This window comes from Boleophthalmus pectinirostris, unplaced genomic scaffold, assembly GCF_026225935.1.
Source record: "Boleophthalmus pectinirostris isolate CB_2022bp ecotype Guang Dong unplaced genomic scaffold, ASM2622593v1 HiC_scaffold_22, whole genome shotgun sequence".
Classification (NCBI taxonomy): Eukaryota; Metazoa; Chordata; class Actinopteri; order Gobiiformes; family Gobiidae; genus Boleophthalmus; species Boleophthalmus pectinirostris.
The window spans coordinates 32,249,246-32,509,517 of record NW_026571190.1 but is presented as its reverse complement, the minus strand read 5'-3'; the positions used below and the strand labels follow the sequence as shown (position 1 = coordinate 32,509,517).

Sequence of the window (260,272 nt, the reverse complement as noted above, 5' to 3'; positions counted from 1 at the left end):
GTCTCCAACATTCTGGCTCACTAGGAAATGAGGTCCTATGTCCAAAATTCCGCACTGTCCCTTTTCCTCCACTAGTCCTCATTACGACAATAAAACTGGTCAAATCAAATAAAAGCAAGAATACCAATACATAATAAAAAGACTGTAAAAAGTAAATAATTAAATAAAAGACAAAGAAGACCACACAACTCACGCGGTGTTAAAAGCCACAGAAAAAAAAGCGGGCCTTAAGGCGAGACTTAAAACTCTCCACTGTGGGAGCAGAAAGGGCCATGTTCCTCCTGGTTTTAAGTCTCGGAGCTGGCCCTTGGACCTCGGAGGACGTGCACTGGAGTAAATTTGGATGAGATCCGAGACCTCTCATATGACATCGCGGTATCACCTGCTTGTCTCCGTGGACATAGAAAATATTGATGCTTTACTGTGGAACATTCTAACCAAAACAATAATATATCAGTAACATTACCACGCTGTCTGTTGTTGTCATATTTGTCAGAAACACTTGTAAAGCTGATTAAGGCAACTTTCCTTTCCACACTACCCACATACGTTTGTTTACTGTCCAAACAGAAATATAGAAAGAGCCTTGGAGAGAGAAAAAAAAAAAAACGTGGACCGATTTAAAATAGGGCTGCTGTGCTTGACCTCTACTTGAGTGAAGTACTTGCCTTAGACATTGTTGTGTTCTTGGATCTCTCATCTCTCATGCATCTTTCCAGGAACTCATAAACATCTTTGCTATTTCTGAATCGTCTCCACTCGCTGCAGGTTAAGTGGTATGTGCAAAACCTACATCATTTTTGCAATCTTGTCCATTAAAAGTGTATGCTTGTAAAAAAATTGTATGGTTGACAGTAGCCGAGTTGGTAGAGTCTACTTTTCAAATCCCATTCTCGACATAAACATCACTGGTAGATTCATTGACCCAGAAGTTGGCAGCATGATTTCAGCTCCCATAGATGAATGTTGTCGTGTCGTTGTGTCCTTAAGCAAGACACGTGGCCCATCTCACACGTGAAATGAAGGAGCTCATTAGTCACCTATAATTTGCAAACAAAATCAAATTTCTCTCAACTCAGATTAAAAGAGTCTAGTGCTTTGCTCGTTGATTCTGAAGAAATTTACCATGTTCAGTCCTCTGTGATACATGCCACGTTTACATGAAAGCTTTAATTCTGAATAAAAATGATTAAATTCTGAATAAAAATGAATTTGGTAACCCTTTAGATTAGGAACCACATATTAATAGTTAGTTAATAGAAAAATGCATAATAAGTGCTTGAAGTACTTTCAATGCATTTTTGTCTAAGGTCATGTTTTTGGAATACTAACCCAGTAACTATTTTCTTCCCATTACAGTAGTGGAGATTACAATAGATCTTTTTGTGCATACACTGAAATCTTAACAAGCATTAATAAACTAATAAACCAATTACCACTTTGTAAGCAATTAATATGTGGTCCCTAAACTAAAGTGTTACCATTAATTCCATTCTAAAAAAGACCATGTAAACACCTAATTCCTAATGAAAATGATTGTTTGGAATTAAAGTTAAACGCATGCTCGTTGGGTCGCCCATCTGACGTGATCTGGACGATCCAGCTTCACCAGTCGTCGCTTCAGACTTTCATTCACGTCTCTTTGGATTTGCGAGCAGGATGTGGGAGTGGGCTGAGGTAGAGCAGCCGCCGACTCCAATTGTCTTCTTGCTCCCTTCTCCGACACTCTTCCCTTCTCCTCCTCAGCCGACAGACGTAAAGCGTGATGAGAAAATTCTCCAGCTGCTGCTTCATTATCATCGGAAAAAAAGTTTGGATCACGTTTGTGTCCGTGGCGTAACGACAAACCGAGATGACGAAAAAGCCGGTAGCAGCTGAAGTGTGTGTTTTCTTCTGGTCGACGTAAATACGTTCGTGTCCGTGTCCAATCAGAACCTTTCCTGATCCCCAGACGTTGAGCGGAAATAAATAAAGTCGATTTAACGTGTTTTCCATGTAAACCTCAATTCGGAATTATTATTGTCATGTAAACTCAAAGCAGAATATTTTAATTGTGAACTATTTAATTCAGAATAATTAATTCGAAAGTAAAAACCATCGTGTAAACATGGCCATTGTTTTCAGACGTTTGTTTTGATATAGACAGACCAGGTGTTTTCTGATTGGCTAATCTACCTGTCAATCACGCCCATCTTCGTAAAGTATTAAAGAAGCCTATATTCTGGTCTGGATCCCAAGTTTTTATTGTTATCTGATCTATAATTACAACAACAATCCCACAGTTTTAGCTGTTGTAGTTGTCCGCGTTACCATGCCAACCTCTTTCACACACTTCCACGTTCATTTCCTGCAGTTACGCCTATCATCTTCTTACCTAAACACTTTCAAAATATTTCTATCCATATGACAAATTCCCCTTCTCTTCCAACGGGGCGGCAATTAGACTTTAATTACAGCGTGTCAGTGCACATCAGCAGATCACACGGCTCCGTCTCTGCTCCTCACCCCCCGGACATCATTGGAGGTGAGTCACTTTCGGCCAATCACAGAACAGCTCAAATCATCTTTCATTTGGACCTCCTCTGGTCTGATTTGCACCTTTGATAACCGCTCTCCTTTCTCAGCCCTAATTGCACACTCTTTTCATCATAATTCCGCGTTTGTTTCCTGTCATTTTTCTTAGAGGAGACTTAAAGCTATAATTTTAACATCAAGGAAGTGGTTAGGAATGATTTAAGTGGGTTTTGGGATTTGACAGAGTAAAAAAAAAAATTCTAAAAAATAAAATAAAATAAAATAAAAAAATCTGAAAAAAAAATTATAATAAAAAAAAATCCACAAAATAATAAAATTATTTAAAAAAAAGAATAAATAACAATAAAATAATAAAATAAGGTAAATTAAAAAATAGACTTTGACCGAAATATACAAAAAATACAATATGGGCAGGATAGTACAACACTGCAAATCTATCTGTTCAAGTAATCAAATAAAGGTGCACTATGTAACTTTTCTTGTGCAAGTCCAGCATGTGGTTGTGTCCATGGAGATATACTGGGGCGATTGCGTTCGCTGGAATATACCACATTATGGCTTTAATGGTGCACCATGTTACTTTTCTGGTGTAGGGTTCCACTATCATGTCCAAGAAAATGATTTGTTTTGTCTGAAATGTTCCACAGTATCTCATTAAATGATCTCATATTTATTCAGTTACTATGAAAAAAACAAAACAAACAAAATATCTAGCTAAATTAAAATGACTTAAATTAAGAACATTTTACTTTATTTGAGTAGATTCAGCTTGACAAGTAAAATTATCTGACAATTGAGTGTGTTTTTCTTAATTCAAGCAACATTTGTTTCTTATTTTAAGTACAAAAAGTTGTTGTTTTTCTAATTTTAAGTGTAGCAAGATGTGTTTTCATATTTTAAATAGAAAAAGGCTTGTTCCACTGACAGATAATTTTACCTGTCAAATGAAATTTACTCAAATCATGATAAAACTTTCTTAACTCAATTCATCTTAACTTGACTAGATTTTGTTTTTTGGAGTGTACAGGTGTGTGTATTACTTAAAACTTTCAAAAAATAAAACAATAAAAATAAAAAATGCATTCTTACTGTAAGCGGGGGGTCACCTCTCCACAGATCTGACCCAAGTTATCCCCATGGAGATTAATAAGAATAATAAAGAAGAGACAAGCAGGTAATTGACTCTACCAGAAAAGTTACACAATGCACCTTTAAACTTGCTTATTATTTCATTATAGACATTTTTACAATAAATCAATACCTTGAAAAATCTACTGTATGCAGGCCCACCTTTCCACACACTTTCGGATCTGTAAACTGCCTTGGTGCTTGTTTCCATGGAGATAGTTGAGTTTAATATCTTGCCAGTAAATCACCTCCACCCGGAAAATTACACATTGCACCTTTAAGAGTTGTATGTTGTTGTTTTTTTTTTCAAGGCATTTCTGGTGGAGGATGTTCCACAGTACTGCATAAACTTGTCAATCTTTCATTAATTTAATTTCAAGTGTTTATTGCCAAAAGAAATAGCCGACTCGGTTTGGTGTAGTCATCTGATTGTCGCCATGGAGATCGCTAGGATTCTGTAATGTTGTGGAACATAGAAACGGCAACGCGTCGGAGCAGGAGGGCGTGGTCTGGAGGTACAAAACACAATGGGAAGCATAACGTTTTCTCACTTTTAACGTACTGTATCTCTGGTGGATTTTCTGTTTTAGTTTTTTTTTGTAAAGGTCCCATATGATCAGAAATTTACTCGTTTAGCCTTGTTATCTCATCAGATCAGACCTGGAGTTGTGTTTTGTTTCATTCATACATGTTTGAGCAATGCTTTTTATTAGTTTGTTTACATCTCCAGAGCTCAAAATGCTCTGTTCCACCTTGTGATGTCATGTAGTGGCAGTTTTTAAGTTAACAACTACATTTTACCTTTTATCCAGAAGAGATTGCCAATTCCAGGGCTGAAATTATCCAAATGATTCCAGTGAAGCTGTGTGGAGTTTAAAAACACAGTGGAGCAGTTCCTGTATTGCAACATGACATCACAAAGTGGAGCAGGGTACGTCCACACAACAATGCTCCTGGATTTTTTTTTATTTTATTTTTTTGCGGCTTAAAAAAATCTGCGTCCACATGTATCGGATCAATAAATATTCACATCCAGACGACAACGGAGCACTGAGTGAAAACGATGTAATACATATGCCACACCAGTATGTGGCGCTGTTAACAATGGTAATAATATTTAATAATGCAGATCTGATCACAGTTTTTTTTTTTAACTATAAGGTAATTTAGTCTATTTTAAATGTTTCCCACAAATATAGCTGTTTTGTTTTGCAAAAGTTAAACATAAGTTTTCATTTTTAGCCGTAAGATTTGGATGAGAATTATTAGAATAACTTGGTCTTAAAATCCAACAGTTTAATTACTCGTGTGTAATCTTTGTTATTGATCCGTGTGCGGCTCCGTAGGCTACATCTGTCACATTTCGACAACGGTCTTGCAGTCCGCGGAGGCCATTTCGAGGGCTGAGGCCTTTGCTGCACCGGAGGACCCTGGTGATGACGGGGTCACGACGTCATTGTTTTCCAAAAGCTGCGGTTTGCTTGTCCATGCGACAACAAAATGCCGCCGTTCTCAGATTTCTTCACTCTGGAACCCGTTCTCAAAAAATACAGTTTTCACCCACCCAAAATGCCAGCTCTGTGTGGACGAAAGCCCAAAACGAATACAACCTTCACTGTTTTGACCAAAAAACGTTGTTGTGTGTACAGGCCCTGAGAGTGTTTGAGAGAAGAGCTCAGCTTAAATCTGCAGGGTTTGTGTGTTAAACATGTGTGACTGAAACAAAACACAACTCCAGATTAGTTTTTGATGAGGAGACAACATTAGAACAGATCTGAAAATAGCCTAATATGGGCCCTTTAAGGACAGCTAATTCTAAATAAATAATGTTCATCGCTTCCATTACCACAGAAAAGTAAACAAATGATTCTTTTGATGTTAGAATACTCATGCCGCAGTAGTATACAGCACATGGCTAACTTTAGCTTTCTTGAAAAGTCATACAAATTTGTGCAGTTGGAGTTGTTTTTATATCTGTACAATTTCCTATTGCACTATCTCCATGTGTTTTCCTGCCCTTTAAGTTGACCTTTTACATATAACTAGGTTTTTTAGATTTTCTGATCTGTTTTATAAAATTGTTTCCTCATCTCAAACATACCTAGAGTTGTGTTTAGGACGGCCTGCATATTGAGGATGTGTTCTTTTCTCATGTCCTCACTAGGGGTGTAACGATATCCAAGTCTTACGATAAGATATCGTCACGGTATGAACCTCACGGTAAGATATTTATTGCGATATTGTGGGGAAAGCTCACAATATGGTGGGGAGGCTCACGATTAAAGATGTAACAATATCCAAATCTCTCGGTACAATATTTTCACAATATACATCTCACGGTACGATATTTATTGCGATATTTTGTGGAGGCAAGCAAAACTGTTAATATCCGACTTTTTCTTCTTAAAATGCCTTGACACGACTTAATCCAAAGAACTAAGACTTAAAAGTGTTAGAACTGTTATTTCTTCTTGTAGTCTACATTGAAATGGAGCAAAGGATCATGGTCTATGTAGTTTCCTCTGTCTTTTTTAGCAATTGCTACACCATAACTCTTAATTTAATCAAACTTTAACTTTAATTCGATATATTGTGATGGTCCACGATATTATTGTGAGAACTTTGACGATACAATATCACAATATTTCGGTTCTTGTTACATCCATAGTCTTCACACAAGTGCTCCACCGTGTTTTTAAACTCCACACACCTTCACTAGAATCATTTGGATAATTTCAGACCTGGAATTGCCAATCTCTACTGAGCTAAAGATAAAAAGTCTACCGCTTCATGACATCACCAGGTGGATCAGAGCATTTTGAGCGTTGGAAATGTAGACAGACTAATAATAATATGGAGGTAACAACATTCTAACATAACTTAACGCTCACAAGAGTTAATTTTGCCTAATATAGGACCTTTAAAAGTATTAAAATGGAAAAGATGACACAATGTATATTTATATTTAAGTCTGATGCACAGCCCGGCCCATGTATTCACAGAAAAACATGCAGTGAGATAATGAGGCTAATCTTGTTTGAAGTATTATGCAGTACAATTGGAAATAGCGCAGATAAAAGATGAGACAATAATAGATCTGAGGGGGACCTTGGGTGAATGTTGTTCTTACACAAATCATTTTGTTTGACACAGTTCTTGTTGTTTTAAGAGCATTCAAGACGACAGTTTTAAATACGCACTTTCTGCTGGACATATTTCAGATCTGTGTTTTTGTTGCAGTATCAAAGGGTCATACGAAACAAAAACCCGCAAATGCAAGCTGAGAATTTTGATGAAAACGTAAAATGAAACATGCAAATTAAACGAAATTGTTGCGAGTTTTTATGTTCCTTTTAATCTGAAGCTCCTTTACACCAGGACAAATCTGGACTAAATCTAAAACAATATACTTATGATAAAAGGATTACCAGGATGCAGTGAGTTTTACATGCATTATTAGAAACACAATCTCAAATATAAAGCAGGAAATATTCACATTTAATCATTATTTTATGTCATGTTTGTTTTCGATTTTTTATTACCAGGTTTTGTATTCACCCTGTGTGTCTGTGTGTGTGTCCACCTGCGATAATTCCACCATTTATGGACCGATTGTCACCAAATTTGGTACGTGGATCAAGCCCCTGTGCTCGATGCCGCAAAAAAAAAAAGTTTGGTGAGGATCCGAGGTCATTTGAGGTCACACGGGTCAATTGAAAGGTCACGCCATGATAAAGGAACGGCAGTTTTGGCAATTTCTGAACCATCTGTGGGCTAAAATATTCACTCAATCATGACACAAGTTGACGCACACATAACCGGGCTACACTGGATGTTACAGGTTGAAGGTCACTTGAAGGTCAAGGTAACCAAGGTTAAATATGTGTTTTTGGTCATAACTCCACGAAGGATCGAGATAGAGCAGGGGTGGGCAAACTTTTTGACTCATGGGCCACAAAGGATTCTAAAATTTTACAGAAGAGCCGGACCAGGAGCAGATGGATGGAGTTTTTTTTGGTAATCCACCTCATAAGAGAGAAAAAAAAATCACATGTTATTAAAATATCCCACAATTGAAAATCATTACAAAGCATTACAACAAAATATCTGTCTTTCAAGTCCCACGGTATTTGCTATTTATTGAAATGACTTTTAAAACACTGACAGTTATTATTATTATTATTCAAGTTCGGAGGGATTAAAAAGATTAAAGGGCCGCATATGGCTCCCGGGCCTTAGTTTGCCCACCCCTGATCTAGAGCAACGGGAGTCGTCTCAAAATCTCAGAAAAAATATTATCTATTTATAATTCTATGCATTTGTGTAGTAAAATATTAATCGTTTCGAGATACTCACTAATTATAACAGTTCCTTTCTCTTTCAGTGTAGCCGTTAAAATTCTGGAACAAAAATAATTTCCATTTCTTCTTTTTCTGGTGATACACAACACACTGATCTACATATACGCAACTCATGAAACATTAAAATTTTTGTTTCACGCTAGTAAACACAGACATTCTCGTGTGTGACCAATATCACACAAATGTTCTGTACAGATACACACATTACACTGTGGATATAACGATCATGTAATATGGGCTGGGCTCCTCATAAGCTGCTTCTGTGGTGATTGAAATGTTTTGTTTGTTTTTTTTACTCATTATGAAAACAATTATTTAAGTTTCCATCTTTTCGTGTGAATACAATAAGCCAAAAGGTAAACAACGTTAAAGCAACTGGAAAAATATGACAGGAAATAAAATGTTTGGTCAGGAAGAAAATGAAAACGCTGAAACCATGGACACCGTGCCGTTATTATAACTGGCATTAAACTAACACTAGCAGTCAAAAGATTTCACACACCCTCTTACTCACTGTTTTTTTTATCTTTATTTTAACCAGTTTCTACATTTTATACACAAACAGAAGACATCAAATATACAAAGCAAGATATATTGAATTATGCAGTAAAGAATAATCATCTACTAGATATTTTCTACAAAGCAAAGGGTGGCTACTTTGAGGATCTGAAGATTAAATATAAAAGAATATTTTGTATTTTCTTTACTACATAATTCCATATATCTTAAGTCTTATATTTGATCTTGAAATGTAGAAAGTAGTATTTTTTTCATTTTCTTTATGTATTTATTTGTATTGCCATCTCGTTTTCGATGGGATCCTCATGAATACAACAACAAAAGACAGATACAGTAGGAGAGACAGTAGGATGCATAAATTCAAAAAAGCATCAAAACAACAAAATCAACACAACCACAAACACACACTCACTCACTCACACTTGACTGACATATAATAAAACAAGTTTGAGGAAGAAGAAAAAAAAAAAGTTCAAAGATAATCACAACAAGATGAACAACAAAAATTCAACAAAATGATCAAAAACAATTACATGGGTTCTGTAACTATTGAACCAAAGTATTTTTAAATGAAGGGACTGAAGTTAATGCACGAATCGATGAAGGAAGACTGTTGCAATCAGAAGGAGCTTTATATTTAAATTAGTGTTATCCTTTGTTTTTTAACTCTTGGGACAACAAAAAAGATCTGATCAGCATGACGTAAACTGTAAGAGGATCTGAATGGAATTAAATACTGTTTGAAGTTAAAGATAAATAATAACCAGTGAAGTTGACGTCGGGAGGACAGATAAAGAAATACATACATCAAGAATCTAGGACTTCCGGTCATTGCCCAATGCATACTGGGAAGGGATTTTCTGAAAAAGTGAGCATCAAACCGCCATGTTTGTTTTCCCAGTGAGATGCGTCTATTGTCAAAGCCGATCTTTTCTAGTCTTTTGAACCATATCACTTTTCTGGTTCTGATATTGTCATATTTTAGTTTCGGGATTCGGACATCGTAATTGTGTGGTTGTTGGATGTCCTAACAGCGGAAAACGGCTCGAGAAATTTGTTTGTGAACTCCATAAATGCAAAAGGGAATCAGATCTGTGTGACTGCAAACCTCTGTTTCAACTGTATCCCTTCCCAACGAAATTGAAAAGCAGGAAAAGGTGACGGCGATGGGCAGGATTGATACACAGGAAGGACGAAAAAGGAAACCTTCGACTGCCTAAATCATCCTGAGTTTGCAGCAAACATTTTGTATGTGGAGCGTCATCAAAGAGGGATCCCGTTTGTTGAGCGAGAGGTGCAGAAGACAAACAGGCCGAGCTCGCACTTTCTTGTTCTTGTGGTTTTACAGCAACATCACGTCTTGGTCACTTTGCAGTGGAAGGTGTTTCTTGGTGAACAACTGGTGCCTTTCGCTTTGGCGTTGAATTTTTAAATTCGTAACCAAGGTTGAGCGAGGGATCGGGATTCTGCTTTGTTGGCGCTCCACATACAAAATGTCCGTTGCAAACTCGGGATGATTTAGGTGGTCAAAGATTTTCGTCCTTCCTGTGTATCAATCCTGCCCATCGCCTTCACCTTTCACTATTTTTTCAATTCCGTTGGAAAGGGAAACAGTTCGAACGGAGGTTTGCAGTCACACAGATCTGATTCCCTTTTGCATTTATGGAGTTCACAAACAAATTTCTCGAGCTGTTTTCCGGCGTTAGGACATCCAACAATCACACAATTACGATGTCCGAATCCCAAAACTAAAATATGACGATATCAGAACTAGAAACAAAAGCGATATGGTTCAAAAGACTTGAAAAGATCGGTTTTGTCAATAGACGCACCCCACTGGGAAAACAAACATGGTGGTTTGATGCTCACTTTTTCGGAAAATCCTTCCCAAGTCCGAGATTCTTGATGCATCTATAAAGAAATGAGAGTCTGTGTCCAAACTTTTGACTAGTACCAAATCTGAACTCCACTGCATTTGTTAAAAAGCTAATTTGTAATCACACTACCACATTTAAAAACCAGTGTGGAATCCATCTCCAGCGCTAATAAATTATGCCGTGTGTATTGATATATTCCTTCCTTATATAACATGCAGTAGGCAGTATCTAAAACTGTGAGACAACTGAATCCAGGTCACCGCGCAGCAGGAGAGCTCCCTTTTCATGTGAGATACGGAGGGGTCACTCTTATGAACTCATTAGGAGGAAAATGCTAATGTACCCGTGCTCCTTCCCTCCCCACTCCAACTTTCCTGATTCCCTTAACAAGCCGGGCTGCTGTACGGAGGAAGAGCCAGTACCCATAATGCATTTTGACGTTGTGGGGGGAAATAGCGGTAGGTGCTTCTAATGGCGGCTTCATTAAAACGGCGGTCTCTTGTTGCCGTGTCATCAAGACTCAAAAAACGCGAATCATTACATATCAGAGAAATAGCTGTGAGCGCCTGACAGCTCGTTTTTGTACATTGTTTTAAGTTTGGAAAACTGAAAACCTGAATAATCCATGTATCGTTCGTTCATTTGTTTTTCAATATAAAACCAAAAATAAGAACACGAAAAAATGATAGTTTTCTTCATTATTTGTCTCCAAAACCAAAATAAAAAAACAGATAACGATTAGTTTTTTCAGTTTTTCGATTTTGTGTTTAAATGAATAATGGAAAAAATGGATAAAGGCCATTTCCCATTTACGTGACTTAAACTGAGATCCCGAACTGAATCAGGATTGAACCAGGATTGAACCAGGACTAAATCAGGCACGGGACCAGACAGTAACCAGACCGGGGATGAGACCAGGACTTAGACCAGGACCAGACCAGGACTGAGGCCGTGATTGAGACCGGGACTGAGACGACCCGACCGGGACCAGACTGGGACGAGACCGAGACCGGGACCGGAAGCAAGACTGAGACCAGACTGGGACCAGACCGGGAATGAGACCTGGACCAGACTGGGACTGAGACCGGGACTGAGGCCAGGACTGAGACCAGGATTGAGACTGGGACCAGACCGGGACTGAGACTGGGACCAGACCAGGACTGAGGCCAGGACCAGACCTGGGACTCAGAAAAGGATTGAGACCGGGACTGAGACCAGACCAGGACCAGACCGGGACTGAGACCAGGACTGAGACTGGGACCAGACCAGGACTGAAAACGGTGAAGTCCTGATTTAGTCCAGTATCACAGTTTAAGTTTCCATTATTCATTTAAACAGAAAATCTAAAACTGAAAAAAACGAATCGTTATCTGTTTTTTCAGTTTGGTTTTGGAGACAAATAATGAAGAAAATAGTAGTTTTTTCGTTTTCTTATTTTTGGTTTTATATTGAAAAACAAATGAATAAATGATACACGGATTTAAAAAGTAGTTGTAACACCAAACGCTATAAAACAATGACAAAATTCCAAGAAAGAAAAGCAGCGTATGAACAGCAAGTTTGCATTTACAATTCACTTACGACTTACTGTGAATATAAGAGACAAAATATCAATTAAAACAAACTTTTATGCATAATTCATTCATTCCAGAGCTCTATATCTTTCAAAATGCTTTCAATGTTTTTTTCTCTCTTAAATCGTCTCAGATTGTTCCATATACTAACCCCTCGAACAGAAATACAATCACTTTATTCTTAATCTGTGTATCATTCGTTCATTCGTTTTTCAATATAAAACCAAAAATTAAAAAAAAAAAAATTAAAAAAACAACTGTTTACTTCATTATTTGACTCCAAAACCAAAATTAAAAAATGCGTAATGATTTGTTTTTTCAGTTTTCGATTTTGTGTTTAAATGAATAATGTATTTCCTGTTTCCGTGACTTTAACTGTGTTGCCAGACTTTTGTGCCGCATACGAACTGAACCAGGACTGAACCAGAACTAAAACAGGTCCGGGACCAGACCGAAACCAGACCAGGACTGAGACCAGGACTTAGACCGGGTCCAGACCATAACCAGACCGTGATTGAAACCAGGACTGAGACCGGGACCGAGACCAGGACCAGTCTAGGACTGAGATGAGACCAGGACTGAGACTGGGACCAGACCAGGACTGAAAACGGTTTAGTCCTGGTTTAGACACGTTTTAGTCCTGTGTTAGTTCTGGTTCAGCAAAAGTCTGGATTTTTCTTAGTTCTTATCTTCATTTTTTAAAGATGCAATTTTTTTTTGTTTATAGTCGTACAAACTAATAATAATGTTAACAAAGGCACAAAAGTTCATAGTTTATGACTGTACAAAATAAACCACAATGAGAATAAAAAAATAAGGATTTCTGTGCTTTCATTTATGATCATACAGACTAATAATAATGATAAAGAAGGTGTGAAATTTATCGTTTATGATCGTATATCAAAATAAAAGGTAATGTTAAAGACAATTTTAAACAAAAGCATGGATGCCAGCAATAAACGACAGTCCTATATTATGCAAAATTTACTCCTGTGAGCTTTAAGACATGTTAGAATATTGTTACCTCCTCAAAAACATATTTGGACTTGTGTTTTATTCCATTCACACATATTTTGGTTGTGTATTCTTATATATAATCCAATCAGAGTACTGTATTCTGAATCCTTAGGATACTTTCAGGCAGGGTTGCTTTTAAATTATAGCGCAAAAAAACACAACATATAGGATTAAAAACAGCTTAATGTTTATTTCATTTATTTATCACTGACCAGAGATGGAAAAATCACACGTGCACTCACCTCAAGGGCTGTGTTTTTTATTTTTCTCACAGAGGGCCTGTTTACACGAGAACGCTTATGGGGAAAAATGAGTATTTTATCGGAAGTGCCTTTTGTTTAGATGGTTGTGGCTTAAAAACGCAAAAATCTGAAACCACCCTCCAGAGTGGAAAAGTTTAATATGCTCCAATCCGTGTATCATTCCTTCATTTGTTTTTCAATATAAAACCAAAAATAAGAAAACGAAAAAACAACTATTTTCTTCATTATTTGTCTCCAAAACCAAAATGAAAAAAAAAAAAAAAGGATAATGATTTGTTTTTTCAGTTTTCGATTTTGTGTTTAAATGAATGATAAAAAAACAGATAAGGACCGTTTCCCGTTTCCGTGACTTCTGCGCCGCATATGGACAGAACCATGACTAAACCTGGACTTAAGAGAAGTACCAGATCAGGACCAGTCCGTGACTGGACTGCGACCGGGACTGAGACCAGACTGGAACTGAAAACGGTTTAGTCCTGGTCTGGTCCTGGTTTAGTCCTATTTTAGTCCTGGTCTAGTCCTGGTTCAGTCCGGCATCACAGTTTAAGTCACGTAAACTGGAAACGGCCGTTATCCGTTTTTTCCATTATTCATTTAAACACAAAATCGAAAACTAAAAAAAAAAAAAAAAAAATCCCAATTTTTTTCATTTTGGTTTTGGAGACAAATAATGAAGAAAATTGTTGTTTTTTCGTTTTCTTATTTTTGGTTTAATATTGAAAAACAAATGAACGAATGACACACGGATTCCCTTTGCCGCAGTGTTTCCGTCTACACTGCCCAAGACGCAAAACTCTGGTCAGATCTGCTCACGTCACGTATGCGTTTACGTCACGTCCATCACCACCTAGTGTCACCACCGAGCCGCCTGGCATGCAAACCCAATCGAATTCCACACACTTTTGCGTCACCGTATGCACGCAGATTTCCTCCTGAAAATGCTCGTCTAAACGCGGAATAAAAAGTGAAGACGCTGCGCCACTTTTGCGTCTTCTGTTCAGACAGTCATCATATAAACATAGCCTGATTCTGTGCAGTTTGAAGCTTAAATTGTGTGATCAAGTGCCTTCGATTTTAGAAAAGTGACAATATTCTAAATACCACCAAACGAAAAAGTAACTGCACTGGAATAAAGTTACTCAAAATTAGTATTCAGACATTCTTGGTATTCAGTTCCTTCCCAGCGCTGAGTATGTGTGTGGGAATCCATGTTTTCAAAGTGGATTTAACGTGTGAAAACAGGGTAAATCAAAAGAGCACAAAAGTATGCAGTGGAGAGAGAAGAGAGTAATGTATGTGTCTTTTTCCAGATTTGTGTTTGCGTCGTCCTCAGTGAAAGTGAAATTAGGCGATTTAGTTTTCTGTATTTTTTTCCCCCATCAATTAAATTAAAAATGGAATGTAAATATATGTATTCCATTCACTCTAAAACATTTGATTGTATGTGACTTGGACTTAGACAAACTGTCCATAAGGGAAATTATTTGGACGCAATAAAGCTCACAGATGACAATAATATAATAACAAAGAGCATTCAAAATAAGTAGGAAAAGTAGCAAGAGCCTGGTGTCAAATAAGGCATAATTTATTTGACAGCATGTGTGAAATGTGAAATGTATGTTTCTTTAATGAAATAAGCAGGGCAGAGATGTGCAAAGATCCAAGTGCAAAGCAGAGCACTAAACAGTAGCACGAGGCCTGTGATTAATTTAAACCATTTTCACAGCTTGAATCTCATCAGCTCGTTCTGAGGCCTGGAGGCCCATCTCCTTTTAGCACCTTAATAGGCCTGTGTACACCAGAAATCCCTTTATTTCCCCATCCCCTCATTTTCTTTTTTAAACCATATCCAAGGTGAATGCTGAAAAGGCACCAAAAGAAATATTTGAAGAAAGGACTGTTGTTCCTGTTGGCGTGGTTCTGGGCTTTTGTAGGCAGGTAGCTCGTGTTAAACTGTGCCAAAGCAAAAATGGCGGATAATTAAATTAAATAAGTAGGCTTCTGTAATGAAGTAGAACCAAGTTTTAAATTGCAGGAGAACAGCCAGTTTTCACCTTTGTACACGTTTCTTGTGTTTTGGCTGGAAACAAGAACGCTAATGTTAAAGGCTTTAAAGCAGTGTTTGGTTGTTGGGGTGTGCCTGTGTGAAATCTTTCTAATTAACTCTGGTCTTGTGCGCGCTGTGTCGTATTTGCGCGCGTGTGCGAGGCGCGCGGGCACGTGAGTGTGTAGCGTGTGTGTCTTTCCGCTCTCCTCTGGAATGCAGCCAGTCTCTGTTGAATCCACACTCCGCTTCCAAACCCCAAAGCCTTTGATCTTTTTTTCGGCGTCTCCTTACCCGGAAGAGAACCCCTTCTCCCTCTCTCTCAGCTGGGATGAACGCACACGTGGAAATGTTGGCCCGGCTCCACGCTCGGACCAAATTTAGTCATACAAAGGCTCGGGAGCGCGGGGGAGCGCAGGGGGGGGAGCAGGGGGGCTGCAGAGGGGGAGACCGGGGGAGGGCGGGGGGAGATGAAAGAGTCCGCCGCCACAAGATCAAAGGCAGCCGCGGCTCCGCCCCGCTAACCCCACCTCCGCGCTTTATAAAGATCTGCCTCTCCATCCCAACTTTGATTCTCACGCAATCTCTCCCTGCTCACACTCAGGCGAAAAAACACGGCCACTTTTTTCCACATTACTCTTGTTTTCTTCTCATTGCTCAGACTCGTTCTGTAGCGTCGGTGGGTCATTTCAGCTTATTGAACGAAGCCGATCTAAACTACAAACCACTCCAGCCTCAGAGACTTGAAGTGTGTGAATTACGCACGCTCTTCATCTACAGACACAGACACACACGCTACGGGCCTTTAGCTATTTGTTATCACATGCTATTTTATAACATTACATCATCGGTATACGGGTGAGGGTTGGTGTTAGGCGATTTGAACGGGCAGAAAGCCGTGGAAAATCACAAGCATAAGCCAGTAGGCCCTATTTGTTACTCGACATGGCATCAAAGTCCTAACAGGCACACCCCTATGATGTATAAAGGCTTATATAAACATATTGTTCCGTTATGAATATTGTTTCATAAAATACAGCCACATTTGAGCTCTTTTTACAGTCGCCAGCCCTGGGAGCTCTCAAGCGTTTGCCAAGATGTGCGTAAATGTTCCTTCTCGTTAGCCCTGAAACATCACTCTCCTCTGTTCTTGCTTCTTCTGTATTATTTTATTTAGACTGTTATATTGTTTTAACCCGGCTCATTCTTGGCTCTGTCTGGCCATTTGTTGTGAGCCGAGCCGAGCGGGTCTCTGTGGAGGAGTGTCAATCAAAGCGGCGGCGCCTTTCATCTCTCCTTCCTCCCAGTGACTGAGGCGGAGGAGGCGGAGGGCTACATTATACCAACACACACTCCACACACGGCTTACTTTACGCCGGGGAAGCGGTGTGGGAGCAGTGGGAAGTCGCTCCACGCCGTCGCTGTATTTTTGATTGTTTTACGACTTCTGCTTTTATCCCTCATTGGTCAGCCGTCCGTGTTTGTGGATGTATTTTTTAGCATGAAAGACGCGTTACTTGCGGTCCCGTTTTTAACTTGAAAAACTGTTCGCCTAGTTGTAGCGTGCATCCTTCAGCCTGGTCGTGTTTTGTTTTTGCCCGTTCCCTAACCGCTTGGACCACCGACGGACTATTTACTATCTTTATTTTTAATTTGCACTTTGGGCACTGAGACTTTTTCCTGGAACTTATCGGCTCTGATCTAAACTCGTGTTCTGCGTCCGACACTGAGGCGTACTGTTTGACTTTACATCTGTCTGGAGGCGTGCGTCGTAGCGGATCCGGGAAGAAGGCACGCTCCTGTTGCTTCGGTAAAGCGCGCGCACCGGTCCGGTCCAGAGCCAGCGTGATCCCGGTGACTCACCGCGCAGACTTGGCCCACGCAGGGGTGCCCTTCCCACTCGCGTCGGGGGGATTTTGCTGGAACTTCTGTGCCGTCTTCAGTTTTTGTCAGGGCGCAGCGTTGACTAAATCGGACTGAAAATGCCACAGTTATCAGGCGGTGGAGGAGGAGACCCGGAGCTGTGCGCCACGGACGAGATGATCCCGTTCAAAGATGAAGGGGACCCGCATAAGGAGCAGATCTTCGCCGAGCTCAGTCACTCGGAGGAGGAAGGGGACCTGGCAGACATCAAATCCTCCCTGGTCAACGAGTCAGAGAGCAGCCCCAACAGTAACGACGTGAGTAATGTTGTGTTCACTGGCCATGGGAACTGATGCTGGCTGTCAACAGTGCAACTCAGCAACTAAGTTTTGTAAAACACGCTGCTGTCCTTAAAGCATCACAGCCCATGTCCACATTTTTTATTCAACTTAATTAGAAAGCATCTTATTTTTTATTTTTATTTTATTTTTTTAAGAAGTGTCCTTGTAGTGCGTGAAATCTGTCAGTCATCTGTTAAAAAAATAACCCCAAAACGCAACATATTTTTATATATATCGCAGGCTACACCATGGTTTCTCAAATCTAAAAGATGCTGTAAAATGCACGGCCCTAAAAGCTCCATCAGGCCTATTTATTTGACGAGCCAGAATGTTATTACTGAATAGAAGTTGCGTAAAGGCCTGCCCATATTGTCAACACGCGCTCTGCCTCCAAAGGATGCTCTTATGGGCGTTCATCTGTCGCTGCCTGCCTTCGTGTTTTATACCCCCCTTTGTGTGGATTAACATTTGTACGTGATAGTTCAAAAGATATGCAAAAAAACAACAACAATAACCCCCAAAACGAGGCCTTTTGAGCTGCTTACGTGCATAGAAAAAGTGCAGTCTTCGAGGGCAAATCTGAGGTTATAGAAAATGTATTTGACAACTGCAGCCTTTATAATAATCCAACATATCAATAACAGCACTGGACTCAAATTTTACTACGTTAGGCTTATATATTTTCTTTTATTTAGCTTTATTTAATCTTCATGAATCAAAATGAGGGATTAAAAAACAAAAAAACACCTTTATTATTTGTCAGATTAAAGGATCCGATTTGGGGAAAGCGATTGTGAAATTCAGCTGTTATTCTGTTCATTGTTTTGACAACCATAACATTGGAGAATTGTGATTTCACGAAAACAACAATTCAGTCAGTGACCACATCATAATAATTTTCTGCATGAATTTCATCAGCTGTGTGTTGTTAGCGTCCATAAGCAGGTGTAGGCCTAAACCAGCCAAGACAAACTGTCCTCTTTTTACCTGTTTACCACCTCCTGGAGCTTCCAATTCCACATCTCGACGCGTTTTTCTCATTAGCGTAGTGTTAATAAAATACTGTGCACTTTCCGATTTGGACTCTACATGTTTTTGCCATCAAATGTCCTGGAGACGCGCGGGACAGAGGCTGAATGTTAATTAGGATTCCAGTGAAGTTCCCTCTCTCAGCTTGAAGCCGTCCTGAGGGATGTGGGAATAAGGAGGCCCTTCTCCTAATTTAGATTTGTAAAAAAAAAATGTTTATAGGGAAGAGAAGTTACTGATTATTTTCGTGTCATTTCCAGCACGCATTTAAAATCCTATTCCAGCTGTTCTTTTACATTTAGATGAAGGAATAAATTGAAAGGCTGGACAAGTTAATATGAAAGCTACATCTAGGGAAGTTAAAATGACTTAAATTAAGAACATTTTACTTTTTTTTTGAGTAGATTAATCTCGCAAAGAGTTGTTGTTTTCATATCTTAAGTGTAACAAGATGTATTTTCATATTTTAAGTGCAAAAAGTCTCTTTCCACTGGCAGATAATTTTACTCGTGAAGTGAAATTTACTCAAATCATGACAAAACTTTCTCAATTCGAGTCAGCTTAACTTGGCTAGATTTCTATTTTTGCAGTGAGATGGAGGCATAAATAGAAAGGCAAAAATGATACTGGACCTACTATATTGAAAAGAAGTTAATATAAAAGCTCCTTAAGAACATGAGGCTTAATTAAGTGGTTCTTTTGACGCTTGTTCCATCATCAGCCTTCTATACCATCGCTGTGTTTACGTCCTGTGTGGAAGAAATGCTGGAAGAAGTTCTCAGTTTTGTCGCTTTAAGATGCACTAAGCGACTTTTCTGGTGGACGGTCCGCTACCTGCTCTTCTCCAGACGTTATTGCGTTGTCTAGAATGTTCCACAGTACACATTAAACCTATTTATCACAGGTTACAGCAGTACGCCGCATTACAGTTCAGATCTGTGGAGAGTCGTCCCCATTCACAGATGGAATTATTGTATTTTTGAGCGATAGAAACACTCGTAATTAATAAATATTAGATGGAAATGTTTAAAGTCATACCATGGAACATTCCAGAGAGAGCAATAACATCTCCATGGAGACAAGCAGGTAGCAGACCCTCCACCAGAAAAGTTACGCAGTGCATCTTTAAGTACATGTACAGATACAGAGGTAGAAAGTTATTCAGGTAAAAGTAAAAATATCACATGAAAAAAATTTAAAAAGTAAAAGTATTTAAGTATCCGATTAAAAATGTACTTTAAGAGTAAAAACTGAAAGTATTTAATGTATTTCAAATGTTATTGATTTGTTAAAATATAGTTATACTGATTAAACGATACAGATTTTGGAATATGAATCAATTTCTTATTTTTCTGATTTATTTTTGTTTGCTCAAAGCCAAAACTTGAGTAAAATAACCCTTAAGATCATCTGAAAAGTGATTTTATGTTTCAGTCTTGTTCTAAAATGTAGTGAAGTAGAAAGTACAGATACCTGCTCTCAAATATAGCGAAGTAAAAGTAAAGTTAAGCAAAGTATAGATACCTAAAAATTCTACTTGTACTTTGTTACTTTCCATCACTGTTGGGGACATGGGCACAGAGTCTGGTCCTGCAGAGTCTCTGACCATCTGACCGTGTAAATGTACGTCTGAAGTCCCTCCTAATTGATTCACCGTAATTTAATTTGACTTGTCTTTCTTTTGCAGGCAGCTAGACAGTCCCAAATACCACAAGATTCATATCATGAAAAACACAGAGACCATCCGGACGATGGTAAGTGACACAGCCCTGGGGGAAAGAGCCTGTTAAATCACAATGTTTTATGGGACAGGCCACATGCAATAAAAAGAACCGCTTAAACCTTTATTTCCATGTAGTTAGAAAAGCAGTTTTTTCCCCCCCCACACACACAGAAGTCATCACTCACACATGTGTACTTACTCTTATCAGCACGAGGTTTGACCCAGGTCTAGTCAGGACATGCCAGGCTGGATGGAGAAATAAAACGATTAAAAGTAGAGCATTTAATCGTTTTTGAATCAGTTATATGCTTGAGTCTTTTTAATAGAAGCAACTCTGTGATAGTAAAAGCATGTGGGGCAGAATATAGACTTTGAAGGAAGAAATTTGATTAGTCTGTGAGTTAAATTGCACTGAAATTAACATTAAAAGCCCCATCTATTTAGCTTTAGTTTATTAGTTTATTTATGAAGGATAATGTACATAAAAAACATTGATTTTCACAAAGAGGTAGATGTAAATGCCAGGTTAATTTCCACTTTCAGTCAGTTTCTGGACAGGCTGATGTTATAAATGAACAAACACACATTTGTTTTTAATTAGACAATGTAAAACTAAATGGGAAACTGAGAAAAAAAAAAAAAAAAAGATAACATTTTTGGTCATTTCGTACAGCCCTGACATAACAAATTAACCATAAAACCAACAAAACTGACCAACTCGCTTTCTTGTAGCTTGTGTTTCTTATCAACTCATTACCCGAGCGTGTTTATCTCTTCTTTCGTTTCTTTTTCTTTTTTTCGCCCCACGTCTGTCACATGTCGCTCGGGGCCTTTTACCCTCTTGCCCCATTGTAGTGTGACCCCACTGCTTCAGGTCATCATTAGTCCTTAAAGCCGGAGCGTGTCTCCTCTTTGTTCCCCTTTCACTCCTCTGTACAGCCCCCCTCAAACCAAACACAGCCTTGCCTTTATAACCTGATCCCATACATCGCGCAAACACCCCCCCCTCCTCCTCCTTCTCCTCCTAGTTCTTCTTTTCTTTTTTGCTTCAGGACACAGCGCAGCCCAAGTGAGTGGCCTCTTGTGTCAAAAAAAAAAAAAAAAAAAAAGGGCCCCCTCTTAGGTCAAAGGCGTATAGGGAGCAGTTGGGGCGTCTCCTGTTTTGACACAGTCTGTATGTTGGGCTAATTGGCGCTAATTGGCACAGAGGGGCAGCCATTGTTCCTGCGTATAATGGTATAATACAGACATCCTCTCCAAGTCCGCAGAAGAAAGGGCACAAACAAAAGGGCAGGGGCCAGTCGGGGCACGGGTCAAACTGATCGTCAGCGATATCATGACAGAAAAAAGAAAAAAAACAGGCGTCATACATTCTTAGCTGTTTCATTGTGATGATGCTTGTTAATGTTTTTACACTTATGCTTAGACAAATGAAAGTTAAATTATGGTCCATCTTAGTGCGTTTTTGATCTTTTTTTTCTGTGCAGATTCAATTCAAAACGTCTGCTTCTTCTCCGCAGCAAAACATCAAGATCTGTACGGTAAAAGCCACCCATACCCAGGTTACCCAGGTTACATCATGATGAGCAACATGGGCAATGACTACATGAACAACGGCTCCCTCTCTCCGCCCATGCCCAGAACGGTCAGTGCCAGCTGATTTTTTCGGAAGAGTGAAAGTTTGAACGTTATTTAAATATGTATGGGAGGAGATTAATGTTTTGTTTGAAGGGATGGGACAAGATCTCGTGGCGTAAGATCAAAATCGAGAAGAAATCGCCACAAAATCGTGCACATGAGAGAAAAATTATCTATTAAGATTTGTTTCTCATGTGTTTATGTTTACATTGGACAAAAACAGGTTAAGTGTTGATGAGTTACATCTCTTATATAGTGCTAGAATGGCAGCAAAATATTAAATAAAATGAATAAAGCATTCTGAGGACAAAATTTGAAACAAAACGTACAGGAATTATGTAAAATCTCATCTTGTTTTGCCATTCTAGTACTGCTTTTTGAAACTATAAGAGACATAACTCACCAACACTTAACCTCTTTTTGTCCAATCTAAACATAAACAGATGGAAAACAAATCGCACAAGATCATTTTTCTCTCGTGTGCTTGATCCTGTGGCCATTTTGTCTCACGAGATCTTGCAACACGAGATCTTGGTCCCATTTCTATTTATTTAAATAAATAAAAAAACAAATCTATTGGAAAGGCCAAATATTTGAGCAACAACAAACAAACTTGCTGGCCTGATTCAGATCCACATGGAGTAAAACGTTGAAAGGTAAATGAGGAAATGCTTTAAGAAGGTCATTTATTTCTTTTGAACCAGTCAGTGGTTCTCATGTAAGGGGTCATATCGGGGTTTGGTTGAACGTGAAATTGATTTAAACCTAATTCATTTTGTCACATTATGAAAATTTAAGACTTAATTTCATTTACTGCGGTACAAAGGAAAAGACTTGTTATTCTGATGTTAATACAGTGATAACAGAAACATGCACTTTCTAGAATTTAAGATCATTTTCTGCACAAATTGTAAGTTTCTTTAATGATCTTATACTTGTTCTGATATAGAAGTAGTTTTAATATTGATTATTATGTGGATATCTATAAGAACAGATGCAGTCATGAGAGGAAACTGATTCTGTCTTAATTATAATCTCTAATTCAGTTTAATGCACTCTTTGATTCTGAATTTGTGTCAGTATAATTACCATTTACAGTATATAAATATGATATGGAGTGAAAAAATAAATACACATACATAAACTCCTCATACTACGCACTCTAATTTGGCTAAACATGTATCCTCCTTATGAAATATGTGTCATTTTGTGGTTTTGAACTTCACCCTCATGTGTCAGCTCCGTTGACGATTGCCCTCTTCACGACCCATGCGGGTTTCCAAGGCAACCAGGCACATTCCTCCATCCCGCTGTTAAAATCAGAAGTGACTCGTGGCTTCACAATAAGGCCTGTGCGATAACAACATCTGAAGTACTACAAAAAGTAAATAAAATCTAGTATTAGTAAAGTTAAAATCTCCTCAGTTAAGAAAGTTTGATCTTGATTTGAGTAAATTTCAACTGGTAAGTATAATGATCTAGACTTTATGTACTTGAAGTAAGAAAAGACATCTTGTACATAAGATAAAATAGGAAAAATAATACATCTTTGCAGTTAAAGAAGAAGAAACAATACCTTATGTTGCTTTTGGTAGATCATTTTGCTTGTCAAGTTGAAGCTGCTCAAATCAAGTAAGAATGTGCTAAAGATATATTTTTTGGCAGTGTGCTGAAGTAAATATGGAAGATAAATTATAATATTGCAGCTAATTTATGCCTCTGACACACCCAAGAGCAAATTTAAACCACAAAAACTATTCTCAATCTACAATTTTGTTAAAAAAGCATGAGCTGCAATAAATAAACAGCAGAATGAAGCTCTTTAGTACTCATAGAAGTTATTAATTCAGCCTTTTATGGCATAAATCTTAATTTATAGCCAAAAAATAGCCAAAAATGCAAAGAAAATGTACAAACGATAAATACTGACTCCAAATAATATCGTTCCAGCTTTCATACATTGAATGATAAGTCTATATTGTGATTATTGTGACAGCTATGACTCACAAGCTCATGTTTGTAACAATATTGTGCTTTTAGAATCGTTTTATGGTTAATCCTTCTCAATTTTATTGTTTAACATCTATATTTACTTCAGAAGTGTAGTATATTTAAGAATGTGTTATCGTGACAGGCCTATTTATGAGTAAAATTTGATCTGTAATGATCCCAGCGTGACGAAGTATGAGGCCTTGTCCGGTCCGTCTGATATTGTCCCTTCAGAATCGTTTTACGGATAATTCTTCTTTACGGTTAGGTTTCAGTATTATCTTTTATCATCTATATTTACTTCGGCAACGTAGCGCTCTTCAAAATGTGTTATCGTGACAGGCCTAAGTATGACTAAAGTTTGATCTGCAATTACCCCAGCGTGACGAAGTATGAGGCCTTGTCCCACTCAGATATTGTCCCTTTAACCGTATTAATTTCAGACCAGCTGCTTGTCTCTCTCTTTCTCTCTTGGCGGCTTCCTGTGTCTGTGCCGTTTGCAAATTTCTCCTCTCTGAGCGGACACAAAACGCGAGGGAGCACCAACAGCTGTCCTTAATAATCCAGTTTTGTCCTTGCATGCGCCTCTGTGGCACACGACCAGCCTGTTTGGTATAGGCCTGTCATGATAATTACCGCATTGATCTATTGTTCGATAGACGAAAGGGGCGCAATAGTTATCGTGTGTGCGTTTTCTTTGCGTTCTGGAAATGTTTTGTTATTGTAGTAACATAAGATTTGACTTGTAGAGAGCTGGATATTAACAAGTAACATTTTTGACTGATTATACATACTAAATACCATCGTTTCAGTCAAAGATGCATTGATTTTTTGTTGTTTTTTGTTTCGATACTATGCCTTGAAGTATCTCCCAATACCCGATATTAACCGATACCAGCGTAGAGACCGCAATCGCCATTTATTACCTTAAAACAAAATTTTACGTAAGACCAAACTGAGCCAAATGTGTTATGTAACTGTTATTTATCTCTCAAGTAACTACAGAGCGGCTTTGTATAAATAAAAGTTCAAATGTTATGAGACTTTCTAGGCCAACTATGACCAGTAAATAGTCTCGTTACATCAGTTTATACGTCAAATATCGACTGAAACGATATCCGATCCAGTACATTTTTCAGTCTCAGCGCCGATATCTGATACTAGTATTGAAGCAGTGCATCCCTAGTTTCATTTCTGGCATTTATTTATTGCAGGTGATGTTATTTTTCAGTATTACAGGTTTATAAAAGAGTTTAAGGTTACTGGTATAGAATAGTTTCAAAAAAATTAAAAAATAAAAACTCCCCCACGGTTGTATTTTTTCCTGGGGTTTCATCAGGGCAAACTTGAGAGCCGGGACGTTATTATAAGAATTGGCTTTGCGAGGCAGATGTGATTGTCGGGGGCAGATGCCACATGCTGAGTGTAAAGGCTCTTCATTCACACGCAACTCTATCACGAAATGATGTTAAAATTGCACAGCTTCCCCTCTCCTGCCAAAGTTGTAAAGGGCAAAAAAGAGTAAGTGACATTGTGTAGCCGAGTTTGATTGAGATTTCCTCATGATTCACCGTCACATTCACAAATAGTTATGAAATGTGGTCGGGGTTGGTTTCCAAATGTTCCTTTATGGCTCATTTTCTTGTCAATTAGATCAATTACTGTATTGTCTGCAGTTGCCAAGTCATTGAGGTGTTTACGGAGCACAGCTGAATCCACGAGAGGATATGACCCCTTTTCATTTGAATTAGAAGTGAGAGGTGGGCAGTGATAATGACGTACTTTTATTTGTTTAGCCCCATAAAGAGACACTTCAGTATTTCTATGACCCAGTTGAAGTTGTAGTGTATTCAGGTGTTCTTTTTTAAGAGCGGTGAGAGCTACAGGGTTGGTTTTACTTTTTTCTGTTTTGATTGTTGGAGCCAATACAGAGTTTGCATATTCTTTATAGTGACTTTTATTCCTTATGGAGGTGTATCAGCAGTATAGACGCACCGATACGATATTGGTATCAAGTATTGGCGCTGATATTGAACTGTTTCATGGATTGGATGTTTGCATTAAAGAAAAGTTCAGCTGATATCCCATTTTGGTCTATAAATTGGTGTAATAACATGATTTACTCACCAATGTTGACCCAAAATGTCTTGAATTTTTACAAAACTGTCGATACAAAACACATTTGGATAATCTTTTACCATACGCTGTTTGTGTTTAAAGGAAATAAACCATATTTTCAGTTTTTGCCCTAGTATCGGTTAATATCGAGTATTGATAGATACTTAAAGCTAAAGCATCGACATCGATATCGGAACAGAAAAAGCTGGATCAGTGCATCCTTAATCAGAAGATTTTAGTGATATTGGTTAGGCTTTGGACCAATCAGTTAAAGATAATTAATAACTAATTTCCTGAATGAGTTTGGATCTGTTTGAAAGGATAAACTCACATCATAATACTAAAGAAAACACTGCTAATTTTTGTTCAAAATTAAATGAGATTTTCTTCACTGTCGTTGCCAATTTGGGATAGGCCCTTTCCTTTAAGTGTAACCTTTATGTTATTTATATTTTTTGTTCAATTTGTGTTTAACTAGGTCATAATAATTACTTAATTGTCTTATCGTTCGTATTGTGGGTTTCAGATGACTTCATGACACTATACAGATTGGGGCAGCTAAAATAAATATGGTTAAAATGCTGAGTTCTTTTGTAAAATAGTGAGATCCAGGCTCTAGTCACTAATAGAAATGATCAGATTCAACATTTGTGAGTTTACCTTTTGGATATTTCATTGCCAAGTACAATGGAATCAATAGGGAATAGGGAAAACTGCCTCTATTTTCTGCAATATTCCTGAGATTTTTTCTTATTTTGTCGTAATACGTGCAGAAAAATAACAAAAAAAGTTCCCACTAGTGTGAAAAACGAACCGAAATTATTGTTCCATCTGTCATTTACTGAACATTAAATCGATATGGTAATTATCGTGACAGGCCTTGTCTTGACGATCCAATAAAAATGCCCGTGTTTAAGGAAAGTATCACAGTTCTTAGGGTTTTTTCTCACTGATGTCAGCTCTCCCTCCGCTGCTCCCGGCCACCGCAGCACACACAGTATCTGCAGGCCTGTGATCGGTTTTCACTCAGATCAAAGGCGCATTCTCTCTTTCATTCTCTTCCATCTCCAGCCCACCACACCGACCAGAGCTGCCCCCCCCCCCCCCTGCCCCACTGCCTCCGCCCCCCTGCCCCCGCCGCTCTGCCCCCGCCCCCGCCTACCCCCTCAGTCCCTGTAGTTTAGATTGATTTCCACTGACCATGACATTCCTGCACATGCCGTCCAGTCATGACGGGGCTGCTGGGAGTGGATGATTGTCAGCACATTTTGGGGCAGGAGGGGGTCTTGTTGTGCGCGTTTGGAAGGAACTGAATACATGTACAGGAAATACTTATATACTTCAATTCTGAATACTAATTTTGAGTGTCTGTGTTCTTGTACAGTTGCTTTTTCAGTTGATGGTGGTCAGAATTAGGGCTGGGTATCATTAAGAAGTTGCCGATACGATACATACCTCGATACAGTGAGCTTAAGATTCGATACGATATATTTCGATACGATTCAATAAAAAATAATGGCTTAGTGATACTAGAAGTGGTAAGTGATACTAAAAGTCTCCACAGTGCAACCTAAATGTCGTTAAAGACAATACATTTAACATTTTTGTGAACTTTTGGGATTGCATTTACACTTCTTGTGCAAAGTTCAGATGAAAAGCAAACATTTTAATCATCGAAACAGCGAAAATGTCATGTCATGTGTCGCAAAAATGAGCTTCCTTCCACTAAACAAACAACAAAACTGTAGCGCTGTCATGAAATAATTTTGTAAAATATACTGAAAAGTACTCTTGGTGATATATCGATACAGCAGCCCATGATATTGATACTGTATCATCACATTAAACGATACAGTATATCGATATCAGCATACAGTTACACATGAAAAGAAACACATGGCAGTACTTTATGTCATTTTGGCTTTGTACTGCGTGTAATTATTTGGACACTGTAGCTCACACATATATTATACAATTTTATTATTACAATATAATAACAAAGAGAAAAATATATAAATGCTAATAATACATTCTACATAAGTTGCAAAGATAGTACAGGACTGGTGTCAAATAGGGGAAAAAAAAAGATTAAGAGATTAAGATGAAATAATGATTGATAGAACATTGGGTTTTCTGTTACATAAGGGCGAGTTGTTGTACAGTTGTAGGGAGTATTATCTGTTACATAAGGGCGAGTTGTTGTACAGTTGTAGGGAGTATTATCTGTTACATAAGGGGGAGTTGTTGTACAGTTGTAGGGAGTATTATCTGTTACATAAGGTCGAGTTGTTAATACAGTTGTAGGGAGTATTATCTGTTACATAAGGTCGAGTTGTTAATACAGTTGTAGGGAGTATTATCTGTTACATAAGAGCGAGTTGTTGTACAGTTGTAGGGAGTATTATCTGTTACATAACAGTGAGTTGTTGTACAGTTGTAGGGAGTATTATCTGTTACGTAAGGGTGAGTTGTTGTACAGTTGTAGGGAGTATTATCTGTTACATAAGGGTGAGTTGTTGTACAGTTGTAGGGAGTATTATCTGTTACGTAAGGGTGAGTTGTTGTACAGTTGTAGGGAGTATTATCTGTTACGTAAGGGTGAGTTGTTGTACAGTTGTAGGGAGTATTATCTGTTACATAAGGGGGAGTTGTTGTACAGTTGTAGGGAGTATTATCTGTTACGTAAGGGTGAGTTGTTGTACAGTTGTAGGGAGTATTATCTGTTACATAACAGTGAGTTGTTGTACAGTTGTAGGGAGTATTATCTGTTACATAAGGGTGAGTTGTTGTACAGTTGTAGGGAGTATTATCTGTTACATAAGGGTGAGTTGTTGTACAGTTGTAGGGAGTATTATCTGTTACATAAGGGTGAGTTGTTGTACAGTTGTAGGGAGTATTATCTGTTACATAAGGGTGAGTTGTTGTACAGTTGTAGGGAGTATTATCTGTTACATAAGGGTGAGTTGTTGTACAGTTGTAGGGAGTATTATCTGTTACATAAGGACAAGTTGTTGTACAGTTGTAGGGAGTATTATAGTATGAATGTAGTCCTGTATTTCTCACTGTTTCAGCGGCTGTTGGAGAATGAGCTCCTCTGTACCGAAAATACTTATTCTGAATATTAATTTTGAGTAACTGTATTATGGTACAGTTACTTTTTCATTGACAGTGTTCAGAAAGGAATACATGGCGGTACTTTATCATGTAATTTTGGCTTTGTACTGCAAGTTTTTAATGAAATTAGTGAAACTGCATGCTTTATTTCCTGCTCTGTAATTCTATGTAGTGTATATATGTATACTTTTTAACTAAAATATAATGCGACTTGTTGTATTCAGTATCCTGTAACTATATACACTTTCAATATATTCTCCCCGTCACTGTTGTGCTGATGGTTTACCACGAAGAGTAGAGGTTTTGGGGTGACATTATAGTGTTCAGTCGCAGTTACCAAACCCTAATACAGTTCTGAAATGTGTGTAACCACTTCAAAGCGTGCAATGGTTATGAATACACTGATGTTTATGTAAATGTATAGATGGGGGGGGGGTTTGTAGCTAAGACCACCTCGTTATTATGATCTTTAAAGGGAATATATAACACAGAGCTCCTACACACTGTATAATGAGAGTAACTTTAGAAACATGATTTCTGCTGTGATGTTTGGGAGGTGGTGGACGCAGTTGCATTATAGCAGCTTAAATACACATTGTTTTGGTTTTAATATGGCCAATTGCTGTGTTTTTATCACACACGGATTCATACTGGACTTTTATTTTTGGTTTACACGTCTTTAACCCGGTTACAGACCACGAATAAGTTCATTATTTTGGATTTTGTTAGGATTTCAAACATGATGGCGTTCATTTTCTACGCATTCTTATATCTACTGACATTCAATCCTGCATTCTTATCACAAAACTACAATATTTACACTGTCACTAATGATTGTGAACATACTACAATCTTAAACAGCACTGAAAATGATCATTTGAAGGAACTTATTTGTCTAAAAGTAGCTGTAGAGGCTAAATAAAGCGTTGTAGACTGGGAATAGCTTTGGATCCTCGTGTCACTGCGTGCGTTTGTTGTGACAGTTTATTTAATTTTCAGCAAGTGTCACTGCTCATTGTCTGATACGCGAACAAAGATAAGTTAGACGTGTTTGAACTATTTTTGAATCACTGGTCTTTTAGCCTCCAGTCTGGATTTAGAAATGACAGGTTCTAAATAAAGGACTCTGATGATGGAAGCACATTTAGAAATGACCTGAAACTCTCATCCTTAAAGGTGCACTGTGCAACTTTACGCACGTGGATACAGTTTTTGACAGTGTGATGCAAAATTAACTATCTGTTTCCATGGAGACAAGCAGCAAGCAAATTTACAGGTCAGATTTGTGGAGAAGTGCGCTCGCTTACAGTCAAACATATTTTTCAAGGTATTGTTGTGTTGTAAAAAAAACACCTATAATTAAATAATAAGCAAATTTAATGCCATATTGCGGTACATTCCAATGCAAGCAATCTCCCTAGCATATTTTTATGGACACTTACCAGAAACGTTGCACAATACACCTTTAAATATGCATTCATCTTTAGTTTTACATAAAAATTGCACTGAAATGAGCTGAACGAGGACTACACTGTAAAGACTAAAATGCAGTGAAGGTAAATTTACTTGAATTAAGAAAGTTTTATCATGATTTGAGTAAATTTCACATCACAAGTAAAAGTATCTACAAATGGGACGAGACTTTTTGTACTTAAAATATGAAATTTCATCATTTAAGATAAGAAAAACAACAACTCTTTGCACTCTCTTAAAATAAGAAACAAAATCAAATGTTGCTTGAATTGATCCATTTCGTGGATCATTTTACTTGTCAAGTCGAATCTACTCAAAACAAGTAAAATATTCTTAATTTAAGTCATTTTAACTCACCTAGATAAAGCTTTTTGCGGTGTAACAATGCAATTTCTAATAAAGAAAACACACAGTAGCGGCGTTTATATCTACAGTTTCGTCTCCCTTCGTTTTTGCCTCGCACTATTTCTCCCTTCGGACCCTGAATTGCAGATCCTGTTGGCAAAAAAAGCAGGGCGGTGTGGTGGGGGTTGCGGCGCTGCTTTTCCTTTGAAGTAGTGGGGACGTGACGGATCTGCTAGCCAGTGTCTCCCAGCGTGGAATCACTAACCCAGGCTTACCTAACGGGATTTGGTCGGTTGGCTCTGGGGTCCCTCGGTGCCATGTGTGTCCCGAGCTCATGCCCTCAGCGTTACCGTGGAGATCCCTGTTAAAGAGAATACTACGTTTTACCGGAAGACCTCGTTTTTTTCCACATGTAACGTTCTGTATCTGAGCTTATGGCAGCTCGTGCAGGTTTTGAAGTGTCACATACGGGACAGACGTGCTGCGTGAAGCGAGCCTCAGATGAGTGTAGCTTTTTGCCTGTAAGCAGCTAAACTCCACATGATCACCGCTTGCTAGTAATAGTCTTAAGATTACACCATGCCTATGTATCGAGGCACCCCGGCTCATACTTCTGCGCTTTATGTTATCCATAGCTGCACTTCGTTGACAAGGACATTAAAGGTAAATCGTGTAACTTTTCTCGTGGAGGGTCTACCTTATATTTAATCAATTACACGTGGTTTTGTAGCTCAAAAATCTGGAATTCTGACTGCGAGCGGGGTTGCCTCTTCACTACGTTTGTAACAATAACCAAAATATCGTGATATCGTATCAAAGTTCTCACAATAATATCGTGGAGCATCACAATATATCGAATTACAAGACTCTTTGATTAAATTAAGAGTTACGGTGCAGCAACAGCTACAAAAAAGACAGATGGAACTACATAGACCATGATGCTTTGCTCCATTTCAGCGTAGACTACATACTAGTTCTTTGGATTAAGTCTTGTCAAGGCATTTTAAGAGGAAAAAGTCGCATATTGTCAGTTTTGTTTGCCTCCACAAAATACTGCAATAAATATCGTACCATGACATGTATATCATGAAAATATCGTATCAAGAGATTTGGATACTGTTACATCCCTAATAGTAGTAGTAGTAGTAGTAGTAGTAGTTTATTTTCTTCGGTCAGTTAACATAATCATACATCATATAGCAATGATTTAACAAAAAATAAATAAATAAATAATGCAGTTAATGCATATCAATATGTTTATTCTATAGACCGAAGGGGTTTAGGCTGAAGTTTAACACTTGTTTTGCCAAACCCTATTAACATATAGAACAGGATACAAGACTGCAGAACTATTTACAGAAAACAACACAAAACTGCTCTTTTATGAGAGCAGGAAAGGAAATGTCCCTAATTCTTTTAGTATACACATACACAATACTACAAAACACAATCCAATATACGTCAATGTTCATACACACGTCGTGAGCCTCCCCACCATATCTTGAGCTTTCCCACAATATCGCAATAAATATCGTCACGTGGGGTTCATACAGTGACGATATTGTATCACGAGACTTGGATATCGTTACACCTCTACTCTCCACAAATCTCGCCTGTAACTTGGTTTGGTTTTGATCTCCATGAAGATCGAAAGGTTTAATACGATACAGACAAGGCAATAACGTTTCCATGGAGAAAAGCATTTGACAGATCCCCCACCAGAAAAGATACACAATTCACCTTTAAATATATAGTTGGTTGTAATGTTGAAAATGAGTTACCATAGCGATAACGCCTTCAATTTCACGTTTAAAAAGGCGACCCTTTTGAAGTTGCACTGTGTAAGTTCTCTGCTCTCTCTCCTTTCCTGTAAAGTTCCACAATATGGCACAAACATTTCCATCTTTTATTTGTTCAATTAAACGTGGAGTCATCTGCTTGTCTTCATGGAGCTTTACGGCGTACTGTGTCACATTTCTGACAAAACAGTAACATCTCTATGGACCAAAGAAGGTTTCAAACGCTTTTAAGTGTGCCCATAATAATGCTACTATTGATAGTGCGAATAGCCAACTACAAAACCCCACATGTTGTTAATTTTCTTTGGACATTTAGCATAGTCGTATATCATGTTATAATTATTTATGAACAACACATAACCATTAAATTATTCTACAGACCGAAGGGGTTTAGGCTGAAGTGTAACTCATATTTTGTCCAACCTCAGAAAATGACAGTGTGTTCAAATAATTTTATGGACCTTATCTATCATATTGAGTCACAGTGTTGTCTATGTCATCTGTTACGCAGCTTCTTAAACCCTTGTGATACGGTTGTGCGCCTGAAGGCCAGGAGCGGGGACCTCCCACAGAAGAAGTCCTCTTTGTAGCACCGCTGGACCCCGGTGCTTTTATAAATGTAACTGTTAACGCCAAGGCCCTTGTCGTGCGCTGTGACGCTGTGATGTTGGTTGACACATTTACTCCATATGCACACCAGTAATGACGCCATGTGGTTGTAATCACCTTATCGCGGCGTTTCATCTCGCTCAATGGGGCTGTGCAGTGTGTGAGCCTGGACCAGACCACGAGAAATGAGCTGTTGTGTAAGAAGAGTGAGAACAGAGCACTAGGTTGGACTTTTAAAGGCCAAGGACTTATTTTTATCAAGCAATCATTCAAAAATTAGCCACATCAACTCTGGTTATGTGTATCTTGTGGCTTCAAATCCTGTGGTGGAAATGAAAAAAATCAATACAATGCTGCACATTCATAGTCTTTGATTAATTCAAAATATTAACTTAATGGTTTTATATTGCTGTTGTTTGGCTGTTGGCTTTGTTTGATAATACTGCATGAAGTCTGGGTCATTATTAGTCTGTCTACAACTTCATAACTTTGTGATATCATGAAGCAGTAGTTTTCAAGCTACTTTTTACCTTTTAGTTAAGTAGAAATGGTAAATTCCAGGAGTGAAATCATCCAAATGATTCTAGTGAAGGTGTACAAAGTTTAAAAACACAGTGGAGCACTTCCTGTATTACTACATGACATCACAAGGTGGAACAGAGTGTTTTTTGCGTGAGAGAAGAACCTAAATTTGCAGGCTTTTTGTTAAACATGTGAATGAAACAAAACACAACTCCAGTTATGTTTTTGATGAGGAAACAGTATTATAACATAGATCAGAACCGTGTAGTGGTCGCTGAAAGAGGATGTCACTCTTTGCCACGTGCCATACCATTCACTTGCACTCAGCTTATCCAATCTAGCTGCACAGCCTGGAGCCCGTTCAGGCCTCAGTGGTCACAGATCTGACCCAACCACAGCACCTGCTCAGGGGGTGTCACTCTTCACCCACTGCCTGCTGCTGATCTCTGGGACTCCACGCAAGGCCTCACCAAGGTTGCCCCTTAAGCCCAGAAGAGTTTTACTGGTGGGGCTGGGAAATTCCCTCTCGGAGCTGGTTTCAAAGTTTGCTGTTGTGGACTGTCTTAGGAATGTGAGTTAAAGTTATGGTGATCTGTTACGTCCGGTTTGAAAAGGGTTGATTGTAGGATGCAGTTGCTTCGGGTGATGTTAAATACAGTATCTTAACTCACATATACTTGCCTGTCTGACTTAAAAGTGTACAGTTTTTACATCTGGCCTTAGTACCCTTATGTCCATAAACAGAGTTGTAAAATGAGTTAAATTGAATAACTTTATTGAGTTGTTTCTAACAGCTTGTCAGTGTGTACAGAGGAGAGCTGTGTTCGTCCTGTAAATGGCCGTGTGGGGAACAACAGGACCACAGGAGTGAAACATGGGTGCAAATCCTGCCGGCTGTGTCCAGACTTGAGAGGAGCTCAAACAGCTCTCACTTTGTCCTGCTAAGGAACTGAGCTATGATCAATAGCCGCTCTGTTGTGTGAAGTTGGTCAGTCCGCACCGCGTACTCTCCCTCCCTCCTTCTCTTTGCTGTTTCATATTTTCAGAAGCTCATTATTTCTTTCTGCTCTGGGTGTGAGCGCTAAAGAGGCTCACATGCAATGTGTATCTGACAGTGCTGAAATATTAATGGTCCCCAGTGTAGGAGGTTGATCTAGGCCTGCATAGTTACAGTACAAAGGGTGCCTTCTCGCCACTAGGCTTTATTAGCCAAGCTGTTAAATGAATAGATGGATATAGTCAGCGGTCTTCTGTGTTTTTGCTCTGAACATCAAACCACTGTGTTTTCCGTCTAGCCATTTCTAACAAGGCTATCCAACACACACACACACGCGGACCCACACACCCCGACACACACACACACACGGACCCACACACCCCGACACACACACACACACACGGACACACACACACACACACGCACACGCACATGCACATGCACACAAGCACATGGACATAAGCAGTGCACTGTTGAGTTTCTGTGGGAGGACAAAGAGGAGGGCTTTGCTATCAGTTCATTTTGTGTGGTCTCGGTCATAAAAAACACACTGTTCTTTGACTGTGAAAAAGCCTGTCTTTAATTTTTGGGAAGCCCATAAAAGTTTGTCGCCCCTTTCATATCGGCGGTGGAATTGAAAACAAATGCTACATTCTCCCCTCCTCTCCTTTGAACTGCCCAATTATGGAGTTGTGAAAATAAAACTCGGGTCTGTAGAGCTCGTTGCCTCCTTCTTTCTCTCCTTCCTTCTCACTCTTTCTTCCTCTTTCACTTTCTTTTCCTCCTCCTCCTCCCTTGTTTTTGAAGAAACCAAGGGGGATCACTGATGTCAAAGTCAAAACCAAGAGCATTAAGAAAACTGGCGAAATGCAATACAGCTGCAATCCGACATGACGCTAGAAAATAGGGCTGAGGAGCAGAAAGCCTCTCTCCCGTATTCCCAGGGCGCGCAACTGCTCCCGGCCTTGGCTTTGATCTCTTCAAAGCCTCCTGCCTCCTACTAGATGGAGAGTCTTGGCTGCTGCTCGTGAGGCTGGTGAGGCAGGAGGGAGGAGGAGATGTTTGGGGTGGGGGGGTACGACGTCTTTCCCTTTCCTGGGCTGAAATCAATCACAGAGCCGAGACAATTATGTGTAATTCAAGCCCGTTCAGATTAGGAACTGTTGTTACCTGAGCGACTGGAGCGCTGTAATCTGTGAGACACACAAACCCGGCCGGACCAACAGAGGGACGGACCAGGGCACTTGAGGAAAGGAGGCTTAGAGGCAGAGGAAGAGGTGCTGAAAAGCAGGCTGCCATGCTGCTGTCCAACAGAGCAGAAAATCAGAGTACAATGGAGTGATTACACTTGCAGATGTAGCCATATTCATGACAAACTGGACAGAGAGAACAGAGGGAGAGGGCTGCTGGTTGCATTGGAGCATGCTAGTTAGCGTGCTAACCAGTCGGCTGTGTGCTGTGTTTCCTCTGTGTGGTTTTAGCCCCCCCAGCAGCTGCTCTGTCCCCCTTTGCTGTATCTCTATCCCTCATGCCCTCAGCGCACGCTTGGCCATGGCCTGCCCCAGGCCCCAATTTACTATGGCTGGTGAAAAACTCACTGGCCCAAAGTCAGATGGGAAAAACAGCAGTGGTGAATGCAGTTCTTCTGCTGCTGCTGCCACAGTCGAAGTGTGTAATGGTCTGTTAGGGTTTACATACACCTGCTGTAGCTTTCTTACACTGCTCCAAACTAAAAGGAGCACATTCCGTCTTCATGTGCTTAGAACATTGATTAGATTTTGTTTTATTTCATGTCATTGGATTTGCCCATTTCCTCTCCTTGTTTGTAGTGTGGGAATTTTGTGACATTACAGGGTCAGGTAGAGGCCAAAGACGGAAAAGCACAATCACATTACAGGGACAGTTAATTGGAAATGTATGATTATCTAGAGTTTGAGACGGTGTACAGGCATCTGAGTGAAGGAACAGAGCTTTGTTTTTTTTATCTTTATGCAGTCACTGGATGCGGGGTGATGAAACCCGCATAGAGATCTAGCAAGAATGTTTGTTGATCTGATGAGCTCGCCTTGTGTGCTGTGTTTCTTTTGATCATCGTACCACTCACTTAGCGCTACAAGCCTATTATTTTCTTTGTGACATGCACATATTAAACAAATGACATTTATGGCACTGTTTAAATAAAGAGGTAGCTGATAGTTTTATTTTAACAAGCAGGCGGACAGGAAGTAGATGGTTCTAAAATATAAAGGTCAGGCAGAATAGATTATGTGGCATCAATGGAGCCACCGTGCTGCACAGTGGGAGAACTTAAATCCACTCACAACCATAACCCTGAGCTCAGAGGCCAGGTGACGCTTTTCATGTCCACCAATGGAGACACATCACAGAGACGTCCTCCACTTTGAGCTGCCCGTCATCAAACAATCCCACAATGCATCAAAACATCAAATCAATGCGCCCCCACTATACCCCTATCTTTTGAGAGATGAAAGATGCCCAAGTGTCGGCGCACACCACTCAGAGCCCACACCTCCAGTGCACGTTTTACATTCACGTGACGTCGTCCATATCAAAGCTGATGGACTCTGAAGAAGCTGTTTGACAGTCATGACCTCTGCTGTGCTCTTGGTTACATCCACAAGGTTACGGTGTTTGTGTTTGAGATTTATTTTCAGATTCAATAAATTTGTTAAATATTCATGTGTAGTGCACCACAGCCGAGGGTTTGGTAACAGTAAATCATGCTGTAGTTTTTTTCATGGCCGATACAGATTGTTTAGACTCCAGAGGAACCAGTGTAGTTGCATTTTTGCAGTAGTTTCTTTAAGTCTAAGTGTTCAAATAAAGCTTTATGCATATATTTTTCATGCATATTTAGGCAGCTGGTTGGGCCAAACAAAATCGGTCAACAGCTGATCCGCTAAAAGGGGGAAATATCGACCCTCTATCTCTGATTTGTTGAAGGTCTTTACCCACTCTTCACCTCTGTTTTATGCTTAGATCTGTTCTGGTAACAGTAAATGATGCTGTAGTTTTTTTCATGGCCAGTGCAGATTGTTTAGACTCCAGAGGAAACAGTGTAGTTGCATTTATTCTGTACTTTGTTTAGTCTTAAGTGTTCAAATAAAGCTTTATGCATATATTTTTCATGCATATTTAGGCTAGCCTGATTCATTCTCTTCGCAGAAACCGTCTCTCATCGCAGTGTTAGAATTCGTTCGTTCGACAGTAAGCGGATACTTTTTTTTCATTTAACCAATCGCTGCTCTTTGGTTGTGACGTATGTAACACTAACGGGGCAAACTGGTATATTAAGCTTTTCCCAAATAATGTCTTTCCCCTTAAAAAAATTCACCAAACATTCTCTTTATTCCGGCTTTAAATCCTCGATCTCGGGAATCGTTCACAACACTGAATATATGGCTCTTCGCTGATTGACTGGTGCCCGAACTCGCACTTCCGGGGATTTTGTGAACCGACTAGTGTATTCTGATTCCTGAGAAATGAAATTGAGTGGAGGCACTAAGTGGCACCAGCCTGTCTATATTCAAGCAGCTGGTTGGGCCAAAAAAAAAATCGGCCAACAGGCTTGTGCCAAAATTGTCATTCTTGGATCTAAAAAGTCACAGAAATTCCCTCAGCCTTTTCGAAAGCTAAATTTGTACAGTGTTTGCTACAGTAGTTGGCCGACCAAGAGCTTAATCAAATTTAAGGAATGATTACAAGTTATATAGATAAATAACAAGATGAATTGGATTACACTCAGACTAATGAAAAGGTGGCTTTGAATCCACTCGAGTTCCAGTTAGATTACTCCCATAGCAGTTCATTCTATTGGTTTATCATTTCGCTTAGTGGCCTCAGGTGCACAAGTGGACCCTATAATGTCGCTGGAGCCATATGCCCACAGCTTAAGCCTTCCCTTTTGTGGTTTAAGAAATTCTCTATTACCATTTCTTTGGAGGTATCAAGGGATCAGCAGACGTCGCCCATAGTCTTGTCGTACATGGTCATTGTTTTGTTTGTATTAAGGTTAACAAAAGCTAATTGGTGGGGCGGAGTTTTCACAAGACCATTCCAGATCCTTGGAGTGGTTCCTCAAGTGGGCTCTGCTCCTGCGAGGACTGAGGAAAGCTGTGTGTTCGAAGGGGATCAGATTTGAATAGCTTTGTTCACCTCATTCAGATCTTAGTGGGGGCGTGTATGGGGACAGAGAGAAAACCTAAAACGTGGTCTGCGATTAATGACTAATTCCGGGCTGAATGGCAGTTGTTGGTCGTCTATACCAGTTAATCCTTTAAAACGAGGAATCGCCAGCAAACACTGAAGGGCAGCTATTGTTGCTCAGTCCATATTGTAAATGAGACTCCAGGTTTGCCATAGATTTTAAAGCTTCGTTGTAATTAAACCAAATGTCCTGACTGAAATATGAGTTGTCATCTAAAGCTGGACGATATGATAAAACACACATACACACAGTTTTTTCCTTGTATTAAAAAGAAATGACTTTCAATATCATTTCCTTCAACACAAACAATGCAGAATTTTAATCATGCCGTCTGATACCACAAAATAGTAAAATGTCTCCCTCCAAAATCTGAATTCGGCTCCAATGTACATACTTTCATAGGCTAAATAGAGGATTGACTGTAGACCTCTTGATTTAACGGACCCAAGCAAATGATTGACTATGAAATGACTAGCGGTGTAACGGTGCATGCATTCGTACCGAACCGTTTCAGTATGGGGTTTCTGGTTCGGTGCAGCGTTGTGCATTAGTGAGTTTGCGCAATTTGTGTGTGTTTACATTCTGCCACTACATGTGCAGCGACACAGAAGGCTCAGCTCTTTAATATTTACGAGGGAACTTGTCCGTGATTGGGGTGGCAGTGTTTCCCGCAGCGCTTTATAGTTAGGGCGGCCACTTTGACAACTATTGCCCCCCACCCTCACTATATCTTTGCAAAACTACGGTCATTGTGCCACGGTCCTCACTTTCACCTTTCGCCGGCACAGAATTTCTCCCCATACGCACAACCTCTGTCCCTAGAATATGAAGACTGAGCAAAACTTCATGCTGGTGCTATTACTGCTGCACTTTATGTTTTGAACAGCACTTTATGTTTTGAACAGTTTTGTTTACTGTTTACAAGGAATTCATTTTTTATAATATTTCATACATTTGTTGCTTATTTGAGAACATTTTATTTAACTTATTAGTATTACCAAGCAGCACTTTGCATTCATTTTAATTTCCCGTTTGTATAATGTTAAAACAAATAGTTGGTTTAATAAAAACACAAATAACCAACAAGCAAATAGTTTTGAATTTTGTTTCCATACTGTATGAAAATGAACCGAACTGTGACCTCAAAACCGAAGTACGTACCGAACTGTGATTTTTGTGTACTCTTACACCCCTAGAAATGACCGAATCTCGATTAAAATTTGGTCAATTACAGTCTGTGTTTCATTTGAATTCAGGGTCAGAAGTTCAAACTTAAAGGACTTAAAGGGCAGTCGAAAAAAGGTCTTCTCTCTAATGTGATGTAGTGTTATAGAAGGTCTATTGTTTGGCAATAACTGAAGAAACTGTATACATTGACAAAATTAACATTCATAATTTAACGAACTTCTAGTCATGAATGATTTAACCGTCGATATTTTCATTCTTTCTGTGGTTGCGTTGGGCGGGTGTGCATGCGTCTGATACAGGAGGAAAAGTAGGTCAATACTCTCGGCTCTGGCAGCACAGCACATCTCATTCAAATCACCTCCCCTTCCTCATCCCTCATGCGCGCGCCTTTGAAAACCTTCCCCACGCAAACACAACACCAGTCTGACTTCCGTCGTCGTCTAGATTTCGCTGGCTAGCTCGCTAAAATGCTAAAAACAAACCTCGGCGAACGCGCAACGCTGGCCAGGTCTTAGCGAGGGTAGTGCTGTCTTGAGCTGCCATCTCCACAGGTAGAGACACACAAAGACCCCCACTAGACTCTATTTTCCCCTTCAGCGCTGAGCTCCCAAATCCAAACTGACAGCCATTCATGCCCAGAATACCTGGCTGAAAGCTGAGGGGGAACACTATCTAGGTGTAGCAGGCAAATCCGCTCTTGTTCAACGAATTTCAGCCTTCTCCACGAGGCAACTCCTCAGCAGTTTTCTCCGCTCGGTACCTGCCTTTTCTCTCCGATTCCACCATTGTGAGGAGGTTAGGTTTTAGCACCGTAGCAGGACAAAGTTAGCTTGTGCTGCAGTTTTATTTGTATGTAGAATAAAAATAAAACTGGATATGTTGGTGTTTGTGGAGGTGATGATGCTACTTCAAAAAAACGCAGCCTATAGATAAAAAATATCTATTAAAATATGAATAAATATTAGCGTCATCTTCTTATGTGGGATTGAATAAATTTGCTAATTGCATCCACTCAAATTCCGATTCTGATTCTGATTATGTAATTGCCTTTTTGTGCTGCAGTTTTATTTGTATGCAGTGTGACCAGATGTCCCTATTTACTCAGGACAGTCCCAGATTTAAGCCTTGTGTCCCCTGTCCCAGCAGATTTATCCAAAACCAGTGATTTGTCCCAGTTTTATGCAAGAAATGTCCTAGATGTCTCTATTTTTGACAAATTTGATGCCTGCCAACAGTAAACATTGCCATTTCTTTAGGTAAAATACAGAAAAGCTGCATAAAAATGACCAAAACATAAAGAAAATGTGACTATACAGACTCTGGTCACCCTATTTGTACGTAGAATAAAACTGGATATTTTGGTGTTTGTGGAGGTGATGATGGTACTTCAAAAAATATTCTAGATAAATAGTAGCCTTATGGTGCCCAGAATTTCAAAATCAAAAACTGGGACACAAACCAGTGATTTGTCCAAGTTTTATGCAAGAAATGTCCTAGATGTCTCTATTTTTGACAAATTTGATGCCTGCCAACAGTAAACATTGCCATTTCTTTAGGTAAAATACAGAAAAGCTGCATAAAAATGACCAAAACATAAAGAAAATGTGACTATACAGACTCTGGTCACCCCATTTGTACGTAGAATAAAACTGGATATTTTGGTGTTTGTGGAGGTGATGATGGTACTTCAAAAAAAATATTCTAGATAAATAGTAGCGTTAGGGTGTCCAGAATTTCAAAATCAAAAACTGGGACACAAACCAGTGATTTGTCCCAGTTTTATACAAGAAATCTCCCAGATGTCCCTATTTTTGGCCAATCTGATCCCTGCCAACAGTAAAAAAAAAGGCATACGTTGTCGTTTCTTTAGGTAAAATACAGAAAAGCTGCTTAAAAATGACCAAAACATAAAGAAAATGTGACTATACAGACAACATTAGTGCAGAGCGCAGAACAATTTTATTATTACCAGCCACCACAAACCAGAGATGTCCCAGTTTTTTATTTTGAAAATCTAGTCACCCTATTTGTACGTAGAATAAAACTGGACATTTTGGTGTTTGTGGAGGTGATGATGGTACTTCAAATACTGCAGCCTACAGTAAAAAAAATTCTATTAAAATATGGATAAATATTAGCATTAGGGTGCCCAAAATTTCGAAATCAAAAACTGGGACACTTTCGCTTTAATAAAATTGTGAAATGAGAATTAACATGAGCCAGTACAGTCACATTTTCTTTGTGTTTTGGTCATTTTTAAGCAGCTTTTCTATATTTTACTTAAACAAATCTCAAAGTATGCCTCTCTTTACTGTTGTCAGGGATCAGATTGGTCCAAAATAGGGACATTTCATTGTATAAAACTGGGACAAATCTGTAGTTTTGGATAAATCTGCTGGGACAGGGGACTCTTGGCTCAAAACTGGAACTGTCCCGGGTAAATAGAGATGTCTGGTCACCTTAAGTAGCGTACACTTTCTCATGTGGGATGGCTCTACGAAATTTATATGAATAAATTTGCTCATTACATCCACTCAAATTGCGATTTCGATTCCGATTCTGATTCTGTACCTGCCTTTTCTCTCTGATTCAACCCTATTGTGAAGCCGATTTGAAGTTAGCTCGTGCTGCAGTTTTATTTGTGTATATATATTTTTTCTTTTCCCGGGTTATTCTTGCACGCAGATGTTGGCATGGGTGGGTTGCTTGGCACGGATACAGCCAGCAGCCACTAAGCAGGGCATGCTGGCTGCTAATGATAAATGATCCAGTGTTGATGCAGCAACACGCTGGGTGGCTAAAATACTGCTGAAAAGAGGTATTGATAGAGGATAGAGGACAAGAAGATCAGGTTTTTAATGTTTACAAAATGAAATTAATCATAATAAAATTTCGGAGGACTGACTTGACAGAATTGACCTGTATAATTTCAGCAGGGTGAAGAAGTGGAGCGGAGAAGGTCAAAAGCTGCTGTTAAAAAATTAATAAATGATAGCTTAGACTTTCTTATGTGGGATTGATCTACCAACTTCACATATCTGGACCTTTATAATCCTTTACTTCGTCAGTCTGGTGTTACATAATAGTCTGACTGCATAATAATCGAGTAAAATTCTGTCCGTTTTATGTCTGTTCCTGAGAAAGGCCAAACTCATTAACACTGTGTTTTCATGGGGGCATAAAAAGAACAAACTGCTCCCTGTCGCACAAAGTTGTCTGTAAACTTTTGGAGTCAGCAATTAAATGTAAACTAAGGCTGCATAATTTAGTATAAATATCTAGTTGTGATTTTTCTGAAAACTTTAGCGATTTATGTGTAACACTAAAACAAGAATCACATTTCAGAACACGCTTGTACAGATCTAAACTACAGGATTAGAAGTTTTGAAGCAAATTAAGATATTTTGTTTGTGGAGGTGATTGTTACTTAAAAAATTGCTGATTAAGTCATAGAGCTGCTCCATTATGGAAAAAATTATGATTATTTTGGTGAATAGTGAAATTACGATTATTCAAACGATTATTTTTTTAGCTGCATGATACATTTATTCCACATTTCTCTCAAAAAAACAACAAAAAAACCACTTTGTTATCTATAATTTACACAAAACGTTCAAATTGAAGATAAATATAGGCTACAAATATTAACCTTAGAGCAGTTTTGCAAAGTATAAAACATAAAATCAATAAAATATACTTTGAACATGAAATAAGGCTTAGAAAAAACATAAATGTTTCCAAAATAAGCTATTCTACAATCTCTATATTATAAAAAATGAAATAAATATACTTATTTATTTAAAAAAATATCTCTTAATAAACTTTGTTACGCTTAATCGTTTCAACTCGATTATATGGGTTTGGAGATCGTTTGACACACAAATCGAAATCGTGATCAAAATTAAATTAATTGCAGAGCCTTACTGTAAGAGATTTACTAATTGCATCCAGTTAAATTGTGATTTCGATTCGATTAATTGTGCAACCTAAATTTAAACCACACCCTGTACCTCCTAAGCATTCGTAATTCGTCTGCCACAGTGAAAGTGACGACGGAGTTCACAGCGGGCTCACTGCGGGGGTGTGAAAGCCTGGTGGGCCTGTGTGAGTGTGTGTGTGAGTGTGTGTGTGTGTGTCTGTGTGTGTGTGTATGCGCTCGTAGGCCTGCTGACAGTGGCACTTGAGTAGAATGTTTGCCCTTTCCTCGGCCCTTTGATGTGACCAGGTCCTGCTGTGATAATGAGCCCCATGCCCCGCCACAAGGTGAACATCCTGCCTGCCGACCGCCCAGGGCCCTGCCAGACCCTCCGCCCTGCCCTCCTCCCTCCTGCCCCCTGCTGCCCCTCCCCTCCTCCCCTCCTCCCCCTCCCCTCCCAGCACACCTCCAATACACATGCCTCTGTCTGCGGACTCCTCGGGCCACTGTCACACCAGCTATTACATTCACACGAGAGTTTAAGGACAGCCTCCTGCTCTGAGGTTTGATAACACGCAGAACTGAAATGACCCTGTCGCATATTGATTTATTGTTCAATGTATGATAGATGGAACTGTATTTTAGGAAATGTTTAGTTGAATCAATCACTTCTAAGTCTCATTATGCAAACTAAGTACTAAAGTGTTTCATTCTGCTATTTCTTTATTTGCAAGTCATGTTTTTTTAAACCAGATTGAACGTTTAGAATCTTTTTTTTAGGATAAATCTGCTTTAGGGTTAATGTGTCAGTGGCATACATTTGTTTCAGTATTATTGTTTATGATCTATATTTCTTATTCGTCTTTAATCGACTGCAGTGATCAGTCAAACGGTTGTCTTGGCATTGGAAAAATCTAAACAATATGTCTGTCATCTGAGTTGAGATCACATGAGTTCACACAGTTCTATTTGTCTGTAAAAAGTGTGATTAAACTCACATTACACTTCCAGATCTCAAACGTATTCACTCCAAGCTGTCTCGCTATTTAGAATCTCAACCAAATAATTTGTTGACTAAATAAAATATGTGATCGACTAAGATAAAAAATGTGAATGTGAGAAACAGAGCATAGATCATATTGCGTTTCAGTTATATTGCCCTGCATTAATAACACTGAAACAATCAAAATGAAGAAATGAGAACTTAAAAGTGAATGAAGTCTTTTCTGTGGGGCACATTTCACACACATTATCTTCTTCATGTTCAGAATGACACTGACAGAGTTAGCGTGATGGAGGTGCTCGGAGCACACTCTCTTCATGCCAACAGAAGGATGATTCCTAATCCACCTTGTTGTTGTGCCGAGGATTCTGGGAAAGAAGGCACCTGGCTGTTCGTATTTCTTTTGTAGCAGAGCACCTTCAGTCAGTGATTTCTTGATCCATTCTGTGTCGTTTGGACGATTTTGTAACATGTCATGCTTCTCAATATGTGTCACTAAACCATTTATTCTCCTGATGACTTTAAGTAAATGGTATTTAAGGCGTCTGCCTGGATCTACTTAAAAAATAATTCTAATAAAAAACATCATTAATTTTCTCTTTATCTGCCCTGCACAGTAGCACTGCTACCTCTAAACTTGTGGACTGGAGTCCAGCGCAGCGTTCCTGATTGAATTAAAGAGAGATTCTTCTTCACAGATGTACATGTCTCTCCAGGGCAGGCTTTCCTGTTATTCATAGCCTTCTTCACTGGTGTCCCTGTGGTTGGCTCCGCTTGTTCGTCTCATTACCCCAGGCGCGTGGCGCTGCTTCGCTCGCTGCCGGCTCAGCTTTCTTCTCCATTAATTGGGTTTCGTTACATTAAGCCCCCTGGCCAAGGGGCCATTCTGCCAATAACACATTCCATTTTTAGCCTGCCACTCCGAGCTGGCGGGGTGCAGCCCTTTCTGCAAATGCTAATTGGTTATTTATTTAAGCTTCCTCAGGTTGTCCTCTGGTTTTGGTGCAGATGGAGGGGGAGCATTGCCTGTTTTTACATAAAGCTCTGACAGACACAATGGTGTGTGTTTGCTCATGTTGTTGGGAAAAAGCTGCACTCAAACACACCTGAGAGGGAACACCTAGTCTGAGCAGAACTGTGCATGGGCCACACCTTTAATGGTTAAAGTCCAGCCCTGTGTTTGTTTCGTAGACACACAAATCATGTGAACATGCTTCATGGGTGATTAAAATGAAAAATTTGAGTTGAGTTTTATTATTTAGTGTAGAGTCCCTGTGAACCTCCACTGTCCAAACTGTAATCCTCATACAGTGCAGAAGGTCAGGTTTTGGGGGAGCGAGGTGAGACAGGCTCCTGAGAGAAAAGATTAAGCAGCATGGGAATCCAGAGGCACTTGAGCGCGTGTCTCCTGCCCAGCTGTTTGCACCTTACATGGTTTATGTGCTGGATTGTAGCTGCAGGCACACACAGTCCTCATTGCATATAAATTACACAAGTGGGAAGTGATTATTATAAAATTCCCGCTTTCCTCTTTTTTCCGTTTCCACTTGGCAGAAGTGGTATAATTGAGTGGAGTACAAAAGGCGTGCTGTGAAGGGGGGAGGATACTAAACCCAATATGGAAGCATATATAAAATGCTCTGTATGATGACTGTAGAGCGTTGGTAGAAAGTGTCTAATACAAACTCTGAGACAGGGGACATGTTGTAAAAACGTTGTGAGAAAAATATTGTGTCTCATAATTTTCTTTCTTCCATCTCCATTGCTGACACTGTGCCAAGTTACGATGTTCAAACACACTCAGCGTCTCCTCCATGAAGGGCTCCCTGCCAGCTGCAGTTCCACACAATGAATTTCTCTTAAAACCACATCTGAGAGGTTCTTTAAAAGCCCTGGCCAAGCCTGGATATAAAACTCCGAATGGAACGTTTTCATTTCAATCCGCACTGCCTCTCCCTTCTCGTCCTCCCACAATATGAATAGGAATATTCTAAGCCTATTATTTCTCCTGTACAATAAGAAGGGAACTCCAATATGGCCGCCTGGTGACTCTGTGGCTACGGTGGAGGGCAGATTGACAGGGTTAAATATGCCCTCATTGTTGTCAGTTCAGTGTTCTGGTGCCCGTCAGGAAATAGTAGCACAGTGTCAGACTTTGAGCACAGGAACTGTCCCTGTGCTGTGAAGTGGCCATGTTTACAAGTCTCCTCCTTTAAAGAACAGCAACGTGTAACAATGGATGCCTCGAGCTGAATCTGGAAACGGGAATTGAAAATGTTGGTGCTTTTTTAGCTTATATCACATGGGATGGAAAAATATGTTTGTATGTTTGAAGCATTTTGCAAGGTACATGTACAAATTTAGGGCAGTTGCGGGTTATACGACAACGCGAGAAAAATGAAAATGACGACTCTTGTACAGTGATTTTACTAAAGATGGGACAAAATCTCGCAAGCCTCTCGAGTTTTTTTTTTCCTCATATTTTTACATTTACAAACAGTTAACTTTGCTGAGTAACTTCTTTTGAGAAGCTCTGATACCAAAAAGAACTATTAAATTAAATAAATCATCTTTATGGAACAGATAACCTTATATCCTATATCATCTTTGCACTGTTTTCCTTAGGACCTATTACTTATTTTCTATTTTATTTTGACTTTTACATATACATTTACAGAATTATGCCTTATTTGACACCAGTCTCTTGCCATTTTTTATTGCTACTTATTTAGAATTTATTATTACCATTTATATTTTTAGTCTTTGTTATTTTTTTGTGATGTATGAGCCACTTTGTCCAAGTTATTTCCCTTGTGCATCAGTAAAGTTTGTCTAAGTCGAAGCCAAAATTGCGAACTGAACGGCCCAGTTTATGTATTAAAAAGTCTCGCTTTTCGTGGACTGAATCTCATAATAAACTTGTCTCGTCCCAGCTCTCGTTTTTTTTACAGTACAATATTCAAATCACCACATTGCAGAAACCTGGAGTAAAACGATTCTGCTGCAGGCTACAGTCTTATTCCCACCAGATCACTAATGCGAGTGAGAGGCGTAGAATAATGTAGGCTAGAATCGTATCATTTAGCTCCTGGTCTGGGCATGTCTCGAGGCCCAGTTTACTCCTCCGAGGGGCTGGGGGGGGGACCATTAAACCTGCGGGATTGAGGTGTGACACTCCCACTCGGATTATCTTGTCACCTCTGGCTCCCGTGACCTGGGCCAAAAGACTCTGCTCACCTGGTGTTAAAAGTCAAGAATGCTTCAAGCTGGAATTGTTATTTATGTGTGACCGTAAACAAAATGGGTCACTGAATAGAAGTATGCGCATATGACTGGACTGTGGAAGGGGCTCTGTTTGAGAAGAAGCCTGAGGGGCGATTTTGTGTCTGAATGTAGGTCACGATAAACGCTGTTTCAACTTATTGTTCAGTACGTGACAGGAATTTGCGGAATATACTTTTAGGTACTACAATGAGATTTAAACTGTCGAAGGCTGAAGTGCATTGTGTAACGTTTCTAATGGAGCGTCCACCACCTCCTTGTCCCCATGGAGATGTTATTGCTTTGTCTGGAATGTTTCACAGTGTGGCATTAATTCTTTCTATCATCATGAAGGCCAAAGTAGACCAAGTTAAAGCTCACATCTGTGGAGAGGCGACCCCGCTCAGGTGGTGTCCACATTACAACGTTTTTTGGTCAAAACGGTGAAGTTTTTATTCGTTTTGGCCTTTTGTCCGCACAAAGCTGGCGTTTCGGGTGGGCGAAAACGATATTTTTTTGAAAACTGGTTCCAGAGTGGAGAAATCTGAGAACACCGGCGTTGTGTTGTCATGTGGAGAAGCAAAACCGTTGCTTTTGGAAACATGATGACGTCCCGACCCCGTCATCGCCACGTGACCAGAAGGACTTTATTTATCTAACTTTACCTTACTTTATTTATCTTTGTAGTATTGTGTGTCCAGTGGCTCCGTTGTCATGTGGCCGTGAATATTTATTGATCCGACACGTGTGTGGATGCAAATTTTTTCCAACCCCCCCCCCAAAAAAAATTGTGGACTGAGCCACAGAGTCAGAACTCCTGTTTTTTGAGGTATTTTTAAGCTATAAAACCACCTGTAATTGAATAAACGTAAGGTAAATTAGTCTTATGCCATACTGTGGAACATTCCAAGCAGAGCAATGACGTATCCATAGAAACAAGACGGTGATGGACCAGCCAACCAAAAAGTTACACAACGCACCTTTTAAGTGTCGTTATTTCTTTATTGCAGTTAATATTTGTTGACAATTTTGTACATTTGAGTACTTTTTTGTGGATAATTCTGCTTTATGGTTTGATTTCAGTATTTTCGTTTATCATCTATGGTATATTTATTTCAGCAATATATTGTGTTCTTTCCCACACTCATAAAAGATTTGTTTTTTTTGTTGTTGTTGTTTTATTTTTTTCTGCCTTCTTGTATCCTAGTCTAGATGTTAATAGGGTTAGGCAAAAAAAAAGTGTTAAAACTTCAGCCTAAACCCCCACAGTCTGTAAAATTAATGACTATATTAATTGACTGAAGAAGAAATAAACTAACTACAGAATGTGTTGAAGAGAGAGGGGCCTGGTTGAACGATGCTTCGTGTTGTTGGAAATCGTTGGGCGCTCTCGTGGTAAACAACATCGGCGCAAGTGTTCTGAGTTTGGCTTTTCCCAGAAGGTGTGGGGTAGGTCCGGGGCGAGTGGTGCCAGTCCGTGAGAGGTTCAAGGAAACTGGGACATTCCAGTCTCCGTGTTTTCAACAGGAGGGACAAAACACGACTTAACACTCAGGCTAACCCCAGCACCCGCCATTATGTTATAAGCACTTACAGATTTAAAGGTGCACTGTGTAACTTTTTGGTTGACAGTCCATCAACTACTTGTTTCTATGGAGATGTCATTGCTCTGGAATGTCCCACGGTATGACATTAAACAGCTCTACCTTACATGTATTTAATTACAGGTGGTTTTATTGCTCTTAAACACCTAAAAAAACATGTATTCTGGCTGTGAGTGGGGTCGCCTCTCCACAGATCTGACCTGTAACTAGATAAAAAAGGTTTAATACCGTACTGTGAAACATTCCAGACAGAGCAATAACATCTCCACGAAGAAAAGCAGGTGGCAGATCCTAGAAAATTCACAGAATGCACCTTAAAGGAATAACTTTTTCACTTTTTAATGATTTGTGTATTCTGTATTTTTTGGTTTTTCATCAGAGAATTTGTTTTGTGATTGTGACAGGCCTTTTGTGAGACATGTGCCATTGAGCTTTGCAGGTGAGGAGAGGTTCAGTGTAGAGACGAGACTGCAAAAAACATCTCTGCACGTTGTAAATAGTAGATTTCAGCATGTCTAAGCGAAACCACACGTGTGAAGTATGTATGTGAGGATTAACCGGTGTACAGTCACTGCTTTGAGTCCGTTTGGGATTTTATGGGAGCAGGTCTGAGTCAGTTTTTTGTGTATTTATTTATGTATTTAGTTTTATTATTTCAAAATGCAACAATACAAAATAATTGATACGTGAGGAAAAGAAAATACGAATAATACACAACATCAAAATACAGTTAGTCCTTTTAGTTGTTGCATTTGAGGCTCGAGTTTGTTAGAAACTCGTAAGTGTAAGAGAAAAAAAATGCAGTAGATTGTGGGAATAAATGTAATTGTTTAGCTGTATCTTTAGTTTAAGGAGCTTTTTGTTGGAGATGTTTTAAAGAAAATGTGTGTAAGTGTCTGTTTGGGTCTGAGTCGTCGTGTTGAGGGTGAAGAGTTGTGCATTAAGAAGTGCTGCAGACTTCTGTCTCAGTATAAGTCCAGAGCCACCCCTCCTCCTCCTCCTCTTCCTCCTCTTCCACCCCTCCTCCTCCTCTTCTACCCCTCCTCCTCCTCCTCCATCCCTCATCTCTCCTTCCCCCGACTCTTGCTCTGTAATGAACTCCCCTTATTCACCAGCTAATGACTGCCTTTGATCTCACGCTTTAGACCTCTGCTCCGCTCCGCTCTGCTCTGCTCTGCCCGCCAGTCTCTCTCTCTCCTTCTCTCTTTCCCTCCCTCTCTTGCTCTCTTTCTTTCTCTCTCCCTCTTTCTTTCTTTCTTTTCTTTTTTCTTTCTCTCTCTCTCTGTTTCTCCCTCTCTTTGTCTGTCTGTTTCTCACTCTGCCTTTCTTTCTTTCTCTTTCTTTTTTCTTTCGCTCTCTCTCTCTGTTTCTCCCTCTCTTTGTCTCTGTCTCTCTCTCTCCTCTGTTTCTCTCTCTCTCCCTATCTCTCCTCTGCCTCCTTTCCTTCTTTCTTTCTCTCTCTTTGTCTCTCTCTCCCCTAGCTCCCCTCTCCCTCCCGCTCTCCCTCTTTCTCTCTCTCTTTCTTTTTTCTTTCTCTCTCTCTTTTTCTCCCTCACTTTGTCTCTGTTTTCTCTCTCCCTATCTCCCCTGTCCCTCCCTTCCTCCCTCTTTCTGTCTTTCTTTCTTTCTCTTTCTCCCTCTCTCTCTCCCTCTTTCTCTCTCTCTTTCTCTTTTTCTCCCTCTTTGTCTCTCTCTCCTTCTCTCCCTTCCTCTTTCTTTCTTTCTTTCTTTCTATTTTTCTCCCTTTCGTTGTTTCTCTCTCCTTCTCTCTTTCTTTTTCTTATTCTCTCTTTTTGTCTCTCTCTCCCTATCTCCTCTATTCCTCCCTCTCTCCCTTTTGTCTTTCTTTATTTCTTTCTCTCTCTCTCTCTCTCTCCTGTTGCTGTGTGCGAGTGTATTTCATGTATTTTTTTTTTTCATCTCTTTTTGTTTTTTTGAACGACAGATTTCCATTTACGTTGATCCAAAATAATCAAACTTCTCAGGCTTTAAAAACATAAAATTCACCTGTTCATTGTTTTAAACTTCGACTTTATTGATCCACAAGGGAAATGATTTGGACACAGTCGCTCACACATCACAACATAATATAACAACAAAGAGTAAAAATAAAATATAAATGTCAATAATAAATCCAAAATAAGTAGCGCAAATGGCAAGAGACGGGTGTTTTATCTTATGACCGTACGAGGGTAAATCTTTACACAACCAAGACTTTCACATGAGACCACCCGTACAGTGGCACCTGTCCCCACCACATGTGACAGGGCACCGAGCCACGCTGCACAAAGACCAGAGGAGCTGAAACTCGCCCCGTCACGACAATCACTGCAACAACTCAACGTTCAGTAAATGAAAGTTGGAACAATTTATTTTTGGGGCTCAATATTTATCATTTGCAGATTTTCTTTGCAGTTTTTTGAGTTTATGAAAAGATATAAGATGTTTTTGTCCACCGATCCGAGTTTAAATCCCGTCAACGTCATTACTTGAGCAAATCGAGTCAAATCCACTGACCCGCAGATGAATGCTGTTGTTGTGTCCTCGGGCAAGACACTTAACCCAACTCGCCTCGGTGTTTGTGTACACCGACGTGTGAATGTGTGGGTGGTTCCTTGACGTAAAGCGCTTCGATTGTCTTAAACGTGGAAAAAGCGTTGTATAAAATTGTAACTATTTAACATTTAAGCCGTAAAAGATACTGTAAGATAATATGCCTTTATTCGTCCCACTGTGGGGAAATTCCAGTGTTGCAACGCACAATTCAAGAACAGCAGGAAAATGGTAACATGCAATCAAACAAGATAATAGATAATGGCTTAAAAATGATTTAAAAATAGACTTAAAAATAGACTCTAATGTAACACGCTGTTTCGGTGGAGCAAAAATATAAAATACCAAAAGAAACTAAAAGGTTGAATTAATACCTTCTACAACTCGTTACAGATGCAAACTAAGAGCTAAAGTCTTTCGTTCTGCTCTTTATTTATTGCAGCCTATGATATTTTAACAATATTGTAGCTTTAGAATAGATTTTGTGGTTCAAATCTGCTTTTTGGCCATTGTGTCAGTGGCGTAAATTAGACTTATTATACTTAAACAAACTTGATAGATCCACAAGGGAAATTATTTGGACACAGTAGCTCACGTATCACAATATAATATAATAACAAAAAGCAAAAATAGCAAGAGACTAGTGTCAAATAAAACATAATTATATAAAGGCACATGTACAGGTGAATATAAATAAAGTAATCAAAATATAAAGTAATACTTCAGGAGCTACTGTGTCCAGCTGCCACTCTCTCAGGTGCTCAGAAAGTCATAATTTTTTAACAATATTGTAGATTTAGAATAGTTTTTGTGGCTTTTTTAAACTCGGCTCTTGGGTTTTTGAGGCAGTGGTATAAATTCAGTATCATCTTTTATCGTCTGTATTTACTTCGGCCATATATCGAACTTCAAAATTAGCTGATCTCATACTAAATGTCAATGTTTTTTTGTTTTTTTTTCTCTCCACAGTCCAACAAAGTCCCAGTGGTGCAGCCGTCCCATGCAGTCCACCCCCTCACACCTCTGATCACTTACAGCGATGAGCACTTCGCACCAGGGCCCCATTCTGGACACCATCAAGACAACAACAAAGGTACAAACAAATGTATAAACAAATAAAATAAACAAAGGAGATTTATGGTCACAGAATTTGAAAAGTTGAAAGTGAAAAATCTGTGTATCGTTCGTTCATTCGTTTTTCAATATAAAAACCAAAAATAAGAAAATGATAAAACAACTGTTCTTCATTATTTGTCTCCAAAACCAAAATAAAAAAAAAGGATAAAGGTTCATTTTTTCAGTTTTCGATTTTGTGTTTAAATGAAGAATGGAAAAAACAGTAAACGACTGTTTGCGTCTACGTGACTTAAACTGTGATACTGGACTGAACCAGGACTGAACCAGGTTTGAGTGACCAGACCGGAACCAGACAAGGATGGAGACCAGGACTGAGACCGGGACCAGGACCAGGAGTGAGACCAGGACTGATACCGGGAACAGGACCAGAACTAAGACCGGGACTGGGACCTGGAACAGACCAGGACTGAGACCAGGACTGAGGCCGGGACCAGACCAGGACCAGACCGTGATTGAGACCGGGACTGAGACCATGACCAGACCAGGACTGAAAACGGTTTAGTCCTGGTTTAGTCCAGTATCACAGTTTAAGTCACGTAAACGGAAATCGGCCGTTATCTGTTTTTTCCCTTATTCGTTTAAACACAAAATCGAAAACTGAAAATACCAAACGTTATCCATTTTTTTCCTTTTTTGTTTTGCAGACAAATAATGAAGAAAACTGTTGCTTTTTCATTTTCTTATTTTTGGTTTTATATTGAAAAAGGAATCAACGAATGATACACAGATTCTGAAAACTTGCAGAATCACATTTTTTTTCCTCTATTTTTAATTCTTCCTACAGTTTTGTCAAATGATTATGACCATTATCAGCCATTTTAAATCAGAATTAAATTGTCAATATTACACTATTTTCTGATCTACTTTATAATATTGTGTCTTCACTTCATCAAAAACAGACCTGGAGTTGTGTTTTGTTTCATTCACACATGTTTAACACACAAACCCTGCAGATTTAGGTTCTTTTTAGTTCTTCTCTCAAACAAAACCGCTCTGTTCCACCTTGTGATGTCATGTGGTGATACAAGAAGGTCTCCACTGTGTTTTTAAACTCCTTCACTAGAATCATTTGGATGATTTCAACCATGGAATTGCCCATCTTTACAAAACAAAAACAAAAGGTTGCTGTAAAGATTTAAACAGAGTAATAATAAAGCGTTACTCAAACGTGTGTGAATGAAACAAAACACAACTCCAGGTTTGTTTTTGGTGAGTTAACAGCGTTATAACATGACTAAAAGCTCACAACAGTAAATTTTCCATAATATAGGACCTTTAACTCCATAGTCCAATTCCTGTTTAAGTATTATCTTGATCGTACAGTTAGCCGGGCATAGGCTCCATCGCTTTTTGCCGCACTGTTACTTTCAAAAACAAGAGTGTGTTTCTGTGTCTCCCTCGATCTCTCTCTGCTCTGCGCCTGAACTCATTTGAAGCCACCTTTGGGACGCTGCGTTTAGCTGAAATGCCCTCTTCTTCTTCTCTGTGCATTCATCTCTAACAGCATCCAGCCCTGCTCCAGTGATGGGAAGAATACTTTGAAAATGTTTTTAGTTGCAGAATACTGAATAGCCGCATTAAAATGTATTTTGTAACATATTCTGATACATGGTCCGATCAGAGTACTGTGTTCTGAATACTTTTAGGCAGAATTACATTTAAATTATTGTGTAAAAATGTAAAATAGTATTAAAGCAGCTCAGCATTTGTTTATCACTGATCAGAGAAGGAAAAATCACACTTGCAAGAGAGGTGTTTTACATTTTTCTCGCTAATTCTGTGCAGTTTGAAGCCTAAATTATGTGATCAAGTATTTGTTTAATTTTAGAAAAGTAATAATATTCTGAATACCACCAAATTAAAAAGTAACTGTACCAGAATACACACTGCAAAAACTAAAATCTAGCCAAGTTAAGATGACTTGAAATAAGAACATTTTATCATGATTTGAGCAAATTTGATGTTTCAATAGAACAAGACTTTTTGTGCTTAAAGTTGCACTTTGTAACTTTTTATTTGGGGGTCGATCACCTGCTTATTTTGACGGATATGTTATTTCTCTGCCTAGAATGTTCCACAGTATGACTTTAAACAGCTCTACTTTACACTTATTCAATTACAGATGTTTTTACTGCTCAAAAATACCTCGAAAAACAGGCTGAGGAGGAGGAGTTCTGACTGTGAGCGTGGTCCCCTCTCCACAGATCTGACCTGTAACTTGGCTTATTTGGTCTTCATGAAGGTCTAAAGCCACACTGTGAAACATTCCAGAGAAAGCAATAACATCTCCATGGAGAAAAGCATTTGACGGAGCCTCCACGAGAAAAAAATATGACAATACATCGTGCTACACTTAAAGTAAAATGCTCTTAATTTAAGTCGTTTTAATTTAAGTAGATGTTGTTTTTGCAGCGCAGTTACTCTAAATTAGCATTCAGAACACGTATATTCTCGGTCCATGTATTCAGTTACTTCTCCTCGCTGCCTTGCCCTGACAGCCGCAGCGAGAGGCTTGAGGATGGGCTTCACAGCTGGAGATCTTTCTGCAACTAGCGCTGAACAGACCTGGGCCCTTTGTGCTCCTTTGTGCTTCCGTCCTGCGTCTTCCTCTCCTCTTTCTTCTCCAAAGTCAAAAAAAAAAAAAAAGAAGACGCATCTGAAGGTTCGCAGAGGCACGCTGAAGATGATGAAGACGAGGCTGGAGCAGATATAAATAACGTTGGGGAACAGAGCGTCAGAGCACATGGCCCGTCAGATGAAGGGAGCGGTGCATGTGAAGAAACTGCTCCATATATGTCAAGGAAAATCAAACGTAAAAGAGATTTCAAGACGGTTGTTTCTCCAGTGAAAGCCTTGTGCAGCACGGCTTAAACCTAAATTGTGGACTTGTTTGTCGTGTAGTACAAATGACAAGGTATAGCCCACTAATTAGTACTTTACATTGACACAGGTTATTTGTTAGTCTTTAATCATGGCGTTATTGAAAGGGGGACAGTGAGGACAAGGAGTTTTGGCTTTAAATCATGTTATAATGTTGTTTTCTATTGTAACAAAAACACATCTCGGCTTGACTCAACCGAATAGTTGTAATTAGCTTCTTTGAGTGTCCAAAAACCACTATATAAGCCTATTATTATTATTATTTTTACTAGAGACAGATGATATATAGCTTGGCCGATATAGCGTGATGATATTTTGACTTTTTAACGTATTGGTGCTTAATCTCCAACACAGGTCGATTTTTTTGTTTTGGTCGATCTGCAGTCTAAAAAATATGCACACAGTTTTATATTAACACTTTAATACGAAGAGATAACTGCACAAAATGTGACTACACAGCTCTTTTAAAGGTTTGTGGTTAAACAAAAGGGGCTTGGTGGAGTTTGTAGTAAATTTAAATTACAAAATTTGGGGGAAAATAATCAAAATCGACCCAAAATATCAGCAGAAATTTTGACAAAGCAGCATCGGCATGAAAAAAAACAAAACAAAACATCTCTATCTCGATCTCTATTTTTTACACTATCAGCTTCATACAAACTACTTTTCAATGCGCTTGCAGATGCAGTCATAGCGCCCTCCGCTGGACTTAAGATTAGCGTTGGGTTTAAACAAACACAGCTCTTTGAGGCTTTGAGGTGATATCAGATGATTTCGAGTTATACTGTAGGAATTATCAGCGTAAATATATCCAATTTTTAGTTTGTAATGGTACAATAATGCAAAATCGACTGAATGTTTTCTGACCATGGAGCGCCCCTAGTGGTGTTTTTGTCTCACTACATCAGAGCTATGCACCGGCGGCCCAGTGAAATCCATGTCCAAACGATCCGGTAGCAGAATTAAGTGTAAATGATTTCCCCAGGCATGTTCCTATGTGTACAGCCGAGCAGAGTTAAGCTGAAGATGCTTAAAACCAAATCTCACTTATTCCTTTTCTTGCTCTCCCTCTCTTTCTCCCTCCCCTCTCTCTCTCTCCATCCCCCTCTTTCTCTCTCCTGCTCTCTCGCTCTCTGGTATCGACCAATGGCGGCTCTCCCTCTCTTAGCGGGCTCAGACTTTGATCTTCTCGCTAATTATGAAAAATAATCATGGATTTTCTCATTAGGAGCTCTAATATGCACAGGGCCGCAACACACCGCAGAAGGTCAGGCAGGGGGTCCTTGCATATTTTACACAATGAACTTTATATTGTATTTTTTAATTTGCGGTGAAGTGCAGTGATTTGTTTGTAGTTTTTGTTTTATTCTCGAGTTGTAAAGGGCCTACATTACACAAAATTGATTCTTGTGAGCTTTAAGCCGTGCTAAAACATGTCACTTCCCCATAAACCTACCTGAACTTTTGTTTTGTTTCATTCACACATGTTTGAGCAACTCTTTATTATTAGTCTGCCTACATCTCCAAAGCTCAACATGCTCTGCTCCACCTTTTGATGCCATGTAATGTTAGTTTTTAAGTTAACAGCGACCTTTACCTTTAGTTCAGTAAGTAAGTAAGTGCATTTTTTTCATTTATATAGCGCTTTTCGCAGACATATGTCACAAAGACGCAATAGAGATCAGCAATTCCAGGGCTGAAATGATCCATATGATTTTAGTCGAGGTGTATGGCATTTAAAAAGAAGAAAAAAGGAAGTTAAACATGTGTGAATGAAACAAAACATAACTCCGGGTGTGTATATGATGAGGAAACATTATAACATAGATCAGAAAATGGCGTAATATGGAGCCTTTAAATGCAGAGTGTTTGAGAGTAGATGTTTTATGCCAACGGGAACATGCAAATTGAGGGAGTGCATAATTGGGCACCTCAGGGTTTTGAGTGACACGGTTAACACGCTGGTCCTCTCCTCACCCTTCACCGTCTCACCCTTCGCCCCCTTCCCTCGTGCCCCCAGGAGGGCCCTAAAGAGTGCGCTGGTGGATTAGTGGGCAGGGGGTAGCGCGCTACGCTGTGAATCCTACGTTGCAACACTGGCTTTTGAGATATAAGCCCCCTGCACGGCCTGGCTCTCAGAGGAGGGAGGCCCTTTAGACCAGAGCCCGGAGAGAAGAGAGGCAGAGGAGCGATACAGAGGCTGGCTCCAACAGGGATTAGACCATGGGGCTAATCTGGAGGCATTTGCCCTGTTTGCTTTGTGCATGTGATTGAGAGCGCACGCTAAAAGATAGTCCCAAATCCGGTGTATTTGTGGATATCGGTAAACCTTACATCATTATAGAACTGCTTATTGAATAAAAATGACAAAAGAAGACAAGATATTTTGGAACCTGTCCCACATCTGAGGTATTTTAATACTGATGGCCTGACCTTCAAACCCAAAAGATGGAGCTTAGTGTCAAGCATCTATCGACACTTCCAAGTCCAAGTCAATCCCTGGTCTAGAGGGACAGTCTCTGTCACAAAGAAACAGCCTCCAAAGGAACTTAAAAGTGTGAGAAGTATCTGCTGTGGCAGAAAGATGAAGAACCTATTTTAGTGGAGGTCAAAGGTCAAAGCAGTATCACATGATGTGTTGATGTTGATGTGATGAGTTTATACTGTACAGTGAATTAGGCAGAAGGCAACTCTGTAGCTCTGTGTGGAACTGCTGCCTTCTGTTCAAAAGAAAGTAGAAAAGTAGAAAAGTTTATCTTGACTCAAGATCCAAGATACAACTTGAATCCACTTGACTGACTTTAAATGCTCTGTATAAATCGATACAGTCTGTAAATGGTGCTGTATACAGAACATTAAACTAAAACAACAGGCCCATTGATGTCTGTGATCACAGCATGTAGCTGTTTTCAAAGTGTTCATCTGTGATTAGATTTGAACTTTTATGCTTTTAACCAGTTCTTTTGCGTCATTATTTTATATAATAATATATAATACACATTAAAGAGAATTTTATCCGTCCAATCAGTCTCTCTGATGAATGTTTTATGTCTCTTTAATGTTATGTTTCATGCTTCCCTTTTGAGCAGCTCTATAACCATGTTGTTGTGTGTTGGCAGGAATGCCCAGGCATCACCCAGGACCAGACATGCCAAACTTCTACTCCCTGTCTCCTGGAGGAGTGGGTCAGATCACACCTCCTCTGGGCTGGTGAGTTCCACACTGCCCCCTGCTGGTGTGAGTGTAGAGGGGCCCACACAGCCTCTGTGTGCCCAGCACATGTCAAACACATCACAGCATACGTGCCCCTGCATAAGCATCTGGTGCTTAACCCCATCAAAGCTCTCTGGAAGCACTTCTCCGTTCAACCGCTCTGTGTGTGTAGAGATGTTTTACTGTAGCCTCTTTCTGTTGGACCTGTTCCCGAAGTCAAATGTTGTCTTTTGTGTCTCCTCGCAACATGGCGGCTCCTCTCCCCTTCCTTTCTACTTTTCCAGCTCTTTTCTGTGATGTTTTTAACACAGAACTGTAGGCATACACTGCGCTCGATCACCTGCTGTCATATATGTAAACCACATATAATCTTCATCACAATATTTAGTCTTTGTAGAGTAGATTTTTCATCAGTTGGGTTCATATGAAACACTCATCCAAGAAAGTTAGAGAATAGCACCAGCCAGTGTATGGAAACCCAAAGCCACAGTCTGATGAGGTGCCTATTTAAACAAACATAATAAGTGGAGCAGAATGGAGAGCAGAGCCACTGATGGACTGATGACAGGAAAGTAGTAAAGACTTAAAGGGTATATAATGACATTTCAATTTCCACTATATTTTCTATCAGTTCCTTATAGAGAATTACAAACAGAGCCACCATAACCCCTCCATTGATCAGAGCCTGGCATAATGAGCTGAAGTGTAAAAAAAACAGCGGAAGGCTTCACATCTGTATAAACACACTTCATTTGGGCTTTTAAAGTGTTTTAGGATGTCATTTTGATGTGGTCTTGTTTCCGACAACGTTTTTACAGGAAAGACGCTGATCAAATGGGATTCAGACGACACAGCTGGATACCATAGTAACCTTATTTTTATACACAAGATTTTTTTTTTTTTTTACTGGTTTTAAACATGGTACAATTTCCATATTAACTTATCTACATCTTCAATTCGAGTGGATGTAGATTGTGTCTCTGTAGGTACAAGTATAGGCAATTTTGACAAACATCTTGCCATATTTTCATCTTTTTGTAGCAGAAATAAGATAATATTTGTGCAATTGATCAAAAATGTGCAAAAACTGAAAAAAAGTAGCGTGTTTTGGTTAAATTGTTTGAATCATGTGAATGAACAGTAAAATTAAACACTGAAATGTAGAAATATCACCGTATATTCTAGTCAGAAAATGAAATAAAAATTGACAATGACTTAAAAAGTTAAGCAAGTCCTGGTTTAGTTTTTGATTATAACATTTCAGTTCTTATTTATAATTACTTTTTACAGCTTTTACAACTCTTTTTATTTTGATTTTGGACAATATACGCCCAATATAACTTGTAATTTCTGCTCATTTCTCAAGCCAAAGTGCTGATAACTGATTTCTTGGTATCTAATCAAAGCTTGTGTCGTCTCCTGTTGTTTCCAGGTTTTCTCACCACATGGTCCCCGGCCCCCCTGGTCCTCAGGCGACAGGGATCCCCCACCCGGCCATCGTCAACCCACAGATTAAACACGAGCCGCCCCACGAAACAGACCTCATGCACATGTAAGTCCAGCCTCTTCACAGCTGTATCCCAGGGTTTGTTGTTGTGGTTGTTTTTAGTTTAATGACCTGTAGGGATGTAACAATAATCGAAATACTGTGATATTGTATTGTCAAAAGTCACAATAATATTGTGGACTGTCACAATATATCGAATTACAAGTTCCTTTGCTTAAATGCATGGTTTTATAGTAGTAACAGCTAATAAACATAGGGAACTACATATCCCATGATTCATTTCAGAGCAAACAACATGAAGAGATATGTTTTTTACTTGAATTCTTGGGATTATGATGGAAATAATTCACACCAAAATCTTTTCAAGGTATTTTAAAAGCAAAAAAGTCTTCAAAATATCGCAATAAATATCGTACTGTGAGATCTGGATATCGTTACATCCCTAGTGACCAGTCATATACCGTTTTGACAAGAGGTAATGGGATTCCCAGACCAGAATCCAGAAGGGACTAGAACCTGACCGTAGAGCGTGGAAAAAGTCTAAACTTGAGATGACCCAACCACAGCTGTCTTTGTAAAGTTTTGTCAGATCTGCTCAGATAAGTAAAATAAGAAATTTAACTTGACATAACATTCCATTTTTTTATGTGACAGCTACAGTTTTTACAAGTGTATGTGACAAGTTTGTGTTTGTGTGTGTGTGTGTGTGTGTGTGTGACATTTGTGTAGTTTCATACACAAAAAAAGAAGATATAGAGCAGGGGTGTCAAACTCAAAACCACAGAGGGCTAAAATTAAAAACTGGGACTAAGTCATGGGCCAAACTAAATATTTATTGAAAAATTTCACCAGCATCTGCATGTTTTCTCTTCTTTCGAGATATGCAATGTTAAATCTTTTCTTATTATAATAAATGTTTAATAATAACAGTTTTGCTTAAAAATTGAATCCAGAACAAGCATAATATACAACAACAACAACACAATTTTAAATAAATAATGTCTCTATAGCCTATCTGTAGCTTTTGAACTCTTTTTAAATGTTTTTTTTTTTTTTTTTTTACACATCAGCAACCAGTTAAAATACACCAACTTATTTGCAAAGCCTTCTGGGATTCGTAGTATTTGATATGGGCCGTATGATGGGCCAAATATTATTTTATCGCGGACCAAATTTGGCTCCCGTGCCTGAGTTTGACATGTCTGATACAGAGAATATAAATGGCGAAGGAAAACAAAAAAAGTGCAGTGCTGTTATTTGACCACTAGTTGGTCACGGTCGTACAGACTCTGTAGCTCTGTTGGAGGCCTGTTCTCAGCTCTTTGATTCAGGAGATAAGCAGCAAGAGCCCACATTGCACTGATAAGGGCCCTGCCTCATTTGGCCTCCGGGAGCACTGCACACTTACCCAGCACCAGATCGACGCTGTAGATTAGCCAAGGATGAGCAAATATCTTCAAGTACGTGTACGGAGAAACCCAAAGTGGCTATCTCTGATTTCAATTCATGTCCCGTCCACACATCAACACTGTTCCTATTACACAAGTTATTAGAAAGTAGGTTAGAAGTGCGATGGCGTAGCTCAGAGGAATCAGTTGTGTAGAATTTGATGATGTTATAATTTTAGATGGAGAGCAGAGACCTACATAACTTCAGTGGATATTTACAGTTTTTTTTAAAGAAATCACCAAAACTATGATTGACAAATGTTGTTTAAAGGAGCATTGTGCAAGTTTTCTGGTGCAGCGTTCGTCAAATGCTTTTTTCCATGGAGATGTTGTTGCTTTATCTGGAATGTTTCACAGTTTAGCATTAAGCTTTTCTTTTTTCATGGAGACCAAACCATACCAAGTTTCTGGCGTTAAAGGTGCATTGTGTCAAGGATGTGCAATGAATCGAATTTTGATCTCGATTTTGATTTCGTGTGTCGATTTCCAAACTCATATAATCGAGTTGAAACCGTTTAAAGCTTAACAAAGTTTATTTTGGGATATTTTTTATATAAGTAAGTATATTATTTAATTTTTTTAAACACAGAGCGGGGGTCTCCAACCTTTTACCCCCAGTGAGCTACTTCTAAAAACCCTAAGTGGCAGAGAGCTACTCCTTTTAGATGTTGCACGAAATTGGGCTGATATAACTTCCTTTAGATGGGGTGTATTTGGATGTCTATAAACATAAACCATAAATCACTCTATCTGTGCACAATATTAGACATTTACTAAATTATTCAGTGTAATATGTTTAACTCCTACAGTTTTTAGGGAGCGTCTTGGAATGGGGTGGCGAGTTGGAGACCCCTGATTTAGAGATTGTAAAACAGCTGAATATATATAACTTATTTTGGATACATTTATGTTTTTCTATGCCTTATTTCATGTTCGAAGTATATTTTATTTATTTTATGTTTGATACATCACAAAACTGCTCAAAGGCACATCTTTATTAGTCTGTATTTATTTAAAAATTGAAAGTTTTGCATAAATTATCAATAACAAAGTGTTTTTTTGAGAGAGAGAAATGCTGAATTAATGCATCGTGTAGCTAAAAAATAATCGTTTGAATAATCATGATTTCAATATTGACCAAAATAATCGTGATAATGATTTTTTCCATAATCGAGCAGCTCTACATTGTGTAACTTTTCTGGTTGTCTCTATGGAGATGTCATTGCTCTGCCTGGAATGTTCCACAGTATGACATTGAACAGGTTTACCTCACATTTATTCAATTACAGGTGGTTTTACTTGCCTCTCCACAGATCTAACCTGTAACTTGCATGCAGATAGAAAGGTTTAATACAATACTGTGAAACTTTCCAGACAAAGAAACCACATCTCCATGGAGAGAAGGATTTGAGAGACCCTCCACCAGAAAAGTTACACAATGCACCTTTAAACAACACATTCCAGCCTGACCAACAGTGATTCTAGAAAATACTGCAGAGGTGAAGGTTTGGTTGCCATTACTGGTGAAGTAATCTCTCCACATGACTGAACAACTGCACATGATTAAAGAGTTGGGACCTGAGCCCATATCGTGGCAATCCCTCTCACGCTGCCGCACGATTGGCCAACAGCTACCAGACCCCCGTGTGTGTGTGTGTCGCCATCACGACTCCGCAGTTTTTCCCCTCGCTCTTTTGCCCATTTTCTCATTCGTTTCATCCTCTGAGGTCTGAGGGCCAGCTCCAACTTGTCATCCCAAAAACGAAACTCGAAAAAGATCTGGCCTTTTCTGTGGTCGGCCCCAAACTTTTGGAACGCTTCCCCCCCCCCCCTCACACTAAGCCTGTCCCCTTCCACTGATGCTTTTAAAGGTGCACTGTGTAATGTTTCAGTTGGGGGGTTGGTCACCTTCTTGTTTCTATTGATATGTCAGTCCTCTGCTTGGAATGTTTCATAGTATGACATTAAACAGCTCTACTTTACATTTATTAAATTATAGGTGGCTTTATGGCTCAAAAGTACCAAGAAAAACAAGCATTCTGACTGTGAGCAGGGCTGCCTCACCACAGATCTGACCTGTAACTTAGGCTATGTTCAGACTGCAACCTGAAGTGACCCAAATCTGATTTTTTTCACCCCTATGTGACCTGTATCTGATCTTTTAATGACAGTCTGAACGACATAGATCTGATTTTTAAAAATGTGACCCAGGCCACTTGGATATGTGCTCCTAAAACCGATACATATCTGATCTTTTGACACGTGACTTCAGTCTGAACGGCCAGGTCGCATTCATCCCACCTACAACATCAGGCTCTGAGTCTAGTCCGTGGAGGGAAAGCGAGGCTAGCGAGTTTATTAATATTTGGGGGGTTCCGCTGTATTCAGGCCAAATTGGAGGGGTCTTATCGGAACCAGGTGGTTTTTTGAAGTGACTGTCATCGAGCGCGGCTACAGGCGGTCCTGGCTCTAATGTCCATGAAAAATAAAAAGCCTGTGAGCCAAATACAAGGAGGCTAAAGAGTCAAACAAACAAAGCGGCCGTGGAAGTGTAACCTGTCCATTTTACGAAGAACTGGACCGTATTTTGGGAGACAAGCCCAGAGTTTAGGCGACTTCCGTAAACACTGAGCACGCTCGCTGCATGTGACGTCGTTGTGTCCTCCAATGCTCATGCGGGACACTTTTGGGGCATTTAAAGTTCGTGCTAGAGATCACATACAAGTCACATTCAATTGGAAATGTGAACGACCTCTCAAAAAAAATCCAACTTGAGCATTAAGTCCTGCAGTCTGAATGTAGCCTTAGTCTACTTTGGTCTCTAATGATGGAAAGGTTTAATGCCATACTGTGAAACATTCCAGACATAGTAATAACATCTCCATGGAGAAAAGCAGATGACCCTCCACCTGAAAAGTTACACAATGCACCTTGGTCCTCTGCCATAGAAAAATAGAAAATCAAATTGATAAAAGATGGCAAATTTTAATATTTTGTAAGTGTTTTTATTGACTTGCTTATTTATTTTTTATGCTTGATTTTATTTGATGTGTTAATTTGTATTGTGTCTACTCTGTGCAGCACTTTGGAGATTTTGTGTTACTAAAATGTGCAAATAAAGTTGGATTGGATTGTGTTAAAACTCATCTGGCTCTGCTCTGTCTTTTCATGTGCAGGAAATCTCAGCATGACCAGAGAAAGGAGCAGGAGCCCAAAAGACCGCACATCAAGAAGCCTCTAAACGCCTTCATGCTCTACATGAAAGAAATGCGCGCCAACGTGGTGGCTGAATGCACGCTAAAAGAAAGCGCCGCCATCAATCAGATCTTAGGACGAAGGGTAGGTCACGGCATCAAAACAGGCATCAGAAATCAAAACACAACACACACACACACACACTTTGGGATAGGCCACCTTTCCGAGTCCAATTAGATAAGAAAGTACACAGGATCACTCTCCTTATTAACATACTCCCTTCTCTGAACAACTTGTGATTATGAGCTTACTGATGACTCCAGCCAATTAGTTCTCATGCAGTAACACAGATACAGACTGCATAGCTAACTGACACTTAATCAAATTGGCTTTAATAAAACATGCCTGGATAATGGCACGGTTGGAAATGACAAAATTTGTTCCTTTTGAGGATTGGGGAAAGAGTGGAACCACAGAGCCATGTTTAAAAGCCCTAACGAACCGAGCAGGCGGTTTGAGGCAGCCAGCCACAGCAAAGCGTAGTTTGTGGCCTGCATAGAGTAATTGCTCGCTGACATAGTTTGAATAAAAGGAACGGCTAAATTGGAACCAGTGTTTTGATATGAAATCAAAGTTTTTCCTCGCTCCCTCTCTCTTTCTCTCCCTTTCTTGTACTTGCTAATCTCTTCATCATGTTTCCCCCCCATCTTTGTTTCGCTTTCATCCTGCTCCCCACGTTTTTTTTGTTTTTTTTCTTTTTACTGAAAGCTAGGAAGTTAGATCTTTTCCCATCTTAAAGGGCCCATATTACGCTATTTTTTAATCTAAGTTGTAATGTTTTCTCATCACAAATGTATCTGGAGTTGTTGTTTTTTTTCATTCACACATGTTTAACAAACAAATCCTGCATATTTCCAATGAGTTCTTCTCTCAAACAAACAAAAAAAAACAACTCTGTTCCACTTTGTGATCATGTGGCAATACAGGAAGTGCTCCACTGTGTTTTTAAACTCCATACGAGGGATGTAATAATAACCAAAATATCGTGATATCGTATCGTCAAAGTTCTCACAATAATATCGTGGACCATCACAATATATCGAACTACAAGTCTCTTTGCTTAAATTAAGAGTTATGGTGCAGCAATAGCTAAAAAAAATATAAAGGGAACTACATAGACCATGATCCTTTGTTCCATTTCAGTGAAAACTACATGAAGAAATAACAGTTCTAAGCACTTTTAAGTTTTAGTTCTTTGGATTAAGTCTTGTCAAATATATTATTGGATATTGTTACATTCCTAATCGTGAGCCTCTCCACCATAGCATGAGTTTTCACAAGATATTGCAATAAATATCGTACTAAATATCATACCGTGAGGTTGATATCGTGACAATATCGTATCATGAGACTTGGATATCGATACATCCCTACTCCACACACCTTTACTAGAATCATTTGGATATTTTCAACCCTGGAATTGCCAATCTTCCTAAACTAATTGTAAAATGCAGGTGTTAACTTAAACTACCACGTCATGACCAGAGTTGGGTATCATTAAGATGTTGCCGATACGATACATACCTCAATACAATGCACTTTCGATTCGATACGATATATTTCAAATCGATTCGGTACTGTTCAATAAAAAATAAAGGCTAAATCAAGTCTATGATACTAAAAATCTTTGTTAAACCACTTCTTGTGCAAAAATTCATTTGAAACACCAACATTTTAATCATCAAAACAGTGAAAATGTCAAGTTAAACAACAAAACTGTAGCTCTGTAACAAAATAATTGAGTAAAATTTACCAAAAAATACTCCTGGTGATATATCGATACAGCAGCCCACGATATCAATACTGTATCAATACATTAAACAATACGATATATTGATATTTTAATATTTTGATATTTTTGCACTCCCCTAATCATGAAGGTTGAACAGAGCATTTTGAGCTTCGGAAATGACAGATTAATAACAAAAATTTACTCAAACATGTGTGAATGAAACAGAACACAACTCCCAAGTATGTTTTTGAGGAAGTAAAACATATAACACGGCTTAAAGCTCACAAAGAGTCAAAATTCGCGCAATATATGCCCTTTAAACAAAACACAAACAGCAGCACACTTCTCTAATTAAACTATACATGACTGCAATTGACCTTATGCCATTTCTCCCTCCATATACTGACACAGTGGCATGCTTTATCTCGGGAAGAGCAAGCTAAATATTATGAGTTAGCCCGCAAGGAACGGCAGCTCCACATGCAACTGTACCCAGGCTGGTCCGCACGAGACAACTATGTAAGTACCAAAAGAACAGACTGAGGAGGTGCCGGCGTGTGTGTGACGCGTGTGTATGCCCGTCCTGAATGTGTGAATGTCTGTTTTATATTCCTGAAAATAATGGTACACTGTGTCCACCTGAGCTACATGCTAATAAGACCCATTTTAGACACTCTGTTTTTGGACTAATGTGTAATTCATAACACTGGCTATTATTCCCAGTAAAATGGATTGTAGTGTTATGGACATTATTATTGGCAGTGAGCGAAAATTGCCCGGTAATGCTATGCTCGTCTTTGATGTTCCATATCGGTAGATGCATGAGTAGCGGTGGCCACCTCTACTCTCCCAGCTGCCCGTTCTGTTTGTAAATGCGGGAGTTTTAGCTGGATTTAAAGGTGCACTGTGGAGCTTTTCTGGCGGAGGGCGCGCCACCTGTTTGTCTTCAGGGAGATGTTAATGTTTTGGTATGACTTTAAACACGTACATCTCGCGCTTATTCATTACGGGTGATTCTGTTGCTCAAAAATACAATCATTCCTTTTGTAAATAGGGACGGTTCTCCACAGATCTGAATCGTAATGTAGCGTACTGCTGTAAACTGCTTGTGCACTGCAAAAAACTAAAATCTAGCCAAGTTAAGATCGCTTAAATTGACAAAGTTTGACCATGATTTGAGTAAATTTCACTTGACAAGTAAAATTATCTGACTTTTTGTACTTAAAATATGAAAATACATCTTGTTGCACTTAAGATAAGAAAAGCAACTACTTTTTACACTAAAAATAAGACAAAATAACAAAATCTAATGTTGCTTGAATTAAGAAAAACACACTTATTCCACTGGTAGATAATTTTATTTGTCAAGTTGAATCGACTCAAATAAAATAAAATGATCTTAATTTAAGTCATTTTAACTTACCTAGATATTGATTTTTGCAGTGTGATAGATGGTTTAATCTGTACTGTGGAACATTCTAGACAAAGCAATCACATTTCCATGGAGACAAGCAGATGGAGGGCCTTTCACTAGAAATTTTACGCAGTGTACCTTTTCTGCTGTGGGTCCATCACCTGCTTGTCTCCATGGAGATGTGTCTAGAATGTTCCACAGTACAGCCATAAGCTTATGAATCTCCATGGAGACGTGCAAGCCAGATTACAGGTTAGGTTTGTGGAGAGGCGATCCCACTCACAGGAAGAGTGGAAGTTTCCAAAGACATTTTTAAGCAATAAATAACACCTGTAGTTGAATAAATGTAAGACAGATTAGATTAAAGCCATACTGTGGACAATTTAAACCAAAGCATTAACATCTCCATGGAGACAAACAGGTTGAGGACCCCCTCCTGAAAGGTTACACAGTGCAGCTTTCAGATGAACTGTTGTATGTTATGTTATAAACCTGTGCTGAGTAGGCCTGTCACGATAAATACTATATTGACTTATCATTCAGTGTATGAAAACAGTATTTTTTGGGGGTCGATAATCATTATGTTTATATTTTCTTTGCACTACTGGAAAAAAAACAAAAAAAACAATTTCTAGCTACATTAAAATGACTTAAATTAAGAACATTTTACTTTATTTGAGTCGATTCAACTTGACAAGTAAAATTATCTACCAATGGGACAAGTTTATTTTAAAATCATGCCTATTGGAAACAACAGCAATAACAGGACTTTATCATTCCCAGTGTATAATTACTTAATTCTACTAAGTTGTACCTCATCTATGTTTTTGAGTTACGCTCAATTATACCCACAATAGTTCCCTTTAATTTAAAAAAAAAAAAGAAAAGTTAAAATTACTCAAAAAGAAGAACATGTTACATCAACTTGACATAATTAAGTTAGTAGGACTTTTTCTAAAACTTTGAGTATACACAACTTAATCTATTTAATTACTTTGAACGTTCAGGTTTACAGTGTTTTCTTAGTTCAAGCTAAATCAGATATTATTTCTGATTTAAGTGTGGCAAGATGTATTTTCATATTTTAAGTACAAAAATTCTTGTTCCACTGGCAGATCATTTTACTTGTCAAATGAAATTTACTTAAATCATGATAAAACTTTTTAAATTCAAGTCATCTTAACTTGGTTAGATTTTGGTGTTTTGCAGTGCAGTACTGGGAAATTCTGGGTTATTTTTTAGCCATTATGATAAGATTTAAGCCATAAAAGGTTAAATTAATAACTTCTATGACTGATTACAGGTGGAAATGAACTAGTATAGTGTTTCATTCTGTTATTTATTTATTACAGCGCATGTTTAAAGAACAATAATGTAGATTTAGAATACTTTTTGTGATTTAAATTTGCTCTTGAGTTATTGTGTGTTTCAATTGTATCGTTTATCATCTGTATTTATTTCAATAACATATAGTACTGTAATATTTATCGTTATGGTGACAGGCCTAGCGTTGAGAATGTGTTGTGTATGTTGAGAGAGAGAGCACCCGCCTGTGTTAAAAGTGTGGCTCCAGCACTCACATTCACTCCACCACCAAGTGCTTTGTGGTGTTTATCTGCTCCCCTCGGACACTGGCAGCACCCTCCTCCTTTCGCCTCCTCCACTCCGGCCCGGGCGCGTCGCTAAGGGAGACCGCTACAGGGATGTGCTGTTTTTAAAGGTGCATTGTGTAACTTTTCTGGTGGAGAGTATGTCAAATGCTTTTCTTCTTGGAAATGTTATTGCTTTGTCTGGAATGTTTTACAGTCACAGTATGGTATTAAACCTTTTTACCTTCATGGACATCAAAATAAGCCAAGTTATAAGTCAGATCTGTGGAGAGGCGACCCCGCTCACAGTCAGAATGCCTTTTTTATAGGTGTTTTTGAGCTTTAAAGCCACTTGTAATTGAATAAATGTAACATAGAGCTGTTTAATGTCATACTGTGGGTTATTTCAGGCTGAGCAATGACATATCCATAGAAACAAGCAGGTGACGGACCCAACCAGTAAAGTTACACAGTGCAGCTTTAAGTCACTGTACACTGTCACAGCCTCTGACAGTCCGCCCAGCTTCCTCACATTTCAGCTTTGCACTACGCACACATCTGATGAGGAAGAAGCCGCTCTTGGCACTCGTAAAGATAAAGGCAAACGGTAACATGTAGTAAACAGAGCCACAGACCCCGCCCACAAACCCGTGTGACTACAGCGGTGCACGATGCCTGGAAACACTAGAATAGCTCCTTGGCACAGAGAGCACAGCGTTTATAGTGGTGCCTCTCTCCTCCTTTCTCTCTCCCACTCCAGTCGCTCCTCTTGCTGTCTACCGCGGCAGTAGAACGCAGATTAGCTCATGAATAAGTGGATTAACAGACTTTGCAGCAGGAACCCAAAGTGCTGCTCATATTTGACTAGAACGACTCTACGCTGCTATCTATACCTATAGTCTCCCCCCGGGGGGTTTAGCATAAGCTATAAATCCTTACCCACTCCCACCACCACTGGAGAGGAGTGGGGCTCTTCACTGCCATTGAGCCAGGCTAGACTAATTACAGTGAACATTTTTAATTACACTCAATGTTAATGTTTGTCATTAAGGGGACTTCAAAGGTGGTAGTGGTGGTGAGGAAATCTGACACACCGGTTACAACAGCGGAGCCATTTCAGTGTATGACGCTCTCTCCAAAAACAGAGAGGCAGAGAAATACCCCAGCACCATTATACCACTTATGTAAGAGCAGTCCCAGGCCTGGTCCTCAGCGGGGCATTTTGGGCTGGAGTGCGGAGTGCCCGGAGGTTGCTGGTTAGATGCCCAGCAGGGGATGAGTGAACATGGCAGCCAGCAGCTGGTTATCTGAGTGGTCTAGTGAGCGTGAGTGCTGGAGCCACACTTTATGCGTTCCTTTTTATATTTCTAGGGGAAGAAGAAGAAGCGGAAGAGGGAGAAGATGCAGGAAACAGCCACGGGTAAGCACCATCTTCACAGTCCTTTTCCAGTCTGTGATGCTAAAACTAACACTGTCATCCACATTACTAACCTACAGTAATCTCATGCACTTTTTAAAATCTCTTTCCTTTTCTCCTCTAACATCCCCTCTCCACATATTACACCTACTTTGGGATTAGTCTGTCCATTCTATAGACTAGACTACTTACTGATTCTGGGCTTTCTCTACTCGTTCGTTTGCTTGCCTCTCTGTAGTATGTCTTTCTGCTGACCTTGTTTATCTGTGCTTTTTGAGCCAACTCTCAGCACTGCAACTGTAATCCATGAACAAAAAAAAGCAAAAAAAAAAAGCTAGTAACCATACGTACTTAACTTGCCGACCAGATCTATTTAAGTATTTTAAAAAAGATGCAATTTTCTGCAGGTACAGGCCAGAGAATGAAAACGGCGTACATCTGAGAATATGGTAAGACAAAACTCTACCCCCTTCCTGTCTGGTCTGGTTCAGTTTCTGTCAAGTCTGTTAAAAGTGCTAAAGACTGCCTTAAGAGTTTGTACCCACAGACTAATCCTAAAGAGGTCCACCCCAACCTCACCATAGTCATTGTGTCAGTGGTGTTAAGGCCTGAAGAGGGATTGAGTCTGTTCAATGACCTCTGCACAATGGGCCTGGATTTGTGGCGTGAGTGTGTGTGTGTGCAGATGTGCGTGTGGTTTACGTGCGTGTTCGTGTGAGCGTGTGTGTGTGTCAAATCGCTCCTCTCAGAACTCGCTTAGTGCCGGTGGATGAAGGATCAGATGGTGTGTCAGCAATTTGCGGCTTCTTTCCCTATTTTCACGTGTTACAAATTCGCCCAAACAAAGGGGGTTCTGAGAAAACTGCTCTATAAATCGGACAGCTCTTCTTGTCAGGTTTGTAAACGTGGACTAAATAATACATCTGAAAGCGTTTTTTAAAGACTTGTGCGTAGGCTGAGACGTCTGCCTGCTCCATATGGACCACATGTGTCTGTCTGTGCATTTTGAGGAGCAGAGCACAAACTAGCAGCTTGTTCGGTGCAGAAGGAAGGCTAATGAGATGCTATAGCGTAATAAGATTTCATGCTTTCTGCGGGTTTGGGTTGTCTATAATGCCCTCATAACAAAGGCACTGGCGGTTGTTATTTATGACATGTGAGAGACATATATGATCCCAGTGACATGTCAGGGCCTCGCTGAACCGTCAGCTTCTCTGTTTTTTTGTCCATAGAGGGATTAGCGCTTCTTGCTGTGTGGCAGAGGCAGCTCCATTTTCTATATTTCAATCCTTCTTCACTTACATCTCCCATCTCAGCCCTCCTCGCGCTCCCCTGTGAGAGAGCTAGCATCCTGTTATTCCGCTCCCTTTCGACACCAGAAACTCGGGCAGATGTGACAAATCTGTTCTTATGTTGAAATCGCCCAAAGCAGACAAAGGTTTTCCACTTGATCGATTCCTGACCCATTGGCTCTCCCTGAACCCAAAATTGCCCCGCTTTGGCTTTTCCTTTCGCCCAGTTTTTGTGGCCGCTGTGGGTTTTCAAAGCGTGGAAAGATCGGCGCTAAAAAGCACTTTATCTCTGATCCAATAATTAGCAGCTCCTAGCCGCAGCGGGATGGACACCCTTGCTGATTCTCAGTGACAGCCTTAAACTAATATGCATAATACCGAGGATACTGCCACAACTCCCCAAGCCCTCAATTTATGCAGATCCCAAGAGCTGGATTGAGGTTAGCTCGGTGTAGACGCCAAAAAACATCTCTAAATGAACTCGTTTGTCTATTTCTTTTCATGTGCACTGGCCTCTCCCCCATCTGTCGCTCCCATGTTTGTGAAACCTGAGAGACAATTCACTAATGCCTTCATTAACACAGAGAAAATGTGTTCTGCGTCTATTTCCAATTGTTAAAAAAAGAAAAGAAAATCAACTCAAGACAACTTTTTGGTACCAGAATTGATTGGTTTCTGGATTGCTTTGGAGTCGCCGCTATTGTTATTTTTCACTGTGGATTTTTTGTGATCTGAGTGTACAGAGTGTCAGTCGTACGAGATGCAGACTTCGCTCAAACAAATGTTCCCACAAGTGTAAGGAAAAAGTCCCCATGTTAAAAAAAAAGTATTGTTCCATCTGTCATGTACTGAGCGATAAGCAGTGATGCACCAATGTGGCTTTTTCAGTTTTGACACCGATTTCGATACTATAGCTTTAATTATCTACCCATACCCGATATTTACTGATACCAGAGACTGAAAATAGTGTTCCTTTTCTTTTAAACACAAATAAAATAAGACAGAACTGATCCAAATGTGTTATGTAGCTGTTTTGATCTCTCAAGTAACTACAGAGCAGCTTTATATAGAAATTCTGACATTATGAGACTTTCTGGGACAACTACAAGCTGTAAATAGTGTTATTACTTCAATATATATGTCCAGTTAGGTTTGGCTGTTTTTTTTAAAATCTTTAGATAAACTTGTTTTACAGATTTGAGAGTGTCGGTCCCACGTTTCACATTTCATTAATTGCCACTCTACACAAAAGTCACACATTAAAAAACACAATTATAATAAAGTGTAACAGTGCTCCAGCGCAGAATGGTTTTGGTCCACAAATAATTAATTCATTAATTACACTTGGCTAAAAAAATTACAATAAATACTAAATATATAAAAACAGGACTTTGCAAGACAGAGTATGTGATTAAAATATAATAATAAAATTGATAAATAAATAGATTACAGCTTCATTTGCGCTATAAGAGCTGGAACAAAGCTCTTCCAGGGATATTGGAAGCAGATATTCGATCGAGCAAATTTTCTGTATTGGTGTTGATATTTGGTGCCAACATCAGATCAGTGCGTCCCTAGTTAAAAGTCAATATAGTAATTATCATGACAGACCTAACCAGCTGTGATTTGTTCAAAAAGACCGAAGCGGAACAGTACTTTATGACTCCATGTTGGTTTTCTCCCTCGTCTTAAACATGTCAAACCCTGGGCCTGCCACACAGCCGCCTCTCACCACAGCGGAGCCGAAGCCATTACTCTAACACACTGAAATTAGGGTCCCTGTGTCTCGCCCTCATCACTTCACTCCTCTCCCCTTTAAGTTCAATCTCTCCTAACACTCCTCTTTTTGTAGTTGTACAGTCCCATTTCACTCTCCAGCCCCTCACTTCCTCTCGCTGTGAGTCTTTTGTCTGACTAAGCACACTGATTCACTGCCTTTGAGATGGTTATCTGGCCGAGACACACACACATGCCCCCTAGGCCTTCTCCCAGTGCACATTTCTCTCACAGAGGGAGACGCGCCGCTCAACAAAGGTGGCTTTTTAATCCAGTTCACGAAGAGCTGAGAGTTGCAAATAGTGGCAAAATGTCATAAAAGTTGCTGGTTGTGAGTCACCTCTCATGAAAGAGCCTTTGTCGGCATGCAAAGTAGATCTTTACGAGCCACTTAAAGCAACAGCTTTTATATTGAATCATGCACTGCAAAAACTAAAATCTAGCCAAGTTGAGATCACTTGAATTAAGAAAATTGTATCATGACTTGACAAGTCACACTTGACAAGTAAAATGATCTTAGCCAGGCTGGCTTTCATTTCTCTCCAGGGACTAGGTCAGGAATCAAAATACACTAGACGGTTTGCAAGAACCCCGGAAGTTGTTGACCACGCACCGGCCAATCAGAGAAGAGCTGTGAAGCCATGACGTCAAACTCAAGCGTCTGTCTGGGTCCCTTTTGTGATACAGCACAACAGTAAACAAAGTGGTCGAGATGGATGTAGACGAAGCCATACTTTCTGTGTTGGCAACGATTCCCAAGCTCGAGGATTTAAAGCCGGAACAAAGATGCATTACACACATCACGGCCAAATAGCAGTGATTGATTAAATAAAAAAGTACCCGCCTACCATCAAGCGAACGAATCCTAATGCTGTGAGGTTAGACGGTTTCCACGAAGTGAAACCAGCTGATGAATCAGGCTAAAATTATCTGCCAATGGAACAAGACTTTTTGTACTTAAACTATGAAAATATATCTCACTGCAAGATAAGAAAAACAACAACTCTTTGCAATCAAAATAAGAAACAAAATCTAATGTTGCTTGAAACAAAGGTGCATTGTGTAACCTTGAATCTTTCACAGTATGGTATTAAACCTTTCTATTTTCACAGAGACCAAACTAGACCAAGTTACAGGTCAGATCTGTGGAGAGGCGACACCGCTCACAGTCAGCATGCAGGTTTTTATATATTTTGGAGCTATAAAACCACCTGTAATTGAATAAATGTAAAGTAGAGCTGTTTAATGCCATACTGTGGACAGAGCAATGACATATCCATAAAAACAAGCATGTGATGGGCCCCTAACCAAAAAAACACATGGTACACCTTTAATTTAAGTCATTTTAACTTGCCTGGATATTATTTTTTGTAGTGTGGCTTGTATCGCTGGCCCCAAAAAACCCGTATTAAAGTCTTGTAAGTGCGTATCCAGACACATGAAAGGGAGCCTTGTTGGAGCACTGGTGGTTGCGCGCTCTGCTGTGTCTGTGGCCCGGTTCTGTTCTCTCTGATGTGTGCACCCGTCAGCTGTCAGAAGACTTTGATGAGCGAGGACGGAGGAGAGGAGAGGAGAGGAGAGGGGGGAGAGGAGACGAAGGAGGGGAGACAGAACGGGAGGACCACAAAGAGGCCAGGACCGAAAACTTTGCGTCCAGAGATTTGCGTCTTGAACCGATCTCAGTCGCACGTTCCCCCGTTTCTGAATCTTTATTTGTCGCCTCTCATCTCGGGTTTCAGACACACTCCAGACAGTTGCTTCTTGTTTCACGCACATGCACGCACACATGCACACAAACGCACTGCTCGCAATTAGCCGGGATTCAACTGCTCTCTTTTCTCGAGCTGTTTCAATTTGGTTGTGAAAGCCTGAAGGCCAGTGCAGCACAGCCCAGTGACTCCACACCCTTCTTATTAGTGACCTGGGATAATTGGGGGAAAAGAATCCTCATTGCAAAAGCTGGTTGTAGCTCGAAGGAGATGAGAGGATGTTTTTAGAACTGTAAAAAAAAGAGGGTGGGGGAGATTTTTGGGCATAAATCAGGGAGACACCCGGTTAGTGTTTCTGTGGCAAGGAAATAGGAAATGGTCACCTCCGCAAAACTAGTATTTATGTGATTCTACAAAGGCTGCTCTGTGAAGAGAAATTACTATGTGGTTTTTATTTGGAGGGAAGTTTGAAATGTTCATCTTTACTTCAAACAAACTTTTCTCTTAGATTAACTTTTTGTAATCGGCGTCCTATGTCTGCCCTTTGTTTTCGACCTGATTTCTTCCATTTAAATCTGCTACTTATCTATTTATTTTATTTGGGTAACTCAGCTTTTTTTCATCTTTTCTATTACTTACAAATCATAGCCAGTCATACACTGGAAAAAAAATATCTTGGTAAGTTAAAATGACTGAGATTAAGAATATTTTACTTTATTTGAGTAGCTTCAACTTGAAGTAAAGTGTTTTTCGTAATTTAACACATTCACAACATTCGATTTTGTTTCTTATTTTAAGTGCAAAGACTTGTTGTTTTTCTTATCTTAAGTGTAGCAAGATGTGTTTTGATACTTTAAGCACTAAAAGTCTTGTTCCACTGGCAGATAATGTTATTTGTCAAGTGAAATTTACTCAAATCATGATGAAACTTTCTTAATTCAAGTCATCTTAACTTGACTAGATTTTGTTTTTTGCAGTGTATCAACAGAGATGATACCAAAAACGAGTAATGCGTACCGATCTCATCAAAAAAGTGATAGCTAGATTGACATTTCTTATGATAATCAGAAAAAAAGCTGTCCTATATTACACAAAATTGACTCTTGTGAGCTTTAAGTCATGTTATAATGTTGTTACTAGGGCTGGGTATCATTAAGAAGTTGCCGATACGATATATGCCTCGATATAGTGCACTTTCTATTCGATATGATATATTTCAAATAAATTCGATATGGTTCAATAACAAATAAAGGCTAAATCATGGCTGTGATACTAAAAGTCTTTGTTAAACCACTTCTTGTGCAAGGTCCATATGAAACACAAACATTTTACTCATCGAAACAGTGAAAATGTCTAATGTGTCGAGTTTCCTTCGTCTAAACAAGCTTCAAAACTGTAGCTCTGTAACAAAATAATTGAGTAAAATATACCAAAAAATACTCTTGGTGATATATCGATACAGCAGCCCACGATATCGATACTGTATCATCACATTACGCGACACGATATATCGATATTTCAATATTTTTGCACACTCCTAGTTGTTACCTCCTCAAAAACAGACCTGAAGTTGTGTTTTGTTTCATTCACACTTGTTTGAGTCACACTTTATTATTATTCTGTCTTGATCTCCAGACCTCAGAATGCACTGTTCCACCTTATGATGTCATGAAGTGGTAGTTTTCATGTTAACAGCTACTTTTTACCTTTGGTTCAGTAAAGATTGGCAATTCCTGGGCTCAAATTATCCAAACACTTACATACTGGCCAATTGATTAAATTGTGCTTAATTAAAGTCTTTGGGCTTTTATGTCAGTGAAGTTTGCGTTGCCTCTGTTAACTGCTTTGGTAAGTCAATAGACAGACGTTTTAAATCGCTCCCCAAAGTACAACAAACTGAGCAACAAACATTTTTAGCCCTGATTACAGTTTAATGACCATTGCTCTAGACATCTGCTCTTTGTACATTAGGCAGCCCGAGCCGAGTTGTATGTTGTAATTCTATATCACGGATCATAATATTTGGTGCAGGTACTTCATATTTCAGCGCACGTTGACAGATACAGGATGATCTTTTAGCGTTTATGAGAAAGATAAGGGGATAAACTGGGGGTTTAGTCTCACAAAGTAGTAATAACACTCCTATTGTTTAGACTGGGCCCTGGATTTGTTTTGATTGAGTCACGGGCCCATTGTGTTGTGGTTTGTCCAGCTGCAGTAACAGTATGAGGGTCCAATCTCCACACATTTTTGTGATGTCTTCTTCACTTCCTCTCTTTCTTCGCTCCCCTCGGCCCACCTCCCCCCTCTCCTGTATCGGAAGGGGGGCTGGAGCGAGCGGTGTTATGAATCGCTTTCCATGTTTGATTCTTATCTGTGAATGTGAGACCCCCAGGTAGAATCGGGGCAGGAAGGGGACACTGGGGTTTTCCGGGATGCATGTATTTGTACTTTACTCAAGTCCAGACCCAGACCATTGTTAAAAAGCACTGTGAGACTTTTGTTGGGGGAGTCTATCATCTGCTTGTTTCTATGGAGATGTCATTGCTCTGCCTCAAATGTTTGACAATATGAGAAAAATGCCTTACATTTATTCAATTGAAGGTGCTTTTACTGCTTAAAGTAACAGCCATTCTGATTACTGGTGTGCAAAAATACCAAAATATCAATATATCGTATTGTTTAATGTGATGATACAGTATTAATATCATGGGCTGCTGTATCGATATATCGCCAAGAGTATTTTTTGGTATATTTTACTCAATTATTTTGTTACAGAGCTACAGTTTTGTTGCTTGCTCAGAGAAAGGAAGCTTGTTTATTTAATAAATTTGACATTTACACTGTTTTGATGATTAAAACGGGCGTGTTTCATATTCACTTTGCACAAGAAGTGGTTTAACAAACACCTTTATTATCACAGACGTGATTTAGCCTTTATTTTTTATTGAATCGTATCGAATCAACCGTATCAATAACTTCTTAATGATACCCCTAATTCTGACTCTGAGCGGGGTAGCCTCTTCACAGATCCGACCTGTAACTTGGACTAGTTTGGTCTCTGTGAAGATAGAAAGGTTTAATGTCACACTGTGAAACATTCCAGACAAAGCAAGTAACATATCTATGGAGAAAAGCATTTGACAGACCAGAAAAGTTGCGCCTTTAACAAATGACAACGTTTTGATGAGTGGCTCTTTGTCAAGTCATGGTTCTCTCTGTGTGCCACTCCGAGATAAACCTTTTGTCCGCAGATTAGTTGCCCAGTCCAAAAGTGAGCCACATCAGATGTCCACACAAAACAATAACAACACAATATACACTGTACATTATGTAACATAAGGCATTACCCAAGTCCATCGATCATATGTCATCATCGGGCAAGTAAATTACACCAGAAACACTAAAGAAGTGTTTAATTTCGTATTCCAGATTCAAGGCCACTATTTTATGACACCAAATTCCACCCATGTCCATGATTTTCTTGTACACGAGCGCCACCAAAGTCTTTGAACTTGGAAGAGTGGGAGCAGTCATTGTGCGGGGCCTTTGAATACACCGCCCTCCCCCCCTCACAGCCCCAGACGAAGGGAGGGAGGGGGGCACGGGGCCAGACTTCAGCTGCCCGGGCCCCCAGCGATGCCGCCTTAGATGTGGGCACAGTCTCCCCCCGCCGACCCCCTTCTTCACCCCCCCCCCCCGGCCTCACACAGTCATGCCTGAGGTTTGAGGTTTTAAGAAGCCCCCCTCCCCTTTCCTTTTGTGACCACAAGCGGGCCCCACCCATCCCCTCTGCTCACCAGCTCACACACACGGGGTTTATATGCAAAATGGGAATGCTCAGTTGCTGCCTTGAGTTTAGATCTGGAAGTTTCAGATAAAATGTAGGCGTAGTTTCATTATAATTTATTTCAAACGCACGCAAAATGTCTGGATAATACAAAAAACATGAACACACCAGATGGTAATGTTAAAAAAGTGCTCATATTACGCTATTTTCTTATCAGTTTTATAACGTTTCCTCGTCACAAACATACTTGGAGTTGTGTTTTGCTTCATTCCCACATGTTTAACACAAACCCTGCATATTTTGGAGATGTAAACAGACCAATAATAAAGGATTACTCAAACACGTGCGAATGAAACAAACAAACTCCAGGTATGTTTCTGATGAGGTAACGAGATTCCAACGTGACTAAAAGCTCACAAGAGTCAATTTTGCGTAATATGGGACCCTTAAACATTTCAAGGCTGCTCTTTCTTTCATGTTTAAAGTCTCGGAGCGAGAGTTAAACGCTGACTCGGCGCATGTTTCAAAGCTCTGCCCTCTCCTCAGGTGCTCTTTCACTGCTGTGCACATTTCATTCCCCCCTTGTGTCTTTAAGAGCTCCACTGCTTCGCTTTTTATTGAGAATGAGGCAGCGTTTGAAGAAGGTGTCACCCAAAAGCGGCTATATGATCAAACCAAGGTCACTTTCAAGGCTTGCCACTCGCTTCTCCGCTGAATAATACGAATGCGTCGATATTTCCGGGCTGTTAAATAAAGTGGGCAGTGTAGCGGTGTTGGCAGTGAACAGTTTATTGTTGGATTGAGTTTCACATAAAAGTGGTCTGGGAGGCTTTACTAGAGAACAGTTCAGACTTTTAAGTACAACTTCAATTTCCAACTCGGAGGGCTGGAAATTACATCGATTTGGATGTAATGTTTTCAGTAGAAGGTTGTAGGTGAATTAGTTGAGTTTTTATGTGGCGCTTTATGCCAAAAATTGACTCTTGTGAGCTTTAAGTCGTGTTATAATGTTGTTACCTCATCGAAAACGTAGCTGGAGTTGTGTTTTGTTTCATTCACACTTTTGAGTAATCTTGGTTTATTAGTCTGTCTACATCTCCAAAGCTTAAAAAGTACTGTTCCACCTTGTGATGTCATGAAGCAATGGGGAAGGCAAGGAAAGTTTATTTGTAGGGATGTAACAATAACTGAAATATCGTGATACCGTATCGTCAAAAGTTCTCACAGTAATATCGTGGACCATCACAATATATCAAATTACAAGGCTCTTTGCTTAAATTACGAGTTATGTTGCAGCCATAGCTAAAAAAAGACAGAGGGAACTACATAGACCATGATCCTTTGCTCCATTTCAGTGCAGACTACAGGAAGAAATAACAGTCTTAAGCACTTTTAAGTCTTATCATATTTTCCGCACTATAGGGCGCTCTGGATTATAAGACGCACTGTCATTAAATGGTCTATTTTCGAACTTTTTTCACAAATAAACCGCACCAGACTTTAAACAAAACACAACAGTTCGATGGGTCAGTGGGACTTTGTTTGGCGCGTTCACGGTGACTCTGGACTTTGTTCAGTTGTGGCGTGTAGGGAGGGTGCTGTCTGGGACCGCTGGATTGTCGGCGTGTTCGCAGTGACTCAGTTGTTCAGTTGTGTCTAGAAGTGGCACATTGCACTCGCTTTTTTGGTTCGTTCCTCTGTTCCGTTCCTCGTCGGCGTGGAGTGATGAGTGTGTCTGTGTGTGTGTGTTTCACCGCGGTCGCTGTCTGCTCCGTGCATGTTTGCGTGCGCTGCAGGTGGTGCAGCTTTGTAGTTTACTGAAGTCGTGCTGGGACACCAAAGAGGATTTGAGTACACGGCGCTCTGGATTGCAGGGCACGCAGTCCTTTTTTGATGGGGTTGGAGGCTTAAGAGTGCGCCCTATAGTCCAGAAAATACGGTAGTTCTTTGGATTAAGTCTTATCAAGGAATTTTAAGAGGATAAAGTAGCACATTAAATTTAGTTTGCCTCCACAAAATATCGCAATAAATATCCGTACCGTGAGGTTCATACCGTGACAATATCGTATCGTGAGACTTGGATATCGTTACACTCCTATTTATTTTTATAGCACAATTTGTATGTAAAGTAATTCAAAGTGCTTTACAGAATAAGAAATATGTTAAAATCACAATGAAAACAAATCACAACATAAATAATCATCATAAAATTTAAAAAGGAGAGACATTAAATTAGAGAGAAGAGTGCAGAATGAAAAATGAAAACTGTTTTGAGCCTGGATTTAAGCGTCAAAGTAGAGTCTGTCTCACATCTTCTGGAAGACTGTTCCAGGTTTTAGCTGCGTGAATCTGAAACGCTGACTCCCCAGTAGTTCTCACGTTAACAGCTCCTTTTACCTTTAGTTCAGTAGAAATTGGCAATTCCAGTTCTGAAATCATCCAAATGATTCTAGTGAAGGTGCATGGAGTTTGAAAACACAGTGGAGTGCTTCTTGTATGAGCACATCCAGGTATTTTTGTGATGAGGAAACAACATGATAACATAAATCAGATAACAGTGTAATATAGAACCTTTTAAGTGTTGAAATTTGTATGATTTTTTACATTACGAGATGGTTTACAATGCATAAGAAACTCAAAAAGTGCAGTTACTTTGTACAGAAGACTTAACCTTCAAACTCTACATAGCCTTGACACTTTTTATTTATTTTAATCCTTTAATTCCCCTCTAAATGTTGCAGTATTTTGTGGTACATTTTTAGACATTTACTCATATTGATGGTAGCAAATGTTAAAAGGCGAACGGGGAGGCCGGCTGTACACTCGTAGGAGTTTAAAAGCGAGCCGGATCCTGTTTGATTTGGCCTTGGAGGTGAAAGTTGCAATTGAGCCTGTGCTGTGCCAGTTATCATAACCGCCCATACTTCAAACACAAGACGGCGAGCTGGTCCCACTCCCTCTCCCTCCCACTTTCTTGTGCAATAGGAATGGACTTCGGGAGGGCAGAGGAGGTACGGCTTGGTAGCGCTCGGAACAGAGGTGCATTTCATTTCCTGTAAAAAAAAAAAAAAAATGAAAAAATAAGTTCAGACTGGCATTCCTGAGCAGCACCGGGGGGAGGAGGGGTCACCGTGATCCTGAATCCTGGCGTTTGTGTCGATCGGAGCTTGTGAAGAGCTGGTCCGGTGCCCCTGCCACTAACCGCCGGCACACGGGGTCCAGGCATGCCCGAAAAACAGAGTCGCCAACCCCCCCCCCCCCGCCTTTCCCCTTCCCCTCAGGCCTCTCTCCTCCCCGGGGCAGGAAGGCCGGGGCTTTTCATGTCTGCCGAGGAGGGAAGGAAAAAAAACTGCTCCCCAGGAAACAGGGTGCAGCGGTGGGCGCACAGGCAGCTTTGAGCTCCGGGATGAAAGAGGACGGGCGGTGGAGGTGAATGAGAAAGTCAGGGGCGCACTCTCTCGCTCTCTCTATACTCCTCTCTCTCTCTCTCTCTCTCTTGCTATCTTTCTCTCCCTCCATTCCTCTCTCTCTTGCTTTCTCGCTATTTCTCTCTTTTTTCTCACTCTCCCCTCTGCTTTGATCCTTCTCTCTCATTTTGTCTCATGCTTTTTCTTTCTCTCTCTCTCTCCCCCTCTATGTGTCCCTCTCTTCCTCTCTCTCCTTTCATTTCTCTCGCTTCCTCTCTCTCTTTTTTTCTTGCGGTCTCTCTCTTCCTCACACACTCTCTTTCTCCTTCTCTCACTTTCCCCTCGGCCTTGATGCTCCTCTCCCTGTCTCTCATTTTGTCCCCTGCATTCTTTTTCTCTCTGCTCCTCTCTCCCACCCTCCCACTTTCTCTCCCTCCATTTCTCTCGCTCTCTCTCTTCCTCTCACACTCTCTCTTTCTCCTGCTTTCACTCTCCCCTCTGCCTCGATCCTTCTCTCCCATTTGGTCTCCTGCTTTTTCTTTCTTTCTCAATCTCTCTGTGTGTTCTTCCCCTCCCTCTCCCACTCTCTTTCTATCCCTGTTTCTCTATCTATCCTTCTCACTGCTTCTCTCTTTCTCCCTCTCTCCCCCTTACTCTCTCATCTCTCTCTCTCTCCATCACTGCACCACTCCCACTTTCTCTCTCTCCATTTCTCCCTTCCTCTTACACTCTCCCCTTCTCTCACTCTCCCCTCTGCCTTGATCCTTCTCTCCCTGTCTTTCCCTTTTTGTCTCTTGCTTTTTCTTTCTCTCTCCCGCTCTCTCTGTGTCCCTTTATCTCTCTCTCTCTGCCTGTCCTTCTCGCTGCTTCTCTTTCTCCCTCTCTCACCCTTCATCTTTCCCTCCTCATCTCTTTACCCCTTCCTCTTTCTCTCTCTCTCTTTCTGTGTCCCTACCCCTCTACCTCCCTCCCTCTCTCTGCTCCTCTCTATCTCTCCCTCCATTTCTCACCATCAAATTTTTCTCTCTACCTCTCTCTTGCATTCTCGTTCCCTCTCTTTTCCTTTCACACTATCTTTCTCCTTCTCTCACTCCCCCCCTCTGCTTTGATCCTTCTCTCCCTTTTTGTCTCCTGCTTTCTCTTTCTCTCTCCCTCTCCCCCTCTCTGTGTCCATTTCTTCCTCTTTTTGCTCCTCTTTCTCTCGCTGTCTGCCCTGCCACTTTCTCTCCCTCTGTTTCTCTCTCTTACTTTCATGCGGTCTCTCTCTTCCTCTCACACTCTCTCTTTCTCCTGCTTTCACTCTCCCCTCTGCCTTGATCCTTCTCTCCCTGTCTTTCCCATTTTGTCTTCTACTTTCTCTTTCTCTCTCCCTCTCTCTTTGTGTCCCTTTCTTCCCCTCCCTCTCCCACTCTCTCTCTATCCCTCTCTCTGTCTCTCCTTCCCACTGCTTCTCTCTTTCTCCCTCTCTCCCCCTTACTCTCTCATCTCTCCCTCTCGATCTCTCTGCCCCTCCTCCTCCTTCTCTCTCTGTCTCTATCCCTCCTTCTCTCTCTGCTCCTCTCTCTCTCCCTCTCTCCAACTTTTTCACCATCCATTTTTCTCTCTCCCTCCTCTTTTTTTTTTCCTTCTTGCTCTCTCTTCTCCTTCTCTCACTCTCCCGTCTGCTTTGATCCTTCTCTCCCTGTCTTTCCCATTTTGTCTCTGCTTTTTCTTTCTCTCCCTCTCTCTATCTTGGTGTCCCTTTCTTCTCCTCCCTCTCCCGCTCTCTCTCTCTCTCAATCCCTCTCTCTCTTCTTGTCTCCTTCTCACTGCTTCTCTCTTTCTCCCTCTCTCCCGCTTACTCTCTCATCTCTCCCTCTCGATCTCTCTGCCTCTCTCCAACTTTTTCACCATCAATTTTTCTCTCTCTTTCTTGCTCTCTCTCTCTTCCTCTCTCTTCTCCTTCTCTCACTCTCCCGTCTGCTTTGATCCTTCTCTCTCTGTCTTTCCCATTTTGTCTCTGCTTTTTCTTTCTCTCTCCCTCTCCCCCTCTCTGTTGTGTCCCTTTCTTCCCCTCCCTCCCCCACTCTCTCTCTATCCCTCTCTCTGTGTCTCTCCTTCTCACTGTCTTTCTTTCTCCCTCTCTTGCTGTCTGTGTTCCTCTCTCCCCCTCACTCTCTCATGTCTCCCTCTCGATCTCTCTGTCCCTCCTCCTCCTCATTCTCTCTGTCTCTTTCTCTATCCCTCTCTCTTTCTCTCTGCGTTCAGGCCGTAGTCGGGGTCACCGCCGCCTCGCTCTCGCTCCTTTCATCCACATGTGTTAAAGCGGTCTGTGCCATGTGTCTCTGAGCCTTCGGAGCAGCAGCTGACTCCTCTCTGCTACGAAAACACACTCCTGGCCCCCGTCACAAGGGAGAAGCCAAACCGTACGGCTCCTTTTTCCTTTTCTCGTCTTCGCAAAACAGTTTTCATTCGCGGGAGACATCGCCGCACCTCTGTCTCTGCCGCTCCACTTTGATCACACATTCTATTTGATGCAGCCTGGGACTAAAATAACTCTCCTTGGCTTGTCAATAATGCCAGTTAACTGTTATGTTAGCTGCAGCCCTGATCACGAGAGAGAGGAGAAGACTTTTTACAACTTGACAAACAATTTCCCAGTCGGGGAAAAGAGACGCTTTTATGAGTTTTATAAAGGGAAGGGAGCTGTCACTAGGCACCTACAGATCCATGAAATCTTATTCTGGGAGACACTTTGGAATAAAAACAGACACAAATAAATGGCTCCAACTTGAGTCTCAGTTTCAGTTTTAGCCATACTGTATATTATTTACTTACAGTCAGAAGTTTGGACACACCTTCTTTTTCAGTGAAGGTTTTTACCACATTTTATACACATACAGAATACCTCAGATATATGGAAGTATGTGTAAACATTTTATATATTTCTGCTTTTTTTCAAATCCTCAAAGTAGCCGCATTTTACTTTTGCTTTTGTTGACCGCGCTGAAAACCCTTGACCTTCTCTCAATGAGTTTCTTGATGAAGTCTCCTGAATGTTGTGTGCAAAAATATCAAAATATCGATATATCGTATTGTTTAATGTGATGATACAGTATCAATGTATCGAGAGTATTTTTTGGTATATTTTACTAAATTATTTCGTTACAGAGCTACAGTTTTGTTGCTTGTTTATAGGAAGGAAACTCGTTTATGCGTCACTTTTGATATTTTCACTGTTCTGATGAGTAAAATGTTTGTGTTTCATATGAACTTTGCACAAGAAGTGGTTTAACAAAGACTTGTAACATCACAGCCATGATTTAACCTTTTTTTAATTGAACCACATCAAATCGATTTGAAATATATCATGTCGAACTGAAAGTGCACTGTATCGAGAAGCATATCATGGCCTATGTATCGTATCGGCAGCTTCTTAATGATATCCAGCCTTACTCCTGAAATGGTTTTCGGTTCACAGCTGCGCCATGTAAGACTCAACAAATTCCAAAAGTGTTGGGGTTCAAAGCAAAGCAAGTTTTTGGTTATTTTTTTGAGTTTATCTTTTCATTTCTACCTTCCATATGTGTCCATTCATAACAGAAGAGGAACCAAGTCTTTGTTTTGCAAGTCTTAAGTAAGTCTGTCCTCAAGTCCGAGTCAAGTCCCAAGTCAAAGACAGGCAAGTCCAAGTCAAATCTCGAGTCACTGGCCCATGAGTCCAGGTCAAGTCCAAGTCATCTTCTTTGAGTTTCAAGTCTTTAAACCAAAGTACCAAATATAGCTTATACTTTTGCAATTTATATGAATTTAAACTAAATTGTACTTTAAAAAAATCATAGTATATTTATATATGAGTATTTATAGAGTATATAAGAGTCCTAGAAATGTAAATTTTTTGGTTTTTAAATGTTTTGACAAGATCTTAGTGTGAATCATTACGGTCAGAATAGAAAGAATTCAGATTTAAAAGTGTTTCTCAAGTCTTTTCAAGTCACAGGCCTCAACTCTGAGTCAAGTCCCAAGTCACTGACCTTCAAGTCCAAGTTGAATCCCAAGTCTTAGTCCATTTTATCAAGTCTAGTCTCAAGTCCTAAAAATAGTGACTCAAGTCTGACTCGAGTCCAAGTCACGACTTGCAACTCCCCACCTCTGATTCATCGTGTTGAGAATCTACAGTTCAAATATTCATAAATACAAAGAAGAAAAAGTGAAAGTTATTAAATCCTCAGTACTTTTTATTTGATTTAATGCCAAGAACAGTTGAACACACTGATACTTGATGCTTTTTTCTCCAGAGAATCACAAACTAATCACCTTTTCTTCATTGGCCAAAGCGTACTGATTCAAACTCCATAAATCTTCGAGTCTCTTACAAAGCGCGTCGTAATCCTTTCACCTTCACACCTCAATGCAAACAAGTCCAAACCCTTGTCCGGCTATTTAACATTACCCCATGAACTTTAGCGGGTCACTGTTGTGTTTTTTGTCTGGTTTTGTTTTCCCGTCTCCCACCTGCCGCGCCAGTTTAAATGCCGAACAGAATACGCGGCGTTGAAAGAGTGAAACCGGGAGCGTGTGAGTCAGATGAGGCCACGGAGGAGAGCCAGCGAGCCCTGCTGGGTCACGCCAACCCCCGCGACGGACGAGATCAAAGGCAGGACCCGCCCACATCCTGCCCGCGACCTCTGACCTTTCCGTACCGCTCAACACCGCCGCTAAGCCCTCCTCTTTCAATCATCCCGAACGCCGAACAAAAAAAATACTAATGACTGATTGTGCTGAAGTGAGATAGCGGCTGATAATAATCCACGCCCTTACCCATGGTGCTTTGTGTCACCCCTGAGTCATGTTTTACGTGTAGGAATTTGTGTGATAACATGTAAGAAGCAAACAGTCTGAAAGCAAACATACAAGAAAGGTTTTTAACTCAATAGGACGGAGTAACAACAGCTCTGTGCGGCTGACAAAGAAGATTCAGTTACGGGTATAAATGATTTGTCCAGAACTTTCACAAAAGAACTTGGCATTTAGAAAATCGCACGCCTATTTTGCATTTTAGGGACAGTAAATGCCACGTTTTGTTTCTTGTTAACAGATAAAACACACACAGGGTGGCACACGCGTTTTGATTTTCTTGCTTTTTACAGATATTACATTGGCAAACAAAAAAAAATCATCAAACATTTCTGTCAAAAGATTTGGACAAAAGTGAAGAGTGCGTGAAGATATTTCATTGCGCACTCAAGCAGCTTCTTCAGTTTGTTTTTTTCACGGATTCTACCTGGACGACGATTACACAGACATATATTGGCTTAAATTTGTTTCGTGAAGACTGATCTTAACTTTAACCATAGCTACTACTTGCCTAACCTTAATCTAAACCATATTTGGACTTAAAATCACGTTGATGATCTAATAATAAGGCTTATACGTCATGGGAACTTGTTTTGGAGCCTGTAAGTGAGGCTGGTCTCCAAGAACTGACTCTACAGATTCTCGTCCCCCCCACAATGTGATTAATTGCAGCCCCCACACAAAGATGGTGACACCATGTAAAACTGTAAACAGATGCTGCTAATAAACCCTCAGTTTGTAGTCACAAGCTTAATTTTTGTTTTTGGAGTTTCCCGTTCGTTGTTATCACAGCTCATTTACCATCGTGCTCTTTATTCGCAAGTACAATGACTTTTAATTGTAAAAAGTATTTGCATTTAAAAGTGGCAATTGTATGAAAGGTCTTAAAGCATCTTTAAAGAGCCACTAGACACCAAAATCACTTTTTTTCCTACTGATTAGCTTTGTAAATTGGTCTAAAATAGAAATGTATACCTACCCCATGAGTTATTTTGGTATTTTAGAGCATATTGGTTGAAAATCTTTTGAGTCAAAAGTCATGTCTGTACCAGCCTCTTTAGGATCAGATACAGTCAGTACATTTGTCTCTTTGGGTTGGACTAACAGCCGCCAATGAGTCAGACACAGAGTTATTACATGACGAGCACAGTCACTGGCGTCTACGAGCGGTACGTGAGAAGCTCCCTTCAGTCCCGCCCCCACCTGGCACCGCTGGGCAACGCGATGCCCCGCGTGTCTGGAGGAAAAAAGGGAAACGCCGTGATCCAAGCACAAATGTCCGCTCTGTTTCTAAGTCCGGATCGCATCAGTCCGCACCGTATTGGATTGTTGTGGTTGTCAGTCGGCTGTCAATCACCACTCCAGAGTCCTCCCCACACCAGATTTTTCAGATTTTGCTTAGGGGCGGAGTAAAGCTCTGAGAGGATGTTTAAGGACTCTTTAAACCAGGGGTGTCCAAACTTTTTTCATCAAGGGCCACGTATCTAAACACAGACGAAGCAGAGGGCCGATCGAGGGCCGTAGACTGATGACAATACAGTGAAAAATTAAAATATGTGCAGGTTTAACACATTAGAATGATCCATCAGTCTTTATTCATGCTAAGATCCTTAAAATCCACACTCGAAACAGTAAAATATTCGCTTTATCAATGTAGATTAAAAAAAAAACTTGCAGCAAAAAGTTCATTTTTAATTGATGCGAGATAATTTGGGCCAATTCATCTGGAAAAAATTGTTTGAGGGCCTCATTTAGTTTGGACATGCCTGCTTTAAACCATGTTACAATGTAGTTACCTCATCAAAAATATATCAGAAGTGACACAGTGGAGCACTTCCTGTATTACCACAACATGACGTCACACGGTTGAACAAAGTGTTTTCAGTTTGAGAGAAAAACCCAGTCTAAATTTGCAGGATTTGTGCGTTAAACATTTGTGAATAAAACAAAACACAGCTAAAGGTATGCAGCTGATTTGTCACCGGTTATGAAAGTGGTTGCAAATCTATCATTTTAAAACAAAATAATGTAAACCTATATTAACATACTAGTATTTAAAGTGCCTAATGTTTGTTTTTTATGTGTTTGTTTCACAGGAGGAAAGAGAAACAACTTCTCCACATGCAAAGCGAAGGCAGCAGCTCCGGGCCCTCTGCTAGAGATGGAGGCCTGCTAGATTCCATGAAGACCTGAACAGTCCAACCTGAACCTCCACTTCTCAGAGGACCCTGCCCCCTCCCACTTGCCCCCTCCCTTCCCTTCCCGCCACCTGTCCCCTCCCACCTCCTCCCCCGTCTCCTCGAACCCCTTGAACTTTGCCCCCCCCCCCGCTTCAAACCGCCACATGCTGACCACCACCGCTGAGAACGCCTCACCGTCTCACTGTACTCCCAGAGACACTGAACTCAAATAAGACAATCATGATTACTCACTCACTAAACAGTAAAACTTCATCTCTCTCAAATCAGCTTTACTGCAATCCAAGGCACTGCACTGAAATCCAGCTGCCACTTTTGATGTGCGCACCAAGCCCCGCCCCCTCTCACTCCTGTTTCTAAGTTATTGTAAGTTATTTGTCGCCTGGTTTGCTTTGTATAGTCCATTATAGTCCAACATTCGCTCCCTTGAAGTCACCTTCCCTCTTCTCACTGGATTTTTGAGACCATTCTGGGATTTATGCCCAAACTGACCAAACACCTCTTTTTAGACTGCACTAAGGAAGATGGAGGGATCTCATCTTGTCCAAGAAACGTCCTGAAAGCGCCATTTTTGTTCATGACCAGTCGGTGCAAAAAGGATTTTAATTTGCTCTTTTATTTTGAATGCTTTTTTGTACCTTGAATTCTCGTTTCAGTTTCTTGGTGTACATTTTAGTGATATTTTTAATATTGTTTTTTATATATATTGTGGTATATATGAAAATAAGCTTTGGACACAGGAAAGCCATTTTTTCTTGTTGAAGCATCTTGCAGAAAATTGAAAGGCTTTTTTGATAACTATTTGTAACAAATAGTGACCTCGAGTCTTGCTCAGATGTAAAATAATGCTCAGTATGTGTACTTTTTAAAACTGTCAGGACATGTCACTTTTCTTGGTATTTTTGCAGGCAACATTAGGACAAAGGCGAGAGTGATTGCTCAGAGGCCTATATTTTATTGTTGGAAATCATGACAAATGAAACAGATATATATATTTACCCCAGCACTTGGCAGTCTTTTTTCTTTTCTTTTATTGCAATGGACCTTTTGTCTTTTTCTCTGGTAGCTAATAGTGTGGTCTTTTGCCATGTTGTTTATTCCATTCAAGCATCTCTGTAACATTTTGATTTAATGTTCTATTTTACTATTACTTGACCAATTCCTTTTTAATTGTCATCTTTTTGGGTCACTGTCATCTTGGTATAGCATTCGCGTCCCAAATGGTCATATTTGAACTGTTTCAACATGTTTTTGTTGTTTTTTAAAGAAAATAAAAAATGCACACTTGGCTCATTTGTCCGGTTGGGTGTTCGAGGCGCTTGTAGAGTAATGTAGTAACTGAAATATTCATGTGCAGGTGGTTATTTTTGAATGAAAACAAATGGTGTGATTTAGGGCACAGCTTTCAACACACAGCCATAAAAAAACCTCTCAAGAGTTCCAGAAATTCTCAGGTCTACAATACAGAATATGTGTTATTACAGAAATGGTCACTCTAAAGTTTGCGGGGAGATTTAAAAGAACATCCTGTCTCTTCTTGAAGCTGTACATTTTTATAAAGCTTTAGTTTCAGATTATTTTTGAAGTAGACGCTTTTAATAAGACAGCCAACATCAAAGACTTCTATTTATAGACAGTCTGCATCTACTTATCCACGATTCAACATTTATAGTGAGTCAGCGCCCCCCTGTGTCTTCTTTGGGAAATAACACTTATTATTTTATGAATTGTACATGTATTTCTTCTTTTAGCAATAGGACAAAGTACTAGATTGGTGTAACACAAATTGGTGTAAGGCTCATATTATGCAAAATTGACTCTTGTGAGCTTTAAGCCAAGTTACAACGCTGTTCTCTCATCAAAAACAGACTGGGAGTTGTCTTTTCACTGGAAAAAAAAACAATATCTAGATAAGTTAAAATGACTTAAATTAAGAACATTTTGCTTTATTTGAGTAGATTCAGCTTAACAAGAAAAAAATATCTACCGATGGAATAAGTGTGTTTTTCTTAATTCAAGCAACATTAGATTTTGTTTGTTATTTTAAGTGTTTTAAGTTGTTGTTTTTCTTATTTTAAGTGCAGCAAGATGTATTTTCATATTTTAACTACAAAAACTCTTATTCCGCTGGCAGATTTTACCTGTCAATTGAAATTTGCTCAAATCATGATAAAAGTTTTTAAATTCAAGTCGTCTTAACTTGGCTAGATTTTGTTTTTTGCAGTGTTGTTACATTCACACAGCTGAAAATGAGTCTGTCTACATCTACAAAGCTCAAAACGCTCTATTCCTCCCCGTGAATGTCTTGAAGCAGTAGTTTTCAAGTTAACAGCTCCCTTTTTACCTTTTGTTCAGTAGAGATGGTCAATTCCAGGGCTGAAATCATCTAAATGATTCTAATGAAGGTGCATGAAGGTGAGTTTAAAAACACAGTGAAGCTCCTCCATTGTTACCATCTTAAGGTGAACAGAGTGTTTTCTGTTTGAGAGCAGAAATATGCAAGGTGTGTGTTAAATGTGTGCATGAAAGAAAGGAATTCCAGAAGTTTTGATGAGGAAACAACATTATAACATCAGAAATCAGCATAATATGGGCCCTATAATCCTGACTATAACTAAATATAGTAAATGTAGTGTAATACATAAGATATTGAACCACTGATGCTCAAAGACAATACTTTTCCATTAAGTGTCATTAAAGATGCACTATGCAACTTTTTGGTTGGTTGTTTCTATGGTTATGTCATTGCTTTGCCTGGAATGTTCCACAGTATGACATTAAACAGATCTACTTTACATTTATTCAATTACAGGTGGTTTTATAGCTCAAAAATATCTAGAAAAACAGGTATTCTGACTGTGAGCAGGCTTGCCTCTTCACAAACCTGGCCTGTAACTTGATCTGGGTTGGTCTCCATGATGTTAGAAAGGTTTAATACCATACTGTGGAACATTCCAGACAAAGTAATAACATCTATACGAAAAAAAAAACAAACAAAAAAAACACTTGATGGACCCACAACCAGGAAAGTTACACAATGCACTTTGAATTTGTGATGGTGTAAACTGTATTAAATGAATGAATGATTAAAAATGCAGTTGAGTGGGTAAATAACAAACCCAGGACACCAATCTTTGAAAAATTATGTTATTATTATTGTTATCATACATACAATATTCATGATTCAGACAACTGCAAGACGTTTTCAACATTGAAGAAGGCACATGGTTCGTCCTGCCATAGACTTTAGTGTCCTACTACAGCTTTTTGTCAAGTGATTAAATCATGAGAACAGTGGTGTCATTTCATTTTCCCAGTTACATGTAAATTACTTGTACTTGTAAAATCCTTCTCCGGTCTTTTTGCCATATTTCCCATCAGCGACCAGTTTGTCGAGCAGCTCGCTCGGTGCAAATAGTGGGTTTCCGGGGTCCATAGCGCTCCAGCCTAAACAGAAACAAAACACACACAATATGAAGTTACGTTTAGCAGTGTTTATTTATTACATTTATTAAATACTATAAACTTTCATGAATGTTACCGTCCATGATGAACTTTGCAGTGTCCAGTCCAACGTAGTCCAGAAGCTCAAACGGTCCCATCGGATAACCAGCACCGAGTTTCATGGCGATGTCAATGTCCTCTTTGGATCCATGGCCTGGGAATAACAACCAACAGGTAAAAATGCAGAATTTGTAAGTAGTAGTAAGTATATGCAGTTTATATATTTAAAAGGGGCCCACATATGTTATTATGCAAAACCGGCTTTTACCGTATTTTCCGCACTATTAGGCGCTCTGGATTATAAGACGCACTGTCAATAAATGGTCTATTTTCGAAATAAACCACACCGGACTTTAAACGAAACGCAACATTTAGATGGGTCAGTCGGACTTTGTTTGGCACGTTCACGGTGTCTCTGGGCTTTGTTCAGTTGTGGCGTGTAGGGAGGGTGCTGTCTGGGACCGCTGGATTGTCGGCGTGTTCGCAGTGACTCAGTTGTTCAGTTGTGGCAAGAAGCGGCACATTGCACTCGGTTTTTCGGTTCGTTCCTCCGTTCTGTTCCTCGTCGGCGTGGAGTAATGAGTGTGGCTGCAGGTGTTTATCGCTGCACGATCGCTGTCTGCTCCGTGTGTGTTTGCGTGTGGTGCGGTTTGGTAGTTTACTAAAGTCGTGCTGGGACACCTGAGTGGATTCGTGTATAGGGCGCTTTTTTTAATGGGGTTAGAGGCTTAAGAGTGCGCCTAATAGCCCGGAACATACGGTAGTCACGTTTGAATGTTGTTATCTTACCAAGACTAAAGCCTAAAATCAGGGTATCCCCAGGTTTGACTACCCCAGATTTAAGACTTTTTTAAGACCTTTTTAAGACCACTTAAATGAAAATTAAGACCAACATCACACCCATTATGTCGGCGAAAAACTCCAGATTGAATTCGAATAATGACCATTGTGTACTGCTTAAAATAACAAAAAATACTTTTATTATAAATCTCATTCAGAACTCATTTATAGTCGTATGAATCGCTTTTAAAATGGCCAAAAAATAATTTATAACATTCTAACAAGACAAACTAAGTATTGCTTGTGCATATTCCAAATTAGACATTCATCGTTAAATTAAGGGTTTTTTAAGTTATTTGTCGTTGTCTGTTTAACACTGCACTACAGCCCGGTTGAGAAAACAAAAAAATAGGCTAATGAAATTTAAGACCTTTCTGAAAAAAATGCGACTTGGACAACATAATGTAAGACTTTTTAAGGCCTTAATTTAGGAACATGAACTTTATGACCTTTTTAAGACTTTTAAAGACCCTGCAGCTACCCTGAAAATATACAGTTTTTTTTTCTAAAACTTTAAACACTCCATGTTGTGATGTCTTGTGGTAATACAGGAAGTGCTCCACTCCATATAACTTCCCTTAAATCATTAGGATCATTTCAGCCTTGGAATTGTCAATCTCTCCCGAATTAAAAGGTACAAAAGTATCTATTAACTTGAAAACTACAGCTTCATGACATCACAAGTTGGAACAGAACATTTAGAGTTTTTTAGATGTTGACAGATTAATAATAATAATAATGGAATAATCAAACATGTGAATGAAACAAAACAACTCCAGGTATGTTTTTGAGGAGGCAACAACATTCTAACATGGCTAAAAGTCAATTTTGTGTAATATAGGACTTAAAACATAATTAATGTCACTGTAGAATTCATTTCAGTGATTCTTAGTAGTCAGATTATGAGAAAGAAAGTGCATAGATAACTGATATAATGATTCTGGTGTACTATAAATATAAATCATACCTCTTTCATGCAGCCGAATGGCCTCCATCATGTAAGGAACTAGAAGACGGTTCACGATGAAGCCAGGTGTGTCCTAAAGTAATGTTCAAAGCGTAGAATATTTCTCAGTAAAAAGTAAAAATCCAATAAAGTACAATTTCACAATTCTTACTTTGCAAGACACTGGTGTTTTCCCCAGAGCTTTGCTGAAGTTCAAGAGAGAATCAAATGTCTCCTGACTTGTTGAAGATGTTCCAATAACCTGTAAAATATGTATTAATAAAATGTGTCTAATGTGTTTTATTTTCATATGGAAGTTTTTTATTCTGCCAATTCTACCTCCACAAGTTTCATCATCGGAACTGGATTGAAAAAGTGAAGACCCCCAAACCGGATCGAGTCTGGCTGTCGAGCTGGCGATGTCCGTGATGGGCAGGGAGGAGGTGTTACTGGCAAAGAGCGTGTGTCTGCGGTGGAAAGGGAAGCCGTAAAGAAGATTAAGTGAAAACTGTAAAACTTTTGTGAACTGAAAACATGTGAGGACTTACGCAGGTGCGACCTTATCAAGAGCACTGAAGAGATCCTGTTTGATTTTCAGATTTTCCACGATGGCTTCCAAAACCAGATCTGTGCTCTGGACTGCGGCTTTTGCGTCCGACGAGGTGGTCTATATTTTTCAAGACTTTTTGGATAAACTCTTCACCCGCCTACAACAAAATGCATTAATACATCAAACATTTATGAAACGTTAAATGTAGAACTATATTATTAACATGTACACGACTTGTTCATTTGACATGACTGACCTCTGGCTTGTCTGCATACTTCTTTTTCACCACTCTTTTAAGGCTCCCTTCAATTCCTTTGACAGACTTCTTGAGGATGTCTTCAGATGTGTCCACCAGCGTCACCGTGTGGCCAGTGGATGCAGCTACCTGTACAATACGTTCATTTTTAGTCTATTGTTTATTTTTTAGTAGATCTATATATATTTTTTTTTTGCAAATGTAAGATAGCTTTATTGAAAACGGGTCTTCCTTTCATTAGTGGTTTTCTCGATGTGTTTTACTTTAGTTACAGAGGCGTGTGCAGAAAGTGGAACCACATGAAGCTCGTGTTTATGTCGGACTCATTTGGAAGAGCTCCACTAACTTAAACCCGTTTAGAAAAATGTGCAAATAATCTTTAAAAAAATATATTTAACGAGAAGATTACAATTAAGCATCCTTTTAAAAACAACACACGGGCCACAATGCAATTATTACCAAATGCTACGCCTGTTTTTGTTATTGACAGCGAGCTCCTGCAACACACGGATCTACAAAAACACACGGATCTACAAAGACACACGGATCTACTGCAACACACGGATCTAGTCTATGCTGCAGACATAGACCTGACGCATGTTAAACTCCCCTTGTTTTTTCTCACCTGTGCAATCCCTGCGCCCATCTGCCCTCCTCCGATGATCGTTACGTGTTTTATCACCACATTTCTGACGCACGACGTGGAAAAACCTCTGCAAAACTGAGTGACGAACGCCATGGTGCATGAACCGAGCAGAGCACTGACAGTCCTCAAACACGGAGTCCTCAGACCGCAGGACTGTGGGACCAGAGGACACGAGAGGCGGTGACACTGATCACGTGACCGCGCGACCTTTCACACACATTTGAAACTTTGTACCACGTTTAAAGTATAATATTCTATCACCATGTTTTTTTTTTTCATCCTGTGGTAATAAATAACACAATAACACAACATCTGATACAAGATATAACAAATGTATTTGAAAAGACAGACTTATTTAAAATGCTGAAATCATTATTAGAGCATTAATCATAGACATAGTGCTATTAATACAATCAGTTAAGCTCAGGGGTCTCCAAACTTTTTCTCTGGTGAGCTACTTTTTATAAAACGTAAATGCCAAAGAGCTACTCATTTTAGTCGTCGCAAGAAACTGAGTAGTGAAGAAAAGTAGAAGAGCCATGGCAAGCTTCTGACGAGGTGCCTATAAAACATAAACCATTGTCCATTTATTACTGCACAAGTTAGGAATCAAAATGACACATTTACAATGGTAATTAATCAGATTTTAGTAATTAAGTGCAATACATATCCAGTGTTGGGGAGTAACAGATTACATGTACCGGAGTTACGTAATCAGAGTACTAATTATGAGTAACTGTATTCAGTTACAGTTACTGTTTCAGTGAGTGGTAATTGGATTACAGTTACTTTGTTGAAATAAATGGATTACGTGGCGGTATTTTCCTGTTTTCACATTTTGGGCTAAATCCCTCTTTTTTTTTTTTTTTTTCAGTAATTCCACTCATTGCTGGACAATAAACCAGGGCTAAACCAGGACTAAACCAGGTCTAAACCACGACTAAAATAGGACTAAACTAGGACTAAAATAGGACTAATCCAGGACTAAAACCAGGACTAAAACAAGGACTAAAACAGGATTTAACAGGATTTAACAGGACTAAACCATGCTGTGCGGACCGTGTCTCCTCCTCCTCTTCTATCAGTAATATTTTTAATTTGGTTAAGTAAAGGCTGGGCTTTTTATTGTCTTTTAGCAGACAAAATTTCTTATGTTACGATATCCTAGTCTTTGCTTCTCTACAGCAAATCAAGTAATCCACAGCATTCAGATTATGTTACTCACTTTAGGTAATTTAATGGATTCAGTTACAAACTACATTTTAGGGTATGTAATCTGTAATCTGTAGGGGAATACTTTTTAAAAGTCACCTTCCCAACACTGCATATATCCCTTGGCGGGCTACTTGGAAGAGGATGGAGAGTTACTGGTGGCTCCCGAGTTATAGGTTGAAGACCCCTGGTTTAGATCATCAAGTCGTGGAAAGGGCAATGGGTTGGGTGACCAGATTTTCAAAATTAAAAACTGCGACACATCTGGGTTGGGGGGTTGGTAATAATAAAATTGTGACAAGTTTGAGTAATTAAGAAGACTAGGTCCATTTTATACTCACTTGTGAATATACATAAATATTATAACATGAGACTTCTGTTAATGCATCTGACTGCATTTTTTCTGGCAACTTTCAAGCACAGTTTTCTGTATTTTCACTGTTGGTGGGTATAAAATATAAAATAAATTTCTTGTGTAAAACTGGAACAAATCACTGGTTTTGAAGTAATCTGCTGGGACAGGGGACACAAAACTGGGGCTATCCTGGTTAAAAATAGACGTCTGGTCACCCTAGCAATGCGATTCCTCAAATTCAGGTTAAAGTGCCATAGTTTAAGCCACATTCGAGGCTTACAGCAATAGTATTTGTTTATATTACAAATTAATTTCCTTTGTTTCATTATTGTCAGTAGAGTTAAAATGCATAGTCCATATGCAATGATATGTGAAGGCTACAGTCTGATATGTTCCTATTGTGCGTACTGTGTCTTTCCTGAAGACAATATGAAAAACTAGGACCATCTCATAGACTGTATATATAAATGAACATAGCGAAACTGCTCTATCGACTCTTAACTTTACATTAAAAAACTGTAACTCCTCTCTGTAAGTGCTGCTGTCAGGCTCCTCATTTTGATATTAAAATGTTAATGTTTTAACTCACTCTGCATGATCTGATTGTTTTTATTGCACTGTTTTGTCCGTAAATAAATTCCTATTTCTAATCGTAAACTCGGCTCCAAATTTGCTCTTATAAGTGCTGCATCTTGAGCTTCATTTGATTGGATCTGAACGCGTGACACCATAATCTCTTAGTCCACTTGTTTATACAGACTATGGACCATCCTGAAGTAGTATGTTGTGTAATCTCAGCCCCTCTGAGGTTATCTGGAGCTCCTGGGGCTCACACACACAGTGAAAGGCGAGGGGGCCCAGGTCAGTCCGAAGCGCCCCTGCAGAGGAGAAGCAGACTGTCCCTCTGGTAACCTGAACGTGAAAGCCTGGAGTAAACTGGTGACCATCAAGAACAGCTCCATCTTGGCCAGCTGTTCGCCCATGCACACCCTGCGACCTAAAAGGAGTCAAAATACTGTCAAAATATCATCGACAAATCCGTTTTACATTTCAAAATTTGGCATACCAGTCCCGAAAGGCATGAAGTACTCTTTCCTGAGCAGATTTCCTTCTTGGTCGAGGAAGCGCGTAGGTTTAAATTCATCAGGCTCGTCCCAAACCGTCGGGTCCCTGTGCACAGACCACAGATTGGGTATAATAACTGTGCCCTTGGGGATCGTGTAGCCACAAAACTCTGAAAATAAACAGACCAAAGACTATTACAGCAGGTCCTAAACACACATAACAATAAAATTACTTAGAATTGAAAAATGTACCTGTATCTATCGAGGTCATGTGGGGAATAGCCAGAGGAACTGCCACCGTGAGCCTCTGCACCTCCATGATGGTGGCTTCAGTGAAAGGAAGGCTGCCTTTATCGGTCATGGATGGAGCCCGGTGTTGGCCGATCACTGCGTCAATCTCTTCCTGCACTTTGTCTGGAAACAGTTTAAAAGGCCCATGTTACTCTACTTTCTGATAGAAGTAAGAAACATTCAGATCTTATTGTCGTCAGCTTGCCCAGCAGTAGGGAGAGGTAATTTTGGTGATATCAGTATTGGTCCAATGAGGTTCATTTGGTTTTCCGATAATTATATGTTTTTGGGTTTGGCTTTTTTCAGACCAAGAGTTTATAAATCAGCTGACCGGACACGTCACAGCAACATCACATGATCACTCTGAGGAAGACCAATAGTGAGCAGTCAAAACTGTCAGGTATGAAAACAAACTCTTGGTCTGAAAAAAAGAACCCAAAAACAGATATCAGTATTGGTACGATATTGAACATTTTGCTGATATTTTTTTACAGACTTTTTTTTAAGCTTCCCCAATCTTTATATGCCAATGGGTCATTCCCAGTTTGTTATCAGTGCACTAGACTCAACGTTTTACCATATACTTTAGCCAGTTTGGTAATGTAAACAAAAAGTCAAACTAAAACCTTTTAAAAGAAAAACTGAAATACCCACATGATGCTCTTGTGGTAAAATAGCTGCCACCAGTGTTGTTCTGTCCTGAGTTATGCTAGAAAAATTTACACAATCATTCATCAACCACAAATTTTAAATTGCAAATAAATACATTCATGTTATTATTTTACCAAAAGTAAATTTTGTGGACTTAATATGGATTTTAAAATCTCATTCACTAGCTAGGACCACACCAACGACGACATAGTGCGAAGAAGTTTATTGATAATGTACGGAGCGGGGCAGAGATGGCTGGGTTGAGACTCTAGGTGGGGGCTCCGTCTTAATTTTCAATTGGCCCAGCCGGAACGGGACCCCCCGCTTGTAGGCGTCTTATGACTGAAAAATGAACAAAATAGGGAATTGGAGGGTGGGGTCGAGTTAGCAGAGACCAAACTGGGTTGATGGGAAAGGCTGCTACATATAGGCTTCTGTGAAATTAGAGGCGTGGTTGAGGTGAGTTGTGGTTCGTTGGTGAGAGGAGAGGGCGGCTGAGGCGTGGTCCTGCTCCTGAATCTCAGTTAATCATATTAACTACATATATTATTATCAGTAAATACTGGTTAATCGACTAAGGAGCAAGACAAATATATCAGATATTGGAATCACAAATACATAAATAAATATTCGGACAATCCCTACTTGACCTAGTGGTTAACTTATTCCTCTGCTTCAAAAAGCAAGCTGCTTCATATTTCCAATGTACTCAAACTGTGTTTCCCACAGACTTTGTTAAAATGATGGTGGCATAAATCATTTTTATTTGAATAGTGTAAATAGATTATAAATGTCTCTTACTGCATTAAAAAGCAGCTCAAGACACTGCTTTTTAGACAAGCTTTTAGTTGACTGTGTCTGTAATTCTGCCATTCTTGTATATGTTGTTCATTGCACTGTAAAGCGCTTTTAGATCTGTAAAAGGTTTTTTAATTTATTTAAATTTTAAGCAGTGGTTTTTGACCAGTAAAGTCTCTTTTATAAGTTTTTCATTTGAAATCCACAGATGTTTTTTTCCATATCCAATACTAATTGTTTAGAATCCAGAGCAGCCAATAGCCAGTAAGCTCTGCTGATATTTGTGAGCCGATATGTACGGCTGATTAACTTCCTAAAATTATGCAATTCAAATTCACCACAAACTCACCAACATCCCTTTTTTTTTTTTTTATCACAAACTCATACGTGAACTTGTGTCACATTTAGTGCAGTATGTTCTCTTATTAAAGTGTTTAAATAAGGCTGTGTGTTTGATTTAGGGAGCAGGTTGACCTAAACTAAATATTGGTTTCTGCTGGAATCCAAATATCGGCCGGATATTTGAGCTAGCCAATATATCGGTCTATCTCTGTTTTTGAAAGTACAGTGAACAACTAAGTCTAATTGAATATTCAGTGTCAATATATAGTTTATTTTATACTTTGGAGACTATTTTAGACTATGTGGGGCCACTATAGTCTCTTGTATTAATGGGAAACACAGCTCACAGATGTCATAAACAATGTCACTTCTTTTTCCTGTCAGTAGCCCTAAGAAAAATCCATCTTCTGGTCTTACCTTGGATGTCAGGGTATAAAACCATGTAGAGCAGAATCCACAGGGCTGAATTAGTGGTGGTGTCAGTGCCAGCAATGAAAAGATCCCCTATTATATAAAAGAGGTAATCCTCCGTGAAGCTGCTGTCTTCTTCTCCGGCTGCCTGCTGGGCCAACATCTCCAGAAGGTACATGTCAATAAGATCGCGTGGGTTAAGTGGATCCAGAGATTCCCTGTGCTTTTTAATAATCCTCTTCAGAAACGCCGTGATGTCTCTCTCCACCTGCCGTAACTCCCGGAAGACGCCGAACGGTAAATAATACAGAAATGGAAAGACGTTGATGAGCACGGCGGGGCTGTTGACGCAGATCTCCAGCCCACGCGCCATCAGGTTGAGTAAAGTGCGAAATTCCTGGTCGTCGTGGTGAAAGCGTTGACCTAAAGCCATGGAGCAGATCACGTTAGATACAGCGTTCGTTATGAGAGGGGCCAGGTCGAATCCGGAAGGTCCACGGTCTTTATGGAGGTGAAGCAGCTGGGTCTTGACGGTCTCCAGGCCTTGTAAGATGCAGGGTTCTAGACTTAACTTCCCAAGGCCAAAGTTCCTCAGGGTGGTGTGGCAAAACCTGCGCTGTTTTCTCCACACGGGTCCATAAGGGGCAAAGACGATTCCTGTGAAGAAAGAAAGAGATGTTATGGTTTAGATTAGTCTGTAAACCTGTGGCTACATGGACTGAATCAGGACTGAATCAGGTCTAAACCAGAACTGAACCAGCTCTAGACCAGGAGACAACCGGGGGTGAACTAGGTCTAAACCAGGACTAAACCAGGAAGAACCAAGGACTAAACCAGCTCTAGACCAGGACAGAAGCGGGACTGAACCAGCTCTAAACCAGGCCTGAACCAGGACTAAACCATGAATAAACCAGGACTGGACCAGGACTAAACCTGGACTAAACAAGGTCTAAATCAGGATTGAACCAGGACTAAACCAGGACTACACCAAGGCTGGACCAGGACTAAACAGCACTAAACTAGGACAAAACCATGACTAGACCAGAACTGACCCAGGACTGAACCAGGATTGAACCAGGACTAAACCAGGTCTAAACCAGGACTAAACCAGGACTGAACCAGGATTGAACCAGGACTAAACCAGGTCTAAACCAGGACTAAACCAGGACTAAACCAGGATTAAACCAGGAATAATCCAAAACTAAATCAGGACTAAACCATGACTAGACCAGATCTGAACCAGAACTGAACCAGGACAAAACCAGGTCTAAACCAGTACTAAACCAGGACTGAACCAGGAATAACCATGAACTAAACCAGGGCTAACTAGGACTAAATCAGAACTAAACCAATAGTAAACCAGGACTGAACCAGGACTAAACCAGGTCCAAACCAGGCCAGAACCAGGACTGAACCAGGACAAAACAGGACTGACCCAGGACTCAAAGATAGTCTTATACAACAAGTATTAAAGACAAACATGTTTTGTTTGCAGGTCAACTACCTCCGTACCTCATTTGGCTCCAACCTTTTTGCAGTTTTAGGTCTTTGTGTGACGTGTGAGCTACTGTGTCCAAATATTTTCCCTTGTGGATCAATAAAGTTTATCTAACCCTAAGAACTGCTGAATATTCTAGACAAAGTGATTACATACAGTATCTCTAAAGGAAAACAAGTGGCAGACCCTGGCCCCACCATAAAAGTTACTCAGTGGGGCCCTTTTAACAAGTAGGTCAAGGCTATACTTTGTCTGTGCTGTAAATCACACACAAACAGCTCATGTGACCCAGTACCTTACATATATACAGTATGGTATATGCCACAGAATAAAAGCAAATAAGTAATTTTATCAGGTTCAGTCACTCTTATTTAATTTCCAGTTAAGATTAAATAGATTATATTAGACTAAATTTACTCTTGTGAGCCTTTTATCCATGTTATAATGTTATTACCTAATCATAAACATACCTAGAGTTGCGTTTTGTTTCATTCACACATGTTTGAGTATTATTAATTATTACTCTATTAGTCCGTCTACATCTCCAAATCTGTTAAACTACTCTGTTCCACCTTGTGATGTCATGAAGTAGTAGTTTTCAAGTTCAAGTTCTTTAGAGTTGATATTCTAATTTTCGAGGGGCTGAAATTATCCAAATGATTCTAGTGAAGGTGCATGGAGTTTAAATACACAGTGGAGCACTTCCTGTACAGTATTTACATAAGACATCACAAGAACTGAGCCTAAATTTGCAGGGTTTGTGTGTTAATTTAAGATGTGGGAATGAAAAATGACATAAACTCCAGGTATGTTGGCATGTTTGTGACGAGGAAACAACATTGTAACATAGAAAACGAAGTAAAAATGACTCTTTAAGGTACATGTTGAAAGTGCACGCTCATAAAAACAGACTTACCTTTGCGTTTGGTCATAATAGTGATGGATGGAATGTCCGGTCGGTCCGAGAACACTTCAGGGTGATTGGAGAGCGCATCTTTGACCACTTTGTACCCGTTCAGCACCACCATGAGCGTCGTACCCGCAAATATACTGTACACGTCGCCGTACACTTTTGACATCTCTGTAAAATAAACCATCGCGTTCCTGCTGCGGTGTTTCTCCACGGGCTGCTGCTCCAGAAGCCTCCGAATACAAGGAGGAATCAAGAAGAAGCCGAAGTTACCCACGACAGGCCACGGTTTGGGACCTGGAGGGATATTTGCGAGGAGTTTTTGACGCTTGCGATACGTGGTAAGCAAATAGTACACTACTGTAAAGGCAAGTACAGTTGCGATGTTGACATGGGACAGCGCGTGGTCCAGGAATGTACGCGGATCCATCGTGCGCATTACCGCCCCGCGCCGTGCCGTGCCGTGCGCTAAAATGCAGATCTACCCCATCCTACACGCAATAAAAGTAATCTCAAAGCAAAACTAAAACCTTTGACATGTTAAAAGAAGAAGTGAAGTGCCCATGCTCTTCCTGTGTTGATGTAAAACAGATGGCACCAGCGATATCCCGTTACTGCTTCGGATTGGCGGACGCGTTTGTGGTTCTCGGGGATTGGCGCATTACAGTGTGACGACGAAATGTTGTTGTGTAATTTTTTTTTTTTTTTTCGTGAATGTGATGTTTTTGGGTTTTTTTGTTTTGTTTTTTGTTTTGTTTTTGTTTTTTGTTTTTACAATATACAGTAATATAACACAAAAAAGAAGAAAGAAGAAGTGAATATGCCAGTTATTAAATAGCTTATCGTGCTTCTGTGAGTCACAATATTTAGACACGATTTTTATTTATTATTAATTTTTTTACAGTACTTTTCCCTCTGCAGTTTACTATGGTTTGGGAAAACTTTATTGATCCACAAGGGATTTTTTTTTTTTTTTTTTTTTTTTTGGACACAGTAGCTCACACATCACCATATAATATAATAACAAAGAGGAAAACATATAAATGGTAATAATAAATTCAAAATAAGTAGCACAAATAGCAAAAGACAGGTGTCAAATGAGACATAATTATGTAAAAAGTACAAAGTAAATAAAAGTAATAAAATATAAAATCTCAGCTTTATACAAGAGGTCATAGAAAGACAGGCTGTGTTGTTGTACGGTTGTAGGGAGCATTATCTGTTGCATAAGGGTGAGTTGTTGTACAGTTGTAGGGAGTATTATAGTATGAATGTAGTCCTGTATCTCTCACTGTTTGAGTGGGGCTGTAGGAGCCTGTTGGAGGATAAGCTCGTCTGTCCCTCTGTAGTCTGGTGCAGTGGGTGAATTGCTGTACAGTTGTAGGGAGTATTATCTGTCCCTCTATAGTCTGGTGCAGTGGGTGAGCAGGAGTGTCCGTGATGGAGAGCAGTTTGTCCAGTTTGTTTAAGACATAAAATAATTATCATTCATTTCAATTCATCATTTTAACCACTAAAAATAAAAAAGAAAATAAAAAGTTGTAGGAGAGAACAACTTTTGAGTGTTTTTTCCTTCTAAATACAGGTATTATGCTTACTGTAATTTTTGATGACTTTTTTTTTTTTTTTTATGTTTTATTGAGAAACTAAACATATATTTGGGTCCCTTTCATACATGCTATGGGTAGATCTCATTTCCATACACATTGTAAACCTACCAGTATAAACAAAAGGCTCTATCAGTGAGATAAATCTATAAATAAGGAAGTTAAAGTGCTATGTGTAGTTTTACCCAACAGTCGCCATAGCAACTCTAAATAAAGGGTTTTATTATCAGCATTCTGAAGTCTCAATCATTCACTCAGACTGAGCTGTATCACTGATTTTTAGGTTTTAGGTGGTTATGTAGAAAAGAGAAGTCATTATGATTTCATTTTATATATATTTGATCACAAGTTTGATTTTATTTTATACAGAACAAGACTGACTCATAAAAATGGTCTGATTTCCTGTTCCAAAGCCTGAAGCAAGCCACATGCAAACAGCTACCTCCTATTAATACTGTTACTTGTTAACCTAACCCTAACTACATCCAAAACAACTTCATACATTCCTATATCCATGCTGCTATTTCAGCACTCTGCACTTTACATATTGCACCTTCATTATTTACCAAAAATAGCTTCCTCATTTCTTTTCTTGGTGGAAATGTATATGTCCCTTGTCTGTCTGCCTGAATATTTTGTTTATTTTATTTATTATCGATGTTTGTGTGCATTTGATGTTCTCTGTGTGGTATATGTGTGTGTATTGTAGTTCTTAATTTGCACATTCGGAGTTTGAGGAAACACAATTTCGATCCCCCTGTGTAATGTCTTTTACATGGTGTGACTGACGATGAAGTTCACTTTGACTTTGACTTAGTGACAGAAAATTGGCTGTAGATCTCTCCATTAAAAAGACCCAAGATAATCACTGACCATTAGAAACAACTCAGTCTCGATCTTGATTAAAATTTGATTAATTGCACAGCCTAAACTCGAAGCATTCACTCTTTAGAATACGAAGAGAAGATTCCTATATTGAAAGTGCAGGTTTTCACATTTTTATAACTATTACTTTGTTTGTGGGTGTGGTGGATACCTCTGCCACGACTCCATAGTGTTAGTATTATTTAATTTCATTTATTTTAAGTTAATTACATTACACATACTTTAATTTCTTTTAGACTTACATTCTAATTTGAGTGCACACATTTTAATTAATATAAGTCTGATTTACTTACGCTTGTTGACCGAGCACTATTTAGTTAGTTTTTTAAAGTTAGGTGTTTAGTTTGCTTTAAGGTTACTTTATTATCACTTATTATTTTCTGTATTATAATTATTTGCAGTTTTGTTACTTTGATTAAGTTAGTAGTTTAGTTAATTATTTAGTGTAATTCCTCCCTCTAGTGTTTAGTTTTAGTTGGTCCTCAAGTATTTAAACACCACTGTTCTTTTGTCTGGTTGGGTTAGTTTTGGTCAGTTCAGTTAGATTTTTTTGGTAATAATTTGCCTAATTTGAGCCTTTGTTTCTTTTTTGACTTTATTCAATTTAAACTTATTTTTATACCTTTCTGTTTGGTCCACTACAGTGAGGGAAAAAAGTAATAAAAATAAATAAATAGTACACCAATGGGAGCATCAATGAATCTGCCAGTGGAGAGGAATTCTTCTCTGTTGTTTAGGGCGACCACCTCAAAAAGTCTTTAAAAGTGGGACAGGTCATGGGACTTGGGGCTTTGAACTGAAGAAACCTTTGTCCAGTTGACAGATTAGAATATTTCTTTTGCTATTGATCGTATCTGGACGACTTACACAGATATGTAAGTCTATACTGTCTTTTGATCGTGTATAGTCAGTATACATAGGATACAATAACTGGGACTAATGGAGCCTACTTTTCACACATTTGGAAAAAAAAAAAAAACTTACAACGTCATTCATCGTTTTATTTAATGGAAATACTTTAAATATAAAACAAGCATTTGGATAAATAACATGATTGCTCTGTAAAACAAAGTCAGCACTGTGAATAAACAACAAAACTGTAAAACTCGTGATGTATGCGAATGCACATCTGAATGACTAAAGCTGTAAGACACTTCAATGAATAATACAAAATTGACAAAAAATAAACAATAAAAATAGAAGACTGAATAAAAAAATTTAAAAAAACAAAAGATGATTGGCTTTTGGTAACTACCATGCTGACAACACACTAAGGCACCTTGTGACATAAATACATTACCTTGAGGCAACCCCACTCAGTCCCTCCGATACGAGAAGTCTAACAGTTTTAGTGGAATCTTCCTAAAATACAGCAGTTTATCAGGCGCTACAAATATTTCATCAAAAAAAAAAAAAAGAAGAAAAAAAACCCAAAACTCATATGCTCTGTGGTAACAACGGTGATTGTTAGAACACTTTTTGGAACATCTCTATCATATACATTATACAAATGGTACAATGCTGATGTGCTGATTCTCCGAAGGGGCCGTGGAGTTGTGCTCACTCTTCTCGGATGCTCTGTACCATAGAATACTTCTTGCAGGGGCTCTTAAGGCAGGCGGGGGGCCAGGTGATGGGCCAGCTGTACGAACACGGCACAGCTGTCTGGACATTTCTCTCCATGAAGTTGAAAATCGGGTTCCACCAGGTGTTTTGGAGGTAGTTGTTTGGGAAGCATTTCAAAGTCTAAGAAAAAAAATACATGACATTTTAGTAAAGATATCCTAACATGTTTACAGGATTAAATGTATGCATACACTTATACACCCCACATGACTTCAGTAATAGTTGGGTTGATATTCAGACATCACATTTACATTTTATCAGTTCATTGTGTAATGCTTCCATGTGGCCAGCAGATGCCACCATTTCTTATTTTGAAACTTCACACAAACCCCATGCAGCTTTGATTCCAAAAAGTTTAAGAGCCCAAATTTCTAGAATTGACCTGTATCTTTCCAAAATCAAAATTAAGCACCCTGCAAATCCTACTTGACCTTAGTGAATACTGTGTGACCTCAGTTTGAAATATATTCCTGAAATACATTACACAAATTCTATTCAATGTGCAAAATATGTATTTTGAGTAACTTTTGAGAACTCTTTTGCTTGGTGGTGAGCAGAGGACAGTTACATTCCCAAATACAGGAGTATGACAGTATTTGATCATGAAATTTAGGTTCTGTAAATGAAAAAAAAATGTATTGTGTCATTTTTTTCTTCTCTAATCTGTGATAAATAAAGCATAACTAACACTACAGTATAATGTAGGTCAATGTGATAGGACAGTATGCCAATGGTATGCTGGACCATATAACATTACATTACAAAATACATTATAAAGGAACTGTATTTAAGATTTAAATTCCATAAACAAGACCTAACTGTATCCCCATGTTCAGATCAAAAAGGCCTATAGCTTTGACTTTAAACAGTCTTAATGCTGATTTATTATTAATTATAAAAACACTGGATGTAATGGCCAAGTTGTTTATGTTAAAATGTGGTGTTTTGGTTCAGAAAGAAAAATGAGTCTCTCATTTGGGTTGCCTTTTCACTGCTGAAATCCAGTTGGTTTAAACTTAACAACAGAACTCTCTTTGATCTGGATCCTCACTACATAAAGCCCAGCACCTGCAGCCAGTCATGAGTCAGTGCTAGTGCAGCCTTTGCAGCTCAGGGAGGAAATTCTGGAGGTTCAGGCTTTCACATGAGCATAGTCTTCATACTGAAAAAAAACTTTAATGCGTCCACTATCTGCCGGTTTAGGCACTGGCAACTAATACCATTTTAAAACTGTGAGAAGCTACATACAGTTCCTTCAATGCAGATATTTCAGTATTCTGTAACTAAATACATTTTCAAAGTATTCTTCCCACACAGATCATATTCCTTTAGTGTGGACTCATACCTGTAAGCTGGTCATGGTGTGGTACCACCAGAAGAGTCGTGAGGTGATGAAGTAGGCCACCACCACGTCCACGCTGTAGTGCTCGTGAGCCACCAGGATACAGACCACGCCCACCGCACTGAGCAGCCAGCACATCACGTGGTACCACCAGAACGACCGCGGAGAGTCTGGACAAAGAGTTTACACAGGTCAACTTCCCTCAACTTTGAAGGTAGGGCTGGACAATTTGGGAAATTATCCAATTGCGATTTTTCTGACAAGCACTGCAAATTGAGATTGGATTTGTGATTTATGTTTTGATGATAGGATTCTGTTCAAAGTTCACATTCTAGCTGCGTACAGAACATGGACTGTATATATAAATGGACATTGCTCCATTGACTTTGACTCCAGTTCACTTTATACTGAGAAAATGTCACCCCTCTCTCTATAACTGCTCATTTTGGTCTTAAAATGTTCATATTAACCCGCTCTACATAATCCTGGTGTTTTTATTTTGCCATTCTATTTCATTTCACTGGAGCTGAATGCTGTGGACCACATTCTCTTAGCCCACTTCTTTATACAGTCCATGGTCCAGAAGAATTTATACAAGAATCACATTTTAGAACATGTTTGTTGATTAAAGCTACTGGGTTAGCAGTTTTAGGCAATTTGTTATGGAGAAAATGATTGTACTTAAAATTTCAACATTGCTATTTTGATAATATTGCATCCCTACTTTGAGGTCTGAAAATAGACTAAATATCGGGTACATACACTCTTTGATGAATAGGTAAGTGAGAGTTAGCATCACGGTGTGGCCACTGTACAGGAAGTCTCCACACATGAGATGGGAGCCTGTTATGGACAATCCTCCTCCAGAAATGAGGCGCATGATTCGCAGGAGCTTGGCATGGGAGTCTCCGTGCAACTGAGAGAGCAAAGAGGGATACACAGGAAGTTAGAGAGTTACAGTACATGTTCTGTGGAGTAAACAATGAAATAGTAGATTTTTTAAGAAAGATTTAATTGAAAAATGTCTAATATCTAATGTCAATTTCTAAGCATGATATACATCTATCAGAGAGAGAGAGAGATCATTCTGGATTAGTCAAATTTTGCATGCTTTTCTTTTTTTTTTTTACAATGTATGAATGTGCACTGTGTTCCTCCCCCTGCGTCCTGATTGGCTAAGAGACTGTAGACCATTGTCAATCAATCTCCTCCGTGCCGTGTCTCTTGTACAGTACAGAATGTGTTCAGCTTGACAAATTTAAATAAATCTTCGGTCGCTAGCCGTGAGACTCTGAAGAAGTTTTCTCCCCGACAAAACCCACAATGTCGACGAAACGTTCTGCACTGACAAAAGCTCCTGAGGTCACACCCAAAAGTCAGAGGAAGATGCAAACCATCGCACAAAAGTTGGACTTCTAGACACGCTGAAGGAAGGTAGAAGTTACGCGACTGTAGCAGAGTCTTGCACCGGGTCGGGTACAAGCAAATAGTTACTGAAACCGGCGGGTTTTCATGGAATTTTAAGGGTGGGTTTGCGGGTGGGTAAACCTCTGCACTGGCAAAAGTGAAAAAATGCATAGCACGCTCAGATGGCCGATGTCCAAAAGCTTATTTATTTACAAAATAACGTTTCAGCAAAAAAGCCTTCATCAGATATCTTTCTTGCTTTGGACCACAGCACACTCAGACCTCTGCACTGGAACACCGGTCCTTTCTCGAGCGGTCATCCCCGAGCCCGTCCCAACAGTGAGTCCTGGTTCAGTTCTGATTTAGTCCTCCTCTTCATCCTGGAATCAGTCCTAGATTAGTCCTGGGTTAGTCCTGATTTAGTCTTGGTTCAGTCCGTGGAGTATATAATCTCGGGTTAATGGGAGGGTACCGGGGGTGCGGTCCTGTACTGCGTGGGTGCGGCTCTCCAAAATTGGACCTGTACAAAACTCTGCGCTGTAGGGCTCCATTACGGAATAAATAAATCTTCTGTTTGTTACATAAAGAAGGAAGAAAATAACAAAAGGACGACAGCAGTTGTAAGTTTTAAGAAGGATGCAAAAAGGGTTAACTATCCTTTCTGAGAAAAGTGTATAAAGTTTGTGGTGAGGGGTTTTACAGCCTTAAAACAGATATAATAATTGTAAAATATAAAGTTGGCTATTTCCCCTATCGCAGGTTATTTTTAGAAAGTAGCTACAGTGATAAATGAGGGACCACTGTATTATCTGAATATTGTTACTGAGGCGATGCAAAACTGTTCCAAAAATATCCGAACCACTTCCATTTAGCTTCGTATGTTTCACAGACGAGAACAGAGGAGACATGTTGTGCTCTTGCTCGTATCCTGTGGCCATACTGTGTCATGTTGTTTCATTGTCTTGTTTTTTGATCCGTGCTGGTGTGATGGTGTAAAATGGCTCCCGAGGCACAAACACAGACCAGCTGAGCCCCACTGTGAGCCCCACTCTGAGCCCCACTCTGAGTCCCACCCTGAGCCCCACTCTGAGGACACAGAGCTCACCTTCGGAGCACAGGTCATGTGGACGCCCGGCACTGGCAGAGTGGTGATGTACATGGTGACACAGCGGTACAAATACAGGGTGCCCATCAGGAAGAAGAAGCGCCGGAGAGCGATGGACCTGCAAATGGAAATAGATGAGGAACAACCAAACCACATTATTGATTTTATATAATATGATTGTCTGATGTTTTATAATGTAATAAACGTCATTAGTACAACTACAAACCTGCAGTATATTTGTCAAGTGTTTCTACCCAAACAGACAGAGGCACATTGGTGATATGATTGATCAAACTAAAGATCATATCACATCCATCCCTTTATCTCCCACCACTTTCAAATGCACAGACAAATCTGAAGAACAATGTATAGTGATATTTTATGAGCCTGCAAGCCTTTATACCGAAATAATCTTGATTTCTTTGCAAAAAAAATGTAAATGTAACTGTTTGTAAATCATAAATAATAAATAAGTGGGGTCTAAAACCAAAACTGGGACAGGTTATCACTCTATGTTTACCCCCTTGGGTCTGCTGTTGAAGGCTACACAAACATACTGATTACAACATGACATATTAAGGATTAAATGTGATTTGTTTCTGAATAATTAATCTTAACTAATCTTCCCATTTTCACTCTATAAAAATGTAAGGATATTTTATGCTAAGGATGTAACAATAACCAAAATATCGTGATATTGTATCGTCAAAAGTCTCACAATAATATTGAGCGCTGTTACAATATATTGAATTTTAAGTTCCTTTGTTTTATAGTAGCGACATCTAAAAAACAAAGTTAACTACATAGACCAGGGGTGTCAAACTCAAATTCACAGAGGGCCAAAATTAAAAACCAAGCCATCTGCATGTTTTCTCTTCTTTCGAGATATGTAATGTTAAACTGTTTCTTATTAAAATAAATTTTTAATGATAGTTTTGCTTAAACACTGAATCCAGAACAAGTGTAATATAAAATAATAACAAGATTTTTAATAAATAATGTCTCTATAGTCTGTCTGTAGCCAGCGAGCAGCTCTAATACTTATTTGATATGATCTCGCGGGCTCAAATATAAATATATTACAGGCCAAATTTCGCCCCTGGGCCTGAGTTTGACATGTCTGACATAGACCATGAGTCATTTCAGTGCAGACAACATAAAGAAATATGTTTTTTACTTCAAATTATGACAAAGTAATAATTCACACCTCAAGTCTTGTCAAGGTATTTTAAATGTAAAAAGTATCTTGTCTACAATTATATTAACCACTTCAAAATATTGCAATAAATATAGTACCATGAGATTTGGATATCGTTACTTCCCCAACAACTGATTATTTTATTGTGAGCCATAATTAATTAGACCTTTTGTCATTTAGCAGTGTAGGTGAAGTCCCTGGAAAACAGTGTAATGAGAGTTCAATCTGAAACCTTGGAGATCTGTATAAACTTGTTAATTTGGACACAGAACATCTGATCATTATCTGATTTCTGGAGATTATTGGTCATTTTTGATAAACATCTTTGTGAAGGAATTGGACGGTTATTTCTCAATGGAGGATCTTTCACATTAATGTATCATACAAATATATATTTACGATAGTTTGATAAAGTTATCAGAGGAATCATTATTAATTCTGTCATTAAATCATTATTGAACTGTCATGTAGGTTGCAAATCCGTGTATCATTCGTTCATTTGTTTTTCAAAATAAAACCAAAAATAAGAAAATGAAAAAACAACTATTTTCTTCATTATTTGTCTCAAAAACAAAAATGAAAAAACAGGTAACGATTCGTTTTTTCATTCTTCGATTTTGTGTTTAAATGAAGAATGGAAAAAGCGGATACTGGACTGAACCAGGACTAAACCAGGTCTAAACCAGGACTGAGACCGGGACCAGACCAGGACTAGGACTGAGACCAGGACTGAGACCGGGACCAGACCAGGACTAGGACTGAGACCAGGACTGAGACCAGGACTGAGATCGGGACCAAACTGGGAACAGACCAGAACTAAGACCAAGACTGAGACGGCGACTTCGACCAGGACCAAACCAGGACCAGACCGGGACCAGACCAGGACTGAGACCAGAAATGAGACCAGGACTGAGACCAGAACCAGACCGGAACTGAGACCAGAACTAAGACCAGGACTGAGACGGGGACTGACACCGGTACCAGACTGGGACCAGACCGAGACTGAGACCAGAAATTAGACCAGAAATGAGAACAGGACTGAGACCAGTTTAGTCCTGGTTTAGTCTTGTTTAGTTCTGGTTCAGTCCTGGTTTAGTCCTGGTTTAGTCCTGGTTTAGTCCGGCATCTCAGTTTTCCATTATTCATTTAAAAACAAAATCGAAAACTGAAAAAACAAATCATTATCTGGTTTTTCATTTTGGTTTTAGAGACAAATAATGAAAAAAATTGTTGTTTTTTCATTTTCTTATTTTTGGTTTTATACTGAAACACGAATGAACGAATGATACACGGACTGTTGCAGGTTTTGATAAAAATGAACGCAAAAAATGTCAAACTACTGCAAATAAAAGAGAAAATGCATAAGGTTGACAGAGATATTGTAGCCTTCTGTGCTGCAAATGCAAGTTATTCCAAAATCAATTGATAAACTGTACACATGTCTGTAATAAACTTTTTGATAGTTCACGTGAAATGGCAGAGAGGGTTGAGTGTGATCATTGTGCATTTTTAATCAGCTATTAACCGGCTCATAAAACCTGCCGATAAAACCTTTGTAATTACTTTTCATTTCACGGCAAACAATGGATCCTTGCCTGTATCTGAAGAAGAAAAGCTGTATGATCCAAATGGCCAGCAGCACCATGCCGTTAATCTCGGTGACAGTGAACGCCCAGTTGACCCGGTCGATGTAATCAAAGAACTTATCCGGAAGAGGAGGGCTGCTTTCTTTGGGCGGGACTCTCTCGTGCACAACGGTGATGACGACGGTGGTGAGGACCAGGTTGAATCCGGCGTAAAAGAAAGCGAGAAATGTCTTCCACCACTCCATGGGCAGACGGTTGACTTTGGTATCAGGCACTGGGATCTTTACATAGTCATTGTGCCGTCCCAAGCCCTTCCGAAATCCCCTCTTTGGATCGTCCGCACCAGGATTGTGGACGGGACAGGTTTTCCCGCCGGCTACGGTTGCGGGTTCCATTCCCGGTTTGAGATTGTCGGGGGCAGTGGCTCTCGTGTTCCCATGTCCCTGTGTGGCCATTGCTGCGTGCGCTGTGCATCCACGGAGACGGGACTTGGGCGTGAAATTTGGTCACTGTGAAAAGAAAAATATATGAGACAACAGCAGAAAAGTTAGTGAGTGAGTCAGTGAGCTGAAGATGTGTTACTTTTTGGTGTTTATGTAAACGAAACGGTAGATTAAACTCGCGAATTACAACTTGAATTTGTCTTTATAAAAATACATGGTTTCCTATGACTTTTTTGCGTAAATAATCAGCTGTAGTCTTGTGAGTACAGTTTGACTCAGATAGAGGTGGGACCAAGTTGTTGTTTTGCGAGTCTTTAAGTAAGTCTCAAGTCTTTGGCCTCAAGTCCGAGTCAAGTCCCAAGTCAAATACAGGCAAGTCCAAGTCGAGTCTTCGAGTCACTGGCCCATAAGTCCAAGACATCTGCTTTGAGCTTCAAATCATTTCAAGTCTTTAAACCAAAGCACCAATTATAGCTTAGATTTTTCACAATTTAAGATGAGATAAGATAAGATAATCCTTTATTGGCTCCCATGGGAGAAATTTGTCTTGCGACAGGGGGTAACATGCTTTATCAAAAAACAGGACAACACAACACAAAGCACCACATAAACAAACACCATAGAACAAAAATAAATATGAGACCAAGTATGACCACGAGTGATGCACCAACAGGACCTTTAAATTATTCTTTTTAATTATTTATATGAATTTTAAACTAATTTGCACTTAAAAAGTCATGGTATATTTACATGAGTATTTCATAAGAGAAATACAAAATTCCGTTTTAAATGTCTTGACAAAATCTTTGTGTGAATCATTATAGTCAGAATAGAAACAATTAAGATTTAAAGGAGAAGTGGAAGGGACATGTTCCGGTTTGTTCCTGTAAAATTCAGTACTGCATGTATCAACTGTAAAATGAAAAGTATTTTCTAAAAATATATTATTTTTAAGAGAAGCATCGAGTCTTCTCAAGTCACAGACCTCAAGTCTGAGTCAAGTTCCAAGTCATTAAGCTTCAAGTCCAAGTCGAGTCCCAAGTCTTAGTCTATTTTATTAAGTCAAGTCTCAAGTCCTAAAGATCAAGACTCAGGTCTGACTCGAGTCCAAGTCACGACTTCCTGATAGATATAAGTAATAGTTTTGTGAGCTTCTGCCACGCCCCCTTTTTACTCGACTATCAAGAATTAAAATTACAGAATATTAACTATTCCTAGTCTACTTTTGGAATAAATTGACTAGAACCATTTTCATAGCACACAATTAAGTAAGTTAGTAAGTAAATAAGTACCGTATTTTCCGAGCTGTTAGGCGCTCTGGATTATAAGACGCACTAAATGGTCATTAAATGGTCTATTTTCGAACTTTTTTCACAAATAAACTGCACTGGACTTTAAACGAAACAGTTAGATGGGTCAGTCAGACTTAGTTTGGCGCGTTCACGGTGTGGTGACTCTGGGCTTTGTTCAGTTGTGGCGTGTAGGGAGGGTGCTGTCTGGGACCGCTGGATTGTCGGCGTGTTCGCAGTGACTCAGTTGTTCAGTTGTGTCTAGAAGTGGCACATTGCACTCACTTTTTCGGTTCATTCCTCCGTTTCATTCCTCGTCAGCCTGGAGTGATGAGTGTGTCTGTGGGTGTTTTTTGCTGCGCGGTTGCTGTCTGCTCCGTGTGTGTTTGCGTGCGCTGCGGGTGGTGCGGCTTTATAGTTTACTGAAGTCATGATGGGACACCTGAGTGGATTCGTGTATAGGATGCTGTGGCTTGCGAGGCGTGCGGTCGTTTCTTGATAGGTTTAGAGGCTTAAGAGCGCATCTAATAGCCCGGAAAATACGGTAAGTGCATTATTACTTTTTGGTTGTGGATGGAAAATAGTTAAAATTTTTGTCCTCAAAGTTTATAAGATAGCAACTGTTAAAGAGCGGACATTATGCAAAATCAGTTTTTGGTGGTTTCTACCATGTTAGAATGTTGCTCCTTCATTAAAAACATACCTGATGAGGTTTTAGATGTCACCCATGCATGTTAGAGTATTTTAGCGATCTTTCCTGCTCCCTATTCAACCTCTACAAGCTGAAAGATTCTGTGCAACGCTCCGCCCACAAGCCGTCACTCACGCTCCCACACGACAATTCTCCATAAATATGCAAAAACATGATGCAAAACTGTACACAACAACTTGACAAATCTGGTGTGATGTGCAGTAGTTTCATTAGCGGGACGCATGCTGATTGTGTTGTGATAGCGCTCTGAAGGGGGAGTGACTAAAAATGGGGAGAGTCAGAGCCATCAAAAACTAAATGCTTTTACATTGTTTTCAGCAAATATAGCACTTTCAAAACAATAAAAGGTAACAGGGTGATCTAAATATTTTATGTGTTAGTAATTAGTACCCCATAAGAGTAATATAACCCCTTTAAAGGTGTATTGTGTAACTTTTCTGGTGGAGAATCCGTCACCTGCTTGTTTCAGATGTCATAGCTCTGCCTGAAATGTTCCACAGTATGATATTAAACAGCTTATATTTATTTAATTACAGGTGGTTTTATAGCTCAAAATACATAAACAGTAGAGATGTAACAATATCAGAATCCCTCAATGCGATATTTTCACAATATTCATCTCACGGTACGATATTTATTGAGATATTTTGTGGAGGCTTACAAAACTGTGAATATTTTTCTGTTGGTACTGTGATAATATGAAGAATTAAGATTTAAAAGTGCTTAATAAGAGTTGTTTCTTCATGTAGTCTGCACTGACAACAGCAAAGGATCATGGTCTATGTAGTTCCCTCTGTTTTTCGACTACTGGTGCATCATGGTAGTCAGGCTGGCGCCACCTAGTGCCTCCGTTCAATTTAATTTCTCTACAGCAACTAGGTCAGAAATCGGAATACAGTAGACGGTTCGCAAAAACCCCGGAAGTGCGAGTTTGGGCACCAGCCAATCAGCGAAGAGCCATATATTCAGTGTTGTCAACGATTCCCGAGATCGAGGATTTAAAGCCGTAATAAAGAGAATGTTTGGTGAATTTCATCAAGGGGAAAGACGTTATTGCCCTTCTTCCTACGGGATTTGGGAAAAGCTTAATATATCACTTAGTCCCGTTAGTGGTGCATTACTATGTCACAACCAAATCGCAGCCATTGGTTAAATGATAAAAAGTACCCGCCTACTGTCGAGCGAATGAATTCTAACGCTGCGAGGTCAGACAGTTTCTACAAAGTGAAATCAGCTGACAAGGCAACCCAAAAAAAATCTCTTTTGACCCACCTGAGGGTCACGATCCAGTCTTTGGGAAACAATAATCTGTGACACCCACGGATCATTATGTTATCTTCTGGACATTTTAAATCACAATATTGAGCTTAAACAATTTAATAAAAGAGCCTACAGTCGAGTGAACGAATTCTAACACTGAGAGGTTAGACGGTTTCTATGAAGTGAAACTGGCTGATGAATGAGACTAGCATCATGTCAAGGCAAGACAAAGTAATTCAAAGTGCTTTAAAGAATGAGAAAGACATTAAAATCACAAAGAAGGACATACAATCACTATAATTAATAATTTAAGCGAAGAAACCTGTAATTCGATATATTGTGATGGCCCACAATATTACCGTGAGACTTTTGACAATACGATTTCACGATATTTCAGTCATCGTTACATCCTTAATAAACAGGCCTTCTGACTGTGAGCGGGGTCGCCTCTCCACAGATCTGACCATGAAGATAGAAAGGTTAAACACCATACTGAGAAACATTCCAGATGAAGCAATAACATATTCATGGAGAAAAAAAACATTTTAGAGAACAGAACCTCTACCAGAAAAGTTACACAATGCACCTTTAAACGGTCAAGTGTGAAAACTAAATGCGAACATTCAATTTTAAACCTGTGAAACATTATGCTTTATATTCATTCAGTGCAGAAAACATTTTGTTCGTACAGTCCCTTTACAGTACAGCCGGTCAGCAAGTTCTACACTGTTCTACTAATTTGTACTTTATAGCTGGAATGACCATTTAACAGCATGCATTAGTCTTGTCAGGCTTTTTCCATTCCCCGAGTACAAAACGATTCACAGTCTCCCAGTAAGTGTCATTGCAGTGAGTTCTTTACATTACTGACATCAAATGAACAAAAAGCAAAGGGAAGCATGTTGGATCTTTTTCAGTTAATGACTCTAAAGAGAATTACAGCCCTTTTTTTCTGCCATAAGTCTGAAAAGCTTCTTGTACCTAAAAGCGTTCCAGCGTTAATGGATGTGCGTATTTTCCAGTCAGCCCTGAAGGTACCACAATAAATGTCTTCTGGGATACATAGAGAATGGCATGTTTACTTTGGGACTAACCTGGAGCGTCGAATAGTGGGCTGGAAATAGAGTGATGATGCAGAAAGGATCAGTTGCATCTAAATCAATGTTGGGAAAATATTATTGAGCACGGGAGAAAAGCTTATTACATAATTTAATCACCGCCATCCAGAGCAGAATCGGTCTGTTTTGGAGTTAATGGATCAGCAACAGGCAACAACGCGTGAGGACTTCAGATGCGTTCAAAGCTGTTCCAGTTGCAGATAATGTAACTTGAAGATGTATTACGTAACTTTCCCGGTGGAGGGTCCTTCACCTGCTTGTCTTTTGCCAATAATGTTCCACAGCAAAGCATTAGAGCAAAGCTATTACGCAAAATCGACTTTTCAGAGCTTTTAACCAGGTTATAGTTGTTTCCACTCACCATTTACAAAGCCAAAGTTGTACTGGGAGTGATTTGTGCATGTTGGAGCTTTAATTGCAGATTTTTTGTTCTAATGATGTTTACGGCAACGTCAGCTCCTATTCGCGGGTGTCATCGATCTTGTTTCTTTTATTAAATTGTTTTAGCTCAATATTGTGATTTAAAATGTCCAGATGATAACATAATGATCCATGGGTGTCTTAGATCATTGTTTCCCAAAGACTGGATCGTGACCCTCAGGTGAGTCACAAGAGGTTTTTTTGGGTTGCCTTGTCACAATCTAGCCAGATTCATCAGCTGGTTTCACTTCGTAGAAACCGTCTGACCTCGCAGTGTTAGAATTCGTTCACTCGACAGTAGGCGGGTACTTTTTATCATTCAACCAATCACTGCTATTTGGTTGTGACGTATGTAATGCGCCGCTAACGGGGAATGAAATTCACCAAACATTCTCTTTATTCCGGCTTTAAATCCTCGATCTCGGGAATCGTTGACAACATTGAATGTATGGCTCTTTGCTGATTGTCTGGTGCCCAAACTCACACTTCCGAGGTTTTTGTGAACCGTCTAGTGTATTCTAATTCCTGACCTAGTCGCTGTAGAAAAATGAAATTGAGCCTGGCTAGTCACATTCTGCACGTATGTCTGCAATATACAGGGCAACATTTAATATCCAAATAAGCGACTTATGGACACCTTTAATTGCTGGTTCAATTACTGTTTTTCACTGTGAATTGTTCAGAGAGACACAATCTCTCAGTCAACAATAAAATATCATCATTAATGGCCAATAATGGTAAAATCCACCTTTATTTTCTGATTTACGAATAATGTCTCTTGACTTTAGGTGCGAAGGTTTGTGACTTTTAAACGATGGGTCTCCAGAAAAAAATGTTTGGGAAACACTGTCATAGATTATAACTATGTAGCAGACACAAGCACAACAGGTCTTCTTTAATTATTTCCTTTGAAACAAGCAGACCAAGTTACTAGTTATCTGTGACAAGGTCTCCCTACTGACAGTAAGAATGCATGTTTTCAAGGTATTTTTGAGCAATAAACACACTTGTATTGAATAAATGAAACATTGTTAAGTTTAATGCTATACTGTGGTAGTCAGGCTGGCGCCACCTAGTGCTTCCACTCAATTTCATTTCTCTCCAGCAACTACATCAGGAATCTAATACAATAGACTGTTCGCAAAAACCTCAGAAGTGCAAGCTCGGGCACCAGCCAATCAGCGAAGAGCCATATATTCAGTGTTGTCAACGATTCCCAGGATAGAGGATTTAAAGCCGGAACAAAGAGAATGTTTGGTGAATTTCATCAAGGGGAAAGACGTTATTGTCCTTCTTCCTACGAGATTTGGGAAAAGGTTAATATACCAGTTAGCCCTGTTGGCAGCGCATTACATAAGTCCTGACCAAATAGCAGGGATTGGTTAAATGATAAAAAGTACCTGCCTACCGTTGAGCAAACAAAATCTAAGGCTGTGAGGTCAGACGGTTTGTACGAATCAGGCTAATACTGTGGAACAATTCAGACCAATGAGCAGGTGGCCCTATACCTTATCTAGGTAAAAATGTTGTTTCCTCTTCAAAAACATACCCAGAGAGTTTTGATTTGTGTAATTCACACACATTTAACACAAACCCTGCATATTTAGACTGAGTTCTTCTCTAAAACAGAAAACACTCAGAATGCTCTGTTCCACCTTGTGATGCCATGTGGTAATACAAGAAGTCCTCCAAAGTGTATTTAAACTCCACACACCTTCACCAGAGTCATTTGGATGATGTCAACAAGAGGTAAAAGGAGCTGTTCACTTGAAAACGACTGCTTCATGACATTGCAAGGTGGAACAGAGCATTTTGAGCTTTGGAGATGTAAACAGACTAGAGCCCGACCGATATATCGGCTGGCCGATATTATCGGCCAATATGGGCACCTGGAGACATATCGGCTATCGGCCGATATGCTTGTTATATCTCGTTATAAAGCTTAGACTCTCTTATGTTCATTTAATCCAATTTACAGACAGATAAATGTCCTAATATGTGGCTCCACATCAGTATTTATCTGCGGTGTAATTTGTCTGTGTCTGTGTCCGTACTGTCCCTGAACACACCACCAGAGTGACGTCACTTCACTCACGTGTGTTTGTTTACACCCGCAGTGGTGCGCAACACTGAGATTATATTCTTTTTCGGACAATCGGTTTGAGTCTGGATTAAAAGGACATTTATTAGTGCAGACTTGTGATGTGAGGAGGAGCCTGTGTGAGCGGTGAGTGTTGGAAATACATCGACTTTGAAGCTAGTTTAGGTTTTGTTAGCGATTAGCTGCTGTAGCTCCCACACATAAACAGGCTGTTTTCTATTGGCCTATTGTAAAGTGACTATATTGGTCGTATATTTGTTACTGGACCAGTATTGATATGTAAATGAGCTGTGAATAGACGTGTGAATGATCCACATTTATGCATATAATTAATTACCGCGGCGCCACGTTTTTACGGCTAAAGGCTAATAGCGATAGTTTACTAGCTAGGAGTTATGGGTCGGTCGCGATCGAAGCGGCTCTTCGTGCCGACTCTTTGAAGCAAACAACGGGAGCATGTTTCTTATTGGGAGCCGTGTTTTCTCTTTTTCTCACTTTTTCTCTTCATGCCGCATGTAGACCCATAGTTTGACAGCAGCAGCGGCTGAAAACGAAACTTTCAGAAATCTGCGTGTGCATAGGATAAAAAGAAGTGCATATTTGGCTGCAGTTCAGCATAAAATGAATAAACCAGGACTAAACTTGGGCTTGAGTGAAGGAGAGAGATAGAAACCGAGTCCCGACACTCAGTCCTGGTTCAGCTCTGGTTTAGTCCTGCTTGCAACAAAACAATCTCAAGAGTCGCTTGGGAGACGAAAGAGCCAGCTGCTTTAGTGAGCCGAGCCAAAAGAGCTTTCTCCAAAAAAAAAAACAAAAAAAAAAAAACTGGAATACCCATCACTAGCAGTGACAGTAACAGTAGCTAGAATGTGATGCAAAAATGCCATTAGGCCAATCTACTGTCTGTAAATATGATGTAAAGAGTCAAAATAACAATAAATGTTGCCTAAATAAACCTAATTTAGAATCTACTAGAGCCAAACCTAAGTTTTTTAATCAATTCAAGATTTACAGTGAATTTTTACATCACTAAATATATTGGCGATTATATCGGCTATCGGCAGCTCCAACTTCCATTATATCGGTTTCATATCGGTCACAACAAAATCCATATCGGTCGGGCTCTAAAATAGATTAATAAAAATTTACTCAAACATGTGTGAATGAAACAAAACACAGGAGTAAACGACATTCTAACGTGACTTAAAGCACACAAGAATCCATTATGTTTAGTTTAAGATCCTTTAAGATGCAGTGGTAAACTTCATATTCGATTTATTTTACTAATGTGTACAACAGCGGTGCTAAAATCCCTTCGCCCCAGGTGCCCTCTCCAATCAGAGTAATTGTGACAAAATAGCAGGAAATAAAATCTAATACATAATGCGTTTATAGACACTAAATGATAAATGAGCACAGAGGGTCAGAGGAGCTCATTGTCCAACATGCTCCAACCGCTCCACTCAAACAGTGAGAGATAAAGGAGTACATTCATACTATAATGCTCTCTACAACTGTACAACAACTCACGCTTATGTAACAGATAATACTCCCTACAACTGTACAACAACTCACCATTATGTAACAGATAATACTCCCTACAACTGTACAACAACTCACCATTATGTAACAGATAATACTTACAACTGTATCACATTATGTAAAGATAATACTCCCTACAACTGTACAACAACTCACCATTATGTAACAGATAATACTCCCTACAACTGTACAACAACTCACCATTATGTAACAGATAATACTCCCTACAACTGTACAACAACTCACCATTATGTAACAGATAATACTCCCTACAACTGTACAACAACTCACGCTTATGTAACAGATAATACTCCCTACAACTGTACAACAACTCACTATTATGTAACAGATAACCCCATATCCTGTCAATCATTACTTCATCTAATAAGCAATGTTTTTTTTCCTTACAACCTCTTGTATATAACCCAGATATACAAACTTTTGTATTACTATATTTCTATATTTAATTTTTTACTTGTACATATACATTTATATAATTTATTATGCCACATTTGACACGAGAAGTGTGCAAAAATATTGAAACATCAATATATTGTATTGTTTAATGTGATGATACATTATCAATATCATGGGCTGCTGTATCCATGTATCACCAACAGTATTTTTTGGTATATTTTACTATATTTTACACGATTTAGCCATTATTTTTATTTTTATTTTATCGAATCGATTTGAAATATATCATATTGAATCGCATCCAATCATAAGCTCACTGTATCGAGATATGTATCGTATCGTGGCTTATGTATCGAGGTATGTGTATCGTATCGGCAACTTCTTAATGATACCCAGCCTTACTTGACAACATTCTCATTATTTGCTATTATTTAGAATTTATTAAGGATTTAACAATAGCTGAAATAAAGTGATATTGTATTGTATTGTTCTCACATTAATATCATGGACCATCAAAATATATCGAATTACAAGTCTCTTTGCTGAAATTAAGAGTTATGGTGAAACAACAGCTAAAAAAGACAGAGGGAACTACATAGACCATGATCCTTTGCTCCCTTTCAGTGTAGACTACATGAAGAAATAATTTTTCTCAGCACTTTTAAGTCTTAATTCTTTGGATTAAGTCTTGTGAAGGCATACTAAGAGGAAAAAGTAGCATATTAAAAGTTTTGTTAGCCTCCGCAAAATATTGCAATAAATATCGTGCACCGTGAGGTTCATACCGTGATGATATCTTATCATGAGACTTGGATATCGTTATACCCCTAGAATTTCTTATTACCATTTATACTGTTGCTCTTTGTTATTATAATATATTGTGATGTGTGAGCTTCTGTGTCCAAATAATTAAATAAGTGTAAGTTTATATATTTTTATTACTATATTTCTAGTTTATTTTTACCTATACACACACATTTATATAATTAGGCCTTATTTGACACGAGTCTCTTTTGCTAAATATTTTGATTTTATTAAAGCGTTGCTCTTTGTTATTATATTATATTGTAATGTGTGAGCTACTGTGTTCAAATAATTCCCCTTGTGGATCAATAAAGTTTGTCTGAGTCTAAAGTGGTATAGAAAAGTCTGTCATAGCATTTTCCTGTGAGAGAGTGCCCTGCATTAGTCTCCCCTGTGTACACTGCATGTTTTTTCCCACTCGCCACAGCACTGCTCCCTGGGAAAAGGGTGGTGATGGAAAATGGGCAGAAAAGCCGGAGTCTGCTCGGTCACAGGATATAATGAAGAACTTGGCCAGCCCCACTCCCTGTGCTATTTCAGGAGGAGCCACCCAGATGTGAAGGCCTGTGTTTTACTCCAGGGGCACAAAGCGTTGAGTCCAATTTGAGCCCTTCATAATAACACGCTGCTATAAAACATCCACTCATTTTGCAGAACACATCATATGGAGCTGTCTTCATCAAACGGGAGACAAAAATAAGTCACATGGTCCAGCCCTGTAAAGACGGATGCCAAACTAAGCCAGTCCCACTGTGTCAACAACATGAAAGATAACAAAAGTGTTAGCAGAACAGCAAATACAATTTTGAGTTTTCAATTTTTGTTTTTATTCTAATCCTTTCAGTAAAGAGTTCATAGTTACATAATAGGACAAACTAGAGATGTAACAATATCCAAATCCCTTAATATGATAGTTTCACGATATGCATGTCACGGTACGATATTTATTGCAATATTTTGTGGAGTCTATGCTATTTTTTTCCTTTAAAAATCCCTTGACAGTAGGGATATAATGATATCCAAGTCTCACGATATGATATTGTCACGATATGAACCTTACAGTACGATATTTATTGCGATATCGTAGGAAAGCTCACGATATAGTGGAGAGGCTCACGATTAGGGATGTAACAATATCCAGTCATACAACAAAAACAATAATAATAGCCTTCACAATACATAATAGGACAAACTAGAGATGTAACAATATCCAAATCCCTTAATATGATATTTTCACGATATACATCTCACGGTACAATATTTATTGCGATACATGAATTCTGTGGAGTCTAACAAAACTGTGAACATGCTACTTTTTCCTCTTAAAATGCTTTGACAAGACTTAATCCAAAGAACTAAGACTTAAAAGTGTTAGAACGGTTATTTCTTCATGTAGTCTGCACTGAAATGCAGCAAAGGATCATGGTGTATGTAGTTCCCTCTGTCTTTTTATAGCTACTGTTGCACCATAACTCTTAATTTAAGCAAAGAGACTTGTAATTCAATATATTGTGATGTCCACGATATTATTGTGAGAACTCTGACGATACTATATCACAATATTTCGGTTATTGTTACATCCCTAACACAAACTAATACTATTAATATAATTGTCGTGATATCAAATTTTAGTAGTGAAAAGACAACATGATTCAACGATTATTCATGATTATTGACTCATAAATATAGACTGTATATATAAATGGATATAACTAACGCACTAGCCGCAGTATTTCAAACAGGAGGTTCGTACTGTGGGCAGCTTCTGCTGACCCTGGCTCCTATTGACTTACACTGAAATATTATGGTCTGTCTCTCTGTAACTGCTGCTGTAAGTGTCACCGTTTTGGTCTTAAAATGTTTGTATTAACCCGCTCTACATGATTTTTATTTCACTATTTTCTCTGTTTTAAAAAACCCTATTCCTAATATGAAACCTGGCTCCAAATTTGCTCCTATAACCACTAGCATCATGACCTTCATTTGACTGGAGCTAAACACCATGGGTGACGTCACACTCCCTTAGTCCACTTCTTTTTATAGCCTATGCTCATAACACATCAAAAGTGAAACCTTCTTTCATCTTAATACAAAAGTAAAGTTATTGTTATGTAAACAGCCACATAAAAAGAACAATAAATTTTTGTGGATATTGAATTGAAAATACTTAATTTTGCTTCAAAAATTGTCACAATTAAAAAATATAAATAATTCAAATCATTAAATCATGAAAATCATTAAAGTTGCTGACAGTTTAAAAATGTTACAGATATTAATTATCCTAATTTTAATGTTATAAATAAGTTCCATATTTAAACCACTTTTTTTATAATTTAACTTTGTCGTCAGTGAAAACAACAATACTATATATATAGCAGACATCATCATAGCTAAGTGGCTTTTTTCTGCACAATTCTGTTGAGATAATGGCCATTAGAGCTGGGTATCATTAAGAAGTTGCCGATACGATACACACTTCAATACATAGGCCACGATATGATACATATCTCAATACAGTGCACTTTTGGCTCGATACGATATATTTCAAATCGATTCAATACAATTCAATAATAAATTAAGGCTAAATCATGTGATACTGTGATATTAAAAGTGTTTGTTAAACCACTTCTTGTGCAAAGTTCATATGAAACAGACACATTTTAATCATCAAAATGAAAGTGATCAAAGTGAAAGTGAAAGTGAAAGTGAAGTGAAACTGTCTAATGTTTCGCATAAACGAGTTTCCTTCCTCCAAACAAACAACAAAACTGTACCAATGTAAAAAAAAATATTTAGTACAATATACCAAAAAATACTCTTGGCTATATATCGATACAGCAGCCCATGATATCGATAATGTATCGTCACATTAAACAATACGATATATCGATATTTTGATATTTTTGCACACCCCTAATGGGCCATTATTAAAATGATTCATAAAATGTGCCACGGAGGGGCTGTGCCAGACAATTTTGGTTGGAGGAGCTATGGGGAGGCTAAGTTCATCAATGGGGGTGCTACTAACATTAATATTAATTTAGAGTCTCCATCTCCTACCATGTTTGCTTTGCTTTGTAGTGATTTATAAAACCTAATATGGAATTATTGTTTTATTGTCTCATTTTAAACTCTGTAGTTGCCATTTGAGCATTTTTAGTCGAGATTAAACGGGGCAAAATGGGCAATAAAATCTTTGGGGGAGCTATGGGGAGCACTGGCCATTCTAGGTGGTGTAGTACTAAACAATATTATTATCGTTTCAACCCTACTCACGAACACTAAAATGTCTCCAGCTGCTGCACTGTTTTACACTGGACCGAGAAACTTCACCTCACTAAGGTAAAGTGTCCCTTGGAGATATGAAAGTCAGTGGTTTTCTGCTTTGGAGGCCCTGACCACATTCAGGGTGGATAATAGTAGCTTCACTCCTGCTGTATATAACCAGGCATTCATTTGTACTGTGTGTGAAGGTTTTGGGGTGTAGTAGTCCCATGTGCAGCTAAACACCATGTTCAATATTAGACTACAGGGTGGGGCAACAGGTCACGGCTAACCCTGTCATTACGCTGTTCCAGTTCTGTTTCAGTCCTGTCTATAGTCGTGGCCCCTTTTTCATTTAGTCCATAGTCCACCACAACTGGTTCACAAAGTCTCCTTAAAGATACACTGTGTAACTTTTCTGGTGGAGGGTTCATCGAACGCTTTCCTCCATGGAGATGCTGTTACTTTGTCTGGAATAAACCTTTCTATCTTCATCGAGACCAAACCAAGCCAAGTTACAGGTCAGATCTGTGGAGAGGCGACCCCCGCTCACAGTCAGAATGCAAGTTTTTCTAGGTATTTTTGAGCTATAATGTCACGTAGAGCTGTTTAATGTCACACTGTGGAAAATTACAGGCAGAGCAATGACGTATCCATAGAAACAAGCACGTGACGGACCCCCAACCAAAAAGTTACGTAGTGAACCTTTAAATAAATCAGCAAGTGCGATAAATTACTGAAGTAAATACAGACGATAAACGATAATATTGAAACCAAACCATAAAGCAGAATAAATCCCCCCAAAACGATCTAAAATTTCTATAAAGATTCTAAAAATATTAACTGTAATAAAGAAATGACAGAATGCAACACTTAAGTCATTAGTTTGTGTCTATAATGAGTCATAGAAGTTCATGATTCATACCTTGGCATCTTAAATCTCATTACAGTACCTAAAAGTAACCTAAAATGTCCCACTAATACGAAGGAAAAGTACCAATGATGAATACTGGCCCCCAAAAAGTATTGTGTTTGTATTGTATATAATATTATCGTGACAGATCACATTCTCTTGGGTTGTTTACTAGAGATGATAAAGAGAGAGAGGTAAAATTAGGCTATTACAGATTTTTTGAGATGTAGTAAGATCATGGATCTGTAAGCAGTGCTGGGAAGAATACTTTGAAAATGTATTTAGTCACACAATCCTGAATACCTGTATTAAAATGTATTTTGTAGCGTATTCTGATACATGGACCAATCAGAGCACTGTGTTCTGAATACTTAGAACACTTTTACACAGAATTACATTTAAATTATAGTGTAAAGGCAAAACATAGGATTAAAAACAGCTTTATATTTGCTTTGCCATTTGAGCTGCTTTTCCTATCGCTGAAAGGAAAAGGAAAAAACACACATGCACAGGCTACAAGAGCAATATTTTCTATTTTTTCACACTGATTATGCGCAGTTTGGAGTCTAAAAGGTGTGATCAAGTACTGTCATGTATTCCTTTAATTTTAGAAAAGTAACAATATTCTGAATACCATTAAACTGTACCAAAATACTGTTTACATGAGTATTCTTGGTCATAAGTAGTATATGTCTTTTTGGATTTCATGTTTATTTGTTGTTTACAATCACAATCTCAACCCGCCTTCATCTAGCACTGTGACATCATCTCATTGTAGAATCTATAACAACCAATAAGCCCAATTTAGTTTGTTTATGATTGTTGTCCAGCTATTTTTCTTTACATCACAGTCTCTTTACAACTAAACATAACCAGAATGTGATAAAATATCGATTCTATTGCCAGTACACACTTGTAGCACACAAATTAAGAAAGACTAGCACTACCTGTATCCCAATTTCCACTGTGTCATTGTAGTAACTTTTCACACAGAGCCATGAAACGACCATGGAGGTGGCTTAGAATAAAATGGCTGAAAAGTTAGCTTAGTTGCATAAACACATCCCAGCTGCCTTCAATTTTAAGCTTTTGGATCCGTCCTTCATGCAACATCCAACATTACGCAGATATATGTGCGTAAAAATCACAGACCGCTACGTCAGGTTTGGCAGCGCTCGTGTGGCACGTGTTGCGTCGTGCCATCGTCCTACCTGCGCCCCCGGGCCTCCAGTCGCTGTTCCCCCGGTGCCCGCGCTGTTGCCTGGCCGCTCGCCGCTCACGTCGGACGGATCTGCATCATCACAGCACGGCGGCGCTCGATTTAGAGACGGGCGGTGCTCCTCCTCCCCCGAAAAACCACATCATCGCCACATATCCTCGCATCCTCCTCCCCGCAGCAGCAGCAGCATCCCGTTAGGTCTGGCATCCTCTTTAATTCACACAGCAACAGCCCTTTAATCAGAACAGAGCATCGCCCTCTAGATGGTAAAGATGTAACTACAAACTTGCCCAAGATTTTAATGAGGTTGCGTAAAATGGGGCTATTTAAAGGTATTCCAGATGCGTTGTGTGGCAAAAGTAGCCAATATTTTTTAAACATTTGGACGATGGATGGAAAAGAGCTAAACTAATCACTGACATAATGTTTAGATATAATTTTATATTTAATACAGATGGGGGCAGCTTAAAGTAAGAAGCAATATGGCAAGTTGTAGCGTATTTGTGACTTTACATGTTGATTTAATCAGAATTTATAATGGTGCTATAATAGGGAAAAACTGGCTCCTGCCCCCACATAATTACATTCTAGTGTCTGCACCACACGCCACAGTGAGTTTCAGATAACATCACAGCATTCTGCAATTATATTTAATAAACATGGGGAGTAGACAAATTAGTATTGTTCAAACGCAGATTTTTGTTGTGCTAGTCATGAAACTAATCACTTATAGAAACGATCAAGTTTAATTTTTGTGAATTTACCTTTTGGATATTTCATGGCAAAGTACAAAATAATCAATAAGGACATCTGTCTCGTGCCCCCGTATGACTTTCCAGAACCATGGAAACCAGAGTACGTCGCAGCGTGAAATCAAACCTACCGTGACATTTATATTAAAATAAATACGTATAAAATATAAATAAAGAACTACTCGGGAATCGTTTTAGCACTAACTTAAATAAAAATAAAAAATAATTTAATTGAATAAATGTCTAGACCGGAAATACGTCAGCGTCTGGGCGTGACGTGGCGCTTGAGTCTATGGGAAGCACTTCCTGGTTGACCGAGTGCCCAGCAGCAGCGCAGCGGCTCCATTCACAGGACACACCTGTGCCTAAAGCCCACATACCCTTTTAGTTTTGTAAATACACACCACGGAAAGCTCGTGTTTGCACAATATTAGCGCATTATAAGGTGCACCGCGGCCTGCTGATCGACATGGAGACGTATGGCAACTCGCACAAAAAGCAGAAACTAAGCAACGTCGACAGTGAGTGGGTGAGTGCATTTGCAAATCTGTGCTTTGCTTTTGGCTGATTCCTTTTACTTGTGTGACCGAGCTGAAATGCTGTCTGCAAGAATGACATGATATTATACGATCCAAGACTTGAAACTTAGCTCGTTAATCTTCTTCGTCCATTGAAAGGCCGTAGCGTCTTCACTGTGCAAATCTGCGAACCCCTGATGTTTGTTTAATCAAAGCATCCATGTGGAAACTGGTCGAAGATTCCTGTCTGAAAAGTACAGCTGCATAAATACTGATACTGTCATCTTAACATCTTATATATGTGCATTATTGTCACGTATCAAATATTTGTGCTTTGTGCATTTTATTCAACTTGTTTCGGCAGTATGGTGCAACATTAAAGGGCCCATATCACGGTATTCTGTGTTTTATGTTATAATGGTTTGTGTTTTCTCATCACAAACATACCTGGAGTTGTGTTTGGTTTCGTTCACATGTTTAACACACAGATCACAGATTTCTTCACACAGAGTTCTTCTCTCAAACAAGAACAGTTTAAGACTCTATAAATCTTTACTAGAAAAATTTGGATGAGTTCAGATCTGGAATTGCACATTTCTACTAAATAAAACATAAAAGGTACTTGAAAACGCTTGATGACATCACATTGTGGAACAGAGTATTTTGAGCTTTGGAGATGTAGACAGACTAATAATAACTAAGTAAGTCTTTATTTATATAGCTCTTTTCACAGACATATGTCACAAAGACACTTGACAGAGCATTATAGATTTGTTATTCTTTCTCTCCACACCTGGTGATGGTAAACTACTATTGTAGCTACAGCTGCCCTGGGGCAGACTGACAGAAGCGCAGCTGCCATGCCAATCGGCGCCATTGGTCCCTCTGACCACCACCATCACTCATGCACACACACCACTTTGATACTAGGCAATGTGGGTGAAGTGTCTTGCCTAAAGACACAACAATAGTTTTTTTTTGTAATGCTCCACTGTGGCACCTGATTTTCCCACTGGTCTCCCATCCAAGCACTGACCAGGCCCGGCCTTTTTTAGTTTCTGAGATCTGACGGGATCAGGCTTTGACAAGCCGGTTACTCAAACATGTGATGTGAAACAAAACACAACTCCAGGTCCGTTTTTGGTGACATAACAACATTCTAACATGGCTTAAAGCTTGAGTCAATGCTGTATGATATAGGGCCTTTAAACAAAGATTAATAATAGTAATATAATATGTGATAAAATAAAAACAATTAGGGAATGCCTTAAACACGAGGTAAATAAAATAATATAATGTATGTGTATGTAATGGGCAAAACAACAGTGCAAAGTAGATAAAAAATTATGGTTCAAGTAAATTGTTTAAAGTGACAGGTGTTATAATGTTTTCTTTAACAGTCCTAGATGTCAATCATGATCTGTTGTTTACAGGGGACCCAAAGAGCAACAAACGTCACCTACCAAGCCCACCATGTGAGCAGAAATAAGCGTGGACAGGTAGTGGGCACTCGAGGGGGCTTCAGAGGATGCACAGTGTGGCTCACAGGTAGGCTTTGGCTATGGCTATGGCTAAGGCTGTGTCCCAAAGTCTATGTGCTTTGCCTAAGAAGTACCTTCCAGAGTCACTTCCACTTCCACTCTAAGCCAAGTGTATGTCCTTTTTTGGGGTAAAGGACACATTTATCAATTCTAAAGAGTGCAGGATCAAAAGAGGTAACACAAAAAGGTCAAGGATATACTTCAAAAAGGTATTTTTTAATATATTTTTTACTGCTCACCACTGTGACGTTTCATCTGACATGAACTGTAACATGCACACAGATGCTGTATGTTGGGTTTGAAATGACATCAGAGGCCAATGATATTTAATACAGATGGCTGGCATTTAGAATTCATATTTTAAAATTTCAGATTACTGTAATTGTAATTGTAATACAGTGAGTTAGTAATGGAAATGATCAGCTTCAACGTTTGTGAATTTGCCTTTCTGATATTTCATGGCAAAGTTCAATGTCTCTCGCCTCCAAAGGATTGGACAGTCCCTAACATTTATAACAGTTTAACACAAAGGATTCGTTTTCTCGGATACATCTTAATTTGATATATACCCCCAGATATATAAGGAAGTACAGTATACACTACACTTGATACACTACAAATATATTTACAACAGAACATAGAGGGCAGTTCTGTAGCTCTGCAAATTATTAACCAACAGCATAAACACTGAAGTTAATTAAGCCAACACTGAAATTGATTGTTTCCATTTCAGTTTTGATAATGTCAGTGTTCAGTGCCTCACCAAAACGTCACAATGGTTAGCAGTAAGGCTGGACAATATGGCCAAAAAAAACCCCAACTTTTTTTTTTTTTGCAAACACTGGATGATAACAATTTTAATGGAAGCAGGGACTGCTTGTCTTTAAACGGCAGAATCCTTCAGTTACATTTATCTAATTGTAATTGCACAATAACTTGTTTTGCAAGGTAAATCAGGTTTGAACTTGTTTCATCATAATCCTCATTTTAATCATTCGATGAACTGCCCACCCCAGTTATCAGCAGTAGCATTTTTGAAGCATACTAGCTGTGTTCTTGATATTTAAATTTGCATTATATAACTTTTCTGGTGAAGGGTTTGTCAAATATCTTTCTTCATGGAGATGTTATCACTTTGTCTGGAACGTTTCAGTGTGGCTTTAAACATTTCTATCTTCATGGGGACCAAACCAGACCAAGTTACAGGTCAAATCTGTGGAGAGGCGACCCCACTCACAGTCAGAATGCCCATGTTTAATGTCATATTCTGGAACATTCTAAGCAGAGCAATGACATATATCGATTGAAACAAGAAGGTGATGGACCCCCAACTGAAAAGTTACACAGGACACCTTTAAGTGTCCTTCCCGTCCTTTGATATTTAAGTGTTAAAGAAGTGTTGAAGAAGAAGGGTATTTGAGTTTGTGATCTTCCTCATTCTCCTTTTGTAGATTAATTAATCAAATATATACTATCTCTCCAAAAATGCATTATTTGAATATGATATGCAACAAATAAACCTCATGTGGGTGTATATCAGCGCCCTCCTTTCAGCTTGTAACCATTGATGTCCACTCCTGTGCCAGGTCTGTCTGGAGCAGGGAAGACCACCGTCAGCATGGCGCTAGAGGAGTACCTGGTGTGCCATGGGATTCCCTGCTACACTCTGGACGGGGACAACATCCGTCAGGGCCTTAATAAAAACCTCGGCTTCAGCCCAGAGGACCGTGAAGAGAACATCAGACGCATTGCTGAGGTGGCTCGTCTTTTTGCTGACGCGGGCCTGGTCTGCATCACCAGTTTTATCTCCCCGTACAGCAGGGTCAGTAAAGCACAAGGGTATTTGAGCCACTGCACTTGAGTTGTTCTTTACTTTATTACGATGTCTCCCGTTGCTGCCTTTCAGGATCGTCTCAACGCTAGAAAGATTCATGAAGCTACAGGACTGCCATTCTATGAAGTGTTCATAGATGCTCCTTTAGATGTGTGTGAACAGAGAGATGTAAAAGGACTTTATAAAAGAGCCAGAGCAGGGGAGATAAGAGGTAAGGATGCAACTGTTAAGATGATGTTACCTCATCAAAAGCATACCTGTAGTTCATGTTTTGTTTCATTCACACATGTTTGAATAATCCCGGATTCCCATAGAACTCAAAATGCTCTGTTCCACATTGTGATGTCATCAAGTGGTAGTTTTCAAGTTAACAGTGTCCTTTTACTTTTTTGTTCAGTTGAGATTGGCAATTCCAGGGTAGTAGAGCATTTCCTCTATTATCACATGACATAACAAGGTGGAACAGAGTGAAAAAAAAAACCCCAACCCCAGGTATATTTTTGATGAGAAACAACATTGTAACAGAGATTAGAAAATGGCGTAAAATGGGCCCTCTAAACAGCCACAATGCAATTACCGGATTACAATAGTTCAGATACAAGTGCCTGTAACATAGTGCATTGCAAGGCACTGTCAGCATTCAATTAAACTGAAAATAACTCTTTATTGGTACTAACAGATACCGTAATAATGCTTATTCTATTGGTGTTTGCTGTTATTACTTTGTAAATGTCTTTTATATTGATTTTGTGTCTTGTGCCTTAATGCTCCGTAGGCTTCACTGGAATTGACTCTGAGTATGAGAAGCCAGAGGCTCCTGAGCTGGTGCTAAAAACAGACTCGTGCAGCGTGAACGAGTGCATTCAACAGCTGGTCGACCTGCTTCAGGAGAGGGTGAGAAAGACGTCTGAGAAACTACTGTGGAGATTTTTATGTGTATAGCCTTCACAAAATGACACGACAAAGGATAGAATTTCCCTTTGTTTTATGGTTATGTACCACTAGAGGGCGTAATTGTATCAGATTTGTTGCCATTCTGCACTATCATTTCTTTTACCACACTGCCAACAGCTAATACTATTTTTTTCCATAATCTGTGTCATATTTACACTGTAATTATAGACGTTCATCAATATGCACTGTCCATATCAAATAAATTAATAAAATAATTTGCATTTATGATTGTTTTTAATGTTCATGTTTGTTTTTTTTTCCAGGACATTGTGCCGATTGACGCTTTCCATGAAGTGAAGGAGTTGTATGTGCATGAGAACAAACTGGATCTGGCTAAAGCAGATGCAGAGACTCTCCCCGCGGTGCAGATTGGAAAGGTGTGTCCATCATATTTGTAACTGTTTTAAATCCTTTAACTGAACCTTCATGCTCCCCTCTGTTTGTGCCTCAGGTCGACATGCAGTGGGTCCAGGTCCTGGCTGAAGGCTGGGCCACTCCTCTCAATGGGTTTATGCGAGAAAGAGAATACCTACAGTGTCTTCACTTCGACTGTCTGTTGGATGGTAAGATGATTTATAATACGCTGTTTTTATTACATGGAAATATTAAGCACATTTTTACTAAGTTGATTAATTAAATGGCCCATATTGGACTATTTTCTCTGTTATAATGTTGTTTCCTGATCACAAACATACCTGGAGCTGTGTTTTGTTTCATTCACACATATTTAACACACAAACCCTGCTTATTTATTCTTCTCTCATACAAAAACTACTCTGTTCCACCTTGTGATGTCACCTGGTAAGTGAGGAAGTGCTCCACTGTGAATTTAAACTCCAAACACTTTCACTAGAATCATTTGGATAACTTCCGATCTCTACTGAACAACAGACAAAAAGTAGCTGTTAACTTGGAGAGTACCACTACCTGACATCACAAGGTGGAACAGAGCATTTTGAGTATGGGAGATATAAACTGACTAATAAGGCTTACTCAAAAGTGTGTGAATGAAACAAAACTCAACTCCAGGTATGTTTTTGGTGAGATAACACATAACCAAAATGGATAAAAGCTCACAAAAGTCACAAAAATAGGACCTTTAACTAATAATGGACTATTTGCAATTGCAGATTAACACAAATTGTAGTGGTCATTTAAGTTTGTCTGAAAACACAAAATGGATTTAAACAAGACATTTTCAGGAGCCTATGATCAGTATGAGTGTTCACGGTCCTGTTTAGGTGTTAAATTTTCAGCAAAAAATGTGAGCGTGACAAACTGAAAAACTGTTAAAATTAGTATCAGACTTGTTTAACAGCACAAATCATCTCGCCTGTAGTTCCAGCTAAATCAGCTCTTTCTGGTCAGATTAAATTAAAGATTAGATTAAAGTCTAATTTGAGTAACATCTTCAGACTGAGCAGTGCCTCCAGATAGCATCACACCCCCAGGGAACGTTGATGACATCAGCTGTAAAATATCAATACTCATAAAGCTCCTCCCTGGGATTTAATATTGGACTGTGTTATCATTAAACAGCTGCTTGCCCCAGGGTTAGGCTGTAAAACTAGTTGGGAATTTTACAAATCAAACATTTGGCATCAATAAACACAAATCTCTTTTTAGGGTTTGGGTCGCACACGCGGACTTTGGTTATGTGTCACTGTTTATCTAATACATCTGGAGGCGCTGCACTGCTGCAATGGCCTTGAGACGGTGTTGGAGTGTAGACTGCACAATATATCACTAAGACTTTTGGAGTTTTTGCTATAGATTTTTGTAGGGATGCAACACTTATTCAACTATACTAAAAAAAATATATAGTTCAGTGTTTCCCTTTTGATTCAGACTATGGTGGCATTGTAGACCTGTCTCATTAGAAAAACTGAAATGTTAAGACATGTTTTGTATAATTTCTAACCTTTTTGTAATTATTTTATTGACTGTTTTGTTCGAGTATTGCTGGTTCAATTGAATGTTGAAAAGAAAAAGAAATGGGCTACATTTAATGTCCAAATAGGTGACTTATGGATCCTTTTATTGCTGCTTCAATTACTGTTTTCCAGTGTTTAAAACTTGAGTAATACTAATTGTTCAAAGACACACGATCACTCAGTCAACATAAAATATCCTCATTAATGTTCAACAGTGGTCAAATCCACCTTTATTTTATGATTTATGAAGAATGTCTATTGACTTGGGTCACGAAGGTTTGTGACTTTTAAAATATGAGTCCCCAGAAAAAAAACAACAGTTTGGGAAACACTTGCATAGATTATATGGATATAATAACACTTTCTCCTCCTTGTAATTGACTTGTCTTAACCTGCTCTACATGATCCTGGCATTTTTAATTTCGCCATTTTGTCCTTTAATAAATTCCTGTTCCTAATATGGACCTGGCTCCAAATTGAAGCTCATAATTAGCCTTGTGAGCTTCATTTGACTCACACTCCCCTAGTCCCACTTTATACAGTCTATTCTATTCTTACATTTTAGGTGGGGTCATAAACCTGTCTGTGCCTGTGGTGCTGCCAGTGTCCAGCGCAGATAAGGAGCGACTGGATGGAGTGACCGCCATGGCGCTGGTTTACGAGGGCAGACGTGTGGCCATCCTCCGCAACCCCGAGTTCTACGAGCACCGCAAAGAAGAGCGCTGCGCCCGCCAATGGGGCACCACCTGCAAGGACCACCCCTACATCAAGGTGAGCCCCGAGGGAGAACGGTTTAGTCACACAAACAGAAAACCTTAGCCAAGAAAAATCTAAAACACAGTATATTTAAGATTTTGCTAAATATTTTACACTTTATTTCTCAATTTTTTATTTTTTAGGTTTAAAATTATGACATAACACTTGGGAATTCTATAATTATTACCTGACGACCATTTGGACACTAGGTTAAATCTCCCCCAATGCACATAGACATTATAATTTGACAAATACAACGATAAGAAAACTTTTATTGACAACCGATATTATCCCACCAGATAATAAAAATTTTAAAATCATCAAGACCTGTCATACGCACTGTTTTGAGGGATTATGTCGACAGTGATGTTCAGGCAGAAACGTGCTAAAACGTGCCCGTAAGTGTATTTGATAGGGTTGAAGTATTACATAAAACATGATGGGACCACAAAAGAAATTAAATATCACATTACTCTACTGAGAAAGATTACATGGCAAGTTTGTTGTATTTTCAATTTTAAAAACTTCTAATTTTGCAGCATTGTTTAACTTTTATTTTCACTATAGAGCAGGGGTCTCCAACCTGTAGCTCGGGAGCTACCAGTAACTCTCCAACCATTTACAGGTAGCTCGCCAAGGGATTTCTGAATTATATGTATTGTAGTAAATAACTCAAATTTAATTCATTACCACTGTAAATGTGTTATTTTGAAGTTTGTGCACAAATACCGTATTTTCCGGGCTATTAGACGCGCTCTTAAGCCTCTAACCCCATCAAAGAACGACCGCGCGCCCTGCAATCCAGAGCGCCCCATACACGAATCCACTCGGGTGTCCCATCATGACTTCAGTAAACTACAAAGCCGCACCACCCGCAGCGCACGCAAACACACACGGAGCAGACAGCGACTGCGCAGCAAAAAACACCCACAGCTACACTCATCACTCCACGCGGACAAGGAACGGAACGAAGGAACGAACCAAAAAAGCGAGTCCAATGAGCCTTTCTGAGCCAGAACTGAACAACTGAGTCACTGTGAACATGCCAACAATCCAGCGGCCCCAGACAGCACCCTCCCTACACGCCACAACTGAACAAAGCCCAGAGTCACCGTGAACATGACAAACAAAGTCCCACTGACCCATCCAACTGTTGTGTTTCGTTTAAAGTCCAGTGCGGTTTATTTGTGAAAAAAGTTAGAAAATAGACCATTTAATGACAGTGCGTCTTATAATCCCGAGCGCCTAATGGCCCGTAAAATACGGTAAATGGATAATAGCTTAATGTTTTCTAGGCATCTAACTATACAACATCTAAGGCTTGCCCTCTTATAATGACTTCTATTTCTTGAAACTGCTAAAATGAGTAGCTCTCTGGCATTTTCATTTTCTAAAGGTAGCTCACCGGACCCAAAAAGTTGAATATCCCTGCTATAGAGCATATACTCCATATTCAAATTTTACATATCTACAAAAAGTACAAGTAAGTTGCGGTATTATATATTTTTTTATATATATTTCTCCCACCTCTAACTCATAAGACACTGAAATGTTGGACATTGGGTCATCCTAATGTGGTAAATGGCTCAGTGGTTGGAGCGTGTGCCCACTAACCTCAAGGTCAGCGGTTGAATGATCGGTGGTATTTAGGAGGGGCTGGTGGGGCAGATTGGCCGATTGTCTGACAGTAATTAGAATATAGAATGAAAGAATAATGACTCCTTCAATTACACTTGGTTTTACTGAAAAAATACCTAGAAAAACAGGCATTATGACTGTGAGCAGGGTTGCCTCTCCACAGATCAGAGCTGTAACTCGGTCTGGTTTGGTCTCCTTGAAGATAGAAAGGTTTAATACTGTGTGAAACATTCCAGACAAAGCAAGTAACATCTACAAAGAGAAAAGTATTTCACAAACCCTGCACCAGGAAAGTTACACAATACACCTTTTAAAGTTGTTTTAAGCATTATTATTATTTAACTGTACCGTCTAGACTCTATATGTTTATGCACTGTACAAGGCTGTAGTGATTTTGTGTGAAAGTGTGAGGAACATTGAGCATCTGCCTCTCCGGATGTCGTACTGACAGAACACAGAGCCGAGCTGTCTCCTCTCACAGCTGTGGAGGTCAGAGTTGGTGCAGAAGCAGATCTCTCTCCAAACACCTGATCTTTAAAGTTCATTCACATCTTGCAGTTCGTGGAGTCCCTCATTCGGCTGCTGCCACGTGTTGTGGTCGTTGTTTTAAAGGTGCATTGTGTTATTTTTCTGGTGGAGAGTACGCTGACTTTTTTTTTTTCTCTATAGGGAGATGTTATTGCTCTGCCTGGAACGTTCCACAGTATGACATTAAACAGATCTACTTTACATTGCTTTAGGTTGTTTTACAGCTCAAAAATACCTAGGAAAACAGGCATTCTGACTGTGAGCGGGGTCGCCTCTCCACAGATCTGACCTGCAACTTGGTCTGGTTTGGTCTCCATGAAGAAAGATAGAAAGGTTTAATATCATAATTGACAAAGCAATAACATCTCCATGGACCCTCCACCAGAAAAGTTACATAATGCACCTTTAAGATTAAGCCTTTGTTGTTAGAGGTGATTTTATTGCTCAGAAATATCTTTAAGAACATGCATTCTTGTGTGAGCAGGCCCGCCTCTCCACTGACCTGATCTGTACCTTGACCTCCTTGTCTGCACAGTGAAATTCTCCACACACTACAGGAGGATTTGCCTGATTGTGGCTGCGTTTTCCTTCTCCTTGAGTTCAGGGAGGCATGACCCAACTCTGAGCTGCTCTGTCAGATCATAACCACCAACCACATCAGCAACTTAATGGTAAAAGCCAATAAAATGGAGCATCAGAGGCAGACGGAGTGACGTACACAGAGAGATGCAAGATACAAACTCAGGAAATAGAAACTTTATTACTCACCTCTCGTAAACTTGTAAATATAAACTGCAGCATCTCATCCACATTATCCATGGAATTTGTCCTCCGCAAATGACATCCAGTCCACAAAACAGCACTATTAATCCAGTTTGAGGTTTTCTTTAAAAGTAAAAAGGCAAGATGGTTCCTCACGTGTGTCTGTGTACATCCACATAGTGCACAGATCGAGGTGAACCTGCAGATTAGTGACAGTGACTCTCCTTCCTGTGGACTTTATCTCTAATCTTTTATGCATTTAAAATCATTTATCTGAAGTATTGCACCACATTTCATAAGTAATAATAACACAGTTTGACCAAAATCACAGCATCTAAACTGCTACGTTCAGACTGCAGGGCTTAACGCTCAATTCCGATTTTTTTGTGAAATCCGATGTTTTTGCGAGGTCGTTCACATTTCCAATTAAATGCGACTTGTATGTGACTCCAGTGTGAACGTTAAACGGCCCGAAAGTGTCCCGCATGCGCACTGGAGGACACGACGACGTCAACCGCAGCGAGCGTGCTCTGTGTTTACGGAAGTTGTACAAACATGGACACGAGCATTGAGCACCTGGAGATTTTAAAGTTCCTCTCGTACCGGAGCCAGAACATGAACAACTTACTTGTTTTAAGGAGGAGATTGAGAAGGAGAAGGACGAGGTTTTTGGCTGTGGCGTATTGTGAGGCAGTGGCAGCGACGTCTGTTGAAAGGAATGTGTGGATGGTGGAGTGGTGAGTGGCGATGTGCTTCTCTTCAGTGACACAGAGTTCATTAACAATTTTCACCTACTTCAGCGCAGAATAGTGATGTTTGTGGCTTGTTGATAACGTGTAGGTTGGATGAATGCGCTTTGGCCGTTCAGACTAAAGTCGCATGTCAAAAGATCGGATATGTATCGGTTTCAGGACCACATATTCAAGTGGCCTGGGTCGCATTTGAAAAAATCGGATCTGTGTCATTCAGACTGTCATTAAAAGATCAGATACAGGTCGCATAGGGGCCAAAAAATCGGATTTGGGTCACTTCAGGCTGCAGTCTGAATGCAGTATCCTGATCTTTTGAACATGTAAGAGTCTCAAAGTTAGTGGTTTTACAGTAAACAGGAAACAGCGGACACAAGGTGCGTTCGAAACTTTAGTCAGTTTTACGCAGCCATATCCCGCAGCAGTCTTTGCGTCGATTTAAAATCTCGTAAGATATTCCTTGTGTCTGAGGTATGCGCTTTTTGTTGCGTGTTTAAAAATCTTTTAAGACCGAAAAGTCCTGTAGTGTGTGGCGGCCTTTGCTGTGAAAATTCCAGGCTGAACAGTTAAGTACATCTACATGGAGAATAGCATGTGGCGCACTTTTCTCAAGAAAAGTTACGTAGTGCACCTTTTAAAGTTACGTTTCTTATAGCATTGACCATTCTACACAGACCATAGTATCAGGGGTTATATGCAAAGTCTATGGGGGGTGCTCATCTTGTCTGATTTGAGTTAAAACATCTGAACTCTCTGTGAAATTCTCCATGCATCAACAAGTTTCAAGCTTTTGCCTTCAAAAGCAAAGGCGTCCAACTAGAGGCATTTGGCGAGATTTTGATGCTGTGGTCTGAACGCAGCATAATTCTTTCTCACATATACCACAAATTATTTCCATCTGTCTGCTATTTACTGATGTTGGTGGTAGGTACGTAGTATTGTGTATTATTATTTGTAATAAGATAATGTGCCACAATGATCCCTGTACCACACACAAACACAAACACGCACACCAACACACACATGGCTCCATTAAACCTGCCATCTGTCTGTAAGAGGAAGACTGAGGTGGCTGCCGATGCGAATACGTCAAATCGGTTTTGTACTGTGATCTTCAGGAATCACACAGAAGTTTAAAGGTCCTATATTATGCAAAATTGAACCTTGTTAACTTTATAATCCAACTTTATCTGTATAGCACGTTTTATAAAGTTTCGAAAGTGCTTCACACAGCAGTATAAAACATTTGACTCTAAAAAGTCAGCGGGATTATATTCCAAACAAAAGGAACTAATAGAATCAGTAGATAAAAGAAGAAGAAGAATAAAATCAGTGAACAAAAATAATAAAATCAATAAATAAAGGCAGTACTAAAACAATAAAACAATAAATAAATGAAAGATAAAATAAATAAAAGACACAAAGGATCACACAACTCAAGCTGCATTAAAAGCCAGAGAATAAAAGTGGGTTTTAAGACGTGTTGGAATCTTATATCCTCCTCAAAAAATGTTTGAGTAATCCTTTATTATTAGTCTGTCTACATCTCCAAAGCTCAAAATGCTCTGTTCCATATTATGATGTCCTGAAGCAGTTAACAGCTTTAGTTTAGTAGACTTTGGCAATTACAGAGCGGAAATGATCCAGATGATTCTAGTGAAGGTGTATGGGCTTTAAAACACAGTGGATTACCTCAAGACATCACAAGTTTTCTGTTTGAGAGAAGAACTCAACCTAAATATGTAAGGTTTGAGTGTGAATGAAACACAACAGAGCTCCAGTTATGTTTCTGATATATGTGGAGTTCATAAAACAGGGTGATACGGCCTCTTAAACCAGCCTCTGACATTTGTCTGCGAGAGGAAGACGGAGGTGACTGCTGATGTGTAATAGGTCGAATCTGTTTTGTATTGTGAACTTTATGAATCACACAGAAGAAGGCTTAGCGGAGACAGGTGAATCACTAAACACTGTTAATCAGATGGGAGAGAAGTGTGAAAATAAGTTCTGAATAAAACTAGGAAACGGCAGATGCTAGAAGCTGTGATTGATTTGACATCAGACTTGCTGGAGCATTGATTTATTTTATTTGGGCTCCCACATATTTATACAGTTGCACAGCTTTTTAATTCAATTCCACTACCCAAAATTGACTTTTCAGAGTTTTTGACCATGTTGTAGTTGTTTCCCCTTCTCATTTACCCTCTCGAAGTTGTATTTGGAGTCATTCGTGCATGTTTAAGGAACCTTGAATCGCTTATTTTCAAGACGCTGTATTTCCCCCATTTTCACCTGCACAATCGCACGTCCACTGCCCTGAGCTCACTTCATTCTCCAATTTTATTTTTTTAATCAATGATACGTAGAGGTGTGCAAAAATATTGAAAAATCGATATGTCGTATAGTTTAATGTGATGATACAGTATCGATATTGTGGGCTGCTGTATTGACATATCGCCAAGAGTAATTTTAGGTATATTTTACTAAATTATTTTGTGTAAGAGCCACAATTCTATAGCCAGGTTGGCGCCACCTGGTGCCTTCGCGCAATTTCATTTCTCTCCAGAGACTAGGTCAGGAATCAAAATACAATAGACGGTTCGCAAAAACCCCGGAAGTGCAAGTTCGTGCACCAGCCAATCAGCGAAGAGCCATATATTCAGTGTTGTCAACGATTCCTGAGACCAAGGATTTAAAGCCAGAATTGGTGAATTTCATCAAGGGGAAAGACGTTATTGCTCTTCTTCCTACGGGATTTGGAAAAAGCTTAATATACCAGTTAGCCCCGATAGCGTTACCTACGTCACAACCAAATAGCAGCGATTGGTTAAATGAAAAAAAGTACCTGCCTACAGTCGAGCGAACGAATTCTAACACTGCGAGGTCAGACAGTTTGTACGAAGTGAAATGAAGTAAAACCGGCTGATGAATCAGGCTAACAATTGTACTGAGAATTTCACTGTTTTAATGAGTAAAATTGCCGTTTTTCATATTAACTTTGCACAAACTCAGTGGACTTGGTAGACTTTTAGTATCACAGCCATGATTTAGCCTTTTTTCACTGAACTGTTGAATCTATTTAAAATATATCGTATCGAATTGTATTGAATCGAAAGTACATTGTATCAAAAAATATATTGTATTGAGGCCTATGTATCGAGGTATGTATCATATCGGCAACTAATGATGCGTGTAGGATTCTGCAGTGCTGTGAAGTCATTTCAGTGCGAATGAATAAAAACTCTGCTACTCTGTTGTGTGATCTGCAGCTATCCAGCAGAGGGGCCGTCAGCTACACTGCTCTTTGTTGCGACGATGTTTCCATTGTACACTGCTGTTTTCTAACGCGGAAATCATCACTGTTGTTTCTTTTATTAAGTCAATTCAGATTAATATTGCGATTTAAAGGAGCACTATGTTAACTTTATGACATTAAACAACTCTACCTTACATTTATTAGATTACAGGTGGTTTTATAGCTCAAAAATACCTAAAAACAGGTGCTCTGACTTGTAACTTGGTCAGGTTTGGTCTCCATGATGATATGAATGGTTAATGCCATACTGTGAATGATCCACAGGGTTAATAGATTATCACTATATAGTAGACACAAGCACTATAGGTCTCCTTTTAAATGCAGATCAATCCATAATATAAGTCATCTTAGCATTTATCTATTTGAACCTGTCACAGCTGATTTGTGTGCTCAGCTTGGTGTGATTAAAGCGTCACTCGGTACGAAGCATGCGTTTGTGTATTTAAGAGTGTGTTTAAACGCCCTTTTGAGCCAGTCTGTCACCACTCTCAGGGAGACAGTGCTTCTGACTTTGCCCCATTCATAAAAAACACCTTAAATGTAGTAAACAGACCTTTTCCTGTTTACTCTTCTGTCCGATCGGGAGCCCCTCAGTACGAGACCTCAGTAGTGTCTAGAATGGCTGTTTATTTGCTCAAGTTTCTTTACGGTGGATAACTCGATGCACATGCACGTTTTCTTTCACTTATGTCATAAAATCAAGGCAGTTGTGGGCCTGTTGATGATTACTATACCACCTCATTGTTCAGTCTGTGTTAGATGGAACAATTTTTTGGACATTTTTGGAGTCAGTATTTATCATGAGTATGTTTTCTTACTTTTCTGGTGGAGGGTCCATCAGCTGCTTTTCTCCACAGAGATGTTATTGTGTTGTCTGGAATGTTTCGCAGTATGGCATTAAACCTTTTTATCTTCATTGAGACCAAACCAGACTAAGTTACAGGTCAGTTCAGGCAACTTCGCTCAAATGTCAGAATGTTTTTCTAGGTATTTATGAGCTATAAAACCATCTGTAATTGAATAAATGTAAGACAGAGCTGATTAATGTCATACTGTGGAACATTCCAGGCAGAGCAATGACATATTCTTACATAGTGCACCTTTAAAAAAAAGTATATATAAATATTTTCTGGGGGGTGGGGGGCACTAGCTTGATTCATCAGCCAGTTTTACTTCGTTTCACTTCATACAAACTGTCTGACCTCACAGCCTTAGATTTTGTTTGCTCGACAGTAGACGGGTAGTTTTTTTCATTTAACCAATAGCTGCTATTTGGTCGTGACGTATTTAATGTGCCACTAACAGGGCTAACTGGTATATTAAGCTTTCCCAAATCCCATAGGAAGAAGGGCAATAATGTCTTTCCCCTTGATGAAATTCACCAAACATTCTCTTTGTTCCGGCTTTAAATCCTCAATCTCAGGAATCGTTGACAACACTGAATATATCACACTTCGCTGATTGGCTGATGCCCGAACTTTTACTTCCGGGGTTTTTGAGAACAGTCTAGTGTATTCCGATTCCTGACCTAGTCACTGGAGAGAAATGAAATTGAGCGGAAGCACTAGGTGGCGCCAGTCTGACTACCACAGTATAGCATTAAACTTAACAATGTTGCATTTATTCAATTACAAGTGTGTTTATTGCTCAAAAATACCTTGAAAACATGCTTTCTTACTGTCAGTAGGGAAACCTTGTCACAGATAACTAGTAAATCCTCAATCTCAGGAATCGTTGACAACACTGAATACATGGCTCTTTGCTGATTGGCTGGTGCCCGAACTTGCACTTCCGGGGTTTTTGCGAACCGTCTCTTGTATTTTGATTCCTGACCTAGTCACTGGGGAGAAATGAAATTGAGCAGAGGTACGAGGTGGCACCAACCGGGCTAGGGGGGCACAGCTTTAAAGTGAAAACCATTTCAGGAGAGCAAAAGCTAATTTGAATATAAAATATAAAAAGTATTTTGTTGAGTTATTTAAAGGTGCAATGTGTAACTTTTTGGGAAGGAGTCTGTCACCTGCTTGTTTCTCTGAATATGAATATTTAATTGCTCTGCTTGAAATGTTCCACAGTATGACATTAACCACCTCTACTTTTATTCAATTACAGGTGGTTTTATAGCTCAAAAATACTTATAAAAACTGCCATTCTGACTGTGATCGGGGTTGCCTCTCCACAGATCTGACCTGTAACTTGGTTTGGGTTGGTTTCCATGATGATATAAAAATTTTATACCACACTGTGAAACATTCCAGATGAAGTAATAATATCTCATGAAGAAAAGCATTTGATGGGCCCTCTACTAGTTACTCAGTGCACCTTTAACTCTTTTTTTGCTTCTTAATTCCACATATTTGAAGTCTTCTGTATGTGTTTAAAAAGTAGAAAGTGATGAACATAAAGGAAAAAATAAGCAGGTGTGTCCAAACTTTTGACTAGTAGTGTAGATCACTTCAAAATCTGTTATCGTGACAGACCTGTTCAGATGCACGTATTCATAGATGCCTGTGCAGAGCCTGGTGTCTGTCTGTCTGTCTGGACTTGTCTCTGGCCTTGTGCAGACCTCGTGCTCTAATTGGGCTGTGGAAAAAAAAAATTGCAACATTCTAAAAATTCTTTGATTTCCCCAGACAGGTGGTTATTAATCAGTTCACAGCACAGCACAGAACTTCCTGCTGATTGATTATTTTCCATATCGAATTCCAAGAAGAGTAATTTTCCTTATTAAAGAAATGTGTGTAGTTACTTAATGCTTTTTCTGTTTTTAGACTTACAGAGACTTATTTATATTATTTGGTTCTTTTTTTTTCAGACCAGAAGTTTGTTTTCATACCTGACAGCTTCGACTGCTCACTAGCGGTCAAGTGGTCACGTGATGTTGCTGTGACGTTTCCGGTCAGCTGATTAAATATAAACCGGGACAAGGGGGATTTTTTACTCTCACACACCTGGGATACTGTCCTGAGGAAGTCGGACTGCAGATGGCGCTGTCGTTCTGCCTCCACCGGTAAGAAGACGGCGCCAAAACCTGTACAAATCAGCTGAGCGGAAACGTCACAGCAACATCACGTGACCCCTCTGAGGAAGACCGCGAGTGTCAGTCGAAACTGTCAGGTATGAAAACAAACTCAAGGACTGAAAAAAGAAACTAATATATTATAATAAATTATCAGAAGACCAAATAAACCTCCTTGTACTATAGAGACTTATTTAGTTTTCTGTTGTTATTGTGTTATCATTTCTTTTAAAGGTTCTATATTGCACAAAATTTTCACTTGTGACCCTTAAAGACATGTTATAATGCTGTTAGCACCTCAAAAACATACTCTGAGTTGTGTTTTGTTTCATTCTCACGTTTGAGTAATGCTTTATTATTAGTCTGTCTACATCTCCAAAGCTCAAAATGCTCTGTTCCACCTTGTGATGTCACGAAACAGTAGTTTTCAAGTTAACAGCTCCTTTTACCTTTTGTTCAGTAGAGTTTGGCAGTTCTAGGGCTGACATTGTTCAAATGATTTTAGCGAATTTGTATGTGTGAGTTTAAAAACAGATTGAGCACTTCTTGTATTACCACATGACATGACAAGGTGGAACAGACTGTTTCCTATTTGGGAGAAGATCTCAGCCTAAATATGCAGGGTTTGTCTGTTAAAATTATGAATAAATCTTCAGGTATTTTTGTGATGAGGAAACGACATAACATTGCTCAGAAAATGGCGTAATACGGGAACTTTGACATTTTTTATTTGACCAAAAACATTGACAACAACGCACTTTGCAGCCCTGAATTGCAGATGTTTTTTCCTTGGCAATATAAAAGCTTTTTAGATAAAAAAAAATAAAAAATCAGATATTGCATTGATTTTTATTTCGCATTTGCTTTGAAACATAATACTTTAAAGGGCTTCTGTCCAATTTCTCTTTTATTTTACTTAAATAACTTCTTCAACCATATCCCCATGTCTTAATTCTCTTTAAACACATTGTCCTAGTAGAGAATTGTCACTTTGCATCTCTGTTAAACGGCCCAGGCCATTGTATTCCGTAACTCTAGCAGACACCAGAACACCTGCCAAAAAATGGTCTGTGAAATAGAACAGAATTTTAACTGGGTTTGGAGCTGTCTGTTGTCTTTGTTAGAGCAGATTTTCCGCTGAAGACCTTTATCTTTGTGACCACAAGCTCATCCACAGGCTTTAGTTGAACCCACATTTGCAGAGATGAGTAAACTGTTAAAAGCATATACTTCACTGCTTTTTGGGAGGGAATTTTCAGTTTATAAGTACATACATAGTTTTTATTTTTAACTCAACTTACCACAACTTTCTGTATTTTTGTTCTTTTCTTACCACAATCTGCCTCTTAACCGATGTACAGAAATTAAGGATGTGCCTTATTTAGCAAAAGTATTGACAATGCCATACTGAATGACGAAATAATATTGCAACGAACTGCAGTAACATCAAGATTTTCCAAGTTTTTCAAGCTATGTTTTATCTTTAGTTCAGTAGAGATGGGAAATTTCATGTCTTAAATTAGTGTTTTCTATTTGAGAGAAGAGCTCAAGTAGAAAACCCAAGAAGTTAAACATGTGTGAGTGAAACAAAACACAACTCCATGTGTGTTTATAATGAGGAAACATTTAACATTTAACAGCTCAGAAAATAATGCAATAATGGCACATTAAATTAAAGCGTTTAGTTTTATTAGAACTGAAATTAAATAAAAAAAAATCACATTATCACAGTTGTGAACAGCCATATCGGTGAATTTTCCAATAATGTGCATCTGGACGATCTGCTGAGGTCCATGACGGTCTGAGTCCAACTCTCCTGAGGCTTGAAGATGATGTTACTGTGGTCTTGACTGTGATACCTGTGATGGCTCTTTCAGATGGTGATGGAGAGTGGAGACTGGCTGGTGGGCGGAGATCTGCAGGTTCTGGACAGAATCCGCTGGAATGATGGACTGGATCAGTACAGACTGACACCCAACGAACTCAAACACAAGTTTAAAGAGATGAACGCAGGTATGGGACAAAATGGAGGGCTCTTTGGTAATGTCGGATTGTCACACGAGGCAAAATGGATTTGTACTGGAGTGTGTGGACGTAATGGAAGAGTGAGACTCTGTAGTTTGAATGTAAATGGATTCACACAGGGACAGGGAGCTGCTGGTTTCCATATGAAAAAAGGTTCAGTTCATCAGAGAAGGATATAAGATATCAGACACTCACTTTGTCAGAAAACACCCAGAAGTAGTCAGTTTTATATTTGGATTTAGGATACGATACACAATAAGAGAAAAAGATGCTATATTCAGTAACTGTTCTGTAATAACAATATAGCTGCCATATTTGAATATACGTTTTGGCTCAATATGTTAAGTTAAAACAAAAAATCCACATGCCTCCATTTATTAGTCAAACTAGGTCAAACCTTAAAACTAGTCTGTCTTTTTGAACATTTTACTTTCCAAAAACAGTACTTTTGTCAAATGGAAAACATTGTGTTGTTGCAATAAATTTATTTTTTGGGATACTGATATTACGAAATAATCATATTTACTAACCTGCTCGGGTTTTGCAGAAAGGAACAAGCTCTGACTAAATCTGGTCTGAAGCATCTCTGCTTTCATCAGAGTAATGTGTTTACACATGGTCCTTGTTAAACAAACTATTAAACTGAACTTCTAACAGCCGTGACTTGAGCGAGTTCTATTCAACACCATGACTAAAGAGAGAGAGACAGAAGAGAGAACATGTTCACTACTCTGAAAATGTGATGGCTCCATAAGCAACATTCCTGCTTTGGGGCTTTTGCTACTCCAGGGCCCAGGTTTCTGTCTGTGCAGCTTTAATAACTTTGTGTAGATTTATTTTCTTCAGTTTAAATATTAGATGGGGACCACTCACTAAAATGTTAAAAATAGCTTTAAAGGGAAGGATGCATGGAGCCAGGATGTAGCACAAGTGCTAATTTTCACCTGTAGTTCACGGGCAGACGGATGTTACTGGACTGGATCTGGCAGCTCTCACAAATGCCCCTTCTCACCCTCCACACGGACTATTTGATACAAAACCTCTCACCACAAGAACAGTTTCTTCCCCGCTGCCATTGAATTCATGAACTCTCTGTTTCACCTGTCACTTTATAACACCTGTCACTTTATTAATCCTGTCACCTATAACACCAGTTGCTGACACTTTAAACAGCTGTACTTGACCTCCTTGCACTACGTTGCATCATAGCAAGTTCCTCAAGCAAGTTCCTGGTTTATGAATTTTGCCCACTGACAATGGCAATAAACTGATTCTTTTTAGTTATTTTTTTTAGTGATTTTGATGATTTTACCCACTCATTTCTCTCTCTGCACAGATGCTGTATTTGCCTTCCAGCTGCGTAACCCGGTCCACAACGGCCATGCCCTCCTGATGCAGGACACCCACAAGCGTCTGATCGAGCGCGGTTACAGGCGACCGGTGCTGCTGCTCCACCCTCTGGGCGGCTGGACCAAAGACGACGATGTGCCCCTGCCCTGGCGCATGAAGCAGCATGCGGCCGTGCTGGACGAGGGGGTGCTTAATCCTGAGACCACGATCGTCGCCATCTTCCCCTCGCCCATGATGTACGCCGGACCAACTGAGGTACATTTACATGAATAAGTGTTGTGCAGCTGGGCACAAAGCCTGCAGTCTGACTATTTACCATATTCCAGAAGTTGCCATGGGCGCCACCGTCATTCGGGTTGTATTATTTTGTGTGGGGCTGCCGATCTTGATAGCAAATAAGTTCCATACGGACTACAAAGCCAGTTTAAAACCTCCCAGTGAATCGGTGCAGTGTTGACTTGTTGGTGCACATAAACACTGAACATTTTACACAGATACTTTCTATACCTTCTTTCTTATTGTAGCAGTGAAACTTTTCTCAAATTCTCACTTGAAATGAATGAGAATCCTCTTAACTAGAAGTGTCACCACAAAGATAACATTTGGTACCAGCATTATTCCATGAATCTAAACTAATTATATTAAAGCCCAAATGGTAACTGTACATGACCAAACAACAGGTTTAGTAGAGTTAAAGACCCTTAATTACCGCTTGCGGGTGTATCTGGCTTGACAGATGCAAGCTGTTAGTGGTGACCTGGTGTCTTTCAGTGTTCTGTGGCAGTTTGGTTTGGCGCAGTTTTCCCGTTTTAGCGTTTAAATTACTTAATCTGTGTTAATTTGTGGATGATAAATCATTTGTTTTGATTAAATGGTCAACATTGACAGCCCTAAAATGTAACGTCTTGAAACTAATTATTTCACATTGATTTCAGTATAGTATTTCATTTAACAGATTGCGAAAACAGACACAACATATTAATGATTTTGGGTTTGCTCCAGGTTCAGTGGCATTGCAGGTCTCGAATGGTCGCTGGTGCCAACTTCTACATCGTGGGCCGTGACCCTGCCGGTATGCCCCACCCAGAGACCGGAAAAGACCTGTACGAGCCCAGCCACGGGGCCAAAGTGCTGACCATGGCCCCGGGGCTCATCACCCTCGAGATCGTACCCTTCAAGGTCGCCGCCTACAACAAAGTCAAAAGAGCCATGGACTTCTATGATCCAAAAAAGTAAGACATCCTGTTGTGCAAGTAAACCCTGTGAAATGGCAGCAGCTGGTTCTAGTTCATTTTTTTGTAAAAGTTGTTCAAGCAGCTCTGATCTGTAACCTCATTCAACTGTAAGTTTTTACAGTTGGTTGAGCTGCAAGTTCACTATGGACCAGTTAAGGCAGCACATGATGTTACGAATGTTACGAAACTGATAAAAAGGTCTGTAAAGGGCTCCATCTTCTTTCCATGATTGAATTTATCATTATGGAGAGGGCAGCACAAATCTCCAGACCTTTAATCCCATAGAGGATCTCTGGGGTGACATTAGAAATGCTCTTTTAGAAATAATTTATAAATTGTGTTCCAGTCTGTAATGATGCCAAACACTAGAGGACTCCAGGCACTGCAGATGTGAAGTCTTCTCACAAACATCTTAATACAACTGAAAGAGTTCATTGACACACAAAGTGATTTAAATGAATCTGTTTTTCAGTAAAAAATAAATAAAATAAAGCTGGCTGGTCAAAACAGTTAAAATTAATGAATTAGTTAAAGGGCCTACTATATTGTGCTATGTTCTGATCTATTATAATATTGATAATATAAACAGACCTGGAGTTGTGTTTTGTTTCATTCACACATGTTTAACACACACATCCTGTATATTTAGGTTGCGTTTTTCTCTCACACAGAAAACACTCTGTTCCACCTTGTGATGTCATGTGGTAATACAAGAGGTGCTCCACTGTGTTTTTAAACTCTGTAAACCTTCATTAGAATCATTTGGATAATTTTATCCCTGGAATTGTCCATCCCAACTGAACAAAATTAAAAGGCACAGTAGCTGTTGAACTGAACTTGAAAACTACATCACGTCAGAGCTCTGCAGATAATAAAGGATTACTTAAACAAGTGTATATGAAACAAAACACAACTCCAGATATGTTTTTTAATGAGGTAACAACATTATAACATGGATTAAAGCTCACAAGTGTCAAATTTCTGTAACATGGGACCTTTTAAATTGTCCAATGACAGGCTCTAACTCTAACTTTGCTTAGTTAAACTTGGGTGGCTACTTTTGTTTTTCTTCCAAACTTGACAAAAGTTCATTGGAACGCATTCAATGAAAGCATTTGTCTGAAAACCTGACAGCTTTATATGTTGGAGTGACGAGGAATTATCAGCCTCTTCAAAGTCAGGTCAATTTGTCCCAGGCGCCAGGACAAAAGCTCCACTCCAAACTCTCATTAAGATCGCCCTGTTCCCTTTCATCCCTTCTCAGAGCTCCTTCTCTCTGTCTGCACGACCGTCCAGGCCAAAGATAACAGCCATCGTTGCTTAATCCTCAACAGTTAAAAGCTCCGCGGGCTTTGAAGTCAGTCAGAAATGAGAGAGAGCTGCCATTAATTAGACTGTGTATATGAGAAGAGCGTATAATGACGACTAACTCAAATCAGACTGTATCACTGGCTCACTGGATTTGACAAAAACCCTTCTTTCTTATTATTATACAGCTTCAACCGAGCTTTTGTTTAGATTGCACTGCCCACACTGAATTTCCTTGTTTTCTATAATGAGTATTTCCTGGACAAATGTGGATACGGTAATTGAATACGGTATTGTTAAAACGGACGGAATTTTGGGCTTATATTGATTGCTGGTCGAGAAGGGGATTCGATATCTAGTCAACATAAAGCACAATCATATTGAAAACAGATCTATGCAAAAAGTGAGCCGCAAACTTGGAATAAATTCAGTGACGAAATACTGTTCTTTTCGATTGATGGTTTATTGACTTTTGGCATTAAGTTTGCAAGGAGATACATTTTTGTTTGTTTATCAAGACTGTAAGAAACACCTTTTTAAAAAGTTTTTTCTACCTTTCACCTTAGAGTAAAGTTGATTTTGCCTTAAAAGTTCTATATTACACAAAATTGACTCTTGTGAGGGTTGTTACGTCATCAAAAACATGCCTGGAGTTGTGTTGTGTTTCATTCACACGTGTTTGAGTAATCCTTTATTATGTCTGTCTACGTCTCCAAAGCTCAAATGCTCTGTTCCCCCTTGTGATGTCATGTAGTGGTAGTTTTCAAGCGGTACTTTTTACCTTTTGTTCAGTAGAGATGGGCAATTCCAGGGCTGAAATCATCAAAAATGATTCGAGTGAAGGTGTACGGAGCACTTCCTGCGTTAAGACGTGACAGCACAAGTTGGAAGTTTTCTGTTTGAGAGAAAAACTATGCACGGTTTTATGTGTTAAACGTGTGAATGAAACAAAACACAACACTAAGTATATGTGATGAGGAAATAACGTTATAACAGATCAGAAAATAGCATATAATGGCTCTTTAAATATCTTTTTAGACTTTCTGGCTGGCCAAAACCACACACTTTGTCAATACTTTACAAAGACGTGTGGGTCTGGAGCCGTATCCTCTCTCCCCACTTTCAGACGGGCGAGACTGACAGGCAGATTTACTGGTAAAATGGTGAACGGTTCCATTTTTAGAGCGCTTTTCCACTTTCAAGGCACTCAAAGCTCTTTACATCAAGGAACCACTCACCCATTTACACGCACATTCATACACTAACATACGCAGACACTGGGACCAAAAAGGGGTTAGATGTCTTGCCCAGGGACACAACGACGACTCATCTGTGGGAGCTGGAATCGCACCTCCACCCCGTGGGACAGTGGATCTGACCGCACAACCAGTGATGTTTATGTTGGATCAGAGAGTAAACATATCGCCCCATTAACCAGAGGGAGAAACACATGGTTTGTTTGTGTCACAACAAACACTGCGGCGCTGAGTAAAGAAGAAGGGTAAAGAAAAATATAATAGAGGACTTAGAAACAGTAAAAGAAGTCTGCAGAATCAGCCAGGAAAACACCTTATGTATCCGAGGTCAAAGAAGTTAAACATGTTTTCTACTTTTGAGAAACAAGTGCAACTTTACTCAACTCTTTTTGTTGCCAGGTTCATTACTTCACTTACTTCATCAGTCTAAAATGTGCTGCCCGTAAACTATTTCACAATTTAAAGCAGACCTATAATGCAAAATTGACTCTTTTTTTGCGCTTTTAATCATGTTATAGTTGTTTCTCCTCACCATTCACTCTCTCGAAGTTGTATTTTGAGTGATTCGTGCATGTTTTGAGCACTTTTTAATCGCTTATTTTCAAGACACCACATTGCGCAGTTTCACCACCACTGTCCTACGCCAACTAGAAATGAGACAATAAACAATAATGTCATTTATATAATCGTCAACAAAGATAATCGTCATTTTATCACCAGAATATGCTGAAAAAAGCTACTTATCCCTGATGTTTTCTTCTAGATTAATGTTGTTTTCACTCATGACAAAGTACAGTTCTTTAAAAGTTGTTATATGGAACTTATTTATAATGTTAAAAGTGTAATTAATCACATCTGTAACATGTTTAAACTGTCAAAAACAACTTTAATAATTATGGTGATATAATCGGTAATTGCAATTATTTTAACCATGACAATTGTGACACCAAATTTCAATATTGTACCAAGCCTAAAGCCAGCTGTTCTGTACTTACTTCGTTCTCCAATTTTATTTTCTTAATCAGTTATACACGTCTTCTACTTTTGAGAGAAAATTGCTATAAAAGAATGAGATCTTCGCACATCACTTACTTGAGATGGGTGCGTTGGAGGAGAAGGGGCAGCCCAAGAACATAGAGAAAAATCCCGCCCGTCGTCTTACTTGCAAACTGTGAGATTTATTAGGACTTACACTGTATGTTGATTGTCTTTGCGTTTTGAATTATGTTGTTTTGGGTACACTGTTCCTTTACGACGTGTCAGCTCTGTTCTTGCCACACCCTGTTTAAGAAGTAAAACCAGGTCTAAACCAGGTCTAAGCCAGGTCTAAGCCAGGTCTAAACCAGGACTAAAATCACGACTAAACCAGGAGTAAAATCAGGTCTAAACCAGGACTAAAATCAGCACTAAAATCAGGACTAAACCAGAACTAAACCAGGACTAAACCAGAACTAAATCAGGACTGAAATCAGGACTGAAATCAGGACTGAAATCAGGACTGAAACCAGGACTGAAACCAGGACTAAAACCAGGATTAAAACCAGGTCTAAACCAGGTTTAAATCAGGATTAAACCAAAATTAAAACCAGGACTAAAACCAGGTCTAAACCAGGTCTAAATCAGGATTAAACCAGGACTAAACCAAAATTAAAACCAGGACTAAACCAGGACTAAACAGGACTAAAACCAGCACTGAACCAGCACTGAACCAGCACTAAACCAGGACTAAACCAGGACTAAACTAAAATTAAAATCAGGAGTAAACCTAGGACTAAACCCAGGACTAAACCATGTCTAAACCAGGACTAAATCAGGATTAAACCAGGACTAAACCAAGACTAAACCAGGAGTAAACCAGGACTGACCCCAGGACTAAACCAGGATTAAACCAAAATTAAAATCAGGACTAAAATCAGGACTAAAATCAAAACTAAACCATGACTAAACCAAAATTTAAATCAGGACTAAAACCAGGTCTAAACCAGGTCTAAACCAGGTCTAAACCAGGTCTAAACCAGGTCTAAACCAGGTCTAAACCAGGTCTAAAAGGATTTAACCAGGTCTTAACCAGGATTTAACCCGGAACCCCTGTCATAATAAATCTCATATTTTACAAGTAAGATGGTGTGCGGGATTTTTCTCCATATTCTTGAGAGACAATTACTAAATTAGCCGCTATGATTGGCACGTCCCCAGTGAAGATGGTTGATGTCACTCTCTCTGATCCGATTCCAGACTTTTCTGACTCCAAACAGAAATGAGGAGGGAGCGTCTGGTCAGGCGAAGGAAAAACACCCTTTAAAGAGTTAATTGTGAAAGGCCGACCTCACGACACTGCTGACGTGAACTGTTTGTTTATTTGTAGCAATAAAAGATCAAAAAATCAATTGTAATCACGACTGTTTTATTGCAGCCATCAAGATTATGACTTCATCTCTGGCACTCGAATGCGTCGCATGGCCCGGGCAGGGGAGAACCCACCAGACGGCTTCATGGCACCGAAAGCCTGGGCCGTCCTCAAGGAGTACTACCAATCTCTGGAGAAGAAAGCCTGAACCGATCACGTGTGGATTCTGCTCAAACCATAAATGTGGGACCATCAACATGTCACACTCATTTAACTCTCCAGCCTCAAGTCTTTTCATAGTTACACTGTCGGACTGTGCGATAAATTATTTTCACTGTACAACACTTTAGGGCACCAGTAGGCTTCGTCACAAGTAGATGTTCTTATTTTCAGACTAACGTTACTGATATTATGACGGCGTGCTTACTTAAAGTGCATTGTGTAACTTTTCCGATGGAGTCCGTCAAATATTTTTCTCCGTGGAGGTGTCACTGCTTTGTCTGGAATCCAAGCCAGTCCACTTTATTTATATATATAATACATTTCACAAACAAACAACAAAACAAATGATCAAATAAATGCTCAGATTTAGTCTTAAAATAATAAAACTAGTAAAATAAAATCATAAATAAAATAAGAGCAAAATCATAGAATAGCAATAAATAAATAAAGCCATTAAAAATACATAAAAAATAAATACATACATTAAAAATAAATACGTACAAAAATAAATACATTAAAAATAAATAAAATAAAAAAACACAGTGGACCACACAACTCAAGCAGTGTTAAAAGCCAGAAAGTAAAAGTGGGTTTTAAGACGAGACTTATAACGCTCCAGTTTGGGCTGTTCAGATGTGGAGGAGCAGAGTGAGAAGGTCCTGTCCCTCCTGGTTTAAGTCTCGTCTTAGGCACCGTGAGCTGGAGCTGACCCTCGGACCTCAGAGCGTGTGCGGGGGTGTAAATCTGGATGAGGTCCGAGACGCAACGTGGGGCCAGTCCATTCAAAGCTTTAAAAACAAACAATAAAATGGCATTAAACCTTTCTGTCTTCACGTAGACCAAACTAGACCAAGTTAGATCTGTGGGAAGAGTCAGAATATATGTTTTTGTAGGTATTTTTTGAGCAATGACATGCAACCGGGTGACGGAGCCCCAACCAGAAAGTTACACAGTGCACCTTCACACATAAACTACTGATTACTGTTACTGATTTGTATAAGAAGTACTGTTGAGCAGTACAAAACAGGAAATGGATATTTGTATTCGTGATGTTACTAGTCAAAAGTTACTGCACCCATTTGAGCCACTGAGTCCAGAAAGTTGCTTTAAATTGTAGATTTGCCGATGTATTTGATGTAAATGTTGAGTGCCTTGGTCCTGTGCACAATGAAATATCTTGCTTAAAGGTGAACGACATAACTTCAAAGGTGGAGGGTCCGCTACTTGTTTGTCTCCATGGAGATGTGATTTTGTTTTTTTGTGCATGGAGTGGTCCACAGTAGGGTATTAAACACATTTACTTTGCCCAATTACGTTCATTTGGTCCTCCGATAATTTATCTTATTAGGTTCTTTTTTTCAGACCAAGAATTTGTTTTCATACCTGACAGTTTCGTCTGCTCACTAGCGGTCTTCCTCAGAGTGGTCACGTCCGCTCAGCTGATTTCTACAGGTTTTGGCGCTGTCTTCCCACCAGTGGAGCAGGACGACAGCGCCATCTGCAGTCCGACTTCCTCAGGACAGTATCCCAGGTGTGTGAGAGTAAAAAAGCCCCCTCGTCCCGGTTTATCTTCGTATGGGCAGGTTTCCGTATTTCGATTGCCTCTTTAATCCAGCAACGATGTTTGACTCTTGGTCTGGAAAAAGAACCTCATAACACATCTATCTTGCATTTATTCAATTATGTTTAGGCATTTAATAGCTCAAAAATACTTTAAAACACATGAATTCTTACTATTTGGAGGCTTGCTTCTTCATTAATCTGACCATAAACTTGCTTCCATCGTGATAACCAAGTTTATTTCCATACTGTGAAATAATCAACACCTCCGTGGAAACAAGCAGGCGGCGGACCCTCCTCCTGAAAATTTACACCTTTAAATTGGAACGAGCACATGATTCGGCGTCCTGTCACTCTGAACCACGAAGAAGCTGCCTACACGAGACGAGAACACCAATGAAACTAAAGAAAGCTACTCAAAATATGAAGCTTTTAGTGTTGTGATATATTTATTCAGTCCTTTTTAACTGCCCTGTGCTTGTAGTTTTAGTGTGACCTCATATTTTGTTACGGTTCTGTTCTTTGCTGCAAATGTTTTCCATATTGTAATTAATTTTTAAGACTTGGCCTGTCTATTCAGATGATTAAAACAAGGGATCAGATTTATAATATTACTTGTCCAATAAACTGTTTTTAGCAAAATATGTTTGTTTACTCGTGACCGCTATAGTATCCAGGTTCATTACTTCACTTGTATAGCTCATTACTGTAAAATGTACAATCCTTTAAGTATTTCACAATTTAAAGCAGACCTGTAATGCAAAATGGACTTTTCAGAGCTTATAGCCATGTTATAGTTGTTTCCCCTCATTTACCCTCTCGAAGTCATATTTGGAGTGATTCGTGCATGTTTGAGTGATCTTTAATTGCATATTTTCAAGACGCAATTTTGCAGCTCAATTCCCATTTTCATAGGGTTCCCACGGTCATGGAAAACCTGTAAAAGTCATGGAACGTGAAAATGTCATTTCCCAGGCCTGGAAAAGTCTTGGAATTTTCGGGCCTGGTTACAAGAGATAAAAATGGTAAAAATGACAAAATATTTTATCAGAAGTGCCTTTTGTTTAGACAGTGACGCTGTTTTTGGGGCTTAAAAACGCAAAAATCTGAAACCACCCTCCAGAGTGGAAAAGTTGAATACGCTCCACCGTAGTGTTTCCGTCTACACTGCCCAAGACGCAAAACTCTGGTCAGATCTGCTCTCATTGCGTACGCCTTTACGTCACATACATCACCACCTAGAATCACCACCGAGCCGCCTGACATACATACTCAATCGAATTCTACACACTTTTGCGTCCCAGTATGCATGCAGATTTCCTCCCAAAAACGCTTGTCTAAATGCGGAATAAAAGGTGAAGACGCAACGCCACTTTTGAGTCTTCTGTTCAGACCGTCATCATATAAACGTAGCCTTAGTATCTCTTTCACACAACTACATCGCTCTGTTAAGTTCTCATTAGGCTATTTTGATTATTTACAAACGTAATCGCCTTTTGTGAAAAATCCCTCAGTCGTCCAAGTAGAATCTATGACAAGGAGAAAAATCAGTTTGTCGACTGGACAAAAGTTAGTTTGGTTGAATATTTTAACTTCTTGGGTTCTTTTTAAAGACAATGCAGTAAAGTGTGTTTACCTTGTTGACATGTTTCGGCTGCTCGCTGCAAGCCATCTTCAGAACTGAGCAGCCGAAACATGTCAACAAGGTAAACACACTTTACTGCATTGTCTTTAAAAAGAACCCTAGAAGTTAAAGTATATAAGAAGACAAAATGAATATCTTTTGCTTTGGTTGAATATGTTTCACAGCTCATCCAAGCTGCTTCTTCAGTTCTGGTCCACCTACATTCTGAGCAGAACTGAAGAAGCAGCTTGGGTGAAACATGCGAAACATCTTTAACCAAACTAACTTTTGTCAAGTCGAGAAACAGATTTTTCTCCTCGCCACGTAATCGCCTTTTGTTTAAAAGAGACGACAATAAATGCACTGACTATTTTGAATGTTAAAAAACTATAATACCAAACCATAAGGAAAGTGGAGAGGGTTAACATTTCATAATTAGCCCTAAATGTCTGATCAATTCTACACATGTAGGTGCTGTAAAGTCATGGAAAATTCACTTTAGGTCATGAAAAAGTCATGGAAAAGTTTTGATATTTTGTCAGTGGAAAAGTGGGAACCCTGAATACTGGTACACGCCCACTGCACTGCACTTACTACTCCAATATTATTTTCTTAATCATTTATATATATATATACATAGGATTCGTCAGAGAAAGTGGAAAAAAAAAAAAAAAATCCACTTCTCGCTAGCGTGATTTTCATCCATCCATCAGAAGTGCTGACTCTTTGTTTTGATGTTTACGGCGATGTCAGCTCCCACCGGGCACCGCATTTTTCCTCATTTCCCTATTTTATTTTAAAGTAGTTTTAAATGAATATTGCGATTTAAAATGTGGAAAATAATGTGCACGCAATGATTAAAGCGTGGCATAGATTAAAGCTATATAACAGACACAAGTACAATAGGTCTTTATAATAAAATATTTGGACACTGAATTCAGCAAAACTATGTCAGTGCTTTGCTGTGAGATTTTAAGGAGTAAAAACAGCTGTAATTGATATTTGTAATGCCATACTGTGCAACATTTCAGGTGAATCAATACCATTTTAAAGGAGCAAAGTCAAGCCCCATAGTGTAGCTTTAACTCCGAAATGAAATCACGTTTAAAGGCTATTGTCTTGTTTTCATTACGCCTCTTTGATATTGTCTGCCGTCTTTTGGGACTCCACATTTGAAGTGAATAAGTTGAGCAGAGAAGGAGACAAACCCTTAGTGACCCCAATCAGGCAGAGACACTCACATCTGTACGCCAGATGCCCCGCCACAGACAGAAGGACGCACAGGGTTAAACAGCTCACCACTCATCACTGCATCGTCACCTGTTTTATTCATGTTAACACTTCGGTTGAGACATTTTACATCAGTGAGAGAAACGGACCACAAAACCCACAAAATTCATTCGGGTAATATTCCAGTGATGAGTTGCCAGTACGTTTTAAATAAATTTTTGAATGGGCAAAACATGGTACAAAAAAATAAAAAGTAACTCCTGTTCCTCTGTTTTTGTGCTTAAAAATATTTAATTTCAGACAAAAAAGAGACTATTAAACACTGAAAGAGTTAAAGGTGCATTGTATAACTTTTCTGAGGCTCCACCATTTGCACATCGCCATGGTGATGCTATTGCTTTGCCCGGGATGTTCCACAGCATGGCATTAAACAAATATATCTTGTGTTCATTCATTTACGGGCATTTTTATCTCTCAAAACTACAACAAAAATGACATTAACAACCAGAGTGGGTCTACTTTTCCACAGTTCTGACCTGTAATTTCGCCTGTTGGTCCTTGGCCCTTGTCTCCATGGAGACAGTTAAATTAAATGCCATTTTACAACATTCGAGGACAAAAAAAAGCAACATTTATATGACCTGTAAAGCGTCTTTGAGTGTCTAGAAAAGCGCTATATAAATTGAAACATTATTATTATTACTCAAGCAGGTTTAGGACCCTGTACCAGAAAAGTTACACAGTGCAGCTTTAATATAGAGATGGTTTCAACGGTTTCATCTGGACGCTGTTTTTACAATCAAAACATTTTGGCTCCATCCATTTTCACTTTGATGGAACTGGCCCGAGGCGCTGGTCCTTCTCCTAACCTGAGTTAAATTCAGCCAAAAGGGAGGAAGGAATTTTTGAGTGAAACTGACCTGCCGTTGTTTACCCACACTGATACTAGAAACATCATTAGCGTTGAATAACACTGGATGATTCACAATGAAGTTAGAGACATCATTACGGCTCATTAGGAAGTAAACAACAGGTCAGAAAACGGCCTCTGGGTGGGAGCCGAAAAGTCTGTCGCAAAAACAGTGTCCAGATGACCGACACTGAAACTAAACTCCTGGACAAATGAAGGAATGCACCGTCTCATTGATTTCTCAAGATTTTAAGATTCATTGTGTCTGAGAGGGGTTGTTAAAATTGCAAACACAAATTTGACAACAATAACACGACTTTTTGATTGTTTGATTCTGTTTAAGACTATATAGAACTATGGAAAACTAAAGACTGTTTTTGTATTCTTTTACTTTAAAACACTTTAAGGACATTTGCATTTTCATGTTAAAGTAACTGTGTTGACAGAATTAAATTATATATATATAAAAAAAAAATGTCATGATAAGGTAACGTAAGATAAATATGCGCATTCAGCATGATTTGGTCACATTTCATCAACATGAAAAAGTTACATTCATCCATTTATTTTCGTCTGCTTACCCGGAGCCGGGTCACGGGGGCAGAGTCTAAGCAGGGATTCCCACACTTCAACTTCTTGGGTTCTTTTTAAAGTATATAAGAAGACTAAATGAACATCTTTGGCTTACTCCCAGACTTCCTTCACCCCAGACACTTCCTCCAGCTCTTCCAGGGGGACCCCGATGTGTTACCAGGCCAGCCCAGAGACATAGTTCCAGAACACCTCCTCAAGGAGGCGCCCAGGAAGCATCCAGAACAGATGCCTGAGCCACCTCAGCTGTCTCCTCTTGATGTGGAGGAGCAGCGGCTCTACTCTGAGCTCCTCCCTTGTGACTGAGTTCCTCACCCTATCTCTAAAGGAGTGCCCAACCACCCTGAGGAGGAAACTCATTTCGACCACTTGTATCCACAATCTCATCCTTTCGGTCATTACCCGAAGCTCATGACCATAGGTGAGGGGAGGAATGTAGACTGACCGGTCGAGAGCTTTGCCTTTCGGCTCAGCTCCCTCTTCACCACAACGGTCTGATACAGCAACCGATGCTGCACCGATCTGTCTGTCAATCTCACGCTCCATCCTCTCCTCACTCATGAACAAGACCCCGAGATACTTGAACTCCTCCACTTGAGGCAGGGACTCTCCATCCACCCGGAGAGGGCAAGACACCTTTTTCCGGTCAAGAACCATGGCCTCGGATTTGGTGGAGCTGATCTTCATCCCAGCCGCTTTGCACTCGGCTGCAAACTGCCCCAGTTGGTCCTGCAGTTACATTCATGTTCTAAGAAAATTAAGTGCAGAGGGGATTGAATAAGTTTCAAAGCCTAAACATTATTTTATTGCATGGAACTGCTTTCCATATTTCTTTTATGCAAATCCAGCTACCTTTTTTCAATGTACTTTCAAAATCCATCCATTAACTGACACATGCAGGTGTTTTTTCATGATTATATTTCTTTTGCGCATAAAACACGCACCAAAAATCAGAGCTAATTATTGGGTTATCTGATTATACTAGTAATCTGACATGTTTGTTGACGATTACACAAGAACAGACTGACTTCAAAGCTGCTTTTATATTGTGCAATGCTAACATAACATAAACACATTCACGTCACACAAACATAAAGAAGATTTATTTCGGAAATTTGGGGAAAACCTTGTAGTAGGCCCAAAAATGTTGAAAATGTTGACGCATCAGTCTCACACGCAGCTAGAGAGCAATTTGTTCCACTTTCCAGTAGAATGAAACAATATAATCTTGATCACATCGGACCTGTCAATCATAAATAATGTGCCAGGGTTCACGCAGAGGTTACTGTGACGACTCAGACACAGACACCGGGCGATCCCGACTTGCAGCTACGTTTGGAGCAAATAAAAAACACTGGTGTGGTAGTTACACGTTGGCACGGCTCACTCAGTCCCTCTCAGGTTCCCTCGTATTATCAGCACAACTGTTATTCAATGCTTCCTTTGTATTTATTTTGGACATTATTCGGGCTTTGATCAGACCTAGTGGTAATTACTGGCTGCCTTGCCCTTCCCTGTGGAAATAATGCGTGAAACAAGAGAAGCTCGTGCACTTTTATACTCAAAGAGGCTTTTTTTTTTTTTTTAAACTGCTTTGTATGTTTTCCACAACACAGCTACCAGTGTGTGCTCACTTAACACGGGATCAGTGTGTCTGTGTGGAGAGTCACCAGAGCTCGATCTCCTCCTCTTCTTCAGACACGATACTCTTGAGTAATATTTTTATGGAAGCAGCAATATTACTCCTTTGCTTTTGCTTATGGGGAAATATTGATTATTTCCCATAACCTTTTTGGAAAATTCAGAAAAGAGTTCAAATGCATCGCTGATACTAACCAGTGTGTGTTTTAAGACCAAAACCTACATTTTAAATGCAAGACTCAACAAAATGTTTTAATAACTTAGAGATTTATAAAGTTTCAGAAATTGATTTTTAGGAAGAGTATAGATCTTGTGCCCATTAGTTACCATGTGCCTGATTAGTAAGTAACAATATTATTGCTTGAGTAAAAGTTTAATTTACTCTTCCTGTTGTGGGTCTACAAGTAAGATAAAAGCTTGATGTTGACTTTATTGAATGATTTGAAGATTTCTTACAGTGTTTCTGCAGATATGATTGAGTGATTAGTTGCTTTTTTATTGTTTAACCTCTCTGCTAAAACTTTGTCAAGTTTAAAATCTTCCAAGTCAACCCTTTGACTGAAAAATACAATTTAACCTCTTATTACTGATTACTAAGTTGTATAGTTTTTTTTTGTAAACTATTGATTCAAATAAACAGAAAATCTCCCCACATACTTCAGTTATAAAGTACGAGGGCATAATGCTGCACATTTTAGCATGAAATTATGAAATTACCAGTACCTTAAACTATCACAATTACTGGTGGAAAAACTCATGACAACATCAGTAGCATATTTTTTTTTTTTTTTTCATGATAATTTTGTATATTACATAATTTCATGATAAAATCACATAATTTCTAATATGGTATCATGTTAAAATGTGAAATATGTTAAATAAACATTTTTATTACAGAACAGAACTACAGATTTGGGAAGTTTACGACGCCATAAAAAATGCTTCATCTCAAAAACACCTTATTCTGCAGCACAAACACAAAACCAGCAGGTGGAGTTAAAGTGTCTCTTATTTACAGTATTTTTTGACAACTTTTTAACAACTTTAGTGTTTTGGTAACTTTAGTAAATTTGCAGCTTTGGGTTTAAAAAAAAAAAAGAAAAAAAAAAAGATGCCTCCCTAGCATGGATCTATAGTTCTATGCCTCTGCAATTTCAAGTACTATGTGACATCACACAGGACATGTGGTTGTGGGTGGAGTTTAAGTGCTTAGTCCCACATTAAGATAACTGTTAAAGGTAACATAAGGCACCAGGACAACACATTGTTGCATGATTCTGACGACTTTTGAGGCGAAACCAGAACTTCCACTGTTATTTTTATCCACCCCTCAGTAGATGGTAAATGATTACACTTTTATAAAGTGCTTTTCCACCTTCAAGTACTCAAAGCACTTTTACATACACATATTTCCACTGGGCCAGAAACAAACACACTAGAATGCAAGTTTAAGGTTTTTTCCAAGAATACAGACTAAACTCATTAAGATTCCTGTCATATTGCAGCTTCTTGGAATATTGCAAATTGCGGTCTTTGGAAAGGAAGCCCACGCCACATTCTGCAGACGTTCCAATCTTAAATTTCATAACCATAAATATTTGAATGCCGTGAGTAACGATCCCACAGCAGCGTGTGAGAAAACAGGAGTCATTTATGGTGAACAATTAGTGATCACAAGTGCACGGAGGTCTGGCTTTGAAACACTTTAAAGGTCCTGTATTGTATAAAATGAACTCTTGTGACGTTTAAAACATGATATAATGTTGTTACCTCCTCAAAAACACACCTGGAGTTATGCTTTGTTTTATTCACACATGTTTGAGTAATCCTTTATTTATTATATCAAGTCAGGAATATAATTTTGCTGTTGTAGTGCTCTCGTTTCTTCAGCCCTGTTGGAATATAAATCGACTCATACTCTTGTTCTTTCAGGAGGAAGGATCTGATTTTGTTTTGCTTCAGCTTCAAAACAAGATTGTTAGAAGTGTCCTGTGATTTTGAGCAGAGGTTCAAGTGGAGGAGCGCACATGTTCGATAAGCATCACAATGGCAACCAACCAGACCTTCTAGAAATTATTGAAAACGGTTCAACAGAAATCCAGCAGTCCTGGAAAGCTTTAGCGTGAAAGAGAGAAGGATGTCAAACTAATTGGGTTTACTGGGTTTATATGGGTTTATTTTCAACCCGAATTTACAGACAATATTGCAAAGGGGAAAGGGGAAATATATATTTGTGTGATGTCGTGTTATTTTGTCACACCATCGTCTATGGAGCTCAACAGTGACCACCCGCTCTGGTTCCAGAAGTGAATTTTCGGTAAATTTTTCCCATAATCTTTTTAGAAAATTCAAGAGTTCCAATGCACCGTTGACACAAACCAGCTACATCAGAGGTCATCAAACTCTTTGACCGGCCCCCAGCCCCTCTGCCCCTCAACACTTGAACTGGCCCTATGAGGCAATCCTCAAAAGTTGTCATGGCCTATGTTTTTGAATTACTTTTTGTCTGCATCTTGTATTTTGTTGATTTTTTTCAGTTAAAAATTATATTTATTTTTAAATAATTATATGACATATTTACATTTGCCGTCACCTGACAAGCTGGAGATCAAGCAGTGACAGTCAAAGCACGCACAGAGTTCTGTAGTGCAGTTAAAGATGACAAAATGGCTCATGTTAAAGAACAAAAAGTTGACAGAGAGTGCTGAGTTTTCAAAGAACAGTGGACGACTGATTATTTTTTTGTTCAGTGTAAGGACCGTTCAGTTTGTCTGATATGTAAAGAAAGCGTGGCTCTTTTCAAAGAATATAATCTGCGTCGTCAGGGTCATACAATTCTGTTATACGGCCGATCCGACCCCGGCCCCCATCACAGTCAGTAAATAAGTAAGTATTTATATAGCGCTTTTCACAGACATATGTCACAAAGACACTTCACAGAGCATTATAGATTCATAATTTTTCCTCTCCACACCCGGTGGTGGTAAACTACTATTGTAGCTACAGCTGCCCTGGGGCAGACTGACATAAGCATGGCTGCCATGCCAATCGGCACCATCAGTCCCAACAACCACCACCATCACTCATGTACACACCACTTTCATATTAGGCAATGTGGGTGAAGTGTCTTGCCTAAGGACACAACAACAGGTTCTTTTGTGATGCTCCACTATATCTCCTGATTTTCCCAGTGGTCTCCCATCCAAGTACTAACCAGACCCGGCCTTGTTTAGCTTCTGAGATCTGACGGGATCAGGCTTTGACAAGCCGGTATGAACACACACACACACACACACACACACACACACACACACACACACACACACACACACACACACACACACACACACACACACACACACACACACACAGTCATGAGCAATAATGTGGCCCACAGAGAAAAAAAAAATTGGTGACCCCTGAGCTATGTGGTCACTACTATCAATCACGTGGTTGTTTTAAGACCAAAAAACACATTTTAAATGCAAGATTCAGCAAAATGTTTTAATAACTTCGAGGTTCATAAAGTTTCAGAAATGGATTTTAAGGAAAATGATAGACCTTGTGGCCATCAGTTACCGTGTAGCTCTGTGCAAACTTTCAAACTTTTAATATACATAATATAATTTTTGGAAAGTCTATGGGAAAAATGAATGAGAAATTTACTTTTGGAAGCACGGATGGGTGGTCACTGTTGCGCTCCATTATGGCCTCTTTCATAAATTTGTTTAGACTTTACTTTATTGTCCTCAAGGGGAAATTCTTTTTCACTCACACAGTTTCGTTTGGATCAGCTCCCTGTCAATATCTGTACATTTTCTTCCGCTTATCCAAGATCGAGTCACAGTCTGAGCAGGGAGGCCCGCACTTCCTTCTCCACGCACACTTCCTCCAGCTGTTCCGGGAGGATCCTGAGGCGTTCCCAGGCCAGCTCAGAGACAGCGTCCCTTTAGCGTGTCCTGTTTTTTTCCCCGGGGCCTCGCTCACAGTGAGACATGGCTTCTTTGTATATTTTTTCTGCATTTGTCCATCTGGCCTGTTCCACGCTATTTCTTCTAAGAGCTCATCCTTTATTCTATTTGACCATATTAGTCGTTTATTACGTGCCGTTGACTGCGTGTTGTGCATACCAAACCATATTGCTGCTACTGACATAACTGAGGCTTGTCTGAGTGCTGTTTGGGAGGCCGTTGGGGTAAATCATTGGGTTGTGAAGTGGCAGACCTCCATGAAGTCCTAACATGTGCTCTGTGAAACTCTGTATTCTTAGGTCTCCGCTTCCTGGTAGAGCCTCCTAGCCAAAGTCATTTCAAATGTTGTTAAAAACTTAACTAACTGGGTTTTTTGAGGGAGGTTATAAAAATATTTCTGATTGGCTGAGGACAGAGAAAGTAACACATACAGATTAGGGTTGTCAAAAGTATTGAAAACCAGTACTGAATCGGTATAAAACAGGTGTCTCCAACCTTTTTCTTCTGGTTAGCTATCTTTACAAAATGGAAATGCCAGAGAGATACTCATTTTAGCGGTCGCAAGAAATTAGGTAAATATAAAAGCTTTTAGATGGGGTACAGTTTGATGCCTATAAAACATTTATACAATTATTATCCATTTATTAGTGCACAAAGATAGGCATCAAAATTATACATTTACAATGATAATAGTCATTAAATCAAATAATTAATAATAATTATTAATCAAATTTTTGTTATTCAACACAAGACATATTATTCTGAAAACCTTTGGCGAGCAAGAGGAGGTGGAGCAGCTCGCGAACTACAGGTTGGAGACACCTGGTATAAAATTAGGATCGAAACTATACTTATTTGAGCAAGTATCAATATTTAAAAAAAAGTCACATTCATTAGACAGAAACGAACCTTTTCTGAATAGCTTTGATGTTGTAGAAGTTGTGTGAAATCCCTCAGTTGTCCAGGTAGAATCCATGGCAAAAGGAGAAATTCAGTTTGTCAACTGGACTGGACCAGGTGGAAGTAAAAGGCTGGAGACCAACTGGACGTCTTAATCAGGAGAAGTTTATTTACCATCAATAATACGGGTCTGGGGGGACATATAAAGTCAACATAGTATGATTTCAAAAGTGAACATATATGATCTTTGAGTGTTCATGCCCCTTGACAATGCTTCTTAAGGAGGAGGTTTATAAAGCAAGTGTGGTGAGACTATGAAGACCAGTAGGCTCCAGTTAGTCAGCAATATGCCTCAGTTTAGATAGTGGTGTGCCAGTGGTATGCCAAGGGAAGATCATGGAGTAAATATAGTTTTTGTGAGTCAGTGTTAAACTGAGGTGTACATTTAGAATGATCTTGAGCTGCATCAGAACAAGTATAAGAGCACATAGACTAGTATACACCTGTGAACCACTATGGGACATTCCTGGATTGGACAGATATAAGGCCACAAAGAAAGTAATATGATTTAAAGTTGAAAATCACATTCTATTGTCTAAATAAAGAATAGCAATTGTTAATTATCATTGTGGTATTGGGATTGATTGAATATCAAATCTATCACTTATCAAAGTATCAAAGTTAATTTTGAAAGGTTTGATCCTAATAACACTTTTATAGATCAAGTCTGGAAAGTAGAATAAGACCAAGTCCAAAAATGAGTAGCAGTTAAGCTTTGAGGCCACAATTTTTAGTATATTTTACCTTTAAAAATATAAAATATTTAGTTTTAAATTCTGAATAACTTACTTTTCATGTGTCTGAAACCCGGGGATAGCCCAGTCTCCTCATGGTGCTCTCTGCTTCGGTCTATGTGAGCAGGGATTACCACTTGATCTCCTCTTCTCTGGGTGGGCACCTGGGAGACATTACAGCACACATTAGTTTAAAACACTTATAAAGAGAAACAAACACAGAATAACACTGTGCGTAGTGAGACATGTGCAAATAAACATGCACGTGGATCACATTTGTAGAGACAAACCTTTTGATTCTGCATCTCAGTTCAATTTTTATCCATTTAGTTTGAAGCACAGCAGGTGACCATATTTTTAGTTTCCGTGAGTGAAATCATTTTTACGTGGTCCTATTAAAATAAAGTATTAATAAACATTACCAATCCAAACCCCCAAACATTACAGTTCAGTCTCCTCCATCTGATCGGACAAATGAGGCTGTGGGTCTTATGGCCTCTCAAAGTCTGACCTCGCCAGATCTCAGAAGTTAAGCAAGACTAGGCCTTGTTGTACCTGGATGAAAGACCACTGGGAGTATCGGGTGCCACAGTGGGGGCCAGTGGCAAAAAAATAAATTAAATAAAAATTAGACTGTGTCCCAAGGCAAGGCACTTTAAAGTAGTGTGTGTGTGAGTGTTGGTGGTCGGAGAGGTGGAGGTCAGTCTGCCCTAGGGCAACTAGTAATAGTAGTAGTTGTGGAGTGTATAATCAAGGTGAAATGTCTTGAAGTGTCAAAAAAAAAAAAAAAGAAAATATAATAAACCCATTGCATTATTATCATTATACCATGGTCAGAGCGAAGTCTAATGGCTAAATATCTTGCTATAATTTAAATAACTGCATAGATGTGGCAACAGTTAATCACTGTTCTATTATCTAATTTTTCATTTCTGTGAAACCCATGGATATGTTTATTGCATAGCTTATATTCAGTCAACCAAAGAGCTGCGTTTTCTCATTGAAGTGCACGAAGTTAGAAGCCATCCAAACTCTAAACAAGAGATTTTTGTTTTGGTTCAGCAGACCGTACAACAGGGAACCAACTGCATAAAAATGAAATGACACCTTATGTTTTTGGAGAATTTGGAGAAGCAATGAAGTGGAAAATGTAGAAGACAGAGAACTAACCCTTGGGGCACATCACACGATAGAGAGGCCAGGAGCGACACTGCGTCACCAACTTGGACAGTGAAACTTCGACTGGCATCAGTAGCAAGTTACTTCTCTAAAAACAGAGAATAATGAATAACATTGTCTTTTAACATCTGAAACATAGCAATCAATTCAGTTATTAGAGATTAAGATGAATAATAATACATAAATTGGCATGAACTGTCTGGCTGCATAATATTGGGGAAAAAAATAAATAAATACATTTTAAAAAAGTGTATTTGAGTATACTTTTTGGCACAATAATTTAGTCAAACCCAAGAATAAATCAAAGCAAACCTATAATATAACCTAATATGAAAAAAAAAAAAAAAAAGAAAATTTCTGCCAGATGGAAAATCTTGTGTTTTTTAGATATTCATTATAGTCATTTTGTTTACAATATTGTTTATTGCAAGAGTCTGTATTGCAATATCACATAGTAGTACTGTTTTCTGTATACTCTAGCTTGTTTTCTAATTAAGAAAATTGCAATGACGTTTCTTAGTCAAGCTGCGATCAAAAGTAATATTGTTTTGGTCATGCTGTGTAAGTTCTCAGAAATAGTTTCAGAAGTTTTATGGTGTATTGTGTAATCCTTTTTTATTTTATTTTAGTTTTTATTTTTTACCTTTTTTATATTTTGTATTTTAGTTAAATTAAAGCAATCCAGAGAGATGACCTCACATTTCCTAGTTGAAGAGAAGCTTATAGAGTTTGATCAGAAACCCCAAAGAGCATGACGGACCACATCACATATGTCAGACCTTCAGGCCTTCAGCACACACTTCATGCACATGCAGCTGTTTGATGGAGAGGGTGATGACTTTTATATGGACTTCATAAATACACTGTCTTCATCACACTTTTCACTAGACCACAAACAACTGGTCTTTGTTAGTCCACTTAAAGGCCGTGAGATGGAAAATGAAGCAGATGAAGAAGAGAATGACTTACATAACAATAAAACTCATGGAACTGAACTGGAGTCTCACGCTGCGTCTCCCACACTCAAGCCAAAGAAGATAAAACCTGTACCTAACAGGGCCTTGATGCTGTGAAGCCACAACTATTTATTGCATCAAGTTGTGTAAACTGTTACTTGTCACACTGCTTAAAAACAGTAGGAATTGTGTTTATTTGAATTTGATATATTATATTTACATTTGGTTTTATCACCTTGTCAATGTCCAATCACTTTGATCTCAGAAGTGAAGCAGGGCAGGGCCTGGTTAGGACTTGGACAGGAGATCCTTGAATACCAGGTTAATGGCTTCACTCACAGGGCATTTTTACTATTATTATAACAAGTAAAGAATATTATTATTAAAGTTATGGCCAGACTGTACTGGTGTTGATATTCCAATCAATACAGACTTTAAAGACAGTCTAGCCTTTAAAAACAATTAAGCCTTGAAAAGAAAGGCCAAGGAGTATTTTATAGACACACCCAAAGTTACATTACAGAAAAAAAAACAAAAAAAAACAGAGCATTTAAAATCGTAAATCTAATGTTTCACAAATGTACTCTGCACAAAGTGAACCAGTGACACACAGAAGACAGGAACATTTTGTACACACAATGGAAGAAAACAATAGTAGAGTTTGTGATCTGAGAACAAAGCAGTTTGTGATTACACACCTTATAAAGGCTCATTACAGTGAGCTGAGGTCATGAGCAGAGATAAGCCTGTGCTAATTGTGAGGGTGGAGAATGCACAACGCGGCTGGCTCCAGGTTCAGAAAATAGTTTTCCTTTTGTATTCTGATTCTGTTGGCTGATTTGTTTATTTTTGTTTTAGTATGTTGTTTTGTGAATTTACTTTTATGTCTGCAAATTTGCTGAAGAATGTATTCTTTCTAATGGCAATTTTATTCTAACCTGAAAATATCTCAATTTCATATAATTCCTGTTTTGAAATTGGTCATTGGGTTTACTCCATTTCTTAAGATAGAAGACCAGGCAGAAGACCTTCCAGAGGAAACACTTTGAGGGAATGAACCAATTTCATCACCAACCGAAACACCAATGAGGTCTTTCCTGTTGTGTTCACCTGGCTGCCCCTGGACACTCCAGTGATGCTGCAGGACACAGAGGAGGGACATTTTTAGCATTTTTGGCTCTACTGCTCCTCAAACTGCTTTGACACAGATCTGCTCACCATACTTGACCAGTCCTCCTGTTAAACTGCACTGAGACCTTTAACTGAGACATGAAGATGACTGAGATGCGCAATGGAAATGTTGCTGGAAAACTGCAAACTTGAATTTCTCTTGGGATCAGTAAAATATCTCTCTCTCTACTACTACTGACATACTGTATTTTATATATAAACAAAACCAGTATTTTTCCATCTCTGCTTATCTGAATGGACACCCAACACTCATGTGCATCTGGATCTCTGACACCAGCCCAATAAAGGCAGCATGACCAGGAGGACAGTAATAAAAGGCTCCTATAACTCACAATAACGTTGCTCTGGGGCTCGTCCCTGTCCGGCGTCAGGGGGTCGACCTGTGGATTTGAATGGAGACTTCAGGATATTGCCCGTGCAGTAAAGAGGTGAAAGGTTGTGACAATAGAAGAGGCCCAGGGCTGCACACAAATCCCACCTGGATTATTGAATAAATACAAGTAGGTGTTTGTAGAAATTGTATAGTTCATCAAAGCGGTCTGCCATGTTCTTTTTCACACTCAAAGACATGCCCTTTCCCCTTTGCTTGTCTAAATATTGTTTTTCAATTAAATGTGATTAAAAAAAGATTCATTACTTAAAGGTTCCATATTGTGCTGTTTTCTGATCCACGTTATAATGTTGTTTCCACGTCAAAAACAGACCTGGAGTTGTGTTTTGTTTCAGCCACACATGTTTAACACACAAACCCTGCATACTTAAGTTCTTCTCTCAAATGTAAAACACTCAGTTCCACCTTGTAATGTCGTGTTAATACAGGAAGTGCTCCACTCTATACATCTTCATCAGAGTCATTTTGATGATTTCAACAAAGGCTGAATGATCTATCATTTTGGACTGAAAATCGCAATCTCAGACACCATGATTTTGGAAGTGCACAGTTTTTTGCAGTGCACCTAAAGCCCAAACTTAAGGAAGAATTATAGTTGTGCGTCGACTCAGCGCACACTGCCGCCATCGCCTTGTCGTTTTTTATTTATGGATCTGTGTCAAGGTCTATGCTCTGTGAAGTAATTCACCGCCACAACTCTGGAAGGCGAGGATTTAAACCTGGCGTTTGTGTAAAGTTTGACATGAACCATCTCCAACGCGATAGAAGCACAGAACTGACTCACCCTCATTGGCACATCCTCTGTCACAGGGAGAACACTCATATTCCAGCTCAGTCATGTCTTTTAGTCCGATAGAAGCTGAACCGCATCAGTGCACAAGGAGTGAGCTGTCTTTAAGTTTTGTTTCTGTAAAGCGTAAACAAATGTGCGCAAACAGTCCAGCGTCAAATCGTCAGCGCGGGACTCTGGTGTGATGTAAGTTTCTGTGATGTTTGCAAATGTTCATGTGCACTAAAACTTGATTTGAAAAAAATCGTGGATGAAATCGAAATTGCAATATCTGCCAGAAAAATCGCAATTCAATTTTTTCTTAAAATCGCTCAGCTCTAATTTCAACCCTGGAATTGCCAACCTCCACTGCAAAGAAATGTAGCTGTTAATTTGAAAACTACAGCTTCATGACATCACAAAGTGGAACAGAGCATTTTGAGCTTTGGAGATGTAGACAGACTAATAATAAAGACTTACTCAAACATGTGTGAATGAAACAAAACACAACTCCAGGTCTGTTTTTGAGGAGGCAACAGCAGGATTAAAGCTCACTAGACTCAATGTTGTATAATATAATATAGGACTTTTAAAGGACCACTGTGTAACTTTCAGGTGGAGGCTTCTCTACCTGCTTGCCTTCATAGAAATTGCATAGTTTTGCTTTGGAATGTTCCACAGTATGGTATTAAATGTATCCATCTTGCATTTATTTGTTTACAGGTGATTTTATTTCTCCAAAAAACTTGAAAAACCTCAGATCTTGACCTGTAACTTGCTGCTTGCTGACATCACATGTTTGTCTCTATGGAGATAAATAGGCTTAATGCCATACTGTGGAACATTACAGGCAAATAATAACATTACACTGATGCAAGCAAGCAGTGTTGAACCCACCACTAGAAAAGTTACACAATGCACCTTTAAATCAAAAATATCTCCTGATGCTATTGAACGCAACTGTAAGAATTCTCCTGGACACCAACTTGGTATTTCACATTTTATTGCTAAACATGTTCATTATTGTAACCTATGTGACTAAAATACTTTATATTATGTCACAAAGTTCTCTACTGTTGCGTTGGTTTAAATGACTTTGGACACTCTCACAACAAGAGCATCCCGGCTTTGATTCCCAAACCTTGAGGATACATGGTCTGGATCATTATGAATGCCAAGACGATCACAATCATTTAAAATCATTACAGTTTTTTTTTTTTTTTTTTCCTCACACAAACAGGAGTGCATTTTTGCTCTTTATTAAAACAACACAGTCTCGTTGACAGCCCCTGAGACGTTCAATGGCGACTCTTTGCCTGTTTCCACTTTCTGAAGTTATCTGCGCTCAGTGCAATGTTATTCAGAATGATACAAGTGACTGATATAAAAACAAAGACTTCTCCTTAACTGTATTTGACAAGTGTTTTGTCAGACATGTGTATCTGAGGTCTCTAGCGGAGAGAATGCACCGTGTCCGGACTCCATATTAGACTAAATGAAATACAGAAGCAGCAAACTGAACCTTAAGTCATTAACATTAAGACAGTACAGTTTCGTTTCTTTCATATATGTAAAGTCGTGCTGTACTTTTAGAAGCTTTTGCCATCCTTTACTTTGTTGTTCTTTACTTTGTTCCACGACAGCACAGATTATGAAAAAGAAAAACTCCCTCAAATGTATTATTGCAGTTCTGTGAAATACGTGCACGCAAAAATCTTTTAGGTCTGAGTGACTAAACGACACATTCACACTTGTCCTTATCAGATGCATTCCAGCCCTGTCCAGCCCAACGCAGAGGTCCATGAGTGAACCTCAAAGAATCTGGAGGAGCGGGAGGGAGGACAGATGGTGGTGATGCTGTGGTTGATCAGCAGGAGAGGGGAGGGGGCAGAGGGGATATTCAGTTCAAATGAGTGAGTTGTTTACTGAAAGCCTCAGACTGAATTAGTGTAACAGTGTCAGCTGTATTGTGTAACTGTCAGAACTAATTACTTGCACGGGTAATATGTTGTTACTTTGGGCGTCAGTGCGTTAGAGCTCTTGTCCATCAACACTCAAGTCGGAGGATCGATTCCCACTCGGACTACTGTCCTTAGGCAAGACACACATTTTGTCCAGTATGAAAGTGGTGAGTGGTTGGTGACGGTGATCTGAGGGTGCAGATTTGCAGCGTCACTTCCGCCAGTTTGCCCTGAGGCAGCTCTGGCTACATTAGTATCACCACCACAGAGTATGGAGTGAATTAGTCATGCAGTGTAAAGAGCTGTGTGTCTTGAAAACCTGCTATATGAATTCGCTATTTTAATAGATGCATCAAGAATCTCAGACTTCTGGTCATCGCGCAATGCATACTGGGAAGGATTTTCCGAAAAAGTGAGCATCAAACCACCATGTTTGTTTTCCCAGTGGGATGCGTCTATTGACAAAGCCGATCTTTTCTAGTCTTTTGAACTATATCGCTTTTGTTTCTGGTTCTGATATTGTCATATTTTAGTTTTGTGATTCGGACATCGTAATTGTGTGGTTGTTGGATGTCCTAAAAGCGGAAAACGGCTCGAGAAATTTGTTTGCGAACTCCATAACTGCAAAAGGGAATCAGATCTGTGTGACTGCAAACCTCTGTTCAAACTATTTCCCTTCCCAACATAACTGAAAAATAGTGAAAGGCGAAGGCGATGGGCAGTATTGATCCACAGGAAAGACGAAAAAGGAAACCATTGACTGCCTAAATCATCATGAGTCTGCAGCGAACATTTTGTATGTGGAGCGTCATCAAAGCAAAACCCCGATCCCTCGCTCCACCTTGGTTACGAATTAAAAAAGTCAATGCCAAAGCGAAAGGCACCAGCTGTTCACCAAGAAACACCTTCCACTGCAAAGCGACCAAGACGTGATGTCGCTGTAAAACCACAAGAACAAGAAAGTGCGAGCTCGGCCTGTTTGTCTTCTGTACCACTCGCTTAACAAACAGGATCCCACTTTGACAGCAGGAGGTTGGAACGGAGGTTTGCAGTCACACACATCTGATTCCCTTTTGCATTTATGGAGTTCGCAAACAAATTTCTCGAGCCATTTTCTGCTGTTAGGATCCAACAACCACACAATTACGATGTCTGACTCCCAAAACTAAAATATGACAATATCAGAACCAGAAACAAATGCGATATGGTTCAAAAGACTAGAAAAGACCGGCTTTGACAATAGACGCATCCCACTGGGAAAACAAACATGGAGGTTTGATGCTCACTTTTTTGGAAAATCCTTCCCAGTATGCATTGTGCAATGACCGGAAGTCTGAGATTCTTGATGCATCTATTCAATGCATTATATTATTATCACTTACTTATATTGATAATCCTTGGAGTATAATTACTAAGTACTCAAGTATAATTCCCATTTACTTACTTCTCAGTAACAAATTACCAAGAATAGTCAATGTATCCCCACGTCCTCTGGGAGTGGTCCAAAATGTTTTCTGACAATAGTTTTTGACCTGGACCCATTGATAATACACTGATCATTTTCAAAGCAATACTTTTTACAGCATAATAACAATTCATGATTTTTATTTCTTTTATCTTGCATTTTAATTCATACGATTTCATTTCATTTATTCAAACTTAAAAGAGACAAACGGATCTGAGAGGGAAGCCTGTTTGAAACGCACAAAGCCTTCACCTCTGCGTTTCCTGTGCAGGGACATCACAGGTTGGGGCACAAAGAGTCATTGTGTGTGTGTCATTCTATCCCGTCCTGCTCAGTAACAGTGATAGGACGAGCATGATGTCACCACAGCTGCTCATAGTGACTACAAAGAGCACCTCGGGACGGAGAGATCTACATCAGATTAGAGCCAGAGGGAAGTGCAGGTCTGAATAACATGAGCACTGATTACATGGCATTATAGGCTCAGTGTCTCCGTATCTGTAAACTGTACACAGTGTTCGGCTGCGTGTGTCGGGACTGCTCAAACATGATTCCACTGTGTTCTGGTTCATGCAAATTAAATAATAGAACCTCTTAGCCATTGTATCGATGAGTTATGATTGGCCTTCACTAATGGTACCCCTGATCTAACCCTTCTTATGCTTATCCGGGGCCAAGTTGTGGGGGCAGCAGTCTTAGCAGGGACTTTTAAACTTTCTCAAACCAGACACTTCCTCCGGCTTCACCAGTCGGACTCCAAGATGTTCCCAAGCCAACTCTGAGACGTAAGGCAGTCCCACCAGTGTGTCCTGGGGCTTCCTTGGGGCCTCCTACTAGAATAGATACTTGAGCCACCTCACCTGACTCCTCTCGACGTGAAGGAGCAATGTCTCTACTCCAAGATCCTCCTGTGTGACTGAGGTCCTCACCCTAGCTCTGAGGGAGCTGAGGGAACCTGATTTCAACCTCTTATATCCGTGATCTTGTCCTTTCCGTCAATACCCAATGCTCATGACCATAGGTGAGGGGAGGAATGTAGACTGAGCAGTAAATCGAAAGCTTTGCCTTTGGACTCAACTCCTTTTTCTCCACAAAGCTCCGATGCAGTGACCACATCACCGATCTGTCTGTCAATCTAAGGCTCCATCCTCCCACACTCAAAAAAAATGAGGAAAGGATAGAATTATTGATTTGCAAAAAACAGATGAGTACCATTTGAAAAAAGTCATCAGAGACTTGTAGTTTACTCTTAGTATAGTATTTACTGTACAAATAATTCCATCTCTCCTTGATAAAATCCACTCACAGTATTGTCATTCATAATATCTCTAGAAGATGGCAACAAAGGCAGTTCTTCAAAACAGAGATGTCTGTTTTTGCTCTTGAACTCTTCATATACATTTAAGGACTGTCAGACCCAAAGGCCTTTTGCCGTTCCACATGACTGATGCTGGAAATTGACGATAACTCTGACTGATTTTGTTCACTCTAAATCCAAATTTCCATGTTCACGGATTTGGAACAAACTAATTAAAGTGATTTAACTCAATTCAGTTGAGATGAAGACAGATAAGTGCAATTTGTAAAAGTCATCAGAGGCTTGTAGTTTACCCTTTGTATAGTATTTATACATAATCCCATCCCTTCTTGGGAAAATTCACTTATATTAATGTAATTCATAATACCTCTAGAAGATGGTAACAAATTACATTTTTCAAAACAGAGACACAGATACATTTAAGGACTGTCAGACCCAAGGGCCAAACTTGCTTCTGCTGTTCTACATGAGGAAATTGACAAGAACTGACTGATTTTGTTCACCCTGAATCCAAATTTCCATGTTCACGGATTTGGAACAAACAAATTAAAGTGATTTAACTCAATTTAGTTGAGATGAAACAGATAAGTGCCATTTGTAAAAGTCATCAGAGGCTTGTAGTTTACCATTAGTATAGTATTTATACATAATCCCATCCCTTCTTGATAAAATCCACTATCCATTATTGTCATTTATAATATCTCTAGAAGATGGTAACAAAGTCCATTTTTCAAAACAGAGACACAGATTAGAGATGCGCGGATTGCGGTTACAACCGCTTGTATCCGCGGTTAATCCGCGGGTCGGGCGGATGACGTGACGAAAAATTATATTTTAATTAAATTCGGGCGGGTGGCGGTTTAACTACTAAAAAAAAAAAAAAAAAAAAAAAAATGTTAGTATTGTTACCTACATCTGAAAAGACGAGTCTCATTGTCTATGCTTGTAGTATGAAGTGTACGTCATGTCCTTAATTAGCCCATTTGACCTCGTTTTTATGTTCGAAGGTTAAGGTTGTGTCGGGTTATTGATGCCTAAGGTTTACGAGGCACATATTATATGCAGTTTATTTTATTATTTCTAATTTATTTCAGCTGTTTGCCAACACATAAGTGGCTATAGGGCCATTTCGATATCAGTTATATTTTAAAACACGCAGACATTATAGCGTAGACTGCCACTCGGGGGTATTTAAAACTTAAAGAAAGACCGATGGAGTGAGGCTATGACTTTGAAATAACATCGGGCAATGGCAGAATGTTCAGAATGTAACAACATCCAACACGAAGGCAAGAAGGTTCAAAAATAGCCTAGTCGGAAAACATTGTCAATGAATTAGCTGCGCAAGAAAACCAGGTAAGTTTGGGGTTGTTACGGACAATTAAGAATGTGAACATACACGCTGAGCGAATTTTGGAATGAATGAGCTATAGAGTTTGCATTTTTATCGAGGCTCCTTAGTTTGTTTGCTGTATGATTGTTCTAAAATCTAAAATCAATCGGCGGATGGCGGGCGGGTGCGGTTTTGAAAACCTTCGGTGCAAAATGGACAGCGGGCGGATGATGAGTTTTGTGTCGCGGTTGCGGATGAAAAAATAGCCCATCCGCGCATCTCTAACACAGATACATTTAAGGACTGTCAGACCTAAGGGCCAAACTTGTTTTTGCTGTTCTACATGAGGAAATTGACAAGAACTATGACTGATTTTGTTCACCCTAAATCCAAATTTCCATGTTCACGGATTTGGAACAAACAAATTAAAGTGATTTTTAACTCAATTTAGTTGAGATGAAACAGATAAGTGTCATTTGTAAAAGTCATCAGAGGCTTGTAGTTTACCCTTTGTATAGTATTTACATATAATTCTATCCCTTCTTGGGAAAATTCACTTATATTAATGTAATTCATAATACCTCTAGAAGATGGTAACAAATTACATTTTTCAAAACAGAGACACAGATACATTTAAGGACTGTCAGACCCAAGGGCCAAACTTGCTTCTGCCGTTCTACATGAGGAAATTGACAAGAACTGACTGATTTTGTTCACCCTAAATCCAAATTTCCATGTTCACGGATTTGGAACAAACAAATTAAAGTGATTTAACTCAATTTAGTTGAGATGAAACAGATAAGTGCCATTTGTAAAAGTCATCAGAGGCTTGTAGTTTACCATTAGTATAGTATTTATACATAATCCCATCCCTTCTTGATAAAATCCACTATCCATTATTGTCATTTATAATATCTCTAGAAGATGGTAACAAAGTCCATTTTTCAAAACAGAGACACAGATACATTTAAGGACTGTCAGACCCAAGGGTCAAACTTGTTTTTTCCGTTCTACATGAGGAAATTGACAAGAACTGACTGATTTTGTTCACCCTGAATCCAAATTTCCATGTTCACGGATTTGGAACAAACAAATTAAAGTGATTTATAACTCAATTTAGTTGAGATGAAACAGATAAGTGCCATTTGTAAAAGTCATCAAAGGCTTGTAGTTTACCATTAGTATAGTATTTATACATAATCCCATCCCTTCTTGATAAAATCCACTATCCATTATTATCATTTATAATATCTCTAGAAGATGGTAACAAAAGCAAGTTTTCAAAACAGAGATACAGATACATTTAAGGACTCAAACTTTTGCCGTTCTACACGAGGAAGTTGACAGTAACTATGACTGATTTTGTTCACCCTAAATCCAAATTTCCATGTTCACAGATTTGGAACAACAAATTAAAGTGATTTAACTTAATTCAGCTGTGGTTGAGGAGGAAGTCAAATGTAAAGCTCGGGACTCTGTTGTTCTGAAATGACCCTTTTCAAACATCCACTGTGGATTTCAGCTGCAGGGCCTCTGGTGGTTTGCGGTGAGGATCTATAATGTGAGTATTATATCACATAAGAGGTACAATAACAGAAATATAAATTACTTTGAGCAGATATTTTTCCATCTGTACTGCACTGTGCATAGACTGGACTCACATGACAGAGAGCTGCTGGCTGCGGGCCGTGCACATGCTCACAACACACTGAAACGGAGCACACAAGCAGGGCTAAAAGAGGACTGCGTTGTAATTACTGGGGACATTTTAAAGCTGCACTTTAGGGTAAACTGCTGAGTGCATGCGTGAGCGAGACACACTATGTATACCAGCAGACTCACATGAATGCGGGCAGGTCTGGCTCCAATTAAAACACTATTACTGTCAAAACTAATCAACACTCCTACGGGGGACCTCTGGAGCAGTAATTAAGCGAGCATTTATCTGTTCTGTCCACGCACGGGCCATTCTAAGTGTGCCATTAAAGTCCCACATAGAGTATTATCTCATTTTCTGGTTGACCATTTTAATTTCAGTGGAGTATTTTGAAAATCACAGTATATCATGAGAACAGTGTATTTATAGGCTGTATTGGTCAAGCATGTCATAAATCTCGTTTGACTGAGGCACGCGCTGTATCCATCTGCTGCTCTGTGGGATACCTGCTTTAGTCCAGGCCCGACCGCAGAAGACAATGTTCTTCGCAGAATCTGAGCCGTGTCCTGTCTGAACTACGGTCATGGTAAGAACACACCTCCTCCGTCCGTCCACATACACACAATATACAAGGCAATACATTAAGAGACTTGGAGAAACTTATCCATGCGTTTGTCTCCAGTAGGTTAGACTACTGTAATGTTCTGCTCACTGGTCTCTCCAAACGAGCTGTGAGACGCTGCAGAACATCCAGAACATCCAGAATGCTGCAGCTCGGGTCCTTACTCGAACTAGGAAGTACGAGCACATAAGTCCTGTGCTCAGGTCTCTGCACTGGCTCCTGTGCCTCAGAGAATAGACTTTAAAGCAGCTCTGCTTGTGTACAAGTCTCTCCATGGCCGAGCACCAAAGTACATCTGTGACATGTTAGTGTCATATGAACCATCTCGCACTCTGAGGACCTCAGGGACCGGCCTCCTGCTGGTGCCCAGAGTCAGGACTAAACAAGGGGAGTCAGCGTTTCAGGTTCATGCAGCTAAAACCTGGAACAGTCTTCCTGAACATGTGAGACAGACTCTTCTGTGACGCTGTTTAAATCCAGGCTCAAAACATTTCTGTTTAACTGTGCATATAACTGAAAGGTTTTCATTCCGCACTCTTCTCTCCAATTTATGTCTCTCTTTTTTAATTTGAATCTTCATGATTATTTATGTTTTGATTTGTTTTTATTATGATTTTAATGTATTTCTTATTCTGTAAAGCACTTTGAATTACTTTGTGTACGAATTGTGCTATACAAATAAACTTGCCTTGCCTTAAGAGCATATATAACGTTATTTTCTGATGATGTTTTTCCTCATTTCCTTTTTCTCTACTAAGCAAAAGGTAAAAGTAGCTGTTAACTTGAAAACTACCACTACATGACATCACAAGGTGGAGCATTTTGAGATTTGAAGATGTAAACTAAAAAGGTGTGTGAATGAAACAAAACACAACTCCAGGTATGTTTTTAATGAGGTTACAGGATTATAACACAACCTAAACCTCACAAGGATCCATTTTGTGTCATATCGGCCCTTTAAGTGTGGACAGAAAAAAGATCACTCAGTGGAAGTGAGTTTGTAAGTCGTTACTGATGTGTACTTCTCTAAATGTCCAAATGTCTTCTACAGTCTGCCACCTGATTGTTATGAAGATGTTATTGCTCTACCTCAGAGGTGGGACCAAGTCGTCGTTTTGCAAGTCTCAAGTAAGTCTCAAGTCTTTGACCTCAAGTCCGAATCAAGTCCCAAGTTAAATACAGGCAAGTCCAAGTCGAGTCTGGAGTCACTGGTCCATAAGTGCAAGTCAAGTCCAAGTCGTCTGCTTTGAGCTTCAAGTCTTTTCAAGTCTTTAACTCTAAGTACCAAATATAGCTTAGATTTTTGCAATTTATGACTTTTAAGATAAATTGTACTTATAAAGTCATAATATATTTATATATGAGTATTTATAGAGTATGTAAGAGTTGTAGAAATGCATTTTTTCCTTTTTAAATGTCTTGACAAAACCTTAGAGTGAATCATTACAGTCAGAATAGAACGAATTCAGATTTAAAAGTGCTTCTCAAGTCTTCTCAAGTCACAGGCCTCAAGTCCGAGTCAAGTCCCAAGTCACTGACCTTCAAGTCAACTTACAAGTCCCCACCTCTGCTCTACTCTGAATGTTTCACAGTATGGCATTATCAATCTCTGTAGAAACAAGCAGGTGATGCCACCAGGCCAAGTTACAGGTCAGATCTGCTGAGGATTTAGTTTTGGTTACTCTTTATTTGTCAGGGACCATGTAAACATTCATTTATCTTAAGAAAGAAAAGATTATCTGTACCAGATTTAAGTGCTGCTGCGTTCCATCTGTAGTGCCTGCAAGTGCACAGACTCTAAAATTACACATTAGATTATAAGAGAAACTTAGCTCCTCACATCCTAAAGCTAATACCACATGGTCTTCTACAGAGCTAGTCCAGGACAACAACATGTTTGTGCACTTTTCTCAATTATCTGAATCATATGAGTTGAATCAACATAATTTCTTAAATATTTGCAAATCAGGAATTGGATCAAAAGCCAAACAAAAGAATTCTTCCCAATTAAACATCATTATAGTTTATAAAACAGGGACTGATAACTTCGCAGTTTATGACAAGTCCCTTTTAAGGCAAGATGGGGATCTGTTATTGAACCTTATTGATCTTATTGAACAAAGTAAGTATCTACAAAACACAGACCAATTCAAGTGTCTGTCACAGAACATATTATGTCAACACAGGCGAAGTGAATTAGGACAGAGCCAAAGATATAACATGTCCACTGGAAAAACTTGTGCACATGTTTTGAAATGATGTTAAATTACATTCCTACTGGAATGATGTGATCAGGATAACTTCTGATGTGTGTGGACTTTGTTTGGATGCTGAGCCCAAAATGTGGATTTTGTAAGTTGCATCACTAAAATGACCAAAAAGTACAACCTAAAAAACAGGAAAGCCACCGGATTAATGAACTGTTATCTCACTGCACTCTGGAAAAGGTCCCACACTCTGTGAGGAGACGACAAAAGGACTGAGTCGACAAGGACGTCTTTCTTGAACATTTTAAAGGTTTTGGACTTGAGTTACTGTTAAAGTTTGTGTTGTGCGTGTGGAGAAAGGGTGGGGGATTGTGTTTTTGTTTTCTGTGCTTTGTTTTGTTAATTAAAAAAATAAATCAATAAAAATAAACTAAACTAACTTAGCTTGTTATTAAAATTAGTAAAATACAATAAAATGTCACAATGACACCCTGCTGGGGGGTGTTCTACATGTATCTCTATTGGCAAAATGTTCATCAATTATCAGAGTCACACAATGCAAGTCTGAAAACCCAAGAAGAAAAATACAGAATAGATTTAAACAACACATTTTCAGGAGTCTGTGATCAATGCCAGCATTCATCGTCCTGTTGAGGTGCTTGATTTTCAACAAAAAAGGTGAAAGTGACAAATTGAAAAACTGCTAACTCTTGTAACTGTAGTTTTATGTGTCACAAATCAGCTTTCTTGTTGTAGTTTCAACCGAGTCAGCTCAGATTAAGTCTAACTTGAGTAACAGAGCTTCTAACAAAGAAATGCTTTCAGTCAGCTTCACACCCCCAGGGAATGTCGATGGCATCAGCTGAAGCAAAGTATCAATGACATCCACAGAGAGAAGCAGGTGGTGAACATTTCACCAAAAAGTTTCATAGTGCACCTTTAAATTCATCACACTCAATGTTTTCCCAACTACCAACTACTGTACACAGGGATCCACTGTGATGAGACCTGAGGCTGGAACACTGTGTTTTCAGAACAGTGCTCTGTGCAGTTAAAGGGCTCATGTTGCGCTTTTTTTCTTCTCATCACAAACACACCTTGAGTTGTGTTTTGTTTCATTCGCACATGTTTAACACACAAATCTCTTTTCCACCTTGTGATGTCATGTGGCAATACAGGAAGTGCTCCACCACACACCTCACTAGAATCATCTGGATGATTTCAGCCCTGGAATTGCCAATCTCTACTGAAAACTAAACTAACTAAAATAGAGCATCTAGATCAGGGGTGTCAAACTCAAATTCAGAGAGGGTCAAAATTAAAAACTGGGACTAAGTCGTGGGCCAAACTAAAAATATATTGAAAAATTTTAACAACATCTGCATGTTTTCTCTTCTTTTGAGATTTGTAATGTTAACCTTTATCTGATTAAAATAAATGCTTAATCATGGTTTTGCTTTAACATTGAATCCAGAACAAACATAATATAAAATAATAACAAAATTTTAATTAAATAATATCTCAATAGCCTATCTGTAGCTGGCGGGCCAGTTCTAATACATATTTGACGTGATCTCATAGGCCAAATATAATTATATCACAGGCCAAATTTGGCCCCCGGGCCTGAGTCTGACATGTCTGATCTAGAGCTTTGGAAATGTATAGACTAACAAACTAGGATTACTCAAACATGTGTGAACGAAACAAAACACAACTCCAGGTCTGTTTTTGATGAGGCAGCAACATTAAAACATGACTTACAGCTCGCACGAGTCGATTTTGTGTAATACAGGAACTTTAAATTCATCATCGCCATGTTTTCACAACTACACACAGACACTTACTCCCTGCTCTAAACTGTGATCCATGCTCCACTCCTCTATGAGACATAACGCTGGAATTCCTTGTTTTCAGAGCGTGGTCTCTGTAGTTAAACCCCAGCACTAACTGACAAACGGCTGCATCCATAACCCCGAATACCAGAAGCAGCAGTGACAGTGCTCCTCTGTACACGCCATTCCCCACCGCCCCAGAGGCAGAGAGAGGACATCTTTGATTTCCAGGACGCAGGACTGGCCTTGTGAGCTGTTGATTACCAGAACCACGGGCGCTTTGATGTGGTCAGAGGGTCACTGCTATCGATTAAATAATCTGAGTCAGTTAAGGGCACAGAGAGGAGGCATTCATGTCTTTGGAAATGGGCTAATCCATCTTCTGGGCAAATGAGAGGATAGGACCGATTATCTGGCCAGCAGCTTTTAAAGAGATCCATGCCTCCTCCTCCAGTTCTCCGCGTTGGAATGTGCCATGGTGGGGATGCGAGGAAAGCAGCGATGGAGTTGTTGATTAAAGTGGATTTCCTAATGAGGCAGATCAGAGCGTGGAAGAACACTGTTATTCAAAGAGTCAAACGCCACTGTGAGCGGAAGTGTTGAGTTACAGATACAAATAAATTTCACTTCTTGCCAAGTTTTGAGAAGAACGGCAAAAAGTGAGTTTCGTAATGGGACTTTCGGCTCTTTTATAAATCCGCTCGTGTCAAAGAGTCATGTAAAAGATCAACTCTTAAAGGAACCGTACTACACTATTTTCTGATCTATGTTATGATCTTGGTTCTTCATCAAAAACAGACCTGGACTTGTGTTATGTTTCATTCGCACATGTTTAACGCACAAGCCCTGCACATTTAGTTCTTCCCTCAAACTGAAAACACTCTGTTCCACCTTGTGATGTCATGAGGTAATACTGGAAGGGCTCCACTGTGTTTTTAAACTCCATACACCGTCACTAGAATCATTCGGAACATTTCAGCCCTGGAATAAAACTTAAAAAGGCTTTTGTTAACCTGAAAACTCCCGCTTCATGACATCACCAGGTGGGACAGAGCATTTTGAGCGTTGGAGACTGCAGCCTGAACTGACCCAAATCTGATTTTTTCGACCCTATGCGACCTGTATCTGATCTTTTAAGTGTAGTTAACATGATTAACTGAGATTCAGGAGCAGGACCACGCCTCAACCGCCCTCTCCTCCTCACCAGCGAACCACAACTCACTTCGACCACGCCTCTAATTTCCCAGAAGCCCATTTGTAGCAGCCTTTCCCATCATCCCCGTTTGTCTCGGCTAACTCGACCCCACCCTGTATCTTGTTCATCTTTCAGCCGTAAGACGCCTACAAGGGTGAGTCCCGTTCCGGCTGGGCCAATTGAAGATCGAGACAGAGCCCCCACCTAGAGTCTCAACCAAGACATCCCTGCCCCGCCTCGTACATTACCAATAAACTTTTTCTTTGCTCTGTCGTTGTTGGTGTGGTCCTTGCTAGTGAATGACAGTCTGAACGATACAGATCAGATTTTTTCAAATGTGACCCAGGCCACTTGGATATGTGCTCCTAAAACCGATACACATCCGATCTTTTGACACAAAACTTTGGTTGGAACGGCCAGGTCGCATTCATGCCACCTACAGGTCAGGCTCAGAGTCGAGTCAATGGAGGGAAAGCGAGATTAGCGAGTTTATTAATATTTGGAAGGATCGCTGTATTCAAAATTGGAGTTTTTTTTTTTAATGATTGCCAAAGAAATGGTCGAGCGCTGTCAACAAAAACTTAAGATCCTGAGAGCCAAATACAAGGAGGCTAAAGACTCAAACAAATGAAGCGGCCCTGTCCATTTTACGAAGACCATATTTTGGGAGACAAGCCCAGCGTTTCGGCAACTTCCATAAACACTGACCACACTTGCTACATGTGACGTCATCGTGTCCTCCACTGTGCATGCGAGACACTTTTGGCGTGTTTAAAGTTCACACTGGAGATCACAAACAAGTCAAATTTAACTGGAAATGTGAACGACCTTGCAAAAAAAATCGGATTCCACAAAAAAAATCCGAATTGAGCATTAAGTCCTGCAGTCAGAACGTAGCCTTAGACAGACTAATAATAAAATTACTCAAACATGTGTGAATGAAACAAAACACAACTCCAGGTATGCTTTTGATGATCAATTTAGCACAATATAGGACTTTTGTATTTATATGACAGAAGCCAACGTGAGAATTTACTTAAACAACAAACCAATCACAGAGGGAAAATACCATCCTAAGACTTGTTTAAAATGATTCAAGCTGAGGGTGGGCGTGTGTTTACCCTCTGAAATATGCATCATCTAAATAAAATGATTAAAAGTAAAGTTTGCTCATCACATACAGACCTGGAGTTGTGCTTTGTTTCATTCACACATGTTTAACTCACAAACCCTGCATATTTAGGCTAAAGGAGTTCTTCTCTCACACAGGAAATGCTCCACTGTGTTTGTAAACTCCATACACCTTCACTAGAATCATTTGGATAATTTCAGACCAGGAATTGGGAAGCATTTTGAGCTTTGGAGATGTAGAAAGATTAATAATAAAGGATTACTCAAACATGTGAATGAAACAAAACACAACTGCAGGCATGTTTTTGATGAGGAAGCATTATAACATTGCTCACAAGAGTCAGTTTTGCGTAATATAGGACCTTTAAAGCCCAATGTATGGTTGTGCATCAAATCGTCTGCGCCTTGAACCCTCCTCCTCGACTAATGTGCACCTCCGAAATTTTGCAACTACACGTCGAACCGACACAGACAGCAGGGAAAGCGACGCAGACAATAAGGGCTGTGATTGGTCCTCTCTACATCCGATCTACATACATTTCTGCTACTCCGCTTTCCCGCTCCATTTTGTTTACATGAACACCATTTTTAAATCCTCAAATCTTTGGTTGTGACTGTGCATTACTTTCTGTGCATTACTTTACTTTCCGCACTTTCGAGGTAACCGTCTCACCTCGCAGCTTTAGGATTCTGTGGGAAATATTATGTGGTGGTCATGCTAATTCACCTAATATTATGGACTTTGGAATGACAACAGGGTGGAAAACACGTATGACTATCTATAGGTCTATATATAACATGTTTTTTTCTGTACTTCTGAGTGCCATAAAGAACATGTTTTTTTCTGGACTTTGAGTGCCACGAAGCAGAAAAACTGACACATGTGGACCCCGTGGCATGTTCCCACCCATGATAAGGTGTCACTGGGTCAGCAGTATTGTTCATTTTCTTGCTGTATATGCTAAATCAACAAGTTAATGTTTTGTCAAGATGTAGTATAAAGCTACCCCTGATTTTGAGTTGGTCAGAGACGTCGTTCCGGGGTGGCAGTTGTACTTGGTAATCAACTTGAATCTCTCTCAATGGAAATGCTGAAATAAAGTGGCCTGTTCTCTCGGATTCTCCATCTCCTGTGCTTCTTTTTAGGACACGCATTGAACCTTCCGAAAAAACCCACAATTCGTTCGCTCGACAGTAGGCGGGTACTTTTTTATTTAACCAATCGCTGCTATTTGGTTGTGATGTATATAATGCGCCGCTAACGGGGAAGAGAAGCAATAACGCCTTTCCCCTTGATGAAATTCACCAAACATTCTCTTTGTTTCAGCTTTAAATCCTCGATCTCAGGAATTGTTGCCAACACAGAATGTATGGCTGGTGCCCGGACTCGTACTTCCAGGGTTCTTGCAAACCGTCTAGTGTATTCTGATTCCTGACCTAGTCGCTAGAGAGAAATGAAATTGAGCGGAGGCACTAGGTGGCGCCGGCCGGGGTACCTTGATGCGGATCCATAAATCAAAAACAATGGTGAAAAGGTGAAGGTGGCAGTGTTCAGTTGACACAGAACTATAATTTGGACTTAAACAGTGTGTGTGTGTTTTGCGGTTGTAAGAAAATCCTATCTTGTCCATATGGTCCACCAAGAAGTTATCAGTTTTAGCTTCATGTGGTTCAAATGTACGTGATATAAACTCTCATATTCGCTGACTTCACTTCATGACAGAAATGAAAAGATTTATCTCTGCAATACGCTCTGTACAAAGCAGCACACTCGCCAGCTCACTGTTTCAAAGCTAAAACAGTCACTTTTATTAAAATCATAAAACATGAAATAAACAAGCTATTAAAATTCAAATGACTTTAAATAAAGGCTACCCAGTTCTTTTTATATGTAGATTGCTTCAGTTTGTGGCATTGTTGTAATATTTATTATGCCTTAAGATTAGCATTTGCGTCATCTGGTGAACTATTTATTTCATTTGTCTAGTTTTTAATATATTCTCAGTGACCTCCGTCCACAGCTCTCTGTTCACTGTCTTATCTTTAAATATTTATTAGTTTTAGCATGACTCTGTAAAAAGCATACAGTTAAAAATGGAATAAAACAGGAAGTATTGAGGTTGCAGGGCTCCATCTCGCACAGTGGTGTAGAGAGGATTTTTTAAGTGGCGGTACACGATTTATGACGTCATCGATGTGATAAACCCACCCACCTAAACCGACATCATTACTCAAAATTATGCACACATGTGTCCTGGACTGAACCAGGACTAAACCAGGACTAAACCTGGACTAAACCTGGATTAAACCAGGTCTAAACCAGGACTAAACCAGGACTAAACAGGACTAAACCAGGACTAAACCAGGACTAAACCAGGACTAAACCAGGACTAAACCAGGACTAAACCAGGACTAAACCAGGACTAAACTAGGAAACAGGTCGAAACCAGGATTAAACCTGGACTAAACCTGGATTAAACCAGGTCGAAACCAGGACTAACTAAACCTGGATTAAACCAGGTCTAAACCAGGACTAAACCTGGACTAAACCTGGATTAAACCAGGTCTAAACCAGGACTAAACCAGGACTAAACCAGGACTAAACTAGGATTAAACCAGGTCGAAACCAGGTCGAAACCAGGACTGAACCAGGTCTAAACCAGGACTGAACCAGGTCTAAATCAGGACTGAAACCAGGTCTAAACCAGGAAACTAAACCAGGTCTAAACCAGGTCTAAACCAGGACTAAACCAGGACTAAACAGGACTAAACCAGGTCTAAACCAGGACTAAACCAGGTCTAAACCAGGAACTAAACCAGGTCTAAAACCAGGTCTAAACCAGGACTAAACCAGGTCTAAACCAGGACTAAACCAGGTCTAAACCAGGACTAAACCAGGTCTAAACCAGGACTAAACCAGGTCTAAACCAGGACTAAACCAGGTCTAAACCAGGACTGAACCAGGCCTAAACCAGGACTGAACCAGGCCTAAACCAGATCTAAACCAGGTCTAACCAAGTCTAAACCAGGTCTAAACCATGTCTAAATCAGGACTAAACCAGGCCTATACCAGGTCTACACCAGGACTAAACCAGGACTAAAAAGGTCTAAACCTGGTCTAAACCCGGACAAAACTAGGATTAAACCAGGTCTAAACCAGGTTGAACCAGGACTAAACCAGGTCTAAATCAAGTCTAAACCAGGTCTAAACCAGGACTAAACCAGGACTAAACCAGGACTAAACCAGGTCTAAACCAGGACTAAACCAGGACTAAACCAGGACTAAACCAGGTCTAAACCAGGACTAAACCAGGACTGAAACCAGGCCTAAACCAGGCCTAAACCAGGTCTAAACCAGGTCTAAACCAGGTCTAAACCAGGACTAAACTAGGACTAAAAAGGTCTAAACCAGGACTAGACCAGGTCTAAATCAGGACTAAACCAGGACTAAACAAGGATTAACCCAGGACTAAACTAGGTCTAATCTTGGACTCGACAGTGAGAGTAAAAACCTCAAACCCGTGGAGCATGGTGTCCGCAAAGTGCAATCGGGCAACGTCTGCGCTCAGCCCCATGGGCTGTGCCGCGTCTGCGTCGGTCTTTTCTCCTGCGGTCACCCGACGGACAACGCGGGCTCACCTCCGGGCCCATCCAGACACTCAGTCCTGGTTCAGTCCTGGTTCAGTCCTGGTCCCTCATGTCATTGCTACTCTACTCGTATAAATTTACGTTGACCTAACCATGAGTGAAGACAAAGTAACACGAGGAGACCATATAAACTTGAGCGCTACCCATAATGCCTTTCTCCACTCCATTGCCTCGATCATAACTTCTCAATTTGGACTTCTTTTCCAAACACATGGGAATGAATATTTGATTTATTCATATATTTGGATGAGGTTGAAAGGCCGGGGCAGGTGCTGAAAGACAGACTGTGGAAAGTGTCCAGGGATCATAATAATTAGAATAGACGTTATGAGGAGTTAGCCAATGTAACGAGCAAACACAAATGCTCTTGTTTTGCGACTCTTAATGAGCCCCGATTTTCACCTAATCCATCATCAATGTCATCTGAAAATCTCTGGTCATAAAAAATAAGGACACTGATCTCGGCTGGTTCGGTTCAAACTACTTCCTGCCAAAATGTGATGACAATTTGTTTTTTATTAATTTGGAGTGGTGCATGAAGTACTCAGTTTTGTTTTTTGTTTTTGTAAAAGTAAACGTACAGATAAAGAGGCAAGATTTACTCAAGTATAAGTATAAAAGCATCACATCTAAAATAAAATCTACTTAAATGTGCACTGTGTAACTTTTTGGTTGGGGGTCCATCACCTGCTTGTTTCTATGGATATGCCATTGCTTTGCCTGGAATGTTCCACAGTGTGACATTAAACTTAACAGTTCTACCTTACATTTTTTCAATTACAGGTGGTTTTATAGCTCAAAAATACCTAGAAAAACTTGCATTCTAACTGTGAGCAGGATCGCCTCTCCACAGACCTGACATGTAACTTGGTCTGGTTTGGTCTCCATGAAGATTGAAAGGTTTAATGCCATACTGTGAAACATTCCAGACAAATGCAATAACATCTCCATGGACAAAAAACTGACCCTCGAGAACCCTAACCCAGAAAAGCGGAGTAAAAAAATGTATTTTAAGGGTAAAAAAGTTGTTTTCTGAGATTTTTAGAACTATTAAAGTGACTGATGTGATTTTTAAAAAAAGAAATGAGCTGATTTTAAGTGATGTAATTGATTTCTAATCCGTGTATCATTCGTTCATTCGTTTTTCAATATAAAACCAAAAATAAGAAAAACGAAAAAACAACAGTTTTCTTCGTTATTTGTCTCCAAAACCAAAATGAAAAAACGGATAACGATTCGTTTTTTCAGTTTTCGATTTTGTGTTTAAATGAAGAATGGAAAAAACGGATAACGGCCGTTTCCCGTTTACGTGACTTCCGTGACTGCGATGCCGGACTTTTGCACCGCGTACGGACTGAACCGGGACTGATCCAGGTCCGAGACCAGACCGAGACCAGAGCGGGACTGAGACCGGGACCAGACCGAGACCAGAGCGGGACTGAGACCGGGACCAGACCGGGACCAGAGCGGGACTGAGACCGGGACCAGACCGGGACCAGAGCGGGACTGAGACCGGGACCAGACCGGGACCAGGGCGGACTCCGAGCTTTGACTCCGAGCCTCCACAGGGTCCGAGCCTCAGCTTCGAGCTCCGGTCCTGCCGTGGGCTCTGAGCCTCCGGTCTGGTCCCGGTCTGGTCCTGGTCTTGTCTCGGTCTCGGTCTCAGGCCTGCTCTGGTCCCGGTCTGGTCCCAGTCTCAGTAGCGCTCTGGTCCCGGTCTAGTCCCGGACCTGGTCCATTTGAACCAAAAGCTCTTAGTTCGATTCATTTTCATTGGTGTGAATGCGTCAGTCAGAGGCTTTGCACCACCTCGGAACCAGCCGCGGTTCTTGAGCGCGGAGGACCAGAGCAGCTCTGTCCCGGTCTCAGTCCTGCTCTGGTCTCGGTCTGGTCTCGGACCTGGATCCGTCCTGATTCAGTCCGTATGCGGTGAGACTGGGACCAGACCGGGACCAGAGCGGGCCTGAGACCGAGACAAGACCAGGACCAGACCGGGACCAGACCGGAGGCTCAGAGCCCACGGCAGGACCGGAGCTCGAAGCTGAGGCTCGGACCCTGTGGAGGCTCGGAGTCAAAGCTCGGAGTCCGCCCTGGTCCCGGTCTCAGTCCTGCTCTGGTCCCGCTCTGGTCCCGGTCTGGTCTCGGACCTGGATCCGTCCTGATTCAGTCCGTATGCGGTGCAAAAGTTCGGCATCGCAGTCACGGAAGTCACGTAAACGGGAAACGGCCGTTATCCATTTTTTCCATTCTTCATTTAAACACAAAATCGAAAACTGAAAAAACGAATCGTTATCCATTTTTTCATTTTGGTTTTGGAGACAAATAACGAAGAAAACTGTTGTTTTTTCGTTTTCTTATTTTTGGTTTTATATTGAAAAACGAATGAACGAATGATACACGGATTATTTCTTAATCTGTTTTTGTATCTTTGTGTATTTGATTTGCTCAAAGTTGAGATGCTGACTCAGAGCCTGTTTACATGAGAACACTTGTGAGTAAAAACGACAAAATATTTTATCAGAAGTGCCTTTCGTTTAGACAATGATGGCGTCTCTGGGGCTTAAAAACGCAAAAATCTGAAACCCCCCTCCAGAGTGAAAACGTTGAATACACTCCACCGTAGCGTTTCCGTCTACACTGCCTAAGACTCTGGTCAGATCTGCTCACGTCACGTTTACGTCACATACATCACTGCTGAGTCACCTGGCATGCATACTCAGTTGAATTCCACACACTTTTGCGTCACCATATGCACGCAGATTTCCTCCTGAAAACACTTGTCTAAACACTGAATAAAAAGTCAAGAGGTAACGCCACTTTTGCGTCTTCTGTTCAGACCGTCATCATATAAACGTAGCCTCAAATTAAATGTGCTAAAAATAAGTCTCAGCCATTTCAGCAGGTCTCAAACCATAGAGAAAAGTCATCTTTACTTTTCAGCTCAGATATAGTAGCCTGATTCATGAGCCGGTTTCACTTCGCAGAAACCGTCTGACCTCGCAGTGTTAAAATGTATTCGCTCGACAGTAGGTGGGTACTTTTTTCATCTAACCATTATTTCATCATGACATATGTAATGCACCACCAACGGGGCTAACTGGAAGAAGGGCAATAACGTCTTTCCCCTTGATAAAATTCACCAAACATTCTCTTTGTCCATCCATCCATTTTCGTACACTTATCCGGGGCCGGGGCGCGGGGGCAGCAGCCTAAGCAGGGACTCCCAGACTTCCTTCAACCCAGACACGTCCTCCAGCTCCTCTGGAGGAACCCTGAGGCGTTCCCAGGCCAGTCGAGAGACATAGTCCCTCCAGCGTGTCCTGGGTCTTCCCCGGGGCCTCCTCCCGGCGGGACATGCCCGGAACACCTCCCGAGGGAGGCGCCCAGGAGGCATCCGGAACAGATGCCCGAGCCACCTCAACTGGCTCCTCTCGACGTGGAGGAGCAGCGGCTCTACTCTGAGCTCCTCCCGTGTGACTGGGCTCCTCACCCTATCTCTAAGGGAGCGCCCAGCCACCCTGCGGAGGAAACTCATTTCGAGCGCTTGTATCCATGATCTCGTCCTTTCGGTCACTACCCAGAGCTCATGACCATAGGTGAGGGTAGGAACGAAGACTGACCGGTAAATCGAGAGCTTCGCCTTTTGGCTCAGCTCCCTCTTCACCACAACGGTCCAATACAGCGACCGCATCACTGCCGAAGCTGCACCGATCCGCCTGTCAATCTCACGTTCTGTCCTCCCCTCACTCGTGAACAAGACCCCGAGATACTTGAACTCCTCCACTTGAGGCAGGGACTCTCCACCCACCCGGAGAGGGCAAGCCACCTTTTTCCGGTCGAGAACCATGGCCTCGGACTTAGTAGCACTGATCTTCACAGCCGCTTCACACTCGGCTGCATTCTCTTTGTTTCGGCTTTAAATCCTCAATCTCGGGAATCGTTGCCAACACAGAATGTATGACTCTTCACTGATTGGCTGGTGCCTGAAATCGCACTTCCGGGGTTTTTGTGAACCATCTATTGTATCCCGATTCCTGACCTATTCGCTGGAAAGAAATAAAATTTAGTGGAGTCACTAGATGGCTACAGATATAGTGCAGTAGAAAGTATAATTACCTGCTTTCAAATGTAGTGAATTAAAAGTAAAAAGCATCCACTTTAAAATATGCTTAAGTACAGATACCTAAAAAACTTTGTTACCTTCCACCACTGGGATATGGCTCATAGTACTTACAATTAACCAAGAAACTAAGCAAAGAAGTGCAGACAAGATATATGTGTTTATCATCATGTGTGGGCGTTTTCTGTAGAGATATTCTCCATGAGTCACATCAAAGCCTGGAATCTGATAATTTCATCCTTTTGCATCATTCTAGTGACTCATATAGTCCAGTATATTTGGATTTTCCACTATGTATTTGATGGCCTTGTCCCAGTACAGATAAATAAGCAGCTCCGTGCCGTCTGCGAGTTATGAAGAGCACTCATAAACTCATCATGCTGAATAATTAGGAAGCTCTAAATGCAGAAAGTAAGTGAGGAATAACTTTGGACCCCTGCAAACCATTTAACATGAGCTGGTTCTGTTTTTCACATTTTAAGATGCTTAAAATCACATACAACTCCATTAAATCATCATTCAGTCCCCATGTGCATCTCCTGTTGATATTTTAGATTCCTTATAGACCATTTCCCTCTATTTGTTGTTTTTCCTTCACATTAATTAATCATAAAGGGCTGCAATAACTGTACATCTCTCAGCAGCTCAATATTAACAAATTCTTATAAAGTTTTGGCAAATTAAAAGATTTGGGTAAGTCGTGCATGAATTAGACCTAAACCTAGATGAGAGATGAGCCAAAGGTGGAAGTCTCAAGTAAGTCTCAAGTCTTTGGCCTCAAGTCCGAGTCAAGTCCCAAGTCAAATACAGGAAAGTCCAAGTCGAGTCTCGAGTCACTGGCCTTACATAAGTCCGTCAAGTCCAAGTCGTCTGCTTTGAGCTTCAAGTCATTTCAAGTCTTTAAATCAAAGAATAACCAGCAAACCAAATATAGCTGAGATTTTTAAAACTTATATGAATTTTAAACTAAATTGTACTTAAAAGTCATGGTATATTTATATATGAGTATTTATATAGCTGTAGAGATACTAATTTGTCCTTTTTAAATGTCTTGACAACATCTTAGTGTGAATCATTTCGGTCAGAATAGAAAGATTTAAAAGTGTAAATAAGAGTTATTTTGACATGTCTGCACTCAAATGGAAGGATCATGTTCTCTGTGGCTCCCTCTGTTTTACTGTATTGTACTATGTTTTACTGTAGTACATTTGAGGATACCACATCACAGTACTTCAATTACAACCAGAGTAACAAACAGAAGTGGGAGGGACATGTTCCAGTTTGTTCCTGTAAAATTAAGCATGGCATTTATTAACTGTAAAGAGAAAAGTATTTTCTAAAGACATATATATATTTTTAGGAGAAGCATCGAGTTTTCTCAAGTCACAGGGTTCAAGTCTGAGTCATGTCCCGAGTCACTGAGCTTCAAGTCCAAGTCGAATCTCAAGTCTTGGTCTATTTTATCAAGTCAAGTCTCAAGTCCTAAAAATAGTGACTCAAATTTGACTCGAGGCCAAGCCACAACTTGCAAGTTTCCATCTCTGGGGGCTGGAACCTGCATATGACACCAACCCAGACACCGGCAGAACAAGCAAACTCCACCCACACTCTGAGAATTCACCCCAGGGTTCCTTTGCTTGAGACCTAAAGATGCACAGAGTAAGTAACTTTAACGGTTGAGGGTCTGTCACCAGTTTATTTCCATGGAGATGTTTGATTGTATAAAATGTCCCACAGTAAGGCATTTGAAGGGCCCATACTTTGCTATTTTCTGATCTATGTTATAATGTTGTTTCCTCATCACAAACAGACGTGGAGTTGTGTTTTCTTTCATTCACACATGTTTAACACACTGATCCAGCATGTTTAGGCTGAGTTCTTCTTTCAAAACACAAAACACCCCGGAGACAAGCAGCTGATGCCAGTTGGCCAGCTCACGTGCCAGGTCTGTGATAAGGAGACCTCGCCATGAATGCAGGTTTTTCCCTTACATTTATTCAGTTACAGGTGGTTTTATAGCTCAAAAATTAGCTAGAAAAACAGGCATCCTGACTGTGAGCGGGGTCGCCTCTCCACAGATCTGATCTGTAAATTGGTCTGGTTTGGTCTCCATGAAGATAGAAAAGTTGAATGCCATAATGTGAAACGTGAATGTGACAGACAAGTTACACAATGCACCTTTAAAGAGTAAAAAAAGTAGTTTTGCTCTGATTTTTAGATCTAATAACCCTTCAAATGTAAGTTTTTTTAAATTTTATTTTATCGTTAACAGTTCAAACACAAAACACTCTGAAGACAAGCAGCTGATGCCAGTTGGCCAGCTCACGTGTCAGGTCTGTGATAAGGACAACTCGCCATGAATGCAGGTTTTCAATGTAATTTTAAGCAATAAAAACACCTGTGACTGAATAAAATGTAGGATAAGAAATAATTCCAGGCGTAGGAAAAACATAGTCCGATGAGGTTCATTTGGTCTTCTGATAATTTATGTTCTTAGGTTCTTTTTTCAGGCCAAGAGTTTGTTTTCATACCTGACAGTTTCGACTGCTCACTAGCGGTCTTCCTCAGAGTCACGTGATGTTGCTGTGACGTGTCTGGTCAGCTGATTTAAACAGGTTTTGGCGCTGTCTTCCTACCGGTGGAGTGGCTATAAACCGGGATGACGGGGCTTTTTTACTCTCACACACCTGGGATACTGTCCTGAGGAAGTCGGACTGCAGATGGCGCTGTCGTCCTGCCTCCACCTGTCAACCTGTTTAAATCAGCTGACCGGACACGTCACAGCAACATCACGTGACCACTCTGAGGAAGACCGCTAGTGAGCAGTCGAAACTGTCAGGTATGAAAACAAACTCTTGGTCTGAAAAAAGAACCTAATAACGTAGGAAAAACATCTTCATGGAGACAAGCAGGTAACCCCGACCAGAAAAGTGACATAATGCACCTTTAAATATAAAAAAAAGAAAATATTATATATGTGGAGCTTGATTCCTGTGTTGTAAAAAGAACAATTTTAAACATGAAATTATGGTGAAGAGTTATTCAGTGAATCCAGCTCATGGCACCGAGCCTGGCACAGAGCCTGGCACAGAGCCTGGCATGTGCGTCCCAGCCTATAGTTATGTCTATCGTGCAACATGGATCTCATTCTAACTGTTGTTAAATTGAAATCAGAACAAGACAAAAGCCTTATTTCTTCTTTAACGACACCACAAAAGTCACAGAAGTCTCTTGAAAACAATGAAACGTGTGTGAAAAAACACGCAAATGAACTTCCATACATGTTGTTTCACTGACAAAGTAGTAAATTCTGCACCACGCTGCAAAAAGCTAAATATAGGCAAGTTAAAATGACTTCACATTTGACTTTGAGTAGATTCAACTTGACAAATAAAACAATTTACACATGGAATAAGTGTGTTTTTCATAATTCAAGCAATTCAAGATTTAGTTTTAAGTGTAGAGTTGTTGTTTTTCTTAGCATAAATGTAGCAAGATGTATTTTCATATTTTAAGTACAGAAAGTCTTATTCCACTGGCAAATAATTTTACTTCTCAAGTGAAATTTACTTAAATCACGATAAAACTTCTTAACTCTAGTCATCTTAACTTGGCTAGATTTTAGTTTTTGCAGTGCAGTGAATGGCACACATTAAAGATGCACTGTGTCACCTGCTTGTCTCCATGGAGATGTTATTGCTTTCAGTTTCATGGTATGACATTAAATATTATTGCTCAAAAATACAATAATTCTCTTTGCGAATACAGTTTTGTTCTCTACAGATCTGACCTGCAATGTAGCCTATAGTTGTCTCACTTTAGATAAGTAGGTTTAATCTCTACCATGGAAGATTAAAGCAATAACATTTCCATGGAGACAAGCATTTGATGGACCCTTCACCAAAAAGTTACACAATGCACCTTTAAGGCCATTTATATGATGACGGTCTGAACAGAAGACGCAAAAGTGGTGTTGCGTCTTCACTTTTTATTCCGAGTTTAGACGAGCGTTTTCAGGAGGAAAGCTGCGTGCATACGGTGAAGCAAAAGTGTCTGGAATTCGATCAGGTGTGTATGCCAGGCGGCTCGGTGGTGACGTTAGGTGGTGATTTATGTGACGTAAACGCGTACGCGACGTGAGCAGATCTGACCAGAGTTTTGCGTCTTGGACAGTGCAGATGGAAACGCTACGGCGGAGTGTATTCAACTTTTCTACTCTGGAGGGTGGTTTCGGATTTTTGCGTTTTTATGCCCCAAAACGCCATCACCGCCTAAACAAAAGGCACTTGCGATAAAATATTTTGTCGTTCTTACCTAATCCGTGTATCATTCGTTCATTCGTTTTTCAATATAAAACCAAAAATAAGAAAACAAAAAAACAACTGTTTTCTTCGTTATTTGTCTCCAAAACCAAAATGAAAAAATGGATAATGATTCCTTTTTTCAGTTTTCGATTTTGTGTTTAAATGAAGAATGGAAAAAACGGATAACGGCCGTTTCCCGTTTATGTGACTTCCGTGACTGCGATGCCAAACTTTTGCAGCGCGTACGGACTGAACCAGGACTGATCCAGGTCCAGACCAGGACCAGAGCGGGACTGAGACCGGGACCACACCGGACCAGAGCGGGATCAGAGCGGAACTGAGACCGAGACCAGCGTTCCGAGCGGTTCCGTGTCATCGTCTGCGCGCTGGTTCCGAGCGGGGAAAGTGAGAATGTTCTGTGGACTACAGGTCCGGACAGAGCTGCTCTGGTCCTCCGCGCTCAAGAGCGGCTGGTTCCGAGGTGGTGCAAAACATCCAACTGACGCTTTCACACCAACGAAAACGAACCGAACTAAGAGCTTTTGGTTCAAATGGACCAGGTCCGGGATCAGACCGGGACCAGAGCGCTACTGAGACTGGGACCAGACCGGGACCAGAGCGGGCCTGAGACAGAGACAAGACCGAGACAAGACCGAGACCAGATCGGAGGCTCAGAGCCCACGGCAGGGCCGGAGCTCGAAGCTGAGGCTTGGACCCCGCGGAGGCTCAGAGTCAAAGCTTGGAGTCCGCCCCAGTCCCGCTCTGGTCCTGGTCTGGTCCCGCTCTGGTCCCGCTCTAGTCCCGGTCTGGTCTCGGACCTGGATCAGTCCTGGTTCAGTCCGTACCCGGTGCAAAAGTTTGGCATCGCAGTCACGGAAGTCACATAAACGGGAAACGGCCGTTATCCGTTTTTTCCATTCTTCATTTAAACACAAAATCGAAAACTGAAAAAACAAATCGTTATACGTTTTTTCATTTTGGTTTTGGAGACAAATAGCGAAGAAAACTGTTGTTTTTTCGTTTTCTTATTTTTGGTTTTATATTGAAAAACGAATGAACGAATGATACACGGATTTTACCTTCAAGTGTTCTTGTGTAAACAGGCTCTGAGTGTAGAAGATGTATTTTCATATTTAAGTACAGGAACTCTTTTTCCATTGGTAGATAATTACCCAAATCATAATAAAACTTTCTTAATTCAAGTCATCTTAACTTGACAAGATTTTAGTTTTTGCAGTACAGCGAATTGCACACAGTAAAGCTGCACTGCGCAACTTTTCTGGTGGAGGGTCCATCACCTGCTCATCTCCATGGATGAAATGGTCCATAGTAAGACTTTAAACACATTCTTTATGGGTGTTTCCATTGCTCTAAAATACAATAATTCTCTGTGTGAATAGGGTTGCTGCTCCACAGATCTGACCTGTAATGTACACTGCAAAAAAGTTTGGCCAAATTTAAGATATAAACACTTAAATCTATCAGAAAATGACTTAAAAGTAGTGAAATTATCTGTCCATGCAGCAATTTACTTGACAAGTTATCTTAAAATAAACTAGATCTAGACTAGAATTAAGCAGTTTCAGAATTAGTAAGTAGAGAATAAATCTGAAATAAAAAAAACATGAATAACCTGATATAAGTTTAAAAATTTTGCCCAGATCAGAGAAATTTGCAGTGCAGCCTGTAGTTTAGATAGACAGGTTTAATCTCTAAAGCGGAACATTCTAGACAAAACAATAACATCTCCATGGAGACAAGCGTTTGATGAACTCTTCACGAGAAAAGTTACACAATGCAGCTTTACCCAGTCGATGAATCGCAGTAAGAGAAAGACACATACAAGGACAACCTCCCTGTCGCGTGATCCGTCTAACAGACTGAGGTTAAAAATATTTTGCCTCAGTGAGAATGGACTGGTTCTCATTAATAACAGCAGGACTTGTTTGGGGCCCTCCATGTTGACCACCCGCAGCCATGGCGACGGAGCATCTCGCCAGGCGGCCCACCCCAGCGCCCCTTTGATCCGGGGGGGCTGTTTACGCTGTGTGCATGCACCGAGGCTCCCTGCATTCAAGACCCCGAAACATGTCTGTAAATCACACTGTAGTCGGGGGCCTGTCTCTGTACCACTTTGATGTGACTCCCAGAACATGCATATGGACAACACATAACCCACCAGTGGAGTAGTACTCGCTGTTGTTACTTAAGTAATAAGTACAGATACTAGAGCAAAAAAGTACTCAAGAAAAACTAAAAGTGTCATCTGAAAAATCTGCTGATGCAAAAGTATTAAAGTAGCTGTTTAAAAATGTACTTACATAGATGTGCCCTGTGCAACTTTTTGGTTATTGGTCTGTCACCTGCTTGTTTCTATGGATATGTCATTACTTTGCCTGGAAAGTTCCACAGTATGGCATTAAACAGGTCTACTTTTACTCAATTTACTCAGTTACAGGTGGTTTTAAAGCTCAAAAATACCAAGAAAGACAGACATTCTGACTATGAGCGGGATCGCCTCTCCACAGATCTGACTTGTAACTTAGTCTGGTTTGGTCTCCACGAAGATAGAAAAGTTTAATGCCATACTGTGAGACATTCCAGACAAAACAATGATATCTCCATGGAGACTGACAAGTTACACAATGCACCTTTAAAGAGTGAAAAGTGTTTTGCTCTGATTTTTAGATCTAATAACACTTCAAATTTAATGATTTATACAGATTTGTACTGAATTTTGTTCAAAAGAAACAACTGAGTTAATGTTTTTCTGCAAGCTGTTTTTATTTGTATATTTTTGTTTGCTCAAAGTTCAAAATAAACCCTCAGCTTTTTCAGCAGGTCTCAAACTCTAATACAAAATACTTCTACTTTTCAGTCCTGGTCAAAAATGTAGTGCAGTAGAAAGTACAGATACCTGCTCTCAAATGTAGTGAAGTAAAAGTAAAACATATCCACTTTAAAATGTACATAAGGAAAGTACAGATACCTAAAATGTATCTTTAAGTACAGTACTTTACTATTTTTACGCTACGATCCAAGTTTCTGCTCATTGTTGGAGGTCAGTGAGTATTTATAGACCTGTAGATATATGAGATTAAAGTTTTGAGCTTTAACTGTATTGTTATAATGTAGTTTCCTCATTGTTGTGGTTTAGTCTGAAGCAGCAGCAAAAACACTGAGCAGCTCTTGGGTAAATCTGGAGCTGGTGCCTTCCTCTTAAAACACAAAGGCTCCTCCCTCAAATCAATTAACAAAAAAAAAAACAACAAAAAACTGCAATTTCGCTACCAATAGAAATTGATACATTCCCTTTAATACAGAAAAATCACAAATAATACTGTTACGGCCCCGGATCGAGAGACAAAGATAGGAGGGACATACAGAAGCCGAGAGGGGTCACAGCAAACGCAAACGCCGCAACAAAAAGTCACAACAAACCAAAAAAAGCCACAACGGAAATGACCACGGGACTCTATTTTAATGCAAACGCCGCAAAACAAACGTTAATGCCGCAACACATTAAAAAGCCACAACACATTAAAAAGCCACAACGGAAGTGACTGCGGGACTCTATTTTCCAACGGACCGATCAAACTGCAAGTGAAGAAGAAGAACTCCAACGTGAAAAGTAAAGGAACGGAGAAGTTGTAAATGTAAGTAAAAGGAAATTATTGTTTTATCATTATTCGTTTCAATTGTAGTTCTTCTTCTTAGCTTGATCGGTTTGGAAAATAGAGTTCATTATTCGTTTCTTTTTAATGTGTTGTCATTGCGTTTGTGTTGTCGTTTGTATTTGTTGCGGCGTTGCATTAAAATAGAGTCCCGCTGTCATTTCCGTTGTGGCTTTTTTTGGTTTGTTGTGGCTTTTTGTTGTGTTGTCACATTTGTATTTGTTGCGGCGTTTGCGTTTGTTGTGACCCCTCTCGGCTTCCGTAGGGACACGGCAATGGCGATGGTTTAAACTCTCTGCTGGAGTATTTATTAATAAGTTACAAAAAATATGTCCAAATAGTGCTAAAGTGTGTTTTGGCAATCGGCTGATAGCGTGGCCAGGTGGAGTCAAGGTGTAGGAGGCGGGTCCCTTTTATACGTGGCTGGATGCGCTGGGCCCTAGTGCATCTGGGTCACCTCAAAATAGAACAATAATTAATACAAACACGGCACAACGGTAGCTGTGACAATTACCATAAACTAAAATATCTTAATAATAGACTCTAAACACAAATATATAAAAAAAAAGTATTATTTATTACGGAAACGGCAAGTCACATGGAGAAAAGTCTGGAAATAGAACAATGGCTACAGCGGGAGGAATGTTTGAGCAGGAATCAAGTGTGAACCCCTGACTGTTGCTATGGCTGCGTGAGGAAAACTAGGGGATAACAGTAAACGGGCAGGTAAGTGAAACTCCAATATGAGTGTCCGTGTGCATGTAAGTCGGGATTTCTCCGTCACACACATATCTGGAGTTGTGTTTTGTTTCATTCACGCATGTTTGAGAAATTCTTTATATTTAGTCTGTCCCCAGAGTTCAAAATGCTCAGTTCCACTTTGTGATATAGTGGTAGTTTTCAAGTTACCAGCCAACTTTTACCTTTAGATCATTAGGAATTAGTAGCCTGATTCATCAGCCGGTTTCACTTCGTACAAACCGTCCGACTTCACAGTGTTAGAATTCATTCGCTCGATGGTAGGCAGGTACTTTTAATCATTTAACCAATCGCTGCCATTTGGTAGTCAGGTATGTAAAGCACCGCAAACGGGGCTAACTGGTATATTAAGCTTTACCCAAATCCTGTAAGAAGAAGGGATGAAGGAACGAACTTGCACTTCCAGGTTTTTGCCATATGGCCTTTTAGATAAAGTCTGAGGCTGGGCGCGGTTGCCCATGCAACTTGTATTAACAGATCCACTTAAACTTGTTGCTTCACAACTGCTAAGTTGAGTTTTTAAGCTGCAAACCATTCTTCATCTGTCAGCGCTGGAATCAAAATACACAAGAGTGCTCGCGAGTCTGAGACCCCTGATTTTGTGTATTTTGATTCCTGATGTAGTCGCTGGAGAGAAATGGAACTGAGTGGAGGCACTAGGTGGCGCCAGCCTGGCTAAGAAATTGTCAATTCCAGGGATAAAATTATCCAAATAATTCTAGTGATGGTGTATGCATGGAGTAGACCACTTCTTGTAGGCCTTACCACATGACATGAGTATTTTCTGTTTGGGAGAAGAACCCAGCCTAAATATGCAGGGTTTCTGTGTTTAATGTGTGAATGACACAAAAGAAACAACCCCCTTTTTAAGTTTTTTCCCCAGTGCGTGTTGTCCAAGCATCTCTTTGGGTAAAAATGAGATAGCTGTGTGTGGTCTGCATCTAAGTATAAAGCGTTTTAATGGTCTGTGATCCAGGACATAACACTGGTGCACTGTTAGCATGCTAGTTGTCACCGAGAAACTCTTCTTTGGTCTCTCAAAATTGTGAAAAGCGCTCATAAACTCACTGTGCTAAAGAACTAGAATGCATTAACAAAGTGAAGAATAAGTCTGGGTCAGCGAAAAATATTACAGTGAACTAGTTCTGTTTTTAAGTTTTTAAGACCCCTGATGGAGAAAGCTGAATTAATTAACTGCTGACATAATTTCCAACTTGTCTAAAGGTCTCAAGATATTCTGCACATCCCCACTCTTCACTTGAGCATATTTATTTGTATATTTTAAATGCAAGCAGGACTCTTTCAGGCAGCGAAGGAGAGCGGGGCGGGGGTGGAACACAACTGCACCGACCGTCTCTGAGAGTTTCTTTGTTCTTGCTCTTGATTGTCACTGAGAACGCTTGACCCTGTCTGATCCAGAAGATGAGTGCTGTAGGGTCCTGTTGGTAAGAAAGCACTGATCTGTTTTGCATTGAGGTAAAAAGAACTTTAATCCACAACAAGATTGTGTCCATTGGGCAGAACCCCGGACCCTTCATCTTATGCTAAGTTAAGTTAAGTCAGTAGTACCTCGCCCGGGGACTTGCTTAGTAGGCGTGTTATTTGAAAGGTTGGAGCAGAAAATTGGTCCCACAAGGTCCATGAATCGGACTCAGCTTGGAATAATCTCACAGTTTATTACACGGTTAAAGATGCTTTGTTACGATAGCTCACCTACATGCTCTTTGCTTATGCTCAGCTTCTGCCTCGTGTGTTACCATGACTACGCTGTACTTTATTTACTGTTTGGATCTGCGTCAATGTGACCCTATGATTGGCGACTAATTTCTGACAAGCTGGAAATCTTTGGAGCACTTCCCAGTTGGCCATGTTAGGAGAGTTTGTTCACATCTCCCAAGTGTCTGTCCCACTCAACAAAACGTCAAAAGTGAACTGAATACTGTTATGGTCCACACTGGATACAAGGACATGTGGACCACTACAATGCCCCCAGCAAAACTAAACACAACCACTTCAGCGTCCCTGTTTGTGTGGACATGTATTATGTATGTGAACTGTAAAGAAGCTACACTTTGAATGTTAAGTAAAAACTGCTGTATGTGATCTTCGTCATAGGTCACTGTGAGTTCATCTATAAGTGAACAACATCTGTCACACTGCTGTCTGAGGGCACGGAGAGGCCGTCTTTGTCCAAGAGGAGACCTTCAGTGTGATCAGGAGGTGCGCTGGCGCTGTGTGGGTGGATGTTCTGCAGTACACTTCATAGATTTATGCACCGTATAGACAGTGCAATATGTGAACGATTCATTCTAAAGTTCAATGTGGGATTGTGTGTCAGGGTCAAGTGTGTTGATACAGACCATCTGACCAATCAAGTCATACACTGTCCTTGAGCAAGGCACTTCACCAACCCTGCCTTTTGAGAGCTCACTTATAACCTTTAATGTCAGGTGAACAAACCCTCAACAAAGTTCATGTACTTGTAGCTGCTTGTAGTTGACACATTTCCACAAACAGCTGTCAGTGCTGGTTAAATATATCTCCCAAATCTTGATTAATAAATTAAATATGAATGAAGACAAAGACGTAAATCAATCCACATGAACACAGCTAAAAGGTCATTCTATGATATTTGACAGCAGTGTGATGGTAGCTCCTCAGGAGAGTTCCAGTAAAGTCAGCCAAGAAAGCGATCAGTGCTTTTTGGCAGAGAAGCTCTTTTGCATTGTATCTGTTATTTTGTAATACACTCAAATGAGCGCATGAACAAAGGTCTCTCTTTCCACTTGTATTTTATGTTATTTTACAACAAGCAAAGTGATGGAAGTAATAAGAAGAACATTAAGTTTTATTAAGTACAATCCTATTTATGTTCTTCTGGTTCAGTAATTCCAGCTGCCTGTGATCACATGACAATGTAGTGATTGTGCTGATGCCAGCCCCTGAGACTTAAGGTTACAGCAGGAAGAGCATCAGGCTTAAACGTTTGAAGTCAAATCAGTGTCAGTCAGAGCACAGTGAAAGTAAATGAGCTTTCAGATGTAAAAAGAGAGATGACAATCTTCTTTCTTCTGTTTTATTACTTGTGTGCAGAGCTTTGAGTGGACAAACTCCCTTTGACTGTGAATGAGCAGAAGCCTGTCATCAGCCTCCCTCCCGGAGGTACTAGATCATGTGTTATTGAGAACTGTCACGTTGGATCCTCTGTGGTTAATCAGGACATCTCTGCACTTCTCCACAACAGGACAAGAACATGCTTCCTTCTGTCCTACAGTTTGACTCATGTCATCAGAGTCTCCACTCTCTGCGTGCTAGACTCACAGTGATAGATGTGCTGGAGAGACCAGGCTCCAGTCCACTTTCACCCACTCCTCTGGGACTTTTTAATCAGCAGCTCCGCCACAAGACACAGTGCAGCTGGGCATCATCCGGACTTTGACAAAGAATAAATCATATTCATGTCCCTGTTCGCTTTGTTTTGTGGACTCATTTATACACAAGCTTTCATGTCCATTATTATGAGTGAAACCATTTCATTTGAGAGCGTTATCTGCACTTCATTTCCTGTTATCTTACCCTGTCTTTACTTTTTGAAATAAAAATATTTTCACCAGAGGATAACTCACCCTTGGGCTACCTAAAGCTGAAATAAAATGTAGATTAAATTAATGTGCTTTGTCGTAATAAATACATTGTAATAGAAACCATCAGGAGAAAATGAAGCACTTTTTATTTAATATCCAAATGGTCCAAATGGTTTCCTGAAGTTGACAATAAAAACTGATCTTGATCTTAAATTAATTAAGAAAATGTTTAAACAATAACTTATATAGCCAATAGGAATTACATCATCATCTTATATCTTCGCAGCCTCATAGTGTAACTGACTCAGTCATGTTTTGGCCAAAAGGAGTTTTCTGTCTCTTTTTATCAACACACTGCTGCATCTGTAGGTGTCACTGTTATTCTAGGAGACAATCTGTGACTCAAAGGTCCTACATTATGCAAAATAGACTCTTATGAGGTTTAAATCATGCTGTTACTTCATGAAAAACATACCTGGAGTTTTAATTCATTCGCACATGTTTGAATAACTGTGTATTATTAGTCTGTCTACATCTGAAGCGGTAGTTTTCAAGATAACAGCGAAGACTGAAATTATCCAAATGATTCTATTGAAGGTGCATGGAGTTTAAAAGCACAGTGGAGCTCTTCCTGTATTACCACATCACATCAGAAGGTGGAGTGTTTTCTGTTTGAAAGAAGAACTCAGCCTAAATCTGCAGAGTTTGCATATTAAATGTGTGTGAATGAAACAAAACACATCTCCAAGTCTGTCTGTGATGAGCCATTTGGGCCATTTAATAATAGTTAAATAGATATATAATAGTTTTAATAGATAAAATGTTTTTCATTCACACACACACAAAATAATCAATATTCCTCTTCACATTTTTTGATGGACACAAAGCATAGTGGCTCTTTAGTTCAACCAATTCAGTCAAAGCTATAACATAAGAACCTATTGAAGTGAACATACCATTGTGAATCACAATACTCGTGTCAGGATCACTTGTGAAGAGGAAACACATTGAAAGAAACTACTGTCTGACTGTAGACTTTCAAAGTAAATGACTATAGCCCGGAGCGACAGAGGTGGCTAAAATACTATCACCTCTGAGCGGCTAAAGTTACATCAAACAAGTCCAATACTTCCTCCCACTCCCCAGTTCAGTTGGTTTTCTATTGTCTGCAACAAAAGAACTTGACACGCTGAATTGGAGGCAGTGATGGATCTCTTTTGAGGTCAGAAGCCTTTGCCGGTCTTCTGGTTTCATCCCAGCCCAGTCAGCCCCTGCATGTGAACACTGTGAAGGTGTGTGGAGCCATACAGAGCCATTGTGGGGAGTAGAAATGAGTGACTGACCGCTAGACCGATAACGCAGCTTTTGTTTGCATTAAATACGATCTGCATTAATCTGAGAGGAAAAAAAGAAAAGCTTAAAGGTGCGAGATTATGCTGAATTGACTCCTGTGAGCTTTTAGTCATGTTGGAATGATTAGAATCTCCGCAAAAACAAACCTAGAGTTGGGTTTTGTTTCATTCACACATGTTTGAGTAATTATTATTAGTCTGTCTGGTGTTTAAAAACACAGTGGAGCACTTTCTGTATTACCGCGTGACATCATAAGTTGGAACAGTGATTTTAGTTTGAGAGAAGAACTAAATATGCAGAGTTTGTGAGTTGAACATGCGAGAATGAAACAAAACACAACTCCAGGTCTGTTTTTGATGCGGAAACAACATTATAACAGATCAGAAAACAGCGTAAAATGGGCCCTTTAAACCACAACTTGAGTGTGTAAAGAAGTAACAATACCGTTTGAGACACACACTGATAACATCCACGAATAATTGACTAAATACATTGTCAAATTACCTGACTGAAAGACTCTTTGTATCGCTGCATGTATTATCTAACAACATGAATATAACTTATCCAGATACTGTATATGCCGCGGAGACACAAAGAAGCCTCTATAATACTGGTATCACTAACTTTATCGCCCGTGGCATTCCTTGCATCATGAGGGATGCCATTCCCACACAGAGGAAACAATGGTTATCAGATCGTTTGCATTATAACTTATTCAGGAATGCTGCGTGAACTGCTTCCTGCTTATTTAAATCCTGTCACGTGAATATATCCAACTCTATTATTTAAAAGAATACATGAGTCAGTAGGATATCAAAACTTTATAAATCGTCATATAATTTGGTTACAGCCGATAGTATTTTCCAGAAGCAAATAAGCAAAGACAGTTGTTAAGTTCTGGTTTTCATTTTTGGATTCAGATCAGTTGTGCGTAACTGGCCACGTTTTACCCTTGGGCCCAGTGTTCAAGAAGACATACATTTATCAGGATAAAATTAGGTTAAAACCATCAGTTACTGTTAAAATGTTTTAGCAGATGGAGAATAATATTAATTGGTGCGACTTGCAGAATGGTGCGTAATTTTGAGGTCTTCCAGTCTCAGACCTTTTCCAAACGCGTCGCAGTAAAAGGGTCAAGCGCCCAGTTAAAACACACAGTGTATAATTTTATAAGCTTTTCCCAATGGGGCTCCTGGAGCCGGGCTTCAGACAACGGCAGGACTGCGCACAGATCAGTTTCAGTCTTTGTCAGCTGTAAGTATGGGCGGAGGAAGCGCACGCATTGTGATCTTATAGAGGGGGGAAAAAAAAACTCTATCCGAGATAATAAAACCTCGCGCTTCGGAGCTGAGCGCTCACTCACAGCTCGACACAGAGAGGGAGAGCTCTGCTGAAGTGACCGTCCCATCCTCTGTCACTCTATGCGCTGTAGCCACACACCGCCTCTGCGCGCCGCATCACCACACTCTGAAAGACCCGCGCGCACCACCTGGACACTGCGAGCGCGCACTGACGAACCACACTTTTGCAGGATATTTCCAAAGAGACTTCATAAACTCAGGTGATTATTTCAGCATTCGGCCCTCAAGGATGCTCGCGCTACAGTGGAATATGTGCTGTGTGCTGTTTTTTCTCTTGGCTTCGCTGAGGACGCACCAGGTGTCAGCGGCGCGACCCAAAGCGAACTCCATCAAACCCGGACAGCTCGGGGAGACGGCCGCTCCCGCCACCAACCACTCCGCCTCTGCGCACGGGAGCATCACCAAGAAACACAACATCCTGACACAGGTAACTCCAGGCAATTTTGGAGGGAGAAAAGCCAAGCGCAATCAGCTCAGTATTTTATTAGCCCACTGACTTCAACTAGGATTTACGACTGTATCTGACATACTTCATTAGATGCGTAATAGCACCTTAATGACCATAACGAAAGCTCTATTAAACCAGAAAACAAACAAACAATATAAATTAAAGCCATATTATAATCCTATAACACAAAATGTCTCAAATTATTATCTAAAAATACAGCTTTTACCTTGATTATAATTATACATTTTGATATCCAGCCTAATTAAGTGAAATTACTCCCAGCTATGTAAAGTGCCCTCATTTATTTGGAGTGCTAATTGTGTTTTAACGACTCAAAATAGCACGATCTTGTTTGAGACATCATAATTATACACAGCCCTGAGCAGCCAGTCAGACTAAAGTGTGCTTAAGCGCTCAGCTGTTAATAACTGCGAAACGCGCCTAGCCCCAAATTTGTACCTTGAGGTGAATAAGTAGCACCATTTTGCCATTTAAAAGCCTTCATTTCACATGTGAAGGGTTATTGGAAATTGCAGGGATTGGTACCCCCTCATAAAGCTTTAATTGCCTTTCAGACCTGACGCCACACCGGGGCAAAGCACACTTCCACCGCACTAAATCATTAATGCCAGGCAGCAATGCGAGAGAAAGTTAACACTAGTCTGGGTGATTTTCTGTCTGGTTCTTAGTGTCATTAAAGAGGACCAGACGTTAGCCCGGATTACGAGAGTCTTTCAGTGGAGGGATACTTTTACCAACCACTTAAAACCACTCAAGCTCTTATAAATCCCTGCTGTTACAACACTCGCAACACGGCCTGGTTTTGACATCAAACATTGGAAAGTGACAATTGTGATTTGCATGTGTGTATGTGTGTAAAATGCAGCTTTGATTTCCAACTTTCTTATAATATTACCAATGAAATAGTGTTTGAGATTTTCTTAAAGGTCCTATATTACGCAGAATTGACTCTTGTGAGCTTTTATCCAAATCATAATGCTGCTATCTTCTCAAAAACAGACCTGGAGTTGTGTTTTTTTTTTCATTCTTTCAACGTACATGTTTGAGGAATCCTTTATTATGAGTCTGTCTACATTTTCAAAGCTCAAAATGCTCTGTTCCACCTTGTGATGTCATGTAGTGGTAGTTTTTTAACATCTTTTTACCCTTAGATCAGTAGAGATAGGCAAATCCAGGGCTGAAATAATCCAGATGATTTTAGTGTGTGGAGTCTAAAAACGCAATGGAGCACTTGACATCACAAGGTGGAACAGAGTGTTTTTTTTTGTTTGTTTGTTTGTTTGAGAGACTAATGAAGCCTAAATATGCAGAGTTTGTTTGTTAAATGTGCAGATGAAACAAAACACAGCTTCAAGTTTGTGACGAGGAAGCAGCATTATAACATAAATCAGAAAATAATGTTTCTGTTGACTTTCATGTGAAGCACTTTGGTCATCTTAAGTTGTTCAAAATGTGCCATATAAATAAACCTGAACTGAATATTGAGCCTTTAACATAGGTGCATTAAATATTAAAGTGCACAGTGTAACTTTTCTCGCAAGGGGTCTGCAATTTGGCATTAAACTTATCGAGAATTTATTTAGTTACAGGTGCTTTTTTTGCTCAAAAAAACATGTAGACTTGCCTCTGCACAGATCTGACCTGTCACTTGGCTGCTTGTCGCCATGGAGATATATGTTTAATGTCATATTGTGGGACCTGCAGGTTACGCAGGTGCAACTTTAGATCCACTGGAGAAACACTGACTGTAGGGGAGAAAGTTTAAACCTGATCTTGGAGACGTTTCAAGTACTGTCCCTGCTTTAGTGGTGATGTTCAGGTGGTAACGGGAAGGGCATCTGGCATAAAAGTGTAATATTGTCTTGTTATATGGATAAAAAAAAGTGTCTTACTCAAAAACAACCACAGTGTCCAAGAGGATGGGGTTCAGAGTGATGAAAAAGTGGAATTGTTGCCAAAGCACTGCTCAGTTAAAAAAACAATATTCTGTAGTTACTTAGAATGGTCAAAAGTCCTCAAAATGGTGCCTATGTCAGGAATTTGAAGTACATGGAATCAAAGTTTTGGACCACCTGTTTATATACTTTTGAAAGACACATTTAAACTTTTTTTTCCACTTTTGTTTCACTTTTGTCTTGCCCAAAAGTTGTCTGAGCAGCCTTTTATCCCTTTAATAGAATATATATGTAGTGTCCAGCAGGAAAAGTACAGATAAAGGAGTAAAAGTAAAAGTATCACATGAAAAAATCAACTTAAGTAAAAGTAATGAAGTAGCTTTTAAAAAATGTACTGAACGAGTTAAAAGTAAAAGTATTTCGCCCGGATTTGGACATCTATAAAAGCTTCAAATGTAGTGATTTTGACACAGAGTCTGACATTTCTTTCCAAGTTGTTTTTAGTTGTATGTTTTTGTTTGCTCATATTACAATAAATCTCTCAGACAATCATGAAAATCATAAAAATTACTTTTCATTCCTGTTCAAAAATGCATGGAATAAAAAGTACAGATACCTTCTCTCAAATTTAGTGAAGTCAAGAGTATCCAGTTTAAAGTCTACTTCAAAAGCAAAGTACAGAGACCTAAAATTTATGCTTAAAGGTGCACTATGTAACTTTTTGGTTGGGTGTTTCTATGGATATATCGCTCTACTGCCTGGAATGTTCCACAGTGTGTCATTAAGCAGCTTTTCTTTACATTTATTCAATTACAGGTGGTTTTGTAGCTCAAAAATGCATAGAAAAAAGGCATTCTGACTGTAAGTGAGGTCGCCTTTCCACAGATCTGACTTGTAACTTGGTCTGGTTTGGGCTCCATGATGATAGAAAGGTTTAATGCCATGCTGTGGAACATTCCAAAAAGCAATAACATCTTCACAGAGAAAAGCATTCAGCAGATTCTCCACCAGAAAAGTTACACAATGCACTTTTAAGAACAATTTAGACTTTGTTACACTCCATCACAGTTGTCAGCCGCATGTTTTCTCTGTATGTGGTCACACTGGTGTCAGATTGACTGTGTTATGTGTGAAGTGCATTCTAACATTGAACTCAAACCTCAATAATGATGGAGAGCCTTTTTTTCTCCTCCTCCGCCAACCCAGCGGCCAAACTGCCAGACCCCAGCACAGCTACACACAACTGCAATTATAATCTACAGCGGTTTGGGGCTGAAGGAAACACAATGCGCAAGGACCACGCACTGTTCTAATGTGTGAATCCACTGTGTATGCTGGTGGTGGCCAGATGAAGATGGCTAATTTCATTTATTGTGTGTGCGTGAATCTGTCATGTTCTGGCTGCCAGATTTTCTCATGTTGTGAAATCGCTGCTACGGCCTTGGCCTTGGCATAAATGAGACCACGGTGGAGAGAGGTGCGTGCTTCCTCACTGGTTTATCATACAGTACAGTGAACAGTTGTGTATAATTTAGTAGCTCTGTGCAAGTGGCATCTGGCATAAAAAATGTAAGTTATACGGATAAGTGAAGTGTCTTACTCAAAAACACAAAAAACACAAACCACAGTGTCCATGGGGTAGCCAGGCTGGCGCCACCTAGTGCCTCCACTCAATTTCATTTCTCTCCAGCAACTAGGCCAGGAATTGGAATACACTAGATGGTTTGCAAGAATCCTGGAAGTCGTAGACCGTGCACCGGGCAATCAGAGAAGAGCTGTGAAGCCATGACATCAAACTCAAGCGCCTGTCTGGGTCCCTTTCGTGGAACAGCAGAACAGTAAACAAAGCAGTCGAGATGGATGCAGACGAAGACATACATTCTGTGTTGGCAACGATTCCCGAGATCGAGGATTTAAAACCGAAACAAAAAGAATGTTTGGTGAATTTTATCAAGGAGAAAGACGTTATTGCCCTTCTTCCTATGGGATTTGGCGCATTACATACGCCACGACCAAATAGCAGCGACTGGTTAAATAAAAAAAAGTACCCGCCTACCATCAAGCAAATGAATCCTAATGCTGCGAGGCCAGACGGTTCCATAAAGTGAAACCGGCTGATGAATCAGGCTATCCATTACACAAAATTGACACTTGTGAGCGTTAAGCCATGTTATAATGTTGTTACCTCATCAAAAACATACCCGGAGTTGTATTTTTTTCATTCACACATTTGAGTAATCCTGCATAATTAGTCTGTCTGCATCTTCAAAGCTGAAAAAGCTCTGTTCCACCATGTGATGTCATGAAGTGTTAGTTTTGAAGTTGAGACTGGCAATTCCAGGGCTGAAATTATCCAGGTGATTCTAGTCTAAGGTGTCCATCCATCCATTTCCTTCTGCTTATCTGGGACTGGGTCATGAGGGCAGCAATTGAAGCAGGGACTCCCAGACTTCCTTCACTCCAGACTCCTCAGGGGGACCCCAAGGTGCTCTCAGGCCAGCCCAGAAACATAGTCCCACATAGTCTAAGGTGTATGGAGTTTAAAAACACACTGGAGCACTTCCTGTTATCACTACATGACAACACAAGTACTCTTGAATATGCTTGAAATAGAGTAATGGTCATGTTATGGTCAAAAGTCCTCAAAATGGCACTTAGAACAGGAATTTAAAATGTGTGAAAATAGAATCAAACTTTTGGACCTCTTCTTTTTAGTTAACACTTACGAGCAAATGTTGTCATAATAAGGGCAATTATTTGTTATGAGAATTTGAGAAGTGCTTTAGGACTGTTATCTCTTCATCAACTCATGCAGTGCACTTTTGTTCATGATAAACGGCTCATATTATGCCAAGTTCTAATACTGTTTCCTCATCCAAGACATACCTGGAGTTGGAGTTCTTTCAAACAGAAACTTCTGATGTCATGTGGTAATACAGAAAGTTCTCCACTGGGTTTTTAAACTCCATACACCTTCACTAGAATAATTTGGATAATTTTAGCTCTGAAATTGCCGAGCTCTACTAAAAAAAATGGTCGCTGTGATCTTCCAAACTACAAGGTGGAACAGAACATTTTGAGTTTTGAAGATGCAGACGGACTAAGAATGAGTTACTCAAATGTGTGAATGAAACAAAACACTACTCCAGATATGTTTATGATGAGGAAACAACATTATAACTTGTCTTAAAGCTCACAAGAATCTATTTTGTGTAATATAGGACCTTTAAGTTATATTTACTCCCTTATTGTTCTCTATGGAGACTTTGGTTCACTGCTGTTGACACATCCCTCAACCACAACTGTCAAGACTATATGTTATAGGAACAATGGGCAACCACAGTCAATCATCCAAGTACCATTAAAGATGCTCTGTGTAACTTTCAGGGTGGATGGTGATGTTGGTGCTTTACCTGGAATATTTCGCAGTATGATATTAAAGCTATTACCTATTAAATCTATTTCCATGGACACAAGCATCAAGCCAATTTACAGGGCCAATTTCTGGAGAGGAGAAGAGGGCTCCTTTACAGTAGAATGCATAAAAATACATAAAAAGTAAAACACTACCGGTTAAAAGAGTTAAAACTCCCACATTTTTTCAGTTATTTATTGCATTTCAAGTCGTGCAAGTCCAGTGAAGAGCTTGAAATGGTACAAAGGTTAAAACTGAACAGGCAGAGGTTAAAAAAAAAAGATAAAAGAACAAAACACAAGTCCAAACTCTGCCAAAACTACCTCAGGGAAAAAGAACAAGATGGTAAACTTGAAAACATGGAGTGTCCAGCACAGACTCCAGACTTAAACCCCATCAAGCTGGTTTGGGATGAACTGGACAAAAGAGTGAAAGCCACGAAACCTACAAGTGCCGCACGTTTATGGAAATTTCTGCAACAGACTTGGGAAAACATTTCTGAAGAATTTTTTATTTCTGTTGTAAAAAAGAACGAGCCATGAGTGTGTTCAGCTGTTCTATCTGCCAAAAGTGGACACTTTCATGAATCAAAAGTTTGGGTCAACAGTAAAAAACTGGAAAAAGTGTGGTGTTGTAAAACTTTTGACCGGCAAATTCTGACATCTAATAAAGCTTCAAATGTAGTGATTTTGATTCAGAAACAATTGAATCGAGGTAGGATCCCTTACAGTCGAATGCGTATTTTCAAGGTATTGCTTTATTGTAAGAAAACACGTAAGTAATTAAATAATAAGCAAGTCTAATGCCATACTGTGGTACATTCCCGGGAAATCAATCTCCCTAGAATATATCCATGGACGCAACCAGGTGCTCTTACCAAAAACGTTGCACCTTTAAATAAAAAAAGCGCTATAAACAATCTCTATTACATTAAAAGAGATAAAAACACACCTTTATATTTTAAACAATTTGCAGAAGTTCAAAGTGTGCAGCTTTGTCGTCATGGTAATGCAAACAGCGCCCTTATAATCCCGTCATGTCAGGTTGAATAATTTGGTGTTTTGGAAATACCTTAAAACCCCGTTGGCATAATATTACCTACAAAGGGATTGCATCTTTTGGTGTATTAAAAAGATAAAACAATGGCAGGTAATGCAATAAAAACTAAATTAGCCCGCGGTGTCGTCATGGTAAAGCTAACAATGCAAACACTGCTTCTGGTTCTCTGAGATAAAACACTTTCTAATTAGATTCAGACAATATACGGTGGTCATATACCGAGAGCGGCTTTTACAAATATTATGTATTATGGCAAAACAAACAAAAAATCGTTTACAGCTACATTAATAGAGATTAAGAATAAAGTGCTGTGGGGGCAAGAAGCGGGCGCACCTGAAATAATTTGGCCGTTTATGGGATTTGTACGTAATTCTAGTCTAAATTTGTTCAACGCAACCAGTTAAAAAGAAAGACGCTGCACAACAACTCTTTGGCGCCAACGTACAGTCTGTCAGGTATCTTAAAGGTGCACTGCGTAATTTTTCTGGTGGAGGGTCTGCTACCTGATGTCTCTAAGGAAATGTTATTGCTTTGTCTAGAATGTTCCGCAGTGCAGATTAAAGCAGGTCACAGCACTACACTACACTACATTACATTTCAGATCTGTGGAGAGTCGCTCTACTGACAGAGGGAATACAAACACACATTCCAGGCAAAGCAATAACATCTCCATGAAGATAAGTAGGTAGCGGACCCTCCACCAGAAAAGTTGCACAGTGTAGCTTTAAGAAACATGCTTGTAGTTTGGTAATATATTTTGAAATATTTCTTGGCAGATTGTAACAGCAGCATATGATTTTGTAGCTTGATTCATCAGCCAGTTTCACTTAGTGGAAACCGTCTGACCTCGCAGCATTAGGATTCGTTCGCTTGACGGTAGGCGGGGTCGTGACATATGTAATGCGCCAAATCCCGTAGGAAGAAAGGCAATAATGTCTTTCTCCTTGATAAAATTCACCAAACATTGTCTTTGTTCCGGTTTTAAATACTCAATCTCAGGAATCGTTGCCAACACAGAATGTATGACTTTGTCTACATCCATCTCGACCACTTTGTTTACTGTTGTGCTGTACCACAAAAAGGGACCCAGACAGGCGCTTGAGTTCAGAGATGGGGACTTGCAAGTCATGACTTGGACTCGAGTCAAACTTGAGTCACTATGTTTAGAACTTGAGACTTGACTTGATAAAATAGACCAAGACTTGGGCCTCGGCTTGGACTTGAGCCCTGTGACTTGAGAAGATTTTGTGTTCTAACCATAATGATTTGCACTAAGATCTTAACTAAGATCTTGACATTTGAAAAGAAAGAAAAAAAAAAATGCATTTCTACAACTCTTATATAAATACTCATATGTAAATATACCATGACTTTTTATTAAATACAGTTTAGCTTAAAATTAATATAAACTGCAAAAAAAATCTAAGCCATATTTGGTACTTTGGTCTTGAAATGGAGTTGGACTTGATTTGGACTTATGGGCCAGTGACTTCTTTTGACTTCGGACTTGACTCAGACTTGAGGTCAAAGACTTGAGACTTACTGGAGACTTGCAACACAAGGACTTGCGCCACTAACGGGGCTAACAGGTATATTAAGGTTTTCCCAAATCATGAACAAAGAAGGGCAGTAACCGCTTTCCGCTTGATAAAATTCACCAAACATTCTCTTTAATCCTCGATCTTGGGAATCGTTGACAACACAGAATATATGTCTCTTCGCTGATTGGCTGGTGCCCGAACTCGCACTTCCGGGATTTTTGCAAACATCTAGTGTATTCTGATTCCTGACCTAGTCGCTGGAGAGAAATGAAATTGGGCAGAGGCACTAAGTGGAACCAGCCTGGCTTGTGATTTTGCTCTTCCATCTCTATTGTCTCTATTAAAGCTGCACTTTGTAACTTTTCTAGTAGAGGGTCCAGCAAATGCTTTTGTTCGTGCCTGAAATGTTCCACAGTTTGACATTAAACAGCTCTATCTTACATTTATTCAATTACAGGTGGTTTTATAACTCAAAACACCTAGAAAAACATGTACTCTGACTGTGAGTGGGGTCGCCTATCTACAGATCTGACCTGTAACTTGGTCTGGTTTGGTCTCCACGGAAATAGAAAGGTTTAATACCACACTGTGAAACATTCCAGACAAAGTAATAACATCTCCATGGGGAAAAGCGTTTGACGGACCCTCCACCAGGAATGTTACACAATGCACAGTCACGAGTCATGTAACATTTCTTCTACTTTTGTGTCATGTTTATGTTTCCCATAAACCAAAACTTTTACATCTTGACAGCCCTGCATTCATAGGTGGTACTGTTACTGGATACCGCAGCCAACCCCGGTCCCACGGCGTTAACTATAGTTTCGTTTTATTTCAGATGATTTTACAAGAGATCTCAGAGACACTGTGTCCTGCTGCTACCCTGAAATGACTGTTTACTGACCTTAATGAGCTGAGAAAGAGAGAGGAAAGGCAGTCTGAGGTGTGAAAGCTTGTTAGCTTGTTAGCCCGGCCACGTTGAGTCTCCAGCTCTCTCCTTGTCCTTGGGTTTTTGTTGGCTCTGGGTCCCTTGGGTGCCATACAAGGGCCTGGTGCTGGAGCCATGAGGGGCCAGACCGGAGACCTCCTTTACTGTAATGGGAGCTGTTAATGAGAGAGCAGAGTTAGAGCAGGATTTCAGCTTTTTGAGGGGGGTTCATGGACTAAAACGTTCCAAACTTTCAACATTTCTGGAGTAGTGTAAAGTTGATTTTGACATTTGAATCTTGTCAAGTTGTGATTACTTGAATGAAGAAGGATTTACCCTGATTTGAGTAAAATGATCTACCAATTGAACAAGACTTTTTGGAGTTAAAATAAAAAATACATCTTGAAAAATGTTACAATCATGGCTGCAGAAAAAGGGCGTTAAAACTTGAAGAAATAAAACAGCGGTCGTTCAGGTCTCAAGTCATTGGTTTAAAGACAAATATTATTTATAATGTAACCTTTACACAAATTTGGTACACCAAAAGCACATTATTACCTGAAAAAGGGGGCTAAAACTTGAGTAAGTAAAACAGCGGCCGTTCAGGTCTCAAGTCAGGTTTTAATGACCCAAGACCGAACCGGAGCTCCCCCTGCTGTTCATCGTACAGGACGTGCTTCAATACCATTATACTGTTTTCCTCAATACCAGAAAACATATAATGTAATCATGTAATACAAATAATAATCATGCACAAATAAAATGAAATGACTTTAGCTTTTTAAAATAAATCTTAGTATGAATTATATATTTAACAGTAGTAATACGGTAACTAGATCAGGAATCAGAATATACCGGGAAGTGCGAGTTCGGGCACCAGCCAATCAGCAAAGAGCCACATATTCTGTGTTGGGAACAATTCCCGAGATCAAGGATTTAAAGCCGGAACAAAGAGAATGTTTGGTGAATTTTATCAAGGGGAAAGACGTTATTGTCCTTCTTCCTACGGGATTTGGAAAAAGCTTAATATACCAGTTTGCCTCATTAGTGGCACATTACATACGCCCAACCAAATAGCAGCAATTGGTTAAATGAAAAAAGTGCCCGCCTACTGTTTAGCGAACAAATCCTAATGCTGTGAGATCAGACAGTTTCTATAAAATGAAACCAGCTGATGAATCAGGCTAGTAATATTGTACCATAAATGTATATAATTAAAAAAAAAAAAAAAGTCTTGTTTTACAGCCATTACAAAACTACAACTCTTAACTTACCTAGATATTGTTTTTTGCAGTGTAGGTTATAATAGCCTTGAAACTCAATACCACAGACTGTATATAGAAATGGACATAGCTAACCCACTAGTTGTTGCATTACAAGTAGGAAGTGAGCATGGTGGCACTTCCGGCTCCATCGACTCTGGCTCCAGTCGACTTTACATTAAAAACTGTCACTTGTTTTTCCGCCTTTTTTGGTCTTAATGTGTTCATATTAACCCGTTCTTCATGATCTTGGTGTGTTTATTTCTTTATTTTGTCTTTAAATTCGCTCCTGTAACCGCAAACCTCGATGAGCTTCATTTGACTGGAGCCGAACACTATGGGTGACGCCATACTCCTTTAGTCCACTTTTTAATACATTCTATTATCAATACCAGTTTCAATACAATGATAATAAAAAAAATACACTCATTTATAACAAAAATAATAGTACTTTATTTACCATGCCATCTTATGCTACACTAGTTCTGATTAAGCTCAAAATACTTATACTTATACTCAGATACTGCTCAGTAAAGGTCAGATTTTGTACTTTTCATGTGATTTTTTTTTTGTACTGAAATTAGTCTAGTTTTTACAATACACAAAAACACACAAGTACTGCATTTATGTTGCCATGTCATCTTCTGATTAAGCTCAAAATACCAAATAAAGGTCCTTTTTTTGCTTTAATAGATGCTCAAATGAGTTTCTGATACCTTTCACACCTCATCTTTGAAGCAAGCACTCATATCTCTTTGGATAATTACCTTTTCTTTGAGTTGGACGAATGAGATCAACTAAGAATGTGTACTTAACTTAAAAGAAGTCAGCCTAGTGTGGAGTTAAGAGTGTTTTGAACGTCGCTCTACGCACATATGTTTTGAGTGATGAAAGAGTTGAAGGAACAGGCTGTAGGCTATGTGGATAGTTCAACCCTTGGACCTGGCTATGGCCCGTGTCATTTAATATGGCTGCGCTTTTCGGCCAATGAGGCGTTTGTGTGTTCAGTGACATAGTTTATTTGACTTAGTTGGGCCCCTGCCACTCATTTACACCATTCACGGTTTTGGGTTGCATAGTTGATCTCTGAAGGCCAAGTTCAATCTGGACGGATTATCAAGTGTGAAAGTGGAGTCTTTGTGCTTTAACACAGATATATTAAAGGGCCCATACTGCACTGTTTTCTGATCGATGTGATAATGTTGTTTTCTCATCAAAAACATACCTGGAGTTGTGTTTTGTTTCATTCACACGTTCACACCTTTTGAGTTCTTCTCTCAAACACCTTGTTCAACCTTGTGACGTCATGTGGTAATACAGGAAGTGCTCAACTATGTTTTTAAACTCCAAACACCTTCACTAGACTCATTTGGATGATTTCAGTAATTGCCTGTCCCTACTGAACTAAATGAAAAAGGGAGCGGTTGCCTTGAAAACTACCTCTTCATGACATCACAAGGTGGGACTGAGCTTTGGAGATGCAGACAGAAGACAGACAAATAATTACTCAAACATGTGTGAATGAAACAAAACACCACTCTGGGTATGTTTTTGAAAAGGTAACAACATTTAAACATGGCTCAAAGGTTACAAGAATCAATTTTGTGGAGGAAACCTGGAGGCTTTTTTTTTTTTTTTTTCAATCATGTATGAATGTTTGAGTGAGTAATACGCGTTGGCGGTGTGATTCCAGCTCACACAGATGAATGCTGCTGTTGTGTCCTTGGGCAAGACACTTAACCTACCTCGCCCCTAGTGTCTGGTCTATGAATGGTGTGAATGGGTGACTGGTGCCTTGAAGGTGGAAAAGCACCAGATAAAAATGTGACCATTTACCTAAATACTGTTCTGTGGTTCTGCCTTTCGGTTAACTTGAAAGTTGCTTGTGACAAGAGAACAAAAAAATATATATATTGAAAAATCAACAACCTTCTTTCATTGTCAAAAATTTTTTGCATCTTTTCATCTTGTGATAAAATTACTTAATGTTTAAAGGTAAACTGTGTACAGGTCCAGCAAATGCTTTACTCCATGGAGATGTTATTGCTTTGTTTGGAATATTTGGAACTGTCTGGAATGTTTCACAGTGTGGTATTAAACCTTTTTATATACGTGGAGACCAGACCAGGCCAAGTTACAGGTCAGATCTGTGGAGAGGAGACCACACTTACAGACAGAATGCATGGTATTTTTGAGCTATAAAACTCAAAGTTCACTCAAATAAATAAAAAATGTTCAGCAATGTAAAGAACAGCAGAAAAAAAAAAAAAAAAAGCTTTTACTTCAGACTATTTCCTGTCTTAAAAATATTGGTGGGTTTTTAAAGGGTCTTACACAATTATCTGATCTATGTATTAAAGTAGTTTCCTCATCACAAACGTACCTGGAGTTGTGTTTTGTGTTGAGTTCTTCTCTCAAACAGAAAACACTCTGTTCCACCTTGTGATGTCATGCGGCAATACGTAAATACTCCACTTTTTAAAAACTTTTTAAAACTGCACGCAGCTTCACTAGAAAAATTTGGATAATTTCAGGCCTGATATTGCCAATCTGTACTGAACAAAAATTAAATGGTAGCTGATAAAAGTAGAAAACTGTAGCTTCATGACATCACAAGGTGGAAAAGAACATTTTGAGTGTTGGAGATGTAGACAGAATAATAGTGTAAAGTTACTCAAACATGTGTGAATGAAACAAACCACAACTCCAGCTATTTTTTTCAAGGAGGTAACACGATTTTAACATGGCTTAAATCTCAACCAGAGTCAATCTTGTGTAATATAGGAGCTTCAGTTTAAACAAACATAATTAAACCAAACAGCGCACAGAAATATTTACAATTCACTGTGGTATCATCCCTTCAGAATCAGAGTGGATATAGAGGGATAAACATGGACCCGGGCAGGCTGGAGGAAGAATGTAAAGCCTGTATATCCTGTAGTAAATCCCTTGTAGATTGTCTAGTGCCCATCTCCGCTCCATCTTCAAAGAAAAGCAAGCTTACCAGCACGAGACCAGCACGAGACAGCTCCCTATACCCCTCTTATGTGACCGTCTCTGCCTGTATCATCTCACCAGCATACCCTAAAGTACACTGTCTCCATCCCACTTCCTGCACGCCGAACGGAGCCATGGCTTTAATGTTCCGGCAGTTTGTCAAGAGCGAAAATAAGGGAGCGACGTGAGATGAATCAGATACTTCCAAAAACGACGCACCATCCCTCTGAAGTTGCAAATGAGGCGTTCAAAAACATGACAAGTTAAGGCAAGATTATCGGACGAGATTGGCAGGAGCTGGGTTTTGTAAGGGAATTATAGCTGTCGTGTGGTGTAGGGGTTTTGATGGAAGAGGTGAGGTATTTTTTTGCCGTTTCTCCGTATGGGAAGATTCTGTCATCGGTCCAGATCAGCTTGGACGCAGGCGGGTTTCAGGGCAGGTAGTGTGAGGCCAGACCTATTTGTCTTCATTCAGGGATAGCAGCTCATGTTTCTTGTCTGTAAAAATAGCCCCTCTGGTATAAGCAGGTTTCCGTGTTTTTCGCATGAACAGTGACTTAAAACAGAGAAATGGTCCACATGTTTTGGCTGTAACCGGTCTTAAATCAGTGCTGTTAAGTTGGAACTTTGTCTCTTGAGGTGCACAAACGTCAAGAGACAAATTAAAAGTGCATTGCGTAGTTTTTCTGGTGGAGATGCTTTTGCTTTGTCTGGAATGTTAAACAGTATCGTATTCAACATTTCGATCTTCATGGAGACAGAACTGGACCAAGTTACAGGTCAAATGTGTGTAGAGGCGACCCCGCTCACAGTCCGAATACCTGTTTATCTAGATATTTTTGAGCAATAGAAACACCGATAACTAAGTAAATGTTAGGCAGAACTGTTTAGCGTCATACTGTGGAACATTCCAGTGGTGACGGGCCCCTAACCAAAAAGTTACATAGTGCAACTTAAAGGGACAGTCCAGAATTTTGGACATAGGACCTAATTTCCTAGTGAGCCAGAGTGTTGGAGACGTGTGGAGACACTTTTTTAAATATTCCATCCAATCTTTGTATTTGCAGCAGTCACTGGTGCTAGGCTAGTGCATGTCAATGGCCATAGTTATCCTGCCACTTAAAACAGTCTTACCCACTCCACAAAACACCCAAAGCAAATCTATTAGATTGTCGATATAAATGTCTATGAAGAGAACAATTTTAGAAGTAAAACCAACCTTGCATTTGAAGGATTTATGTCTGAGCAGCAGCAGCGACTTGTACTTCCTGATAGAAAGCTTGGCAGTGGCGGATTGATATCACCTAGCACCTTACTGGCAAAGTAAAATTCCACTGCTGCTGAGAAAATAGTCCCTCAACATGTGACAACTCATGTGATGCAAGATTAGTTTTATTTCAAACATTATTCTATCAACACAGACATTTACATCGACATGGGTTATTACTGTTGTTGTTATCTACTGATCTGACCTGTAACTTGGCCTGGTGATGTGGTCGGCTTGTCTGCATGAAGATAATTAAATTAAATTTCATTTCATGTATTTATTTGTTTGAGCCAGGTACAACAAAAATTCAAAAACAATAACAAAAATAGTGATATGTACATATTTGGGACCTGGCGCTCAAAAGGAGTAGAATGAAGTTTAAAAAACGTCTAGAATCCTACCCCAATTGTCTGCCATAATGTTGAAAATGTCAGGAAAAAATTACCCAGAGTTATGCAGGTGTGAGCTTCTGTGTCCAAATAATTTCCCTTGTGGATCAGTAAAGTTTGTTTAAGTCTAAGGTGGCAGACCCCTTACCAGAAAAGTTACACAATGTACCTTTAATAGTCAGTGATATAGTAGGAGTATGCCAAAAAACCTATATATCATAATACTTATTTTTGCTGATACAATATCGACCCACGATGTTGTGCTGATATATATTGCCATAAACATTTTTAGGTTAATTTCACAAAAATAAGTTGAGGCAGCACTATAATTTTGTTGCTCATTTAGCCAAAGCAAACACATTGGATAGTGGTATAGCAGCATATTCATCCACTTTGATTATTAAATTAAGTGTATTTCATGAACAGAATGTCAGAGGCGGCACTACCATTAGGCAACAGTAGGCATCCGCTTAGGGCCCCCGAACCTTGAGGGGCTCCCAAATATTTGCCCTCAGTGCCACTAATGGACGAGGCCTCAGTGCAGTTTGAGTTTCTCTCAGTATGACATTAAATGAGAGTGCTTTACTTTTAAACAAGAAAACACCATCAAAATAGTATTTGATTGTCAAATCTATTATAACTGTCAAAGCATTCCCCCTTTCACGTTAGAATGGACTAGTCAGCTTGACCCTGATTTGAACATAATCATAGCAGAATCATAATCATATGTAATGGATGTAAACAAAAATTTAATTGTACTAGTAAAAAAATAAAACTACTTTCAGCTCTGGTTATCTAGTAGGCTACCCAACTAATAAAACAAGGTTCCAAACCATCCTAATTCAAATAAAGATGTGCGTGTCTCATGAACAATGGGAAAAAATGACAATACATATAATATATATATATATATATATATATATATATATATATATATATATATATATATATATATATATATATATATATATATATATATAAAAATAATACAAACAAAACAAAACGTTGCATTATAGTGAGGGCCCCAAACTCAAGTTCACCCAGGGCCCCCAAATTGTTGACTCCACCACTGCCGAATATGCAAGTTGTGGTTTAAAAAAGAAAAAGAAATGTGTTCCTATGAAAAGGCTGATATGTCATGGAATATCTAGTGGAATCATTGCAAGTTCAGCTCATATACTGAGATAACACCACTCTGAGGGATAATGTGATTCCCGACTTTAGGGAGTGAGTCAGATGTATGCCAGTCTTACACAGAGTCCACAGCTAAATAGAACATTTGTGGATGAATTCTAGAGATATTTGCACTTTTAACGAACTGGCTATTGGCTTTAAATCTCTCTATATATACTTAGTTTTGGCTGACCTGCTACTTTGAAAATAGACATAATGCTTCATTTGAACTTCAGCACAAAGAGAAAACTGCACAGAACATGACTAAACTGCTCTCTTGACTGCTCTATGTTTCAAAACAGGCTATGGGTGAAATTGCAGTTAAATTAATTTACAGAATTTGCGTGAAATAATCCAAATCAACATATATATCTTTACAAATGATGGCATACGGCCAGGTACATGTCAGATTTAGATTTAGACTTAGACTTAGACAAACTTTATTGAACCACAAGGGAAATCATTTTGACACAGTAGCTCACACATCACAATACAATATATTAACAAAGAGTGAAAATATAAATGGTAATAATAAATTCTAAATAAGTAGCAAGTAGCCTGGCTCCAAATTCTGATTTATTAATTTTATGTAAAACCTAAATTTTTTGTGTTATTGTTATCTTACTTTTTACATTTACTTTATATAAGTCACTTACTGTACATCACATCTTGTTTGTGTTACTTTCCTTTGTCCCTAACATTGGTATATAACAATGATAAGTAAGATAAGTAATAAAATATAAAATCTATAGGTAAAAACTATGTAAATGAATGTAAAATAAATATGAAGATCTGTGGAGATGCAAGCTCGCTCACAGTCAGAATGTACGTTTTTAAGTTTTTAACCCAAATGCAAGATGGATATGTTTAATGCCACACTGGGACATTCCAGACAAAGCAACAACATTTCCATGGAGACAAGCAGACTGCCGGCAGACTCCTCACCAGAAAAAGTTACGCAGTGCTAGCCTGATTCATGAGCCGGTTTCACTTTGTAGAAACCGTCTGATCTCGCAGTGTTAGGATTCGTTCGCTCTACGGTAGGCAGGTACTTTATTCATTTAACCAATCGCGTTATGCGTTACGAACCGGGCTAACTGGTATATTAAGCTTTCTCAAATCTCGTAGGAAGAAGGGCAATAACGTCTTTCCGCTTGATAAAATTCACCAAACATTCTCTTTGTTCCGGCTTTAAATCCTTGATCTCAGGAATCACTGACAACACAGAATATATGTCTCTTCGCTGATTGGCTGGTGCCCGAACTTGCACTTTTGAAGGTTTTGTGAACCGTCTAGTGTATTCCGATTTCTGACCTAGTCTCCGAAGAAATGAAATTGAGCGGAGGCACTAGATGGCGCCAGCCTGGCTAACACATTGCACCCCAATTAAAGAACTCAGCCCTCCTCGTAGCTCCTTCAAACAAAAATGTCCTATACATTCTACACTGGACTCTTTGTACTTTTCAATACTTTTGTGGCCAGTCTGCATTTGTTTACAGTTTAGGTTTATGCCTGTTTAAAAATAATTTACAAACCCTTTCATATACCATTCTTCGCCATTATAGATTTTTCAGATCACGGTCACTTTCATCATCACATATCGCACATGTCTATGGTAAACTGTCATAGTGATAGATGCCTGCCTTCTGATACTCCACTATAGCTGTATCATTGTATCCATGTGTTCCCCGGCCTGAGAAAGTATAAGCGTGGCACTGCTCCAGCCTCTCTAATCTTGTGCACTTCCATGGCACAGACCCGTCCAATAACAACGTGTAATGCGCTGAAATATTGATACTCTGTAGGCTTGATTTAACATGTGGCGTGCACCCGGGTTTGGAATGTTGCCTTTCTACCGGATACCGATTCTGTCGACCAGCGTAGTTTTGTTGTTTATTGTGGCTGTAATGATTTCGCCCTCTTTCATGTAGGCCCTCATGTTAATTGCTGATTGTTTGTCAGCGGTACGCCACACTCAAATGGATCTGTCAGTGCAAACCAGCCCCAGTGTGCTTGTGGTGATCTGCCAACTAAACATGTTGTTCCAATGTTATTCTGCAAAGGACGTTATGTTGCCAGACGCGCTCAATATCACGCTTACTCGACCGTCATTATATATATTAAGGACTTTCTGTGGCCATATGTTGTGGGGGAGATCGGGCTTGCCTACGTACGAAGGATTCGCTTGAAGTTTCAGTAAAAGTTTGCAAAAGACTAGGTAACAAATACTTTCTGATGAAGATTGATGGGTTGATTTTTTTGTTTGTTAATCAGACCCGAAATTGCCTAAAGCAGAGCTATTATGAAAATCAGCTGTTAAAGTTGTTTCTCTCACCATTTAGTCACCCACTGTTGTATTTGGAGTGATTCGTGCATGTTTGAGTAATCTTTAATCGCTTAATTTCAAAACGCCATATGGTCAATCAATCCTCATTTTCACTGCCACCAGCATACGCCCACAGCTTTCTACTTACTTTGTTCTCCCATTTTATTTTCTTAATCTGTGAAGTAATTTCGGTACAAATGAAAAAATAATCTGCTAGTCATTCGCGTGAGGCGCAGCGATCCGTCACACGTGCCATCTCTTTGTTGTGACGACTTCTACGGTGACATCAGCTCCGAGTGGGCACTACAGTTTTCTAACACGGACTTGCTTCTTTTATTAAGTCATTTTAGATGAATATTGGAATTTAAAATATGCAAACTGGAACATAATGATCCACAGGTGTCATAGCAGATACAAGCACAATAGGTTTTCTTTAAAAATGGAATACTGACTTTTTGTAAATTTTGTATATTGTATTACCAATGTGTCAAAGGGGTTGGGTACGTTTGTGATTTAGTCAGATTTAAAACCTTATTTCCTCTTTTTGTGACCTTTAATAAGAGGTCGGACACTTCTAGTTGTTGGTGAGATACAGATGCTCTCTGCTGCGTCTGAGTGATGAGTTCGGGAGTACTTCGTCACAGCTCATCTGCTGTGTTCAGACGGCAAAACACATCAAAATCTCGACAAATGCCTCCAGTTGGACGCCTTTGTGTTTGAGGGCAGATGATTGAAACACGTTTATGCCCTGGGAATTTCGATGAAAGTTCAGATTTATTATATTTTTTGCATATAAACCCAACGCCCCATCTGTACGCAGTTTTCAAGTCAGCCAAATGGAGACTTTTAAAAGCATTTTGAAACTATAGAGTGATAAATACTTTAACCAGTAGTGACCCACCATGGCTCTTTTGTTTACTTTTTTGCTTGCTAATGCATGTCTGTGTACGTTTGGCACATCTGGCGCGTTGACGTTTCATCCTGGACTCTATAGGAACTGTCAGAGAGAGAAGTTTTCTTGTTCCTTTTGTTTATTTTTCTGTAAATAAGACTTCACGACCTCTCTGTGGAATCTCTTTAGACACATTGCTTCCTCTCTCCAGTCACTGACCAGAGACATAAGTCAGTGAATAGCTGTCTGAAGGGTGCACAAGGCATCTGTTTGCAACTTTGACAGAGATTTTTTTATGTTGGTGGAAGTAGTTTTGATAGTTGCGTTAAAACAACCTATATTTAATACTTTAGTGGGTATGGTGCAGTGGCGATTTCTATTCAACCTTCACCTGACCTGCCAGCCCCTTTTACATTCTGTTTGAACTCTCAAGGGGCTGGAACCGGACCATAGACCGTGAAAAACCTCGGTCCAAACATAAGACGATCCAACTTCAGCTCCTAATTTGTATCACGTGTTCCTCAAATGCGAAAGACATCTCCTCTCACAAATTCTTGTACTACTCAGAACAAAATATATAACTTCTTTTACCTGAAATAAAATAGTTTGATGTTTTGATGGTTGATTCTGTAAAAATCCTCAGTCCTTAATGTAGATTTGTCTCTTTAATTGGTTAATTCGCCTGTCAATCATGGCTGCTGAAATCAGGAAGACAGGATACAGCTCTAGATCTGCTCATCTTTGTAAAGTTTTTTTCAAAGTGTGTGGTTCTGGCTGGTCAGGTAAATTCAACCCATGCAGTAGTTCACCGTTTTCCTGAAAATTCTTGTGACCAGATGTCCTTATGTCCCAGCAGATTGAAGCAAAACTAGTGATTTGTCAAAAGATTTTATACAAGAAATGTCCAGGTGTTTCTATTTTTGACCAACCCTATACCTATCAACAGCAAAGAAGTCATTTGTTTAGCTCAAAAACAGAAAACCGTGCTTGAAAATGACCAAAAGGGGAAAAAATGCAACATCAGAAGTCCCTCAGATTTTTTCCTGACGCACAAGTGAGTCAAGAATAGACAATGTTACGAGCTTTTTTCACAATATTATTCATACCAACCATCTGAATCCGGGTGTGTCCCAGTTTTGAATTCAGAAATCTGGTCACTCTGCTGAAGAAAGGAGAAATATACTACGGTGAATCTGTATCTTTTGTGAGTGAATGGACAAACTCGGACACAGTAGCTCACACATCACAATATATTTTAATAACAAAGAGAAAAAAATATAAATGGCAATAATTAAACCTAAATGAGTAACAAAAATAGGAAAACACACAGGCATAATTATATAAATGTAGGCTATACATACTAAAAAAATAGAAATATAGGAATATAAATACAGTATATCACATAAGGTTATCTGTTGTTGAGTTGTATGAGTTGTTGTACACTTGTAGGGAGTATGGTATGAATGTAGTCCTTGTATCTTTCCCTGTTTGAGTGGAGCTGTGGGAGTCCACTTTATGACTTGGGACACATTTGCAACAGTTTAGATGCTTAACTGACCTAACCTTCAATTCGTTATGCAAGGAATGCCTAATTGGAACAGATTTGAGATGAAGCTTCCAGTAAAGATCCACACCCGTGCTTGTTTACGCGGTTTTATTTCTCCGAGTGGACAGGACCAATTTCTTACCGTAAGGACATTCTTAGACATTGAGTTCTAGCGACATGTCTGGACCACTCATTGTAAACCATAGACATAATAAAGGCAGGCTCCAGAGCTGTATGATTAGCAGCAGTAATTGCCCTCTCATTATGCCTGTAGACTCATTAAGCCCTTGAATGCTCCTGAAACCAAATGCACTGTTTTCCTTTGGTAAGAATCATTTGAAATTCCCACTATGTAGAAGTCTGAAAACATGAAAAAAATAAATTATACATGAACTCCTGGCTGTAACGCTGGGCCCACTTCTGACCGGCCGCTTTGGGAGCACGTCTTAAAGTCCTCCAAGACAAACATCGCACTCATTTTCATACTTAGAGGTATTTAGTTGTGCTCTTGAGGGTCAGTCTTGGTTTGAGGGCGACCTACCGCAGTGACTTAGTGCCTGGAAACTAAGATCCTAGCACACAAACTAAGTTTTAAAACTTAGTTCATTTTTACCTCTGTCGACTTTTTAAAAATAGAGTATTTTACAGGGTCATTGCACGTGCTTTTAACACTGCAAATGTTTCACTGGCTCATGTCTATGTCTTTATTCACTGTTTCATGTTATGGTTGATGTGTGAGTTCTCAACTGATTTAAAAACTCAAGTCAAGATGAAAATATCTGTGATATAGACAATATATTATTGGCCTAGAGGCTTGTGTTTTCCAAGGTAACTACATGGCTAAGATTTAAAGACTGATTACTACTTCTCAGTGTGTGTACAATGAAGTTATGTGGGATCTTTGTTTCTAATCCATAATGATTTTGCTAATATTTACATGTTAATTCATATATCGTAGTCAGTAAAAGTGTTGTTTTGTTCCAGGTGTATCCATGCAGCAATGACAAGGAGTGCAGTGTGGGCAGTTACTGCCACAGCCCTCAACACGCGCCCTCGCGCTGCCTCACCTGCCGCAGGAGGAAGAAGCGCTGCCACAGAGACGCCATGTGCTGCCCCGGAAACCGCTGCAGTAGCTGTATGTGCCACAAAACTGATGATTTAGGTTTAGTTTCTACTTGTGAATAATTTAATAATAACATATCTGATGTGTCTTTCTAGACATCTGTGTGCCAATTTCTGAGAGTGTGCTCTCACACCACATCTCACCATTCGACGAACACAACAAAATGTCCAATAAAGATCACAGCTGGAGGAAGAACAGCAAAGCACACAGCAAACTCAAAGGTAAACAACGATCCTGTGCACATCATCAGTGTCTACAACACCACTGACAGAGTCTGTTACACTGACAGAGTCTGTTACACTGACAGAGTCTGTTACACTGACACAGTCTGTTACACTGACAGAGTCTGTTACACTGACAGAGTCTGTACACTGACACAGTCTGACACTGACAGAGTCTGTTACACTGACAGAGTCTGTACACTGACAGAGTCTGTTACACTGACAGAGTCTGTTACACTGACACAGTCTGTACACTACAGAGTCTGTTACACTGACAGAGTCTGTTACACTGACAGAGTCTGTTACACTGACAGAGTCTGTTACACTGACAGAGTCTGTTACACTGACAGTGTCTGTTACACTGACAGTGTCTGTGTCTCTTGTGTGTATAACACTACTGGCAGTGTTTATAACACCACTGACTGCCTAAAATGCTGCTGAGCCTAAAGTTTTGAGCACAAACCACAGGGTCCCTGCTGCTCTTGAACCTGGGTAAAGCCAGACGAACACTTGGGCATTGTGTGAAACACAGTGTAAAACCACAAAATGCTGCTTTAGCGTTATTATGGCTGATGGCCCCTGAGCCCCCTGCTCAGTGTTAATGTCACCTGAAATAGGTTTATGGTAAGGTCTAATAGGCTCCTGTGAGTCCTCTGGTTAAACTGTGAGTGCTCCCTGCAGACAGTGACCTATAAAGTCAGACTGCAAGCTCTAACATTTCACTTTGGTGTATAAAGATCCTAGCACACAAATGTAGACTAGATCTAGATCTAAATATGCTGCAAATCTGAACCGTCTGTACAGAAGTATCCATGACAGTCTGACAAATAAATGCCAATGTCTTAGATCTGTTCTATCATCAGAAGTACACTATAGAATCTTGACTCTGATGCTGAGAGACATTTGTTCTATGTGACATGACCACACAGAACACCCTTTGATTTAAATGTGATGAAAGTCCCACATAAACGTATGCATGTGGAAAACATAACGTCCTAATGAGCAGTGATTATATATTTCCTTTGCATCGCCTGATGTAAGTTTATTCCATGAGGGTTTTCAGTCCAAAAGGCTCTCAGTAGATTTAATGCTTTGCTCTTTATTTCAGGTCATGAAGGCGACCCCTGCCTGCGCTCCTCCGACTGCTCAGACGGATACTGCTGTGCGCGACACTTCTGGACCAAGATCTGCAAACCAGTGCTGCGTCTGGGCGAAGTGTGCACCAAACAGAGGAAGAAAGGCTCTCACGGTCTGGAGATCTTCCAGCGCTGTGACTGCGCCAAAGGCCTCTCCTGTAAGGTGTGGAAAGATGCCACCTCCTCGTCCAAGTCCCGCCTCCACATGTGCCAGAAGATCTGAGGCTCTGCTCTGGTGCCAGGGAACTCTTTACAAAGGGACGTGTCGTGGCTGTGAAAGACAAACAGACGAACAGAGACAGCTCACATTTGTGGGTCAAAGTGCAGAGAAAGAGGGAAGTGTTGGACTGTGTTGGCAGAGAGGGTGGGGCCTGCTCCTGTACACCCCAGCAGTAAGCCTCCAAATATGTTCTATTCACTCTATGACTTTCAGGGAATCATAACTTTAGGAAGTAGAAGCTGGGAACTGTATAGGGCTTTCCTTTAGATGGGGAAACTTACCACATGCCAAAACATGTAAATACTAATTATGAGATTATCCTGTGAACAAAAAGCCATGTTATTTATGTATGTTTGTGTAAAAGATCCAGCAGAATCTGTTTTCTTTCAGCAAGTGCATTCAGACATTTACCAGTGCTATGCAAAGCCTCCATGTGAAGAGCAGTCAGAAAGGGTACCATTTACTAGAATACGTTTACTGATTACTCCAGAACTTTTGGTAAAACAACATTATTACATAATATTTTGAAACCAAAGAAAAGGGAAAGTTTTTGTGTTTTAGTGCACTGGCTTTATTTAGCCTCAAAAGCGTGAATATGGTAGAGTGAAGGTTTGATCTGTGCGACGGGGTTGTGTTGGTGAAAGGTGTCTACCGCGTACTCCAGCAGACCCAAAACTGTTTTCCAAATCACAGAAACAGGACTCAAGGTTGCAGTGGAAACGCCAGTGCAGGCTTTTCCATCGCTGCAGCCAGTTTGAGATGTGAGACGAATGAATATTTATTTTAATGACAACGATTTTTCAAAATGTTAGTTTCAATCAACGTTTCGAGCACACGCCTGTTTAATCTAAAAGCCCCTAATACAAACAAATTACAAACTTCAATGCAATTTCACATCTGCACACAAGTTGTTTTAGACCATTCAATATATATTTTGTAATCAATAAAATACCAATAAGCTTTTGTATTGTAAATAGATGGGAACAATGTATTTAAAGTTTGTATATCATGTACATATGATAAAGTATAAATCCTACATATTGGAGATAGAGTTTTAATGAGGGCTGGCGTGGGGCAGTGGTGTAGTTGACATGACAGTGGACCAGAAAAGCATGATCAAAGATGTAGGCCCAGTGCCATGTCATAAAACTGGAGTGAAGATTTATAGCACTATTCAATATTGTGTGAATAATATGATTTTGTGTATTTACAGTGATGGACGAATAAAAGAATGTATTTTGTATCATTTCTTTTTTGTGTTGATGTTTATGTGTGCAGGAAAACTTATGAGCTTTTAGCAGTGTTATGTTGTTACCTCATCAAAATCGTATCTGGAGTTGTGTTTTGTTTCATTCACACATGTTTGAGCAATCCTTTATTGGTCAATCTGCATCTCCAAAGCTCGAAATGCTCTGTTCCACCTTGTGATGTCATGATGAAGCAGGAGTTTTCAAGTTAATCGCTCCTTTTACCTTTTCAATCCAGTCAACTTTATTTATACAGCACATTTTATAAACATGACAGTTTCCAAAGTGCTGCACAGACAAATTAATACAATAAAACAATAAATAAAAGTGTTAAATGCATAAAGCTAAAAATGTTAGAACAATGAATACAATAAAATAAATAAAAGACAGAGGACCACACAACTCACGCGGAGTTAAAAGCCAGAGAGAGTAAAAGTGGGTCTTAAAACGAGACTTAAAACTCTCAGTTTTCTCAGCAGTTTGGACGTGGGGGACAGAGAGTTCCAGAGCTTGGGGCCAAACACAGAGAAGGCCCTGTCCCCCCTGGTTTTAAGACTCATCTTAGGCACCTTTTGTTCAGTAGATTGATAACTGCAGCGCTGAAATCATCCAAATGATTCTCGTGAAGATGTGTGGAGTTTAAAAGTACAGTGGTATGTGATACTTCATTACCACATGACATCAAAAGGTGGAACAGAGGGTGTTTCCTGTTTGACAGAAGAACTCTGCAGGGTTTGTGTGTTAAACATGTGCGAATGAAACTAAATGAACTCCAGGAATGTTTCTGAGGAGGAAACCATTTTAAAATTAGATCAGATCAGAAATTAGCATAATATGGGCCATTTAACACTCAATCAGTTTAGTTCAGTTGATTTATCGATTGATTTGTGCCAAGTCAAAGCAAAATTGCTCATTTCCACCTCCAGTTCCTGCAGGCTAATGTCATAAATAGTGTACATGCCAATAAAATACAAAGTATATTAAAAAGGTAGATTGCACAGCTTTTCTCGTGAAGGCAGTGGTGGAGTCAGCAATTTGGGGGCATTAGGTGAACTTGAGTTTGGGGCCCTCACTATAATGCACCGTTTTTTGTTTTGTTTTGTTTTGAAAATATATATTGTCTGTTTTCGATCATTTTTCTTGAAACATGCACATCTCTATTTAGGTGAATTATGGTAGATTGGAAACTTGTCTTATTAGTTAGGGAGCCTACTAGATAACCAGAACAAGAAGTAGTTGTATTTTCTTGCTAGTACAATTGCATTTTTGATTACTGTTTAAAAGTAAAATACTCTCATTTAATGTCATATTGAGAGAAAATTTAATTGCTCTGAGGCCTGAGGCATTAGTGGCACTGAGGGCAACTGGTTGGGGGCCCCTCCAGGTTTGGGGGCCCTAGGCAGCTGCCTACTTTTGCCTAATGGTAGCGCTGCCTCTGTGTGGAGGGTCCGTTACCTACTTGTGTCCATGGGGATGTTATTGCTCTGATCCATGACATTAAACATATCCATCTACAGTACCATCTATTCGTTACGAGGGCTTCTATTGCTCCAAAATACAGTAATTCTGTCTGTGAATAAGGGTGACGCTCCACAGATCTGAATTGTAATGTAGCGGTGTGCTGTAACCTGCTTGTCTCCCTTGTGATTGATAGGTTTGATAGGACTGATATGTTTAAGCTCTATTGTGGAACATTCTAGACAAAGCAACATCCATTTCCATGGTGGCTGAACTTTCACTAGAAAAGTTACACAGTGCACCTTTAATGCAATCATTCATCCAGTCAATCAATAAGTAAAACTATAGCTCCTTTCACCACATTCATTCACTATTTACATGTACTGTACACAGTTTATGTTGCTGCATTCAGACGAGGCAGTTTAATGTACACAGGTCAAAAATCAAAAGCTTTCCCTTTGGCTCTGAGTGCAGGAAGTTTTAGTTGTTTCAAAACGTTTTACTTTTTACAATATCAGAGCAAAAAAGTAATTTGATAGCCTTATCGTCTGGAATGGGCCAAAAGTGAGTGTGTGCTGCTGCCAACAGTCAATACATCTAATGAGGCCTCAACTGTGAAGTAAATTTCCCTTTCATTTTTTCGCATACACTTTCCGAAAAAGCTTAGACTAATACAGTATTAAAAGTTGCTCAAGGCTGATCAGCTACGTGGAAACTAATGACCACAAGACCTGGGTAAGTAACGCACTGCTCCAAGTTGTTTAATCTGCTTATACCGGACCTGGGCATTGTGCAGATCCCAGGCCACTTTGGTTGACTCTGACCGGCCCATTTAAGACCAACTGGAATAACAAAATAAACATATTATATAATTTAACTCATGCATGAATTAAAGCTACATTGATTTTTTTGTTTTATTACATTTTTTGTAAGACATCCTCACTTTTTCAATGCTTAGTCATAACATAAACTCTTACCAGTCTTACCAGCTCATCAAAACAATGTTATTTACTGCTTTTTCACAAAGCCCTGCACAATATTTTGTTTTTCTCATGTGGCCCCATGGAAAAAAAAATTGCCCACCCCTGGCTTTTACACGGCACTAGTTATTTCTGTTTTGGTTGAAGTTAGTCCCTTCTAACATGTTACGACCCAGCTCTGCCAGGGACAGGGGAAGTAACAAAAGAACCAAGATGGATAATGGAATAAATTAAATAATGTTTAATTATAGATGTAAAAGGTAAATTAACAAAACAGACTAAAATATATAAAGAAATTAACCTAAACTAAGAAACAAAACAGGATTAACATATGAGTTATGTGCCACAAAACGGGTTATGCAGGCTTTTACAAAAACAAGTGATTAAACTAAGGGATGCACAAAACTAAAACACAAGCGTCCCAAAGTAAAACCGCATAATCCCACAAACAGAATGGAGTGACAAATAAAAAAAGGCACAAAACAGAAGTAAACTAGCGTCTCAGCACAAGCAAAGTCACACTCGTACTAGTACAAAACAAGTGACTGACACACAAACACAATTTCCTTAAATAGGGGGAGGGGGCTGGAGGTGAGGCAGGTGTGGCCAGGTGTAGAAGAGCTCCACCAATCACAGACCAGGGCTCTCACAGCAGGATTCAGGACAGCCAAAGATGTTCATTTTGTCTTCTTATCTACTCCAATATATATATAATCCAATGCAAATCATGCAATAAATCATACACAGGGGAAACAGGCCGAGCATTCCACATTCGAAAAAAGGAACACCAAAAGGAATGCCAAAAGGAAACATCAGGGAGACTCACCAGAACACAAAAAGATAAAGCAGAACAGGAAAACCTAACTTATGGTCATGAGCTTTGGGTAATGACCGAAAGGACGAGATCGCTGATACAAGCGGTCGAAATGAGTTTCCTCCGCAGGGTGGCTGGGCGCTGCCTTAGAGATAGGGTGAGGAGCTCGGAGCTCGGAGCTCGGAGTAGAGCCGCTGCTCCTCCACGCTGAGAGGAGCCAGTTGAGGTGGCTCGGGCATGAGTTGCAGATGCCTCCTGGACGCCTCCCTCGGAAGGTGTTCTGGGCACGTCCCACCGGGAGGAGGCCCCGGGGAAGACCCAGGACACGCTGGAGGGACTATGTCTCTGGGCTGGCCTGGGAACTGGAGGAAGTGTGTGTAGAGAGAGAAGTCTGGGGGGCCCTTCTCAGACTGCTGCCCCCATGACCCGACCCTGGATAATCGGAAGAAAATGGAATGGAATGGAATGCAATGGAAAGGAAAACCTAAAATCCGCCATATCAGACACTGTAAAAGGAACAACTACATAATGGATTGGGACGGGGCTCGGGTCACTGGATCAGAAAACAACAAGTTCAAACGCTGGATCAAGGAAGCCATTGAAATCAGGAAACGAGGCACTGACAGCATTAACCGTGATGACGGAGCGTTCCTCCTTTCACACACCTGGGACACCCTCCTCCAGAGAACATCGGGCGACGGGAGGCGTGGTCAGTCTGAGCGACCTGCCAGGTCCATCAGGCTGACCACGCCTACAGGAAGTAACAACAGCTGATATACGACACGTCACCACCAACACCGGGGACAGTTCTGAAGATGGCTTGCATTTAAAACACATATAACAAATTAGAACTGAAGGCTTGGGGCCGTAACAAACAGCTGTACATTTGCTTACCCACTGATATGCTGATGCTTACAGCGTAGTGATATAAAATAGTGATTAAATGTTGCCTGAGCTACTTTTGCGGTTAGTAAAAAATAATGCACGACAGCTAACCATGGCATAATTTTATTTAAAGTCTGTTACTGAAACTTTCTAAGCTGCAAAATAGTTAAAGCATTTTGAATCTTGAATTTTAAACCATCCTTTTGGACTTAAAACATCCTTGTTATGGATATTAGTTCCCACAGAGCTGGTTAGTCTCCACGCTGTCTTTGAGCTCTTAACATTTGAATTTTCCGAAATGTCTGTGGGAAAATAGAACGGAAATTTTTGCTTCCAGGACCGGAGAAACCTTCAAAGTGGGCGGGACTGTGGCTGTGCATAGATACCTGTCTGTGGGGGCGGGGTTTGAACCGTCTATGCCTGTCAGACCAATCATCATATTCATTACTCTTCCCACAATAATCCACCATACCATACTGCTATCTTTTTATTATCTATAAAGCGTATATAAAGTAGAGCATTGGCGCCAGGATCTCAGGATAAGCAGTTATCACAGTCTGTTTTCAACTACACATCTGGTACCTTTATGAAATGACCAGCGCAGATAAGATATCCACAGTCTTTAATACACCTTCAGAAGCTGTATAGTCGTCCAACATCTGTTCATCATAACAGTTTATAACGCTGTAATATTAAAGTTCACATATAACATTTTCTCCAATTATGTAAATGTGTTCACCAGACGTTAAAAGTCATTATTTTAAAGAAATATTTTAAGCTGTTATCAACTCTGTCATGGCTTCAGTTCACATCACACGAAGGAACGGTTTTTACAGGAGCCAAGAGGGGCACAAAATCTCTCTCTCGTTATTTTACTGCGAAAACCAGAGCTCACCAGTTCACTACGACTACAAAAGCAGAGTACTTTATAAGGTAGTGTTTTCAGTCAAGCAGAAATAATGTAACTTTTACTTTAGCTCTAAAAAGGTCCATATTATGCAGTTTTATGATCTTTGTTAAAATGTTGTTTCCTCGTCACAAACATATCCAAAGTTGTGTTTTGCTTTATTTACACATGTTTAACACACAAATCCTGCGATGTTTACGAGTGGCTTCCTCAAAAGGAATGTCATGTGGTTATACAGGAAGTGCTCCACTGTGTTTTTAAACTCCATACACCTTCACTACATCTTCATCATTTGGATGACTCAGCCCTGGAATTGCCTGAACATCTCTCCTGAAAAAAAAAGGTAAACTTGAAAACTACAACTACATAACATCACAAAGTGGAACAGAGCATTATGAGCTTTTGAGACACAGACCAAATAAACCAAGATAATTCAAACATCTGCGAATGAAACAAACCACAACTCCAGATATGTTTTTGAGGAGATTGCTCACAAGAGTCAATTTTCTGTAATACTGGACCTTTAAACAAATTTTGAAAGAAATGGAAAATGTGACGAGGTGCTTTGCACAAAAATGCCCCCTCCAGAGACCAGGGCAGTGTTGTGGTTTTGGGCTAAAGCCAGAGGTGAAGTGCTCGAACAACCAGAACAAATGGATGCACATGGAGATTCTTTTTACTGTATTTCCTTTCATGTATTGCCTTTCATTAAAAATATATTTCCATTGCATCATTCATTTGGGCTACTTATTAAACCAAAAAGGGTCCTATTTTACACAGAATGGAGCTTTAAGCCACGGTTTAATGACTTGTGATGTCATGACACAGTAGTTTTCAAGTTAGCATCTACTATTTTCAGTCTTATTCAGCAAAAATAGGAGTTTCCAGGTTTGAAATGATCCACATGAATCCAGTGAAAGTTTAAAAACACAGCATGAAGTGGAACAGAGTGTTTCCTGTTTGACAGAAGAACACAGCCTAAATATACAGGATTTGTGTGGTAAACATATGAATGAAACAAAACACAACTTCAGGCATGTTTCTGATGAGGAAACAACAAAGCATACATCAGAAAATAGCGTAATATGAGCCTTTTAATGTCGTTTTTTAACAGGAACGCTGAATAAGGCATCTCTACGGCGACGGGCCACACACAGTCTCTTCCTTAATGAGAGAGTGTTATTGGCGTGGCACTTTCCAGCCCTGACTGCCTGTTACTCTGCCAGCAAAATAAATACGCAAATGTATTCTGTAAAACACTTTGATTTGGTGCCCGTGTTGGCACTGTGTAAATTATAAACGTAATTCGGTTTGCATGCCTCATATCATTCACAGTTGTAGAGAAGGAAAGTCTGGTGGGGAGTGAAGCTGTAGCCATTGATTCAAGTGTTTGACTCTAATGTGTGATGTGAAAGGAAGGGAAGGGCTCTCCAAATGACCTCTGCAGGGAGATACAAGAAGAAGAAGGGAGGACTTTATTAGTGTTGGACTGGTGTTTAACGGCAGATTTAAATATCCAAATACTCAACCTGAAATAACAAATGATTATGCTTATTACGCTGCTAGTGACGTAAAATCCAGTGGATCAACATAATGGGGCTTTTCATCACAGATCTCCCAGTGGAGCTCATTCGGTGACTGCCCAGCTCCCGGTTCCGGAAGTAAGTTTATCATTTATTTTTCCCGTAAACTTTCCAAAAAAAAAAAAAAGCAAGTTGGTGCAAGTAGGTGGCACCGCCTAATGCCTCCGCTCAATTTAATTTCTCTCCAGCGACTAGGACAGGAATCAAAATACAACAGACAGTTCGCAAAAAACCCCGGAAGTGCAAGTTTGGGCACCAGCCAATCAGCGAAGGGTGATATATTCAGTGTTGTCAACGATTCCTGAGATCGAGGATTTAAAGCCGGAATAAAGGGAATGTTTGGTGAATTTCATCGAGGGGAAAGACGTTATTGTCCTTCTTCCTACGGGATTTGGGAAAAGCTTAATATACCCGTTAGCCCCATTGGTGCCGCATTACATACGTTCTGACCAAATAGCAGCAACTGGTTAAATGATAAAAAGTACCCACCTACCATCAAGCGAAAGAAATCTAAGGCGTGGTCAGACGGTTTGCACGAAGTGAATGAAATAAAGCCGGCTGATGAATCAGGCTGGGGCTAATCAGTGGTAGCAGCTAATCAGGTCTAACTAATGACCACAAGACTTATATTTTTACTTAAATTTGTTTCTGAAACTTTAAAAACACCAAGTTAGAGAGAGACAGAGAGATATACTTTATTGATTCAGAGGGAAATTCAAGTTTTGCTGCATCAACAACTACACTGTGCTTCTCATTTCTTCTGGAAGGTCTCTCGAGTATTTCATCTGGAAGGTCTTCTGCCACACAAAGAAGGCATTCCAGTTACTAAACCATTTCCCACAATCTCGCTTTTTAAATGTACTTTTTAGACTTAAAACTGCCGCTGCAAAAATATCAATATATAGTATCGTTTAATGTGATGATACAGTAGTGATATTGTGGCCTGCTGTATCGATATATCACCAAGAGTATTTTTTGGTATCATAGACTGTATATGTGAGTGGACATAGCCGCCATGTGCCAAATAGGAAGTTCGCCAGGAGGCTCTTCCTGCTTCTTCTGACTGTGGCTCCAATTGACTTACATTAGGCTCCTCTCTCTGTAACTGCTGCAGTGAACCTCGTCATTTTGGTCTTAAATGTTCATATTAACCCGCTCTACATGATCCTCAATTTCTTTCCTGCTATTTTGTCCCTCAAAAAAATCCTATTCATAACAGAGAGCCTGGCTCCAGATTTGTTCCTGTAACTGTGAGCCATGCGAGCCTCATTTGAGCGGCTCTGAACACTATCGGTGACGTCACACTCGCTTAGTCCACTTCTTTTATACAGTCTATGTTTGGTATATTTTACTGAATTATTTGTTACAGCGCTACAGTTTTGCTGCTTGTTCAGAGAAAGAAAACTCATTTATGCAACACATATAACATTTTTATTGTTCTGATAATTAAAATACGTGTGTTTCATTTTGACTTTTCACAAGAAGCGGTTTAACAAAGACTTTTAGTATCACAACAATCATTTAGCTATTATTTATATTGAACCGTATCGAATTTATTTGAAATATGTCGTATTGAATCGAAACCTCACTTAATCACACAACCTCACCTCACTTAATGATACCCAGACTCTTAATATTTAAATTTTTCTGAAAGTCTATGAGAAAAATGAATGGGAAATGGCATATTTATTTACCATCAGTATGAGACCCAGCACCTGGAGACATGACATTGTGACAGTATTGTAACATGCTGCTTATGATTGTCCATGCGTAACTGGGTGTTCACTGCGTGACTTTTACTCATTACAAACCAATTTCCTTACAAGGTTAATAAATTATCTCTGTATCTATTTGTTTATTTCAGCAAATTCCCCATAGAGAATGAATAGGGCGATAAATGAGTCTAGCTGTGGTGTTGTGAAAATGTCCTCTACAGTCTGAAACGTGTATGAGTCTGGACACCATGTTGTTGTGAGAAGGTTTAAGACATTGAGCGTTCAAAATAACATGCAACAAAGACACATCAAAGTGCGTCTATGGAGAAAAGACCATAAAATTACACAGGATATGCTATGACATTTATGAGAGTATGAGTTTGCATGATGTGACACAAAAATATGTTTACGACCGCTATGCTTGCATGCCAACCAGGAGCTGGACACACCCATAATGTCTGTGATTGTTTTATTTTGTATTTGAAGTTAAGAATGTGTAAAAACAGTTAAAGACGCTCGCCAGGACAGGTGGTTTCGCCTGTACGTTTAAGTGGAGACGTCCCAGACAGATGGCATGTGGACACGATGCAGGATATCCAAATAATAGCTCCAATTACTTCATGCACAAGTTATGAATCAGACAACATATGCTTAAGTGATTTGAGCTTCCCAAGGCTTCACATCTGCACGGCAGCTCCTATACGTGACCTCTGCTTATACATGCACCACTGTTTAAATGCTTTGCTTTGTTTACTCTCATTTATCTAACTCTAACGCCACTTTGGTCGTGTTGTAGTGTCAGGCGAAGTTTACTCAGCAGGGAATGGCCACACACAAATGTATTTATTTTATTAGCCCAATGACATACCCAGGATGATTATAATAGCATGTTTATAGCCATTAAATTTGGATTTTCAACATGCTTATTTGGTCTGTAGTGCTGTCTCGCTAGGTACAATTTTGAACATGTGTTTGGCTCCCTGCAGTGTGAAGTGTGCCAGGCTACGGAGTGTTAGAAGTTATATGACCTCCAAAGGAGAGCAGTTGTTTGCAGGTTTACTTTAATATTATTTGATGATAGGGCGTAAGGATTAAAAGTCAATATTGGAGAGGATGTTTTGGTTGTTAAGTTTACTCTGGCATCCAGCATGGGCCGAAAACGCAACAGGGTCGGTACTTTTGATTTAATAACAACATAATGAGGATCCTTCCACGAGCCCACGCCTGTTGTTAGTTAGTAATCACAGTTAATTTCCTTGCCAAACAGATGTTTATGTGTGACCAATTGGGTTCCTGTTACATTTCGCAATAAAGCTCCACAGACTTTATGAGCAAACTGCAAAAGAGATGCAATTATTAAGAGTCAGACAGAGGTCAGAATAAACCACTTTGAGAGTCTAGAGCATGTGTGAAGAAACTCACGCTCTATCTGTATTTTACAATGCCCAATACCATTTTAACAGACTGTCAATGAACACAGAGCAAATGTGCAAAAGCCATAAAACCTATCCAGACCAAACTGAGCCAACATCCATCATGGAGTGACCACCCAGAGAAGACCTACCAGGACATGGGAATTGAACCCCAGAATGTAAGCAACAGTGTAAATTAGCATTTTGCTTTCATGCCGCCAAACTTCTCCCTGCTTATTGTAGGCTTCACTGCAAACACTGAAATGACATTGCCTTACTGAATCGTATAATTGTCCCATACTTGTAGTTGGATATAAACATATCTGAATGCACAGTAACTCTCTGTCTGGTGCTTCATTTTGGAGAAAATCAATCTGTGTGAAGAAGTTAAAGGGTTTTTTGATGCACTAATTGCTTTAAAATGAACAAAGGCTTTATATAAACACAGATGCATTTTTAAAATGCATTCGCCCCTGTAAGTTCACTCTTATTTACAACACTTCCAAAATACTGCTTGAGAGTACTAGTAAACTGGTATGAGTTAAGAGAGGAAGTGATTTCTGCACATCCTAGTTAACACCGCTATGACAAACTGCGCACCAGGGTCAAATCCATCTTCAAATCAAATCAAAGATGAGCGTACAAACAGATCAGAGGTCAGCGTGCTCTCTGGAGACTGCTCCATGTGATTGTGTTTAGCTGGGAATGCAGGATGTGCCATGTAAGATTCACAGCAGCGCTTTGATCAGCGCTCACACTGATTTACAGGGCCTGGATCGAAGATATATGTGCTCTTTTATTGGAGAGAGTAAGAGTAAGAGCACACTCTTAGTTCAAAGGCCGTTCCTGTGCATAGGTGAAGGCTGTGCAGGCTTCATGGCTGATATGTCAGAAAGGATCCGGCAGAGGAGAGGGAGACGTGCGCGGGGTAGGCCGCTTAAATCACACTGTCATGTGCGTGTGGTTCTGTCACTTGAGTAAAATAACATGACGCAAACACACTGGGAGGTCCACATCACAAGTCTATTCCCAGACTGCTTTTGGCATTGTGGGTTGAAGACATTTATATGTGCGTGTACAGTGTAAATCAGGAGACAGCTATGGCTTTAAACCTGTTCCTAGAGACTGGTGAGAGTTATTTATAGAAGTACAACATAAGAACGAAAATAAAACAACAGTGAGATGAGAGTTAAGGCTTTTTGTGCCCTTACTGTGTTTGGGCTCTTCGTAGTCAAGATTCTCAGTGTGCAAGTTGTGTTGATTGTTCAGTTGATCCTGATTTATTTTAGGTTGCCAAAAGTGAAATAGTTCCATACATACTGCAGATTCATGCTGTATGGGTGCCCTTACATGTATTAGGCTTATCACTAATGATGAAATGTCCATGCTCCATGCTTTTGATGTGTTTGTGGAAGTTTTAGGCTATGTTTCTTTAATGAACAGAAGATGCAAGTTGAGTCGCGTCTTCACCTTTTATTCTGCATTAAGATGAGCGTTTTTGGGAGGAAATCTGTCATCTGGCTTGCCTGTGACAAACTAGTGAATCCAGAATTTGACAGAGGTAATTGCAGATCCTTCTCTGTTCACTAATAATATCTCTGCATATTCTGTACATTTGTTGGGAGGCCTCCTGTAAGTTTATTAGCCAGAGGAAATGGTAATGGAAATGATCCGACATGTTTCTATGTTCTGTATGTATGTGACGCAAACGTGTATGTGACGTAAATGTGTACGCAACGTGAGCAGATCTGACAAGAGTTATGCGTCTTGGGCAGTGTAGACACAAACGTTACAGCGGAGCGTATTCAACTTTTCCATTCTGAAGGGTGGTTTTAGATTTTTGCATTTTTAAGCCCCTAAAACGGCGTCACGGTCTAAACGAAAGGCACTACCTATAAAATGTTTTGTTGTTGTTTTTACCCACAAGCCTTCTCGTGTAAACAGGCCCTGAAACTGACACAACTGTTGGTGGGTAGAAAGTCTGTGGCCCACAATCAGGATTATTAGGCACGTTTTTCTTGCAAAAATGAGCAATGGAATTTGAATTAAAGACACTTCTACAAGTAAGTAATGCATGTGGTTCAACAAATGTAAACCATGTTAAATCCAGCGTATTCCTCTCTATGGTGTGGTACTGGTGCAGATAAGCGCTCCTGCACTCGCCACAATCACAGCGGGAGATCCATTTGTCAAACAGGTACACCTGATACCTGCCGCCTTTGTGCTCTTTTCAACAGCCCCAAACGGTGACACTGCCCCTCCTACTCCCCCGGGATGTGCCTCCGCCCCCACCCCATCCGCAGCTCACTGTCATCCCTCATCTGTAAAAGGAGGCTTTGTCACAACGTCTCACTTTGGCAGTTTAACTTGATAGTTACTATTGAGTGCTTGTGGGTGGCAAAGGGTACAATTTCCTCTGGCTAGATAATAAACTTCAACAATTACTGAAAGATTCCCATGGAGCGTCCTAGGATCTGTCCGACTGCCCTCCTGGCCTTGATCTCTGGATGCCATATCCATCTATCTTTCTATTATTCAAAGCACGGCCAATCCATCTTTAGCCCCATTCTTCTGGTCTTTCACCGCATATTTCCATGTTACCACCAGCGTAGAGGTCTCCACTCTTGAGCCTTTAGTAACTTTAGAAACACAATTTAACACTCAAGTCAGTTTAACACACCTTGAGAACTCTTATGTGCATTCAAATCCCTGCTGCATGTGAAAGTGCAGTCCAATCACACTAGGCGTATACTAGGAGAGGCATTCGACTACATGGAGTAAGAAAGAGCAAGGAAAACATTAAACATGTGTTTGGACACGTACGCATTTGTTTGCAGCGATGACACAACTACATCCCCAGGAGCAGGTATTATGCAAAATACACTTTTGGAGCTTTCTACCATGTTGTTCTCTCATCAAAATATGCCTGAAGAGGTTTTATATTTCGTCAATGCATGCTTGAGTAAACTAACAATCTCTACCAGATATTTGAACCCTATTTGAACCCTCCTCATGGTTAGCAGTTTATGTCCAATGCTCACCCCACAAGCCTATGTCATCCTCCCAAATAACAGTTTTCCATAAATGTACAAAAACAATACACTGTTCTTCACAAACCTGATGTAATATGAAGTAAGTTTTTATTTATATAGAGCTTTTCACAGAAATATGTCACAAAGACGCTTTACAGATCATTATTCATTACCACCACTGAATGAATGGTGGTACGCTACTATTGGAGCAACAGCTGCCCCGGGGCAGATTGACGGAAGCGTGGCTGCCACTGGCCCCTCCAACAACCATCATCACTCACACCACTTTCATACTTGGCGATATGGGTAAAATGTCTTGCCTATGGACACAACGACTGGTGCGCCAGTGTGTCACCAGATTTTTCCAGTGGTCTTCCATCCAAGTACTAACCAGGCCCAGCCTTGATGAGCCTCTGAGATCTGTATGGCCAAGTAGTTTCATTAGCAGGATGCACAGTGATTGTGCTGTGATAGCACTCTGATGGGGGAGCAGTTAAAGTAACATGCTGTTCTAAATATGTAATGGGTTAGCAATTAATACCTCATAGAAGTGTAATATCCCCTCTTAACTGTTGACGTATAGGCAGACTCCACTGTGAAGTTGTAAAAACTCCCTTAGCTCATCTCTATTTAATGAATAGTACAAGGCAGATGTATTTGTTTATTTTTGGAGCTCATTTATCTTAGAAGATGGGTTTATTACACCAATTTGTTGTTCAAGCCGTGTTAATGATTGTTCAAAAAAGACATGTGGTCTCTACTCCGGATTAACAATAAGCAGATGGCATTTTGCATAATCAACCCAATTTAAATGCATTCAGAATACTGCACAATGGTTTCATTACAGGAATCACACAATGTCTGCCTCAGCATTCTGAAAATGATTAGCTTAGATAATTTGCTGAATGTCTCTCCCTGCTCTTTACCCTGTTTTTCAGTCAAAAACTCTTTCAACATTGCATTTGGAATAAGAGCTTAAAGAAGGTCAGAGTGAACCAAAAGCTAACACAATATTTGAGGTAGACATTCACTGAGTTTACATTCATGACAGCAAAGCTGGCCTATAGTCCAATTTAACACACCTTGAGAACTCCCATGTGCATTCAGTTCCCTGCTACATATAAAAGTGCAGTCCAGTCACACTAGGTGTATACTGCAAGAAGCATTCATCTGCATGGAGTAAGAAACAGCCAGGCAAACATCAGACGTGTGTTTGGACATGTACTCACTTGTTTGCAGCCATGACATAACTGCATCCCTTCAACAGTGGACTCGCTTGTGTTGTTTCATTGTGTTGGTCCACTATGTTAAAGTAAAAGTAAAAATTGCAGCTTTGATCAAATGTCTAACTTAATTTTTCACTTAAATATTTACTTAAGTTTTCACTTTCCGTGTCTGCCAAATGTATAGTGATATGTACAGGTGTATAGTACACAGGCACATGTGTATGTATTGGCATTTATAGCTGCAAAGCATTGAGGTTTCAGTGTTAATGCTAAATTTCTAGATGACCCTTAACATCTCTTAAAACTCGCTCAGACTGCACCTGGTCTAACTGCAGCTCCAGTGTGGGACCGGTCTTATTGCTGTGACACATGAGGACTGGAGCTCTGCTGTGCTGCTGTGGTCAATGCCTTCGAAGGCTGTACATGTAAGACCATGTGTTCGCTCAATGACTATTAATTTATTAAGGGAAAGGCTGCCTCCGGTGGCACCACTGAACTGCACAGCTCTCGCTACTTTCAGTTACAAAGAACACTCATGACCACTGGACCAGAGCTGCACCGCGTGCAGTCTGAGCCTAGGCTTAGCCTCTAATTGGCACCTATTTGATTCTTTAACCTGCATAGAAATTAGGGCAAGAGTGCTCTGACAGGTTTTGAGCAAAAGACAAATTGAATTTGGAGTTCTCTGTGCACTTAACCATAGTGACTGAGACCAACCAGGGATGTCCTGGCTTTCTCCAATCACATCCAGTTACATACTATTCAGTTTTGGAGAAAGATGATACTTTTATTGAGTCTGACTTGTTGTAATTTAACTTTTCTTTGGGCCCAAGCACCATTCCCATGTGTCTTGACAGTTTTCCGGTACAGTACACACAAAACTCTGAACAATCATTAACTTCACACAGACGTTGAAATGAAGAGGCTGAGATTCCACAGAAACCCTGACACCTGCAGCTGATCATGAAGCTCAGGAAGTGATCTGTGTTAATGGTGCAATGAAAAACTGCCAAGACCATTCCTGCTTTACTTGACTGGCCACACAGATGTTCATGGAAGGTGTGAGCTATTTTGAATAGTACAGATATAATGGTCTGAATTTTGTGTTGTATTTAACTGTGTTTGTGAGAGAAAATGATCAACCTTAGTTCGACTGCCAATATAAAAACACATTACATAAAACAGCAAGAACAAAAGTGTTTGGCTGCACTGACCAGTGGCTAATGTTTATCCGAACAAAAGTAAATAAGAAAAACACATGCAGTTATCTGGATGAACTACACAAGACTGCTGCATCGTCATAGTCATTAAGGATTAAGGTCTGGGTCAAATCTATTTCAGATTAACGTCACATATTTTTTACTTGTAAAGAACATTACATTACGCTTGTGACAAAATACCACATGGTTAGAAATTTGGCTGGTAAGATAGAACGTAGAACAAATTGGTATCAGTATAATAACTTGGATCTTTATCAAAATCTTTGGCCCCATAGGACAGGATACAGTGCCAAAAGAAAAATAAAATTCTGTTAACTGGACAAAAGTTTGAGTGAAGACTTCACTGCTCATCCAAGAGGTTACTTCAGTTCTGGACAGACAGAAGGAAGGACCTAACTACACTGAAACTAACACACCTACTTGTTTACAGTTTCTGTTTGTTACCTAAGTTTATTGAACTACAACAAGTGTGAAATGTGTCTGAGTCATATTTTGCATAATCGTTCAAGTCCCTAATGGGTGTTTTCTCACTTCTTAGCATATTGGCTCTCACTATTGTTTTCTAAGGATTGAGTTATAAAAAGGAAAAGTTATGTCCAAGCCCCTCATTTCTGTTCAAAGATGGATTATCTTTCCTAACAAAAATTGCCTTTTTAATTCCCCTCTCAAACCATTTATTTTCTTTGGCCAAGTTCTGCTCTCATGCTGGTGTTGGTACATTCTCTTACGGAGTGACTGTTATATTTCTCCAATCTGTCGCTCAGTGCAGTCTTCACTACACTAAATGGAGTAGACCACATTACTTTGTTTCGGGCTTGGCATTTTGTCCTCTGGATGAACCAGTTTCTGCCTTTAAGTGTTTGTAGGTTTGAAATATCATGCTGTCTGAAAATCCTCTGCAGCTTTCATAGACACCAGCCGTGTACAGGCAAGGGGAAATCTTCCGTGAGAGAAAGCAGTAGATGCTTAGTGAAGAGTGATGGAGATACTGTACTGTATTTCTTTGAGGATAGCTGTACGTGACCACTCCATCAGAGCTTTTAATACACCTATGGACATATGGGTAAAACTTTGGCAGGAAAAGTTTCAGAAGTACACTGAAAAAATTGTCCAAGAGGGGCTGTTCAAATTGCAAAAACAAATTTGACAACAATAACATGACTTTTTTACATTTCTCTGTCCAGCATGTTTAAATCTTACAAAGGTCACTTGATTGTGCATGTTTTAATCAGACTGAGGAAGCATGACTTTATTATAATTTCTGGTGAGGCTCCTCCCTCTGGAATTCTCCTCCCCAATTTTTTGGAGGGAAAATTCAAATGCAGCAGGACACAGGACAGTTACAAGAGGAGAGGACACACAGTGTGGAGCAGGAGGATTATGAGAGCTGATCTGGAGGTGAGACTTTTTAAAGATTTTATATGTTTCTCCAGCCTAGAATATCGTCATTGTTAAAACATGTTTGTGGTGTTTTATTTGAAATTAGAGTTAATGTAAGGACTGTTTCCTTGAAACAAATTGTTTTTGACTGTCTGTCTACAAGAGTGTGACAGTTGTACTAAGATTTGAATGTGTTTGTTCCAGAGTCGTCTACAAACACAGAGTGACGTCCAGAGCTCTGCTGGAGCTGTGGGGAAGTTCATGAATGTTACAGCTGATGTTTCAGAAAAAAGGAAGATGTTTGAGAAACAAAACACAGAGCACAGATGAACAAAGTAAGTAAAACAACTAAAATTATTTTAAACAAATTTTTCAAAATGAACTTCCTATTGAAACAATTTTCGTGTTTCTACAGGGTGATGTGACACTGGGAGGACTTTATACCAGATGCCCTTCCTGTTACTGCGTTTAGAGGAAGAAAAGCAGCACATGGTGAGTTTTGTTTCTGCAGATACAGTTCTAATGTTCTTGTGATTCTGTTCTGGTCCATTATTGTAGTAATAAGTGCTTTAAATGTATTTAAACATGTAGAACAGAGTAGATCATCAGAATGTGATCATCATGTGTTATTCGTGTGTCCACAGGCAGAGACCAGAGCTTCTTCACTGGAATAAATCTTCACACTGTCCAGCTCCAAACTGTGTGTCTCTGTACTTGTGCCTCTCTGTGTGTTTGATTCTGTTTAAGACAATACAGAACTGTGGAAAACTAAAGACTGTTTTTGTATTCTTTTACAGAATTAGATCAATTAAATTAAATTATACATACTTATACATTTCACGATAAGGTAACATAAGATAAATATGCCTATTCAGCATGATTTGATCAAATTTCATCAACATGAAAAAGTGATGTTCATGTTCTGAGAAAAATATGTGTAGAGAGGATCAAAATAAGTTTCAAAGCCTAAACATAATTTTATTGCATACAACCGCTTTCCATACCTTTTTTTACGCAAATCCAGCAACATTTTTTTTTCAGTATAGTCATCTGGATTTTTTTTTTTATTTTTTTATCAAGACCTTACGACAGCCATCCAGAATTTTCAGAGAGAAATTCACCAGAATTTTAATTTGATTGGGAATTTATCTCAAGTGTTCCATGTCTCCGGGTCCATTACTCATGATAAATAAACTTTTTAACTTTTTAGACAACCCAAGACTCCTAACTCTCTTTACAACTTTTTACTTGAATTATTTCTACAAGACGCGGTGCAATGGTCATTAAGGTACATACAGTGGACATTAAGGTAAAGGTTGATAAAAATCACTCTTTATTGTCCACATCCTTTGCATTTGACCCATCCTGTAACTCTGGAGCATCAGGAGCAGAGGTCTTCATGATTGATTGATTAATTTATTTTCAGTCATATTTAACATACACTTACCGAAATGGTGTAGGCTGAGCTTGAGCTTATTATGCCTTTACCCTTTTTTCCTTCATCAGAGCATCATCTTGACACCGGTTCATATTCATAAATACAGCAAGAGGATACAAACAAATCAGTAACAATACAGCAAAGTACTATAGTACAAACTAAGTATCATAATTCATGTATCTGCCCAGAAGTTAAACATTTAAGCTTCTTTATAAAATGGAAGAGAGTGGTGCACAATTTTAGGTCTTCTGTACACAAGGGCATAGGTTTGCATTGGGACGGCAGGGAAATGTCAAAACCATCTGGGGAAGACAAAATAATCCCTACCAATATTTGCCATTTTATTTTAATAAACAAAAATATAAATTTATTCCGATAATTCTCCAAACTCAGTAGTATTAATTTAACACCTTTTAGTTCACATTTTGTTGATTAGACATTCTGAGATGTATTCAGTGATATGAAGACAGGGTTAACCCACCGCTATTTCGTTGGCTGCAACAGAGTGATGTCATTAGTGGTGCCTGGAGCCTAAACTGAGGAAGCGGCAGGACAGGGCCAGTGCCCAAAGATGGCAACTTGAGCAGGCGTGAGTGAAGACACTGTGTACCAAACTTTGAAAAACCTTTCAAAAGGAACTTACTTGGTTTCATCTTCAGTTAAACTTGCCTTATATTGAGGCGCTGAGGAAAAAGAGTGACTATCACCACAAGTGCACCTCCCAAACTTGTGGGCTGTCAGCAACCGGACTCTACTGACAATATTCCATGGAAAAATGTATGGACATGACCTCACAAATATCTCATCACCAACAAGCAAAGGGAAATCTGCTACAAACTTCTACATCACTGTTATCCAGTAAAGAATAATATTAAAAGGGCAATGGAAACAAACTGTACATTTTGCAAAGTGAAAAATGAAACCACCTCTCACTTATTTTGGACCTGCCCAGACTCTGTGCATTTTTGTAAAGAATTCATAAAACATATACGTAACTTCTCATCCCATTTTAAACTTTCTCATATAGATGTGCTGTTTGGTTTTTGCACTGTGCATCACACTAAAAGTAAACAATATTAGACCAAATCTAGGCCCTTGTGTGTACACTTGTTCCAGAGGTCCACCCTTTTAAAATTGATCAGGTTTACCTTAGCTGGAGAATTCGACCTGCTGTGCATGTTATGACTTGGATTCACAGAAGTTGTGAGACCAGAGTCCTAACAAAATCTTTGAAGGTCTTTGCTCTCTCAAGTTCTTCTAGTTGCTTCATTCTTTCTGGTAAAAAAGAGACTCTTCTGAGCAGATAATATCTATACATCCTAGACTATATATAGAAGAGGAAGCAGAGACGCTAACTCGATTGTGGCCTACAGACGAAGAGGAATGCCCTTCTTTATGTGGTTATTGTGGTGTTCTGCCAAATGTTTATGATCCTACTCAGTCATCACAGCATGCTTATATCTTGTATGTTATGGAAAAATCGGAGTCGAGTCTGCTTCTGCCCTGCTGTTGTTGAAGTTGGTCTTGAAATTGATCGCATAGATAAGCCTGTGTTTGTTCCCTTGTTTTCCGTCTCTACCTGCCTCCATGGTCCGCACAGACTCACACACTCACACACACGCACGCACACACACGTCCCCCGGGGCCGATCCTTTTCCAGCGGCCCTCACTCTCTCTGAACGCAGGGGCTACTGGGACTGAGGCCTTGAATGGACGACCTGGAAATCTCACTGTTTCACATGGCAGCTGTTCGGAAGTGGAGTTGCCAGTCCGCCTCTTTATACTTCCCAAGCTTCATTCACAAAAAAAAAAAAAAAAAAAGAAGCACACACAGAGGGAAGGTAGAGGTATGGCCCCACCCAACCCCCACCCGCCCACACCAGGGACTCCTCTGACATCATGTCTCTGTCACCCAGCAGACGCCATTGTTGTTGGTGACTGGCTGCAGCTTGCCCCGCCCTCCACTCTTCCGCTCCCTCATAGTGGCTCTCTTCTTTTTGTTTTGTTTTCAGCAACAACAAAGGGACGCCACAGTCAAGGCTGGAGACATCCTCCCTCTCCCTGGTCATTTATAAAGA

The 260,272-nt window shown here is 39.6% G+C and overlaps 6 protein-coding genes across 10 annotated transcripts; 3 read left to right on the top strand and 3 right to left on the bottom strand.

The window, feature by feature from the left end:
- Positions 1-16,705: 16,705 nt before the first annotated feature.
- lef1 (lymphoid enhancer-binding factor 1) lies at positions 16,706-92,519 on the top strand. 3 transcript variants are annotated; one of them, XM_055158791.1, is made up of 11 exons: positions 16,706-17,498; positions 20,239-20,305; positions 21,795-21,919; positions 53,601-53,724; positions 59,768-59,858; positions 61,294-61,413; positions 65,993-66,155; positions 68,215-68,322; positions 72,178-72,226; positions 72,631-72,672; positions 91,130-92,519. In XM_055158791.1, exons 1-10 carry the CDS (start codon positions 17,301-17,303, stop codon positions 72,663-72,665), a joined length of 1,080 nt encoding a protein of 359 aa, XP_055014766.1. In that variant the 5' UTR covers positions 16,706-17,300; the 3' UTR covers positions 72,666-72,672; positions 91,130-92,519. The 3 variants fall into 3 exon arrangements, with proteins under 3 accessions (XP_055014766.1, XP_055014765.1, XP_055014763.1); XM_055158790.1 differs by having other exon boundaries at positions 21,762-21,919; positions 72,184-72,226; XM_055158788.1 differs by having other exon boundaries at positions 21,762-21,919.
- Positions 92,520-94,362: 1,843 nt separating this feature from the next.
- Positions 94,363-98,180, bottom strand: hadh (hydroxyacyl-CoA dehydrogenase). Its single transcript, XM_020930556.2, is given in 10 exon segments — positions 94,363-94,678; positions 94,773-94,889; positions 96,543-96,615; positions 96,694-96,783; positions 96,861-96,914; positions 96,916-96,988; positions 97,070-97,188; positions 97,190-97,228; positions 97,328-97,456; positions 97,953-98,180. Coding segments are annotated over 10 exon segments (927 nt in total). The 5' UTR covers positions 98,067-98,180; the 3' UTR covers positions 94,363-94,559.
- Positions 98,181-98,289: 109 nt separating this feature from the next.
- Positions 98,290-106,092, bottom strand: LOC110165350 (cytochrome P450 2U1). Of its 3 annotated transcripts, none has more exons than XM_055158342.1 (6): positions 105,512-106,092; positions 103,104-103,754; positions 101,550-101,594; positions 100,857-101,018; positions 100,607-100,774; positions 98,290-100,537 (listed from the first exon to the last, which is right to left on the bottom strand). In XM_055158342.1, the coding sequence occupies exons 1-6, from the start codon at positions 105,942-105,944 to the stop codon at positions 100,350-100,352; spliced, it is 1,647 nt and encodes a 548-aa protein (XP_055014317.1). In that variant the 5' UTR covers positions 105,945-106,092; the 3' UTR covers positions 98,290-100,349. The 3 variants fall into 3 exon arrangements, with proteins under 3 accessions (XP_055014317.1, XP_055014318.1, XP_020786184.2); XM_055158343.1 differs by having other exon boundaries at positions 100,607-100,710; XM_020930525.2 differs by lacking the exon at positions 101,550-101,594.
- Positions 106,093-109,531: 3,439 nt separating this feature from the next.
- sgms2a (sphingomyelin synthase 2a) lies at positions 109,532-131,909 on the bottom strand. The gene is made up of 6 exons (XM_020930424.2): positions 131,756-131,909; positions 116,271-116,770; positions 113,478-113,595; positions 111,728-111,881; positions 110,969-111,135; positions 109,532-109,743 (listed from the first exon to the last, which is right to left on the bottom strand). The coding sequence occupies exons 2-6, from the start codon at positions 116,714-116,716 to the stop codon at positions 109,558-109,560; spliced, it is 1,071 nt and encodes a 356-aa protein (XP_020786083.1). The 5' UTR covers positions 116,717-116,770; positions 131,756-131,909; the 3' UTR covers positions 109,532-109,557.
- A 906-nt stretch (positions 131,910-132,815) lies between these two features.
- On the top strand, positions 132,816-162,009 carry papss1 (3'-phosphoadenosine 5'-phosphosulfate synthase 1). Its single transcript, XM_020930487.2, has 12 exons — positions 132,816-133,044; positions 134,467-134,581; positions 136,161-136,396; positions 136,481-136,619; positions 137,184-137,302; positions 137,626-137,739; positions 137,814-137,925; positions 139,862-140,067; positions 151,942-152,077; positions 153,426-153,694; positions 154,442-154,671; positions 159,652-162,009. Exons 1-12 carry the CDS (start codon positions 132,985-132,987, stop codon positions 159,791-159,793), a joined length of 1,878 nt encoding a protein of 625 aa, XP_020786146.1. The 5' UTR covers positions 132,816-132,984; the 3' UTR covers positions 159,794-162,009.
- A 53,038-nt stretch (positions 162,010-215,047) lies between these two features.
- Positions 215,048-240,112, top strand: dkk2 (dickkopf WNT signaling pathway inhibitor 2). The gene is made up of 4 exons (XM_020930425.2): positions 215,048-215,465; positions 237,182-237,332; positions 237,416-237,541; positions 238,650-240,112. The coding sequence occupies exons 1-4, from the start codon at positions 215,268-215,270 to the stop codon at positions 238,898-238,900; spliced, it is 726 nt and encodes a 241-aa protein (XP_020786084.2). The 5' UTR covers positions 215,048-215,267; the 3' UTR covers positions 238,901-240,112.
- The last annotated feature ends 20,160 nt before the right edge of the window (positions 240,113-260,272 follow it).

Bases quoted from the DNA above. Each gene is read 5' to 3' on its own strand.
- dkk2 (XM_020930425.2), top strand. From the start codon at position 215,268: ATGCTCGCGCTACAGTGGAATATGTGCTGTGTGCTGTTTTTTCTCTTG. The intron at 237,333-237,415 runs GTATGTGCCACA...GTGTCTTTCTAG, and splicing joins CGGAAACCGCTGCAGTAGCT to ACATCTGTGTGCCAATTTCT. The intron at 237,542-238,649 runs GTAAACAACGAT...TCTTTATTTCAG, and splicing joins AGCACACAGCAAACTCAAAG to GTCATGAAGGCGACCCCTGC.
- LOC110165350 (XM_055158342.1), bottom strand. From the start codon at position 105,944: ATGCGCACGATGGATCCGCGTACATTCCTGGACCACGCGCTGTCCCAT. The intron at 101,019-101,549 runs GTGGGTATTTCA...AACTGTTTCCAG, and splicing joins TTTTACCACAAGAGCATCAT to ACAAAGTGCAGGAAGAGATT. The intron at 100,538-100,606 runs GTATGCCAAATT...GACTCCTTTTAG, and splicing joins CTTCATGCCTTTCGGGACTG to GTCGCAGGGTGTGCATGGGC.
- lef1 (XM_055158788.1), top strand. From the start codon at position 17,301: ATGCCACAGTTATCAGGCGGTGGAGGAGGAGACCCGGAGCTGTGCGCC. The intron at 21,920-53,600 runs GTCAGTGCCAGC...TTCTCTCCACAG, and splicing joins CTCCGCCCATGCCCAGAACG to TCCAACAAAGTCCCAGTGGT. The intron at 61,414-65,992 runs GTAAGTCCAGCC...TTTCATGTGCAG, and splicing joins GAAACAGACCTCATGCACAT to GAAATCTCAGCATGACCAGA.
- sgms2a (XM_020930424.2), bottom strand. From the start codon at position 116,716: ATGGCCACACAGGGACATGGGAACACGAGAGCCACTGCCCCCGACAAT. The intron at 113,596-116,270 runs GCAAGGATCCAT...TTCCATTTGCAG, and splicing joins CTTTTCTTCTTCAGATACAG to GTCCATCGCTCTCCGGCGCT. The intron at 111,136-111,727 runs GTATGTACCCGA...CTCTTTGTCCAG, and splicing joins TTACCTATTCATCAAAGAGT to ACTCTCCGCGGTCGTTCTGG.
- papss1 (XM_020930487.2), top strand. From the start codon at position 132,985: ATGGAGACGTATGGCAACTCGCACAAAAAGCAGAAACTAAGCAACGTC. The intron at 140,068-151,941 runs GTGAGCCCCGAG...TGGCTCTTTCAG, and splicing joins AGGACCACCCCTACATCAAG to ATGGTGATGGAGAGTGGAGA. The intron at 153,695-154,441 runs GTACATTTACAT...GGTTTGCTCCAG, and splicing joins TGTACGCCGGACCAACTGAG to GTTCAGTGGCATTGCAGGTC.